The sequence below is a fragment of the Vulpes lagopus genome, chromosome X, assembly GCF_018345385.1.
Source record: "Vulpes lagopus strain Blue_001 chromosome X, ASM1834538v1, whole genome shotgun sequence".
Classification (NCBI taxonomy): domain Eukaryota; kingdom Metazoa; phylum Chordata; class Mammalia; order Carnivora; family Canidae; genus Vulpes; species Vulpes lagopus.
The window spans coordinates 95251097-95507572 of record NC_054848.1 but is presented as its reverse complement, the minus strand read 5'-3'; the positions used below and the strand labels follow the sequence as shown (position 1 = coordinate 95507572).

The 256476-nt window shown below is 38.0% G+C and overlaps 1 protein-coding gene and 1 non-coding gene across 11 annotated transcripts; both read right to left on the bottom strand.

Annotated features, from left to right (window-relative positions):
* Positions 1-101930: 101930 nt before the first annotated feature.
* Positions 101931-238405, bottom strand: STAG2 (stromal antigen 2). Of its 10 annotated transcripts, XM_041740539.1 has the most exons (35): positions 236292-236406; positions 235867-235997; positions 182489-182632; positions 179169-179247; positions 173726-173890; positions 164182-164278; positions 159935-160011; positions 155840-156044; positions 153350-153501; positions 151255-151328; positions 150024-150147; positions 149114-149212; positions 148940-149019; positions 144176-144283; positions 142892-143003; positions 141056-141173; positions 140085-140188; positions 139038-139130; positions 138803-138892; positions 138030-138233; positions 136234-136304; positions 135852-135939; positions 135678-135758; positions 133731-133823; positions 130923-131097; positions 126037-126176; positions 124454-124555; positions 122150-122298; positions 120570-120698; positions 116429-116652; positions 113286-113475; positions 113085-113195; positions 109973-110099; positions 108851-108928; positions 101931-103854 (listed from the first exon to the last, which is right to left on the bottom strand). In XM_041740539.1, exons 3-35 carry the CDS (start codon positions 182530-182532, stop codon positions 103831-103833), a joined length of 3807 nt encoding a protein of 1268 aa, XP_041596473.1. In that variant the 5' UTR covers positions 182533-182632; positions 235867-235997; positions 236292-236406; the 3' UTR covers positions 101931-103830. The 10 variants fall into 10 exon arrangements, with proteins under 10 accessions (XP_041596473.1, XP_041596478.1, XP_041596475.1 ...); XM_041740544.1 differs by lacking the exons at positions 235867-235997; positions 236292-236406 and adding an exon at positions 238144-238405; XM_041740541.1 differs by lacking the exons at positions 235867-235997; positions 236292-236406 and adding an exon at positions 238169-238405.
* On the bottom strand, positions 198422-198557 carry LOC121483741. Its single transcript, XR_005985840.1, has one exon. It is a non-coding gene; the product is annotated as a U4 spliceosomal RNA (small nuclear RNA).
* Positions 238406-256476: the final 18071 nt, after the last annotated feature.

Here is a 256476-nt window from a genome sequence, read left to right as displayed (position 1 = left end):
GCAGCAGCGTATCCTAATACCCTGCATCACAGACCTGCAGTGCCCAGGCCAGCCACCAGGTCCTGTCTCCTTCTATCCTCATAGTATTTTTTATCTCAGGAACTTTGTTGCCCTTTCCCAATCCCTAGAATGGGCCAGGATCACCCTATCCACCCCAACATGTTACAATAACTTTGAATGTTGAATAGAAAGGGTCAGGATCTCAGTCAGAAATTCATGAACTCAGGGTGCCTGGGTGGCTTAGTTGGTTAAACAGCTGCCTTCACCTTAGGTCATGATCGCTGGGTCCTAGGCTGAGTCCTGCATTGAGTCCCGCATTGGACTCCCTACTCAGCAGGGAGTCTGCTTCTCCCTCTACCCCTGCTCCTGTTTATATTCATTCTTTCTGTCAAATAAATTAAAATCTTGAAAGAAAGAAAGAAAGAAAGAAAGAAAGAAAGAAAGAACAAATCTAAGACCTGGATCTCAAAGACAAGTCCTGGTACACCTTATGCAAATTCCCCTCATTCCCTCCTGACAGCTGTCAGTGTCCTATGGGAATATAATGCTTTATATTTTTGTAACTAAAGGGCCATTTCCATAACTTGCCCAGAGGAAAGGGAGAAAGCCTCAAAGGAAATCTATGCCTTCACTAAAAACCGCCAGTAACCTCCAAATGGTAGCTTCCCTGCTTAAGAAATAAATAAATGGAGTCCTTCTTCACTGGGACCCACAACACAGATTTACCATCCCTGGCTAGAGAATGGAAAGACATTGGCACCTAGAAGGGAGGAAGGCAGAGTAGTCAAAGTTGATGGAATCACAAACAAGGCTAGAAGCAGCAAAACCACACAATTTTGCTTATCACCAACCTAAGGCAGTCAAGAGGGATTATTTCTAGGGATTTCACCCTAGCAAGCTGAAAGCAGAACAAGTGAATACACATTCCTTGAAGGAGCACCTGGAGGGAGCCCACAGAACCAGCTGCAAGAGGTCAGTGAAGCTCTCAGCCTGCTTATTATCAATTTGGCAACAAGAACTTCATTCCCATTGGATCTATTTATTGAAGTTGTGCTAGAGCAGTTGTTCCCAATGCGCGGTCCCCAGACCAGCAGCAGCATCACCTGGGAACTGGTTAGAAATGCAAATTTTCAGGCACCTCCCCAGACGTGCTGAATCAGAAACTCTGGGGGTGGCAACCAGCCATCTGTGTCTTAATCACCTCCAGGTGATCCTGATACAGGCTCAAATGTGATTACCACTTCAAATAGTCTAGATCTATTTGAATCAACAAGCTCTGTGCTTTGTGCTGGGGTTGCCAGATAAAACACAGAATGCCAAGTTAAACTTGAATTTCAGATAAACAACGCTAATTGTAATGTAACTATGTCCAAAATATTGCATATGATATATTACTCATTTTTTAGGTATTTATAAAAGCATTTGTTGTGTATGTGGAATTCAAATTAACCAGGCAGGGACGCCTGGATGACTCAGTGTTTGAGCATGGGCCTTTGGCTCAGAGCGTGATCCCGGGGTCTGGAATCGAGTCCCACATTGGGCTCCTTGCAGGGAGCTTGCGTCTCCCTCTGCCTACGTCTCTGCCGCTCTGTGTGTGTGTCTCTCATGAATAAATAAATAAAATCTTTTAAAAAAAACTAGGAAAAAATTAACTGGTAATTCCGTATTTCTGTTTGCTAAATCTAGCAACCCTAGGTGGGGGAGGAGACCCCAGAGAGGATGATGATGATGCCACAATCTTAGGACTTGAGGGCCACAGAATTTGTCATCCCCAAACCATGCCCTTCAGCATAAGGATTCTTTCAGGCTAATTATTTTCAAGAACTACAGATGCATGGAAAGCTCTGAAAAATAAGAAGTTTCCCTTTTGTAAGAGATATTTACGTCTATAAGAGAAATCTCCATTTGTAAAGGGTGTCTCCCTCTCAGTATGGGAAGAGAAGGAGGACTCTAAATCTCTAGAAACTTATCAATGGAGGAGGCAAGGACATAGGCCTGCATAACAAATCATACTCTGGTTTACTGTGCTTTTCCTGAGAGCTTCCCATTAACTGGCTCCCCCTACCCCCAACATCTTTTGTCATGTGCTGGAGATGATATTTAAGGTCTTGGTTTGAGCCATTGCTGGGAGTTACTGTTTTCCTGGGTCTCCCACGTATACAGGAAGCATATATGTTATTAAATCTGTTTGTTTTCTCCTGTTAATTTGTCTTTGTATTACAGGGGGCCTCAGCCAAGAACCTAGAAGGATAGAGGGAAAATAATTTTTCCCAGATCATTTGGGTGAGCAAAGCTTTGACATAGAGAACAATTACAAAGAGCGTGTACTTGAGAGTTAAAACTTAGATCTCAGAGGAATTCTAAGTAAGTGCAGAGCAAAGGGGTGGGCTGCAGGATAAACCAGAAAAGAATCTAGGAATTGGATTTGAGTTCACAGTTTAGACTCCAGGGGTCCTAGCTGCTGTAATTTCTGGCAATGAGACTTGGTTTCTGTTTTCTTCTCTCTGACCAAACTCCTGCCTTGTAGCCATAAGTCACATTTGTGTGAATTAGAAAAGAAGTGCTCTTTCCTTGGGTCACCTGGGAGCAGAACTTGGAGCATGGATCCCGGGCTGGAGTTCAGCCCTCTCAGCTAGGCACAAGCTATGCAATGCTTTGTGGCAGCCCTGAGCCTACTGCCCTCGTGACAAGTCTGCCTATTTGCTGGCTAACTTGGGCCCCTTCCAATTGCTTACACTTGTCTGCTTTGTTTTAGGGTCCTGGCCATCAATGAGGGCGGCCCCTACCCCCACCACCACCCGAAGCTCGGTTTTCTAAAGCCATGTTTGTCAAAAGCATCCGTGTGCAAATTCCTTTGTTCATAATGGTGGCATTCAAGTTGAATTGTGCATGAAATTGTCTTGCTAAAGAAGCAGCTTTCTCCATATAAAAGGGGGCAAGAGAAATTGAAGGATCTGATTAGTTAATAAGAATTCTGAGTAGTCAAATTCCAAATTAGCATAAAACAATTTCTTGTTCAGAGCACGTGCAGCTCCAGAGTAAAAGAATTCTTTTCTTCCTTTTTTGTTAAAGCGTTTTGTTCTAAAATAGTATAATCACAATAAGACATTCCAGTGTGTGAATTATAGTATATTAAGTCATGACTAATTGCATTGATTTGCATTCTGGGTTTTTTAACATCTGTGTGGTAATTATCCTAATCCAATTTGTTATGCAGAATACAATCAATGTTATGTATGTTAGTGTTTAGAGCCCCTGACACAATTTCCTGTAATAAAACAGAATGAAATACAAAGGTAGCTCAGGTGGAAAGACAGACACATCTTTTATAGATATCAAGCTCCCTTTCTTGATCTCCCAAATTAGCTGGGGCTGGGGGGCCAGTGGATCAAGCAAATTTAATTAGCATTTTAAAAGGAGGCCCAAGAAAAGAGAGAAAGAAAGAGCACGCGCAAGCGTGCTGAGCTCCTGAGAAAGAGCGAGAGCAGGCTGTATTAAACCTTCAGGAAGACTTTTTTTCTAAGAGGCTGTGGCTTTCAGAAGCTGCCAGAAATAATGTCCTGACCTCACCTGATAATGAGGCAATAGGACCGTGTTCTGCTGACACAGTGCTATTTCAGTAAGGGTTGCATCTTACCTGAGGGTCTGGGTTTAGCTTTAAGCCTTTCATTTTTCTATCCTTTTAGGAAAAAGATAGGACTCTGCCTAATATCTCCCAGAAAGTCCTAGGAATCTGGGGCATAGACAAATATCTGAGCCGCTTTTAGGCACAGGCAAAGAAAGCAGCTATGTCTGTGTAATTTGTAGGGATACTAGAAAACCTTACCTCCTAACACCTTCAGACACACACATATACGCACGTACCCTTGCTGCCCTCCTCCCTACCCCCGCCTGACCCCCAATATCTGAATCTCCTACTTTGGGGACATCCAGTCCTTTAACTTCTGGATTTGTCCCCTTTTTAAAAAGGTCAGACTGCCTCATCAAAAATAAAAACCTTAGAAAGCAGTACCTAACCAGCCTCTTTCAGAAGGAAGAAAAGCACCAGATGTCTGGAGGGGCAACAAAGGCCCTGGCTCAGTTGGTGGAGCATGCTACTTTTGATCTTGGGGTTGTTAAATTCAAGCCCCACATTGCGGGTAGAGTTTACTTAAATTTTAGGGGAGCTTGGCTGGCTCAGTAGGTAAAGCATGTGATTCCTCATCTCAGGGTTGTGAGTTCAAGTCCTACATTGGTCAGGCAGCCTGATGTGGGAAACAAAGGCAAAAGAAAAATCTCCTTGCTACCTACAGCCCATTGACAAGTCCTCGAAACAGAGTGACCTTTCTCCGGGAGCTCAGCTGCCTCGATGTTAATTCTTCGCTAAGGGCAAAAGGCAATCTTAGCCTGACCCCCAGGATCCTCTAAATCTACTTTAACATCTAAAAATCTCTTTGGAAATTTTTTAATCTCTAAGCCCCACCCCAAGCATAGCACCCACTGATACCCATCTGAAGGGTCTCATGACTAAGGGTTTTACTAGACAGTAACAAATGACCTTTTCCTAACAATAGCTAGCCCCCTCAAGGTCCTAGAAACCTTGCTTCCAAAATTCCTTAGAGACTTATGCTCTCAACCCCACCCCTCCCAACTCACAAGTCTGTAATGGGCCACTCCTCATGACCCTGGTGCAGCTCTTTCTGCCCTGGAGTCTTGTCCCTGTGCTTTAATGAAACCACCTTTTCACACCAAAGATGTCTCAAGATTCTTTCTTGATTTCGAACCCTAACATCTTTCCTACATCAGAGCCTACTTAAAAATATATATATAAACTTTAAAAATATCTTTTAAAAAACCTGAAAGGCCAAGGTGGCAGATATTATGAACAATATTCACTTACTTTGCCATTTTGCTGAGTATACAAGTCCTGGCACTCTCCAGGGGTGCAAGGTACCCATGCCTATGGGAAAAAATGAGCAAAGTAGATATGGGAGACCCTCCCCAGCAACCAGTTCTCATGTTCTTTCTCCCTCTTGGTCAATCCATAGGGTAAAGCTGCGGGTCCCTGACCTGGCTGATAATGAGAATCACCAAGAGAGCTTGTTAAATATATACTCATCAGTTTGGATTTAGTAGGTATGGGATAGGGTCCAGGCATAGGTCTTTTTCATGCTGCTCCCCAGGAAATTGTAGTGGACTGCTGCATGGGGCAACCACAGGCATCAGCACAGGTTTCCCAGCAAGTATGTCCACCTAGGCAACTGGAGGTTAGTGGCACAGCAAATGGCAGACTTAATGGGCAAAACTGGGCCCCGGCCGATTAAGCCTGAGAAAGATTCTCTCTTCCATTGAAATTTAGTCAGGCTCTTCCAAGCCCTCATTTCAACTAGGCCCTACCCTTGGTCTATCTTTAGCAAAGAATCCTGCGAAGTCAGTTTAGCAAAAATCCCCCCCACCAGAGATACCTTATCACACTTGATATCTGATCAAGTTCCCCATCCTTGATTTTTTTTTTTTGAGATTTTATTTATTTGAGAAAGGATGAGTAGGGGGTGGCAGAGTGGGAGGAGACTCCCCTCTGAGCAGGGCTCCACAGGACTCAGACTGGGGCTTGATCCCAGGACCCTGAGATCATGACCTGAGCTGAAGGCAGCTCCTTAATGGACTCAGCCACCCTGGCTTCCTCCAGCCCTGTTTCCTAAATCCTTGGCTTGCCTTTAGCAAAAATCCTGTTATGCCAGCTTAGCAAAAATTCCCTCACCCTTGATGCCTGTCTTAGTTAGCTTGGGCTGTTATAACAAACTACGATAGATTGGATGGCTTAAACAAATTTCCCACACCTCTGGAGGCTGGCACATCCAAGATCAAAAAGTTGGCAGGTTCAATCCCCGGTAAGAATTCTCATCCTGGCTGGCTGCTAGCCACCTTCCCACTGCATCATCATATAGAAGAGAAGGGAAGGAAGAGAACGCTGGTCTCTCTTCTTCTCATAGGAACACTAATCCCATCATGGGAGCTCACCCTCATGACCTCATCTAAATAATCACCTCCCAAAATCCCCATCTCCAAATGCCAACATATGAATGGGGGAGCAGACACAAACATTCACTCCCAAACAACATCTAATCAAATTCGCCTAATTTTGCATCCACTGACCTCATCACTCTGCTCATTGGCTAATAATCCCCACTTGTCCTTGTTAGGAGTTGAGTCCAGCCTCTATCTCTCTCCCCTATTGCAATAGTCTTAAAGAAAGTCTTCTTTGCCATTTTAACAGGTGTCAGGATAATTTTTCTTTAACAGGCCCTTAAGGGAAAAAACTGCCTCCACCAGACACTAGGGCTCCCTTTAGCCAACTACTCTCTAGTTAGTCAAGACCTGCTTCAGTCCATTAGGCAGGACCCCAGTGGCTCCAAGCAGGTGCCTAATATATAAGCAGGAAAGACTCTGCTAAGGATTGGCAGTTCTTGATGGGAATTTGTTGGCAGTACCTGAGAACAAAGGTGTGAGATTCTCATCATTCAAACAAATATTTACTGAGCATTTACTCTAGGTCTTGCCCTGCGCTAGGAACTGGGGAATAAGACTAGGCCCCTTTGCTCTCAAAGCTCATACAAAAGCAGGGAAGGCAGACAGGTAAACAGACAATTACAACACACTTGAAGGCTGTGACCAGCTTATTGTAACCATTTGCTGGAAGGTGAGAAGCCAGCAATTGCAATTAATTGGCACGAAGTCTTCCTTGGATCACACTTCTGAAGTGATCCCTTCACCTTGTTTACCCCTGCAGAGTTGCTCCTGCCTCCTGCTTGTCTAACAACATCCCAGAGCAAATCTTTTTCCAAGAGTTGCCTTCTAACCCCCAGCACACTGACCCTTTCATGGCTAACCTCTACCTACAAGATAAGCCCAAACTTATTAATGTGCCATTTCAAGCACTCCATGGTCCTCAAAGAATGGTTCTGTCCCCATGAGCATGGTCAGTCATCAAGACATGCTGGACATCTTGAATGTCATAAGACAGGGTAGTGCAGAACATTCCCTTGATTCCTGTGTCTACACTGTCATCGATGGACGTTGACCAGTGGCAAAAAATAATAATGCTGAATGGGTTTTCTGACTCCAGAAAAATGAGAGGGATCAAGCTTAGAAGGGGAGAGCTAAAGAACAAATGTGAGGCAAAAGAAAGCCCATGAAGCACATCAAGGCAGCTGTGATGCCTGCCCTTCCTAGAAACCAAACTTCTCCACCATCTCCCAAAGACCCAATAAAAGACACAGCAGGATAAGCAACTAGAAGCTTTGAGAAATAGAAGGGTGGCCAGATATGTGGGATTTCAGTCAGGTGCCACTGAAACACTACCTTGCAAAGAAAGCTTGAGGCTTCTGCCTCCATCTCCTCACCATTAAAATGGAGATGATAAGCCAGTCCTCCCTCCTCAGAGACAACAGGAGAGACAAAAGACTTGAGAATGTTCTGTAAACTGTAGGTGGCCATTCTGGTATGAGGGCTTGTTATTACTATTCTGATGGGCCCTGTAGGGCATATTGAAAAGGTTTATAGCAATACACATGAGGGCAGCAGGTTGCTTCCAGGAATAGGAACAAAAAGAGAAGATAACACTGACTCAGACATGGGCTCTCCAAGTCACCTCTCACCCAGACACTTGGTGGGGTAAAGAGCCTCTGCCACCACCCTCCTCTACCCCCTATCAATATGGCAACAATGCACCTGCTGTATTGATCACAGATGCCAAGACCTAACCACACATAACCACTCAGTGGCCTCCCCTTTCTTTTTAAAAGCTTATCAGTATTCTCAAAATCCTGGTCCTGGCATGCCCTGAGAAACCTCCATTTCCGAGAGGCAACATGCCTACAAGGAGTCTTTGCAAACCTCCCTTCCTTCCTGAATCTGAACCTATGAGAAACGGCCACAGGCTACAGAGAGGACTAAGTGTGTCTGGCAGGTCTGCAACTTTTCAACAAACTACTCCACCCATCAAAATGTCCCCGCCCACACTTATCTCAGTACCCTGGGGGGAGAATGGGCAACACTGCCCTGCTGATGTGACATATGGGCCAACAAATAAACAGCACACTCCCTCTGAAGGGGAGGAGGCATCACAGACTCCCTGCGAGTTCCAGAGGGAAATTTATTTTAGGGGTGGCAGGGCATAGAGCCTTGTCAACTTCCCTATAGATAGCCATCTGCTAGCAAGGAGGACCCTACTTTGTTAGGCCTCTGAAAACCCACAAAAATCTCCTAGGGTAATCACTGTCAATCAGTTGGCAGCTGGCCCCAGCCCTGGGGAATTTTGTGGGAATGCCTATAAATCAGTGTAGCAGAGAACTGCTGCAGAGTTCTATTCTATGGCTCTTATTTGGAAGCTCCTTTATTTTTTTCTCCTCTGGTAAACAACTCAGACTGATATGGTAAGGGCCAAGGTCTAGAGACAGAAGTAGCAAGGGGCTAAAAGCTAAATACCCCCTTGGTATCTTTTCTTTCCCTGCCATGGCTTGGGGCTCCCGGTGGTCTGCAGGCCTAACACAAAGTCCTGAGCAGAATCTGGGGCTCTTCGAAAATCCAAGCATCAATAGGAGCCCGAGGTCAGGTGGGACTGGGGGAGGCTGGTGGCAAGGGGTGGGGGTGGAGTGGGCGGAGATGGTGGTTAGCAGAATGGCTTAGGTCAGAGTTTAAAGCCAGACTTAGAAAGGGCTGAACATGCTATCCTGTTCACAGATCAAGCTAAAAAGGGGAATGGACAGAAAATTGGAAACAAAGATAAATGGAGACCAACCCAAGAACACAGGGAGATGTACTCAGATTGTCCTCTGAGACAGCCATACCATCTCAATGCCTTTTAACCTCTTAAATGCACAGAATCTCACCCAATGCTATGCAATATAACTCTCTGTGAGGATGGGAACATCCTATAAATGCACCATTCCATATGGTAGCCACTAGTCACACATGGCTATTAAGCCCTTGAAATATGGCTGGTATGACTGAGAAACTTAATTTTTACTTTTATTTAATTTTAATTCATTTAACTGAAAATAGCCACATGTGGCTAGTGGCTACCATAAGGACCGCACAGGCCTTAGAATTACTACACACTCTGGGATCAAATCCTAGCTCTGCCTCTTGTTGGCTGGGAGACTTTGGAAAACTACTTAACCTCTCTGTGGCTCAGTTTATTCATCTGTGAAATGGGAATAATAAAGGTTCTCACAGAACTGTTGTGAGGATTATATGAGTTAATGTGTGGAAAGTGATTAGAGAGTGTCTAGTGTATAATAAGGGCTATAATTGCTATAATTTTTTTCCAGTTGGAGACACTCCATAGAATGCCTCTGCCTTCTAAGAGAAGAAGAGAATAAAGGAGAGAGACCCTTTATTGCTACAGAGACAGCAAGTGGAATCTTGCACTCTTCCTAAGCCAGACATTACAAGAGATGCAATTCAAATCATTGCCCTCCTCGTGAAATGCTGAGAACAGTGTGTATGATGTAAGGTGCAAGAGGCCATGCTCAACCCTAGTCACTGTCTGGATCTAGTTCCTCATCACAGACACACAGAATACTCCTTGTTCCAAGCACATCCAGTTACAGATATGTGAGAATTCTGGCTGATGTTACCATCCCCAGCAGTGGGAAAGACAGGGAGGGGTAGCCATGGTGATCTGAATTTGAGTCTCAGCCCAGTCATTAATTTACAGGGTGAGATTAGGTCAAGAACTTACTCTCTGTGAGCATCAGTTTCTCCATCTATAAAATGGAGGTATATTAATTACTATCTTCCAAGATTAGTGTGATGATTGAAGAAAATAATATAAACAAAAGCACCAGATTAGCCAACACAGATCTGCTAGATTTGACCAGCACAGTGCCTGGTAGCTGCTATTTCTATCGATTCCATACCTGTATGTTGAATGAGAACCAACCCAAAGCAAATAGGTAAGTGAAGTTATTTCACAATCCATCATCAACAACTCTCTGAGCACAGCTGGAGATAAGGAAGTCTACTTCCTATTGCCCAGAGAGGTGGACATCAATTGTAAAGCCCAGGCTAAAACCCAGTCCCACTGCCTCCTAGCCCCAAGCCAGGCAGCACCACAGAGTCCCTTCAAATGGCCTGCTGACTGCTAATTTCTGATGGGGTTATAAAGCGTTTTTTTTTTCATCAATCACTCTCAATGTAGGGAACAGAAGTAAAAGTTACTTCATTAGAAGCACTCACACATAACTGGATACATTTACATATTAAGCAGGCAACTGAGACTCTAATCTTTCTATTTTATGTACAGCTGTAATCATTACTCAGCATCACAATGCTTGTTAAATACCCAGGGTACTACAGAGAACTCTCAAACCTTTGCTAAGTACAGGTGACGATTTGAAAGTACTCCCATTCTCAAGCTGGATGCAATCTCCCCTCAGCATCCCTTGCACCCTGGTGACCGTGTGCGCAGGTGCCTCTTGAGCTCATTCAAATCACCTTAAGCATAGACAGAGATATGACTACAGGTCTCTTAGATCCCTGACGTTTAGTGTGTCTGATTAAGTAACTAATATATACAGGGAGCAGATCCCTGTTGTTTTGTACATTGTGCCATTGGTTTGGAAGTGAAGCAGAGAAGGGATACAGAAAATTTCAGAGCTCTGAGCAGCAGACTATTTGAGAGTCCAGCGCCATCTGCAGTTGTCAGTAGTGTGGTTTAGCAGAGCAGAGGAAGGCGCAGTGAATACCTCAGAGAAATCTGCCCTTCTTATAACGCTGTTGCCTCAGACCGACTCTAAACTCAGCCTCTCTACTTGAAAAATAACTCCAATTCAAAACTGAATAAATACTAAATGTGACAAAGACATTATAAGAGAACTACAGCCCAGTATCCTCATGAACATAGACAAAAAAAAATCCTCAACAAAATATCAGAAAATCGAATTCAGCAACACATAAAAAGGATAATACCTCATGACTAAGTAAGGATTATCCCAGGAATGCAAGAGTAGTTAAACATTTGAAAATCAATCAGCGTAATTTATCAAGAGGATGAAAAATAAAAACCATACATCAATTCATGCAGAAAAGGCATTTGACAAAAATGCAAATCCATTCATGATGAAAACTACAGGAAACCAGAAATAGAAGGCAACATCCTCAATCTGATAAATGGAATCTATAAAAATCCTACACCTAACATCACACTTAATGGTAAAAGACTGACCTCTTTTCCCCTAATAGCAGAAACAAGACAAAGATGTCTGCTCTTGCCATTTCTATTCAACGCTGCATTGGAGGTTCTAGCCAGGGCAGTTAAGCAAGGATAAAGAAATGAAAGACACAAAAATTGAAAAAGAAAAAAACCAAATTTATTTACAGACATCATGATCATCTACCCAGAGAATCTCAGAGTGTACCAAAAAGTTATAGAATGCATGAGAGTATAGCAAAATTATAGGACACGGGGTCAACATACAAAAATTAACTGTATATCAATTGAAAAGATTTATTTATTTGAGAGAGAGAGAGCATGTGTGAGTGGGGGGAGGGGCAGAGGGAGAGGGAGAGAGAATCTCCAGCAGACTTCCTGCTGAGTGCAGAGCCCAACACAGGGCTTGATCTCAGGACCCTGAGATCACGACCTGAGCTGAAATCAAGAGTCAGATACTTAACCAACTGAACCACCCAGGCGCCCTGAAAATCGAAATTTAACAAAAAGGACAATTTACAACAGCATAATAAAAATGAAATACTTAGGGATACATCTAACAAAATATATGCAAGATTTGTATGTTGAAAACTATAAAACACTGATGAAATAATTAAAAGAGATCTAAATAAGTGGAGAAGCATACCGCATTCATGGATCAGAAGACTTAATAGAGTTAAGAAGTCAGTTCTCCTCAGATTAGTCTATAGAGTCAACACAATCTCAATCACAATCCCAGCAGGCTTCTTTGTAGGAATTGACAAGCTGATTCTAAAATTTTTATAGAAAAGCAAAGGATATAAAAAGGCCAAACCATAATTTAAAGGAAGAAATCTGGAGCACCTACCCTCTCTGATTTCAAGACTATAAATCTATAGTAAACAAAGCAGTGTGGTATTGGCATAAGGCTGCATATATAGATCAATAGAACAGAACGGAAAATCTATAAGTAATCCCACACATATATGGTCAGTTGATTTTTGACAGAAAGGCAAAGACAACAAAATGTAATAGGATAGTCTTTTCAACAAATGGTAGGGGGACAATTTGATACCTGTATGCAAAAAAAAAAAAGAAAAAAGAAAAAAACCTCGACCCTTACCTTATATCGTATATAAAAATTAACTCAAAATGGATCATAGACATAAGTGTAAAAGCTGAAATAGAAAACTCCTAGAATAAAATATAAGAGAAAACTCTTTGTGACCTCTGGTTAGGTGAAGATTTTTTTTAATATATGACCAAAGGTATATATGCAATGGAATATTACTCAGCCATCAAAAAGAGTGAAATCTTGCCATTCGTGTCACCATGGATGGAGCAACAGTGTATTATGCTAAGCAAAATAAGTCAGAGAAAGACAAATACCATATGCTTCCAGCCATATGTGGAATTTAAAAAACAATACAGATGAACATATGGGAGGGGGAAAAAGCAGAGGAAAAAAAACATAAAAGACTCTTAAAGATAGAGAACAAACTGAGGCTTGATAGAGGGAGGTGGGTGGGTGATGAGTATTAAGGAGGGCACTAATCATATTAAGCACTGGATATTGTATGTAAATTCCAGATCACTGAATTCTCCTGAAATTAATATTGCACTGTATGTCAACTAACTAGAATTCAAATAAAATTTGAAGACAAAAATATGATCAAAGAAAGAATGAATATTGGAAGAAAAAATCAACAGATTGACTTTAATCAAAATTACAAACTTCTGTTCTTTGAAAGACAGTGTTAGAGGCACCTGGGTGGCTCAGCTGGTTGAGTGTCTGACTCTTGGTTTCAGCTCATGGGATCAAGCCCTGCATCAGGCTCTGGGCTCTGTGGGGAGTCAGCTTGGAATTATCTTTCTTCTTCTGCTCCTTCCCCTGCCTGCTCTCTTTCTCTTACATAAATCTTTAAAAAACAGAAAGAAAGGGTTAGAAAATGAAAAGGTAAGCCACACACCGGGAGAAAATATTTGCAAAACACATATATAATAGAGGACATGTCTCCAGACTACATAACTATATAAGTGAAAACTCAATCATAAGAAAACAAACCCACCTAAAAATTGGGCAAAATATTTGCATAGACACTTAACCAAAGAAGAGATAGATATAGGTGGCAAATGAGCACACTGAATGGGCGCAAATTACATGACCCCAAAATATGTCACTTGGATTATTTTGATCTGAAGGCAATCAAGACCTAGCAGAGTCAAGAAAAACTTTTCCTGGGCAGCCCCGGTGGCGCAGCAGTTTAGCGCCGCCTGAAGCCCAGGGTGTGATCCTGGAGACCCGGGATCGAGTTCCGCGTCGGGCTCCCTGCCAGTAGCCTGCTTCTCCCTCTGCCTGTGTCTCTGCCTCTCTCTCTGTGTGTGTCTCTCATGAATAAATAAATAAAATTCTTTAAGAAAAAAAGAAAAAGAAAAACTTTCCCTTTTCCCTTAACTATCTAAAGGAATTTAGATATGGGGCCTGGCTCAGAGAGAGAGCTATTTATTACCAGAGATAATTTTTATCCAAATGACCTATCTGTATGGCAGGACAAACATTTAATAACCAAACATCTGCTCCTCTTATTGTCCTGTGAATTACCCTCCCTCCCTTTGAAGCCTAAGGCACCTATCCCATCTCTTAGCTCAAGATGGCACACAAGCCTCAAATGCCTGTCTTTGAGCCTCTTGTGTCTGTTGGGCTCCTGTACATATGAAATTAAATTTTTTTCTCCTGTTAATCTGTCTTTTGTCAATATAATTATTAGACCAGCTGAAAAACTTAGAAAGGTAGAAGAAAATTTTTTCCTCCCCAATAACATGAAAGGACATTCAACATTAGTAGTTATTAGGAAAATGCAAAGTCAAACCACAATGAGATAAAATACACATCTATTAGTATCATAAAATATTTAAATTGACCTTATGCAAGTATTAGCAAGCATGCAGAACAACTAGAACTTTTATGCATTGCTGTTGGGAATTCAAAATGGTACAGCCATTTTGGAAACAGTTTGGCAGATTCTTTTTTTATAAAGTTAGATATACACTTATCCTATGAGCCAACAATCCAATACCTAGGTATTTACCCAAGAGAAATTAAGATTTATGTCCATGCAAAAACTGTACATAAATATTCATAGGTTTATTATCACTCAAAGCTGGAAACAACCCAAGTGTCTATGAACCAGTGAATGTACAAACAAATTTATATAGTACATCCGTACAATGGACTATTATGTGGCAATTAAAAAGGAATGAACTAAAATATAGATGAATCTCAAAGGCATTATGCTAAATAAAAGAAGTCAAACCCAAAAGTCTATATATTGTATGATTTCATTTACATAGCCTCCTAGAAAAGTCAAAACTGTGGGAATAGAAAATAGATCAATGGTTGCCAGAGGTTGGATATAGGGGGAAAGGACTGACTGCAAAGGGGCATAAAAGAACTTTCTGAAGTAATGAAAATCTTCCATATTGGGTTTGTGGTGACACAACAATGTACATTTGTTGAAATTCGTTAACCTGTTTTCTTGAAAAAGGAGAATTTTACAGCATGAAAATTATACCTCAATAAACCTGACTTTAAAAAATAGGAATCAAAAAAATAAAAATAATAAAAAATAAATTAAAAAAATAAAAAATAGGAATCAGGGATACCTGGGTGGCTCAGCAGTTGAGCGCCTGCCTTCGGCCCAGGGTGTTATCCTGGAGTCCGGGGATGGAGTCCCACCTCAGGCTCCCTGCATGGAGCCTGCTTCTCCCTCTGCCTGTGTCTCTGCCTCTCTCTTTCTCTCTCTCATGAATAAATAAATAAAATCTTTAAAAAAAAAAGAATAATAAATAAAGCTTTAAAAAACATATTCAAAAAAACCAGGACTCATACTAATGACCCTGTGGTAGAGAAGGGATCTACCAGGCTTGCTTCCTTAGCTTTCTAAGTGAACCAAAGGAAAGTTCATCCACTCGATGCATAGCAAACCAATAAAAACCAACACAGATCTTTTGTGAAGAAAGATAGGTGATTTATTGGTGTGGTATAACCCAAGAGAGCGGGGAGCTAATGCTTAAAAGTCCCAAACTCCCCAGTGGCTTGCAAATGAGGGTCTTTAAGGTCAAATTTGAGAAGGTGGACAGTTGATTGGAAGCCCATGAGGTCATGCTAGTGGGTGTTCTGGAGCCACTTTGTGAGAATTGGAATCTGAAAAATATCTTTAATTTTTATGTTAGAGATTTCATTAGGTACATCTGGTGATTATATCTCTAGGGTAGTGCTGATTAACTACTTGTCCTACAGGTTCCTTTGAATGATAAACAAGCATTACTATCTCTTGAGCCTAGGCCTCTGTGTTCCTTGGGCAGTCCATCTGGGCCTTGGGTGATGTGTTCATTTTTCCGTCTGAGCTGGTGAGATGGATGCTGACTTAAGCTTGTCTTCCACACAGAAGGGTATGTGTGCTTGGGTGGGGGGGGAGTGTCTCTCATTCAGGAAGGAGCTCCCCTCATTGCCTTGCTTGCCAGAAAGCCAACTTCTGCAATTTGGTAGCAGTTGGGCAAATACAGTTTAGGGAAGAATGGGGGGGGGGGGGGGGGTAGTGAGCATTGCACAGTAGTTTAGGGCACAGGTTTGGGTTTTGTTTTTGTAATTAAATTTTTAATTTTAATCCCAGTATAGTTAACATACAGTGTTAGATTAGTTTTAGGGCACAGGTTTTGACATCAGACCAACGTGAGCTCAAGTCCGAGCTCTGCTGTATCCAAGTTATGTGACCTCGGCTAACCCAATTAATGTCTCTGAGCCTCAGTTCCCTCCTTTCTAAGACAGGAGCAACAACAATACTCAGTTATTTCGCAGGCTACCTGCAAAGTTCCCATACACAAACACAGCTGAAGGTGCCTGGCACACATGTACAACCCAGCGATGAGAGATAACCTAGGAGGTACTGCGCCTGGAAGTGCTTGCTACATGATAACCAGTCTTATTCCTAATCAAAAGATCGTGTGGGGTGGTAGAAGGGGAGCAGCCTGGCTGGTAGGAAAGATGCGTGGGAGGCGTTGGTGCCTCCCACCCGCAACCACATTCACCTCTCCACTTGTGGCATTACCCATTCCGTGGGCGACCTACATTCTGGAATTTCCAGGACAGCCGCAGTCCCAGCCCGTCCCTTCGGGGGGCCACGCGTCTCCGTCTCTCTCCTTTCGCCTCCCCATCCCCGCGGATTTGCTCCCACTTCTTTCATATGAAATCAAACGGAACTAGATGGCAAACCTCCTGGGTGGGGGAAGGGAGGCAACAAAACCCGCCACCTCTGCGCGACACATCTGGACGCCAAACAGAAATGGTTGAGAGATCACCGTTATCTGCGTTCCGGCGATCCGCCTCCGTTCCCCGCCTCGCTGCCTCATCCCTCCCCCTCGCCCTCCCCTTCTCCTCTCGGCAGGGGGCTGGGGTTGAAAAAACATTGGTCTCCCAGCTGATCAACTGGCACTGAGAGGAAGGCAAATGAATTATTTCGGTTCCGCAGCAAGCGCCAGCGTGGGTTTTTCCGGCGCCCCCCCCCCTTTTTAATTAATGAACAATCTGGCCCATTGCTGCTCCCGTAGGTATGCAAAATAGCTTCTTCATTTGAAATCCCTGTTGTTGAATGTACTCCGTAAGGCACAATCACATTGCCGCCCCCTGTTTTGCATAAGAAACCGCTGTTTCCAAGATAAGAATCTTTTCATTTAGCAGTCATGAGCTCATCCTCTTTCCTGTGCATTGTGGCTCCTGCTCCTTTGAGTCAATACGCAGACAATGGCCGCCTGCGCCGCTTCGGGGGCCCCCCCCGCCCCCCGCCCCCCGCCCCCGGCGCGGAAGGCACAGGAGGCCGTGGCCTCCGGAAACCTGCCTAGGCAGAGGCAACCCAAGCTCTTTTCAGGCCTCAGATGTCAAGAGGGCAAGAAGGAAGAAGATCGGACACCTCTGAAAATCCTCCGCTGCCTTTAAAGCCGACCCTGGGAAAGAGACCCCGAATGGCTTGGGGTGTGTGACGGGGGGCGGACGGGCGGCGCCCTGGGCTCCTGGACTGCAACGGCCTGGGAAACCTAGGGACCGGGCGGGAGGCACCCACCGAGCGAGAGCGAGCGCAGAGCCGCCCCGCCACTCCTCTGTCCCCGAGCAGCAGACTGCATCCTGTCCCGGCCCTTTGGTTTGGAACGGCCACGCCCACCGCACAAACCGCACAAAGGTCTGCGCGCCAACCGGAGCCCGCGGAGCCTCGGGTTCTGGGGATCCAAACGTGTCCCCTCTGCACGGAGGGAGATCGAGGCCCAGGGTGGGCAAGCAACTTGCTTGATACCAGCTCCCCGAAGAGGTGGGTGCGGAAACTCCAGCCTCATGCCCTGCATCCCACCACACAAGGTGCCTCTGGAGGGAATGAATAACATTTGTGTACAAAGCACTGAGGAAAGACACAAGAGAGGAGATTAAATGAGATCACGGTAAACTACAAAGCCTATGCAAACAGTAGGGGCTTTATTGTTAGCCTCCTCGTTTGTAGGAGATCTTTTCAAAAGATCCAGGAGAATAGCAAAATTTAACCTTTAGCACTGTGAAAGGATTCTGCAGAGAGCAGTGACTTTCCAGACAAAATGTATGTAGTCCCTTTACCTCCGGGAATGGGGCTACATGGTTGCGTCAACTCGGCGCTCATTATTTCCCCTTTGGGGAGAGGAAATAATGCAACAAAGAAGCTTTACTCAAACGGTAGATAAGTCCCGCGTATCCAGAAGGAAGCCAGGTGCAGGGAGGTCCACAAGAAATGGGAAAGACAAAGGCCATGCCTTTAGAGACGTTACAAGCTGGTCGATAGGAAGTTTTGTCTCTGCAATTTGATCATAAACCCCTTCAGGGCAAAGCCCGGGTATCCTTGGTAACTTCTGGCTGAGAAAAGCTCACAGTAGGGTCTACTCTCTCCTTGCCGATTGGTTGGTCGGCTAGGATAAGACCTCCTGCACGGACTCTGAAGTTTGCCCAGCATCGCTTTTTCTCCATGTTTCATACAGAGGAACCTTTATTACATTTCAAATACTTCCTCTGGGGCCCTGAGAAAGCACCAGTGATTCCCAGTATGGTTAGCCCTCTGTGGCCCTCAAGATGAGAGGGAGGCATTTTCCTCCTAGGCATCAAAAAAAGTCCTATTTCAATGCCACTGATGATATTACTGAGTAAAAGCACAGCATGAAAATCGGGACCGATTTCCCTCACCTGCCCATCAGTTTTAGGGATCTGACATCTCACATCCTAGATCTAAAAGGAGCACTAGAGCAGAAGGCGGGAGACAGGTCTATATGCTCACTTGGCCCCTCATTAGTTGTGAGATCCTGGCAAGTCCCCTCTCTTCCCTGAGCCTCAATCTCCTCATCTGTAAAATGAGGCACTGACTAGACCAGTTTCCTAAACTGAGGGTTGGAAGTCGAAATCTTTTCAAATATGGGGATATGAGGGAGTGAGGACTGAGTACCTGGTGGTGAAAAGACAAGGACCAGTAATACATTCAGACAATGGAATGCTATTCAGTGCCCCTCAAAATGAGCTAGGAAACCATGAAACGACATGGAGGAATTTTAAATGCATATTACTAAAAAAATTAAATTAAAAAAATTTTAAAAATAAATGCTTATTACTAAGTGAAAGAAGCCAATCTGAAAAGGCTGCGTGCTGTAGGATTCCAACTACATGGCATTCTGGAAAAGGCAAAACTATGGAGACAGTAAAAAGATCAGTGGTTCACGGGTGTGCGTGTTGGGGAGACAGATGAATAGGAAGAGAACAAAGGATTCTTAGGGCAGCAAAAATACTCTGTATGAGTATTTGCCCAACATAAACTATGGACTCTGGGTGATGATACGTCAATGTAAAGTCATCAGTTGTAACAAATGAACCACTCTGGTGTGGGGCGGGTGTTGATACTGGAGGAAGTTATACATGTGTCAGAGCAGGGAGTATGGCAGAAACCTCTGTATCTTCCTCTCAGTTGTGTTGTAAACCTAAAACTACTCTATCAAATAAAGTCTTTAAAAGAAAAAGACAAGAACCACTGGACTGGATGACTGTTTCTAATTATATTTCACGATCCTATAAAGTCCAATTTTTGTTCATGGGATCTGCTTTAAAAGGAACCAGGGTGGGGGCAGTCCCGGTGGCTCAGCGGTTTAGCGCCCCTTCAGCCCTGGGCTTGATCCTGGAGACTTGGGATCGAGTCCCATGTCAGGCCCCCTGCATGGAGCCTGCTTCTCCCTCTGCCTGTGTCTCTGCCTCTCTCTCTCTCTCTCTCTCTCTCTCTCTCTCTGTCTCTCATGAATAAAGAATAAATAAAATCTTAATAAAATAAAAGGAACCAGGCTGTTTGCTGTTTGAAAAAAAAACCCCCACTTCCAGTTAATTCTGGCAAATGGCACACATGCACTTAGCTCCTTTCTGAGACACCACGAAAAAGACAGTAAAGGAATTAAAAGACCAAACAACATGAAGACAAAGGAAACAGGAGGAGAGGCTACAATAGGCAAGACAGCGCACCCCCACCCACCTCCCACAAAATGTGGAAACTATAAACTGGATAAGGGTAAGTGACTTAGCAGAGTAGAGAAAGCTGAAACCTAAGGAAGATGTTTATACTACAAACCCCAAAAGGCTCAGGAATTGAAGGTACCAGGCATCTCTGAAAGTAGTTTTGGTATGCAGTTGTATTCAGGATGATTGATTGAACATTTTTAGAAGGAACAATTAGTCCCCAGATCCCTTCCTCCGTCCTGGCCAAAGATAGGACACTTAAACCATGCACAGCTGAGGGCCCACTGAGATGCCATGCAGAAAACTGGGATTAAGTTGAAATCTGCATTCTGGACATTGAGACCTCCAGTCCCTTCCCTTGGCTCGGTTCCCAAAATACTGACAGCCAGGTTTACACTCTCCGAGCAAGAGGTTGGAAGATTCTGCTCTAGGAAACTGACTGAACCCAGAGAAATAAAACAGGGATGATACTGGAGAAGTAGGCAGGGTGTCAATTGTGGGGTCCTGTAGGGTTTGGGGATTTTAGGAAGTCATCCAAGGGTTTTCAGTTGGAGAAAATCAAGATCAAGTTTGCATTTTTTAAAAGATGTGGATGTTCACAGACGGAGGTTTGATCGTGTTAAGACACAACTGCTTACCTTCCTTCTTCATCTTCCCGCCAAAACTTGGAGGAGTCAGTGGCAGTGAAGAGGGCTGCAACATGGAGACACATCAGTGATATTCCTGCTGGTGCTGGAGGGTGTGGAGTGCTATGGAGGGGGACAAGAGGTGCTATATAGAAAGATGTCAGTAGCCTGCCCACTAGCACCCAAGGACGTGGATGGAGAGGAGAAGAGGAAAGCTGCATAGAGACAAATTGGAGGTATGTCTATTGGTGCCCAGAGACACGGGGTACTGAAGCACTGTGAGATGCCACAGGGCAGAGCATTGGCAAGGTGCCTGCTGATACCTGACGATACAGTGTGCTAGTGGCAAGGTCTCGGGGTGGCAGGTGGAAGAGAAAGCTAATGTGGTTTGAAGATTGGTTAATGAACTGAACAGATAAGTGAGGATTATAATAAGTGCCAGGTTTCTCAGTGTTGGAAAAGATACCAAAAACATGGAAAGGAGCAAGTCCAGGCTGAATCCCAAGATTCTGAGTTGAAACTGGAGGTTTTTGATATGAACACATGCTTTTAAAATATATATATTCAGAGAAATAGAGAAATAGTTATAGGTGTGTGTGTGTGTGTGTGTGTGTGTGTGTGTGTGTGTGTGTGTGTTTTAGGCCCTCTCACAGACCAGCTCTGGCTACAAGAGGGGCTAGAAGTAATGACAACCCATTGGCAATGAAAACACCAAGTGCTCAAATCATGGTTTTCTTATACCACCCTCCACTAAAGGAAATGCTCAAAGAGTAATAGGAACATGCCAAAAGAACGCAGATATCACCTTGAAAGGGATTCCCAATGGTCAAATCAGAGACAATGTGAACATCAAAATAAATAACGATGGATTAGGCGATCCTTGGGTGGCACAGCGGTTTAGCGCCTGCCTTTGGTCCAGGGCACGATCCTGGAGACCTGGGATCGAATCCCACATCAGGCTCCCAGTGCATGGAGCCTGCTTCTCCCTCTGCATATGTCTCTGCCTCTCTCTCTCTCTCTCTCTCTCTCTCTGTGTGTGTGTGTGACTATCATAAATAAATAAAATTTTTTTTAAAAAATGATGGATTAAAAAAAAAAAATAAAAAAAAAAAAAAATGATGGATTATAACCACTTATATAAAACAGGAATCCATGAGTCCACATCGATATAAACAAATCAATGAATAAATAAATGAGGGATGGCCAGACTGTATTTTACAAAGATACCCACCACAATATATTCTATGCTACATGGTGTTCTTACAATACGATGTTAACAATGTAATTTTCCCACTAGGGGTGAGGGCTATGTCCCTTCCCCCTGAAGCTGGGTGGATACTTGCCACCCCTTCAACCACAGAGTACAATGAAAGTGAAGCCACATGACCTCTGAGATGGTATCAGGAAAGGGCCATGCATTTCCCACCTCAGTCTCTCAGGATGCCTGCTATTGAATCTCAGCCACAATTCTAGAACGGAATCAAGCAGCCACATGGAGAGGCCTCCTGTAGGGTGTGTGGCTGACAGCCCTAGCTGAGGTCCCAGCCAAAAGCCAGCACCAACTTGTCAGCCATGTGAGTGAACCACCTTGGAAGCTGATATATCACCTTGCCCAGCTGCAGATTCATAAGCCAGATAAATGTTGTTGTTTTAATCCACTAAGTTTAAGAATAGTTTGATACACAGCCATAGATAGCTGGAGCAGGGGAGAATCCCTTCTCTTCATTATAGGACAATGCCAACTGTAAATATAGGCAGACTGATGGAAACAGAAAATCACCCTGGGCACCATGACAGTAGTGGTTGATTGAGGAAGCCAAGGGTGGTGGCTGGAGGATTGATGAGGAACAGGACGTTGGCATAATCTGAGAATATCTCCCCACAAAATACTAATTAATTACAAAGAAAAAACATGGTGTCTTTAGGGGGGGGGAAACCTGCAGACACCAACATGACCAGGTGATCAAGGTTGACCTCACCAGTGAGAGGACGGGTTGGCACTGTGTGCCCTCTGATGTGAGGTACCAAGGGGAGCATAGCACCATCTCTGGGATATTCCTGCTAGGAGAATGTGACCTGAGTCTAGTGCTGAGGAAACACATGTGGGTCATCCTACAAAATGTAAAGTCTGGGGTTTGTAAAACTGCCGAGGATCCGAAAGATCGAGAAAGACCACAGAACTATTTCAGATTGGAGGAGCCAGAAGAGATTAAACAACTGTATGCAACCCAGATGGAATCCTGGACCGGGAAGGGAAAAGAAGCATCGCTGGGACAGTTGGCACAATTTTAATGAGGTCTGGGGACTGGAGGAAAAATTGGTCAGCGAGCACAAATGCAGTGAACTGTTAACAGTGAGGAAATTAGGTGAAAGGGATATGGACATTCTCTGTGCCACACTTGGCTTTTCTGTAAGTTTGAAACGATTTCAAAATACATTATTTTTCAAAACCACACGGTTGCTTATATTATTACCAAACTATTTCAGATCAAAATCTCATTGCTTAATTTCAACCACTCAACCAAGTCTATTCTTCAAGGCAAAGAGGTAAAGCCATTCATGCCTAACCCCAAACCACAGGTATGCAAATCACATTGCCAGCCAGGCCCTGATTCATACTGATTCACCAATATTTCCATGCCCAGTACTGCATCAGCTCGTCAAGTCCAACCAAGAAGGCAGGGTTGAGGCCTGTGCTTCCAATGCTGCAGGTGCTCATTGCACGAAGCAGCCCCACCCCTGATGTGATGCAACAGAGGTATTCCTTTGTGGTAATAGTCTTTATCTGTCATCTGTGAGTCTCTGGCAATACTGTAACCTCTCTCTTCGATATCCTTCTAATTCATTGTCTGCCTCATTCCTCCTTTTGTCACCTTGTTCTCTGCTCTTGATGCCCTGATGGCTATGGGGGGTATTTTGAGTCTTACCCTCCTTGGTTAGCATCCTACATGGAAAGCCTTCCCTGTCTTTCCCCAAAGTGTCCTGCCCCTCAACATGTGAGTTTTAGCATTACGATATCCAAATAGTAAGTAACCATATGAAAGAAATTAACCACAAATAATTAGAGAATACAAATAATTAGATAGAAACTAATAATTAGAGGATACAAATTAGATTACAATGTGGTAGGCTTAAATTAGTGCCAGTCTTTATGCAGCATAATGGTAATATATATAAAATATATACACATATATGTATATATTTCTGAAAGATTTTATTTATGTATTTTACCGAGAGAGAGAGAGAGAGAAAGAAAGAACAAGCAGGGAGAGTGGCAGGCAGAGGGAGAGGGAGAAGCAGGCTCCCCATCAAGCAGAAAGCCCGATGTAGGACTTGATCCCAAGAACCTGGGATTAAGACCTGAGCCAAAGGCAGATGTCCAGCTGACTGAGCCACCCAGAGCACCTGCCTGATGGAAATATATATTAATGATCATGAAAATACTCGTGCCTTGAGTCATGCATTTTGATACAATTATCCTACTTTTAGAATGTTTCCCAGAAAGATTATTCAAGGGGCACCTGGGTGGCTCAGTGGTTGAGTGTCTGCCTTTGGCTCAGGTTGTGATCCCGGGGTCCAGGATAGAGTCTCCACGTGGGGCTCCCCACAGGGAGCCTGCTTCTCCCTCTGCCTATGTCTCTGCTTCTCTTTCTGTGTCTCTCATGAATAAATAAATATTTTTCTTAAAAAGATCATTTGAAAGATAAAGTGTGTTATTTGCAATATCAAAGAGATGTACCTATATAAATGTGAGATATTCATACATTCTTTCAACAAATATTTACTGAGAACCTACTATGAACCAAGTATATAATAGAACAGAGTAATGTTTAGGTTTTACAATACATTGACAAAATGAAATGTTACATAACTGCTAAACCACTAAGTAGAAATACAGGAAAACGTTTATGAAATTATGTAAACTAGAGCACCCAATTTTATATACACTATGTAAAACTATGTATGAACTGTAAATTATAATAAATCCAGAAATGTCATTAGATGCCTAAGTATCTCATTTAAATACTCACAGAAACTCTAATATTATTGCCCCCATGGTACAGATAGGGAAACTGAGGCTCATGGGGATTATGAAAATACAATATTAGAATGTTGGTTCCACAAGTTAATGTTCTGTCTGTCTTGTTTACTGCTGTATACCCGGCATCTAGAACAGCACCTCACATAGAGCAGACACTCAATAAATAGGTCTTGACTGCCTGAAGTGACCTAACCATGATTTGGACCCAGTGCACCTGTCTGAGAAAATATCTTCATTCAAATAAGGTAGACCCACCAGCACCATTGGGGAAATGGGTTGTAAGATGGGTTTGGGTAGCTTCTGAGTTCTTTATTGTGTTGTGAGGGCCTCCCAGCCTTTCCACTCCTTTCCTTTCTCTTTTACTGCCTGCCCTCTGGTGGAGGTTCTGATGAGTAGCAGGAGGTAGGAAGAAGGCCAGGATCATTGCTGCCTGGACAGATTACCTATGGCTTATCTGTATGAGACTAACAACCAATTTTGTCAGTTTCTCCATGATATGGAAACAGCTGCTCAGGTTTTCACCAAATCTGGAGGCTACATTTGAGGTGGTATGACTTAGAATACATTATATCGACAAAATTAACTTTGGGCACTCTATAGGGCACCTCGGTTATTTATTTTTTCCCTTCGTATTGAATTGTGTGGCCCATCACTTTCAAGACATGTAGGAGTTAAGAAATTTACACTTTATGGGGCACCTGGGTGGCTCAGTTGGCTAAGCGTCTGCCTTTGGGTCGGGACATGATCCCAGTGTTGGGGATGGAGCCCGGCTTTGGGCTCCCTGCTCAGCGGGGAGTTCTGCTTCTCCTTCCTCTGCTCTCGCTCTCTCACACGTGCTAACTCTCTCTCAAATAAATAAAATATTTTTCATTTTTTATTTTTTTAAAGATTTTATTTATTTATTCATGAGAGACACAGAGAGAGAGAGAGAGAGAGGCAGAGACACAGGCAGAGGGAGAAGCAGGCTCCATGCCAGGAGCCCGACACGGGACTCGATCCCGGGACTCCAGGACCACTCCCCGGGGCAAAGGCAGGCGCCAAACCGCTAAGCCACCCAGGGATACCCAAATCGTTTTTTTTTTTAAAGAAATTTACATTTTATTATTGTGCTTAACTGTCGTGGATGAAGTAGACATTCAAAATTTTTGAATGAATAAATTCATTCTTTTTCAAAATTATTAATTTTTATTTTTCCTTGTCTTTGAACACAAAGAAATTAAATACCACAAAATTTATCTCAAAGGCTTTAAATAAATATTAGTTTCACATCACCAAGAACATTATTAAATAAGAATTTTTGCAAGACACACCCATGTGAGGGCCAGTTGGAAAGACTGGCTCTTTTAAGGGCAAATGAACATGAACGTGCGACGAGAAGAATGTTTGGTGGAAGATCAAGAGACTGATGTTCTTTCACAGGCAGTTGAAACCAAAGTCCAGTTCAAAGAGACATTTGGCTGCGGGTTAGGAGATATGTGAGCTATGAATTCAGATGCTTCTGCAAGAGAAAATAGTGCTTTTAAATTTGAGCTCCAAATCAATGACGCCAAAGAATCTACACCAGTTCTCTGTCTGGAATCTGAAAGGAGAGCCTGAATGTTCCAACGAAAAGGTCATGTTGGAGCCAATTACTAAGCTCCTGAAGTTGCTAAAATCATTATTAATGGAACAGCACCCAGAATTCCAAGATCTTTAAGATAATATCAGAGCTTAAACTGTGTATTTCAACAGTGTGCAGTAGTGAGGAATCAGTATTTAACTCTGCCAAACCACTTGTCCCCTCAAACTACCCCTTCATCTTTTAAATGCCTGAAATGCCACTTATCTTACCCACCCCCACAGCTATTAATAAATCATAAGCACAGATGCCTCAAATAATCTGCGTTGTTCTGTGATGGGGCTGTTTCTCATATGGGCAACACCATGTAATGTGTTCCTGAGTGATTAGTGACAGGGATCTACTCAAACGTGCTCCAGAATATAACACTACATATGATCTCTAAAGAAACTTACTACAAAGTTGAAAATTTTTACAGCTCTGAATTAATTATTTCCATTAGAGAAAATTATTACAATTCCAACATTCATGTTTTTATTAAACTTTATTTAATGATAGTTAATTTTTTTTGTTGCTTCCTAGAGTCTCATTTTTTTTCCAGGCACTGAGCCTGTAGATTTAGCTCCCAGTTTTTTCTTTTTATAAATTTTATTTATTTATTCATAAGAGACACAGAGAGAGAGGCAGAGACACAGGCAGAGGGAGAAGCAGGCTCCATGCAGGGAGCCCGATGTGGGACTCAATCCCAGGACTCCAGGATCATGCCCTGGGCCGAAAGCAGGCGCTAAACCACTGAACCACCCAGGCATCCCCCAGTTTTCTTTCTTACTGACAAAGAGACTAGCCTATAAAGCAGTTAGAAACTTCCTCAGTGACTAGTACAGTGCACATTGCTCAACAAATAGTAAAGACTTAATATTTGCTAAATGAATGAAAAACCTTTATGAACTGGGGTTTTTGGTTGTGAATAGCAAAATTCAATTCTTGCTAACTGGAAAAAAAGAAGAATTATTTGAAGGATACAGGGGAGCGAAAAGGTTTAAGAAAAGCCTGGAGACTTTGAAAAAAAAAAAAAAAGCCTGGAGAACCCAGATCTTCAGAAACCAGGCATCCAGAAAGTATTGAGCAATAACCATTTGAAGCTTCATCCAGCCTTTTTACCATTCCACTCATGAATCAAATTTAAAAGGAAGCTTCTAATTGACCTAGATTGGGTCCACAACACTGCTCCTGAGCTAAGAGAGGAAAGGGTGTCTTAATTAATATTCCTGCCTCTTTATCCAGTGTGTGTGTGTGTGTGTGTGTGTGTGTGTGTGTGTGTGTGTGTGTATAGAGAGAGAGAGAGAGAGAATTTCCCAAAATGAAATTGGGGTGCTGTTGCCGACAGAAGGTAGAATGGAAGTAGGGAAGGAAGGAAGGAAGGAGAAAGGAAGAAAGTATTTTTCTAAAAGCTACATAAGGAAATACTTAGGAAGAAAGGACTTAGTATAAAAAAATCACTAAGTAATATTTGATTTTATTTTTAAGATTTATTTATTTTTAGAGAGAGCAGGGAGAGGAGCAGAGGGAGAGAGAGAATCTCAAGCAGACTCCCTGCTAAGCACAGAGCCCATTGTGAGGCTCAACCTCATGACCCTGAGATCATGACCTGAGCTGAAATCAAGAGTCGAACACCCAACTGAATGAGCCACCCAAGTACCCCCCAAAAATCCACTAAATAATATTTCCTTAGAGGTTGGGCTCCTGGGACTCCCCACAGGGCACAAGTCATAGACTCCAGAACACAGAAATTACTTTCAAGGGGGTATTAAAGTGAGAAGGCCTTTGCTATTCACTATTAATCTAATGTAAAGAACTGAGAGGAGGCCTAGTTTTTTCAGAAGAGTTGATAAAGTATAAAAAGTGGGCAGGTAACAGTGATCCTCACCATGTGCATTTTCAGTAGAGATGCAGAGTAGACAAGAGGCTGCAATCTGAAAGACCCAGTCATGGTCTGAAATTTACTTAATGATCTATATATTTAACAACACTAACCACTCTTGGGCTTAAACTAACTCATCAACAAAATGGAGTTAATAACACTTGCTTCACCCAATGTTTTAGGGTGCTCCAGAGAAACAGAAAAGAACTAACAGGGTGTGTGTGTGTGTGTGTGTGTGTGTGTGTGTAGAAGAGAGAGAAAGGGAGGGGGAGGGAGAGAGAGTTTTATTATAAGAAATTGGTTCACACACTTATGGAAGCTAAAAAGTGCCAACATGTACAGTTGGCCAGCTAGATCCCCAGGAGAGTCAAAGGTATAGTTTTAGTCTGAATGTCAGTAGGCTCAAAACCCAGAAAGAACCAACACTTCAGTTTGACTTCAAAGGCAGGAAGAAACAGATGTCCCAGCTTAAAGGCAGTCAGGCAGGAGAAGCTCCATCTTACAGGAAGAGCAACTTTTTTGTGCTATTCAAGCCTTCAACTGATTGGGCAAGGCCCACCCACATCGGGGAGGGCAATTTGTTTCTGTCTGGAGAACCCTGGCTAACACCAATTTTGGTACTGAGAAAAGGAGTGCTACTATAGCAACTAACTAAAAATGTGGAAATGGTATTGAAACTGCATAATGGGCAAAGACTGGAGCAGTTTTGAGTTACAGGCTAGAAAAAGCCTAGCTTGCCATAGTGAGACTGATGGTAGAAGTATGAATGTTAGAGGTGATTCTGGTGAGAGCTCAGTAAGAAAAGAGGAGAGCTGTAGACAAAGTCTCTATATTTTTATAGAATATATACATAACAGTGAACAGAATGTTGGTAGAAATATCAATATTAAAGTCCATTTTGTTGAGGTCTGAGACAGAAACGAGGAGCAGGCAATTAGAAACAGGAAGAAACGTGACCTCTGTTATAAAGCAGCAAAGAATTTGGCTGAATTGTGATAGAATGTATGGACAATGAAACTGGGTATTTAACCGATGAGATTTCTAAGCACGGTGTTGAAGGTGTGGCCTGTGGCCTGTGGCCTGGGTCTTCCTGGCTGCTTATAGAAAAATGCAAGAGGAGAGAGATAAATTTAAGAAGTCATTAAGCAAAAATGAAGCAGAATTGATTTGAAGAATTCTCACCCTGTCCATAAGGCAAAAAATGGGAAAGCACATTTTGAAGAGAACATGAAGGGTGTCGCTTGTTCTGGAATTAATAAGCAGAAACACGGCCAGTTCCCACTAAAGTGTGGATGGAAACCACAAAATGAAAGGCTGTTGAACTTCTAGGATTCTACAGGAAGGTGCCCTAGCGCTATCCAGCTGCACATTGGGTTATCCCTTCAAGAAAAGGAAAGGACTCAGGGACGCCTGGATGGCTCAGTGGTTGAGCGTCTGCCTTTGGCTCAGGGCATGATCCTGGGGTTCTGGGATCGAGTCCCATGTTGGGCTTTCTGCAGGGAGCCTGCTTCTCCCTCTGCCTGTGTCTCTGCCTCTCTCTCTCTGTGTGTCTCTCATGAATAAATAAATAAAACCTTTTTTTTAAAAAAAAAAAAAAAACTCTGAAGGTGACTGAAAGATCATGGGGGGCCACAATTCCCACCACAAGCCCAGGGAACAAAATTGATTCCTCTTTGGTTTTAGAAGGTAGGCCCACCTCTAAAGCTGCAACAGATCAGGCTGCTACAACCTAAAGCCCTTGGGGCCAGGACCACACAGCGGGGTCTTGAGGATGAGCCCCCAACCTGCAGAGCCACAGGGACTGGAACACCACCTGACAGGACAGAACGTCAGGGGCAAGAGCACAGCCTAGGGACGTGGGGACAGCACTGCAAGCCCCCCCTTGGTCTGGAAGGCAGAGCACCAAGCCAGAAAGGATTGTTCTTTTTTTTTTTTTTTTCCAGAAAGGATTGTTCTTAAGACTTAAGGTCTAATGGAGTTTGCCTGGCTAGGGTTTTTTTTTTTTTTTTCATAGTTTCAAGTCTTTGTTTAAATTCCAGTTAGTTAACACACGGTGTCATATTAGTTTCAAGGGTAGAATTGAGTGATTCAGCACTTAGATACAACACCCAGTGTTTATCACAAGTGCCCTCCTATTCCCTATCACCCAGTTAGCCCATCCTCCCACCCAACACCCCTCCAGCACCCTCAGTCTGTTTCTATAGTTAAGAGTCTGTTTTCTGGTTTGTTTCTCTCTTTCTTCCCCCATCTTCATTTGTTTTGTTTCTTAAATTCCACATATGAGTGATATCATATGGTATTTGCCTTTCTCTGACTGACATATTTCCCTCAATATAATAGACATGTCATTCTTTTAAAATTTAAATTCAATTAATTAGCATACAGTGTATTATTAGCTTTAGAGGTAGAGTTCAGGGACTCATCAGTCTTGTATAACACCCAGTGCTTATTATGCCCTCCTTAAAATCCATCACCTGGTTACCCCATCTCCCCAACCCTCCCCTCCAGCAAACCTCAGTTAGTTTCCTATAGTTAAGAATCTCTTATGGTTTGTCTTCCTCTCTGATTTCATCTTGTTTTATTTTTCCCTCCCTTCCTCTATGCTCCTCTGTTTTTTTCTTAAATTCCATATATGAATGAAATCATATGATAATTTTATTTCTCTGATTGACTTACTTCACTTAGTCTAAAACCCACTAGTTCCATCCACATGGTTGCAAATGGAAAGATTTCTTTTTTTAATCACTGAGTAATATTCCACTGTATATACATACCACATGTTCTTTATGCATTCATCTGTCAGTAGACATCTAGACTCTTTCTGTATTTTGGCTATTGTGGACATTCCTGCTATAAACATTGGGATGCAGGTGCCCCTTTGGATCACTACATTTGTAACTTTGGGGTAAGCACCTAGTAGTGCAATTGCTGGATCATAAAGTAGCTCTATTTTCAATTTTTCGAGGACCCTCCATACTGTTTTCTAGAGTGGCTGTACCAGCTTGCATTCCCACCAATAGCATACAAGGGTTTCCTTTTCTCCACATCCTCGCCAACATCTGTCATTTCCTGATTTGTTAATTGTAGCCATTCTGACTGGTGTGAGGTGGTATCTCATTATAGTTTTGATTTGCATTTCCCTGATGCCAAGTGATGTGGGGCATTTCTTTATGTCTGTTGGCCATTTATATGTTTTCTTTGGAGAAATGTCTGTTCATGTCTTCTGCCCATTTCTTGATTGGATTATTTGTTCTTTGGGTGTTGAGTTTGATGAGTTCTTTATAGATTTTGGATACTAGCCCTTTATCTGATAAGACATTTGCAAGTACCTTCTCCCATCCTGTAGGTTGTCTTTTGTTTTTTGTCAACTGTTTCCTTTGCTGTGCAAAAGCTTTTTATCTTGATGACGTCTCAATTTTTTGAGTTCATTTTTGCCTTTGTTTCCCTTGCCTTTGGAGACATGTCTAGCAAGAACTTGCTGTGGCCACGGTCAAATAAGTTACTGCCTGTGTTCTCCTCTAGGATTTTGATGGATTCCTTTCTCACATTTAGGTATTTCATCCATTTTGAATTTATTTTTGTGTATGCTGTAAGGAAGTGGTCTAGTTTCATTCTTCTGAATGTTGCTGTCCAGTATTCCCAGCACCATTTGTTGAAGAAACTGTCTTTTTTTCCATTGGATACTCTTTCCTGCTCTGTCAAAGATTAGTTGACCATAGAGTTGAGGGTCCACTTATGGGTTCTCTCTTCTGTTCCATTGATCTATGTGTCTGTTTTTGTGCTAGTACCATACAGTCTTGATGATTACAGCTTTGTAATACAGCTTAAAATCCAGAATTGTGATACCTCCACCTTTGGTTTTCTTTTTCAACATTTCTTTGGCTATTTGGGGTCTTTTCTAGTTACATACAGATGTTAGGGTTATTTGTTCCAGCTCTGTGAAAAATGCTGGTGGTATTTTGATAGGGATTGCATTGAATGTATAGATTGCTCCAGGTAGCATAGACATTTTAACAATATTTGTTCTTCCAATCCATGAGCATGGAATGTTTTTCCATTTCTTTGTGTCTTCCTCAATTTCTTTCATGAGTATTCTATAGTTCTCTGAGTACAAATCCTTTGCCTCTTGGTTAGGCTTTTTCCTAGGTATCTTATGGTTTTTGGTACACTTGTAAATGGAATCGATTCTTTAATTTCTCTTTCTTCTTAGACATGTCTCTGTTTACTTCTGATTTCTTCCTTTTGGAATGGGAATGTCTATCCTATGCCTGTCCCACCATTGTATTTTGGAAGCAGGATAACTTGTCTGGTTTCACAAGTTGATGCTGGAATAAATTAAGACTTTGAGGCTGTTGGGATGAAATGTATGTGTTTTTCATGTGAGAAGGACATGCATTTGTGGAGATCAGGAGTGGAATATTACAGACTGAATGTTTGTGTCTCCAAATTCCTATGTTGAGGCCACCCCAGTGTGGTTGTATGTCCAGATAGAGTCTCTAAGGAAATAACTAAAGTTAAGTCATAAAGATGGGGCCTTGATCTGACAGGATTAGTATCCTTATAAGAAGAGGCACCAGGGTCTTTCCTTCCCCACTCCTCTTTCTCTCTCTTCATGCATACACATCAAAGAAAGGCCATGTGAGCACACAGTGAGAAGGTAGCTATCTACAACCCAAAAGAAGAGTCTACATCAGCCACCAACCCCACTGGCACCTTGATCTGGGAGTTCCAGTCTCCATTACTGTGATTAAACAAACTTCTGTTGTTTAAACCACCAAGTCTATGGTATTTTTGTTTTGGCAGCCCAAGCAGACAAATATATCCACTATGAAAAAACTGTTGAGATAGTCAAATAATTTAAGAGATACAAAAGTACCTTTTAGGGAGAAATAATTAAAATAACTGCATAGGTATAAATATTATTTTTCTAGATATAATTCAAATAAACTAAACTATCAATTGTTACATAGGAATGTCTGAAAGACCTAAGTGTGAAAGACTACTACATTTTCAATGTTATTATCAAAATATGTATAGGGAACATTTCAAATTAGTGGGGAAAGCATGAATTATTCAATGAGTTGTATAGGAGCCATTTGGAAAAAAATAAGTTAAACTCCCACTTGATGCCAAATGTATAAAAATTCCAGACTCTTTTAAACCCTACATTTAAAAAATAGCTTAACAGTATTAGAGGGATATGTTGAAAATGTTTTTATAATTTGGGGATAGAAAATATCTTAAGTTTCAAATTCAGTAACCATAATGGAAAAGATTAACGATCATACTAATGGAGGATAGTCAGAAGAAAGATAAGCAGGGGCAAGAGCCTCCCCCATCCCGTCCTAAGGAGAAACTACCCTTTAAAGGAAAAAGCCTCCATCCTGTTATTCTACACCACCCTGGAAGGAGCCCTCTACCCTTTCCCACGGGAGCAACTACCTGATAGGTAGATAAGCATGTGGACAAAACCTGATTGGGTGACAGGTGCAGGGAGGATTAATCAGATTAAAACAGCCCACCAACTATCTCATAAAAACCCTCAGACTTAGAAATTCCAATGGCAACCCTCTTGGGTCCCCTCCCTCTTCAGGAGCTTTGTACTATTGCCCAATAAACTTTGCTTTGCTGCTCACCACTCTTCATCTGGTCTACCTCTTTCTTCATTCTTCAAAGTGGCATGACCAAGAATGATGGGCACTAAAAGAAAAGAAATCCTGAAACAACACTATGTAAAAATTTTCAAATTCTGTATAGCAAAAGACAACACAAACAAATTTAATGGATAAGCAACAGACTGGGAGAAAAAATTTGCAGCATATAAAACGAAGGATTAATAGCCACCAGATAGAAAGAGTTACCAAATTAATGCAACACCAATTATACGATAGAAATATAACCAAATATAAACAGGCAATTCTTTTTGTTAAATGGTTAATACATTCACAATGTTGTGCAACCATCACCACTACATAAATTATAGAACATTTCATTATCCCCAAAATGAACCCATACATATTAAGCAATCATTCCCTCCTTCCTGAAGTCCCTAGTAATCATTAATCTACATTCTACATAAATCTATGATCTATATAAATCAATGAATTTACCTATTCTGGACATTACATTTCATGTAAATGGAATCATATAATATGTGACTTGTATCTAGCTACTTTCACTTAGTATAATATTTTTAAGGTTCATTCACATTGTGTCATGTATCAGTACATCATTCATTTTTATAGCTGAATAATATTTCATGGCATGGATATACCACATTTTTTACCCATTCATAACTTGGACATTCAGGTTGTTTCTACTTTACAGGTACCATGAATAATGCTGCTATTGTGTACAGGTTTTTATGTGAACATATATTTCCAATGCTGCTATTGGTGTACAGGTTTTTATGTGAACATATATTTCTAATTTTTTTAAGTATAAATTTACCTAGGAATTTACCTAGGAATGGAATTGCTGGGTCATATGGCAATTCTATGTTTAATTTATTGAGGAGCTGGAAAACTGTTTTCAAGAGCAGCTGCACCATTTTACATTCCCACCAGCAATGTTTGAGGCTTCCTATTTCTCCACATCCTTGCTACATCTTGTTATTTTCTGTTGTTTATTGTAGCCATCCTAGTAGATATGAAGTAGTACTTCTTTGTGGTTTTGATTTCCATTCTCCCAGTAACTAATGATGTTTAGCATCTGTTCATGTGCTTATTGGCTATTTGTATATATTCTTTGGAAAATGTCTATTCCTTAGCCCATTTGAACTGGATTGTTTCTCTTTTCGTTGTTGAGTTGTAAGAGGTTTTACATATTCTGGATAGTAGACCCTTTTCAGACATATGTTTTCCAAGTATTTTCTCCATTCTATTGGTTTTCTTTTCACTTTCTTGATTGTATTCATTGAAGCACAAAGTTTTTAACTTTTTAAAAGATTTTTTATCTATTTATTTGAAAGAGAGAGCATGAGAGAGAGAGTCCAAAAGCCCGGGAAGAGGAAGAGAAAGAAGCAGACTCCCCGCTGAGCAGAGAGCCCAACACAGGGCTTGATCCCAGGACCCTGGGATCACAACCTGAGCCAAAGTCAGATGTTTAACTGACTGAGCCACTGCGGTGCCCCCAAAAGTCTTTAATTTTAATGAAGTCTAACTTTTCTATTTTTTCTCTTTTTTGCAGATGCTTTTGGTATCATATTTAAATAATTGTTGCTTAATTCAAAGTTACAAAGATTTATACCTATATTTCTCCCTAAGAGTTTTATAGCTCTTACATTCAGTTCTTTGATCCATTTTAAGTTAATTTTTGTACATGATATATGGTAGGGTGAATGCAACTTCATTCTTTTGTGTGTGGATGTCCAGTTGTCCCAGCACCATTTATTGAAGATTATTTATTTCCCATTGAATGCTCTTGGTGCCCTTGTCAAAAATCAATTGACCATAATGTATGGGTTTATTTCTGGATTCTCAAATCTATTCTTTGGGTCTCTATGTGTATACTTATGCCAGTACCACATTGCTATGGTTACTGTAGCTTTGTATTAAGTTTTGAAATTGGAAAATGTATCCTCCAAAATTATTCTTCCTTTTCAAAACTGTTTCTGCTATTTGGGGTCCCTTGTAATTCCATATGAATTTTAAAATTGATTTCTCTATTTCTGCAAAAAAATGTCATTGGGATTCTGATAGAGATTGCATTGAAACTATAGATCACTGTGGGTAGCATTGCTATCCTAACAGTATTAAATCTTTCAATCCATGAATACAGGATGTCTTTCCATTAGGTCTTCTTTAATTTCCTTCAGCAACCTTTTTTAGTTTCCAGTATGTTTTGAACATCCTTGGTTAAATTTATTCATAAGTTTTTTTCTTGTTGGTAGTGTAAAGGAATTGTTTTCTTAATTTCATTCTCAGATTGTTCTTTACTAGTATATAGAAGCAAAGTTGATTTTCTTTTTCTTCTTAAACAGGCTCTATGCTGGGTGCAGGGGTGAATTCATGACCCTAAGATCAAGACCTGAGCAGAGATCAAGAGTTGAATACTTGGGATGCCTGGGTGGCTCAGCGGTTGAGTCTTTTCTACTCCCTTCAGCCCAGGGCGTGATCCTGGAGTCCCAGGATCGAGTCCCACATTGGGATCCCTGCATGGAGCCTGCTTCTCCCTCTGCCTGTGTCTCTATCTGTCTCTCTCTCTGTCTCTGTCTCTCATGAATAAATAAATAAAATTCAAAAATAAAGAGTTGGGCGCTTGACTGAGCCACCCAGGTGCCCCCGTAAAGTTGATTTTTGTATGTTGATCTTATACTCTGCAAATTTGTTGAAATGTATTAGTTCTAATAATTATTTTGTGCATTCTTCAAAGTTATCACATATAAGATCATGTCATCTACAAATAAAACTAGTTTTACTTATTCAATTTGGATGGCTTTTTTCTCACTTCATTGCTCTGGCTAGAGCTTCCAGCACAACGTTGAGTAGCAGTGGAGAAAGCAAACATCCTTGTCTTCTGTCTGATCTTAGGGGACAAGTTTTAAGCCTTTCACTCTTGAGTATTATGTTAGCTGTAGGTTTTTCATTGATACTTTTTATCATATTGAGAAAGTTTCTTTTTATTCCTTGTTTTTTGAGCGTTTTTCTCATGAAAGGATATTGGATTTGGTCAAATGCTTTTTACTGCATCAGTTGAGATAAGTTTGTGGGGTTTTATCCTTCATTCTATTAATATGAGAGTATTAATCAATGAATATTCTCTAATATAGTGTATGGCATTGTATAACATTTATATGTTAAAACCATCCTTGTATCTCTTGGATAAATCCCACGTGGTCATGGTGTATAATCCTTTTAATATGCTGCGGGATTCAGTTTGCTAGTACTTTGTTGATGATTTTTGCATCTATATTCCTACAAGATATTGTTCTATTCTTTTCTAAAGTGTCTTTGTCTGTGTCTGGCTTTGGTGTCAGAATAATACTTGCCTCCTTGAAGTAGTTAGGAAGTATTCCTTACTGTTTCATATCTTGACTAGTTTGAGAAGGATTGTCTCTTTTCTTTCGTGACCTTTCTGAACTAATTTTTAAGGTCTATATTCCTGATGGTCACTGAATTCCTCATTCCATACACATAGTGGTCTGTTTGTCCTTTTTTTTAAAGATTTTATTTATCCATGAGAGACAGAGAGAGACAGAGACATAGGCAGAGAGAGAAGCAGGCTCCATGCAGGGAGCCCGATGCGGAACTCGATCCCCGGACCCCGGGATCATGACCTGGGCTGGGGCAGACGCTCAACCACTGAGCCACCCAGGCATCCCAGCTTGTCCTTTCACAGAGAATTCCTTAAATGCCTGGAATAACCACAACAAAACCCCCAATCTCTGAGTCCTTGTGGAGGGCTCTGTGTGTGTTGTAGTATGCCATCAACACTTAGGTAGTTGACAAGTCAGCCTGAGCTTACTTGCACAGAGCCTGGAGATGAGCCATATGTGAGAGCTTATGGCCTTCTCAGGACTTTCTTGAGCATGTGCACTGTCTTGGGCATACATGTGGCCTTCTAGATTTCCAGGAATATATAGCCGTTTTTTCCCCCAAATTAACTCATTTTCCAGCCTCTCCTCCAAAGCCTTTCAGTTTTCCATTGTTTGCCCTACTGTTATCTCTTGCTCCAGGCAGCAGCAGCTAAAGCTAAAACATTTGTCTTTCAATATTTTCAGCAAATAGCCCCACCTCAGCTCTGAGGGAGTTCCAAGTTAGGTAAAATAAACTTAAGCCTTTTGAGCTAATCCTTTAGGGGTGATATCAGGTCAAAATTAGCCACAATTCTTTGAGAATAAAGTCTTTTCTACTCCCTTCAGCACTGGGTACTTATACCAGGAATGTGGTCTGTTGCCTTTGTCAAGCTTGGAAATGTGGATGGCTACCAGGGTAAGTTTAAATGGTACGAAGCTCTCTTACTGAGGTTTAGATAGTTTCTTTTTTTTTTTCTTTTTCAAATTTTTATTTAAATTCTAGTTAGAAAAAAATAAATTCTAATTAGTTGATATATAGTGTGATATTGATTTCAGAGATATAGGTTTTTTTTTAAAGATGTTATTTATTTATGCATGAGAGAGAGAGAGGCAGAGAGGCGGAGAGGCAGAGGGAGAAGCAGGCTCCATGCAGGGAGCCCGATGTGGGACTCGATCCTGGGACTCAGGATCACACCCTGGGCTGAAAGCAGACCCTAAACTGCTGAGCCACCCAGGGATCCCCATAGATATAGTTTCTTGATTGAGCATTTCCCTGGTTGTTGTAAACATTTGGATTATTTCTAGAGTTCTGAAAAACTTTGTACTGACAGTTTATCCTTTGCTTTTGTGGAGAGATGGACTTTTGGAGTTCTCTATTCTGTCATTTCACTGATGTTTCAGGCAATTGGGGTTTTTTAAAGATTTTATTTTATTTTTTAAGTAATCTCTATATCCAACGTGGAACTCAAACTTACAACTTTGAGATCAAGAGTTACAAGCTCCACTGACTGAACCAGCCAGTGGCCCCCGGCAATTCTTAAGTTGAAAAATAGATGTGGGGCATCTGAGCGTCTGACTCTTGATTTCAGCTTAGGTCATGATCTCAGTGTCCTGGGATCGAACCCTGCATCAGGCTCTGCACTCAGTGTGGAATCTGCTTGTCCTTCTTCCTCCCACACTTGTGTGCTCATGTGCTTTCTCTCTCTCTCTCTAAAATAAATTAATAAAACCTTTTTAAAAAATGAAAAATAGGTGACTGTCACCTCTCTAGTTACTAGTGAATCACTGCTTAAAATTAGGTTTCTTTTCATGGTCTATCAGTTATTAAAAATCAAAAAGACTGAGAATATCTAGTATTGACAACAATATATAAGAAAAGAAGCACTCACATGCTATTGGTGGTATAACTTTTAAATGCAATTGGTAATGTCTCTTAAATTTTTCAATATGCATGCCTTTAGATACAATAATTCCACTCCAAGGAATTTAACTTATGGACACACACACATGTATGAAGATATATTTACAGGGATAGTTTTTGCACAATATAAGTAAAAATCTGAAGACCAACAGGGGTGCCTAAAAGGGAGAGGTTAAGTAAATTATGGCACTAAACAACCCTGCAATATATACCCTATGGTAACAGAAATGCCATCTTAACATCATTGTCAATTGGCTTCTTCCCCTTCCCAAGTCTTGGATGGGGAGGACTAATGTTCTTAGCTTGTATGGGTAGTAGGGGAAGGAGTTTGGGACTTGGAGGGAAGCACAGAATCAGACAGCAAAACTGCAGGCAGCCATAGAGAGGGAAGCAAGGAGCTGGAGGTAAATTTCTTGTCTCCAGTATTCGATCAGTCCTCTCAGATTCAGTCCATGAAAGCAAATGATAAACCAAGATATGTAGTATGACCCCATTTACCTAAGTGAATGTGTGTGTGAATTGCATACACACACACACACACACACACACACACACAGACACACACATACACATTTATGTATGGATGTATGTAAGTGCACTTTAAAAGAACTAGATGGGGGCACCCCGAGTGGCTCAGTGGTTTAGTGCCGCCTTCGGCCCAGGACGTGATCCTGCAGACCAGGAATCAAATCCCACATCGGGCTCCCTGCATGGAGCCTGCTTCTCCCTCTGCCTGTGTCTCTGTCTCTGTCTCTGTCTCTCTCTCTCTCTCTCTCTCATGAATGAATAAATTTAAAAATCTTTAAAAAATAAAAAGGTAAAAAATGAATAAAAGAACTAGACGGAAACCCACAAACTAATAACCATAACTACCTCTAGGAAGTGAAAGGGGGAATGGGGAAGGAATAAAGAAGTCTCACATTTTACTATATGTAACTCTGTTATTTGACCCTTTAGAACAGGAGTGAATTTCCAAAAAAAACCATCTAAGTTGAAACCTTGTTTAAGATAAGTTTATAAACAACATGAAAGCAGACTGGGAAGGGGCATTGGTAGCAGTCCCATTTCTCTAGCAACAACAAGCACAGTTAGCAAATGCCACAGCTCCGAGTAAACATATAGATTACAATCTCAAGAGATGAGAGTTGCCCAAGTCGACAGAGTGAGTTAGTGACAGTTAACACGTACAACCCAGGTCTCCTTAATGCAATAGGAAAACTGGATTCCCAAACCAGAGAGAAAACCTGAAATGACAGTGGGAATCAATGAACTACTGAATGTGAGAAATGTGCCAGAGGTCAGTTGCAGCTTATGGTGTTCTCCATCTCAGTGAATGTGGAAAAAAGACCAGAGGCTTGTTGTAGACCATGGAATGTATTGAGTTGGAGGTGTTCAGAAAGAGGTTGTGGCAACTTTGCCTTCAGTGAGGCCTCTAGTGCTTGTACCTGTCACTTAGAATTCCCCAGGAAGCTGTTTGACAATCATAAGAGGAAATTAAGTACTTTATCAGTATCTGTGGAGTCCTTGACTTTAAGAGAGTCCCGTGCCATGTTTAGCACTTAGAAGCAGCAGTAATAAGCTTTTCTCACTCTTCAAGGTATACTTTTTTTTTTTTTTTACTAATTTCTTTACATGGAGAAGCTAGGGAGAGGTAGCAGAATCCAACTTTGGCTAATCTGAGTAAAAAAATAGTAATAATTTACTAGAACAGTATGGTCAGTGGTATACTGCTAAAATGTTTAACAACTAACTGATCCTTCAGAACAGCAACAACAATAAAAAATCTGATTTTCCCATCAAATACTCCCAACTATAGCCTATTGCAAGCTACCAGTGTGACATCATCTGGCTCACAAAATCTCTAAAAAATTAGTGTGGCCCTCAGAGCTGATAGGGAGAAGTTCATAGGATAGAAGGGAAGCAGAAGGTCAGCAACCAGGTGGTACCATCTCCATGGCAAAAACTACTCAAAGATATAGTCAGATCACCACCACATTAGCCTCTCTATACAGTTCTCTGTATTGCTTTAGCCACTTGTCATAGGTTTTATGACCTTTAGGGGAAAAGTCACTCATTCACCTCAAGATCCACAAACTATGTAATCCAAAATTAATGCCCCTGACCATACTGCTACATCTCAAAATACCCTTAGCTATGGGCCCTAGTTCATACCAATAAGCCCCAACTTGCAAGCTTTCTTCCTACTGGCTCCTAATCTATACAAAATGTGTTTGTACTAGTTTGAGGCAATGGCTGAATTCACAGCTTCTTACTTTTTTTTGTCTTTAAAAACCCTTCATTATGGGAAATTCACACATACGTACAGAGGTATAGAGAATAGGGTGATGAGCTCACATTCTCAATAATCATCAACTTGTGGCCAATTTTGTTCCATCTATATATTCCCTTTTTTATTTTGGAAGAAAAGCATCACAAGGAAGATTAGAAGAGTGGTTAAGACAGCTATTTGGAATTGGACTAACCTAGTAAAATAATTAATAGTTAAGATTTTAAGAGTAACTATGGGTAGGGTTCTTTACATAAATTGTCTCATCAGATCTTCACAACAGCTCTGCTAAATTGGCATTATTATCTACTTTTCAGATGAGGAAATTGAGGCCAGGAAATGTTGAAAACTTGGCCAAAGTCCAAAAGCCTTGGCAGAGTCATAATGTAAACTTGGAAGGATATAAACTGTGTTGTACTCAAAATGCTAACAGTGGTTGCCTCTGAATAGTAGAATCATGAGTCTTTATTCTCTTCTTTTTCTGTTCATTTTCCTTATTTCTCTATAACTAAAATTCCTAGGTAGCATATCAATGCAGATATGCCAATGGGGGCTTGGAATTTTTTTCTCCACAGGCTCAACTGGTTTGCTGCCAACACACCCCCCCGCCCCCCGAAGTAGCTTCGAGAAGACCCAATTAAACAAGCTTCCAGACTTTGTGGTGCCTTTGAGGCGTGGAGTAGAAGTGAGCCCAACAGTTATCATAGAGCAATTGCTACCATGTTCCCAAATGTGGCCTGAGCTCATTAAACTTCATTCAAATAAACAGTACATCCCAGGCAAAGAAGTAATCACCCACCCCCCACTCTTCTGCACCAGTCTGTGTACACAACTGAACCCAATTTGACTGCATCCAGAATACTGACCAGTAGAATCATTAGTATAAAACCATATTAATCAGTCAATTACTATATACCTACTTTGTGCTGGACCTGAAGACACAGTTCCTGCTCTCAAAAAGATGACTCCAGCGAACCATAGAACAGCTGAAGGAACTGGGAAGTATGTTTAGCCTGAAAAAGAGATAGCTACAAGGTAGAGGGGAGAGAAGAGGTCAAGTAGAGACTAAGGCTTGTTTTAAACTCTTGAAAGGAATGTTGTATAGGAGAGAAATTGACTTGTTCTACACTCTTCCAAGAGGCAGAGTAAATTCATACCTTGAGAATGTAGCAAACAAGGTCCACAAAAAGGCAATGTGAAGGGCTATCATGGGGAATTTTCTAGGCCTCCTGTGATGGGATAGAAATAATTGAGGAAAAGTGAACTGGATTGAGATGATGGTACTGGGGACCAACTAGGCTGGAAGGCATGTGGTGAACATCTCACCTTTGTCCATGCGGCATCTGCTTCCCCTGCACTTCATATGATCCTCTTGTACTGCCAATCACTAGCCCCCATTTCCTTAAACACAAGGGTGGGTAGGTGACCCAGGAACCAGAGCTCAGGGCTGGCCCAGCAACAAGAGTGACCTCAGGAAGAGTCTCAGAGTACCGGCTACAACCACTGATTTGCCTCTGGCCTGTGGTTAGGATAGATCCTTAGAGCCTGGTGTAGAGTTAAGTTTGTAAATAAGGGACTGGGTGATCCCCTAATAAATGGTCCCAACTTAGGGAGTGCATGGGTCAGGGTTTAATTCAAGAAGCAGAGCCACTAGGAGTGGCATTAGAAACTATATATATGTTACATGAGTTTGTTACAGAGATTTGACATTACAGCCATACCTCGTTTTATTGTGCTTCTCTTTATGGTGCTCTGCCGATATTGCTTTTCTTTTACAAAATAAAAGTTTGTGGTAACCCTGCACGGAGCAATCTACTGGTGACAGTTTTCCAACAGCATTTGCTCATTTTGTGTCCCTGTGTCACATTTTGGTAATTCTTGCAATATTTCAAAGTTTTTCATTATTATTATATTTATTGCAGTGACTTACAAAATCTCAGATGATGGCTAGCATTTTTTAGCAATCAAGTATTTTTAATTAGGGTATAGACATTGTGGGGCAGCCCAGGTGGCTCAGCAGTTTAGCGCTGCCCTCAGCCCAGGGGGTGATCCTGGAGACCTGGGATTGAGGCCCGCATCAGGCTCCCTGCATGCAGCCTGCTTCTCCCTCTGCCTGTGTCTCTGCCTCTCTGTCTCTGTGTCTCTCATGAATAAATAAATAAAATCTTTTAAAAAAGGTATACACATTGTTTTCTTAGACATTATGCTATTGCACACTTAACAGATTACAGTATAGTATAAACACAACTTTTATATACACTGGGAAACCAAAAGATTTGACTCTCTTTTTTGTGATAATTCACTTTTTGCGGTGGTCTGGAGCTGAACCTGCAATATTTCCAAGCTGTGCCTATATAAAATTGTGGGAGCTGGGGGTTGCCCGAGGGGCTCAGCTGGTTAGGCATCTGACTCTTAGTCTCAGCTCAGGCTTTGATCTCAGAGTCATGAGTTCAGGCCCCACTTTGGGCTCCATGCTGGCCATGGAGCCTACAAAAAAAAGAAAGAAGAAAGAAAGAAAGAAAGAAAGAAAGAAAGAAAGAAAGAAAGAAAGAAAGAAAGAAAGAAAGAAAGAAAGAGAAAGAATTAAGAATTGTGGGAGCTGGTAAAGTAGTCTCTGGGTCTCCATGATGCCTCCACACATACCTGTCCTGGGACTTGGGGAAGCTGAAGAGAGATCCAGGGGCAGGTGGAGCCATTGCAGCCCCAGCCATTGCTTCATAGGAATGAGGTGAGTCAATGGATCAGCAATATGTATGAGCTACAAAATGACAGCTGCTTCATTTCCACCTTTCAAGGCTCAAGAGCCTTTCCTGTGGCTCACCCCAATGGGAAATAGACAGGAAAGGAGATTCTCGGGAATGTAGTTCAGTCTAGCCAAGTTAACTGCTCAGAGAGGACAGAGGTAGAGGCTGGGAACTAGGAACAGTGTGATGGGTAGAAAAAAGCCTAGAAGTTATGGGAATAATTTTCAAACAACCTGAGTTATCTAATCATTGTAATCCTCAGTCATACATCATAAACCAGGAAGCGCCTCAGCTCTGGATGTGTTCAGGCAGAGACTAATGGCCAGACTGTGGAAGATCTTAAATACCAGTGAGGATCCACACTGTGTTTTTAGAACAGTCACTCCAGTAGATGAATTGGAAGAGGCAAGACTGAAATGAAGACTAGCTAGAAAGCTTTTTCAGGAACATGGGGTAAATATAATGAGAACAGGAATAAGGACAATGGTGGTAGAGGTAGCACAGGAAGAATGAATTTGAGAGACAGGTGGAGGAAAACTGGAGAGAACTTAGCAGCTGATTTGAGCTGGGGCAGTGTATTCGATGCCAATGGTGGCCTTAACAAACTGCCACCAACTTAGTGGCTGGAAACCACAGAAATTTAGTCTCTTACAGTTCTGGAAGCCAGAAGTCCAAAATGAATCTTATGGGACAAAAATCAAGACATTAGCAGGGCTGGTTCTTTCTGGAGATTCCAGAGGAGAATCTGTTCCTTGTCTGTTTCAGCTTCTTGGTGGCTGCTGGCATTCCTTGCCTTGTGGCTGTATTACCCCAATCTCTGCCTCCATGGTTCCAATGCCTTCTCCTCTTCCATGTTAAATATCCTTCAGCTTTTTAAGGACACTTAGAGTTATATCAGACTCACCCACATAATTGAGGATAATCTTCCTATTTCAAGATTCCTTTTTTTTTTTGATCAAGAAACAAGTTTATAAACATTTGATTGTTAATTCTCACAACTTTCTTGTGAAGACAGTTAAACAACTTACTCGTGTTATAGACACAGTCATCCAAGGCTCCATACCTTCATGGAATAGAAAAGAATATCAACATTTTTAAAAAATATATATCAGGCTTGATTAATATTTTTAAATAATAAGGTTCTTTTGGGGCACCTGGCTGGCTCAGAGACCATGTTACTCTTGATCTTGGGGTCGTGAATTTGAGTCCCACTTTGAATGTAGAAATTACTTAAACTTTTTTTAATAATTAAAAAAATAGGGTTATTTCAAAAATCACTTATGAAACACATTCACTACCTATATTTGAATATATTCATATATATATTTGATCAAAAGTTGATCAAAGCTCAAAAAATAGGCTGCACATTGGGGAAGGAAGTCTTTTTTTTCCTTAAGTTATTTTTTATTAAACTAAAATTAACATATAGTGTTATATTAGTTTCAGATGTACAATATAATGAGTCAATAATTCTGTACATTACTCAGTGGTCATACTTTTTAATTTATTTTTTATTTGTTTATTTTTATTATTTTTTTGGTCATACTTTTTAAAAAAATATTTTATGTATGTATTTGTCAGAGAGCCAGAGAGAGTACAAGCAGGGGGGAGGCAGAGGGAGAAGCAGGCCCCCTGCTGAGCAAGGAACCCAGCACAGGACTTGATCCCAGGACCCTGGGATCCTCACCTGAGCCGAAGGCAGATGCTTAACTGACTGAGCCACCCAGGTGTCCCCATTACTCAGTGCTCATAACAATAAATGTACTCAATCCCCTTTACCTGTTTCACCCATTCTGCCACTCTCCTCCCCCTTGGCAACCACCAGTTTGTTCTCTGTATTGAAGAGTCTGTTTCTTATTTCCTTTTTTTCTTTGTTTCTTAAATTCCACATATGAGTGAAATCATACAGTATTTGTCTTTCCCTGACTGACTTACTTCACTTGGCATTATATCCTCTAGATTTATCCATGTTGTTGCAAATAAGATTTCATTCTTTTTTATGGCTAATAATCCATTGTATATCTATATCACATCTTTTTTTTTTTTTTTTACATCTTCTTTATCCACTCATTTACGGATGAACATTTGGGTTGCCTCCATATCTTGGCTCATTGTAAATCATGCTGCAACAAACCTAGGAGTCCATATATCTTTTCAAATTAGTGTTTTCATGTTCTTTGGGTAAATACCCAGTAGTGGAATTGCTGGATCATATGGTAATTCTATTTTTAATTTTTTGAGGAGCATCCATATTGTTTTCCACAGTGGCTGTACCAGTTTGCATTCTCACCAACAGTACATAAGTTTTCTCCACATTCTCACCAACACTTGTTTGGATTTTAGTCATTCTGACAGATATGAGGTGATATCTCATTGTGGTTTTGATTTGCATTTCCCTGATGATTAGTGATATTGAGTGTCTTTTCATGTGTTGGTTGGCCATCCATATGTCTTCTTTGGAAAAATGTCTTTATGTCTTCCCATTTTTTTTCTTCTTCCCATTTTTTAATTGGATTGTGTGTGTATGTATTGAGTTATCCTATTTCAATATTCTTAATCACATCTGCAAAGTCCCTTTACCATATAATGTACCACCCACAGGCTGCAGGGATTAGGCTATAAGATCCCAGAGGAGAACAGCAGGGTGGGGTAGAGAGTACGGAGGAGTAGAGTTTGGATGGGAGGAGAAAGTCTCCCTCTTTAAAAACAAGAGGTAATAAACAGGAGAAAGGCGTTTATGCAAAATAATTTTGAAATGAACATGATATGTTGTAAGATCTCACTTTGGACCACCCCATATTATCAAAATGGAAGGTGAAATCATCAGTGAGGAATGTTATTGAGAGTGAGATTGAGATTTGAGGAAAGTAAATCATAAAATGTCAGAACTGAAAAGGATGTTGTAGAGTAGCCCATTGCCCTCATTTTACAGATAAGAAAACGGGGGATTCAAGAAAGGAATACATTTGCTCAGATTACCAAAGTAAATAGAGTTTGGTTCAATTCATGCAAGATATATTCATTGAATGTTGACTTTATGCCAAGCAGACCTTATTCTAGGTGATAGAAATACAGTGAAAAACAAGGAAGACATAGGACTTCAGTGAGGTTTTAGTACAGTGGCAAAGACACAGAAGTAAGCAGAGTGGTAAGTATTGTGGTGGGAAGAGCTTAAATTGCTTAGGGAAAGCATAGAGGAAGAAGCATGTGAGGTAACAAGAAATGAATAGCAAGATTGGTGAGCTGATATTCCAGCCCAGCTGAGGGCAGACAGTGACTTGGCCATTGACCCAAGTACCATTTTCATGACCTAAGTGGTATTTATAATTCCAGGGAGAAGAAAAGAAGGCAACTCCCAGGACTTGACTCTGGTTCCAACATTCCTTTGTACTTGGCTCTTTCCCTCATGTTCCCCAGACAGGCCAGACCATGGGAGGAGCACTTCAATGAGTCAAGTGATCAACTGGGGGGATTAAATCCTATAAATCTGAACACACTAACAAATAAGAGAAAAACTCAGAAATTTAGCTCTACTTTTCCAAGGATGCCCAGGATTGAAGAAGCTGACAGAGCAGGGATTAATTGTGTGAAGGTGAGGTTTACAATGAGACTTCAAGTTCACAATCGACGCAATCAAGAGATTGGTCAGCCCACTTTGTTTCACTATTTGAATGTGCCATCACATCTCTGTTAGGGTCAGTTGTGCTAGAAGCCAATAATAGCTTAAGGCAATTATGTTTTGGCAAAGAACACATTTCAAGTGTACAAAAATATATATACCACTTTTTACCTTGAAGTCAAATAATTACATTTCCATTAATTTTCTAATTAAACGATCCCTAGCCCTTCAGCTTACCTATCATTAGAATATGCTTCTTCACTTTTTAGGTTGCCTCCACTCACAAGGATCCTATGAATCTCAGGGGGTGCATACTCATTTCAAAAGGTCAGTACTGGCTTCTCTTGCCTTGAGGAAAGAAAGTTGGAAGCCTGCTCAGTCCACCGAGGAAATGTTTTCCTCAGCTGTTGTCCCTGTTGCTAAAACACAGCATTGCTAGGAGTCCAGCAGTCTAACCCCATCCTGGGTGCCATGGTGGTTGAGGCATGCATTGGCACAGAAGCTTCTCTAAGTATTGGGGGTAGTAACAGAAGGAATGTTGAACTCAGCTGTGGGCGGGTCACACCACCTACGGTAGGCCTCACTCTCAAAGCCTGGCAGACCTGGATAGCACCAAGCCTCCATTTGCACTCAGATGAAGAAACCAAAACACTCTGGAACTCTTTCTCTTGAGGACATGAGTACAGTTTCCCAAAGAAAAGAGTGGGAATGCTAGAGAGGCTGCAGAACAAATACTGGGGGGACTGGAGAGAGGGAGGTGGAGAGAGAGAGCAAGAGTGCTAGTGAGACATCCCTCTTCTGAAGGCCTAAAATGACAAGATTTCCTACCATCTCCTTGTGCAATTCTAGTGAAAGATTTAATAGATAAAGCAGAACTTCCCAACTGATGGCCCTGACACGCTGGGGTGCTGTCAGTACATTAGAAGTGGGCACGAGTTATTGATCTTCTTGGTGTTTGGGGCAATCAGGCAGGACTTAGGGGAGCCAGAGACCTCAGACCAGTCACCACCAGCTGCTAGCAGCTGAAGTGGGTTTTCTTCTTTTCAAAAGACAGACCCTATAGATCAGAATCTGGAATCTGCCCTACAGTTCTTCACAGCCAGCCAGCACGAAGGGCACTTCCGCACTCACTGCTCCACTGCTTCATGCTGAACATACCGAGGAGGTGCTCCACCACCAGAACGTCAATTTGGAGGAGACAAGGGGAGAGAGTGAGGAGGAGGACTGCTGGGATAGGGGGTGCAGCTCCAAGTAACAGACTCAAATTCACATATCACATACTTAGCATCTGTTTGCTGTGCCCTTTCAGTTGCACACAATTTACCACAAGGTGACTACATGTGTATTCTGCAAATTGTAGCATCATCATTATTTTGAAATACTGTGCTTGACATAAAAAAATTTGACTGGATTTGAAATCTGTTTGTGTCATCACAAGATACTTCATCATAATCAATAAGAGAAAATGACTCTTTGAATACACTTCAACTCTTGCAAATTTTGAAATGATTGTAAAACAAGGCTTAAATTGTCTTTTTAAAACAAATTTTATTTATTTATTTATTTTTTAAATTTTATTTATCTATTCATGAGAGACACAGAGCGAGAGAGAGGCAGAGACATAGGCAGAGGGAGAAGCAGGCTCCATGCAGGGAGCCCGATGCAGGATTTGATCCCCAGACCCGGGATCACACCCTGAGCCAAAGGCAGATGCTTAACTGCCGGGCCACCCAGGTGTCCCTAAACAATTATTTATTTATTTATTTATTTATTTTTTAAAATTTTTTTAAAGATTTTATTCATTCATTCATGAGAGACAAGGAGAGAGAGAGGCAGAGACACTGGCAGAGGGAGAAGCAGGCTCTATGCAGGGAGCCCCACGTGAGACTCGATCCCGGGTCTCTAGGATCACACCCTGGGGCTGAAGGCAGTGCCAAACCTCCGAGCCACCAGGGCTGCCCAACAATTTTTTAAAGTAAACTCTATGCCCAACGTGAAGTTCAACCATTGAGATTTAGAATCACATGCTCTATTGACTGAGTCAGCTGGGTGCCCCCAGGTTTAAATCGTCTTTATTCTCTTTATCGTCTACTTGTGGGAACAAAGTTTCTTGTCAATGTTGACCATGAAGAATGCAAAGAGTCATCACCAAAATCCTGATAAGGAATGGTGTATAATCACTTCAAGCACAACATCTGATATAAAAAGTTATATGGAAGGGGAATGCCTGGATGGCTCAATCAGTTAAGCACCAACTCTTGATTTTTGCTCAGGTCATGATTTGAGGATTGTAAAATGGAGCCCCACAATCTGGGTCACACATTGGGCATGTAGCCTGCTTAAGATTCTTGCCCTGAAACACAAATCAAAACCTCAATGAGATACCACCTCACAACGGGGAGAATGGGGAAAATTAACAAGACAGGAAACAACAAATGTTGGAGAGGATGTGGAGAAAGGGGAACCCTCTTGCACTGTTGGTGGGAATGTGAACTGGTGCAGCCACTCTGGAAAACTGTGTGGAGGTTCCTCAAAGAGTTAAAAATAGACCTGCCCTATGACCCAGCAATTGCACTGTTGGGGATTTACCCCAAAGATACAGATGCAGTGAAACGCCGGGACACCTGCACCCCCATGTTCATAAGCAGCAATGTCCACCATAGCCAAACTGTGGAAGGAGCCTCGGTGTCCATCGAAAGATGAATGGATAGAGAAGATGTGGTCTATGTATACAATGGAATATTACTCAGCCATTAGAAACGACAAATACCCACCATTTGCTTCACGTGGATGGAACTGGAGGGTATTATGCTGAGTGAAGTAAGTCAATCGGAGAAGGACAAACCTTCTCATTCATTGTTATATGGTCTCATTCATTTGGGGAATGTAAAAAATAATGAAAGGGAATAAAGGGGAAAGGAGAAAAAAATGAGTGGGAAATATCAGAAAGGGAGACAGAATATGAGAGACTCCTAATTCTGGGAAACAAACAAAGGAAAGGGAGGTGGGCAGGGGGTTGGGGAGACTGGGTGACGGGCACTGAGGGGGACACTTGTCGGGATGAGCACTGGGTGATATATGTTGGCAAATTGAACTCCAATTAAAAAATAATAATAGAAAAAAGATTCTTGTCCTGCCTCCCTTTGCCTGCCCCCACTCTTTCTGTCTCTCTAAAAAAAAAAAGGAAGCTAATGTTTTTCATGAAACATTTTTGAAAATATTTTATGTATATGTTTGACACACGTTTAATATTTTCTTTAACCTTTTGTATTTATTTTTCTTATAATTATATGACATGAAAAAGTAATGGATGTTGTCAGTGAGTCTCATATGCACATCTTTTATTTTCCCCCAGGTGTCATACAGATGTTATCACTTTCCATTTGTGTTGTGATATAAAGGAGTCAGGAATCATATTAAGATAAGAAGAGAAAGAGAGTTGCTTAAAGCAATTTACTAATCAAGACTTATTTAGTTGTAAGTGGCTCAACTATAATTAGTTTAAGCTGAATAAGTAGCAGGGGTAGAAGAGTACATTTATTGACCCAAGAACCAAAAATGTATCAATGGCAGAGAGGGAGCTGGCCTCAGTGATGACTGCTTGAAGGAATGCAAATACTGTTAGCTTGCTCTCACTATCTCTAGATTTCCATTTCTCTATTTCTCATTGTTGCTTTTCTTGGAATGTTTCCTTTTCTACCTCTTCCTGTCAGATTTTCTACATGAGGCAGGGAAGAAGGTTTTAAAGAAATCTGCCTGAGTTTATATCTTTATAACTTGTGTACTGTATTAGTAGAAAAATTTTGGGGAACAATTCTGACTAGCCCACTTTGGGTCAGGTGGCCACCCCTTGACCAACGGTACAGGATCTGTTAGCAGAATAGTCGCTGAGGAATTAATGACTCTTGATAGCATCACATTTTTGTTTCCCAAAATCTGCATTGTAGTTCTGTGTATCTGCAACCTAGAAGGAACAAGCTTGGAGGATTTCTGGAAAGGAATCCTATCAGCTTCCAGATTACCTTCCAGGATTGCAGTTGTTACAGGGCTGAGGGGACACAGTCTTTCCCGGGTAGATTATGAAGTAAAGCCACCAAATAGCTTTAGAGGGATACTACAGATGGTAAGATGGCTCCTCTAGCATGACAGATTGCAAGATTAACAACCCTGATTTCTCCTCTGTGTGGAAGCAAGCCCCATGCCACACCAGGGTATATCAATCAGGATGGGCTAGGATCTGCTGAAGTAACTATCCTCAAATCTCAGTGGCTTAAAATAACCAATATTTATATCTCATTCATTCTTCATGTCTGGCATAAGCTGGCAGAGGCCTCTGCTCTTTGTGATCACTCATGAACCTAGTCTGAAAGAAAGAGAATGCTCCAGAGAGTCTATCATTGGTAACTAAGTGCTCTGGTTTAAAAGTAACATATCACTACTACTGTCCTATCAGCTTGGGCTGCTATAACAAAATACCATAGACTGTGTGTCTTAACAGAAATTTATTTCTCATTGGGAAGTGCAAGATCAAGGTGCTAGACAAATTGGTTCCTGGTGAGAGCCCTCTTCCTGGTTAGATGGGTATCTTCTTGTTGTAAACTTACACGGCAGAGAGAGTGTCTCTCATGTCTCTTATTTTCTCCTTCTTCCTTCTCCTTCTTCTCCTTCATCTTCTTTTTCTTCTTATTTCTCCTCCTCCTTCTTCTTTTTCTTCCTCCTTTTTCTTCTTTCTTCTTCTCCTTTGGTTGTTCTTTACTCTTTATTATTTTTTGTGTCTCTTCCTGTAAGGGCACTCCCATTCCTGAGGGCTCTACCCTTCATGATCTAATTACCTCCGGATACTATCACATGGACTTCAGTATATGAACTCTGAGGGCACATGAACATTCAGTACATAGTAAATCCTCACAAGTCACAGGCCCCACCCAACCTCGAAGAGATCAGGAAGTGAAATTCTACTATGTACCTAAGAAGAACCAGAACAATAGGGTTAGTGGCACTAATGTTTACAGCATATTGGAGAATGGGTGGTTGAGGCTGACAAAGAAATGACACAGGTAGCTGATCTCTCAGTATTATTGTACCTGATATCAAAAGAATACAATATGAAAAATGCAAATTATTAAACTAGACCAAGTGTGGGTTACATATTCACAGTGCCTAAATTATAGGACACAAAAGGGTCCAGCTTAGAATCTAACACATCTAAATTTTATTTACAGATCATTTACTAAAGAATTCTATAACTCTTTTGTTGAACCTTAGGTTAATTGTTTTCACACATGTTTGAATTTTGACGGTATGTTGAGTTGCCTATCTCAGTGATTCTGACACAACATATAAATTAATCCACAGGTTCTCCAGGGTGAGTTGTTATTAGTCAAACCCAAAGAGAAGACTAAAGGGCACAATGAAATAAAAATTATGACATTAATTATGCAGAATAAGAAATTCACATGGGTAGGATGAGAGTAATCTCTTTGCCCCCATGTAAAACTTTTTCTTTTCAGAAGTGGCTGGTGGGATTTTCCAAGGAGACTCAGTAGTTGACATGTTTACACATTAAAATGAATAACTAAGACCTGGGAAGACACCTTATTCCCACAGCAAAGTTGTTATAACAATAACCCAATATTAACATATGGCAATGCCTTCACTCAAGAGGACACCCCACACTTCTGTAAAACAAGGACAAAAACACACTTCTAGTCTTCTTATCCTTGCCAGTGAGCCTCAAAATCATCAGCAACAATGCACAGCCAAACTTTGCCACCACTGGCAAGGTGAACTAAACAAAAACATTCAATCTCCCTGCATACAAACTTTCAATCAGGCCTTGCGGATGCTGCTTATCAAGTGTTAGGCACTGGGCCAGCTAAGCTGGAGGCCTTCAAAAGTGGTAGAAAACTTAACACCAGGAGCACCTGGGTGGCTCAGTGTTTGAGCATCTGCCTTTGGCTCAGGTCATGATCTCAGGGTCCTGGGATCGAGTCCCGTGTGCGGCTCCCCACATGGAGCCTGCTTCTCCCTCTGCCTATGTCTCCTCCTCTCTCTCTGTGTCTCTCATGAATAAATAAATAAAATATTAAAAAAAAAAGAAAAGAAAACTTGGCACCAGTCCTCATAGACTTGACATTTCATTGAAAGAGACAGACCTGATACTAAGAGAAGTTGTAAAAAAAAGAAAGAAAGAAAGAAAAAAGAAAGAAAGAAAGAAAGAAAGAAAGAAAGAAAGAAAGAAAGAAAGAAAAGAAAAGAAAAAAGTTATAACTGCAGGCATGAAAAAATAGTCATCAGCTATACAAGCAATACTACTAACTCACCAGAAGCATGAGCACCACCACTACCTTATTGCCCCATCCTCCAACTCCATGAGCTTGGGTGCTTTGACCTGAATGTATCTGGAAGATTACACTGCGGGCAGCCCGGGTGGCTCAGCGGTTTAGCACTGCCTTTGGCCCAGGGCATGATCCGGGAGCCCCGGGATTGAGTACCATATCGGGCTCCCTGCATGGAGCCTGCTTCTCCCTCTGCCTGTGTCTCTGCCTCTCTATGTGTCTCTCATGAATAAATAAATAAAATCTTTAAAAAAAAGATTGCATTGCATACCTGCAGCAAATCAAATAAGAAAATTGGTAGGAGCTCCTTCCCTGGGAAAAAATAGCAAATTTATTGAAACCTGAGCTGCCAATAGAATCTTGACACCAGGAGATACAGAATGTCTGACATTCATTCATTCCCTTAGTCATTCATCTGCAAATGTTTATGAACATCCATTAATTGCTAAGCTGCATGCTAGGCATTGGACAAGATGGACATGGTCCCTGCCTTATAGAGCTCACATCCTGGTGAGGGAGACTAGTACAGTTGACCTTGAACAACCTTAGGGGCACCAACCCCCTGTGTAGTCAAAACTCTACAAATAACTTTTCACTTCCCAGAAACATAGCTACTAGTAGCCTACTGTTGACCAAAAGCCTTACCAATAACAAACAGTAAATACATATTTTGCACGTTATATGTATTATATACTGTATTCTTACAGTCAAGTAAGCTAGAGAAGAGAAATGTCACCGAGAAAATCAAAAGGAAGAAAAAACACATTTACAGTACTCTACTGTAGTTATTAAAAAAAAAATCCACATGTAAGTAGATCCACACAGTTCAGACCTATATTATTCAGAGGTCAACTGCAAATTGTTAATTATGCAGGATGACAGGGGAATACAGAGACTTGTGCCCTCAGCACAACTTAGGTGACTCAAGGAGAGATTCTGGTGACATCTAAGCTAAAGCCTGGTGAAGAGGTGGAGAAAGTGAGGTCTGGGCAGAGTAAAAGGAGCATGCAAAAGCACGGAGGTAAAAGACTCAAATGGAGATCTAGAAAAAGACTGTAGAGCAGCGTCTTAGAGTGCAGGAGAGGAATGGGAGACTGGCAGGAAGGGAAGCTAGAGAAATATTCAAAGTACGGGTATTGCAGAGCCACATAAACCATGGGATCAGAATTTGGACTTTATCCCAATGGCAGTAGGGGTTTTAAGCAGGAGAGTAGCATGAACAGGTTTGCATTAGGGAGAATGCGAAGAGGAGAGGGATTGCAAAGAAGAGGGCAAGAGGACAAAAAGGGAAGCCAGTTAGAGGGCACCGTTTGGTGCCCCAAGCAAGAAATGATGGTGGCCCAGGAGAGGATAATAGATGTCATAGTGGAGAATAAGAGAAGTTGAATTTGAGAGATGTTTTGAACGTAGACTTGGCAGGATTTGGTCATGGGTTAGATAAGGAGAGGGGAAGAAAGGTCACGGAGGATTTTCAGGTCTCTGCCTTCAGCTATGAGTGCTGCCATCTGCTGTGCTAGGGGAGGCAAGGTGTTAAAGATGAGAGACACCTCAGTGAAAGAGATCGGGGCTTATCAGCATTAAGTAGTGACTGGAACCCTAGTCATAGATGAAACCACCTGGCCTCACTACTCACAGTGCAGTGGTGACCAGCAGCACGGACATCACTTGGGAGCTTTTTAGAAATGCAGAATCTCCAGTCCCACCCCAGACCTACTGAAAGCAAATCTGCACTTTAGCAAGCTCCCCAGCGCTCTGTATGCACATTAAAGTCTGAGAAGCTCCGATCTAGGAGGCATATAAATTTCTCAACCTGGACTCTTATATGAAGACTGCCTGTGAGACACTTTTTCCCCTTCCCTCAAATGAAGCTGTTTATTTGCAGCAAACAAAAGCTTTTAAGACAAAATCACTTTCACATATGAACTTATGTGTAAAGAGACTCAGGCCATGGGATCTCACAAAATATGTGTGCCTTACTAAGAAGAAGACAGATGCGTTGTTTTAGAAGATTTATTTATTTAAGTAATCTCTACATGCAACACGGGGCTCGAAGTTATGACCTCGAGATCAAGAATTGCATGCTTTTCTTTTTTTAAAGATTTTTTTATTTATTCATGAGAGACACAGAGAGAGAGAGAGAGAGAGAGAGGCAGAGGGAGAAGCAGGCTCCTTACAGGGAGCCCAGTGTGGGACTTGATCCTGGGTCTCCAGGATCACACCCTGGGCCGAAGGCAGGCACCAAACCACTGGGCCACCCAGGTGCCCCAAGAATTGCATGCTCTTCCAACTGAGCCAGTCAGGCACCTTCAGAGATGCATTTTGATGTAGAAATCAGCTCCTATGATAGAATCACATGTCACATAATCTGTTAGAGAAAGAAAGTCAGTCTCAGCAAAGTAGCAGACCCTTAATCTTTCACTAGACAAATTTTGTGACTCCACTTAAATTCACGCGATCAACACCCATTACAAATAGCTTTTTGAAGTGTCTTAACTATATTTCATACACTCCATCTCCCTACCAAGGAATCTCTACTAAGATTTTTTTTTTCTACTAAGATTTTAATAATTTCTTCCTGTGACTGCTTGAGCTATTCCAGAGAACCTCAGCTAAGAATGAATTTTACCAATTTGTTTAATTCCATCAAAGCATGGTTATCAGTTACAGGATTTTCTTGGTCCCTTGTGTAAATGAAAACTTAATAGATACCATTTGTATTGGGGCCTTCCCAAGAGACAGTGGAGGGGGGGGAGGGAGTGTATGTGTGTGTGTACAGGGAGAGAGAGAGAAAGATTTATTTTAAGGAATTGGCTTACATGATTGTGGGGGCCAACAAATTTGAAACCTGTAGGGCTGGCTGACAGTTTGGAAATTGAGGTTAAGACTTATTGCAGTCTTGAGTCTGAACTGTATAGGGCAGGCCAGCAGGCTGGAAACTCAGGCAGAATTTCTATGTTATAGTCTTGAGGCAGAATTTACTTCTTCAGGAAACTTCAGTCTTTGCTCTTAAGGCCTTCAACTGATTGGATGAGGCCCACCACTATTATAGAAAGTAATCTGCTTTACTTAAAGTCAACTGATTGCAAATGCTGATCACATCTAAAAAATATCTTCATAACAACATCTAGATTAGTGTTTGACCAAACAACTAGGTACTTTAGTCTGGCAAGTTAACACATAAAATTAACTGTCAAAACTGTTTTTCACTTTACTACATTGTTGTGGTGGTCTGTGAGAAAAAGAATGGAGTGTTATTCTACATGTACTTCTTTCAGGCATGGGAGTGACTTTTTCTAAAGACAAATGGCTCCTTTCTCTCCACAGTATACCACAGCTATATGTTTGGGGCTTGTATACTGTGGCTAAGAACCATACGTTTTTCACTTATTTTTTATGACACAACTTGCTAAATGGAAAGAACCTCAGGCATGTACCTCTGTGGTAGCAACTTCTAGTGTTCATTAATGTCTTGTTTTCTTCTCCTTCCCTTTTTAAAAAATATTTTATTTATTTATTCATAGACACAGAGAGAGAGAGAGGCAGAGATACAGGCAGAGGGAGAAGCAGGCTCCATGCAGGGAGCCCGACATGGGACTTGATCCCGGGTCTCCAGGATCACACCCCAGGCTGCAGGCGGCACCAAACTGCTGTGCCACCAGGGCTGCCCTTTTTTTTTTTTAAGATTTTATTTATTTACCTTCCTTTTTTTTTTTTTTTTTTTTTTGCTTATTTATTTTTTAGTGATCTCTACACCCAACATGGGGCTTGAACTCATGACCCCAAGATCAAGAGTCACAAGGTCTTCCAACTAAACCAGCCAGGCATCCCAGTTCTCCTCTCCTTCCAAGCACACAAGGAATTAAACTTCTCCATCCATCATGAAGTTGGTTAGGGCCATGTGGCAAGTTTGGCCAGTGGGTTGTGGGCCAAAGTGGCATGTACCATTTCTAGAATGGAGTATTTAATTGCTTGTGCAAGATCCGCAGATTCTCTTTCTTCCCGTTTTATGTCAGTCAAGTTTAAAACAATCATATATTTAAGATGATGCAATTATTAGATGGGGAAGCCCCCATCAGCCTGGATGGTATAATTGCCAAATAGGGGTACAGTTGTGCTAGAAAGTCCCTCAGACACACGGTGAATAAGAGAGACAAATAAATCTTTGCTGCCTTAAGGCAGTACTTTGTTACTATTTGTTACTATATCATAACTGGTATATCTTCAACTAACTGTCCCTACAAACTTGGAAGGACAGGAGGAGGCAGATAGCCAGCTTTAACCAAATCATCCATTCTCCTCCTCTGCCTAAGATCTCCCTCCTCTCATCCTTTTTTCAATATTTCTATTCATTTATTTGAGAGAGAGAGAGAGAGGAGGGAGGGACAGAGGAGGAAAGAGAGAATCTCAGGCAGACTCTCCTGAGCATGGAGCCTGACTTGGGGATCAATCCCACCACTCTGAGATCATGACCTGAGCCAAAACCAAAAGTCACGTGCTCACCCGACTGAGCCAGCCAGCCACCCCCATCCTTTTTTCTGATGTACTTTCCATTATACACAGTCTCACTCCATTTCCCATCTACACCCAATATACAAATTTCCTTGCGTTAAAACAAATTGTTTTATTTTTTTAAAGAATTTATTGATTCATTCATGAGAGACACAGAAAGAGGCAGAGACATAGGCAGAGGGAGAAGCAAGCTCCATGCAGGGAGCCTGATGTTGGACTCGATCCCAGGACTCCAGGATCATGCTCTGGGCCAAAGGCAGGCACCAAACCGCTGAGCCACCCAAAACAAATTGTTTTAAAATGCAGTATTTCAAGATGCCTCTTTGAAACAGCCTGTACTTCAATCAAATAATAAATGAAAACTGGCTAAGCAATAAGCACTAATTTTCAAATTTAAAAACCAATAAAGAGTCCCCGCATGTACTACCCTCTTCTTTATTCATAAAATTCAATGTCTCTTTGATGTGTTAAAATACCTCCGCTTGGGGTTCTTAGCCAGTCAAAACACAGGACCAAAAAAATGTAAGCAGCACAGTTGGCTCCATTGTATTAAGGGCCATCAACCAAATTGATTGCATTTCTGGCATATACTGGTAGATGGAAAAAGCATCATTGGAATAAAATATTGCCACAGAGGTGCCTGTTTTTATAAGCAAATACATTGGCAAAACCAATTTAGCAGCAGGCAGCTTTTATGAAAAACAGCGTTGTAGGTTATCACCCTCGTTCCACTTAAACCATCCAAGGTTGAGAAGGGGAAAGGTGGAGGAAGGAATCATTTGGAATCTGCTTGTTATGATGTTAAGTTAACAAGGTACCTAGAATGAATTGTGAGGCCTAGGAATTTTCTTAAAATATTGGATAAAACTGGAGACAGCTGTTACTTAAAAAATACGAGGACAGAACTTGTAAAGTGGAAATGTGAATTTGTCTTTAGTTCAAGCTGCTTGTTTTGGGGAACAGGAGCTGGGGAGAACCCTTGAATGGGCCCTTCAGTTCCAAACATGCAAAGTAAGTAATGATGCTTTGTTCTTGAAGGGATCTCTGAAGCAACCCGAATGAAGACATTTTTAGACTGATAAACTGAGTTCCATCTGGTGATCTAAATGGTTGTGAGAATTGTTGGGTGTTGAGCTGGGATCAAGTTATGTTTCTGTAGATTTTTTTCTTTTTGCCCTAGAGACCTGTCCTTGGCCATATGATTACCGCTTATTCCTATGGAAATGCATCTCCTCCTATTTGAGCGATCACACACAGATGAGGCATTAGGGCTGAAAGGACATATAGGAAGAGCCTTCACGTTAAGCAGAAGAGAGAGAAAACATGGGTCTGAATTAAATGCTAGCATCCTAATCCTGGTAATTGAGGGCTAGATTATTTGGACAACATTCCTACCGGAAACAAGTGCAAAAGCCGGAGAAAATATAAAAGTCTTAAAAGCATAAAAGACCCAATGTAACAGTACGGAATTATGAGACCAAAATTAAGAGGAAAATAATTCATCATGGAGATGAATAAGAACAAAGGCAACTTTCTCTTTTTGGGGTTTTTTGACAATCCCCCAAATTTCTGAATTTCCATTTTGACAACTCACACGAGTGGCAGCAGGAAAGAAGTCAGAGCCCAGAGCCCTCACAGACAGAACTTCCCCATGATAAGTCAAGACTTCAGAGTGCGACACCCTCAAGGAAAGGGTGAGCCAGAATTGAGACAATCCTTACACGGGATTACAGCCAACGTCTGATTCTCTGGGTTATTCAGAGAACCTCAAGCCTTCAACTAAACTTAAAGCAGTGCCATATTGCTGATGTCCCAAGTGCCTGACAGAAACACATAGCCTCTTTGGAGGAAGATACTTCATCTTTGATTTCAAATTATTCTTTTTTAAAGATTTTATTTATTTATTTGAGAGAGAGCACACTAGCAAGGGAGGGGCAGAGAGAGAAACAGGCTCCCTGCTGAGCAGGGAGCCCAACGTGGGGCTCCATCCTAGGACCCTGGATGACCTGAGCTGAAGGCAGACTTAACCGACTGAGCCCTCCAGGGGCCTAATCTCAAATCATTCTTACAAAAAAATGTAAGTACAATGAGGAACATGCAAAGGTGATCAAGGACAAAGGAAATTACACTCCAAGAGCAAGAACCAGTAGAAATAACCAACAAAATCAATACTGCATTTTAAACAGAGAAATCATTGGTGAAACATATCATTTATAAGATTTTATTGCTCTTGTTTGTATAAGTTTTTTGATATTATTTACCTGGATTAACTAATTGTTAGCATTTAAACAGAATGATAACAAAAAATTCTAATTATCAAATCTTGTGGGATCTCCCTGCTAACAAAATTAAACAGTTATTGATATTGTGCCTTATTTGCTTTACATCCTTATTTATATTTTTCATGTTTTCTTTGTAAGAAATAAAGTATTACACATATATCCCTTCACCTCCTTTCCTTCCCTAAGGTAACTACTACTCTGACATTGGTGTATGTCTTTCCCACATATGATTCACACTTTTACTACAAATAAATGCACTCATAAATGGTAAATGACTCTGTAATATTTTTTCTAACTAGTAAAAAATATTGCTTACAGAAAATTTCTTTAGCTTTAAATATTAAAATAAATTGCATTAAATGCTGTTATTGATCATTATTTTCCTATAAAAAGATTATTTTATATACCCCAGACTAATATTTCATGTATACATATGAAAGGCTGAAAAAGAATGAATTAAGACAAAAATCAAAGCGCAGATGAAAACAAAAACAGGGGCACCTGGGTGGCTCAGGTGGTTAGCGTCTGACTTTGACTCAGGTCACGATCTTGGAATTCTGGGATCAAGTTCCACATTGGGCTCCCTGCTCTGCAGCCCTGCTTCTCCCTCTCCCTCTCCCTCTCCCCCTTGCTCATGCTTGCTCTCTCTCTGTCGCTCACTTTCTCAAATAAATACGTTTTAAAAATCCTTAAACAACAAAAAAGAAAAAACAAATAGAGACTAATGATGTGGAAACCATATGTAAAGTAGAAAAAAATCAACAAGTCCAAATTTTTTGAAAAGACTTATTTAATAAAATTGTCAAACTGTTGGTGAAATTATTTAAGAAAAAAGAGAGAAAACATAAATAATCAAGATAGGATCAGGGACAAAAAGCCGATTGCATGCATATGTTGGAAACATTTTTTTTTAAAACAAATGGCAAAAAATTACTGAAGCTGACTCAAGAAGAAATAAAAAATGTGACCAGATCTATAACAAGGGACTGAATCAGTAATCAAACAGAAAAGCACAGGACCAGATGTCTATACTGGCAATTTCTACCAAACATTTAAAAAATAATTAACACTGGGGTGCCTGGGTAGCTCAGTCAGTGGAGCATTCAACTCTTGGTTTCAGCTCAGGTCATGATCTCAGGGTTGTGAGATCAAGCCCCACATTGGGCTCCCTGCTCAATGGAGAGTCTGCTTATCCCTCTCTCTCCCTTTGTGCGCGCTCTCTCTCTCTCTCTCTCAAATAAATAAATACTTTAAAAAATAATAATAATTAATACTAGGGGTGCTTGGCTGGCTGAGTTGGTAGAGCATACAACTCTTGATCTGAGGGTTATGGGTTTGAGCCCTACACTGTGTAGAGATTACTTGAAAATAAAATCTTTTAAAAAATAATAATAATTAACACTAACCCTTCTCAAACTCTTCCAAACAAAAGAAATGGAAAAAGCACTTCCTAACTCATTCTTGAGGCTGCATTACCCTGACACCAAAGCCAGACAAAATATAACAAGAAAAACTACAGACCAATATCATTAATGAATATAGATGCAAAACTCCTCCAGAAAATACTAGCAAACCAAACTCTGCAGCATGTTAAGAGGATTATAAACCATGATCAAGTGGGCTTTATCCCACAAGTGCAAGGGTAGTTCACCACAAGAAAATCAGTCAGTGTAGCAATACTCCACATTAATAGAATGACAGAAAAAAATTCACATGATCATCTCCATTGATGCAGAAAAAGCACTAGACAAAATCTAACATCTTTTCAGGATAAAATATTCAGAAAACCAGGAATAGAAGAGAACTTTCTCAACCTGATAAAAGGCATTTTTGAAAAATCTATAGCTGACATCATATTCAATGGTGAAAGAATGAAAGCTTTCCTCCCAAGTTCAGGAACAACACAAGGATGTCTTTTTCTTCACCGCTATTAAACATCGTACTGGATGTTCTAGCCAGGTCAATTAGGCAAGAAAAAGAAATATAAGACATCCAAATTGGAAAGGAAGAACTGAAATTTATTCACAGATGACATGATCCTATAAAGAAAATTATAAAGACTCCAGAAAAATCTACTTAAGCTAATAAATGAATGCAGCAAAGTTGCAGAATACAAGATCAACATACGAAAATCAATTGTATTTTTATACGCTAGCAGTGAACAATCCAAAAAGGAAATTAAGAAAACATTTGCATTTACCATAACATCCAAAAGAATAAAATACCTAAGAACAAATTAAACAAAGGAGGTCAAAGAATTGTATACTAAAAACTACAAAACATCAGTATGCAGGAAGAAATGAGACGGACTGAGTCCCAGCCAGAATCCAGAGACTATTATACCCTCAGCTCTTAGCACACCAGTCATACATTTCTTTTCAAATGGCTACAAAGATCAACCCCCATATCTTTTCAGGTATTGTTTTAGGATTCACCAGACAGGGAGGATCACAAATAAACCTATTTCAAAGGGTTATATACATTTGAAAAGCTGTTTCAAGTCTACATTTTGTTTGTGTTTGGGTGTTTTTAAAGATTTTATTTATTTGAGAGTGAGTGAGTGAGTGAGAGAAGAGAGAGAAAATGAGCAGAGGTGGGGGTGAAAGACAGAGGGAGAGAGAGAAGCAGGCTCTCTGCTGAGCAGGGAGACAGAGGTGGGGCTCCATCCCAGGACTCCAGGATCATGACCTGAGCCAAAGGCAGATGCCCAACTGACTGAGCCACCCAGGTGCCCCTCAAGTATACATTTGGAAAACAGGGGCAGTCAAAATAAAGAAGGTAAAATATTCATGAGATATACCTATTTGAGAAGAAAGAGAGTCTGTCTGTGTCCAGAGAAACAAAGATGAAAGAAATAAGACATTAAAGAATTTTTAGTTGTGCTTGCTTCAGCAGCACGTATAGTAAAAAAAGAACTTTTAGTTGAATTTTTAAATATTTATAATACATATTTTAGTGACTTTGATTATGAAGAGACTGATAGATTATCAGCATCCATTGGCCATTTTCCTAATTCTGATGTTCAGCTTTTTTTACTGATTCAAAAGTTTCTATATTAATTTAGTTTATTTCTATATATATTAATATAGTTTATATATTAATTTGCCATTTATGATAAATGTAAATATTTTTCCACAGCTCATTGTTTTTATTTTCAATTTTCTTTTGTTTTTTTTTTAAAGATTTTATTTATTTGTGAGAGACACAGAGAGAGAGGTAGAGATATAGGCAGAGGGAGAAGCAGACTTCCTGCAGGGAGCCCAATGCAGGACTCGATCCCAGGACCCCAGGATCACGCCCTGAACCTAAGGCAGATGCTCAACTGCTGAGCCACCCAGGCATCCCTTTATTTTCAATTTTCATGTGCTATTAGGAAACTATACATTTTTTGTAGCCAAATATCTCAATCTTTCTGTGATTTCTGAATTTAGGATCATACTTTAAAATATCTTCCCCACCTTAGGATAATTGAAATGTTTACCTGGGGAGGTGCTTGGATGGCTCAGTGGGTAGAGTATATGATTCTTGATCTCAGGGTTGTGAGTTCCAGCCACACGTTGGGTGTAGAGATTACTTAAAAAGAAATCATTTCCCAAAAATAAAAAGATGCAATTCTATTTTTTAAAAAAATGCTTACCTTTATTCTTTCCTAATATTTTTGCCTTAACATTTAAATCTTTGCTTCATTTGGAATTTATCTGGTATAAGGAATGAGGTAAGGATGAAGTTGTCTTTTGGGGGGGGAGAGAGAATCAAGCTTTATTTTTTTCCCAAAAGGCTAACCAATGGTTCCATCATCTTTTCCTGAAAAGTCCTTCCTTTCTGAATTGGTTTGAAATGCTGCTTTTATCATATAATTAATTTCCAAAGAGATTTGGGTCTGTTTCTGAACTTTCTGTTCTATCTTCTTTGTACATTTGAAATGCAGTTCTATTTTTCGCCTTCCCATTTTATTTCTGCTTACTGCTCTGAGTGTCCCTTCCCTGATACCAAGGTATCTCTACAATCAAGCCAGAACACAACTTAGTAAGCATGAAATGAGAATCCAAAGAAATACGTGGTTTGGGGATATTTCACTGAGGCTGTATATACTACCTCTACCCTACAGGAGAGAATGCCTCTCTAATAATCCATGGTATACAAAGCCCTTTGTGATCTAGCTCTTGCCCCTTTCCAACATCATCTCTAGCCATTTTCCATCCTCTCCTCCTCCACTATATGCTTAGGTGTTCCCAAAACATCTAGTCATTTCACATCTTCTTGCCTTGCACATACTATTCCTTTTGCCTAGAACCCCTTCTCTTCCTGATCCAGCCCCACATCGAGCCCCACATCAGGGTCGGGGCTCAGTAGGGAGTCTGCTTGACATTCTTTCTCTCTGCTCCTCCCCAGCTCACAAACGCATCCACCCACGAGCTCTCTCTAAAATAAATAAATATATCTTTAAAAAAAAAACAGCAGAACCATATTACACACAGTGGAGGGTAATAGGATTCTATTTCCATATGTATTTGTCTGAATTCATTGCTTGTGTAAAACAAGGCATACCATAAAAGCAGCAGGATATCGATACTGTGATAGAATATTCAAATTATAGTAATGGAATTAGTCAGATATAGCAATGCTTTGATTGGACAAATATTAAAAAAATAATTGAACTGTTTTCTTACTCTGATCGGCACTCTATGGTGTACTTTTAAAACTGGAGACAGTTTCTCTCATAAAGTAATTCTCCTTTGGGTCCAAAGAAACCTTTATTTGCATGAACTACATTTCTAGAAATGGAAAAGTTTTAGTACCAAATGTGAGCTTTTAAACTGTGCTCAACATTTTACTAAAAACGTGGCTGACATAGAAAAGTACTTATGCATTCAAATCCCTTTTCTCCAGAGACTAGTCATTTTAAAATGTTTTATACACACAGTCCTTGAAGTCAATTGTATTATAAATGACACAAGTTGGCTTGAATTCCGTCAAATTGTTCTCTGAGTTCTTGGTGCAATTTTTAAATCTTAGTTCTTCACTTTAAAATTTTTCCTCTTGATTTACCAGCATGCTTTCCACCATTTCCAATCACTATTGAATTTTATGGAAACAGAAAGGGTGAGGTTGTCACCGGATGATGAAGATGCATTTGATTTGTGTTAAAACCAGCAACAAAACTCCATAATTTCTTTTGTTTCCCTTAAACATATTTCTTAGAAGTGGAATATATACATTCTCCTTAAAACCTAGTGTGTTTACTTTGCATGATCTTTTCTGATGGTATTTCCCCAGAATAATGGAGAAAAAAAGGAAGGCTTATCTGGATAAATTGCCCTGAACAAAGTCAACCCAGGAAATCTAGCCACTGAGTTATTTTCACCCTCCTACGATTTGTTTGGAGCAGTGGCGGAGGGATGAGCCGGAGCTTTGTATATTTCACTTTGGCAGAGCACTTGGGCCCACAGCACAGGCCTTATCAGCAGACACCAATCGGCAGATGGCTAGGATGTCATGGAAGAGGGGAGGCAGTGTGATGTGGTGGAGGTAAACCTATGACATGGTGCTCACAGTCTGTTTTTGTTTTGTATCTCGGTCTTTTAAAATATGCTCTGTTTGTACTGTCACAGAATAAATAGAACCATGATTTATGTTTTATCAGCCTTCCTCCACCCAACAGCTTTAATATGTATAATCTGATCTCATTAGACTGAAAGACATTCATGCTAATCCCTGATGTCATCGCCATATCTTACAACAAATACTACCGAACAGCATCTACATATCAGGCTTGGTTAATAATATCCAAAGGACCTATAAGCAAGGACTCTATTAGGAGGTTTCCTGGCTTCAGTTCAACCAGAGAGCTATTTGGAGTGGGAAGAGGCTACACAGATGGCTGGCTCTTCTGGTGGAGAAAGAGTCTTGAGGCTCCTGTTATCCTCACTATATTCCCTAATCCTGATCCTTCAGTCAGCTGAGGATTTATTTACAGGATTCTACAAGAATAAGGCAACTCAGTATGAGTAAAACCTTTATAGAAGTTTATTTTATTTTTTTAAAGATATTTTTTTATTTTTATTTATTCATGAGAGAGAGAAAGGCAGAGACACAGGCAGAGGGAGAAGCAGGCTCCACGCAGGAAGCCTGATGTGGGACTCGATCACACCCTGGGCTGAAGGTGGCGCTAAACCGCTGAGCCACCCTTTCTGCCCATCTATAGAAGTTTATAAACTTCTATATAGATTTTCTTTATATTTATAAAGAGAAAACAGAACATCGAATCTTTGCCATGAAGATTTTTATGGTGGCTTTATAGGAACTGAAGTTTCTAAGGCCGCCTTCATCACGCTTGGCAACCACGAGGACTAAGTGAGGAAATCTGCAGTGGCCTCTGCCCTCTCGGTCTACGCCTCATCATTCACTTCCACAGTCCCCACAGGGCCTAGGGCCCACACTCTGTACTCGAGGGCTTTTCTGATTTCTCATCTAAGTTTACCGGTCTCTAAGCCAATCCTGCGGTTATTAATGCTTGCTCTCACAGTATTCCAAAGTGCAGTTGCACTCAAATAGTGTACTCTAAAAGACCTATGGCTTTACAAACAGGAAATCCGTGGGGCCATGTCCAGAAATGCCTGGGAGAGATGAGAGTGTGTATGTTGGCTCCCCGTGGGTGGGGCAAGCTTCAGAAGTGTTGGGCTTAATTAGATCACTGGTGCACAAATTTCTCCAACAACTTCCTTGTTGAGACACAGCAACTGGACTTTTAACTATACGCCCTTATGTAGCACCTCTGGTCTTCATGTTCTACAGAGTAAAATGAACATCGGCATGCACTTACACCTTTAGTAAACTGGACCTTAAATAAAAAGGTAAACGGTAAATTTTAATTATAGACATACACTCGGGTAGAACTTAACATCTGTACTCCTTGATATCTAATACTGTCTTGTACTGTGGGTTTATTTTCTCCTAGATACTTCTCCCTAACTCAAATGAGGACATGAGACCCCATCTGATAATTTGCACCCATGGTACTTAGCCAAACTCATCCACACAGTAAATGTTCAATATTTTTGGGGGAATTGAAGCAGTACCTGAGTACCCTGAGAGAATGTTCAATGTCACATGGTTTGTGTATTTGTCCATGTTTCATACAACGATCAGAACTTTTTCTTCTCTCGGTCATGGTCACCACCATTTCTTTTTTTTCTTTTTTTTTTTATTTATGATAGTCAGAGAGAGAGAGAGAGAGAGAGGCAGAGACGAGACATAGGCAGAGGGAGAAGCAGGCTCCATGCACCGGGAGCCCTACGTGGGATTCGATCCCGGGTCTCCAGGATCGCGCCCTGGGCCAAAGGCAGGCGCTAAACTGCTGCGCCACCCAGGGATCCCTCACCACCATTTCTTAAAGTAAATAACCTTTCAGGTGTCTTCACAGCTCACGGTACTTCTTCTCTCAGTACTACTCTTCTACCTTTGTGGTGAGGAAGTCATGTTTACACCATGTGACCCTGCCCCCAAGATTGCAGTTGATTAGATTAGGGGCAGCACCTGCCAAAAAGTTAATCAATCAGGTTCTTTCTCCTGAGAACTTTTTATGGGGCCTAGAGTCAGCCAGTCAGTCTCTATTTCTTTTTATTTTATTTATTTATTCATGAGAGATACAGAGAGAGAGGCAGAGGGAGAAGCAGGCTCCATGCAGGGAGCCTGATGTGGGACTCGATCCCTGGACTCCAGGATCATGCCCTGGGCTGAAGGCAGGTGCTCAACCGCTGAGCCACCCAGGGATCCCGTCAGTCTCTATTTCTTTTTTTAATTAATTAATTAATTAATTAATTTATTTATTTATTTATTTATGATAGTCACAGAGAGACAGAGAGAGAGGCAGAGACACAGGCAGAGGGAGAAACAGGCTCCATGCACCGGGAGCCCGATGTGGGACTCGATCCCGGGTCTCCAGGATCGCGCCCTGGGCCAAAGGCAAGCGCCAAACCACTGCGCCACCCAGGGATCCCCCCATCAGTCTCTATTTCAACAGAGAAGCCAAGAATGTTCTTTTGCCAAGAGAGTAAAGCAATGATGAGACACCCAAAGAGACTGTGTGTTCTGGGCTCCTGTGCTGACTTTCGGTTCCTGGTTCTGGTTTCCTCTTGAGGTCCAGCTACATTCCTGCCTGCAGATATCATGAGATGTCCACCATTTCCCTTTTTGTAAGTGACCATTTATGTATTTTTGCTTAAGCTGGCCTGAGATAGTTTGCTACCATATTTTTTATATCATTACGTTTTTATCAGAATCAGACATTAAGTGGCCTAAAACACTCCATCTCTTTTCTGTTCTCAAAGTCATGAATTTATTTTATTTTATTTTTATTTTTAATTTTGTATATTTTTTATTGGAGTTTGATTTGCCAACATATGGTATAACACTCAGTGCTCATCCCAGCGAGTGCCCCCCCCCCAGTGCCTGTCACCCAGTCACCGCATCCACTTGCCCACCTCCCTTTCCACTACCCCTTGTTCGTTTCCCAGAGTTAGGAGTTTATCATGCTCTGTCACCCTCTCTGATTTTTCCCACTCATTTTCTCTCCTTCCCCCTCTAATCCCTTTCACTATTTTTTATATTTCCCAAATGAATGAGACCATATAATGTTTGTCCTTGTCCGATTGACTCACTTCACTCAGCATAATACCCTCCAGGTCCATCCACGTCATTTCTAATTGCTAATATTCCATTGTATACATAGACCACAGCTTCTCTATCCATTCATCTTTCGATGGACACCGAGGCTCCTTCCACAGTTTGGCTATGGTGGACATTGCTGCTTATGAACATGGGGGTGCAGGTGTCCCGGCGTTTCACTGCATCTGTATCTTTGGCGTAAATCCCCAACAGTGCAATTGCTGGGTCGTAGGGCAGGTCTATTTTTAACTCTTTGAGGAACCTCCACACAGTTTTCCAGAGTGGCTGCACCAGTTCACATTCCCACCAACAGTGCAAGAGGGTTCCCCTTTCTCCACATCCTCCCCAACATTTGTTGTTTCCTGTCTTGTTAATTCTCCCCATTCTCACTGGTGTGAGGTGGTATCTCATTGTGCTTTTGATTTGTATTTCCCTGATGGCCAGTGATGCGGAGCATTTTCTCATGTGCGTGTTGGCCATGTCCATATCTTCCTCTGTGAGATTTCTCTTCATGTCTTTTGCCCATTTCATGCCAATCTCATAAATTTAAAACTCAAATATGACACAAGCAGTTTTCAGAATTATTTTGACCTGCCTCCCAGTCCCAAAAGAGATTAAAAAGTAATGTACAAAAGTTAAGGTCCAGGGGTCTTAATATCACAGCTAATGATTAACCATTTGCTTACTGGTGGCTTCTGTTCCATCCTGAGAGCTGCTGAGCAGAGCTCGAGGTCAAGCAAGTGGTTAGTTGTTAGTTCCCTGGGGTGACTGTCCCTGAAGGTCATGCTCTGGGGGCACACTAGGCACTTTCAGTGGAGGTGGTTACCTTTTCCAGGTTGGGTACAACGTCTGGCTCTCAAAAGCAAGACAAAAAAAAAAAAGGCAAGACAAAGAATTTACGCACAGAATGTTCTGTTCTGCACCCTTGGAATTAAGCCCTGGGATTTCAGAGCATTCTCAAGAACATCTGTCTCGGATGTTCTGGAGGGAGATTTGTGGGTTGATGAGCGGGCTGTTTGCCCCCTGCATATGCCACGGGTGCGGACACTTGGCCCACTCTGATTTCTGTTCTGGCGCCCTGGGTGCTAGCTCCTCTGCGTGGGGTGCTTTCAGTCCTTAAGCACAAGCGGAAAGGGAGGTGGGCGGGGGGTGGGGGTGAGTGGGTGGCGGGCACTGAGGGGGCACTTGATGGGATGAGCACTGGGTGTTATGCTAGATGTTGGCAAATTGAACTCCAATAAAAAAAAATTAAAAAATTTAAAAAAGCCCGAGCGGCCTGGCAGAGGCGCTAGCCATCATCAGAAGGGTCCTAGGGATCCCTGGGTGGCGCAGCGGTTTGGCGCCTGCCTTTGGCCCAGGGCGCGATCCTGGAGAACTGGGATCGAATCCCACGTCAGGCTCCCTGCATGGAGCCTGCTTCTCCCTCTGCCTGTGTCTCTGCCTCTCTCTCATGAATAAATAAATAAAATCTTAAAAAAAAAAAAAAAGGGTCCTGATGCCAACGCCCGGGGCGCGGGGGGCGGGGCTCTGGCGGGAGCCGGGGACCGAGCTGCCCAGCTGGGGCCCGTCTCCTCCGCAGCAGCTGCTTCGCAGGCCGCAGGCGCTTGGGCCCCTCCTCCGGGCGCAGCCCTGGGCACCCTCCTGGCGGGGCTCGGGATCCCCCCGGGCGCAGCCTGCATCCTCCTCCTCTTCTGAAGCAGACAGTTAGGACTTCGGTTGCCACGGCCTCGTGGAAGGAACCCCAGCTTCTCCTCAAGGAGAAGGGCACACTCAGACTGTGCCCGCCCCCGGGGCGACTGCTCCTCAGGCTGGCTCGAGCAAGACCTCCTTCTCCTCCGGTCAGCGTTGTCGGCAGCTGAGCCCCGGGAGGAGCCCCCCAGGAGGAGCGCGCCCCAGGGCCACGGGAGCAGGCCGTGTCCTGTACTTGCAAGGCAGGACCTCCCGCCCTGAAGCAGCTGTGAAATCCCCATTTCAGAGGCGCTGGGTCTCCTGCGAGGCCGGCAGCAGCTGTCCTGCTTTCTGGGGTCCCCTCCCTCCCAGAAGGGTTGAGTGGAGGGGCGGGGCGCAGTTCGGGTCCTGACACAGGAGCCTCTGTCACCCTGGTGGGGCCCATGATCCCCGGTGGGCTGCGGGGCGGCCGCGGATGGCACTGCCAGCCTGGCCCCCCGCTGGGTCCCCCTGAGGGGGTGGTCCTGGAGGAGGCCAGGGGGGCTCTGCCTCTGCTGGCCGTCCTCCTCAGGCCCTCGCTCTGCGGCTCAGTTTATGCACCGTGTTTGCCTTTCAATTTACCAGGGTCACCTTCATCCACCGTGCAGCTATTCACCTCGTTGACATACCCAGGGGAGGGCACTTGAACTCCACCAGAGATCCCTTTGTATCACTTTACAGCACCTGCACCCCCTCTGGATTATTTTTTGTCACCATCTGTTGCAAAGATTGTCCATTAGATTTCTCTCCGAGTTTAACTTCTTTTTCTGGGGCGGGCAGAGGCAGCCATGGTGGTGGGGTGGCTGTGCCCTTGGCTTTGTAGGCCTCAGGCATCCACACCAGGCAACACCAGCAGCTCCTACGGTTGACTACTCTAAACCAGAATCTTGCCTAATGCACTTTCCATTATCCAGAAGTCTACCAGAGAAGAGTGAAGCTATGAGATTGGTTGGCTGACACCACAAGCACACCGGGCACTGTTGAGTGAGCTGGGTGATGGGATGGCCTGTGGCTTATTACACACATAGTAACCATTCGGAAATCCAAAAAGTTCTGATCTAGGGCCCAACCATCATGTACAGACTCAAGGGACACGAAGAATACTAGTATCATTACCAAAGCATGCTTCTTAGCGCCTGCCTTTGGTCCAGGGCACGATCCTGGAGTCCCGGGATCGAATCCCACGTCCAGCTACCACATGGAGTCTGCTTCTCCCTCCTCCTGTGTCTCTGCCTCTCTCTCTCTCTCTATGTCTATCATAAATAAATAAATCTTTAAAAAATAGATAAATAAAAATAAAGTAGATGTGGTATATAATAACTTTTAAAGCTCTTTAGTTTTTATTTTATTTTATTTTATTTTTTTATGGTGAAAAAATTTTATTTAGATTTATAGCCGGCTGGACTCAGTTTAGATGATCCCAATTTTGTTGGCAACATCCAAAGCATCATAGTCAGGAGCCAGTCGAACATAGGCTTTCTTCTCTCCATCAGACCTGATCAAGGTGTTGATCTTGGCCACATCAATGTCATAGAGCTTCTTCACAGCCTGTTTGATCTGGTGCTTATTGGCCTTGACATCCACAATGAACACAAGTGTGTTGTTGTCTTCTATTTTCTTCATGGCTGACTCAGTAGTTAAGGGGAACTTGATGATGCCATAGTGATCAAGCTTGTTTCTCCTGGGGGCGCTCTTTCGAGGATATTTGGGCTGCCTTCGGAGATGTAGGGGCTTGGGTCGTCGGAATGTAGGTGATGTGCAGATCTTTTTTTTTGTGACTGTGTACGCCTTTCAGCACCACTTTCTTAGCTTTCAAAGCCTTTGCTTTGCCATCTTCGTGAAAGGGATTTCCCAGGCTCGTTTCCTGTTTAGTTTTTTAAATGCAGAATTTGACACAATAAAACAACATGCTAACAAGAAAAAAATGGGGCCATCTCACTCAAAAACTAGGGTTTAACTGCAGCTCATGTCTATAGGAAAGAAATATATCTGGCTTCCCATAACTTTAGTTATTTTAAAATATTTGAGAGTAGTGCATCTGGGTGGCTCAGTCAGTGCCTTTGGCTCTGGTCGTGATCCCAGGGTCCTGGGATCAAGCCCTGCATCAGGCTCCCTGTTCAATGGGCAGCCTGCTTCTCCCTCTTCACCTCTTATCTCTCTCATGCTCTCTTTCTCTCTCTCAAATAAATAAAGTCTTTTATTTATTTTTTTAAATAAAGTATTTTAAAACAATAAAATATTTTGGGAGTAATTTTAGATTTACATAAATTTACAAAGAATAGTAAAGGAAGTTCCCATATATTTCCTCCCTATGTTCACCAATGCCAACACCTTATATAACCATGATATATTTGTCAAAATCAAGAGGGGCACCTGGGTGGTTCAGTTGGTTAAGCGTGGGACCCTTGATTTCAGCTGGGGTCATGATCTCAAGATCTTGAGATCAAACCCTGCATGGGCTCCATGGTGGTGTGGAGCCTGCTTGGGATTCTCTCTCTCCCTCTCCATCTACACCTCCCCTCACTTGCACTCACTCCCAATCACTCACTCGCATGTGTGTGCGCTCTCTCTCTCTCTCTCTCTCTCCCTCTCCCTCTCTCAAAAAAAAAAAAAAAAAAAAACTGGGACGCCTGGGTGGCTCAGTGATTGAGCACCTGCTTTTCATGCCTGGATTCCCAGGATCAAGTCCTGCATTGGGCTCCCCGCATGGAGCCTGCTTCTCCCTCTGCCTGTGTCTCTGCCTCTCTCTGTGTCTCTCATGAATAAATAAATAAAATCTTTTAAAAATAAATAAATAAATACAAATAAAATTTAAAAACCAAGAAACCAACATTGATACATTACTATTGACTAAACTCCAGGCTGAGATTTCAGCAGTTTTTCCACTAGGGAAAACTGTTTTTTTGTTTGTTTGTTTTGTTGTTGTTGTTGTTGTTGTTTTAACTATTCCAGGATCCAATCCAGGATACTGCGCTGCATTTAGCAGGCTTTCCTTTTAATCTTCAATAGACAACCAGGAGCTTGAGGGAAATCCATCTCTCGGTCAGGATACACTTTGAGTCTCACATTTTACAAAACCATAAAGACATCAACCTGGAAAGTCTACCTTGTAAGTATGTTTGCTGGTTTCAGAGAATATCATCACTCCACTCATTGTTCTTCCTCTCTGCTCCTGAGATCCTGCCTCGCAACTTTCTCCAACATTTAACGCGGCTCCTTTCATCAAAGAGTGTTTTCCTTAAAACTTACAATTATCACACCCATACCTAGGAGGAGTTAAAAACAAGTAGCTTCCAGCAAGCATTGAAACTACGTTCTACCTCTACAGCCTTTCCTAAAGAAAGCCACAGTCCTCTTTAGTTCTAATAACTCATCTCCTGGTCAAGTTCTTCTGTCTTTTTCACTGGTATGTCTTCCCCACTGCAAATGCACTTTCCACTTATCCACCCTATTTGTCTTAAAAGGACAAATAGAAGAATTTTATGTCTCTTGGGGCAGGTGTGTGGTGTCAGTGAAAACACATGACACTCTGTGGAAACGAAGCAGAATGAAGCAGAAGTTTATGATGTTCCTCCTTGCACTGCTATGGATTATAACCATCCCTGCGCTTTACCAAGTCACATTATCCAGGCAAGTTCTGGAGCAGGGAAATAAGTAAGCGTCAGCTGTAGGGATACACTGAAGTATTTGGCCAAAGTCTTCTCTCAGGTATGGCCTCACCCTTTTAAAGGCCAAATGTCTGCCTCAACAACATTTCTGCTATCACAGAATGTGTGCAGGATGTAGTCATGTATGTTACCATGATATATAATCAGTATCAAAGTGTGAGTAATATAAACAAGGAATATCATTTAGATTTATTTTTAATATCTGAACATTTGTTTTCAGATACAGGTAAGCATTGTAGATGTCAATAGGACTGAAAATCTTACTGTGTTCTTTATATGTTGAAATCTTTCAGTCATTTGACATATAAATACATATTTATTATGGCAGAAGTAAAATGATATGATTCTTGATTATGAAAGTTTTTTATTTTATGTACAAACATAATTATCATGAACTTACAGTTAAATAGGAAAATAGATAAATTCAATACAAATATTAAGAAAATATGCAGTGGGGTGCCTGGCTGTAGAGAATGGGACTCATTTTTCTTAAGATTTATTTATTTGAGAGAGAGAGAGAGAGAGAGAGAGAGACAGTGAGCAGGGGGAAGGGCAGAGGGAGAGAGAATCCTGAAGTAGTCTCCCCATTGAGCATGCAGCCTGATGCTTCAGGGCTCTATTCCAGGACCCTGAGATCATGACTTGAGCCAAAATTAAAAATTGGCTGCTTAACCAACTGAGCCACCCAGCAGCCCCAAGCATGCAACTCGTGATCTCAGGGTTATTAGTTTGGGACCCACATTGGGTATGGAGTCTACTTAAAAGAAAATATGCAATGACCAACTACATTTAAAAGCATTCTTTTGAGGGATGCCTGGGTGGCTCAGTCTGCCTTTGGCTCAGATCATGATCTCACAGTCCTGGGATCCAGCCTTGTTTTGGTCCCCTACTCAGTAGGGAGCCTGCTTCTCTCTCTCTCCTCCCCACTCATCCTCTTTCTTGCTATCTCTCTCTCAAATAAATAAGTGAAATACTTTTTAAAAGAGCATTCTTTTGAACCAATAATTTTTTATTTAAATGTAAGATAAGAATAAAAAGTACGTAGAATTCTAACCTTTGTATAGTTTTTTGTATTAGGAGCCAAAACAAACAAAATAGCCTTAAAGAACTATATTTAATTTTTAATTATTGATTACAATGAGGCTATGCGTGTTTTAAGAAAAAGTCTTATTTGAAAATCTTTCCAGGGTGCCGGAGTGGCTCAGTCAGTTAAGCGTCTGACTCTTCATTTCTACTCAAGTCAAATGAAAGTAAACTGGGTCCTGAGAGTAAACCCTGCAGTGGCTCAGGGCTAGGCATGGAGTCTGCTTCAGATTGTCTCTCCCCTTCTCCCTCTGCCCCACCCCACCCCTTCTGGTGCTCCCTGAATGAATAAGCAAATGAAAAGAAAATGAAAATCTTTCCATAGCTTATAAGGATGAAATAAAACCTAAATGTCAACTTTTCCATCTTAAAATTTCATAAGAAAGAAAAATTCCAAAATCATGTATATCTATGATAAATTATGCTCCATCCAAATATAATAATAAAGGTTATAATGAGTATAAGGGGAAGAAAGTGTTAGACACAAGTGAGGTAGCCAAAGTTCGTTTGAGTCTCACTAAACAAACTTTAAAACAGACTTTACAGAAATGTTTTAAGGAACTTCCTTATTGTTTTAGGTCTATGGAGTTAAAAACTAAACAAAATTTATTTATTTAAGTGATGCTTATAGACTGCCAACCAGTGTCAGTAGCTGAAATTGAAGGAATTTTGAGATTTGCTCAAGCTATGACTCCCAGCTACAAAGTTCCATCTAGAAAATAAATTATGGGAAAATGTTTTTTGTGAATTATAATCTACTGTGCAAAAATGATTAGTGATACCATGAGATGTGCTACTTTTTTATTTTGTGCATTGTACACTTGGACATGCAGAAAAACCCAGAAATCTTTTTTTAAATTAGACATCACAGTAGATTAATGCTTTTACTTGCTTACAGATTCACTTAGCTATTGCTATGAAAAAACAAGTATCAAAAAATTCATGGATTAATGTAGCAACCATTTATCTGGCTTAAAATTCTTCAGGTTGGCAGTTTGGTATGGGGTCAGCTGGGCTTCTTAATGTGTCTATGGGCAGCCATGTCTGTCAGCTAGGTAAATTTGCTTCTAAGGGTTGACTGAATACGTACACATGCAATAGATACTAAGATACAGGTGAAAATTCAAAGATAATTTAAAATTTTTGAGTCAGGGACACCTGGGTAGCTCAGCAGTTGAGCATCTGCCTTCAGCTCAGGGTATGAACCCTGAGATCCAGATCTAGTCCTGCATCGGGCTCCCTGCAGAGAGCCTGCCTCTCCCTCTGCCTATGTCTCTGCCCCTCTCTGTGTGTCTCATGAATAAATAAATACAATTTTTTTTAAAAATTTGAGTCAATTACATTGTTCCATTGTCACATTTCTAGATCCATAATTTAAAGGCAGATTTTTCACAAATTATTTTATAAAACAGCAAGGGCTCATTTCTTTTCCTGCTAAGATGTAGAAACACATTCCATTTTGTCTTCCTCAGTGAACACAACTGTAAAACCTGGATAGAATGCAGGGAGTTTGAGGATTTTATAAACTAAGTGGTAGCAGACATCTTGGAAAAGAAGACAAGATTTCAAAGTAGCAACAAATTGGCACCCCTAAGCAACCCATGTGGCAGGGGCAGCAGCACTGACAGCATCAGCAGCAGGGACCCCCAGGGCCTAAAACTCTGAGCAAGGGGAACCCTCTTTTTCAGGAAAACATAATACCAAGAGGATAGAGCATACCACCATTGCTTTTTTTTCTCTCTCTTTTTGTTCAGACATGAGCACAGTCACAAAAGCACATGGCAGGACAGAGTACTGAGGTCCCAGCTTTCTGGGTAAAGGAGGGAAGCCCCAGAAATCAGAAAGTATCAGAGAAATGCTGGAGAAGAGCTCAGGAAAATGGCTCAATAAAGTAGTTCATGAATTCCTTATAGAACTGTACACCCCCCAAAAAGTCAATTTTACTGTATATTAAATTAAGAAATAGAATAAAAATAAGATAAATACAATTCAAAATTAACCAAAAGAAAAAAACCACCAAGGGCATGCAAGATATCTGAAATACAGACATAAATGAGGGCAACAATCTTAAAACTGAAAATATTCAGTAAGGAAGATTTCCAGTTTCCAGCCCAGCATGAAAGAAGCTTGTAAGTCACTACTATGAGAGAAAATAGCTATTTCCACATATTTGTATTTGTATCAAATACAAATTTGATATTTGTATTTGAGCAAAGAACCTAGGGCATTCAGGAGGAAGCTCTAAAGCTGTTGGTCTTGCTGAAAACATCTGTAAATTGTGGGGCACCTGGGTGCCTCCATCTGTTAAGCATCTACCTTTGGCTTAGGTCATGATCTCTCAGTCCTGCGGTCAAGCCACCTCCCCACTCCACAACTGAGCCCCACCCCACCCCCATCTAGCTCCCAGCTCGGTGGGTAGTCTGCTTCTCCCTCTCCCTCTGCCCCTCCCCACCTGCTCATGCCCCCCTCTCAAATAAATAAATAAAATCTTTTTTTTCAAATCTGTAAGTTGTTTTGCCAACACTCATTCTTCATTTGCTTATTCTCTCACTTACTAAATATTAGTCAAGCACCTGTTATGTGCTAGGCATTATGTAAGTTGCTGGGTTTATGACAAAGTTCAAGACACAGTTTCTGACTTCAAAGATTTCAAAGATTACTAAACAATACAGGTCTGGTTTCTAGTCTAACATGTAAAGAGCTTGGAAGTTGCTTCTCCAGGCTAACATGTAAAAGGCTCAACAAATTGAGAAATCAGCAACTCTTCTTAGATCTATAAAAGATGTGAGGTTAAAAAAAAAAGTGAGGTCAAAGGGCAAATCAGTGCTCACAGAATAGAAGAAACTAACAGGTGAATACAGAGAATCATAACTTAGCCAAGCAGAAACCTCTGGGGAAACCAGTGCTGGCATAGGGAAACCTGAACTGTAATTGGTGACTTGCTGAAGGCTCAGGGTGGACAAGTCTGAGAGTCCCCAGCCATCAAGGGTTCCCCACACTTTTGTGAGTTTTACCTCCTAGATTTCTACCAGGTTCTCACAGTGAGTATCACAGAAAATCCCCTCCTGCTTCTGGCAAGGGGAGGGGAAAAGGAACTATTTTAAAATATGCCAGAACATTCTGTTCTTAACAAGGTCTGCCCTCGGGAGAAACTATTTAACCAGAACCTAGCCTGCTGGGGATTCATCAGAGTGTGACTGACCTGAGGAAGGGAAATACTCAAATCCAACCAGTTGTAGCCTTCCCCCGGCATAAGGAAAATAACCAAAACAAACTCACTCAAGCCTTCGTATTCCACCTGAGGAGGGAGAAAAAACCTAAAAAGCACATGTGAAGTTCACAGTCCAGAGGGACAAGCTCACTAAAATCTAAGACCTAATTTAGGACTATAGAATGCTTCCCCTTCCCTGACATCTTATTACCATGTCACTAAGGCCTATTTACAGCAGTTCTTTTTTTTTTTTTAAGATTTTATTTATTCATTAGAGACACAGAGAGAGAGCGAGAGAGAAGCAGAGACACAGCAGAGGGAGAAGCAGGCTCCATGCGGGGAGCCCGACGTGGGACTCGATCCGGGATCTCCAGGATCACACCCCGGGCTGAAGGCGGCGCTAAACCGCTAAGCCACCCGGGCTGCCCCTCAGCAGTTCCTTTTTACCCAGAACATCATACCTGCCTATGAAGAAAAAATTACAAGATATACTAAACGGCAAAAACATAGTTTGAAGAGATAGAGCAAGAATCTGAATCAAACTTCAATATTTTAGGAATATAGGAATTATCAGACCAGTAATTTAAAACAACTGATTAATATGCTAAGTGTTCTAATGGATAAGTAGACAGCATGCAAGAAAAGATAGGCAATGTAAACAATAACATAGAAATTCTTTAAAAGAATCAAAAAGAAATGCTACAGATCAAAAACATTATAACAAGAATGAAGAATGCCTTTGATGTGCTTATTAGTAGACTGGACCTGGCTGAGGAAAGAACCTCTGAGCTTGAGGATATCTCAATAGGAATCTCCAAAACTGAGAAGTAAGCAGAAAAAAAGACCGGAAAAAAACCCCACAATATCCAAGAGTTGTAGGACAACTATAAAAGGTGTAACATGCATAATGGGAATGCCAAAAGAAGAAAGAAAGTAACAGAAGAAATATTCAAAACAATACTTACTGAAAATGTCCCCAAACTAATCACAAACACCGAACTAGACTCAAGAAACTTAGACGATATCAAACAAAAGAAATACCCCAAAAAGCTACACCTAAGCACACCATTTTCAAATTAAAGAAGAATTCCTGAAAGAAATCAAAGGAAAAGGCAACCTTACCTACAGAGGAACAAAGATAAGATTTATATCCAACTTCTCATAAACCATGCAAGCAAAAAGAGAGTGGGGTTAAATATTTAGTATTGGGAGAAAAAACACTACCAACCTAAAATTCTGACCAGAAAATAATCCTTCAAAAGCAAAATAAAAATAGAGCGTTTCCCAGACCAAAAAAAAAAAAAAAAAAAAAAAAAAAAAAAAAAAAAAAAAAAAACCTGAAGGAATTTGTTGCCAAAACACTTGACTTGCAAGAAATGTTTTTAAAAATTATTTAAAGAGAAGGAAAAGTATATAGGTCAGAAATTCAGTCTACATAGAGAAAAGAAGAGCACTGGAAAAAGAATAATTGGAGGTAAATTAAAGTTTTAAATCTTCTTATTTTTAATTGACCTAACAGATAACTGTTTGTTCTGGAAACGAACCCTCAATATCTCCAAGGTATGCTTATATGTGAAATAAATGAAGAGACATCACTTCAGGTCCCATAGACATTGAAAGGATAATAAAGGCATACTATCAATAACTCTATGCCCTCAGATTTGATAATCTAGATGAGATGGATCAATTCCTTGAAATATAAAGTCTGCCAAAACTCACACAAGAAAAAATAGACAATCTGTGAATAGGTCTATATCTATCAGTAAAATAGAAACAATAATTAATAACCTTTCAAAAGGATGCCTGGGTGGCTCAGTGGTTGAGCTTCTGCCTTTGGCTCAGGGCATGACCCAGGGTCCTGAGATCGAGTTCCACATCAGGCTCCCTACAGGGAGCCTACTTCTCCTTCTGCCTGTGTCTCTGCCTCTCTCTGTTTGTCTCTCATGAATAAATAAATAAAATCTTTCAAAAAAAATAAAATAACCTTTCAAAAGAAAACAACAGGCCCAGATAAATTTTACCAAACATTTAAGGAAGAAATTATACCAATTCTCCACAATCTCTTTTGTTTTTTGTTTTTGTTTTTTTTCCCCACAATCTCCTTTGAAAGATAGAAGCAGAAGTAATACTTCCTAACTCATTCATTGAGGCCAGCGTACCCTAATACTAAAATCAGACAAAAGGCATTACAAGAAGATTACAGACTAGTATCTCTCATGAGCATAGATGCAAAAATCCTCAACAAAATATTAGCAAATTTAATCTAATAATGCAGAAAAAGAATTATACACCACAACCAAGTGGGGTTTACCCCAGGTATGTAAAGCTAGTTCAACATTTGAAAATTGATTATTTAATTCATCACATCAATAGGCTAAAGAAGAAAAATGACAAGATCATACCAACAGATGCAGAAAAAGCATTTCACAAAATTCAACACCCATTTATGATTTTTTTAAAAACCTCTCAGTAAACTGAGAATAGAGAGGAACCTTCTCAACTTAAGAAATAATTTCTACAGATAAACAATAGCTAATATCATACTTAAAAGGGAGAAACTCGGGCAGCCTGGGTGGCTCAGCGGTTTAGTGCTGCCTTTAGCCCAGGGCCTGATCTTGGAGACCCAGGATTGAGTCCCACATCAGGCTCCCTGCACGGAGCCTGCTTCTACCTCTGCCTGTGTCTCTGCCTCTCTCTCTCTCTCTCTCTCTCTCTCTCTCTCTCTCTCCCTGTCTCTGTCTCTCATGAATAAATAAATAAAAACTTAAAAAAAAAAAAAGAACTCAGGTCATTTCAATGTTTCTAGTATTTTAAAAAAATTGGGAGAAAAAGCTTTCCCACTAAGAACATTAAGGCACATGTCCTTTCTCATCTTTGCTTTTTAATATCATACTGGAAGTTCTAGAAAATGCAATAAGACAAGAAAAGGAAAAAATAGGTATATAGATTATGAAAGAAGAAATAAAATGTCTTTGTTTGCAGATGATATACTCATCTATGTAGAAAATCCAAATGAATAGACAAAAAAAGAATTGGATCTAATAAGCAATGATACAACTCAATTACTTGGCTATATACCAGCAGTGAATAAATGGAATTTGACGTAAAAAATAACATTTACAGTAACACATCCAAAAATGAAAAACTAAGGTACAAGTCTAACAATATGTGTATGAAGGAGTGCTAACAACACTGATTCCATCTTTGGGCCTTCAATCTTGTTTATGCCCATGCAATTACCTCTCTAAAGGCAACGTGTTCCAGGACCCTTGGAAGTTAATGTATGCCCTGACTGGAATGCGAGAAGGCTTGTTCTGATCTACCCTAAAGTGGGACACAGATGGCACCACTGTAGATAATTATCCTTTGACTCATTACAATGTCCTTTGCTCTGTAAAAACCATGGATTAAGCTTCAGACTGTGTGGAGAATAGCTGTATGGTACCTGGATTGTTGGTCTGCCCAATCCCCTCTGCTAGTTAAGTTACCCTGAATAGAACTCTGTTTAAACAATATGGAGTGGCTTGCATCATTTTTCAGTTTCAAAGTGCCTTCTCAGTCGGGAGAATACTTTTACTGTTCCTCATTCACCTACTAACATATGAACAAGATATTTGTGAGGTAAACTACAAAAGTCTGATTAAAGCTACAAAATAGGGATCCCTGGGTGGCATAGCGGTTTGGCGCCTGCCTTTGGCCCAGGGCACGATCCTGGAGACCCAGGATCGAATCCCACATCAGGCTCCCAGTGCATGGAGCCTGCTTCTCCCTCTGCCTGTGTCTCTGCCTCTCTCTCTCTCTCTCTCTGTGACTATCATAAATAAATAAAATTTAAAAATTTTTTAAAAAGCTACAAAATAATTAAATAAATATATATGCCATGTTCACAGATAGGAAGACTGTATTATCAAGATGTCAGTTCTTCCCAACTTGATCTATAGATTCAATGTAATCCAAATTAAAATCCTAGCATGTTATTTTATGTCAACAAAATTGATTCTAAAGTTTACATGGAGGAGTGAAAGACCCAGAATTGCCAACACGGTATTGAAAGAGAAGAACAAAGTTGGAGGACTGACCTTACTCGGCTTCCAGACTTATTATAAAGTTACAGCAATCAAGACAGTGTGGTATTGGTGAAAGAATAGACAAATAGATCAATGGAATAGAATAGAGAGCCCAAAAATAGATACACATAAATATAGTCAGCTGGTCTGTGACAAGGGAGCAAAAGCAATACAATGGAGCAAAAATAGTCTTTTCAACAAATGGTGCTGAAACAAATGGACATCCATGTGCAAAATAAATCTAGATATAGACCTTCAGAAGATTAGCTCAAAATGGATCACAGATCTAAATGTAGAATGTAAAAGTATGGAACTCCTATAATGTAACATAGGAGAAAATCTAGATGACCTTGGATCTGAAGATGACTTTTTAGATACAACACCAAAGGTAAGATCCATGAAAGGAAGAATTAATAAGCTGGACTTCAGGGATGCCTGGGTGGCTCAGCAGTTAAGTGTCTGCCTTTGGCCCAGGGTGTGATCCTGGAGTCCTGGGATCAAGTCCCATGTCGGGCTCCCTGCCTCTGTCTCTGCCTCTCTCTGTGTGTCTTTCATGAATAAATAAATAAAATCTTTTTAAAAACTAAGCTGGACTTCATTAAAATTAAATTTTTCGGGATCCCTGGGTGGCGCAGCGGTTTGGCGCCTGCCTTTGGCCCGGGGCGCGATCCTGGAGACCCGGGATCGAATCCCATGTCGGGCTCCCGGTGCATGGAGCCTGCTTCTCCCTCTGCCTATGTCTCTGCTTCTCTCTCTCTCACTGTGTGCCTATCATAAATAAATAAAATTTAAAAAAAAAAATAAATAAATAAATTTTTCTTCTCGGGGATCCCTGGGTGGCGCAGCGGTTTGGCGCCTGCCTTTGGCCCAGGGCGCGATCCTGGAGACCCGGGATCGAATCCCACATCAGGCTCCCGGTGCATGGAGCCTGCTTCTCCCTCCGCCTGTGTCTCTGCCTCTCTCTCTCTCTCTGTGACTATCATAAATAAATAAAAAATTTAAAAAAATAAAAAATAAAAAAAATAAATAAATTTTTCTTCTCTGAAAAAGACACTTTCAAGGGAAGAAAAGACAAGCCACAGACTGGGAAAAATATTTACAAAAGACATATTTGATGAACCATTATCCAAAATACACAAAGACCTCTTAAAACTCAATAATAAGAGACCAAACAAATGAATAAAAACTGGGCCAAAGGGGTGCCTGCGTGGCTCAGTCAGTTAAGTGTCTGACTTCAGCTCAGGTTGTGATCTCAGGATCCTGAGACTGAGCCCCACGAGCCTCACGAGCTCTATGTTGAGCCCCACATCAGGCTCCGTGGTCAGCAGAGTCTGCTTGTCTCTTTCCCTCTGTCCCTCTGATCCCGATTCATGCTTTCTCTCTTTCTCTCTATCTCTCAAATAATAAAATCTTTTTTAAAAAATGGGCCAAAGACCTTAACAGACATCTCACCAAAGAAGATATATAGATGGTAAATAAACATATGAAAAAATGCTCCACACCATGTGTCACAGGGTAATGCAAGCTAAAATAACAATGAGATACCACTACAAATCTATTAGTAGGCCAAATCTAGAGCACCAATAATACCAAATGCTGGTGAACATGTGGAAACAGGAAACAGGAAATCGTATTCCTTGCTGGATGGGAATGCAAAATGGTACAGCCACTTTGAACACAGTTTGGTGGTTTCTTTTTTTTTTTTTAAGATTTTATTTATTTATTCATGAGAGACACACACAGAGAGAGAGGCAGAGACACAGGCAGAGGGAGAAGCAGGCTCCATGCAGGGAGCCTGATGTGGGACTCGATCCTGGGACTCCAGGATCACACCCTGGGCTGAAGGCAGGTGCTAAACCACTGAGCCACCCAGGGATCCCCAGTTTGGTGGTTTCTTAGAAAATTAAATACACTCTTACCATACAATTCAGCAATCATGCTCCTTGGTACTTACCCAAAGGAGAGGAACACTTTTGCCCACACAAAACCCTTCACATACATGTTTATAGCAGCTTTACTCATAATTGCCAAAATTTGGAAGCAACCAAGATATTCTTTAGTAGATGAATGAATAAATAAACTGGTACATCTAGACAATGGAATAATGGAATATTATTCAGCACTAAAAACCAAGCAGTCAAAATTAACAAGTCAGGAAACCTTTATTGGTGAGGATGCACAGAAAGGGAAATTCTTTTATACTGCTGGTGGGAATGCAAGCTGGTGCAGCCACTCTGGAAAACAGTATGGAGGTTCCTCAAAAAGTTGAAAATAGAGCTACTCTATGACCCAGCATTTGCACTACTAGGTATTTATCCCAAAGATACAAATGTAGTGATCTAAGGGGGCCCCTGCACCCCAATATTTATAGCAGCAATGTCCACCATAGTCAAACTATGGAAAGAGCCCAGATGCCCATCAATAGATAAATGGAGGGGCCCCAGGATGGCTTAGTGGGTGAGCATCTGCCTTTGGCTCAGGTCATGATCCCAGGGTCCTGGGATCAAGTCTCAAATCAGGCTCCTTACAGAGAGCCTGTTTCTCTCTCTGCCTATGTCTCTGCCTCTCTCTGTGTGTCTCTCATGAATAAATAAAATCTTTTTAAAAAACAGATGAATGATAAAGAAGATGTGAGATATAGATAGATAGATAGATAGATAGATAGATATTTGGTGGAATATTACTCAGTCATCAAAAAAACTATGAAATCTTGACATTTGCAATGACATGGATGTAACTAGAGGGTATTATGCTTAGTGAAATAAGTCAATGAGAAAAAGGCAAATATATGATTTCACTTGTGTGGAATTTAAGAAACAAAACAGAAGAGCAAAGAGGAGGGAGGGAAAAATAAAACAAGATGTAATCATATAGGAAAACAAACCATGAGAGACTCTTAACCTTAGGAAACAAAGAGTTGCTGAGGGAGGGGCTGGGGGCTGGGGTAACTGGGTGCTGGGCATTAAGGAGGGAAGCTGATGTAATGAGCACTGGGTGTTGTACACAACTGATAAATCACTGAACTCTTCCTATGAAATGAATAATAGTTTATGTTAATTGATTGAATTTAAATTAAATAAATGAGCTGTCAAGCCAAGAAAAGACATGGAGGAATCTTCAATGCATATTACTAGTGAAAGCAGCCAATCTGAAAAAGCTACACAGTGTATGTTTCCAACCACATGACATTCAGGAAAAAACAAAACTATGGGGACAGTAAAAAGTTCAGTGATTGCAGGGCTCCTGGGTGGCTCAGTCAGTTGGGCGTCTGACCCTTGATTTGGGCTCAGGTCATGATCTCGGGGTCCTGTGATCGAGCCCCATGCTTGGTGAGGACTCTGCTTGGGGATTCGCTCTCTCCCTCTGCCCCTCCCCCTGCTTGCACTCTCTCTATTTCTCAAATAAATAAATAAATCTTAAAAAAAATGTTCAGTGATGCCATGGCTTGGAGGTAAGGGGAAGGGATGAATAGGAAGAGCACAGAGGATTTTTGGGGCAATGATGCTACTCTTTATGATAATATATTGATGAATACATGTCATTAAATATTTGTCCAAACCCACAGAATGTACAACACCAAGAGTGACCTCTAATGTAAACTACAGACTTTGGATGATAATGATGTACCAATATAGATTCTTTGTAGCAAATGTATCACTGTGATGCAGGGTGTGGCTAAAGGGGGACACTATGCATGTGCTGGGACTGGAGGTATATATGCAATCTCTGTACCTTCCAGTCAGTTTTGTTATGAATCGGAAGCTGCTCTAAAAACGAAAGTCTACTTAAAAAATATTCAGAAAGCATTTTCTTTAAGTAGCACACCAAACAGTGCTGAGAAATGAGTGTTTCTGCAACATAACATCAAAATTTTAAATGTGAAAAAAATTTTTGATGTGAAAACCTCATTTCTTTTTTTTAAGATTTCCATTTTTAAAAAAGATTTTATTTATTCATGAAAGAAAGAGAGAGAGAGAGAGCATGCGGCAGAGACACAGGCAGAGGGAGAAGCAGGCTCCATGCAGGGAGCCCAACGTGGGACTCGATCCTGGGACTCCAGGATCACGCCCTGAGCCAAAGGCAGGAGCTCAACCGCTGAGCCATCCAGGCGTCCCGAAAACCTCATTTCTTAACAAAAATATTAATATTTATTGAATAGGATTTTGGATTTATTCTTATATTCCAGAACTTTTTTCTATGATAGTGTTACTTAGTTTTGGCCTTGGCTTCAGGTAAATATTGATTTTAACACTTGGTCATTTAGCATTTTGCTCTTAAGTGTATATCCAGTGCAACTCTAGTCACCAATTAAACAAGAACATCAGAATCACTAGGAGTATCTCATTTAGCCTTCTGTAAATTTTCCTTTTTTTAAAAGATTCTATTTATTTATTTATGAGAGACACAGAGAGGGGCAGAGACACAGGCAGAGGGAGAGGCAGGCTCCCTGCAGGGAGCCCGATGTGGGACTCGATCCCAGGACACCAGGATCATAACCTGAGGCAAAGGCAATCACTCAACCGCTGAGCCATCCAGGTGTCCCAACCCTTCTGTAAGTTTTCTGATTCATCCAACAGGCATATGACTGGTTCTTCCTCAATTTTAGGTGTATTGTCATAACTTAATATCAGTTTGAAATAAGAAGATGAATGCTTTATCTACTCCCACATGCAGGTTTTATTATCACAGACTAGGAGTGGAAATAAAAGGTTTCAAACCAACCCTTTGAAAATCAAAGTTGCCATTTTTGGTAGACATTCCTCAACATTTATCAATTTCAGCACTATAATCCTATTCAGCAAGTCACTTCATTTGGTTACCTAGGCATACATTGTACAACTAGTTTCTCTTTGGTGGCTGGTTCACCAGGAATTATTGTTCAAAGCTAAATCCTTCCTGAAATTCATTTTTAGGACTGAGATTTGGTTACTGCTTTAAGTTTTTTCCAACCTAAAATTACTATAGTGATGCTCTCTAGTTTGGAATTTGGGGGTCTGGTTCATCTATGTCCTAAAGCAGATCACAACTTCCTTCTCAAGAGTTTTACTGGCCATGACAGTTAGTATTCCTTTGACCTGTCTCCACACAGAAGGGCAGTGGCTTTCTATTCCAGGATGGGTTCTTCATTGGCTCATCTTTCACTTGGGTTGACTTTTAAAACACATAGCTTTGCACTTTGGCAAACAGAATAGTTGTGCGCCAAGGACTTGTCAGATAGCATACCCTCAAACCCAGCTGGTCAACTTATCAAAAGCTCAGCTAAGAGAAATCAATCAAATTTATGGAGGATTGCCTGAAGACTATGAAGTCTATCCATTTCTCTAGTCTAAAATTTATCCCAGGGGGCACCTGGCTGTCTCAGTCAATACAGCATGAGACTCTTGATCTCAGGGTCATGAGTTCAAGCCCCACATTGGGCATGGAGCCTACTTTTAAACAATTAAAAATATAAATAAATGAGTAAAACTTATCCCTGGATAAAAGCGTATCCCTGAATACAAGAAAAGTGAATCCTTGGACTCAATTTATTTGGCTCAACATAGCTGCTTTTTAAAATTTGAGATATAATTTACATACCATAAAATTCACCTATTTAAAGTGTATAGTTCAGGGGCATCTGGATGCCTCAGATGGTTTGGTGTCTGCCTTTGGCTCAGGTCATGATCCTGGGGTCCTGAGATTGAGCCCCACGTCAGGCTCCCTGCTCAGCAGGGGAGTCTGCTTCTCCCTCTGCCTGTGCCCCTCCCCCACTCATGTTCTCTCTCTTTTTCTCTCTTTCTATCTCTCTAAGTATCTCTCTGTCTCAAATGAAAAATCTTTAAAAATAAAATAATGTACAATGTTTTTGAGTATATTGAGTTGTGCAACAGTCACCATAATTATGCTTTGAGATGTTTTTATCAACCCCCCCCCCAAAAAATCCCATGCCCACTAGCTATCATACCGCCTTTCCCCTTTCCACCACCCTCATCCACTGGAAACCATTAATCTCTTGTCTCTCATAGATTTCCCCATTTTGAACAGTTAATAAATGGAATTATCACATATGTGGTCTTTTTTGTAGAGTTAACTAGGCACAATATTTATAAGGCTCATCCATGTTGTAGCATGTATCAGTATTTCATTCTTTTTTCATAGACAAATAATATTCCATCCATGGATATACAGTTTATTCATTCATCTGATTCATTTGTTCAACTGATGGACTTCCACATTTGGGCTATTGTGAATAATGCTGCTGTTCAATTGTTTTTAATGAGTCGCATTTTGGTATTAAACTAATAGCCTGCTCTTAGGAATGGCCTAAGAAATATACTAGAAATGGGAGGTTTTCCCTACTGTTCTTTCCATTGCTCAGGATCCTATGCATGAGAATTCATAAGAGTTAGGCTTAGCCTGAAAAACTGATTTTGTTTTATGTGTTTGGATATACTCTGAATCCTGTAATCATTTTTTTTTTACTTTTGGTGTTCACCTTTAGAAAGCTCAGAAACAAATTTATGGCCCACTTCTAGCAGGTATACAGGACCTCACACCTGACTGATTTTTTTACTTTTATCTTTTGTCCTGATTACTGGCTTATTTTTATATTGTTGTATGGTCCTATTTTGAACAAAATAGGGTATAAATATTAGTGGCCATTTAGCCTGCTCAAAAGTCTTGGCTGAATAGAAACAAAGCCTTGAATATTGAGAGAAAGCATATCAGAGTCAGATGGGCAAAAGAGGACCATACGTGCTTCCTCTAAATTTCAATAACTCAAGGCCAAGGTATAAAATTATGTTACCAAGACACAAAAAATCTTTTTACCTTTATCCATATTTTCCAAAATTAGCTCCTAGAAATATTAGAGGTCTTAAATATTTTCTACCAAACAGTGGAGATTTACACTACCTATGGAACTCATTTGGGGTTTTTTTGTTTTTGTTTGTTTGTTTGTTTGTTTGTTTGTTTGTTTTGCTTATAGGAGTTTTGTGTACTATCTCATGAGATAGTTCTGCTACAATGTTGAAAAACCCCTGGGAGCGAGGAAAATTAGAGACAGGCAGTCAAAACACGTGGGTTCGCCTTTAACCTGCTTTGTTAGTCCTTGGGTATGCTTCTGTCTGTGCAGAATGAAGTAAATTGGACTAGAAATTTCTGAGGTTCCTTCAGTTCACAAAAATTAAACAGCTTTCTGAAAGCAGCCACACGACCAATTATTTAACAAGGCAAAATCTTATTTAAACAGATTGTGCTGATTTAAGTGAGGAGTTCTGCCATAGGGGAAGTGAATAAGCCAGGAGTGGTGCTCTTCTTGCTCTTGTTAGCTAAGCTCTTTAATTACAACTGTATATACTTTTTTTAAAAAAAGGTTTTACTTATTTTTTCAGAGAGAGAAAGCATGCACAAGCAGGGGGCAGGGACAGGAAGGAGCAGAGGGAGAGAATCTCAAGCAGACATCGTACTGAGCATGGAGCTTGATTCCACGACCCTGGGATTATGACCTGAGCCGAAACCAAGAGTCAGCCACTTAACCAACTGAGCCACCCAGGTGCCCCATAACTGTGCATACTTTTTAAAGAATGGTAAATTGTTTTCCAAAAGCATATACTGTCTGTGTATGATCAGTTAACTACCTTGGTCAATTTGGTACTAGCAACAGGTTGTTAAACATCCTTCCTTCTTAGAAGCTAGGGATAAGTGATTCTTTCCTTTCTCTCTCTTCCTCTCTCCTCATTCCTTCACTTTTCAACATTTTGTCCTGGAGATTTTCAAACATAGAAGAAAGTTTTGCAGAGTGAACACTCATATACCCACCACCTGGCATCTACAACTAGTATTTTAACTACACATATACATTCATCTATACATCTCATCTATGAATTGATTCTATTTTTTATACATTTTGAAATCAGTTAAAGATAGCAATGCATTTTACACCAAAAGACTTCAGTATAAATATTAACTAGAAGTGAATATTTGTTTATGGTTTTTATTATTAGGTAAAATATAAATAATATGAAGTGCACAAATCTTAAGTCTAAGGGTTTGAGTTACACAGGAAAAAGCTTGTGTCACTTTCCAGTCAATTCTAGCTTCTACAAGCTTCTACACACCAGAGGCAACAGTTAGGATTTTTTTCACTATTCCTTTTTATTGCTGAGTCATATTCCATTTTATAAATATACCTCAGTTTATGTACCCATTCTCCTGTTGATGGAACTTGGGCGATTTCCAATTTGGGGCTAATATCAATAAAGCTGCTGTGAACATGCTTGTAACAAGTGTTTTTATAAACATGTGCTTTTACTTCTCTTGGGTGAGTAGCTAAGGGTTCAATTGCTGGATCAAAGGGTATATGTATGTTAGTTTACTAAGAAACTGCTGGACCTTTATCCAAAACAAAATATTAGAGTCTCACTTGCTCCACATCCTTGCCAGGATTTTGTGTCATCAGCCTTTTTGATTTTAGCCATTCTGGTAGGTATGTAGCAGTATCTCATTGTTATTTCAATTTACATTTCCCTCATGATGAAGTAGTATAGAACATGTTTCTCATGTTTATTTTCTGCATATCTTCCATTGCAAAGTGTGTTCAAATATTTTGCCCATTTTTATTAGGTACTTATTTCATTGAGTTATCAGGGTTTTTTTTTTAAGTATCTCTACACCCAACAGGGGGCTCGAACTCACAACCCCAAGATTAAGAGTTGTATTCTCTATGGACTGAACCAGCCAGGCACTCCTGGAGATTTTTACTTATCCTGGGTAGCAGTCTTTTCTCAGATATATGTTTTGTGAATACTTTCCCCCAATCTATGGTTTGCCTATATATTTTCTTAATGGTGTCATTTCATTAGCAGAAGTTTTAAATTTCAAGGGCCTATTTTATCAATTTTGTCTTTTATAGATATTGTTATCTATGCTTTAAGAAACCTTTGCTTACTGCCAAATCATGAAGATATTCCTCATATGTTTTGTTTTGTTTTGTTTTATTTGAGAATGAATGTGAGAGAGAGAGTGAGGAGGAGGGGAGAGGGAGAAGCAAACTCCCTGCTCAGCAGGGAGCCTGACATGAGGCACGATCCTGGGAGTCTGGGATCTTGACCTGAGCCAAAGGTAGATGCTTAACTAACCAAGCCAACCAGGTGCCTCACCCCCCTATGTTTTCTTATATAAACTTTAGATCTATAATCCATCTCAGATTTTTTGCATAGCATGAGGTAGGGGCTGAGGTTCTTTTTTTTTTCATATGGTCATCCAGTTGTTCCAACATCATCTTACCCAAGAAGGAATCAGCATATAAAATTAAGATACAGAAATCAATAGCCTACATATGTACAAAAAATAATCAGAGAAGATAATGGTAGAGAAAAAGTCCATCCAAACCACAATAATAAAGATAAAGTACTTAGAAACAGACCTAACAAGAAATGTGCCAATCATCTGTGAGGGAAATTTTAAATACTCCAGAAATACACAAAGTAGAGTTGAACAAATGGAAAGATTGCCCCTATTCTTGAATAGAACAACTTAGCATCATAAAGATATCAGTTATCCTCAAGCTAGTTTTTAAACTTAACACAAGTCCAATAAAAAAAACTTAAAAATTTTTAAATGGAGCTAGACATGTTGATACTATCTAGGGAAAAATAAATATGCAACAATAGCTAGGAAAACACTGAAAAGGAAATCACATATGGGATGTTAAAGCGTACTATAAAGCCTTTATAAATAAAACAGTGTGGTACTGCTCACATAAATACAGACCGGTGAAACAGAATAGGAAGCCCAGAAGTATAAACAAAGGACACGGGCAGCCTGGGTGGCTCAATGGCTTAGCACCACCTTCAGCCCAGGGCCTGATCCTGGAGACCAGGGATTGAGTCCCATGTTGGGCTCCATGCATGGAGTCTGCTTCTCCCTCTGCCTGTGTCTCTGCCTCTCTCTCTCTGTGTGTGTCTCTCATGAATAAATAAATAAAATCTTAAAAGAAAAAAACCCTTCATACTCTTAGAATTTAAATAAATAAATAAGTAAAGGACACAGAGAAATTTAGTGTATGACAAAAGTGGCATCTAAAATCACTAGGAAAAAGTAAAATGAAATAAAATCACTAGGGCAAAGATGAACTTTTAACAGTGCAGGGTAGCCATTTGGGAAAAGATAAAATTAGAGTCATACCTCACACCATACATAAGAATAAATTTCAAATGGATCAGAGAGCTGAATAAATACACTGAACCATATCAGTCCGAGAAGAAAATTTTGCTGAATTCCTATCAATGCTGGGTGTAAGGAAAGGTTTTTTTTTTTTTTTTTGAACTATAACTCAATATCCAGATGCAACAAAAATTGATACATTTGAACACGTATAAATTGTAAAAGCTTGCATGGCAAAAAAATCTATCAATCTCATAAGCAAAGTCAAAGACTAATGACAAGGGTACCTGGCTGGCTCAGTTGGTAGAGCATACCAATCTTGATCTCCGGGTTGTATATTCAAGCCCCACATTGGGCAAAGAGGTTACTTTAAAAAAGACGAGAGGCACCTAGGTGGTTCAGTGGTTCAGCATCTGCCTTTGGCTCAGGTTGTGATCCTGGGGTTCAGGGATGGAGTCCTGCATCACGCTCCCTGCAGGGAGCCTGCTTCTCCCTCTGCCTATGTCTCTGCCTCTCTCTGTGTGTCTCTCATGAATAGTGTCTTTTTTTAAAAAAGATTTTATTTATTTATTCATGAGAGACACGTAGAGAGATCATGACCTGAGCCGCTAAACCACTGAGCCACCCAGGTGCCCCTAAATAAATAAAATCTTAAAAAAAAAACAAAAGACAAACTGGGAGAAAATATTTGCAACATGTGTCACAGATAAAGGACAAATAACTCTAAAATCTAAAGAACTCTTTAAAATTAAGTGGGAAACACAAACCTGATAAAACATAAGCAAAAGATATAAATAGATCATTCACAAAAAAGATGTAAAAATGGCCCTTAATAAAAATGTTCAACTTTACTTAAATAATAGAAATGCAAATTGATGGAGCACCTGGATGACTCGGTTAGGCATCCAACACTTGATTTTGGCTTGGGTCATAATCTTGGGGTCATGGAATCCAGTCCCCACTGGGGCTCTGCACTCAGCAGGAAGTCTGTTTGGGATTCTCTCCCTCTCCCTCTGTCCCTCCCACCACTTGTGTGCATATGCTCTCTCTCTAAAATAAATAAAAAAATTTAAAAATAGAAATGCAAGTTGAAACTACACTGAGATACCATTTCTCAGCTATCAGATTGGCAAAATTTAAAAAGTAAGACAAGATGATTGGTGAGGCTGTGGAGAAACAAGTACTTGTACATTCGGTACCATATGCTGGTGGGAATGCAAATTGATACAAACCTTACGGAGGGGGAATTTGGCAATATTTAACATAAATACACAGGCATTTACCATTTTACCCAGTATTTCCACTGCTAGAAATTTACTCTGAAGATATACCTTCAACAATACAAAAATACATATACACACAGTTATTCATTGTACCATTTTTTGTGAGTGCAAAATGATGGAAACAACCTGAATGCCCATACATAGGAAGGTGGTTAAACTGTAGTATACACACACAATGGAATATTATGTAACCACAAGAAAGAATATCTATAAATGGAGTGACTTCTAGGAAATATTGTGGTTTTTTGTCTATTTTTTAAAATTCCAGCATAGTTCACATACAGTGAAATATTAAGAAAAAAAAGAAGAATGCAAAAGAGTAATAAAGAAGGGAAAATAAGAAAATATCCATATATCTGCTTATTCTGTAAAAGGAAACACAAGAACTATAAACCAGAAACTAAAAAGGCTGGATATCTACAGGGGGTGAGTGGAAACAAAATGGAAATAATGGTGGATGAGAATGGGATGGGAGAAATCAGGGGTGGGAGTGAGACTTCTCTAAATATCTATTTTTGTATAGCTTTGGCTTTTGGAATCATGTTGTGTTTCACATATATTCAAAAATGAATAAAATCAATAAGGATTGAGGAGGACCCTGAAATTTGATATAAACAGAAGCAAATGAACCTAACTGTATGTCAAATGAATAACATAACCCCATTGTGGTGGCAGTGGTAGAGGAGGACAGTGACACAGAACATACAGATAGATATAGAAGTGTGCATATATAAGTATATACCTACAGGTATTTCCCAACTCTATCATCTAAGATGGCCTCTAGAAGCAATCACAACCAATACCAATGAACCCATATCCTGATATCTAAATACCACTCTCCAATAAAAGGAGCTGGGGCTTCTTGGAGAAATGGCTGATTCCAAGGCTGAGCAGGGAAAATACAAAAGGAACCCAGAATATCTTGTGGCGCCAAAAAGTAATGAAAGAATTATGAGAACATATCGAAGGATAAATAAAAAAAGAATAGGGGAGCCTGGGTGGTGCAGTCAGTTGAGCCTCTGACTCTTGGTTTCAGTTGGGTCGTGATCTAGGATTCCTGGCATTGAGCCCTGCAATAGGCTCCATGCTTAGCGCAAAGTCTGTGTGAGATTCTCTCTCCCTCTCCCTCTGCCCCTCCCGCTTGTGCTCTAATAAATGAATAAATCTTTAAAATAAAAAGAAAAAACATCAAATGACACAGGACCCAGCTTGAAAGGACTCCATTGGTCAAATCTGGGGCAATTTGATCAATGAAATAAATAATGCTATTAATTATAACCACAGATTAAAGCAAATATTCCTGAGTCCATACTGATAGTAATAGTTAAGGCAAGAAAGTTGATGAGTTACAGAATATTTACATAGGCTCAAAGTATCTCCCCATAAAATACTTAACTACAAAGCAAAAATAATAACTTCACAGTGTAAAAACCCAGCATCATCTCAACCAACTAACCAAAGCAAAAAATCACCAGTAGTGGGACAAATCAACATCTTATGTTTCCTGATATCATGCACTGAGGACACATTATTTCTGAAGTATTCCTGCTAAAAGTGTATAAGCCTGAATCTATCTAATCATGAGGAAATATTAGACAAGCCCAAACTGAAGGACATTTCATAAAATGGCCTGTACTCTTCAAAAATGTCCATGTTATAAAAGACAAAGACTAGCAATGTTTCTGGATTAAAAGAGATCAAGAAACATGACAATTAAGTGCAATATGTCATCATGAGTTGCTTTCTGGACCAGATATTTTTCTTCTATCAATATGAAGAACATTAGTTGGACAGTATGAAAAATTTAAATAAATCTGCAGATGAAATAATAGTGATGTGTCAATGCTGGTTTCTTGATTTTGTTAATTGTAGTGTGGTTATGTAAGTGAATATCCTTGTATTTTAGGAAATGTATATTACTTAGAGCTAAAGAGGCATCATGTCTGCAACATTATTAAACTTTTCAGAAAAAAATGTGCGTACATTGAAAGAGAATGATAAAATATGGTAAAATGTTAACTCTTAAGAAATGGATACAGGGTAGACTTCTTTGTACTGATTCTTGCAACATTTCTGTAAGTCTGACATTACTTCAAAATAAAACATTTAATATATAAAACCTATACAAAAGGAGAAAACTATAAATATTGAACTCGAGTGATATGCTTCCTGAAAAAAATAGTTGTAAAAAATGACAGAAGTTCCCACCGGCAGCCCAGATAACCACACAGAAGAGGAGCAACACTCTAGAACCTAGAACAGTTACCCTGGACTGCAGAAGGGCAGAAAAAAGCCTCTCTCACATAAGCCACTATATATAAACCATTGTCAGGTCTTGTAACAGCAGCAAATTCTACATCAACTAATACAGATCAAGTACCTGAAAGAGGGATGCTTCCGAACAAAATAAACTATTTGTCATTGCCCAATTCAGAAGTGGCCATGGAGGATAATGGACAAGAAAAAACTGCCAGAAGGAGGATAAGAAAAAAGGTAAGGAAATCCCATCCAGAGAGCAGAACCAGGATCTGACCAAAGGACTTCCACTGCTTGAGCAAGAAGTCTTCACAGTTTCTGTCTAGCTGGTTTTCTATAGACCAAGTGACTGCTACATTTCCCATCCTTCTCTTTTGTGAATGTGAGTCATTGTGGTCATTCTGTATGTGCTTCACATTTCTATACTGGGTGTCAGAAGATATCTGTATTTGGACCTGATGGAGAAGACTGACCATAACCCAGAGAACCTGGACTTTGAGCAACATGTAGTAACTGGGATAGGACTTCAGCTTGTTTCCCTTGGGGGAGGGGGCAAGTATGTCCCAAGAATGGCAAGATGGATATACATGGATACCAAAGGAGAGAGACTGAGGCAGAGACTACCAGTGGTCTGCTGCCAAAATCCATTCTTCCCTTCGTCCTGGGCATATGACTAAGCTATGTTTTCCAGAACCCCTGCAAGTTAGGCGTGGTCACATACCTAAATTCACTCCAAAGGAATGTGAACAAGAGTGATGGGTGCCACTTTCAGGCTTGGCCCATGAAAACCCCCCACATGCACTCCTCCATGATCTTTCCCCACCTGCTGTGAGCTAGAATGGTGATGACCAAATAAACTTCGAAGACATGTGTTAAGACATGGCAGAGCTGCTTTCCATTAGCTAGTGTCTCTCAACAACTATAGAGAGAAAAGACACCTGCCAATTTGGAAAAGCTGTCCTGAATTTCTACCAGAGGGAGAAATAAACGTAGTAAGTCACTGAATTAAGTCTCCTTAACAACAGTTTAGCCTTTTGCATACAGAGGCCCTGAGGCTCTCAAAGCAGCCAATTCTTAATGAAAGGACTTTGAAGGTGCTAGAATCCTAAGAACATGTCGGACAAATCTTTAAACACCATGGAAGGGCAGGTAAAAATGTGTCTATGCTAAATACTGAGACTTGGTACAAAAGACCAAGAGATTTAGAGTTGGAAAACGTGAATCTGACCCAAATAGGTTTTGGCAGGCATGAAATTGAGTGCTATGCTCTGCTCCAAGCTTAATTTTAACACCCCATCCAATCTTCTCTCAACTTCCTACCAAGACCATTTGCAAAGGAGGGGAAGATGATGAAATTGGTTGGTCCACTAACACAGAAAGCCAGGAAATCACAGGGAAATTTCATTGTGGCGTAAGCCAGACTCTGAAAGATATGGAGGTTAGGGACTAAAAAGAGCAGCTACAAGTTCAATTACTCTTGCGCAGGCTTTGGGAAAGCCCCATAGAAACACCCCTCTGTCAGTTTTCTGTGATGGCAGCCAAAAACAAGGTATCCCCAGAACACCACCAAAATGGCACAACATTCAACCTGCCAACAATGGGTTAGCCTGGGGAAGAGGGGGAAAGACTGATTAGGAGGAGGAAACTAGTACTATAGATAGGTTAGAGAGAATAATACTGGTAAGAAAATTTGACAAAATGCAGGTCACTGGGACACTGAAGAGTTTCAGTGGAGTGGTAGGAATGAAGGCCAGAACTGGAGTGTATACAGAGAGAACAGAAGGAAGAATCCAGACAGCAAAGGGAAAGAAAAGGAGCAGTGGCTAGAGGGAGAGGTTTAGTCAAGGGAATGGTTCCCTCCCCCCTAGTTTTGAAGATGGAAGATGTTTTTACGTTGTTAGGAATGATCCAGTTGTGGGGAAAATTAATAACGCAGGGGAGGCAAGAGGGAAATCTGGTATCTCAAAGACAGGGACAGTGTATCCAGCGACCAAAATGAAATGTAGTATATAATAATACAGAGGCAAGTAAGTGGGTATATTTAATAGCACAAAGATGAAGGGAGGTGGTTAAGAGTATGGACTGTGAAGTCCGATGACCTGGGTTCAAATCTAGACTCCATCACTATGAGTTATGTATATATTATCAACTATAAATTCAGAGCAACAATTAACTATCAGAGAAGTACCTTGTAGTGTTCAGCACATAGTAAACACCCAACAAATACTGGCTATTTCTTCAAAATTACTTACAATTTTGCTGTAAGTACTATAAAACTATTTAAAAGCTAGCTTGCTCAAGGTTCACTAGAATAAACTCCTCATGTCTAAGATGACAGAGGGTAAATTCAAAAATAAGTAATCTTACTATAGCTGACTTTTTTTCCTTTGAGAGCAAGTGAGCACACAGGGAGGAGCAGGAGGGGCAGAGAGGAAGAAAGAGAATCTTAAGCAGGCTCCACACCCAGTGCTGAGCCCAAGTTGGGGCTCGACCTCACCAGCTGAGGTCATAACCTGAGCCGAAATGAAGGGTTGGACGCTTTACCAACCGAACCACCCAGACACCCTGTAGCTATTTAAGTTTGCACTCTCAGCCCCAAAACGGACTTCAGTTGAGCAACCTACTTTTCAAGAATTTACAACTCGTTTTTTAATACAACTACACAATTGATAAACTGTAGGAAAAGTACTATATTTCTCAATGGTAGAATAAGACAAATGTAACCTATCAATTTATCATAACTCATAAAGGCACCCTACTACAACTACCTTGGATATTTGTCAATTCTGAGAACATTGCATGTAACACGTCAGTTACCAAAGGTGTAGGTTGCAAACATGCTTTTTCATTTTTAAGGCTGATGTGAGGTAGTGGGTGGCCAACTATCTTCCAGTCTTGCCCTACCCACTCTGAACAGTTACTAAATACTTCTTACATCCATGACAGTTGTTTATGCTGTAGCCTTTGCCTAGAATTCTCAGCCTTGGTCTCGCCATCCCCTTTCACCTAGCCCACCTCCCAGCCTTTAAAATTCAACTCAAGTAGTAGCTTTATTCATAATAAACAAAAGGTGGAAACAATCCAGATGTCCATCAGCTAATGGACATAAACTGTTAGCACATACAATAAATCTCAAAAACATACTGAGACTTTGCACAAAAATACATATTGTATCATTCGATTCATGTCAAGTTCTAGAATGACCAAACTTCATCTCTGGTGGAAAGAAAACCGTTGTTGTCTCTAGAAGGGATGGAAGCAGGGATTGACTGGTAAGACTTACAGAGGAACTTTCTGGATTAATGGTAATTTTCATTATCTTAGGGATTTGCGTTTAACAGCTGTTAAGCACTTGTTAAAACTTGGCAAATATATACTCAGAGTATTTCATCAAATACGAATTTTACACCAAAAGAAAAAAATGGTAAACAAGTATTAAACTCCTATGATTGGCATGCTAAATATTTAAATAATGGACCCATGTTTGCAATTAGGTTTGAAATAAAGTTTAGGTAGCCTCCAGGCCTAGTGTGAAGCTTAATGCAGGTCTTGAACTCACAACCTGAGCTGAAATCAGAGTTGGACACTTACTGGACTGAGCCACCTAGGTGCCCCTACTTTGAAATAAATGTTTAAAATGAGATGTATTGATAGATGGATATATGGTAAAGCAAGTATAGTAAAATACATTCATTGTAAAATTCAGCATTGCTGTGTGAAAACATACATAATATAAAACGTTGGGGGGAAAAAAACCTTAACTGACGTTATATGAAGATTCCTTCCAGAGCACACCCAGTGCCCCTCCTCTGGGGTCCCAGAACCCCCCACTCCAGAACTGTAACAACTTGAAAACAAAGTCTTATTGGTCTTTGCTTAGCAACTAACACAAAACCAGACACATACTAGACAGTGCTGAAATATTTAGTGAACTTGTACTTTATTGGCTCATTTTCTTTGGCTGAATCATTATAGCTACTAGAATAATCTATCTGACGTGGAACTCACCCATGGGAATCCTTACAAGTCCCCTCTAAGGCAGAGTATTGAAGACCTCCCCTCTGGGTTATCGTCTTCTTTCCCAGTCTCTCAATTTTAAAAGCTATCAACTAGTAACTATTTATGGGTTCAGGGCTCAGATTTAATTTATACTCTTTACAGAAGCCAGGTGGGTAGCATATAAAGGACAATGTTGCTTCATACCATTCAGTTCTACAGCCAGCTGGACTCCTTAAAGATGTTCCACTTCCTCACCATGGCACAATGAATAATATGCCAGTCTATCTTTATGCAACTGTTATCCTTATGTATCAAATAGTTTCAATGCTCTTGGGATTTACCTTAGCCAGACCACCTGTACTTAAATGCCAACTCCCATCACTTACTAGCCATATAACCTTGCCTAAGGGATTTTAAATTCTCTGTATTCACTTTCCCGACTACCTCCTGATTTAGAAGGTGAGGGGTGCGGCAGGGCGGGGCAGGGCGTGGGGTGGGTGGGTAATGGGATGGGGGATCATAGGTTACTGCATGTAAACCACTTTAAACAGTGCCCCAGCTATTAGCTATCATTTAATATGCTTACTTCTGAATCACCAATGACAGAACACTGGTCTTATAATATCTACAAATTAGCATAACCAATGTTCTAGTGCTACAATGATAAGGATTTTAAAAGAGTACAATGCAAATCTTGACACATTGAAGGCAGTGGTTGTTTTAAGTGAATTAGTAAGTTCTTTTTCAAAAGTTGGCTTTCACTCACCTCCAAGCATGAGCCCCTTGTCTAAGGGAGGTTTTATAAACACACATGCTTATTCTCTAGCTCAGCACATACTGCTAATTTCCTTAACACTCCTTACAAGTTTCACTATTTTATTTGTTTACCCCACTAGATCTATGAGGGAGAAACCTTATCTGGTTCACTGTTAAATCTCTAACACATGCCTAGCATATACTAGGCACTCAAATGTATCCTGGATGAACAATGCAAACATTTTAAAGTGTTTAACCCATGCCAGATACAAATTGAAGTAATAATGGTTGCAGGTTTCTATTTTAAACTAATAACCCAATTAGGGATTTAGTCTCATTTAAAAACACATGATTTATTAAAAATATGAAATGGCAATGTTTTCTATAAATTATCCCCACCCAAACATGTTAAAAGCTGTGATAATACATGTTTTTCTAAGCCATTCATAGCCATCTTCCTCCTTTAATTATAAAAGATAAAACATACAACATACTGTAGGTTTATTTTTATTCAAAAAGTTACTGTCTCAAGACATAAATACAAATCAGAAAACAGTACAATTAGGACAATAGAATGTGGAGGACAACAGGTTAGAGTAATATATAAAACATTTTTAGCTGGTTGAAAACAAAGCTGTAAGAACTGCTTTCACAAAGAAGTACTCCTTTCAAGAGTGAGAAAAAAAATCAACTTAGGTTTAAAATCATATATACAGTCCTCTCAGCAGTTCTAGTAAATGCAGTGGTGTGAAAAACAACATAGGCAGTACTTTTTGCACATAACAATATTTGTAGATGGAAAATCTGTTAGACAAGTCTGGTTTCATTTGTTATTAACCATGATTTAATAAAACAATTGTATTGTATCATGATCTTTTAGCTAACCTATGGTTTTTGGCTACCACAGCCCAATGCTTGTTGATTTCTGATTCCAAGAACTGAAAGCCTTTTGGTATTCACCCATCTGAAGATATTCTTGTATTGCAAGCATATTAAGGCATGGAATGATTAAAATAATATACCTCAAGAACTGAGAGACGACTGACAAAAGATAGATATACATGTAATATAAGTTAATATTTTGTTTTAAACGATGTCTAGCTGCCTAAGCCTCGCAAAATGAGTTGATGTCAAAATGGCAAGTAGCCACTTTCTGTTTTTAAACTAATTTATTTGTGAAAGGACATAAAATGAAGTTTAAAGCTTAGCTTTCAAAGAATATTATGGGTTATGAATTCTATTATCCCATCTAATTTACATACAGAGGAAATGTACTGTAACCTGTTAGAAGTATCTTTAACCTGAAGACTGCTTGCAAAGACAGATAGATAAAACAATATAAAATACAAATTTAAAAATCATTTTAAAGCATGAACACTCATGCTTTTTCTATTTTTAAACATTGTTAAACTTTCAATATATTTCTGAAACCTCATAATTTTAAGTTGGAATTTAAAAGTAAGAAAAAACTAAACAAACTGCGCAATTATAAAATCAGCACCAATTTATATATATATATAATTTTATTTAAAATTTAGATCCCTATTCCCACACTCTAATAAGCTGTATAATTTTTGTTTAGAATTTTTCTGCAAACATACTACAATAAGCTTCTTTTATTTGGAGACAAAATACAGTGGCACTACTGGAAGGAATATCACAACATTACATTTTTATCTTAAAGGACAAGCAAACTTTCAGGGTTGATAATGGGATAAGCATGTTTGAGACTGGTTACCTTCTGGCAGTTCACTGCATCTGGATTATTTCTGAAAAGTATAGAGAAGCTCTTGGATTTTAAAAATATCTTAAAATACATTTTAGATGAAAAAATTGTAAAAGTTCTGCTTATAAGTTTACTTTTCTCCACAATTACAATATTTAAAAGAAAGCTTTGTTGATTGATGTTTTAAGCATTTAAATTTAGAATGCTAAAAACAATTCTATCCTATAATTTCAGGGCACGGGAATAAATTCATCCTTAACTTTGTTTCTTGGATGTAAACAGAAATCCAGCAGAGGTCATCATTACTTAGTACACCCAGTAAATAAATGTGAGAGGATTCATGTCTGTACCAAATGCCTCTTTAGATTGTTATATTTTCTTTAAAAAAAGCATGAAATAATTGATTCAAAAGCCAACTAACAGCGCATAAATAAAATATTTACTTTCTAAGAAAAACTGTAGCTTATCATCAAATTGTTTACTTGTCCTTTACTTTTTTCAGGCAAACAAAACTGCCCCTCAATGCACTTGATCTTGGTAAGCATAAGCATGTCATATTCTCCTTAGAGAAAAATCTGTACAGAATTTCACTGTATCTACCACAACTTTATTTTAAAACTTCCTCTTCCACTTAGAAAATGACTTCACCACAGATTTGTGTACTGGTATTAAAACATTGACACCCCAAGAACCTAATGAGAGAGAAGAAAAAATCTTGTTAAAATTGTCATTCATTTCTTTGTAAAATGTATCTGTAAATGTTACATTAATTTGTTAACACGAAGTTTAATAATATGCTAATAAAACCACTCTGAAAAATCACCCTCCCCTTCAGATATAGAATTCTAAAATTAAACGACCATGACTACTATGTAATGAAGTAACATCAGGCCTAATCAAGATGCTACTTACCTCACAAATATAAGTGCAGGGACCACATAACATTTATATATGTTTATTCACAACCCTGATGCCTAAATAATCCCTAAACATAGCCACTCATTTGTTGAATCAACAAATGTATGTGCTTCTTGACATATACTCCTGGCACAGGCTCAATGGAAAAAGCTTAGGAATGTCTTGCACACTTGGTCATTTGCACTGTGGAGTGGGTATAGCTTTTAAAAAGGCATTTGAACATGCTAACCAAAAATACCCAAGAAGTCAATACAAATATGTAGAAAATTTAGGAAATCTAGCCAGAATGAGTAAAGAAACTACAAATCTTAAGAAATTAAATAAGTAAGGTGAAATTTAGGCAAAGTAACTTATATTGATGCTTTTTTATACCATTCAAGTTGGTAAAAGAAGGGTAAAATCTTAATAATTACCTGTCGCTAATAACTAAAAAGTAAAAGCAGATAATGAATGGAGAAACTCTCCTTCGTTCATCAGACAAAAACAAGATATAACTTTTAGCTATATATACTAAAAGTTAGGCTATTCAATTAAAAATTCCAGCACTCATTATAACAATTAAGTAATATTTTAAAACCATGAGTTAGTGAGAACTGATTTTAAAGCCAGAGGTAATGAGCTAAGATTGGGATTTGCAAAGGGTTTTTATTTGTAAATGAGGTCTCATTTTAACAGAAGTCACAGAACTCAGGAATCATTCTGATCTGAAGGAAGTATTTTCAGACCAGGAAACAACTATCTATCTGATTACTTAATAATTCATTACAAGGAGGCTGCAAAGTTTTTGGAATCTCCAAAAATAAGAGGATTGATGAACCCCACTTCTTATCTGTCATTCATCAAAACTACCACCACTACTCACCCCTTGTTCTCTTCAACTCTCCAATAAAGTTCAGGGTTCTCCCTTTCTGGTTAGAGTCAGAGATTGGGTGGTTAGAAAATATTTCCACCAAAGAAGCCTAGATGATGTTTTAAAGGTCCTGCCTAGCCATAATATCCTGTGACTCTGGGTAAGGAAAGTCTGATGATGAATGAAAGAATAAAATCTTAGTTAGCAATTCCTAGTGTAGAGTATCTAACTAGAAATCATGTGAATGGGTTTTTTTCCTCTGTACAGACTAGGTTATAAGTAGATTCTTCTACTAGAATATAAAGTTAGCTCCATTAGACTAAACCTTTCTTTAACCAAGTTTATAATACAGATAGTTCTAACATGAGAATCTCAACATAGAAGAATGACATCAATGACACTCTCTCTGTACTAACAAACTACCCGTTTCTGGTGTTAACATTAATAAACACATAAGCATATATTTAAAAAGTATAAATAGGAAGCTTTAGTATGTTGTAGCAATACTGGCCTACTAATAGCAGAAATAAATCAATATTGTTTTAATGAACTTAATAAACCGTAAATCTTCAATCTGGGTATATGCAACCCAAAACTGAGCTGCTCAGAGTTTTTATACTACCACTTCTGAATCATGTGGATATTGTGTTACAAAGGATATATTTAAATTTAGTAATAACTTAAAACATCTATACTAGGATGTTTTGGGTTATTCCACTTAGAACTGGGTATAAAAGGGTTTAAGTCCCAATTTTACTATTGTTTTGATGACTCACTTATCACAAGCTTGAGTAAAAACAGATGTAGGCTACTGTATAAAGGCAAACACAGATTTTTACATTTAAAAATTTCTGTTATTCTATTTCTTTAAGTCATTGTTCAGACGGAAGGTAAAGTTTGATGTATAATTTTTAAATTAGTATTAATTTAAATATATATTATCCTAAACATCTATATAAATACATATAAATATACATACATATATATGGTCAAAAGGGTTTTTTTTAAAGATTTTTATTTATTTATTCATATGAGAGAGAGAGAGAGAGGCAGAGGGAGAAACAGGCTCCACACAGGGAGCCTGATGTGGGACCCGATCCTGGGACTCCAGGATCACACCCTGGGCCAAACGCAGGCGCTAAACCTGCTGAGCCACGCAGGCGTTCCTTTTTATTATTATTATTATTTTTTTTAATTTTTTTGGTCAAAATGTTCTTTAGCCATCTGAACCTTTCAAGATTATTGGGCACTCAGTTATGTGACTGCTGCCATCATGTGGTAATACTACAAAACTACAAGAATAGATATGTGTGCTCAATTTCCTAATTTTAGTAGAAGCAGCTAAACTACTATCCTTTTAGTTATAACATAACATATTCAAAAAGCAAGAAAATGCCAAAAATTCTATAAATAATTATTAGGTCCCTATCTGTGGCCTCACTCAGATTGTAGTTTTCTCTAAATGTTGTCAAAAATATACACACATAATTTACATTGCTATTTCATTATTTTAGTAAAGAACACGTTTCTGCAAATCTATTAAATGACTAAGGAAACAAATGCCTCAAGTTCTTCTAATTTTAGGTGAACACATGAAAACAAAGATCTCTAACTGCCCTTATAATTCTGACTACAGTTAATCATGTCAATTCCTAAATTACTTTTCTTGGTTTTTCTTTTAAATGAGGTCTGATTTTAGTTCTGGAAAGTACACAGCAGAGACAGCATGAAATTTTTAAATCAAAGGAACTCGGATCAAATTACTACTCTGACACTTAGAGTTGTAAAACTCTGAACCAGTCAATGAACCACTTCTTTAGTCCCAAGTGTGCTTGAGTGTAATAGTGAGATCCCACCACCTTTCTCACAGGGTTGCTAAGAGGATCCAACTAAATCATGCCTAGCACAGCTTCAGGCACATTAAGTTCTCAAATACTAGCTAACATCTCTTTCATTTCAAGGCGATAGTCAAGGTGAACTAGAATACAAACTCCTGGAGGGCAGGGAGAGCATCAAACTCATTTTAGCACCAAATTCCAGCTCAATAAAAATTGTTGAATTATTACATTTCATTCTATCTACTTGAAAAGATTCTTTTACTCCCTATCAGTCACCGTCTTCACATTTTCTGTAACTGGAAGATACATAATCTTAGATGATCAGGGAACTATATACTTCAATATGCACATCAACTATAGACTTATGAGTAGGCCTAACTCACTTATGCTACTGCAAAAGTATGATCTACAGATCTGAAACTTCAAGAGCACTAGTTAGATGGAGAATCAGAGGCCATACTCCAGACCTACTGAAGCAGAATCTACATTTTAATAAGATCTCCAGATGATTCATGGCTACATGAGAGACTGAGACACATCAACTTAAAGGATCTCAGGAACTTAGCTTAGTAACTTAGCTTATCTAAAGATTTCTATACTTGCTGTTCTATGAAACGGTAACTTCTGACTAAGTAACTGGCCTTATTAATAGAATATGTTGATGTGTGTTAGTGGGTCAACATTTTTCCAAGAACTATCTGAAAGCAGATTATAAGGTGAGGAAGGGCAAGGAGAGAATAGTAGAAATTAGGGCATGGAAGGCAAGCCTCAGCCAATGGTCACCCGAGGTAGCAGGTGTTGGGAGGAAGGAGCACAAATGGGTAGACACTAAAAACTGAAAGCTGAGATGGAAGGGAACTTAACTAGTTCATTTATTCATTTAACAAATAAAATTAAACACCGATTACGCTAGACAGAACTCAAATGAATAAAATCATCACTGCTTGGCGTTCAGCCTATTGAGCGAAATGTAATATCCTATTTCACTACACAAATCTGATAATTATCAAAATAAAAGTGTACACAAAGTGTTGAGAGCCAAGAATCTATCTGGAGGGGTCATCAAAAACTTCATAGGAAATGTCAGAACTATTAAAGGATGAATTCCCTGAGAAGAAAAGAAAAAGGACAATTCTGGCAGAGAGAAAAGCCTATACATAGTGATGGTGTCAAGACAGAGTATAGTATGTCCAAGAGGAACAATAAGACTTGGTATGGCTGGAGAGCAGGATGCAAGTAAGGAAAAAGCTAAGGTTAAGACGGCAAAGGAGCAAGAACACAAAGTCTGTTTGCCACACCGAGAATTCAAACTTTTTTCTTAATGGTAATGAGGGGGGAAAAAATCCATAAAAGACCTAAACTATGAGGAAGAGAAGCAGATTTGCATTTTAGAAAGATGACCCCAAAAGAGCTATAAAGGAGTGCTGTGGCAGTGAGATTAGTCTAACAAATAAAACTAAGCACCTATTATGCTAGGCAAAACTCAAAATGAATAAAATCATCACTGCCTGGCTACTGCAATTGGCCAAGTAAAAACTGAAGATGACTTGAACCAAGACACTGTCAGGGATAATATGGCAGTGGAGACAGATAGGAGATGTACTTAAGAAACAGAACTGACAGTACCTAATAATAACCAGCAACCTCAACTCCCTTCTCTTTATTATCAAACTTTTATTCAATTTCTATTTTTTACCATGTCTTCATATTATGATTATGATTTATCACTCATTCTATCCATCCATAAATGCCAAGGAAATCTTTCTGAAACACAATTCTGATCATGCCACTCTCTCATTCAAAATCTTTCAATGGGTAAATCAAGCCTACAGGAAAAGTCTAAATTCATTAACATAACACTCAAGTCCCAGTTGGCCAGGGATTCAAAGGTACTTATAATCTGTCACCACCACTGAATCACCCCTCCTCTCTTCCTGAAATCCCTCCTGCCTGCCTCTTTTTCTCCTGTCCAGTTGTTTTTATCCATTCTCAATGGGCTGTCCCAGCTCTTTAATCTCCAACTTAGGGATTTGCTTGTACTTTTGATTTTGCAATCCTGGGGTACATTTAAACTGAACGTACTGATTCATCCATAATTGAAGCTGGATCAAAGAAATCAGGTTTCAGTTCTGTTCTTTCTCGTCTGTTCTTTGATGGTGGCTAAAGAAAAAGAAAAGGAAGAGTTGACAATTGCTCTATCTATAAACCAGGTAGCAGCTAAAGATATTAAAATTATTGTTAAAAAAAAAATAAATAAAAATAAAATAAAATTATTGTTAAGTGTTCACATGGCATATGTAATTGCAAGTGTACCTTACAGTATCTTAAATACTATGTATTTAAACAACAGAATGCATAAAAATACAAAAGCAAACCATTGAAAAAATAAAAATAAAAAAGCAAGTAATTCACAGAAAATTATTCTCAAAGATGAAAACTAGAAAACTCATTTCTGTTTTACTTTAAAAATGCCATTCTCATATCATTTTCTTTTAAAGGTACCAAATTACAGTATTCTGAAGAGAAGCCATATTTAATTATTTCTTCCTTTTAAGGAGAATACAGTATGGTATTCCAAGAAGTAGAATCAGAAGACTAGCTTATAGTAAAAGTCTCAGCTTTACTGCTTCTTAGTTTTGTCTCCTTGGATGGGCTAATTGTCTTAAGTTTCAGTATCTTCCATCCTCCAAACCTACCTCATAAAGTTGAATGATATATGTAGCAAGATGAAATGCACAGAAGCATTTTATATATGATAAAGTCCTACTCCTATTATGTGATATGATAATAAAGAATCTACCCTCATATATAGTTGTTAAATTTCCAAGTTTAAGTAATTTTATTATTTAACATGGAAATTTGTGTCAATAATAGGTAGTATCAAGGAACTAATGCATTGTTTTGATAATGGCAAATAAATGGAAAATACGGTAGCTATCATACCTGATATAATAGTAAGGAAAAGGTTTTCTTTAAATTGATATATTCCTAAATTAATCTGAAAATTTACCATCTTAAACTAAGAGTTAACACCTTCTTCAACTTTACCCTCTCCTCAATCCTTCTCATATATCAAAATACGTGGCGACTATTTTACTTACTCTTTTTGCAAAACTTACTTCTCATGGAAGGTATTTCCTCTAATCCCAACTTATTTCCAAAAGATCTTAAATGAAAATCTGACAGAAATCATTAAGTTCTTACCAAGTCTATATCCATGGTGTCAAAATCCATTCCTTCGTTAAGATCTTCAATCCTCCCTTCTGAGGACATCATAACATCTTCAACAATCGGCTCTTCATCATCTTCCATTAGGCTTGTACCACGTCGACTAAAGAAATATAAAACAAGGTCAAGATCTGAACCAATGTTGTGACTATTAATATACTGGCAGCAACTATGTAGCTCTCTATATTGAAGTGTAATGGAAAATGATGGAATTAAAGGTCAGGGAAAATGATTAGGCATTGATCATGTCATCAATGATGTCAAAACCCCAATGTTCACTTGTCTAAAAATGCGAAGGAGTTGTTTATTCTACATTACTTTGATACATTTAGCTTGATAGTTCTGATATCCCATATAAAAGTTCAATGAGAATTTCCCACATGGGAACAGACAAGATACCTCAAATCCTTTTTGAAAGTAGGCAGGGTACAAATTAATAAACAAATATAAAACAGAGACCAAAGAAATGACATTTTCAGAATACATATATTTTCACTAATATATATTAATTTTACCTATCACTCACTCCTTCACTCAGTCCCTAATTTGTGCCAGGCACTCACTCACTCATTCATTCACACAGTGCCTACTATGTGCCAGGCTTCTTTTATGTCCTATGGATGCAAAAAAAAAAAAAAAAAGATAAATAAGACATAGTTCCTGCCCTCAAGGAGCTCACAGTCTACTATGGGGAGAAAGAGATAATTAATTGTAATGGAATATGAGAAATATCACAAGAGAAGTATGTATCAAGTGCTAAAAAAAAAATTTGTAAGAGATTAATTCTGCTTCAGGAAGAAATGAGTAACATTTATACTGATTTTGTCCTATGAAACTCAAAACTAAGACATATATAGAATGTAAAAAAGATTCTGTATGTTATCACATAATTAAAAGGAATAAACTCAAATTTCAAGTTCATAAATTAGCCCAGATCAGCATGAAGGAGTCAACATAACAGTGAAATTGAAGGTAACTAACTAGCTGCCCATTTTGGCTAATATAGCTTTCTTTTCTCACTCATTTATCAATTCCCACCACTATCAAAATCAATTATTTACTTACAACTTACACAACACTATGTTGAGTTTTAAAAAATAATATGAAAATAAAACATGATGGCTAATCCAGGCTACCTGGACAAATATGTTGACAATGGTCCCTATTTTCTAAGAGTTTTAGACAGTAAATGACAATTTTACTATATTCGGTAGAGGCAAGTATGAAGGAAGTTATGTGTGCTTTGTGGACCATGTTACAGAAAACCAGAAATCCATTCTGCATCTCATTTGGAGTAGAAGATATGTATGATATAAACTATAAAAAAATGAAGAGATAACTTGGAAGTATTTTCAGATATAGAGCAGATACCATTACAGAAAAATCACTGTAAAACAAAAATATTTTAAAGTCTCAGGCAACAGACCACTTATGGCACAACCACCAAAAGAATCTAATGGTAATAATTATTTAAACGGAATAATCTCTTATAGTCACCTGGGGAAGTTTATCTCTTAAACTTGTAGAATTAAAGCAAACTACAAACAAAAGAATAATGATAAATGGTACTGAGTAATGAGATGCTATGGAAGATCTTAGGGACTAGAGGAAAATTTTCAGGGGAGAGATACAGACCAAATGACTGTATGGTAGAATTCCAGATTGTTTGAACTGGTAACTGGTTGGAAGCTAAGAAATCAGCTTGTTGAATTATGCATGAAATAATGTATTATGGGGCATGTGGCCACAGAAACAGAAAACAGGAGGTAGAACCAGGTCATATAGATGATGACCGTATTAGACAAGTTAGGATCAGAATCTATATATGCAATAGAGTGTATTCTATCTGTAGAGGTTGATAAGATCACTATAGAAATAACTAAAGCAAATTTTAATAGGTTACCACTCACGTGGTAAATGATCATTTGTTAAGAAAAACAGGTGCAATCCTCATCATTTAAAAACCAACAAAATGAAACTTAAATTTAAAAAGGTAACAATTACTATCTCCTAATATTAAAACATATACCACATTATGTTACAACGTTTTCAAACTCAAAACTTAATCAGAATCATTATCATCCCCTTTTTGTACCAATCATCTAAAGAGTGCTTTTCTGCCATGTCTTCTAGAGCTCAAAGCTAGTAAAGATTCATAAAAGTTTCATACAGATTCCAAGAAAGAACAAAGTATTTAAAAGTTAAACTACAATTTCTTTGCATTGGACATTTATTTATTCAATGAACATTTACTTAGCATTTTTACATGCCAAGTACTAACAGGCAATGAAAGTGGTCCCTGCCCTTGAGGAGCTCACAGTCTAGAGAAAGGGATAAGTTCATAAAAAAAATAATTACAGTACAATGTGGTGCTATAAGAAATATGAATATACATAGTGTTATGGGAGCATAGATGACCACAGCTTCACTTAAGGTGACACCTGAGCTTATTCTTTTACAATAATTTTACCGGTTGCCAAGCAATGGGGGATAGGATACTAAAATGTAGGCAGGAGCCATATTTTGAAAGATCTTGCATGCCATGAGCTAAGGAGTTTGCACTTTATCCTGTAGAGAATGGGGAGCCATGGGAAGGTTTAAGTCAAAGAGTTACATGACCAGATTTTATTCAACAATAGTAATTTCTGATGGCAGTGTGAATGATGGAGCGGTGATGGGGAGTGAGGGGAGGAGTTTGGTGAGAGGATAAATGTGAGATTTGAGGGAAGAAAACAAGTTAGCAAGCTAATACAATGGTTCAGATGAGGGATGAGGGCCTGGACTAAGCTGGGGAATCAATTAAGGTGTAACAAAACTGGATTTTTAGCTATAATTCTGTGTACCAAAATAAACAAGGATTCAAATTTAAACTTTTCCAACAGATCAACCTAAGATTGGTCCTTTAGCTAACTAGTGAATATTTAACTTTGAATGTTTTCTTCTGTTGGAAAGACCAAATTTTAATTCCTTGATTATTTCAGCTTACTCTAAAGAGTTTGCTGAAATTTTTAGGTAAGGCACACATTAAAATATGTTAAAATGAATTAGTGAACTTCCTAGACTCAGACAATAAGGCACTCTCACTTACATGGCATGCTGAAGATTAGTTCGCAGTTTAACATAGCTCAATGCTGCTCTCTCCTGCTGTTGCCTTGCTTCCTCGTGTTGTCTTTGAGCTAACATCCATGTTACCTGCGTGCTTCAAGGAGAATTTTATTCTTCTTTTAACTTAACTTTTTTCTATGTAATTAATAAAGTTATAGTACAGAAAATGATCAAATGTACTTACTTATAATCAAGAGGAGTTTGATGATGTTCAGTCTGCATTGGATAGACACTCATGAAGCTATCCTCAGGTCGTAATCTTTTGGGCTCTCTCATAATCGTTGAGGTGAGTTGTGGCGTCTGCATCATAACTGGGGTGTGCAGTGTTTGTTCTCTGCTTAACCACATACTGTCACTACTACTGCTTTCTTCAGCTAAAAGAGAAAATTAATAGCAATTAAGTTCAGTCACTAATTTTGACTATCCAAAATATCTAATATAACCTGTTCAGGTCAACAAACACCTGGTTGCTTTCCACATGCTAGTGCTTGAAATGGGGATACCAAGATATGTAAGGTGCAATCCCTGTCCTTGGAGACAAAGAAAACACACACAATGACAACAGTGTAGTAGTGCTATAAGAGAGGGCAGCACAGGTGGAATGGGAGCAATGAAAAGGATCAGAGTCAGCTACCCAAAAGTGCCTTCTAGTTAGAGTAGATGCTGTGTACACTGTGACAATTTCCAGGCAGGGGGAAGAACATAAACAAAAACACTGAGACACAAAACCATGACAACTGAACCATACCAATTTGCTGATATTCAGCAATTCTTGACCTGCAAAAAATGGCAATTTCATATGGTTCAAACTAAGAGTTTGATGCTCCTAGGGTAAACGGCAAAAGGTAAGGCTGAATAAAGAGGCATGAATCAATTTATGGAAAGTCTAAGCTGTGCTAAGGTGGCGGGAACTACTGCCAAAGGTTTTATGGAAGGGAAGCAATGTGGAAGCTACATATTTTAGTCAAAGTATGTGGTGGCAGTGTAGAAGGTGGACTTAAGAACAAAGATTAGTGAGCAAACAGGACAGTTAGGAGGCTAACTGTATAGCCCAGGTGAGTGAGAGGTGGAAACAGGAATGGATATGATGGAAGAACGACTCCTAGTTTAGAGGATGCTCACCAACTCCAAGGGGAGCACAAATCCATATACGTATTAAGCACTGGACCAAAAACAGATTTCACACCTGCCAAAGCTATTTGTTTTCAAATCTGTAGATGCTGCCATGATTAATAAAAGACAAATTCACATGCAAGTGTTACTGAATTCATAGTAAATTTTTTAAAACCACTGATTTGGGAGGTGAAACTGATAGCACCTGATGACTTTCAGGAAAACTACTTTATTAGAAGATTACACATGTGCATACAGATGTGTTTTTAAGAAAAGAGGAAAAAGGAATATGTACTAGTAGCTAATGCCTTAGACAGACATAAATTTCATAATCTGAAATATAATTACATCAGCCATTAAGTTCTACAGTGTTTAGGCTCTAATTTTGCCTTCAAAATTACACTGATCTGGCCAATCTATCAGTAGCCATCCTTTCTTCTTTTAACTTACTAATGCCCCAATTTCTATGTCTTTTTTCAAAAACCTAAACAAAGAGTATTGACTCTTTCTATAAAAGTTAGATTTATCTTCAAGATGTCATATAAACTGGGTGGCTCAAGTTAATAAGCATCTGCCTTTAGCTCAGGTCATGACCCCAGGGTCCTGAGACTGAGCCCTATATAGGGCTCCCTGATCAGTGGGGAGTTTGCTTCTCTCGCTCCCTCTGCCCCTACCCCTACTTGTGCTCGCTCTTTCTCTCATCCAAATAAATAAAATCTTAAAAAAAAAGGATGTTATATAAATACCAATTCATTTGTTCTCCATGTAGTCTAATTAAAAGGAGAGATTTGATGGCCCAGCATAAATCCATTAACAATCAACTATTTGTTCAGATGAGAAAAACTTAAAAGTGATGTGCAGGAAACATCATCTTTTAATCAGGTAGCTTTTCAACTTAAAAACAAAACAAAACAAAACAACAACTTATCTTAACTTCCTATAGATCATTAGCCCTAACTATTTTAACTGGTCAGGGATACTATAAAAGAGATTTCCCCACAGACTGGAGATGTTGGGATTACATAATCAAGTCTAAATCTAAAGTTGTACCAGTTATAAGTTTATGCATTTATATTACTGGACAAAAGACAACCACGGGACAATGAAGTATTGAACTCTATATACCTGATGTTGGCTGAAGAATTATATGGCAATTAGAATATATGGCCCCTAAATCTTTGACGTTCCTCACAATAAGAGGTGGGGGATTATGTCCTATCCCCTTAAAGCTGGGCCCTGATTGCTTGGTCAAGAGAATATGGTAGAAATTATGCTGTGCCAGTTTCTGGCCTTAAAAAACTGGTAGCTTCTACTTCTTCTCTTCAGGTATTTGCTCTTGGAGCCCAGTCACATGCTGTGAGAAAGCCAAACAGCCACATGGAGAGACCACATGTAGGTGTTCTAACAGATAATCCAGCTTAAATCCAGGGAGGAGCTAGCAGCAGATATATATTTAACTGAAGGTGCCTCCACAGAATTCATCACCAGCCTTTGAGTCTTCTCTCCTGGCTGAAACATCAGACATCATGTCCCTGATATGTCCTAAGTTTTGGGGTAGTTTGTTATTCAGCAATAAATGAAACAAATGTTGGCAACTATGCTAATCTGTTTAAAGGTTCCAAAGGAGAGGAAAAAAATCCCCAGGCCCATTACAAATCAACCCTATAATAGTGCTAGGAATCCAAGAGATTCAAGTGTCATACTGCATTCCTACTTCTAAGATTACAGACAGAATTTATATCTCTATCAAGTTCTTCATGATAAATGACCTCTTCACAGAAATTCGTAAGTGAGAACCTCTCTGAATCTGCTGTTCCACACTTAAACTAGATAATCTGATCTCTTAGGTAACAACTAGCTCTATAATGCTGAGCCCATATTCCTATACATATAAAATATAGCATCGTGATTAAAAAGCAGAAGTTCCAGCCTGAGACTGTCTGGCCAGTGAATAGCCGTGTGACCTTAGGTAAGTTACTTAACCTCTCTGTACTAGTTTTCTCATCTGAAAAATGAGGATATACCTAAAGAGCTTTAAGAACTGAGTTTATGTATATAAAATGCTTAAAACATTCAACACATAACTGGACACACTGTACAGGATACTATTTAACAACACGTATCTCAAATTTAAAACTAAGGTGAACTTAATGACAATTCAGTTGTTAAACAAACATAAGGGGTAAGTATAAAGAGAATGAACTATGTTCTTACTGAGTGCAAGTTGCATGCCCTCAACTACTTTCCGTTTTCCTGTAGATGGTTTTGATTTTTTACTCCGCACAGTTGACCCCCGACTGCTGATTCCACTAATGACTGACATGGTGTCATCATCACCACCAGCTAGCAAAGAATTTCGGTAAGACATCAGTGGAAGCCACACATCTTCTCTTCGGAGTGACATCTGAAAGGTCATGAACTTTTCCAAATAAACATACCTTAAAAACAAGTAGAAACCATTAGGCTTTAACGCATAAAACTGCCATAGTTATTTTCCCCCTTTTTATTTAATTCCTCTCTAAAATAATCTTAATGTTCACATACCATAAGGAACATTCAATGATTTTATTATAATTAAATGAAAAGTAAATTAGAGTGAAACAAAACAAACATTTCCTCAAAGCATACAGTAACAACTGAAGGATGTTAGTGTTTTCTAATATGTTTCTGTTCTATTCTAACTTTACAGGTCTTTTGCAAGAAGAACAAACCCAAGGCATATTTCTGGAAAGAGGATTAGATTTAAAACCATGCAATTTGGGTTCTAATCCCAGTTCTACCACACACAGCTGTATAAGCATGGGCACTTTACTTCACAATTCAATCTTGGCCTCATCAGTACACTGATGAGCAATTTTGTATCCGTCAAGATTCTTCATTAAATGAAATAATCCAGAGCATTACAGCTTAGTATTTGTCAAGCAACCACTATGTCACTAGGCCCCAGCACTGGGGATTGGTACAAAAATGAGTAAGATATGGCTCCTATCTGAAAAAAAGTTTCAGCCTGATGGAAGTCATACATTTACCCTTGGATTCAAGTATCACAAGGATTCTATGGCTGATATGTAATATAGCAATCAAAATTCAACTAACATTTGTGTCACTACTTTTGTGTTAGGCATTTTTCTCTTGGGTTCTTCAATTTTATTCTTATAATCCTGGGAGGGAGATATTCTCATTTGACAGATGAGGAAGCAAAGGATAAGAATGAGAAAGCAATATAACCATGATTCAAATCTCAGATTTTTGACACTAAGAGTTCAGTGCTTTATTATCGATTCTTCAAATACATGAACACAAATTTCATCAACTAACTTTAAAGTGCAACGCAAATAATCTGCTGTCTTCATAATAACTAATTCCAATCAATTCAAAATCACAAGTATTGAACACCATTAAAGAGAAAGGATAGGAAGAATCAGTTACAAAGATACTGCATGGTGTTCGCTTGGTATTTCTTAATTATATTTCAGCTATACACAGTAGTACAGTACTCCTCAAAGTATGGATTATAATACTGGCTGTCAGTCTAAAAACCGGTACCGATCTGTGACAATATATGGAGCTTGAGCCAAAATATACTCACGGGTAGAAAGATTTACAAATATGTATCTACCACATAGCTTAACTGAACATTCCAGATAAGGAGCCCCCGCTGGTGCTATTTTTCTTTGTTCTCTTCCCAGTTCACAAAGGCTACTGACCTGATCTTACATCCTGACACATACTTTTATATTTTTAATATATATTTTTTTCCTCAAGTTTTGATTACAATTTCAGTTAGTTTACATACAGTGTTTAGTTTCAGGTTTAGAATTTAGCGATTCAACACTTCCATACAACACCCAGTGCTCATCACAAGTGCTCTCCTTAGTATTCATCACCTATTCCACCCATCCCCTCACCCACCTTCCCTCTGGAAACCATCAGTTTGCTCTCTATAGTTAAGAGTCTGTTTCTTGGTTTATTTCTCCTTTCCCCATCCCAATCACCATGTTGGTTTCTTTCTTAAATTCCACATGAGTGAAGTCATAATATACTTTTAATATATATTTGTAAACATTATAGAACAGTTTTATACTTTGCCTTTTGTACTCGACATTATGTTTTAAATAACCATTTTTGGAAAAGTGGCATCACCTAATGCTATGGTGTTAATCATTTTCCAATATCTAAGTATATCAAATCAACATATTGTACACCTTAAAATTACACAATGTTAGGGGCACCTAGGTGGCTCAGTCGGTTAAGCATCTGCCTTTCGCTCAGGTCATGGTCCCAGGATCCTGGGATCGACCTCCATAGCAGGCTCCTCATTCAGTGGGGAGCCTGCTTCTCCCCTCTCTCTCTGCCTCTATCGCCCACTTGTGCTCGCTCTCAATCTCTCACATAAATAAATAAAATCTTTTAAAAAATTACACAAGGTTATATGTCAACTATATCTCAGTAAGTTAGGATAAAAAATTTTAAAGATGAGTGAGATCTGAGGATCTAACTTATTATTAATGTGATGATAACTGATGATGCTATATTATTGTAACACTGTAAAACTGAAATTTGCTAACAGAGGAACACTTAAGTGTTCTAAAATTTTTTTAAAAAACAACAGGGTAAATATATGAGATTTAGTATGTGTTAATTAACTTGACCAGAGGGAACCTATATATATATATAAAGTCATCATGTTGTACACTTTAAATATATTACAGTTTTGTCTATTATACCACAATAAACAGACAAAAATTTAAAAAAATTAATTCGGATGTGTGAATCTTATTTTAATCCCAATTCAATCGAACTGTAAAAAAGCCTTTTATGACATGAGACTATCAGAAATTTGAAGAATGGATGGTTTAATAAAATTAAGGAATTAATATTTACTTTGAAAAAATCTAACCATTTTGACTGCTTATGATATTCCCTTGTATAAAAATCTACTGATCTCATTTTCTAACTGATGGATGTTAAGTTCCTTTGAGCTTTCCTCTATTCAGACAATGTGATGGTCAAATTCTTTTATGGTACTCCATGTACACACATGCGACAGATTCTGTAGGTTATCTACCTATGAATAGAATTAATGGATCATGAGGTAGAGAGATCTTAAACTTTACTAGACATTGCCATATGGCTCCACAAAGTGGTCTTATACCAATTTATAGTCGTCAACGATGTATAAAAGTTTCTTGCTCCGTATCTTTGGCAATGCTATGGACTATAAAGACTTCTTAATTTTTGCTAATCTGCTAAGCAAAAAATGGTTTTTCATTGCTTTAATTTGTATTTCTTGGGACACCTGGGTGGCTCAGAGTTTGAGCGTCTGCCTTTGGCTCAGGGCATGATCCTGGGGTCCTGGGATCGAGTCCCACATCGGGCTCCCTGCATGAAGCCTGCTTCTCCATCTGTCTATGTCTTTGCCTCTCTCTCTCTATCTCCCATGAATAACTAAAATCTTTTTTAAAAGTTGTATTTCTCTGATTAATAGTGTTAATTATTAACTGGGATAAATTTATATATAATAAAATGCACAGAACTTAAAGAGTACTGTCAGACCATTTTGCAAATAAATGCAGTCATGTAACATACATCAAGATAAAGAACATTCCTATAAAGTACCTTTTGTCCCGTTTCCCATTCAAAAACCCCAACACTAAAAGTGTCCACTACTGTGACTTGTATCACCAGGGATTAGTTTGGTCTGCTTTAGAATTACATGTAAAATGTATACATCTTTAAATGCAAAATACTGGTAGACTTTCAGAAGACTTACATATACTGACTTATTCATATTCCTCTGCCCTTTTATACCTCAAAGAGGGGATGAATTTTGAGAATTTAACTGCATTCATTGGGCTCTTTTAGAACATAAGTCGCCATTTTAGGAGACTACACTAGAAAAAATATTGTCTAACTGGCCTACTAAGGATATGACTAGTAGTTAAAACAAAAAAAGATAAAAAGGAAACCTACTTTCCAGTATAGTCACAGCTTAGTACACAGGCTAAGATGCTCTTGGATGAATTACCAATATTATTGTCTGTTAAATGTTCCCTTCTTGGTTACACTAAGTGAAGAATGCAGATGAAGATACATAAAGCATTTAAGTTACACCTCTAAAGCCACAACTACACTGTGAGGAGAACATACAGAATTAAAATGGAGTATAATGCATAAAATATAGTTATAATCCTTAAATTATAAATTTTCTAAAGTATAAAGTTTTTTGTGCATTAATGTAATCCTACGGTTCTAATCTGTGTGTGTGTGCAAAAAGGATAAAAATCAAGTATAACAATTCATCCTTAAGAATTTCAAAACAAAATTAAATAGAATATTTTTAACAAATACATACACCGTTCTTTTGTCTTGTCGGAGTAGTTTAGAAGAAAATTCACTCAGGATATCAAGAAATGCCAAATTTAAAGGTGGATGGCTCTCTCCTTGTGGGTTAGGCTCTTTAAAAGCAAATTCTATGCCATCTCTGCAACAATAAAGAAACATTTAAAGGAGTACAATACAAAATTTGGTAACTTAGGCAATTTCTCTCTCTAGTTTCATTCCACTACTAAGATGTTTTCTCTGCCATGCATTTAATCTGAGGAATAAAGAGAATAAGGAGGCTATAGTGTAAGAATGAGCAAATTTACATTTTATGTCACTGTTACTTTAAAACAAACAAAACAACAAAACCCCACAAATATAGCTATCATTTACTTTGATTGTGGTTTGGTTTATCTACATTCTTTCCTCAGGTCTCTTCTCCATAGAAAATAGCCCAAATTCTCTCATGTAATGATCAGTACATTTTCTGTATTTTTCAGGACATAAAGGAGACCTATCATAACATATAGAACAAACTTAAAAATAATTATTGAAAACTCTTCATAATGACCCATTTAAGAGTATGTTTTAAGAATTAAACTTTACTCACGGCCTATTTTAACTATATTTACTTAATAATAAATACTTCAAATCAAGATAACACCTCAACATTATAATCATATACTCTTATCAAAAATGTAACTGTGTAAAAAACAATCCAAATTAAATTGGGGAGAAAAGAAGGCAGGCTACTACATGAAGAAGTAATATATTACCTTCTCAGGATAATCACTAATCACATGTGTGGTCCTTAAATACTACCTACAATTATCATCCAATGTATTATTAAAAGGCATAAAAAGGAATTTGAGCCTCTACAGCAAAGTGAAAGGAGAGAGTGAATTAAAGCTGGGGAAAGCATGGGACTAACTTAAAGAGCAGAAAAATATCTGTAGGGAGACATTTAACATTTTTATAACTAAGTAAGCAAGGACTAAAAGAGACACAAATCAAACAGAGAAATTTCATAAAAGAGTTTTAGTTTTCCCAAAGGCCAGGCTCTTCATCTAGAATTAAGAAATAAAGAGATTACTGACCATGTATTGGATATGTTAAAACTCTAAAATATACTCATATTTGAAAGTATGATTGATCAACTAAATTACATGCCCCAAATTAAATCAGATCATTTCCAATTTTGATAAGGCAAAGAATATATGCAGAGAGAAAGAAGGTTGCAGCTCAAAACAAAGGAAAAGGTCATGACAAAATAGAAAACAGAACAAGAGAAAAACTGAATCAAATCTCAAAAATTTCTCTACCTAGCAGTGAGATTATAATAAAAGCTGTTAAGAGAGTTTATAATACCTGATGAATATATGTTGCTTTTCTTCACATAATGTATAAAGATTCTGTATTGTTTTAATTAAAGCAAAGATTTTCTATAAAAGGAGTTTGAACCCTAACACATGTGTTAATGGAGATATCATTATTACTGTTCTCAAAAAGACAATAAAGCATCTATTGAGTTTGGTTATTCTAAATAAGGGATAAATAAAAAAATTTCATGACTAAAAAACAGGAGAGCTGAATAAAATATTTGGAGATTACTTGTGTAGCATAGCAATGGCCTCTCTTGTTTTCAATTGATCAAGTCCAAAAGTTAAAGCAAAACGTCGAGCAAGCTCTTTTATGCCGCTAAATGTTGAGGATGATCTATCAAAATTATAGCCGTTTTCCTGTATCATTTCATTAAAAAGCTGTTTGGAAAGAAAGAAAGGATATTAAACTTTTGTTATAATTATGGATTACTAATATCTTTTAAGATCACATATTCTCTATTTAAAATATACTAGATGTTCCATAAATGAAGCTTTGCATTTTATTCTAAAGCACGGATTTTTTTAAAAACATGATACAAATGACCAAAAATATAGTACTTCATATATTCAGACCAGAGGTAGTTACTGACATCAGAAACTCTTAAGGTTAGTTATGGCACAATCTATTCTGCTGGTGTTAACTGAATATTAAAACAGCATATAAAAATATAAAGAAAAAAAAGAAATCCACTCAATTATTAGGCAACTATGCTATTATTTTACATTTACATGATAAATCTTCACATCAAGATCTTTCATCCTAAGTAAGCACAACAAAACAATTTTTCAACTACCAAATGGCCAAGGTTTTTAACAGATAATGGCTACTACTGATAAGAGTATCGTGCAATGAGTACTCTGACCTGCTAGAAACAAACTGAGATAACCTTTCTATAGAAGAATCTGTATTGAAAGCTGTAAAATTCTGATGTCCTTTGACTAAGCAATTCTAATTACTGCCCTTTATCCAAAGGTATAATAATATTTGTACATGATACACAGGTACAAAAATGTTTTAGTGCTATCTGTAATGGCAAGGATTACAAAAGTCCTCGGCATTAAACAAGAAGAGATCTTGGTTAATTATGGTCCCTGTATGCAAAATGCAACACTAGTATTTAATGGTATGAAAGTGTTATGCTTTTATTAACATAAAAAATTCAGGCTTGCAAAATAGAATGCACAATATGCTTCGGTTTTTATAAAACTTAAGATTTCATACAGGCATAAAAAGACTAAGAAGGCTATTAAAAACTAAAAATGTGGGCAGCCCCAGTGGCGCAGCGGTTTAGCGCCGCCTGCAGCCCAGGGTGTGATCTTGGAGACCCGGGATCGAGTCCCACGTCGGGCTTCCTGCATGGGGCCTGCTTCTCCCTCTGCCTCTGCCTCTCTCTCGCTCTGTGTCTCTCATGAATAAATAAAAAAATAAAATCTTTTAAAAAAAAAACCTAAAAATGTATTTAAGTGAATAACAAGGATAAGCTGTATTTTTTCTAGTTTCTATATCTTCTTTTTTTTTTTGTTGTTTTTTTGTCTAGTTTCTATATCTTCTAAAATTTCTACAGTGAACATTATTTTATAGGAAAAGAAAAGTTAATGTTAACCTTTCAATACCTTTTATATTCTATTAACTTTAATAAATATCCAAATATGCAAATGGAATTAAGAAATTTAACACCTAGATTTCTTAAAAGCAAGAAACCTTATGAAATTGAGATAGGCTGGGTTATGTTCTGCATGCACTTGGTCTCCAGAAACAAAAGTATACTAAGTAAATTATTTCTATCCAATTATACCTGCCTCACCACTGTCAAAATGTAAATGAATACTGTAGTTTGGTTAAAAGATTGGTAAATGCTCACTAAAATAAGAAAATGAAAAAGTAAATTCACTCTAAACCTACCAAAGCTAAAATTTTCGTAACTATTTTTCCAGATAGATATATAGGTGAGTACAATTTTACAGGGATGCTATACTATAATCTTTTAAATTTTATTCTCAAACTATATATTATCTTCACATATTAGTGAATACAAATCTACACTAATTTTATTTATTTTTTTTATATATTTTATATGCACTATAAAATATATTCACCTAATGTCCTATTGAAGGGCATTTGGATTATTTCTAATTTCTTGCTATTATAAACAATGTTGCCATGTGTAATTTGCAAACTTGTCCTATTATCACCTTGGATAAAATTTTAAAGTAGAATTGCTGCCACAAATGGCATATACCATTGTAAATATTGACATATATTGCCAAATTGCCTACCAGGAAGGCTTTGCCAATATATACTGCTGACAGTACCTATTTCCCCCATAGCTTAGATAGCTGTAAGTTCTGCCATCTTGCCAGTCCGAAAGCAAAAAATGATCCCACTTGCAGAGTGTCTATTTGTGAGATTGAAAATCTTGTATTTCTACTTTTATGAACTGTCTATTGCATCCTTTGCCCAGTTTTCTACTTGTTACATTGAAAACTATTAGGTATTATTATGTTTGCCTGAAGTTGGTACTCTGTATCTTACCTGTTGCAAACTGAGAATAAGGGTCTTTGCACATTGAATTTTGTCTATCTGCCTTGTTTTACTCATGGTTTCCTTGATGATATCTCCATAGTCATTATAATACTAGAAAAGAAATTTGTATAAATTAGAGCGTTATCTCTTAAAACTCCTGGACAATAAGACTAATTTTATGTTAGTCATGTGAGTATGTCACAAATATGTAATTGGCTGAAATTATGCATTCAAAGACAGAATGTTACTGAAACTTTAGATAATTTTCAAGCATATTAATCCCTAACACTAGTAAATTCCAAAACAGCAGTTGAGATCCAATCACCTTATGCTCCAGACTGGTTTTAAGGAGGTGTGGGGTAAAACAATGCCTATGCACACTTTCTGAAATAGCACAAAGGATATAAACAAAGTTCTTGTGTTCTGTGAACTATCAGAACGTTGGATATAATCAGTTACTTTTATAACTTATTCGTTGTTACTGGCATGTAGGTCTCATGCAGTTTCCAACTTTATTAATTTGGGTCATAGAAACTACAGCATATTAACACTTAAAAGAAAACTCATTGTGTGTGACATTTATCTTATGCATTTAATGAACATGAAATATTTTTCTAATGTAAAACCTTGTTTCAAAATGAATATATAACTACCAGATGGTTATAACAGGATAACCATACCCTTATAACTAATAAAATTGACTTTAATCTATAATACCTGTCGAAAAAGTTTAAATTTGCAAAACGACTTCACAAACCTTAGTTTCTTAAAAAAATGTAAAAATGAAAAAAAAAAAGGTAAAAATGATAATGCCAAACAACTTTAAGTTCCAAAGTAATTTACAATGGTGCTAGAATTCTATCACATAGCAAAATATTTCAAAGAGAGAATTAATTAATTTGGTTTTGACAAATTTATTACATATTTTATTTGGTGACAGCAAAGGCTTTTAAAGTTTATATTTATAATTAGATTTTACATGAGAAAGATTAAAGAAAAACTATCTTACCATATTTTGTTATATTTCATTAGTACAATTAATATCCTTTCTACTACCACTTAAAAATTAGAGAATCTCACAGGTACTTATGAAAATTGTGAATAACCCACTGTGAATCAAATCAGATTATCAAACTAAAGGAACCTTAGTTATCATAGTGGAACAGATGAAGAAAGGCAGGACACAAAAAGTGTTGAATTACTCAAGGTCATGAATGCATTATAACCAAGCCAAAACTATAGCAGCTAGGTCTCCTGACTCCTAGAACAATACCCTTTCTATGCTATTATAAAGCAGAGGAGGAACACCATCCTGTTATCTTAAACTAAACCCAAATTAATTTCTAATAGTGATAGTTAACCCAAGACAAGATGGTCCCAATATTCTAAATGAAATAAACTCAATAAACCCAAGACTAGAAGTATGAGGTAATACTACCCAAAACATTAAATTTTAAAAGAAATTTATTTTATGCTAGAAAAGTAATTTACTATTTAAAAAATTTAATGGCAATCAAGCATAAAAGCAAGTGTTACATTCATTTTCCTTTAAGCATTATAAAAATAAGTTGCTATCCATTTTTCAACTTTACCTTCATATACTGCTTGAAGATATCTGCAGCTGTATTCATCTCCACCACAGTATATACAATTAGCTTACAAAACGCTGCAAGTAAATTTCTCCTCTTGTGCAAAGCTTCAATTTTACTGGCTTCATCCTCCTGCTGACCATCTGGGGGAAAAAAGTTACAAACATTAAGCCATCTGTATTTTACTTCAGCCATATGTATTTTTTAATTCTCACTATAAAATACCTTTATTTGGGAGAATTTGAAAAATACGGTACACGCACTTAAATAAAATCCAAATTATAATCATAATCATATAATCATAACTCAATATCTCAGTGAATGATCAGTCCATTAATCCCAATAGACAAAATTTTTGAGAACTCAAATAGTAATCATAAGGCTGTTTACTAAACATGTAACAAGAACAAGTGGAGTGAGTCAGAGATGAATTGATGTTTAGTGAAGTCAGGCTGAGCTTGCCTAATGCATGCACCCACTTCCCTAATAGGATAGCATGCCGATGAGATCTGCATATTCAATGTCTGTTGTTTAAGGCTCTTCACAGGAAAGGCAGCCAACCTCAGAAATTATCCTATCCCTTCCAAGGATAACCCCATCCCACCTTAACTCCAACTCTTATTAACATGTACTTATTTTATACATATGACATATATTCACTAAGTCTGATCTAGGGACTATTCTTTTTAAGAAAACTTCACATATTTCTGCTCTCATACACTATGTGAGATGTTCAGATTTAGAGTTATCAAGGAAATAGACTTATTTCCAACTTTGTAGTCAAGGAAGCCAGACTATAGCCTCCAAGTCCTGCCAAAAGATTGTTTCTAACTATTTGATGTTGCAAATAAAATTGTGATGAAGCCTTTACATAAGAACCTATGTAAAGAATTCTCCTCTGAGCAAAATTTCAAACAAAATTACTTATTAAAAACTATCTTATTTTGATTTACATTTCTTTGGTTAGCAGTAAAGTCCAAGTTTTTCCATGCATTTTTAGCTAATTATATTATCTCCTTTGAGAACTGCTAGGTGTTCTTTCCTGTCAGGTCGTCAATATAAGATTCCCAATATCAAAAAAATAATTTGTGTAAAGTAAGAATGTTCTTTAAAACAAATGTTTATCATTTGGTCTCAAAGCTGATATATAACTGATGTCTGTAAACATACCAGTAAATTAGGAGTTGAAATTCTCTCTAAAAGACTGAAAATAGGCACATTTCACCTAGGCACAGATACAATGGGTTCCCTACATAAGGGTAATCTGCCTCATTCTAATAAAACCTCTAAAAAGGAGAAAATAAAAATATAAAACAAACGTTTAAGTTACCCTATCTCTAATGATCCTCAATAACTGCTAGTAAGTTAAAGCGAAATTTTGAGAATGGTAGTTTAAGACAGACCATCAGAAAAAGTTTTGTTATCTCAAGTGCATATTTCAGAATTCCAAAGCCATTTGCTTAGAAATCTAAAATGTTTTGTTTACTCTTTTGAAAGATTACAGTGAATGTGTATGCTTTTTCTAAATGTCTCCATGATTATAATGGATTTCTATACAATACTGCTTCCAATCACTGTTCAATACTACTCTTAGGAAGTACTCTTATATAGATGTTTTCCCGCTACAGACTAAATCACCCAGAGAGTTTTTGACCTCTGATTTTGGGGAGTTTTCACCTTGTTTTTCTAAGGTGTGTGTGTGTGGGGGGGGGTAATCTTTACAACCCAACATAGGGCTTGAATTCATGACCCTGAAATCAAGTCACATGTTCTTCTGACTGAACCAGTAAGAAGCCTTGAGTTTTTTTTTACCTCTTTGTCCAAAACTAGCCACCTTTTCTTTGTGTGGGGATTGAAGAATGTTAGAAAAGTATCTAACACACTAGGCCTTTCATAGATATCAAGTGCCATTATTATTCTGTGTTGCCAGTGCCTCTATTTTTTTTTAAAGATTTTATTTATTCATGAGAGACAGAGAGAGAGAGAGTCAGAGACACAGGCAGAGGGAGAAGCAGGCTCCATGCAGGGAGCCCAATGTGGGACTCGATCCTGGGTCTCCAGGATCAGGCCCTGGGCTGAAGGCAGCGCTAAACCACTGAGCCACCCAGGCTGCCTGTGCCAGGGCCTCTAGAAGCATTCTCTTTTACTATCTCCTTCTCACCTAATGTGGGCCAACAAACCAAATAACCATGGTTCTACAACACCAGGGGTTAGAGGAGAAAGAAAAGCAATTGAATCTCATGCTGCTGGTGGGAGAATAAAACAATACAACTGTTTTTGGAGGACATTACTACAACATGTGGTCAATTTTAAGATGCACATAGACTATATAATCTGACAATTCCACTCTTAAGTAGGCACTAGAAAAGCATTTGCACACGTGCTCAAGGAGGTAAATATAAGAACATTCCTTGTAAAAAATAAAAAAAAGAACATTCCTTTTAACACTATAATAGGGAAAACACTAAAAACAAATGTTCATCAATATAAAAAATGATAAAGTAGGGGTGCTTGGATGGTTCAGTCGGTTAAATGTCTAACTCTTGGTTTTGGGTCAGGTCATGGTCTCACAGTCATGGGATTAAGCCCTGCATTGGGCTCAGTGCTCAGTGCACAGTCAGCTTCAGATTCTTTCACTCTCCCCCTCTACCTCTTCCCGCTTGCACACTCTCTAAAATGAATAAATAAAATTTTTTAAAGAAAGGATAAAGTAGGGTTAATTCATATTATATAATATTCAGCAGTCAAGATGAATAAGCTATAACCATATGTCAACACTGAAAAATTTCAAAAATGTTAATGCAAAAAAGCAAGATGCAAAATAAAATGTTCAACATAATACCATTTATATGGAAGCTAGCACAGAAAATAAATGATACATTGTTAACAGATAAACTCCTGGTATAACAAAATTTTTTTTCTTTTTTTTGGTATAACAAAATTAAAATGCAAAGGCATAATAGCAACAAATTCAGGATAGCAGTTATCTCCAGGGAAAAAGAATAATTAGGATTGGGCAGGGATATAAATGAGGGCTTCTTTTGTATCTATACTTTATTCCCTTAAAAAAAAATCAGTAATGAACAGCAAAATTTGACAAATACCGGTGGTAGGTATGGACAAGTATGTCATATTTTACATTTTCCCCCAATACTGGAATACATTTCATTTTTAAAGTATAAATGGGGGAGGGGGGAATCTAAGGAGGTAAGACTGAGCATAATTTCAAAAAGCTCCTAGAAAATTTAGAAGTATTGGCAAGCTTATTCTCATTCTAGTGCCATGGTATAAATGAAGCAGAGAGGCAGTCCCTCAAACTACAACAGGGTTATGAACCAAAACTGATTTTGTATCAATGTTTAGAATACAACTATGCTTTCCCATAGAAGTTTTAAAAACTCCTACTCATGTTTTAGAATCCAACTCAGATGTTAGCTTATTTCAATGGTGTTTTGACTCCCAGACTGCTTAAAACTTCCTCTACATGCCCACAACAATGTACACATGCTTCTATTATCAAATCGCATTGTTTTTAGATGTCTTTTCCACTTGAATTCTTTTTTAAAAAAAATTTATTTATTTGACAGAGCGCAAAGCAGGAGGAACAGCAGAAGGAGAAAGAAAGAGGCTCCCCACTGAGAAGGGAGCCCAATGTGGAGCTCAATACCAGGATAATCCCAGAATCCCAGGACATTGTGATCATAACCTGAGCCCAAGGCAGATGCTTAACTGAGTGAGCCACCCAGGCGCCCATTGAATTGAATTTTTAAAGGAAAAGCCCTTGTCTCATTTTTGGATACCCATAGCACCCCATATACTACCTGCTGACCAATAAATGTCCAATAAACGTTAAAAATAAAAGTGTAGGGCAGCCCAGGTGGTTCAGTGGTTTAGCACCACCTTCAGCCCATGGCATGATCCTGGAGACCCGGGATCAAGTCCCACATCAGGCTCCTTGCTTGGAGCCGGCTTCTCCCTCTGCCTGTGTCTCTGCCTCTCTCCCTCTCTGTGTCTCTCATGAATAAATAAATAAAATCTTTAAAAATAAATAAGTAAATAAATACATAGTGTAAGTAAACTATCAATTCAAAGATAAAAAATCTTAAGTACATAAACTTTATTACATGGATTTTTGACAACTGTTTTTTGCTACTCTAGGTTTCTCAATTCTCTTCTAAGTTTTAAATACTTGATAACAAAGTTCTTTACTGAAAATAAGCTACAAGCCAGGTCTAGAATTACATGTATTTAGAATCTAATTTACAGTGATGTATCAGTATATGTATGGAGATTCACATATATTGATATTATATTGTCCTTCAAGTATAACTCCAAATTAAAACAAAACTCAGAAAGAAGGTACCCAATACTGTTTTTTCATGACCTCTTGCTCAAGTAAGTCATCTTGTATGTAATTAGGGTAGAAAGAGTAACTTAACACTAGGCAAGGTTGGTACAATTATTTTCCTGTGAACATTCTGTACTGCCCCAGACATTTACAGAACAATTTCAAACATCTTTTAACATTGAGAAATTTCAGAGTTTAATACCACCTCAAAATATGAAAACATGTTATAAATGTATACAACATTAATGTCACTTAAATAAATACTTTATTCTGCTCAAACTACCTGAAAACTGGTATTAGCAATGACCCAGGGGAAAAGGGAGTAAATTTTATTGAGTACGTACCAGGCACTACGCAAGTCACATTCCTCAATGTGTTTTTACAGTATTACAAAAAATTAATACAAATGTGCTGGAAAATGGATCTTTGTTTTTTATGTTTTCAGAATAAAATATCAAATAGTATTGTAACACTTTACATCACTGTTACTTAAATTTATGGTGGATGCAAAGACTTAACAAAAAGATGCCAATAAAATTACCTGCACTGTTATTATCATCATCCTGTTCAATGAAGACATGATCCAGAATAAAGCTGAGCAACTCAGACTGCAATGAAGAATCGGGGGTGTAAACTAATGGTTCTAACATGTCACGCCCTCCTGACATAATTTGATGGCTGAAGATCATCAGAATATCACAGAGAATAGTGAAAGCCTTTAAAAAAATAAAAACAGTACAGCATGTTATAATCCAAAGTTTCTCACCAACTGTTACAAGTAACATATATTTACACAGAAAGAGAATCCAACTCTTAAGAAAAATCAGTGTGTAGTATTTTCCTAAGTTTTTAAGGCTGAGGAAGGTAATTTTAGTAATAATGATTACTAGTAGATATAATCATGCTTCACTAACTACAAGATAATTCCACAAATATTATTTTCAGCAACTTTAAGTGACTTGTACAGTATGTTAATACTATCAGAACATGTTGTCAGGACTCAGCCCTAAGTTTTCTGAATCCAAATCCCACTCTACACTGTTTGACAATGTCTCGTGGTATACATTCCTAAATATAAAATAACATATAAACCTGGTCCCATTTGTTTTCTCTATGGAAGACAAAAACTTCTACAAAGGAGATCAATTATCTCCTAGAAGAGGGATCACAAAGTCCTTGATACATTTTAAGCACTCTCATTCAATATGTGTGGTGATTAAGTACAAACACAACGAATTATGTGCCTGCTTATTATTCATCAGACAAATCTGATAATATCATAATAAAGTCAAAGTTAGATCTTAGGGAGCTTTATAAAAACTGTCAGGAGTTTTATTTATTTATTTATTCTGTCAGGAGTTTGTAAATGGAGTCAAACACTGGTAAAAAATATTCAGAAGAAAACTGGAAATTTATCTGTTGGGAAAAGGTAACAGAAATAGAATTTGGGGGTCGCAAAGTCAATAGCAAATTACACTTAAAGGAAGATTACTGCTAGACAGATTCATAATACAGAGCACAAAGCATATCTCAATGAGGTCTTTACCTTTTTGGAACTAACCACATTTAACTTTTTTCTCTTTACTTTATGCCTTTAATTCTTCTTTCAGGCTTTCCTCATTTTACTACTACGATAGTCATTTATACCCATCAGGATAGCTGAGTTTACAAAAAATTGTGCAACATACACAGTAAGAAAACAAAAGGGATAAGCACGCTGATATTTACTAACAAGGTGAACTGGCAGGTCAAGTGAACTGACCAGGACATATTTCTGGAAGCTGTTAGGAAGACTGACATACAAGATATTTCATGACCAAATAATTGCCAAGGCCTGAACAACAGATTATATAGGAGGTTACGTTAAGATAACCCATAAGGAATTGTGTTAACACTGTAAGAATTTGGGAATATTAAGCTGAGTATCTTGGTGGCATATGAAAACATAAAGGAATATTTCATGCTACTAACTTTGGATTTATGTAAACCTCATTAAAATCATATCCTGAGTGTAACTCCAAATTCAATTTACCACCTACAGAAACTTTTGTTCCTTTCATGTGAATTGTACAGACAAAAATTAAATTTCCAAACCCTTTATTGCTATAATTCAAAACTACATACTTAAAACTGCAGAATTCAGCAATGTAATAATTATAAACTTCATACTTTCGCAAGAAAAATGTCTAAGTCAATAACTGTATCTTGCCCATTTATTAACTTCTAATTTATTTATGCCCAACCATATATGTATAGGAGGGATAAAAGGGAGTTGGAAGTAAGAAGAAAAATAAATTAATGGCTGGATATTGAATGTGAATTTTTAAACTATAAAACTCCAAATGTATTTATACAGTAAAATTAGTTTCGATATTTTAAAATAAAATGAAGACAAGTGACAATCATAAAGGTTGAATGACTTTACTGATCTCTTTATACTTGGATGACTATACCTGAACTACTTTCACAGCCTTTAAGAAGTAAATACACCCTTATTAAATAGTATCTCCCCAAAATAAAAAATAAACAGTACCCAACATAACACAAATTGCTGAAAATAGCACATGTGATGACGGATGGGGCTCTATCCCAATATGCAAAGGTTAAGGAGAATAAAATGGCCAAAAAACCTTGAAATCACCAAAACCATTTTGTATCATTATTAATTTCTTATGATTATAAAACTGCCTTCTCCACAGAAGCATTTAAAAAAGCATATGTCCAAAAAAGCTTAATTCTCTATTAGAGAATTAAAACTAAATAGACTCTCAGTCCCAGGATCAAAATTGATTTTACAGATGCGAAAACCACTGATGGTAGCAGTTAACAATGTTATTTCCAGAATCAGGAGGTTAACAGTAATGGCATGAGGGCATATGAACTGGGAAGGTAACACTTTGAAAGCAGGGAAATGATTAAAATTTTTATCTCAAAGTCCACAAAAGAAAAAATAACATACACAATCAGAATGGGCAGGAATGTCAGAATCTATCTGATAATATTCTCAGAGATGACAAAACCATATATATAGACCAGTTTCCCTCCCTGAAGGCATACTTGTACTTGTTAATTTCCAAGAATAATTTACATAATTTCATACATCTAATTTGTATATATGGTCTGTTTGTCAAGTGAGTCATAAAGAAATAACAACAGAGAATAACCACAATGAGGGCAATCTATTTTATAAACTCCATATGAAATTAATCTATTTTTTGAGCTTTGTCTAATACACATGGACAGATGTTTCTACTTTGCTCAATCTCAGTATTACTTAAATTTTCTGTATTAGTTTAGATATTTATTAAAGATTGCTTACAAAAGATGGCTATCTAGGGTCATTACTAACCTGTTCCTTAACAGTAGTATTCACATTGGTCAGGTAATGCTGACATATCTGACAGAATACCCTCATCTGTTTCTTTAAACGCAGCAAGTCCTCCTTGAAAAATATAACAAGAACAATTGTATAAAAACAAGAACAATTGTAAAAACCTCATTTAGTACTTAAGATACTTAAAATTACATAAAATATCATATATTTAACTTTACTCTGCTTCTACATTAGACTTAAATTCTTCTTTATTACTTATCAGAAAGGAAAAAGAACAAATTAGCATTTGTCTTAAAAATTGCAACAGACTGTAGCCTTAAAAATACCAGGTATATTAATGGATAATATCCTAAGTGGTCTGGGTCCTTTAGAATAAGAAACCCTATATGATTGCATATGGCTATCTTTAATAGATCTACTAGCTCAGAATGCTTAAAGAGTAAAGATTAATGCTCCATCCTCATTTTGTAATGTGAAGGGTAGCCAATTGATGAACGGAAGAAATTAATTAATAAAAGAGATAGCATCTTTCATTTCTTAAAGAATACCAGTTGTACTTTTTGAAAATAGAGATGGACAAAAGTCAGTTTGGTGGTATTACTCGCAGTTAAAAATTTTAATGTCTTGTAAACTTATATTAAAAAGATAAATCTTTTCCTAAAAATAAGTTTAACTTGATTTATTTGGTAAAGAAAACAAACAAGCTTGAGAATAATTTTGTATTTAGTGACATTTTTACCCCTTTCCCTCTACTCAAAATTTAATCTTTTTTCCTATTTTAATTAATTCAATGCTTCTGACTTAGATGAGCAATCATATATGCTAATATGGTTGTTGTTCCTACTATAAGCTTGATATTGAGTCAAATAAATTTCTTGGGTGTTTGACAAGGAAAAAAAACACTAACAACTATACTGAATTACTTTTTCAAGGGAAAATACCCATTTGTGGATATAATGGTATCTTCCACTTTAAAAGCTCAGGGAAATTCTAAGCATTTAAAATTATTCTGTGATTTTTACACAAAAGAAAATTTATCAAAACAATTGTTTTTGAGGAAAAAAGGTATGAACTAATTCTCTATCTCCTATATATTGCATAATATTTACAAAAATGTACCCAAATAATACTTAAGGCTACATCTACTACAAATACAATGTTTAAGTTTCCAGTTTCCAAATGAAAAAGGCAAGGGACACGTGGGTGGCTCAGTTACAAATGAAAAGGGCAGTACTGTTTAGTTCAATTACTAAAAACATTAAAGACTACCATTATGGACAAAATTCTGAAAATTCTATTACCTAAGAGCTGGCATATTATATTCAACTAGAAAATGATTTACAGTTAATCTGGAACATCAATAGAAAGATCCTGGGTATGAAAACTGATTCTAAAACAAACTGGGCATATGCAGATCTAGAGGTAGCTGTCTTGTTATCATCCATTTATATAATCCAATAGCTATATCCTTATTTTTTTAATATTTTATTTATTTATTCATGAGAGACAGGAAAAGAGGCAGAGACACAGGCTCCCTGAAGGGAGCCCAATGCGGACTCGATCCTAATACCCTGGGATCATGTCCTGAGACAACAGCAGACGCTCAACCATTGAGCCACCCAGGCATCCCTTGTATGCTCGTTTCAAAAGCCCTTCATCATAATTTACAAAATCTATATTTCTATTATGTTCTCAATACTTTTCAGTATATGGAAATACATTAATTATGCCACCTTAAAATGCGAAATTTTTTAAATTTAAAATCATACCTTGAAATATACATTAATGTTCTTTCATTGAATATACATCAAACTACAAACAAAACTTTCTAATGGTACACATGTCTAAATGGTAATTTAGAAATAAGCAAGACTTTACTGAAATAATCGATCTTATTAAGAGTTTGCAGAAAAATGTTAATGATATTTAATGTAAAAAGAACTCCACAGGACCACCACAAACCTTCGTAGAGCTGCTTTCAGTGATCTTTGCAAGCTGCCAAAGGATTACATAGTGAGTACACTGCAGTGCATGAATAACAATCTGTAAAAAGAAGCAAGAGAATGCAGTTAAAATTAAAAAGTCACAAGTCTTCATTCTCAAAGTTAAATATGTAACTTGAAAATAAATAAAAACCTGCTCAGGCATGTCTCCATTTTCAATTCCGGTTTTCAGAAGTTTGTAATTACAAGCAAACAAATCCCACTTTGAAAGATCATGGGCACTGTAAAAAAAAGAATAAGTTATATTTAAAAGTTAAGCTTAATCACTTTTATTCTGGACTTGAATGTCAACAAAATGCTATCAAAGTAAATACAGCAAACTCTAACATGCACCCATAACAACAAAATTGTATTTTTAAAAAAGTATGCTGGTTGATAATTTGTCAATTATTCCCCAATTCAAAAATGACTCCATCAACTACTTTTTACATAAAAGCACAAGAAATCTACCAGAATCTGATAATATTATAACCCTAAAACATGCAATGAATCAGAAACATTAAAATTGAACTTACTTATGAAAAGCAGTGATTCTCTTCAATGTTGACAATACCTGATATGCATCATCTTCATCAGGTTCTTCGCCCTATGAAAATTAATTATATACAATATTAAATCTCAATAACCACCAAAGTGAAAAATCTTAGGCTATCACATTGATGATACCACCTTGAGAAGAATCACTTAACACCACAAATTAACTTTGCCATTCAATACCTAGATCTGTCCAAATTTAAAGCAATATGGCCCAAGTAATGAGTCAACAGAGTTGTTATCAAGGGTACATTATTCCCAAGAGAGAAACACTGAATGACAATCTCCTCTCTCCCTTAAGGTAAGTAATCCTGACACTAACCTATGAAGACATTTACTCTTTCATAGTAAAAAATGCATTAGGACAATACAGAAAAACATAGTAAAGGACAAGTGAGAGATCATAAAGACCTAAAAGATAAAACCTAAATGAACAAAATAGTGCTCAACAAAGATATACCAGACCAATAACAATCTGGAAAAAACCTTTTGAATAAAGACTAGATATGTGGTAGTCCTTTCTGGGTATCAATTTTCTTTTTTTAAGATTTTATTTATTTATTCATGACACACACACGCGCACACACACGCACGCACGCACGCAGAGGTGCAGGCAGAGACACAGGCAGAGTTCCATGCACGTAGCCTGATGTGGGACTCAATCCTGGGACTCCAGCATCATGCCCTAGGCCGAAGGCAGGAGCTGAACCGCTGAGCCACCGATCCCCAGGTATCGATTTTCCAATTGAGAGTAACTTAGATTTTTGAAAATTCTATGAGTCTTACTGCATGAAACATAAATTTTTTAAACACTATCAAACATACTGTACTAAACCCCAAGTCTCCCAAAAAATGCTTATTTCTAAACTTTGATTTTTCAACATAATTAAACTTAAGCCATCGCTTGATTTTAAATTAACTTATACTAATCAAAATCATATATAGCCAAGAGTAGGGCCATTAAATTTTTTAAGAAAGTGATCGCTGTCCATTAACTTATTTGCACAAACCTCCAGTTAAGCAAAACTTATTAAGCATGGAATGTTACACACACAAAAGAAAGAAAAAAAAAGAAAAAAGAAGAAAGCTACAGAAATAGGTGTTAAACAAGAAAACTGAAAAATTACAAAGCCCATATGACTTCTGCAACATTAATGACAAAATTGATGTGGAAAAGGGTAAATGCAGTGATATGAGAATTATGATTTGACTTTATACACGTCAATTAAATTGTTTTTAGTACATATTTCCAGAAAAGATAAAAGTTTAAAAGAATCCTAGAAGCGTTTTTGAATGCTATACTTTCTTTGGAAATAGAACATCGGAAACCCCAAAATCAACAGGGACTATAACAGCAATTTATCAAGGCTTTACAGTATGAAAGATCATTAATTACCTTTCCTTACTAACACTGCCAAAACACTAGGAAACAGCCTACTTTTTGAAGCTATATGGTTATAGTCGAGCTCTCCTTTTCTGTTCCATTTATACCATGTTGCCTAACAGTCTCTAGTCCAGCTAAACCCTGGTAACTTCTGAAATTTCTTTAAAATTGAAAAAGACAGAGGGAAACGGGTATCAGTTTCCCTTTCAACTTCTCCAAGTCACAGATTCTTACCACCTTACCATTTTGGTGGAGGATTAACAGTAGCATGATGAATCAAAGACAAAGTCTGAAATTTTTCAACATACTGCTGGGACTATCACCAGGACTGGTGTGACTAATTCAGTTACTGAAGGAGAGGGACCCAACTGACAAAATACTTGTAATATATACCTCTTGCAGAAAATCTTCAAGAAGCCGGTTAAATTTATCTGCCAACTCATCTATCAGTTGACTTCTTGAAATATCTACCCTGTTGAAGATTGTGAACTCTTCATTACAGAGTGCATGGTAAGTTTTAGAACATGCTTCCAAAACATCTGTATCTGTGTGCTTCTCTACGATATTCCGGATCTGTCGTAATAAGGCATCCAAATGCTGCAAAATCAAAGTTATTTTTCATTAAAAAAACTAAGCTACATGATAGGGACAGAAAGACTACACTATTGCAGCGAAAAGCTTAAAAAATAGTAACTCTACAACAAGTAGGGCATATATTTTGATGTGTTTTCCTACTTGTCATAAATAAACTGACCCACCCATACTTATATTCTCAGCTTTAATGGGAATAATATTACCTACCTCATAGGGCTTTGTTGAGAATGTTAATACAAAGAACTTATAATAGTTGCTGGAACATAGTAAAAGTACTCAATAAACATTACCTGTTTTTGTTTTTTAACTGTTATTAGCCAGTTATCTAACTTCAATCTCCATAAATCTCTCAGATATAGTCACATACTGGCTAGGAATGAGAGCATGGCTATACCATGAATCAGAGGGAAGCCTCACTACAAATCCAACTTATAAAAAATGAAGAAGATATATAAAATGTAGTAGTTTCCTTTAACATTAGAAGTTCCAAAAATATACACAAACAGGGTTATAAGATGAACTAAACTGTTAGTTTTTCTTCAAGGTGTTTTTATACAGAGAAAACACTGTACCTTTTCTAATCGTCCAGTGGTATATATTTCCAAATCAAAATACTGAGGCAACTGCAACAAGTTAGTCACCTTTTCTGCATCTACGGAGTACTTTGAAATAAAAAAAAAAAATCATGTCAAAATATCACAATACTGAAAAAAAATCACAATAATGTTAAGTAAACATGATAAAAACGTTTGACATTTCCAAACAAAACCTGCAATTTCTTGCAAATACTCTATTATACAAACTTACCTTAGCTAATAACTGAGGAAGGGCCACAGCAAAAAGTTCAGTGATTTTTGTCCTGTCATCCAACTGGGTCTTCTTCTCCTTTGCTGTCAGCACCTGAAGTAACACAAGAATGCTTTCAAGTATTTATTAAACCTATTAACATTGGTAGGTGCTCCAAGTTTAAGCTAAGACATACAAAGTAAGTAATGAAACTACATTTTAAATGGTAGATACTAAAATTTTTACTATAAAACTTGAAACCCAAGAATGACAGAGAGTAACTTGCACAATATTTTTTTAAAAACCACCTAAAATAATAACAAAAAACTATGAATATTTCTAGAGGCAAGATCAATACTCAATTAGACTAATCAAATCTACCATTAGACAAAGAGCAGTTAGGAAGTGTAGTTTAGAAGCTTATATAATAATGGGATTAAGTAGCATTTCAGCCTACTCTTAAGTGTGGGCCATGATCCATGGGTTATGAATTCAACACGAATTCACTCATGATAGCATGAATTCTACCATCAATTAGAAAAAGAAGAAAAAAAAACAGAAAACAGAATTGTCACATACTGTATTGTTTGAACAAGTTTTGTCTCAGTTATACATGTTATATATGTAACAAAACATGTATTTTTGGGCCTCGTGATCAAAAAAGTTTAAAAGGCTGTGGATTTTTAGTCTATAATGCAATTATATGTGAACTTTGCAGTGATGCACTACAATATAATCCAAAGAAATATGGATTTCTTCATTTTAATGAAAGATTGTTTTAATGTCTAATTTTTATTAAAAGAAAAAAATCAAATCTATAAAGCAAAATACAAGACAGTCACTTTATCTCCTGTAGTAACAAAGTATCTCATAGAAGGAACTCATATTTCCCAAATTGCTAATGCTTTAAAATTTACTTCTAACACATATGTATTAGTAAAGATTTTGTTTTGAAAATCAAAACATAAGATTCAAATACTTGGCTCTATAGTTAACAACCAAGAATATTTTAAATGGTATCAAAAAAGGAGAAACATATTTTAGAATACTGAAACTATACCAACATACCCTTTTTCCTGTCCCTCTTCCCACAGGAGGATGACATTCAGCTGCTTGTCTAATGGTACAAAGCATTATTTCAATCAGAGCACTCTCTTGTCTGTCTGTTAGTGCTGAAAAAAAATCATAAAGAATTAACCTATCTTTTCCCTATACGCCACTTGTAAGTATTACATAACAATCCTTTTGTCTTTGATAGAAACTGACCAAATGTAATAAAGAAAATCCCATTACTGTATCACAGAAAGGATGAGAACTAGTTAAACTTTACTCAACAGTACAAATCTGTGTACCATTGGTCCTCCATTTACCCAAAGAAAGTATGAACACATATATCGAAAAAAAAATTTAATTCGATGTTGATAGCAACTACATCTTTCTTTATAATATTCATGTACAAAATTTGAAAACACAATTATTCACAAAGATTTTCAATTACTTTTTTAAAAGATTTATTTATTTAGAGAGAGAACACCCAAGCAGGGGAGGGGCAGAGAGAAAGGGAGCGGGTGAGAATCTCAAGCAGATTCTGTGCCCAGCGCAGTGCCCAATCTCATGACCCTGAGATCATGACCCAAGCTAAAATCAAGAGTCAGACGCCCGAGTGAGCCACCCGGGTGCCTCTCAATTACTTTTTAGTATATGTGCTGCTGAAGCAAGCACTCAATTACATTTTACTATTAAAGTTAAACAAATGGGGATCCCTGGGTGGCGCAGCGGTTTAGCGCCTGTCTTTGGCCCAGGGCGCGATCCTGGAGACCCGGGATCGAATCCCACATTGGGCTCCCGGTGCATGGAGCCTGCTTCTCCCTCTGCCTGTGTCTCTGCCTCTCTCTCTCTCTGTGTGTGACTATCATAAATAAATAAAATTTAAAAAAAAATTTATAAAAAAATAATAAAGTTAAACAAATGGAATAAGTAAAATCTATTTTCAAAACCGACTAGACAACAAAAAATACCGTAATTAAACACCCACTTACCTTCTTCTCCACTAAGTGGCTCCTCCAGCAACAAGCTATTCATACATTCCCAGTCTTTCAGTAGCTCGGTAGCACAGTCCCACATGCTATCCACAAGGTATGCTGCATGCTCATGCAACTAAAGTTTAAAAAGAGCAATGTACTCTTAGACAAATAGCTTACTAGTCTAAACTCAAAAGAATGGAAGCTTTGTTGGCACCATGTACAAACTCAAACAGCTATCTGGTTTATGAAGTCAAATAAACAAAAGGACAAAGAATCTGCCTGAGCTTGCTAAGTAAACCTAGTTAGGTAGTATCATTAAACAGTTGTCATAACAGTTACAAAAGCTAATAAAATTAATTCTGAAAAGAGTATATGCATGTATATTTAGTACCTATTTGGATGTAATATTATATAAGTTAACCACATTCAGTTAACCAATTCATATACTATGAATTTAATATAATGGGAATGATAATGGGTACTTTAACATAAAAAATGTTTACTTATCAGTTCAACATAAAGCATATTATTTCTCTTCGCTTTGTGAAGCTTAACAGACCCTACAGCTTCCCAACTTGAGGGGACTATCATTACAATGATACCAAAACCTATCAAAGACATTACAAATAAAAAAAATACATAGGCCAACATCTAACATGAACATAGAGGGAATAGGGAATATCCTCAAAAAACTAGCAAAGTGATACCAGCAATATATAAAAAGGAAAATAAATAGATCATGACTAATTAGGTTTTATGCTAGGAATTCAAGGTTGGTTCAACATTCAAAAAACCAATCAACATAATTCAAACAGTAACATAATGAAAGATACAATAAAATAATCATTTCAGAAAAAGCACTGGAGAGAATTCAACATCCATTCTTGTTGGATGGATGATAAAACTCAGCAAAAGGGGTAGAAGGAAGCATCCTAAACATAAACAACTACATGTAACCTATAACTAATAACAGAATATATAAATACTGGATATTTTTTCCCCTTAAGATCAGGAACAATCCCAAGATGTCTACTCTCACCACTTCTATTCAACATCTTACTGGATATCCTAACTAGTTCAATAAGGCCAGGGGAAAAATGGCATAAATGTAGTAAAGGAAGAAGTAAACCTATTGTTATCTGCAAATAACAGAGAATCCCAAGGAATCTATTTAAAATTTACTAAAATAAGGGAGTTTAGTAAAGTTAAAGATGAAGTCAATATGCAAAAACCAAATGTATTTCTTAATACAGAAAAAATTAGAAAATCTAAAGACCCTAAAATGTAATTGAATAATACATAATATGAACGCCAAAAATGTATGTTATATCCTCTGAAATTCTGGTAACAGGCAGATTATCAATCTGAGGGAGACCTAAAAGAGCAGATGCTAAATCTAAATCCCTTTCTATAACAAAAATAATAAAGCTGGTACCAAATACTAAGAAAAAAAGTGCGAGGTCAGTATTAAGAGTTTTACATGAATAAATAAAAAGAATTTTTACATGGATTAGCTCAGTATTACCTAAAAAATTAATACCCACAAGGAAAATGAGGCTTAGAAAAATTAAGTAACTAAACCAGTTACACAAATAATAAATTAGAGAAGCCCAGTTGGTAACCAGGTCTTTCTGACTCCAAAATTCATACTCTTGGTACTATACATAAATCCTTTATTTGAACATCTTACTAAAAGTAGGAAGTTTTTTTTTTATTTTGTGCAATGGGCACAACTCTATTCTATATCCAAGATTTACTGTGATACATGGAAGATTTTCAGATATACATCATTTCAACTCCTTCTCCAATTTGTTTTTAACATTAAGTATAAAATGTACAACATCAACTAACCTCACTTTCCAGAAAGAAAAAAACCAATGTCTTAACAAGGTTGGCATTTGGACCTTGTCGTCCCCTTCTTTTCATCATTCCATCCTCCTCTGGATCTCTACGACTGAAGAGCCTATGATCAATGAAAATAATTACTTTTAAAACAAAAAAAATCATATTTCCTAATTTTAAAAACTGTTTGGATTCATTATTTAAGCTTCTAACAAAGGAGAGTAAATGGGACCTGAGTAGGTAGAGTATGCTCTAACATGATACCCAAGTAAATAATTGCTATAAACATTTTTTATTTTATACTTAATGGTACTTCTAAGACCTCTTAAATTAACTTCTCAGGTTAATTTTATGAAGTTATGGATTCTTCTTTTAAAAATTACCACATCTTAGGTGGCCATTTCCTTTTATAAAGGTATCACACTAGCCCATACCATTTATGCACATAAATCTACATAAATATTCAGCTCTTTAAAACTGAACATGTATTTTTCTTCTATCCTCCTTGCACAATTATCTCAAAGTCTGAATTTAGTAGCCTCTTTCTATGGGTATCATGGTGGTTTTTCCTAATAAATAACAAAAAACTATCATTGGATAGCAGTGAATAGAAAACTGGAGTATGAACATTGTACAGCATGTACTTTTTCTAATAAATGCTTTCCCCTCTCAAACAGGCATTTTAATAAAATCTTACAAAGATATAGTTTAGTCCACATGGCTCAAGCTAGTCTTCTTAAAAGCCATTACATAACATTTGTTGAATGTTTTCTATGGTCAGATATTCACACCGCTATCCACACTACTTAATCTGAGGTGTTATAGCAACGTAAAAATGACTGTAGGACTTTGGGGATTCTTAGGTCAAACTGTATCAAACACTTGAAGCAAAACATCTTAGTATTTTCTAAAGCAAAGCAATAACAGGCGTAAGACTAAATAATATAATGGGGCAATAACTGGAAGCTGACATTAGAGAAAAGAATGAAAAATTAGGAAAAAGTCAACATCATATACAGATAGTTTTATATATTTTGTTTTTATATATTTTAACTATTAAAAGACATTTCCCATTAAATATTTAACTTCTACAGATCAAGAAAATTAGAGAATTTGAACCTTTAAAGGAAATAAGTATAATATGAAAGTTTGTATTTGACCAGAACTGAATAATTTTTTTAAATGAACTATATATATTTTAGTATTGAATTTGGTATAATAAATTACTGTCATAAAAGTATACTTTAGAAAATAACCAAAAAAAAAGAGAAAATAACAAAAATATAGGTTTACTTTTTGTAGAGAAATTCCCCAGCTGCTACTGCTACCGGCCGGTGAGCTGAATAAACCAAATGGTAGACATTTTCACAATCTTCTGCAGTAAGAACTTCTTCACTACTCCTAAAAAAAAAACAAAAAAAAACAAAAAAAAAAAAAAACAAACAGTAACAGTTTCAATGACAACTCAATTTTAAGGATATTGAATACAATGATCCATGCTCATACATTAAAAAAAATAGTACACTTTATACTAATTTGTGTTTTAAAAAAAGAAAAAAAATCGACCTTATTTGATTATCATCTGTCATTAAAACCATGCCCTGACAAAAGAGCTGAATATTTTATTAACACCTAAGATCAATGGGAGGTAAAATTAGAGTGAATACAAATGTACAGAAATACATGGTGAAGAAAAGTGATAATGTGACAAGGATGGTAAAGAAAAAAAGGAAGACAAAACAACATAAACTAATGTAAAAAAAATTAAGTGGTAGCATTCTGAGAGCTTAGAGTTAATAATCACAGAAAACACTCTATATACTTCATAGTAATATTAAGAAGATGGTACATTTTAATGTTGTGGTAATAGCCCAATTATTTCACAATGATGAATATTTCATTCACCATGTACTCAACACCATATGAGGAAATGCAAATAGATTTTTGAAATAATTAAGATTTAAGTGCCAAAGACCTTTAATTACGATCTACCACTGGAAAAATCTTCCTAAAATGTAGTGCTCATTTTCCCGATCTTATTTTTTAAAAAGAAAATAAATAAAAGGTTCTTGGTAAGTAAGTCATTTTTAAGGCTCATCAGCCGCAGTACCCCAGGGTAAACCTTGTCGAGTTCTTCCCTTATAGACTCTGCTTTCAGGGTCCTGCCCTCTGGCACCTCTTTACCTGCTGATTTGCTTTTAGTCTGCTATGAAATAAACAATCTAGATTTTTAGCAATATATATAAGTTGAGAACCACAGGACTACCATCAGAAAAAAGAGTCTGAAGTATATTAGATGGTTCGTTGAGGAGCTCAGATCCTTTCTGGTTTTCTGCTGTGCTCACGGTCTCTAAAGTCTGATGCCTAAGGAAATATTACTTCTTTTTGAGAGAAACAAAACCAAAATGTTAAACTTCAAGTTCCTAAAGCATTTTGACTTAAATTACACTATGTACAATACTGAATTGTTACTGGAAAAACCACTTGTGTCATTTTATAATGAAAATACATATACTAAATCAAATCAGTTAAAGTATAGCTAGTTATTTGTGTAGTAGTTCACTCATTTTAATTATCTGAGAAGGAATATTCTTGACAAGTTTCATTTATTAGGTATTTATAATGGCTGAATCAACATAAATGAGTCTATTATCCTTCAAAAATATTAGGAACAAGGAATGATGTCCACAGGGTATTATGGAGGAAAAAGAAGCTACAGAAATACATGTAGAACATTATAACGTTCTTATTTATTTCAGAATTCTTTAAATACTTTCATAACATATATATATAATTTTTAGGCCTAACTAAAAAAGAAAATCCAATAATTCAGACTGCTCAAAATACCTATTATCTTACATATTATTTTGCTTCTTCCTCTACAGATAATCATTTAGATTATTTTAAAAATTCTATTTCAAAAATAATGCTGTGTTAGAGAATGTTGAGCATTTAAAATTTTGAATGTAGACACTGCCAAACTTTTCTCCAAAGAAGTTATAACCAATTTATAATTCCCCATCACAGTGCTTAATGACTTGCTTTTGTACAGCTTCAACAGCACAGTGTATTGCCACTTTTGTATCTTTATCAAGCAACAGATTAAAAAAAGATCTCATTTTAATCTACCTGTCTCAAAGTGCAGCTAAACATCTTTTCATGTTTCAGGGGTTTTTTTAATTTTATTTATTCATGAGAGACAGAGAGAGAGAGAGAGAGAGAGAGAGAGAGAGAGAGAGAGAAAGAGAGATCGGCAGAGACACAAGCAGAGGGAGAAGCAGGTTTCATGCAGGGAGCCTAACATAGGACTCCAAGATCACGCCCTGTAACCTGGGCAGAAGGCAGCGCTAAACCGCTGAGCCATCCGGACTGCCCTCAGTTTTTATTTTCTTCCTGTCCATGTTCTGGTTTCCTAAATTATTTTTAAGATTTTATTCATTTACTCATGAGAGACACAGAAAGAGAGGCAGAGACATTGGTAGCGGGAGAAGCAGGCTCCCGATGCAGGATTTGAGTCCAGGACCCTAGGATCAACACCTGAGCCAAAGGCAGACGCTCAACCACTGAGCCACCCAGGCATCCCTGGTTCCCTAACTTTTGACTAGTATTGGGTTTCCATTCTTCAAATTGATTTACTGAAACTGTCTCCTATGATAAAAATATTTTGACCAATCTGTCATTGGTTTTTTGAGTTTATGGTATTTCATGTTATAAATTTTTCATTTTTATGTAGTTAAAAAAATTTTTAATGTCTAGGGTTTATGTCATGTTCAGAGAGATCTTGCTCATTTTACATATAAAATGAAAATGTTTAATCTTCCCCAAGTTTTCACCAGTACTTTAATGGTTTCATTTACTTGCATTTAAATATGTCACCCATCTGGAAATTATTTTTGTATAAGGGATGAAATGGGAATTCAATTTAATTTTTCCCCAAATATGGGACGCCTGGGTGGCTCAGCGTTTGAGAGTCTACCTTCGGCTCAGGGCGTGATCCTGGAGTCCCAGCTTCAAGTCCCACATCGGGCTCCCTGCATGGAGCCTGCTTCTCCCTCTGCCTATGTCTCTGCCTCTCTCTGTCTCTCATAAATAAATATCTTAAAAAATAATAAAAAATAATTTTTCTCCAAATAGAACCTAGCTGTCAAAAAACCATTTATTTTCTTATAGGAAATGCTACCCTCACCCTATACTAGGTTCCTGGATTGGTTTGCATTTGTCTCTATTCTTTATTCTCTGCTAGTAATCACAGTCTATTCACACACCAGTACCAAAATTTAAAAATTACTATGGTTTTACAATACAACTTAAAATGATACTGGACAGCCATCACTCATTAGTTTTTATCACAACTTCACTGGCTATTATTACATGATGCATTTTTCCACGAGTGTCAGAAAGTAGCATGCTATGTTTTAAAAAATATCCTTTGGCAAAATTGTCATTTGGATCATGCTAACAATCTCAATGTCCACTGACAGATCAATGGGTAAATAAAATGTGGTATAAACATACAATGGAATATTAGTGAGCCTCAAAAGTAAATGAAAACGTGATACATATACTACAACATAAATGAACTCTGAACATACTAAGTAAAATAAGCCTGATACAAAAGGATGAATACTATAAAATTACACTTATATAAATTACCTAAAATTGTCAGATTCATAGAGATAAAAAGTACAACAGTGGTCATCAGAGGCTGATCAGGAAGGAAGGAATGGAGAGTTAGTGTTTAATGGGTACAAAAGTTTAGTATGGGATGATAAAAAGTTCTGGATATGGATAATGGTGATGGCTTCACAAGAAGGTGAACACACTAAATTGCCACTAAACTTTACACTTAAAATATATTTAAAACTAAATTTTTCTAATATTCCATTAATATACATATGGCACATCTTTATCCATCTGTTGATGGGGCACTCATGTTGCTTCTATGTCTTGGCTATAGTAAATAATGCTCCAATAAATACGGGGGTGCATGTATCTGTTCGAATTAGTGTCTCCATTGTCTTCAGGTAAATACTCAGAAGTGGAATTACTGAATCCTAAGATATTTCTATATTTAGTTTTTTGAGGAACCTCTGTACTATTTTCATTTATAAAGAACTCATACAACTCAACATCAAAAAGAAAAATCTGGTTAAAAACTGAGCAGAGGACTTGAACAGACATTTTCCCAAAGACATACAGATGACCAACAGAAAAATGAAAAGATGATCATCACTAATCATTAAGAAAATGCAAATCAAAACCACAATGAGATATCACTTCACACCAGTCAGAATGGCTAGTATCAAAACTACAAGAAATAACAGTGTTGGCGAGAATGTGGAGAAAAGGGAAGTCTCATGCACTATTACCAAAGGGGAGGGGAGTAGGGGAATGAGTAAAGCAATTAAGAGGTAAAGAGGTACAAACTTCCAGTTATAAAATAATTAAATAGCAAGAATGAAAAGTACATCATATGGAATATAGTCAGTAATACTGTTATATACATATTGTGGTGTGCATTTCATAATGTAGATAATTACTGATTCACTGTTGTACACCTGAAATGAATTTACTATTATTTGCCAACTATATTTCAATTTAAAAATTTTTTAAAGTTTAAAAAATTAAAATGGTAAGTTTTTTAAAAAGGAAAAAGAAAATTGCGTCATTACATTTTAATTTAACAAAATGTTTTGAATTCAGTTTACAGAAAATTTTCAGCAAATACTAATTTCTAAAAGTGTGATAAAATATAATAAGTGCATTTAATATACTCAAGTGCTTAATTTCATTTCAAAGGCAGCTAAGTTAGTGAGATGGAAAGGAAACTGACCATTAGAATGGGAACACATGAATTCCTAGCTCACTTAAAATTCTTGACTCTAATGGTTCCCTCTTTCCATTTTCTCAACCTTACATGAGAAAATTAAACTTCTAGCTGTACAAATTCCATGACTTAAGTTATTAAAATTTAGAACCAGATAAATTTAAACCATGTAGTCTAATGTATTATTTAAATATTTGGACATTAGCAATATGCAATAAGTATATACTTACTGTAAAACAAGAGTAAGTAATTTTATTGCTTGTACTGCAACATCATATTCTTTGTCAAGGGTCATAGACACAATTCTATCCTAAGGACAAAAAAAAGGATTTTTAAAGTAAAAGTAAGAGAAAAATATTTACAAACAACAGATAAATTTTAAACTTAAAGTAATTAATACTAACCTTGAACCGACTGGTAAAAAGCTCCAGTTTGGAATTAAGTTCTTTGTTATAATAAAGCCCTTGTAGAGCAGTGAGACATTTGAGTCTTACCTCACCTTGCTAAATGAAGCAAAAGAAGAAAAATTCATTAAAACTCTACATATTTTCAACCTGAATATTCAAGACATATATAATATCTTCTACTTTAAATTTTTAAATGTTCTATATACAACTCTTCAAAACTCTCATTTTCAAAACCTCTCATCTTGGATAACACAAAAATAGGAATCAATACATACATTTAATACTAAATACCTTTGGGGTTACTAATTCTGTAGGTCAAATGAAAATTTTTTGAAAATTTGTTCAGAGCAATACTATTGTGAATGACAGTAGCATAGTTCACATTACGTTTTCCTTTACAGAAAGTAATATTTGTAAAAGATATATGCAAAGAACTTCAATGCTAGTGAAGAGACAGCCTAAGAAAAAGGTAGAATAACAAAAAAATTTTTTTAAATGTCAGAGGCCAAGTTGTAATTTATAATCTGGCTAAGATACATGTTTATAAATAGAGAAGAAAAGATAGAAACATTTAAAAAAGTGTATAGCACTCACACTTTAAGAACACTCCTCTTACTGCTCTAATAAAATGCCTAACCACTAACACCAGCATGATTCTAATGTTTGTTTCACTACAAAAAATAATTCAAGACTCAAGTCTAAATCAGTTACCAAGATTTTTAAAAATCTAGGGACTTTATGTGATGGAGATCATGTTTTCACGGAACAGATAAAAAATAATAAAGGAGTAAGGCCTATAGGAATGTGGTCCCAGGTATACCTATACACAGATAATTCATTAGGAATGAGAGTTGTAGATAGCCATGACTATGTACCTATAGTAACATTCTTTAATGGCATATCTTACCTTATCATGCATAGTCCAGCCAACATATTTTAAATAACTGTCATTTAGAAAAGCATCACTATACATTTTCATCCAAATGCCAATTTCTTCAATGCAAATAGCTCGAATTTCAGCTATTGCATCACTGTATGGAGGAAGGAAAAATTATGTATATTAGTCCCACTATAACAACAGGATTAATGATTTATCCAAGAGACGCCAAATACTTCATACCTAGTATGAACATAGCTATCTTCAAGATTACTGGGGATTGAAAGGTAGAACTGAGGCATGACCTCTGAATGCTTACAGATAACTTGGTAAAGCATAATTATCATCACATAAATATTTAAAATTACATAAAATTACGAAGAGAATGAGATCCCCATCTTTTAGACTATGCCATATTTCAGCCTCTGCTCACACCTGCTGGGCAGCCGTGTTCAGAAGACAGCAGGCACATTATTTGGTTAGAATATAATTTTCCAGAAGAGAATTCGTCACACATAACATTGAGGCCAAGCTTCATTTGGGTTTAAAGTATCAGACTAAATTATTTTTAATTCATCTTGTAGGTAATGATAAATCATTTAAGACTTTTAAGCAGAGGGTAACACAACAAAAGAATGTTTTAGGAAAACTTCAATAATCTCTAGGTATGATAATGAGAGAGGATAGACTAAGGTAAATGGTGATAATAGAAAACAAAAAGGTAAGAATGGAACAAAGAACATTACAAAGGAAGTGATTCAGTTCAGTAACTGCCAAGTTGAGAAGTGAGGGAGAAGTTGAAATAAAAATGCCACCACTGACATTCAAAGAATCGGTTACAGCAGAAATGATAAGATTATCTAATTCTTTCCTCTGCTTATTCAAAACAGTAAAATACTTAAATGTATCCAAACTTTCCCACTAACATGCAAACGACAGAGAAGAATCCAGAACCATCATGTATAGTTTTTCTAACATAGTACATCCAAAAGCAATTAAGTACTCTGTGCCCTAGCTCCTAATTACAGTAGATTCCATCTGCTGGGCAGCAAGTCAAGCATATTACCCTATTTTTCAGAGAGGAAACATCAAGTTCAGAGCAGTTAAATAACCTGACAAAAGTATCTCAATCAGTGGAAGACCTTATCTTGTAACACTGATCTTATTCCAGTGCTCTTTCCACTATTTTATCCTGCCTAAACCATTAAGTATCCAAAACGGATTAGAATTAAGAATGACATAGGAAAATGTCCTGACTTACCGGTATCTATGTACAAACACTCCCTTAAATATTGCATTCATCATATTTTCTATTTCATCTTGATTTTCCTGAAGCTGAAAAGAATACATTATTTCTTTTCAATTATAACGTAATACAAAAGGTTATTACAAGTACAAATACAGGTTTCTCCAGTATTTTGGTGATTACGTCTAATTCTTAATTCTACTAGACAACAGTAACCACACAGAAATATTAACAGCTGTTGTAGGTCAGGTAGCTAAAGTTCCTTGATACCTGGAATATTTGACTTGGCTTTTAACGTTTAGCTGGTAGATTAGCCTTTTCTAAGGCTCACAAATTTCCATGTAAAAAGGGACATAAAAATCTGTTATTTATTACAACACATTTCATCTATTATATAACATATATGTTCATCATAAAAGCATAACAATACTTCATTATCTTGGTCATTATCATCTGAAAAAGAAAAGTAATGTTAACTTTTGTGCCTGCTCAAGAACAAAAGAGGTTTTAGTAAAGTAACTTGGTTAAAAGTTACCCTTGCTAAATTCTTTTGAAGGAAACAAGGCTCACCTTAAATAATCAAGTAAACATTCCAAAATCTTGGCTTACTTATCTACTCCCATTATTTTCAACTCAGAGTTTGATAATTAAGACAAAATTGTTTCAGAGTTTGAGAGTTAGGAGAAAAATCTTTCACAAAGTATCAAACAGCTCTTAGATTATATTCTGCAATTTTGTAAAAATGTTTTCTTTTCATGAGTATATTATTGCTAACAAGGGCATGCACTTCTTATATTCATTAGCACAAATAGTCAAAGTACAAGGTGATCAAAAAGTTAACTCTAACCCAGAAAGAAGTATCAATATCTTGTATTTACACAGGAATTTTAATCTCAAAATCCTTTTACCTTTATCCACTCATTCTATGCTCACAATCTTAAATTTATATGTAAGAATTGCGCCATAACTTCAAGGTGTAAGACATGCATTATGTTTACCTAATAAATCATCCGATTAAATTTATTAACTAAGTTAAAAGGCAAAAAAGGTCAATTCTTCAGTTCAAACTGTATCAAAAAGATGAGGAATTTAGGTAGGGGGGAAATATGGAACAGATTTTTTAGGCTTTTGCTGAGTCAGAGCATTTAAAAAACTATCTCAGAAATAACCAACTAAAAATTATGGCTATTATCAACCCCAAATATGTCAAAAATCAAGTAGTAATTTCTGGATTACCATGGCAAATACTACCTTAAATGCATTATTAACATTTTTGAAACATCAGATTCTACCTTTTAGAAGTAAACATGAATATCACCAATATCAGCAAAATACTGTGTCACTAATGAAGGAATTTGTCACAAACACAACATTGGAAGATTTTTTTTTTTAGGGGTTGCCCGAGTGGCTCAGTTGGTTAAGCTTCCAACTCCTAATTACAGCTCAGGTCATGATCTCAGGGTTGTTAGATGGGAGTTCGGCATCAGGCTCCATGCTGAGTGTGGAACCGGCTTAAGATTCGCTCTCTTCCCTCCAATAATAATAATAATAATAATTAAAAAACTAGAAAAGATTCTCTCTGCCCCTCCCCCCTCTAAAAAAGATGTTTTTATTTAGTATTATTTAGCATAAGGATGAAAACTGTCTTCCTCATTCAAAGTTAAATCTGGCGGTCAGTCATGTTAATCAACTGCCACCATACTACCAAAAAAAGGGCAGTAATTGAGACACCATAAATAGCCTATAAGTTATTTTTCAAAGTGGTGTCACATAAGTGAAACCTGAATTCATTGTGACACCAAGCTCAAGGAAGAAGTTAGGAGAGACATTTTCATGGCAGAGATGAATAATACTAAGGCTTAAAACAACTTCTCTGACTGGCCCAGGACATTATCAAAAACCCTGAACTCTTAATCCTAGTCTACACAGAAAGAAAATATTCACAAAAGGTATTGTGGGCATGGATACTCAACAAAACTAGATATTTAAACAACTTGAAATAGTAAATTTAAATCTTTCCAAAAAATTTATCTGGTGAACTAGCAAACATGTAACTAAGGTCAAAATTGGTCATGGATTAACAGCTCAAATATTCAATACAAAAGTTTACCTCTTTCCGCTTCTGTAGCAGGAGTTCTAGCCTCTCATTGGCTCGTTTTCCAATCATTTTATTCCGTTCTGCCTCATACTGTCTTTGTGTATTATCCATATTAATGCTAAGATTTAGTGCCACATTCACCAAAGCAGTCATCAACTTCATAGCTATTTTTAAATGGAAAATTTTGAAATTAGTCTCACAGATGCAAAAATTTACAATTTAATCTCAAATTAAGAGAAATAAGATGAGCTGTTCTGCTTCTAACAGAAAAAAATACAGCTGCTACAAATGACAATAAATGACAGCAAATGTGTACCGAATACTCACTTTGTCAGTTACCTATGTTAAGTATTTTTCGTGGATTATCTCCTCCTAATCCTTACAAAGAGCCCTCAAAGTTATGTATCATCTCCACTCCATTCATGAGGAAACAAACTCATGGAGATTAAGAAATTTCCCTCAGGGGAAGCCTGGATGGCTCAGTGGGTTAACCACCTGCCTTCAGCTAGGGTCAAGATCTCAGGGTCTGGGATTGAGCCCTGCATCAGGCTCCCTGCTCAGTGGGGAATCTTCCTTCTCCCTCTGCCCCTCCTCCTCATTCATGCTAATATAAATAAAATCTTTTTTTAAAAAAAGGGAGGTAAGCCTGGGTGGCTTAGCAGTTGAGTGTTTGCTCAGGGGTGATCCTGGGACTGAGTCCCACATTAGGCTCCTTGCACGGAGTCAGCTTCTCCCTCTGCCTAGGCCTCTGCCCACCCCACCCCCCATCTCTGTCTCTAATGAATGAATAAATAAAATCTTAAAGAAAAAAAAGAAAAAAGTAAATAATTTCCTTGAGATTACACAGTTCATATAAGTAGTTAAAGCAGTATTCAAAACTGATGTGACTTCTGACTATGCTCAAATCCCACTATTCTAAAATGTGTCCCCTACAATGATCTTTGTCAGAAATCATAATTCACCTTCTCAGTAAATTTTGGTTCCTACGGCAGTCACATAGCTATCTTGGTTACCAAAAGGACAGGGAACTTGAGTGTTTCATATCAAACTACAATATGTAAAAATGAATTTCATCAGTTACTGATTTCCTTTAATTTTATTCTATTATATTGCCAGCATAAAGACAATGGTGAAATTATGTAGTATAGATCTAAATGAAAAGTCAACGTACAAAGAAAAGTATCACTCAATAAAGTACGTTTTATTACACTTCCTCCAGATCCCGACCTTCTGTTACCGAACCCCTGATCCTGAGACAAAACTGTCTGTGATTTAAAACTTAACTAATTGAAACATCTCACCATTTTACGCCTTTTTAGTTTACTCCAGACTATATGTCAGATCTGGTTCATTGCATAAGAGAACAACACAAAACCAAATCTTAATTTGTGGCTATTGGGTCCCTTTAAAAGGGCTTCTCAACTTTCTCTTCAGAGCTATTTCATTCCCTCAGCAAACCAGTTTGTAATTCTGATCTAAAATTATTCACCTTATGCCATCATACTTATTTTAATTTACTTTAAGCCACCAAGTTAACATTAAATGGTAAGTTCATAGAACAAGATCACATTTATATTTTGTGACTTCCAATCTAAAAACAAAAATCCTATAGTAAGACTGCCTGCACTTTTTCCTCCAATCACTTCCCCCAGATTACCTATAATCTATTTTATGAAAATGGAGGACTTAGCAAAAGTACAGCTTTAATTCTTAAGGAAAATATTCTCAAGGAAAAAACATCCCCACACTTAGAGAATGAAAATTTTTTTTATAAACCAATATATTCTACCATTAAGGCTTATAATACTACTGTAATACTGAGTGCCTAGTTGATTTTATCAAGCTGAAACCAAACAGTACATATTCAGTAATCACGTATCAACAATTTTACCTTTAGCACAGAAGAGAAACCAAAAGATTTTATAAACACCAACACCAAAAATCACTGTCCTAGAACTATATGAGGCTTAAAAACATAATTCATTTCAAAAAGTAAAGAATTTAGCTCAGTCTAAGGTTACTCAGAAACATTCAGAAAAATCCATTTTTATGGTGTGGTTAAAGAGTAAACATCATCCTGCAGGGACCATCAAACCAGGAGGGACAGCTCATATTAGAGATAAAATAAGGTCATGAGGACTACATATCCAAAATGACTGAAGATTTCCCCTAAATTGCTATCAATATCCTCCTTGGTAAAACATCTTTCAAGATGCAATGCATTACTATCCACCTCTTTCCCTTTCTGTGGCATAGTAATCAAATGGAGATAACATAAGAAAATCACCATATACTAACTATAGTATACCTTCACAGAATCAAAACTGATAGTATCATTCCAATCCCAGTAATTCACAGGGGGACAGGGGATAGTGTCCTGTTAGTCATTACTCCATAAGCAAAATTAATTAGTGAGTAATGATTATTTCATTTCTTTTAGTGAAAATCATTTTCGTCTCTAATCTAAGGAAATATGCAAATAAAAAATTTCTAAATACTGACCTGCCAGGGTGCTCGTATGTCGAAATGCTCTGACTTGTGAGTCAGACAATCCTGTAAGAAGTGAAATAACTGTATCCATCATGTACTCATCATATATGATACTATATTGACATTGCCGTACTAATACGCCAATGAATTCACAAAAGCTGGATTTGAACTTCTTCCACTGAGGACCAGCCATGGTAAGTGGGTAGTCTCCACTATCCTAAAACAAAAATTTTAAACAGCAATTTCATTTAAAACAATGATTTAATAAAATTTCACTTGTTTATGAAATACCCTACCTAGGCAGAAGCTAAAAAAAGCCTTTTACCCCACTTTTCTTCTCCAATAAATCCTTAAAGTAGGTGGGAGGTACCCTTGAACACTTCTGCTCTTTAAGACCAAAATGGATATTCTGAATTCAATCTAACAAATAAAAATATATACCAATTACTCCAAGTTAAAAAGCAGCTTTCATCAAAGCAAAACATTATAAACAAAGATACACTTACTAAATTTCCTTAATACAAAAGCATACCAATGTTATATTTTTAAACAGACTCAAAACAATAAAATCATACTTTCAACCAGTCTAAGTGATGTATGATTTATAATCAAAAGATTACAATGTATATTTTCATTAGTTTCAAGAACATCAAATGGTCAACAATGACATTTTTTTTTTTACACAATGACATAATTTTAAAAAGAAATGGAAATGTAGCTAGTACAGCCTGGAAACACTAGTACTCAAGTTTTATATATAAAGATGGGGCATTCTCCAATGAAGTTATACTGAGAATCTCCATAAATCATTAAAAACAAATCCTTAAACGGGGAACCTGGGTGGCTTAGTCAATTGAGCATCTGACGTTTGGTTTTGGCTTCGGCTCACATCATGATCTCATTGGTTGTAGGATGGAGCCCCAAGTCAGGCTACGTGCTCAGCAGGGAGTCCACTTGAGATTTTCTCCCTCTCCCCCGCCCGGCCCCGTAGCTTGCTCTCTATCTAAATAAATGAATTCTCTTAAAAAAAATCCTTAAAAACACAGGCCAATACTACACAGAACTTCTAAAAGAGTTACTTTTAAGAGTATTCTAGAGACTTAAGACCATTTTATTAGTACAGTTTAACCATTTTTAAACCATTATATATACATATATTTTTTTACCATTTTAACCATTTTACATATATATTATATATAAGCTTTATATAGATAAAAAACTGTATATATAAACTTTATATAAAAACTCTATATATATATATATATATAAAACTGTGTGTGTGTGTGTGTGTGTGTGTGTATTCTTTAAGTAAACTCTAGGGGCACCTGGGCGGCTCAGTCAGTTAAGCGTCTGACTGTTGGTTTTGTCTCAGGTCATGATCTCAGGGTCCTGGGATTGAGCCCCATGTCAGGTTCCCTCCTCAGAGGGGAGGCTGCTTCCCCTTCTCTCTGTGCCCCTCCCCCACACTTATGCGTGTGTGTGTTCTCTCTCTCTCTCTCTCTCTCTCCTCTCCCTCTCTCCCTCCCTCTCTAATAAATAAAATCTTTTTAAAAGATAAATAAAATGAAGTCTATGCCCAATGTGGGGCTTGAATTCATGACCCCAAGATAAAGAGTTGCATGCTCTACCAACTGAGCCAGCGAGGCACCCCTCTTATTATTTTGTCATTAGAACAATATATGTTTTAATTTTAAGTCATGCCATATATAAGCTGAACTATTATTTCTCATCTGAGAATAATATCCTAATATTGGGGACACCTGGGTGGCTCAGCGGTTGAGCATCTGCCTTTGGCTCAGGGCATAATCCCAGGGTCCGGGATGGAGTCCTGCATCGGGCCCCTTGCAGGGGGCCTGCTTCTCCCTCTGCCTCTGTCTCTGCCTCTCTTCCTCTCTGTGTCTCTCATGAATAAATAAATAAATAAAATCGTTAAAAAATATAAGATCCTAATATTACACAAAAAGGTTTTCTTCCATAATCTCTGAATTAATCATTTAGTGACTACATTGAAATGTATCATCTTAATTGCTGTCAGCAACTTGATTTGTGACACAAATCAGATTTTAGGATTCTTAAATAGCTGTTTCCTTTTAGTAAGAAGGATTTCACTAAAACATCTAATATTACTAAGTTAAAATAAAGTAGTCATGCCCCCCCCTCCATTGTCCTTTGTTCATAGTTTCACTTTCCACATTTTAGTTACCCAATCTGTCCCAGAGCAGATGATCCTCCTTCTAAGGTATTGTCAGAAGGAGCCTAACACTATGTCTATGTCACAAGGCCTATGTCATTTACCTTACTGTATCTCATCATGTAGGTATTTTATCATCTTACATCATCACAATGGTGAGTACAAAAGATATTTTGACAGAAACTACAGTCACATAATTTTTATTATATAATTGTTACATTTTATTATTAGTGTTAATCTCTTACTGGATCTAATTTATATAATAAGCTTTATCACAGGTTATGTACCTATTGGAAAAAACGATATATATAGGGTTTGGTACTATGTGTGGTTTCAGTCATCCACTGGAGGTCTTAAAATGTATCCCTCGGGGATAAGAGGGAAGACTACTATAATACCATTACTCATAATTACCTCGTAAATACTTGGAGATTGATTAATAGCACTTAGTGATCATCAAACCTTTTTAAACAACTATTGTCTGTCTTTTAGAATGATAGTTGAAAGCTCCTTCATCAGAGTAAGCAAGGAAAAAATGGTCAAGTAAAACTCAAATGGGACAAGACTTTCTACCTGAAAATTCAGTGACAAGTTTTGAAGAGTAAAGCTGCTGGTGCTGGAATGCAGCTGTAAACAAAACAAAAATCCCTGCCATGCAGGAGCTTACATTATAGTAAATCTAAATATGTCTTTGTTGGTAACAATACTTCAAAAGCATCACTGTGATACAGGATTCACTCAAGTCTAAGGTAGTATCTTTTTATTTGTATTATTATTACTCATATTTGAAACATAAAGATTTTGTTTTTAAATTATCTCAATACAAAAAAAATTATCTCAATACCCAACATGGGGCTCGGACTCATAACCCCAAGATCAAAAGTTGTGTGCTCCACTTACTGAGGGAGCCAGACATCCCCATAAAGGATATTTTAAATAATAACCATATAAAGAGTGGACCCTTAAATAACATGGATTTGAACTATACAGGTTGATTTCTACACAGATTTTCTTCAATAAATACACCTACAGTACTGTAAATTTATTTTCCCTTCTTTATGGTTTTCTTTTTTTAAGATTTTATTTATTTATTCATGAGAGATACACAGAGAGGCAGAGACACAGGCAGAGGGAGAAGCAGGCTCCATGCAGGGAGCCTGATGTGGGACTCCATCCTGGGACTCCAGGATCACGCCCTGGGCCAAAGGCAGATGCTCAACCACTGAGCCACCCAGGCATCCCATTCTTTATGGTTTTCTTAATAACATTTTCTTTGTTCTAGTTTACTTTATTATAAGAACATAGTATATAATACATATACCATACAAAATGTTTGTTACTCGACTATCAGTAAAGCTTCTAGTGAAAATTAGGCTATTATACAAGTTTCAGGGGAGCCAAAGTTATATATTTTTTTTACCATGTTTGGCAGGGGGGTGTCACCATCCCTAACCCTCATTCCATTCAAGGGTCAACTATACAATCCTTTGCCTAAGCTACCTGGTTCCCCAAATATTGACCAAATGTATCTTTAACAATATTTCAAGACATGTTCTTAGGCACTAAATTATATTCTTTCTTGAAGTTTTCATTTTTTGACAATAATGATAGCTACCATTTATTAAGTTCTTATTATACACCAGGCACTATAAAATGCTAAGAAATTTTTCAACCATTACTGAATTAAATCCATAACAGGCTTATAAGAGAAGTATTATTACCAAAGAGTATTATTCACAGATGATGAAACCAATGTTAAGAAAACAACTTGCCCAAGGTCACTTCTATCATTTGATTAAATGTGATAGACAAAGCTATTATCCATAACAATAATACTCAGAATTTCACAATCCTTTCAAGGGTAAATCAAGATTAACATGCATAAAATTATCAAAGCATTTAGGGTAGTAAGTTACCTCGTCAAACTCTTCAGTCATTTTTCGAATTATTTCAGAGTTCTGCATATGTCTAAACATTTCTGCTGTGACAACTCCTGAAATTTCCAAGTGTAAGAAGTTAATATACATTGTAGAATGAATAAAATAGAGAACTTCTAAGTCAGTCGCTTACACTGTCAGTCTCTATCACATTTCTACTCTCCTTAATCTACTCTTGCCTACAATATATATACTGGCTTAATCCCTTTTAATATATGTCATCAAAGGTGAGGCAGCACCCAGGGTAACAACTAAAACTTTAAGGATAAACCTGAATAAGAAAATGAGTGATAGGTAGAGTCCACGTTAGCCAGGTTTCTTTATTAAGCACTATATAGCAACTACATCTCATCATCCTCTAAAAGGGCTTCCAATAAACACAAAAAGTTAAGTTGTAGTTTCTGCCCATCTGTCATCTAGTTGGAAGTTTAAATAAAGAATAACAAAAACAGGAAGGTAGGAAGAAAAAGAGGGAGAGAAGGAGGGAGGAAAAATAAAAACTATTGAAGGGGGGCACTTGACGGGATGAGCACTGGGTGTTATTCTGTATGTTGGTAAATTGAACACCAATAAAAAATAAATTTATAAAAAAAAAAACTATTGAAGGTAGTACATAAGAAATGCCCTAATGAGTGACAATGACAATAAAAGCTATCAGTCAGACCAAAAAAAAAAAAAATAGCATAAATCAGGTGTTTCAGAGAGAAAGAATCTGATAAGGACATTTATAATTTCAAAGGAAGATAGGAGAGGGGAGGAAAAAGGATGCATATTACAAGAAGTAGTAAAAGCCAAGTAGAGATCAAATACCAGAAAAGGGATTTCTAGGAAAAAATGTGTAGGAAGAAGACATACATGAATTTCCACTGATGGGGTATCAGATTATTTAAAAAGGAACAAATATAAAAACTAGATTATCAAAAACCATACTTCTATTGCTAGATTACTTATTCCTTGCCAGTCATATCACTATGAATACCGTAAATATGAGGCAGGCACTATATACTGGCCTTACAGAGGAGGAAGTAAAGAACAAAACAAAGAAGTTAAATACCTTGAGATTATTCATCTACATCATGCTGACACCCCCAAGAAAGATCAGCTTCTAGTGGTCCTGTGAAGAGCCCTTACTTACCACAACACTAAAGAACTACATGATTGCTTTAAAATATTAACAAATCTGGAAGAAGGCACCATTTCTCTTGCTTAAGGAAGCACATTCTCAAAAACCTTTTGAAGAGTTTTTAAATTTTAATTAAGCCATGGATATATCTATCTTCAGAACCTTCCTGTATTTTATACCCAGGTGCTATAAACTTGGCAAAGCTATAGGAGAATAAGTTACTCAATCCCTGAAACTATTTCTACAAAATAAACATGTATATATAAATAAATCTCAAAGCAAACATACAGCATACATTTTGACAACTGCCCCATTTCTGAAGTTCCTCTCTCCATATAACAAACAGCCCGAAACCCAAAAATAAGCAGAAAAAAATAGCTGTCACAGAATCCATGCACATCACTCCTGGGGCAGGTGTGAAGGTGCCACTAGGACACAATGTCTGAGCCTACTGGGTGGACTGTAAGAGATATGCAGAGACACTGCTAAAAACTAGTAAAATGAAAAGGACAGCTGACCAGGAAAGAAAGAAGGAAACATTGGCCACAATTTTGGCAACCCCAACAGTCTGGAGCCATTCAGCATAGAGTCAAATATCCCTCCACACCTCAACAGATACTGAAGGCAAAACTATGGTAAAATAACTGATGCTCATAATCACAATCCTCAGTCCAAAGGAAAAAGGCTAAAGTACAGTACATATAAACATGTTTCTGGGACACCTAGGTGGCTCAGTGGTTGGGCATCTGTCTTAAGCTAAGGGCGTGATCCCAGGGTTCTGGGATCAAGTCCCACATTGGGCTCCCTCTGCCTGTGTCTCTGCCTCTTTCTGTGTGTCTCTCATGAATAAATAAATAAAATCTTTTAAAAAATGTTTCTAACTCACTTAGAATTGAGTCAAAATAATCCTAAGTGTGTTTTGAAAGTACTTAATGATCTTATCTTTGATTACAAAACAAATTGTCCTTTATGGAGCTTTCTTGATTCTAAAATAAACACTATAGCAGTGTTTAAATCTACCTGATAAGTTTTTTAACACCTTCAGTTTTTAAAAATCTGGACAATCTAGCATACAGCAAAGTATATCCAAAGGTTCCGTTGGCAAGCTCCTGATTCATAAAACACAATGGTGCCAGAAAAGGAATGAAGCTGATTAAGGGAAAATGCTGACTATAGCCGTGTTTTAAAATTACAATTCAGAAGCCTAACTAGGAAACTGAAACTGACCAAACTACAGTGTAACAGGGAAGACTAAAGATAAAATTCAGAATTTCAACTCATCAAGTTATTTCTGGCACCTGTTCAGTCGTTCTGCAATCAACGTTCCACTTTGAAAGAATCTGAAGAGAAAGGACACGGTCCTTGATTACACAATACAACAAACAGGTACCCGATTCCTTCTACTCCAGAAAGATGGACTGGACACAGACAAAATATAAATAATACTAATTTGTCCTATTTTTTTAAGTATAATCTGATTCATCATATTGTCATTATTACATTTCCTTTGAGCAGAGTCAGTAGAATTTTCTATATTGATTTGCAACTTCCTCTAGCTAAGAAGTAAACTTGATAACTCTCTGTGCTCTAAGATTTTAAATTCTCTAAAAAGACAGTTTTTAAATTTCTCAAAACTGATAACAGTATTATGCAGATTAGACTCAAGAAGTTAATATTTGTCTATCTGGCCTCACATACATAATATCTAGTATGCATGCTGCACTGAATGTTGTGATCAACCTCCAATAAAATGCATCAGTTTATAAAATGTTACTTGTTTATATGGAATTATTAAATCACTATATTGTACACCTGAAACTACTAAAACACTGTATATTAACTATACTGGAATTAAAATAAAATTTTTAAAAACCTAACTGGAAATAAAATCCTTATATACAGTCAGGTATCTAAATTTTCCACCAAACAGTATAATTTTGAGAATTAGGATTTAATCCTATGCTAATTAAAGGAAAAGTAATGTGAAAAGAATGTAACTATTTAACTTTATTTTTACTAAAATGTCACCTTCAAAGTTAAAATCAAAATAATAAAAATTCAATTAAAAATGTTACTTGTAAAAAAAAAACAAAAAACAAAAAAAAAAAAAAATGTTACTTGTTTTACAATTCCAATAACAGTATTTTTAGAGTATTAGTGTAGAATTATAAGAGTAGATATAAATAAATTGCTTCTTGGAATTTATTTAACAGATTTGCTTACATCATTCTTTAGGATCTTAACTTCTTGGATCTATTTTTAAGCAAATTTCCCTCCTCCTAACTTCACATGTGTTTGGTGACACTTCCATAAAAAAATGTAATACTCATGGAAAACTTTGTAACATTTATTTTCCTGGACAACTTCTAAAATTTCAAGAACAGGCCAAGTATTAGGGAGAAACAGAATAGATCATAACCTGTCCAGGATTTTGTCTGAATCATTTACTGATCCAGATCAAGATGTATGACACACCACAACTTACATAATTTTGTCCCCCTGCCAAATGTCTGCAGTAAATATTTTTGCCCCAGGGACCACACTACTATATTTTATATTTTCCCTACTCCTATTTCAAAAGCTTTTTAAATAAAGTGAAAACATTTGCAACAAGACCCCACTCCAAAACTTCTCTACTTTAAAAAAAACACCTAGAAATTTCACCAATACCTTACTTAACTTAGTTACTTACTTACCTACTTACTTATTTACTTACTGTTATTCATGGCACTTTTAAACTCCCTACACTTTACAATTCCCTGCCACTTGAACCTGTATCTCTTCATTATCTTCCTCCTCCCTTCTTAATCCATTTCTTTGTTCCTAAAACCAGATGCTGAAAGTGGGAAATATATCTAATAAAAGTAATATAACAATTATAAATTGCCAAGTTTTTAGTTAACTTTCGCACATGAATACAACTGCCTCAACAGAGTTCCTAACTTTGTTCTTTGCTCTTTTTTCCATAAACATTTTATATGATTATAATGCTAACAATTCCGTATCTTGGCATTATTTTCCACATAAAGTGCTAATATATATTTAGGTGGAAAAAAAAGAGACCATTTAAGAACATTCTGCTTCCAAAATAAATGTATCTTACCTTTACAGCCTGAACACTGAATAAAAAAGTTGATGAGGTCAAGAAGTGCTATATCTCGGTCATGCTTGTATGATTCTATCCAATCATCTACCACCGACTACAAGCAGAGGAGGGGGAAAAAAAAAACCATTAGCTTTTGCTAATGTTCTAAGAATTAAGTTTGATTAGTCATTAAATTCCAACATTAAGTAGTATCTCATTACTTCAAATTAATATATACATATTTGTATACTAAAACTTAATGTTAAATTTTAACAACAAAAGAGAACCAAATTCAGGAAAATAATCACCTGACAGCACATAATGATCAGTCTTCAGTTTACTTTGCATTAAAAAGAATGTGAAAAATAATTAGGGGACCCAATTCTATAAAGTGAAATTACTTATTTTTTCTAGTGACATTAAGGATATCCTAGAAATTATTTTAAAAAATCACCCCCATGGGGATCCCTGGGTGGCGCAGCGGTTTGGCGCCTGCCTTTGGCCCGGGGCGCGATCCTGGAGACCCGGGATCGAGTCCCACGTCGGGCTCCCGGTGCATGGAGCCTGCTTCTCCCTCTGCCTGTGTCTCTGCCTCTCTCTCTCTCTCTGTGACTATCATAGGTGAATAAAAAATTTAAAAAAAAAAAAAAAATCACCCCCATATTTCTTTTTGACTAAGATACTATACTAAATACAAATAACACTTAAAATATTAACACTGCAATGGAATGAAAACAAAAATCTTTTTAAAAGATGTAAAGGGAACAGCCCGGGTTGCTCAGTGGTTTGGCACCTCCTTCGGCCCAGGGCGTGATCCTGAAGACCCGGGATCGAGTCCCGCATCGGTCTCCCTGCGTGGAGCCTGCTTCTCCCTCTGCCTGTGTCTCTGCCTCTCCTCTCTCTCTCTCTCTCTCTCTCTCTCTCTCTCATATGAATGAATGAATGAATGAATAAATAAATAAATCTTTAAAAAGATGTAAAGGGCTGGGTCAGTGAGAAAATGCAGAACCAAATAATTTTTTTCAAAAGTGAGCACTCATAGTCCCATATTAATAACAAAAACAAATTGATGACTAAATATAAGTAGGACAGTTTACCAATCTAGAGACTTTTAAAGATTTTATTTATTTATCCATGAGAGACACACAGAGAGAGGCAGAGACACAGGCAGAGGGAGAAGCAGGCTCCATGCAGGGAGCCTGACGTGGGACTTGATCCCAGGTCTCCAGGATCACACCCCGGGCTAAAGGCACCGCTAAACAGCTGAGCCACCTGGGCTTCCCCCAATCTAAAGACTTAATATTGTTAGATGACAATACTCTCTAAAGAGATCTACAGATTCAATGCAATCCCTATTAAAAATCCAGCTGGCTTCTTAGCAGAAACTAGAAAGCTGATCCTAAAATCCTTATGGTAATGCAAGAGATCTACAATAGTCAAAACAATCTTGAAAAAGAAGCATAAAGTTGGAGAACTCATACTTCACTATTTCCAAAACTTACTACAAAGCCACAGCAATCAACACAGTACTGGGGGATCCCTGGGTGGCGCAGCGGTTTGGCGCCTGCCTTTGGCCCAGGGCGCGATCCTGGAGACCCGGGATCGAATCCCACATCGGGCTCCCGGTGCATGGAGCCTGCTTCTCCCTCCGCCTGTGTCTCTGCCTCTCTCTCTCTCTCTGTGACTATCATAAATAAATAAAAAATTTAAAAAAAAATTAAAAAAAAAACACAGTACTGGATTAAGGACAAAAACTGTAGATCAATGGAATAAAAATGCGAATCAAAAAGAAAACCTCTTATTGATGATTACTTGATTTTTGACGAGGATGCCAAGACAATTCAATGAAGAAAGCCTAGTCTTTTCAACAAATGGTACTGGGACAACTGGATATCTACATGCAAAAGAATGAAGTTGGGAGTGCCTGGGCACTTGATTTCAGCTTGATGATTCACGTTGTGAGTTAAAGCCCCACATCAGGCTCTGCACTGGGTGTGGAGCCTGCTTAAGATTCTCTCTCCCTCTCTCAAATAAATATTTTTAAAAATTAAAAAAAAACACTGAAGCTGGACCCAACTCAGATCATACACAATACTTAAAATGGATCAAAGACTGAAATGTAAGAACACCATAGGGATGTCTGGGTGGCTCAGTGGTGTGGCGTATGCCTTTGGCTCGGGGCATGATCCTGCTATCCCAGGATCAATAGAGTCTCCCTGCATGGAGCCTGCTTCTCCCTCTCCCTCTGCCTCTCATGAATAAATAAATAAAATCTTTTTTTAAAAAAAACAGCTAACAGTATAAAACACATAAGTAAATCTTCATAGACACATTAAGCAAAGTATTCTTAGATATTAGACTAAAAGCATGAGACTAAAGAAAAAAAATGAATTTCACTTAACCATAATTAAGTTTTGTGTTTCAATAGACTCCATCCATCAAGTATGAGAAAAGCACCCACAGTGCTTTTATAGTATATAAAAGAATATATACTTGTATATACTATATAGTATTTAAAAATTATAGTATCATATCTCATTTTACTGCACTTCTGATACTGCTGTATTTGTGTTTGTATGTGTGTGCACGTTTTATGAACCAAAGGTTTGTGGCAACCCTGTGTCAGCGAAGTCTATCAAAGCCATTTTTTCCAGCAGCAGGTGCTCACTTTGCATCTGTCACATTTTGCTAATTCTATTCAGCATTTTAAACTCTTTCATTATTATTATATTTGTTAATGATAATCTGAGACCAGAGTTCTTTGATGTCACTATCATAGTTGTTTTGGGGCACCATGAGTCATGCCCATGTAAGACAGCAAACTTAATAAATGCTGCATATGTTCTGATTCCCCTATCTCTCTCCTTTCCTCAGATTCTGTATTCCCTGAGACACAATATTAAAATTAGGTCAATTAATAACCCTATAATGACCCCCAGTGCTTAAGTAAAAGGAAGAGCTGCACATCTCTCGCTTTAAATCAAAAGCTAGAAGTGATTAAGCTTACTGAGGAAGGCACGTCGAAAGCCAAGATAGGCCAAAAGATAAGCCTCGAGCCAAACAGCCAAGTTATAAATGCAAAGGAAAAATTCTTGCAGAAAATAAAGTGTTGTTCAGTGAACACATGATGATAACAAAGTAAAACAGCCTTATTGCTGATATGGGGAAAATTTTAGAAGTATAGATAAAAGAATCAAACCAGCCACAACACTGCCTTAAGCCAAAGCCTAATCTATAGCAAGGCTCCAACTCTCAACTCTCTGAAGGGAGAGGTAAAGAAAATGCAGAAGGAAAGACTGAAGAGAGCAGAGGTAGGTTCATGAAGTTTAAGGAAAGAAGGGGTCTCCTTCACATCAAAGTGCAAGGTGAAAAAGTAAATGCTGATGTAAAAACTGCAGTAAGCTATCCAGAAAACTAGCTAAGATAATTAACCAGGGTAGCTACACAACAATAAATTTTCAATGCAGACAGAATAGGTTTATATTGGAAGTACATGCCATCTAGGACTTTGATAGCTAGAAAGCAGTCAATTCCTATTTACAAAGCTTCAAAGGAGAGATGGACTCTCTTGTCAGGAACTAATGCAACTGACTACTTTAAATTGAAGCCAGGACTCATTCACCATTCCAAAAATCCTAGGGCCCTTAAGAATTATGCTTAAGCTACTCTGCCTATGCTCTGCAAATGAAACAAGAAAGACTGGATAAGAGCATATCTGTTTACAACATGGTTTACCGAATATCTGAAGCCTACTTTTGACCCAACTACTCAGAAAAAAGATTCCTTTCAAAATATCACTGTTTATTCACACTGCACCTGGGTCACCCAAGAGTTCTGATGGAGATGTACAATGACATTCATGTTGTTTTCATGCCTACTAACAAAAAATCCATTCTGCAGCCCATGGATCAGGGAGTAAGTTCAACTTTCAAATCTTATTTAAGAAATACATTTCCACAAGGTTATAGCTGCCATACATGGTGAGTCCTCTGTTGGATATGTGCAAAGTCAACTGAAAACCTTCTGTAAATAATTCATCATCCTAGATGCCATTTAGAACACTCATGATCTATGAGAAAAAGTCAAATTATGAACATTAACAGGACTTTAGAAGCTGATTGTAACCCTCAAAGATGGCTCTGAGGGCTTTCATGACTTAGAGTGGATGTGGTAGAAATTTCACTGAGGATGTGGTAGAAAATAGCAAAAGAACTACAATTAGAAATGGAATCTAAATATGTGACTGAATTGCTGAAATCTCAAGATAAAACTTTTAACGGATGAGGAACTGCTTTTTAATGATCAAAGAAAGTGATTTCCTGAGGTGGGATCTACTCCAGGTGAAGATGCCATGAAGATTGTTGAAATGACAACAAAGGATTTAGAATATTACATCAGCTTAGATGTTTAATAAAGTAGCAGCAGGGTTTGAGAAGACTAACCTCAATTCTGAAAAAAGTTCTACTGTGGGTAAAATGCAATCAAACAGTATCACATACTACTACAAAGAAATTATTTGTGAAAGGAAGTCTATCAATGTGGCAAACTTCATTGTTGTCTTATTCCAAGAAACTGCCATGGCCACCCAAACCTTCAGCAAACACTCGATCAGTCACAGTAGCCATCAACACTGAGGCAAGATCTTCTACCAGCAAAAAGATTACAACTCAATGAAAGCTCAGATAATGGTTAGAATTTTTTAGCAATGAAGTACTTGTTAATTAAGATAGATACATTTTGGACATAATGCTGTTGCATATTTAACAGATTACAGTATAGTATAGACATAACTTTTATAGGCACTGGGATACAAAAAAAAATTCATCTGACTTGCTTTATTGTGGTATTTGCTTTACTGCAGTGATCTGGAACCCAAGCGACAATACCCCTGAGGTATGCCTATATAAAGAACTCTCACAATTCAATAGTTTTTAAAAGCCAAGTAATCTAATTAAAAATATAGATGAAGATTATGAAAATAGCTCTCTCTATATAAGATATACAAATGGCCATTAGCTCATCAAAAGATGCTCAATGTAACTGACTACCAAGGAAATGGCATTCAAAATTAAAATAAGGTACCACTTCACACCAACTAGGGTGGCTTTAATCAAAATTACAGACAGTAACAAATGTTGGCAAAGATATGAGAAATCAAATGCTAAAACACTGATGGTAAGAATACAAAATGGTGCTGCCACTTTGGAAAAAGTTTGGCAGCTTGTCAAAAAGTAAACAGTTACCATATGATCCAGCAACTCAACTCCGAGGTATATATTACTCAAGAGAAATGAGGACTTATGACCAAACTAAAACTTGTACAAGAATACATATAACAGTATTCACAATAGCCAAAAAGTGGAAACCAACCAAATGTGTGCATCAAAAGATGAATGGATAAACAAGATGGAGTATTATTTGGCAATAAAAAAGAATGAAGTTATCATACCACAAAATAGATGAGCCTTGAAAACATTATGCTAAGTCAAAGAAACCATTCAAAAAGGACCACATATTGAACGAATCATATATATGAAATGTCCAGAAAAGGCAAATTTATAAAAAGTACATTAGTGGTTGCCTAGACCCGGGACAGGTGAAAAGAAAGTGACTGTTAAGAATCTTAGCACAATATTTCCTTCTGGGGTATTAAAAAAGTTTTAAAATTAGACTGTGGTGATGGCTACACAACTCTATGTAAACTAAAACACCACTGAATTTACATTTTGAAAGGGTGAATTTAAAAAAAAAAAAGGCTGAATTTTGTGTTATGTGGAGTGTTTCAACATAGTATTTTTTTTTTTAAATAAAACAGCTAAAAAAATAAAAAGCAACAAGTTATTCCTTGGGGGATCGAAGAGGAAACCATAAAGCAGATGAAAACTATTTTTAAATGAGCCAAGTTTTAAAAATTAGGATGATAGGGGTATCAGAGTGGCTCCACTGGTTGAGCATCCGACTCGATTTCACTTCAGGCCACAACCTCAGGGTCTCTCAGGGTTATAAGATGAAGCCCTGAGTTGGGCTCCACACTCAGGGGAGTCTGCTCAAGATTCTTTTCTCTGTCCTTCCCCTAAGTTTCAGTGTGCACACACACATTCTCTAATAAATAAATAAATATTTTTTTAAGTATCATCAGGAGGAAAAAAGTTTTAAGTTATGTACCAATAAATATGAAATGTGGTTATAAAATAAATGAACAAATTATGTAAAATTTGGTGTAAATTAAAGAAAATAAAAAGGAAATATTATCTAAAAATTACCTGGCTCAAAGACATTGACTGGAGATCTTCTAAAATTTTACCTAATTTCTAGATTTCAGTCCTTTTCTATATTTTACAATAGCTTATGTATGTAAACTAAATCAATTTATAAAAGAGACATGTTTAAGATTATTCCCAAATATGATACGGGTAATAAATATTAAGAGAATATATTATGGGACTGTGAGAGTTTTAAAACAAGGCCCAGGGGTACCTGGGTGGCTCAGTCGGTTAAGCATCTGCCTCCAGCTCGGGTTGTGACCCCAGGGTCCTGGGATCGAGCCCCACATCAAGCCCCATGTCAGGATCCCTGCTCAGGAGTCTACTTCTCTCACTCCCAATCTTCCTCCCCCCTGTTCATGTCCTCTCTCTCAAATAAATAAAATCTTTTTAAAAAATAAAATAAAATAAAAGATGGCCCAAAATGTCTGCCAATGTTCTTCAATAAGAAGTGGGGTTAACATTACCTTATCTAGGACTGAAGGCAGTAGAAATGATGCCTCCAAGATTAAGTTATTGAACAACATTCAACTTTTGTACTGGGTTCTTGGAGCACTAGAAAACTAGGCACTCCTGCTCAGGACAAACTCCAAACCTAGAAGCCATACCGTAAGAAACCTAAGCCACATTCAAGAACCATTTGCAGGTACTCCAGGTAACAGTCCCAGTTGTACCCAGCCTTCAAGTCAGTCCAGGCTAGGTACCAAACATGAATAAAGGTGCCTCCAGATATTACAGATCTTAACTGTTTATGCAATTGCTGAGCATTAAAGCTGTCTCAGGTAAGGCTGTAACCATCGTGGATGGCATCATAGACAATTTCATACCTGGTTAGTTCTGTCTGAATTCTATACCAACATAATCATTAAGCCTAGTAAAATGATCATTCCTTTACATCATTAAGCTTCGAGTGATTTGTTATACAGCAATAGATAACTGGAAGAAAGGCTATTTCATCAATAAAGATACAAAAATATTTAATGAAATCTTACCCCCAAAATATCACATCACATTAAAAAGTTATTCAGACAGATCAAATAGAATCTCTACTAGGAATACAAGGCTGATGTAATAAAAATACAAGGTAACTCTTTAAAAATTTTAATTATCAGATAATATGCTAAGAATTCATTCAATAAAATTCAACATGTATTATCTAATAAACTAGGGGCATATGTATGCATGATCCCTCCTTTTTTTTTAAATGTAAGAACTACTTTAAAACCACAACCAGTCTTATACTTACTCTCACCTATAATGACTGAAATAGGTATATCCTGGAATACAAAAAAATGAATAATATACAGTCCCTGATCAAGAAATTAATAAGAAGCAAATTCAGACATATGCATACCTATAATACAATATGCTAATATATTTATATTAAGTGCTACAATATAAAGAGAAGAGTAAGAAACACCCATATTCAAGGGGAGAAAGAGCCTAAGAATGCTACTCAAAAGAGTAACATGTGACTTAAGTTAATTTTATGTGACGTGGAAAGAAGGAAAGAAGACTATTCCAGGCAAAGGGAAAAACAAAAAGAAAGGTATGGGAGTGGAGGTACATACTGTGGCTGGGGAATAACAAGCAAACCATAAAAAGAAATCTGGGCTGGAACTTTTAGATAAGGAACAACTGCTGGAAGCTTGTACACAGGAAACTTCCTTGATCTAATTTTGTATTACCAACACAAGTGGGAGTATACAAAACAAACTGGAAGTGTAGAGTAGATTCAGGGAAATCAATGGAGAGAGACTGTTGACATCCCACTTTAAGGGTGAAAGCACATTTAGAAACAGAAAAAAGCAGAGATACAACCTTAATATATGACAAACCATAATAAACACAAAAATAAGGAAAATGTTCACTCTTTAAACATGGAGATACCAATAACAAAAAAATTAAATATAAAATTTAATCCTCAACATTTTATATTAAAATTTTCTTGATGAGTCAAAAAGTTAAAAACCCCATAGACTAGAAAAAAAAATAGAACAGCCTAATTAGCTGTGGATACAAGTTGAAATTTCTGATGTTAACAAAAATGAAAGACATCCAGAAAAAAGACCAATGCATTTAACAACTTACAATAAAACACTATAGAAAAAAGTATTATATAAAAATAAAAAGGAAAGTAATGAAATGCTATATATAATTGAGATAATGTATTGCTTTGATAAAATTAACCCAAATGCGAACTAGAGAAAAGGGGATAACTTTTTTTAAATTAGGTAATGACTAAACCATAGCACTATAATATAATGAGATATTGTTTTTAAAAATATCAAATGTATATATGAAATAATCATTTAAAACATTAAAGAAATAAAATCCATACCCACATGACAACTATAGAAAAAGCAAACCATACATGAATAAATGAAGGCAAATTCAAATTTTAAAAATCATATTCCTCTATACAACTGGGGATAGCTCAAAACAACTAACAATTTTTATATTACATGTCAGAATGCTATTATCAGTCCCATTTGATACTTAAAATTTATTTACAAAACCATACATATTCAGGTAAGTCCATATTTATAAACAAGATTTGAAGGTGTTACTCTTTAATAACAGAAAGCTTAAATGGCTAGCTCTCCATAAACCATCCATGTGCACCTTTTTTGATTAAAATTAATTCTCTGAAAGCAATTCCCTGTAGCTTTTATAAATTAAAAAATAACTTTATTGAGCATGTATATTCTTTTGAGTATAGGGTTTATCCAATTTTTTAGAAACCATGTGGGTTTAGCTTCCATTGTAAACCCTAAATGCTTCTATTGTCATAAAATTATGCAGAAGAAACAAAATTAGGATGATTTGACATGGACATGACTCTTACTTTTTACTCTTTTCCTAAGAAATAGCACAAGTAATAAACTTTAACAGACAATAGTGATCAACATAACTCAATTCAATAAAGTGGGTAGTGATTGTATTAGGTCACTCAACCAAGAATTCTATATGGGCCAAGGATTTCGTATTTTAATGGCAGACATACAAATTCAGAGGAAATTGAAAACTCATAATTTACATCAGCATATTTTTTGAGCAAATGATTTTTTATTATATGCCATTAAAAGAAAATAATGCAGTAGAAAATCATTCAAGACACAATTTAAAAGGTCATATGGTCTGAACAGACAGATGACTTTGTTATTTCTGATGATTTTGTTGTTTTCTAATAAGCAATGTTAGAATTTTTTAATGCAATTAGAAAATTCCGGGATTTCATATAACTCACTGAAGTTTAAAATGTACAAATAAACTGGGAAGAACACAATAAACATTACCTGCATAGCACTCTTGCCCATTTTAACAACTTCAAACAACATCATGTTTTCAACTCCATTCTGTTGGTGATGACCATTCATTCGGTTTGGACCAGAAGGAGGTTTTCCTCCTCCATTTCCACCCTTGCCCTTTTCTCCTGGGCCCTTTTTGCCTTTTTTACAAGTCTGCATAAAAATACAAGTTAGTTAAGTTATATTATTATCCTTGAAAATTCAAAATGAAGATACAGCTGAAGCAGTTAAAAGGATACATAATTATAACATGCCTAACCCTGACCTAAAGAAGAGTGCCATACACATATGCCATAATAAAATGATATGGTTGAGACAGCCTCTTTATGGTATCAACTTTTTTATTTATACTATCAGCCACCTCATGTGACACTGAAAACTGACAGACTTCATGGTCCAAATTTTTATTCCTATTAACTGAGTGATGTTAGGCAAGTTACTTAACCATACTGTGCTTCAGATTTTCTAATTTGTAAAGTAAAGATAAAACTGTGCCTATCTCATAGGGTTGCTTCTTTAAGGTACAGACCGCAGTGGGCAGCAAGAATAGCAAAACACTTTATCAAATACATAACTCAAACTTAGTTCAAATTTTTAAATCCTATCTAATGTTAGTCTTATAAATTATTGCAGTACACTGACAAGGGAATTTTTACAAGTATGAATAGGTATATCAACCTCATTTTTATTCTGGATAAATGAAGGCAAATTCAAATTTTAAAAATCATGTTCCTCTGTACAACTGGTGATAACACTTATCATGATAATTCAGTTAATGAACACTATGGAAATGAAGCCCCTTTATAAGGAAATTGTCAATATTGGGTAGTGGGGACTTCATAAATCAGTGAAAAGGTTGCCTACATGCCTCAGTTATAAAATACCTCCCATAGCCTTTATACCTTGTTATAGAAAAGCAAGTCTTTCCTAACTCAGAGTCCTCATTTCTAAAAGGTCATAGAGTTGTATTAAATCTTTACAGATTAGATTATTTCCAGGTCTCTTATCAACCTACACATTTCTATGATCTAGAGTAAGGATCGGCAAACTTTCTATAAAATACCAGACAGTAAATATTTCAGGCTTCGCGGGCCACCACATTCCATCTCTGTCACATATTCTTTGTTTATTTTTATAACCCTTTATAAATATAAAAACCATTCTAAGCTCATAGGCAGTATAAAAACAGGCTGTAGTTTGGCAGACCCCTGATCTACCGCCAGGTCTACAAACATATTTCTACTGACAGCCTGTACGTTTCTATACTTTGTTCCATGGAGGGTCCTTCCTCCTTCCTCAAGAGTCCAAAATCACCCTACTCTTTTAACAACTACTTCAAAGTCCCTCCTAAGAACTGAAATCTATTACTTGTTAATTTACATTATTTTGCTAATAAGAGTCAGTCTTTGTGAACCTAAGTCATTAATTCCTAATTGTAGAATGAAAGGTTATTGTCCCCAGCAAAAGGAATTTCAGAGATAAGGGTGAAAGAAAAGATCAACTACAGAGAGTACACTAGGAAAGAATAAAATGTTAATGTTAATTAAATGGAACTATATATTTGCAATTTATCTATCATATGCTTCAATATTCCCTGTTGGTATGGAAAACTAGTATAATTAAAATGGCTCAATGAATATGCTATGCTAGAAAAAAACAACGTGCAAGGAATCATAATACAGGGATGTACAAGAAATCAACATACTAACCTGGGTACAATCTTGTGGATGAAAAACATCTCTAAAGAAAGACTATAGGATAGGGTGCCTGGGTAGCTCAGTAGTTGAGCATCTGCCTTTGGCTCAGATAGTGATCCCAGGGTCCTGGGATTGAGATCCACATCAGGGTCCCCACAGGAGCCTGCCTCTCTCTGTCTCTCTCATGAATAAATAAATAAAATCTTAAAAAAAGAAAAGAAAAAGAAAGACTACAGGGGTGGCTAGGTGGCTGAGTCAGTTCAGCGTCTGCCTTCAGCTCACGTCATCATGATCCCAGGGTCCTGGAATGGAGACCCACATGGGACTCCCTACTCAGCAGGGTGTCTGCTTCTCCCTCTCCCTCTCCCCTTGCCCCTAGTTCACACACATGCACGCTCGCTCTCGCTCTCTCTCTCTCCTCTGCTCTCTCATATAAATAAAATCTTTAAAAAAAAAAAAAGACTATGAGGTAGCATAGTACATACAGTGGATTAAGAGTACCTTTTAACAGATATGGGCTCAAATCCTTTAACCACTGAGCTTCTCTGGACCAGTTTCCTATCTATAAAATAAGGACGTTTTCTAATCCTCTGGGTGGTTCAAATTTTAAATAAGATAACATATATTAGCACAGTGGTTGGAACATACATAGCATACTGTCAAAATGCAATTATTATTATCACTATAATAATATGTTAATGTGAGCCCTAAACACCTTACTCATAGCAGTGACTATCTAAAGTTAAACTGTGGCACAGGGCACCCCGGTGGCTCAGCGGTTTAGCACCGCCTTCAGCCCAGAGCCTGATCCTGGAGGCCGGGGATTGAGTCCCACGTCAGGCTCTCTGCATGGAGCGTGCTTCTCCCTCTGCCTGTGTCTCTGCGTGTGTGTGTGTGTGTGTGTGTGTGTGTGTGTCTCATGAATAAATAAATAAAATCTTTAAAAAATAAAAAAAATTTTAAAAATAATAAACTGTGGCACAAAAACTTTGGAGAGCTCTCTATTCAGATACCACTGTGCATCTTGTCCTAATCTGCAAATTAAATCAAAGTCAAAAGTAGGGGACACCTGGGTGGCTCAGCAGTTGAGCATCTGCCTTTGGCTCAGGGTGTGATCCTGGTCCTGGGATTGAGTCCCACATCGGGCTCCCTGGGAGGAGCCTGCTTCTCCCTCTCCCTGTGTCTCTGCCTTTCTTTCCATGTCTCTCATGAATAAACAAATAAAATCTTTTAAAAAAACAAAGTCAAAAGTAGATTTCAGTTTTGCAAGATGGTTGCAAAACCAAAAAAAAAAATGGTTTTCTAATGAATAACCATATACTACCCACTAGAATTATGGCTATCTTTAATAGTCATGAGTTAACATTTTATTCATTCACACTTTTTCTGCTTCAAAACTTCTTTTTAAGAACTAAAAAAGCATTTGAAATTATGAAACATGGATTATGTGAACTCTAAAAATATATGCCAAGTACTAGTTAAATAAATTATATTCCATACATCAAATGGGATGCTCTAACATCATTAGAAATGACAAGAAAAATTCATTGATAGGAAAGCTGCACACAACATACTACTGACTTTTAAAAGCAAATGAAAACAGTTTGCATAGTATGAATCCATTTAAATAAAATTCTGTGTGCATGTTTATAAGCAGTTATACGAATAAAAGAATGTTCATCAAAATGTTTAAAGAATACATTACCTCTGTGTGAAAGGTTTATAGGGAAATTTACTTTGTTCATTGTGCATTTTTGTATTATTTAGATTTTTTAAATCTGTCAGGGCACCTGGGTGACTCAGTTAAGTGTCTGTCTCTTGATTTCAACTTAGGTCATGATCTCAGGGTCAGGAGATCGAGCCCCAAGTAGGGCTGGCTCCATGCTCAGCATGGAGTCTGCTTGAGATTCTCTCTCTCCCTCTCTCTGCCCTTAGGCCTGTTCATGTTCTCTTTAAATAAATAATTTATTCTTTATCTACTTGTTCATTTAAACAAAATTTTAAAAAATATAAGTGTGTCATAAGAAAATATAAATCCAAACTTCATTTTGGGAAAGAAAATGGTAAACAGAAACAAGTCATCTTTTGCACAATGTATTTACACACATGCACAGAATCAAATATACTTTCCAAAAGAGCAAAATAATTCATCCATTCACCAAGTTATCCAGAGCCCTCAAGCTACACACTCATATTCTAAATTTGCACTCTATTTACTCAGAACCTCACTTTGTTAGTTTTTCTTCTTTTAGTTTTCTTTATATTTAAGTGATCCCTACACCCAATGTAAGACTCGAACTCATGAACCAGAAGTGAAGAGTCAAATGTTCTTCTGACTGAGCCAGCCAGGTGCCCCCTCACTTTGTTAGTTTTTATCCTTGGCATTACTTATAAAAAGTAAAATTCTTGTCAATTGTAACCTGTTAGATTTAAACTGGTTATAGGTTACATTTTTAGGATGCTTTAGAATAAAAAGTTTTATTGATTGCTTTGCTTTATATTTGACTACTCATGTGTGAATAAAGCCAACAGGAAAAAAAAATAAAGCCAACAGAATATCACATTGTGCTTAGCATACTATGCTTTACAAAATAAACTATTAGAAATAGAAACAACAAGTGTTAGTGAGGATGTGTAGAAAAGGAACCCTCATGCACTGTTGGTGGGAATGCAAACTGATGCAGCCACAGTGGAAAACAGTATGGAAGGTCCTTAAAACATTAAAAATAGAACTACCTTATGATTCACAAATTACACTAGTGGGTATTGACCCAAAGAATACCACAACACTAATTCGGAAGAATATATGCACCCCTATGTTTACTGCAGCACTATTTACAATAGCCAAATTATGGCAGCAGTGCAAATGTCCATCAGCAATATATATATATATATGAAAATTATTCAGCCACAAAAAAAGAATGAAATCTTGCCATTTGCAAAAACATGGATGAAGCTACAGAGTATAATGTTAATCAAAATAACTCACCCTCACTGGAAATGAACAGGGGGTAATAGAAGGGGAGATGGGCGGGGAGTTGGGGTGACTGGGTGATAGGCACTGAGGGGGAGCACTTGGTGGGATGAGCACTGTGTGTTACGCTAAATGTTGGCAAATTGAACTCCAGTAAAAAAAAAAATTTTAAACAAAATAAAATTACTTTCATGGAAAAAACAAAAAACAAAATAAGTCAGAGAAAGACAAATACCGTATGATTTCACTCATGTGGAATTTAACAAAGGAAAAAAAGAGAGAAACCAAGAAACAGACTCTTAAGAGAACAGACTACAGAAAATAAACAGATGGTTATGGGGTGGGGGAAATGGGTGAAATAAGTGAAGGGTATTAAACAGTATACTTATCATAATGAGCACTGAGTAATGTATAGAATTACTGAATCACTATATTGTACACCTAAAACTAGTATTATACTCTATATCAACTATACTGGAAATAAAAATTAAAAACGTAATAAAGTTTTTTTAAAAACAAACAATGACGTATTATTAATTTCAACTTTACAGTACTGGAACTAGATAATCAAAAGATATTTGACCTAAAAGCCAAAGAAACCATATGTATTCAGAAGGCTTACTAGTGGGGAAAAGGCACTTTTAAAAGATAATGTCTGAAACATAACTAAAACAACTACATATATCTTCTTATATGTATATGCATATATGTATACAAATGACCTTAAGAACCAAAATAAAGTCATATATTCTGTACATACTTTTCCTTTGCCTTGCTTTTGATTTTTTCCTTCAATGTCTTCAAAATCTGTGTCAGAAGAAAAATGTGTTTCTGACTCCCTGTGACAGAAAGATAAGCAATTATTTAAAACTTTCCTTAGAAATATAGGGAGTTTCTAATTTTTGCCATATTTTCTAAAAGAAAGGCTTGGTTAACTCTTTACAAAACTCCTTATAAGCATTAAATATAATTAAGATGCTTTCCCAAAACATCATACCATAGCATATTACCAAACATAAAATTATATAACCAACTATAAAACAATAAACTAAAACAAAAATATCTAAACATCTTTTAACTCTAGGAACTACAGTATTCTATTGTAATGGCTAGTTTCATTTTCTGATTCAAGACTATGGAGTTCAGATAAGACTGTATTTTAACACTAGGAACTGGATGACCTTTATTAGGGAATTTTTAGTAATATTAAAGGATCCTCTGACCAATCCTCTCTCACTCAAAAAATATTTGTAAATCTAAGAATAACTATACAAAGTATGTATTTCTGAAAGGATATATATAAAACATTTTTACAAACTAAATCATTTGAAATACAATAGGGAAGTGGTAACTGATCAAAATCCTTTACGAAGTAAAGAGGTGGTAAACTACATTCAGGAGAACTGGGTCTAGTACTAAGAAACTGTGTGACCCTAGACAAGTGACAACCCCTCAATCTTTTCACCTATAAACAATGTATATGCAAGAAAGAATGAAATCTCTAAAGTTGCTTCAATATCCTCCAAGATGTAAATCTGTAATTCTAAAAATTCTCCCTTATTTTAGAATAGGTGGAGTGTTTTATATAATCTGGATTTTCTCACATATAAGGAAGAAGACTAGTTTAAATACACATGTGTAATGCTTCCTATATATGCAAACATGGGTTGAACTACCTTAATAGTAGTAACATACCCTCATTTAAATGCTTAAGGCAAGGCACACTTGGAATTTGGGTCATAATAGATTTTAGAATCGAGCCACACCCATAAAAGGTAAAAGTTTTACCACTTCAAATATGTAATCTTACTACCAGTTTTGCTTAAAACAAATGGAATCAAAATGCAAAGCTATTCTTTCTTTTTTTTTTTTTTTTTTTTTTTTTTTTTTTTTTTTTTTTTTTTGCAAAGCTATTCTTTCTAAAGCTAGTCTTCTCTAACTAGATTTCTTCTATTTCCTCTTTTACTGCCACAATAACCAGTTGTCCAGAGGCTCTGAGGTAGGAATACTTTATTTATCTACACTAGTGGTTAAGGTGCTAGCAAGGAAAAAAAAATCACTATTTATAGCACTTACCCTACAAAGTAATTTAAACAATGTATAGAGACAATCCTAACTGTGTCCTAGAAGTTGTGAGGAAAGGGACTATAATAAATATCATTTCCCAGAATAAATGCACCAAAAGCTGAATGACTACCATAATATTAACCCTGAAACTCATGCCTGTTACATCTTTAAGAAGATTGTTGTCATCAATATTCTTCCCACATGCCTATATGGCCTTGCAAAAAAAAAAAAAGCAAGAAAGAAAGAAAAAATTTTTAAGTATCTTGCTGTATATGTAAGTAATACCTCTTTCCTCCCAAGACATTTGTGGGATACCAGCTCTCTTAGCTCAGTATCTGCTATAAGTTTGCAAACAATTACTATTCTCCGCAATATTCCAATGGCCACAGAGTAATCACAGGCTCAATTACGCTCTTAATCCTCATCTCCAGGCTATCCCAACTAAAAGAATGAGCCACTAGAGGTTTGATTACTAACTGGAAAACCTTATGAAGAAAGCTGAAGTGAGTAATCAGGATAGGAATCTAAAATATCCCTAACCAGAGAAATTATTCTTGAAAATCTGTCTTTCTCGAATGTTTTCCTCTGCTTTAAAATCCAAAGAACACCAGCACCACCTTTCCTAAGTAAAATAACCCATGCTGGTATGTTTATGGAGCATACTAAGTTAACTTTTCAGTGGCTTGAAATTTCATGAGTCATCTATCATATGACTCTTCTACTCCTTTCTCTTTACCATGCTCCCCATCTCACATACCCAACCAAATACTGTCTATTCTACCTCTACTACAACATCAATTCCCTCTTATTCGTTATCCTATCTCAGGACTTAATTACTTGAGGTAGTGTAATAGTCAGTAGTCTAGTTTATAATACAAATATTCTTAATTGTCTCCAATCTTAATTAACATATTTAAGAAAGTTCATAAAAGTCCAACCAAAAATTATTTTTTTCTTAGACTATCCCATATCCTGCCTCAAACACAAATTTTCCTCAAGAATCTTAAAATAGATTCATTATATAACGGGGTTAAAATCCCATTAAAAGCATACTTTGAAATACTAGCAATATCCCAGTGGACGTTATTAGTCTGCACTGAAGATAATAAAATTATTTTAAAAATGAAAATCTATAAAGTCAAAAGTAGACACCAGCTACCTTTATGTACAAAGGTATCTATCTGATGTTTTCAAATTTTTAGCAATCAAAACTATTTTCGTATCAAGTGATATCAAGATTCCAACAGCATATAGTATATATGGTGTATATGTGTGTAAAGTTAAAGGGATCCAAAGGCAGTTTAAAGGTTCCCTTTTCACGGAGGCATCTCATGAAAACTGCAGCTTAGAAGGAAAACTACTATTACATACAGCAGCTCAAATTTCTTCCTACATCAAATACTAAAGAGTAATTAGAATAAAAGTTGAATAAAGAGTATAGGTAGCTCTTAAGACCAAAGTAAAGAAAATATCTATGTTGAAGTCACTTTAAATATGCAATATTTAAATACCATGCCATTAAGCATGCAATTTCTTTCTGAAAAAAATATATGGAAAGCATATCCTACCTTCCCAGATTTGGTTAAGCCTATATTACCAGTGGATTTTATAAAAGAAATCTAACATTACATACTAAATACTACGATGTGGTGTGTGTGTGTGTGTGTATATATATTCCTTACCAATAAGAATACTTACTAACTTGAAGAATTTAATGGCACTCCCTCAAAACAGTTGCTATTGTAAAATCAAATATGGATTCAAAGAACTGCAATTTAAAAAAAAAAAGAACTGCACAGCAAAATAACTGTACTATATCTAAATTAAAAAATAAATTTAAAACTTAGTACAAAAATACACGAAATTACTATTACAGAGACCAATAAGCACTGATATAAACTGTTTCAAGTTATATATAATTTATTAGGTCTTCTGTAGAAGTAATTTTAACTGAAGTTAAACTATTTCCCATTTTGTGGAAAAAGTATTTAAAATTTTTCATAATATACTTACTGTAGTAGATTAAAATCAGTTGGTATTTCTGGAGCTGCTATCATTTCTTTATCATCTTCTGGAACACTCCAATGTCAGAAATATATTCATAGATTTACGTGGGTAAAACAATGGTTTGCTTCTTTCTTCTAAGACAAACAATTCCTTTAAGGGAAGGGATGCCATATTTATTACAAACAAATGAAAAATATTGGGAAGGCTATGTATACTCAAAAACTAAATTTCCCAAGGTCTGCTTCTGTCCTTTAATAAATAAGGATTTTTTTCCCTTGCATTTGACTGCTTTTTCTTTTATTTTTATGATTTATTTATTTATTTGAGAAAGAGAGCATGTGTGCCTGAGCAGGGGAAGGGGCAGAGGGAGGAGGAGGCAAACAGACTCCCCATTGAGTAGGGAGCCCAATAAGGGGCTTGATCCCAGGACCCTGAGATCATGACCTAACCGGAAATCAAGAATCAGACGTTTAACTGACTGAGCCACCCAGACACCATGATTGCCTTCTCTAGAAATGGATTCGTTATAAACTGCTGTGGTCCCACAACAGTAACAACAGATACAAAGAAAAAGCTTACATTACAGACAATTATTTTTAAATTTTGTTATGAGTCTCGCTTTGGTCTTAGCCACAGAAACAAGATGATGAAGGGGAACATAATCACTGGAAAGCATTGCAGTAAGACACACACATTGTGTAGTAGCTATGGCTATAAGGCCTACCACATTCAGAAGTCGACATGTGGCAAATGTGGCTAACTTGCCAAGCGGAAGAGACAGTATAACTGAGATGCCAAGGCTAAGAGAAAAAATATCACTGGGACTGGCCAAATGAGGCACCCAAAAATTGTATTAATGCAGATTCGGGCATGGATTCCATGAAGAACACCACCTAAATTTAAGAGGGCAGCTATTGCAACATCCAGCTCATCTTAAGGATTTCAACGATTAGTCACACAATAAATGTTCCAATTTAAAAAAAAATAAAATAAATAAATGTTCCAATTTTAATTAAAAAAAATAAAATGTTATGATTCTCTACTTTGGCTTAAGAAGACCTATGCCCTAACTAGGAATAGGATGTGACTCTTGTACTGGTCCTAAAATCCTTATGACAAGTTTAAACCATAATACAAGATGCCTGAAAATTCTACAGCTTTTTGCTAATGATGTACAGTATAGTTAAAAGGAGTTAGCTAGGGGCACCTGGTTTGCTTAGTCCGTAAAACAATGCAACTCTTGATCTTGGGGTCATAAGTTCAAGCACCACTTTGGGCACAGAACCTACTTTTTTTTTTTTTAAAAAAAAAAAAAGGCTCTTCTACAATAAAAGAAACCTACATCCCAAAGTCTTCCTCATTAATAAATAACCACTTCGTAATAATACCACACTGTGTTGAACAGCGAAGGGGAAAAAATAGTACCTCTGATCTATTCCCTCAAGGAACTTACAATCAATTTAAATACCAATAACGTCATATGGACAACAGATGAATACCATTTGTGACCAAAATAAGTTTAGTTTGGCCTTAGGAGGGATATTATTTCTGGTTTTGAAAGTCAAAGATGTAGTTCGTAACTGAGAGAATTATATAAAACCAAATGACATGTCTGTAACAAAAAAAAGAGAAAATAGGCTGAGTCTGAGGCTCTTAATCCTGTGTATAACTTTCTTATATAATTTTCTTGTTATATTTCCATGCTAATCTGGTACTTGATGGCTGCCTAAAGAAAAAGGAGTAAGACAAAATATATCCAATTAATAATAAATGTTAAAATACTATATACTGATTAACTTCCAATCTCTTCCAATAAAGACATTATACAAGAAACTGACAATTCAACCTTTCCATTAATTTTAAGATTTTTTTTATTTTTTTATTTTTTTATTTTTTTTATTATTTATTTATGATAGTCATACAGAGAGAGAGAGAGAGAAAGGCAGAGACACAGGCAGAGGGAGAAGCAGGCTCCATGCACCGGGAGCCTGATGTGGGATTCGATCCCGGGTCTCCAGGATCGCACCCTGGGCCAAAGGCAGGCGCCAAACTGCTGCGCCACCCAGGGATCCCCTTAAGATTTTTTAAAAGTAACCTCTACACCCAAGGTGGGGCTCAAACTCACAACCCCAAGATCAGGAGTCGCATGCTCTACCAACTGAACCAGCCAGGCGCCTCATTTTTTCCGATTAATTTTAAATCCCTAAAAAACATCATAAATGGCTAGTAATATTCAATTAATAGAAATTCAAAACACTGCATTTCCTATCTCACACTAATTAAGCTACTATGAACAACAAAATAATGAGGTAATAGGAGAAACAAGAATGAATAATCCAGAAATCAAGCCATGAATAATCAAGAATTGTCTGTACCATCACTGAGGTTTTTTTTTTTTTGAAAACCACTCATATCATAAAATTTTTATTTATATATGACTGTTAGAATGATCTTCTTGCACTAAAACATGGTCCCAAGATTGTTCTCCCTTAAACCACTAATTGTTAATCTGTTTATAATCTTATTATAACCTAAGGAATTATCTAAGAAGCACACCAGAGTTCTGAAGCTTGCCATCACATGTAGGAAACACTCTAGCTTCCTTAAAATCCCAACTCATTAAAAAAAATAAATAACTTCTTAAAAAAACAATTCAGTGTTTTACAAAGGAGCTGGAGAAGTATAGAGGAGTATGGGGAGCTAAAAATCTCTAACCAACATGTCAGGAGATCTAGATGGCAAGTTGGAAATAAAGGGCTTGTTTTGCTGCCTATCTGCAATGCCCTCTACACACCCCTCAAGCATTTTATAAAACCAAACTTGCTGCATTCCTTAAATATACAGTTTTAAGTAGTTCATAAATATATTCTCCAATGGGATATAAAGAATGCATCAACTCTGAAAAGCAGAGAACACCAAATAAAATAAGTATTATGTGATACACTTACCACATTCCTCTAAATAGCACAAATTTCTAGTGTACAAGTTTTGCCAGGTCAGATTATTTTGTTCAGCATATAGGGCTATATAACATGCATCTGGTAATCAGAAACCAAAGTAAACACAAAAGAAAAATGGAATTTATAAAAATGTAAGTCTCCCAAACAAGGTGTCTTTATTTTACAAAGAGATATCCCAGCATGGTCTAATAGATTTAGAAGAATTATTAAACTGGCCAACTCCTTATCCCAGTTAAATACGTGTTTAAGAAGTTTTTAAATATTAAGAATCCATCCAACCAATTAAACTATCTACCATGTGCCAAACGCAGTGTTGGGCACTGGGGCATAGAGTGGTGAACAGGAGAGACCCTTGCCCTTACGGAACTACTTGTACCAATAAACATGAAAATGTTGCTACAGGAAGGGACCTACCTCTATTGCCACCTAATATTAATAAACAAATACTAAACTACTTGTATCTGAGTTTTCACTATTTTAATCATTGTCTAAATAATCAATTTGCCACCAAAACATTTTTTCATAGCTCTGAATATAAGTTGCTTTCTACTTCAAAGGAGGGGAAACAATGGGTAAATTAGTATTAGGTTTTTTTAAGAACTTTATCTGCAGGAAGGACTATGAATTTTTTCTTTTTATTTTAAATGTCTACAGTTGTATATAAATATAATTTGATTCCCCCCAAAGATTTACATTAAAAAACTTACAAACAAGGTCTTTAAATATACTTAATACCATTTGTCCTTAGTTGGGAAACCCAAAACTGTAACAATATGTAATGTTCAAATAAAAGTATGAATTGAATGATCAAACTCACCACACCATTTCTGGCCTACTGTAGCTTACTAATTTTTTTAGAAAAATATACTCAAAGATCACAAGGTGGAGCTCTCACCTAGTGTCAAGGAAAAACGGAGATTTTTTTTTTTTATCACTTATACCAATTCTCTGTAACTACTATAAAAAGAATTAACATTCCAAAAAACTTTGAAAGATAAATCATAGAAATGAAATTTGCTTTTAAATTCCTATCACTATGTTCCTTTGAGAAAAAATATATCCAGCAATTAGCTTGTTTCTCCTCACTGAAAACTAAGCAAACACACTTGTAGATACGTTAAATATATTTTAAAAACCACTTCCTTAGGCTTAACTGTACAGTATACTGCCATTAAAGGTTTGTTGACACATTCGTATAAATTACTGAATGAAAAATAGATTATTATAGGGGCACCTGGGTGGCACCTTGGCTCAGCTCAAGTCAGGGTCCTGGGATTGAGCTCCACATCAGGCTCCCTGCTCAGTGGGAGCTTGCTTCTCCCTCCCCTCTGCCTGCTGCTCCCCCTGCTTGTTCTCTAAAACTCTAGAACTCTTTCAGATGGATGAATAAAACAAGTGATTATATATTTTTAATTCTATACATTAAATTCAAGTAAATGCTCTCAGCAACACTGTTTTTGATATAAACAGAGATCTAAAAGCTAAAACTTGATCACCATAACTTTTTCAAGTCATCTATAATAAATATGTTTATGGCCTATTACTCAAAGTTTACATTCCATGTTAAATTAATTCAATAATAAAAATGTTTTCTTCTCTCACTTCTGAAAACATATTGGACACCAATTACTATAGCATAAACACAAATGTATAAAAAATTATATAATTACACATCTTTATATTCAAATGACTTAAATTCATTAAAATTACCCTGCTTGAAAAATTAAAAATACATAAAAACCTGTTTTTCTAGGTTATTGTTTAAAAATCTTAAAGTAATTTTGATTTTTTGGTAAAAGAGTAACTGTTTCAAAGTTCTTTTAATTCAATCCCAAGTGGTATCAAAAAAGTAAAAAGGTGCAAAAGAGAGAGCCACACTAACAAGGTTCCTCAGAATCCACATATTATTGGGGAGTAAGAGGAACACTTAAAGTAGCTAGGTGTGTTATATCCCTAAAAATGCAAGAAATAGCTGCTGGAGCACCTGGGTAGCCAGTAGATTAACTGTGTGCCTTTGGCTCAGGTCATGATCTCCAGATTCCTGGTATTGAGCCTGCTCCCTGCTCAGTGGGGAGTCTGCTTCTCCCTCTCCTTCCCCCTGGTTGTACAGGCACTCGCGCACACTCTTTCTCCCAGATAATAAAATTTTTTAAAAAGAAAAAAAGAGGGCACCCCGGGTGGCTCAGCAGTTTAGCGCTGCCTTCAGCCCAGGGCCTGACCCTGGAGACCCGGGATCGAGTCCCACATCGGGCTCCCTGCATGGAGCCTGCTTCTCCCTCTGCCTGTGTCTCTGCCCACCCAACCCTCAGGAATAAATTAATAAATAAATCTTTTTTTAAAAAAAAGAAAGAAAAGAAATATTCAGCTGCTAACAGCCAGCAAAATTAGCACAAACATGCCAACCTATTATCTTAACACTCCTCCTAAACGGATTACATCCTTCTATCTATGAGAATCACATCTAAGAAATACATATTAACTTTCTGTAATGCCACCATTACTAATACTAAACACTTTAAAGTAGGAACTACCTAAATGTCCAGCTGATAATTTAAAATGCAATTATATAAAACTAATACATGGAAAATATTTACGATGACTGTAGTGGCAACAGGGATCAAGTTTGATACATCAAAGGCCAATATTAAGATGCAATATTACCAACAACAAAAAAGCAGCAGCAAATGTAACAGCATATCAGGGTGGTGACAATGTAGGTGATTCCTACATTTTTAACTTACAATTTAAATGTTTTTAGGATTTTATTTATTTATTCATGAAAGACACAGGGAGAGAGGCAGAGACACAGGCAGAGGGAGAAGCAGGCACCTTTCGCTGGGGCCCAATGCGGGACTTCTGGGATCATGCCCTGAGCCAAAGGCAGAGGCTCAACCGCTGAGCCACCCAGCATCCCCTAACTTACAATTTTATTGTTTGTATGGAAAAAGTCAACTATAAGGGTAGAAACATATTTTTTAATATCCTCTTTTAAAACTTCAACTACCTGAGGAATTACAAAACTATCTCTGCTGGTAAAACTAGATTTATTCATATGTCAGGTCCATAATCTCATAAAGTATCTACAAAAACTTGCGTTCTATCATAATATTATCTTTTTTAAAAAGTAATCTCTACACCTAACATGGAGCTCGAACTCCTGACCCTGAGTTCAAGAGTCACATGCTCTACCAACAGAGCCATCCAGGAACCCCCAATAAAACGATCTTTATCATGTTTATCTACTCAAGCTGAGCAGGGAAGAAAAATTTTTTATGAACTCCTGACGAGACCCATAGGCATGATCCTTTTACTGGCCTATCTACTTAGAAGACAACGCACAGAAGTCTGTCATTTAGGCTGAGATTGTGAAATGCTAAAAGGTAAATTTAGTTCCTGCAATAGTACATTTCAATCAAAACAGGCAAGTTATTATAATTTCTTACATCAAATGATAGGTGGCAACTTTGAATACATAGGTCAAGAAATGAAAAGCTCACCAAAAAATTGTTAGATGTAAATACATACCTTCAAAAGAAGAAAATCTACTGCCCTTTTAATGATGAATATGAATTTTTTAAAAGATTTCTCCTTGCTCAAAGAGGCATTTTTCCTCCCTGTGTTAATCTCCCCGATTTCTGCTATAAGTCTTCTGAGGAGATGACAAGGTGAAAAGAATGACAAATCAAGCAATGATCATGTATACACAGACCAGTAACAAAATTTCAACCAAAATGTTTTTTAGGGATGCCTGGGTGGCTCAGCAGTTGAGCGTCTGCCTTTAGCCCAAGGCATGATCTCAGGGTCCTGGGATTGAGTCCCACATCAGGCTCCCCAAAGGGAGCCTGCTTCTCCCCCTGTGTCTCTGCCTCTCTCTCTCTCTCTCTCATGAATAAATAAATAAAATCTTTTTAAAAAATGTTTTTTAAAGCCCCTGGAGGCTTGAACTCGCGACCCTGAAATCAAGACCTGAGCCAAAAAAGATCAAGAGTCAGACATTCAACGGACTAAGCCACACAGCTGCCCTTAACCAGAACATTTCTTGATTGTATACTCATATCATAGCTACCCATGTATATCATTTGCAAATATATTTTCATTTCCATGAGCCTAGACAGATATTTAAGAATTTCTAATGGTAGCACGTGCTCTAGCACAGGAAAAGGTAATGTAGAAATGGTACTAGAAGAAAACTACATACTTAAGAGAATTAATGACAGTGTCTACATTTTCTGAGTGACAGGTCAAGTATCTGCTCTTATAAACTTAAAACATAATATACAGGGACACCTGGGTGGCTCAGTAGTTGAGCATCTGCCTTTGGCTCAGTTCGTGATCCCGGCGTTCTAGGATCGAGTGCCGCATCAGATTCCTTGCAGGGAGCCTGCTTCTCCCTCTATGTCTCTGCCTTTCTGTCTCTCATGAATAAATAAAAAATAAAATCTTTTAAAAAATAATATACAGAAGGCAGGCAGGAGACCAAAAGCAAAAAGACTTTCTCAAATAACTAAATAGACAAATTGAACACAACTAATGCCACAACACTTCTGAAACAATTTCTACTCTCAGGAAGAAGGGAAGGAGCAAGCTGGGGCACAGATACTAAAGCCAGACAGAACTGGAAACATCCACCTGTTCCCCTCCTATTTTTAAGTATGTGTTAGTAGGTGCTCAGCAATCTTCCTCGTTTCCTTGTCTACCCACATTCCCAATACTTTCCAAATAGGACTCTAATTCTAAACACAGAATCACCTGGCCCAACCTACATACTCAGCTTGGCCCAGATCTCGACCATCAGTTCTGATTTCTGTAGAAAATCCAGCACGCCACTCCTGAACTTGGCAACAAACGAGTACTACTAGTTGTGGTTGGGAAGAGGGGATAAGAAAAAGCTTCTGCCTTATTCAACCTATACTCAGTTGTACCCTGTGTCTGAGTCATCCCAGGATAAATACCCTGCTTTGTTCTTGCTATAAATTATCTACCAATCCCATCCCAGGAACTGGATTCCTGCCCCTAAACCCACTCTAAAAACAGTCTCTCTGTGCCTCTCCAGTTGCCCTAATCTGAATGCCACAACCTCCTCTCATCTGTCTACCATACTGGCACTGGCTTCTGCGAGACACTGGATATCATATCATACCTGATATACTGGACATATATCAAGTATCTAATTCCAAGTTTGCCCTAACAAGCTTCAGTTGATTTTTATAAATATCAAAACAAATTAATATCAAATAAATATCAAGCTAAATAAAGAGATAAAGTACTTGTTTTATCATATATTATCACCTTAAAATCTTATATCAGTCTGCCAAGTTCAATAACTAAATCAAGAATAATTTTGAAAAATACTGTCCAATGATCACTTATACCAGAATACCATATTCAGCTTTTTGCACTAATTTTAAAAATGTATTTGCCCCCACTGACATAACTTTCTGTATGTTAAGATATCATGTATAAACAGTGATAATTACAACTGGGTGTAGTGGCTATCAACATTTCAGTGGTGAGACCCAATTAGCTGGTATTAATGAATATCTAGACCTGAAAATCAAAGATACAGCCATGAGCCAAATTCATGAGTGAACACTTGTAAATGGTATACAGGATGATATAAGCACCACCCATTATTACCATCAAACCCACTTCACATTGGGGACCACTGGCTCACTGGCAGATTTCAAGCAGTAACAGATATCAAGACAGATTTCATAGGAAAGTAGATGAAAACATGCTGATCTTACCTGGATTTCAAGAGAAATCCAAATTTTTATTTCACATATTCTCAGACTGATTGCATCAAAATTTTATTTATTCAAGGTTACAAAAAGTATCTAAATGAAATATCGTTTATTACTAATTCACAGGAGGATAGAGATACCATTATAACTAAGGTACAATTCAGCTAATAAAAGCAAAGAGTAAACAAGCTAAACCACTTTATGAAGGATAATAGGAAATTCTAATCTAAAATTTAGAATTGCAGTTACTACTAGTAAGCACAAATTTTTTGTAATTTTAGTATGAACATGAAACACAACATACATGCTACATATTTAATATTTTTTGTACCCTCGATTTCTGGTTAGATATTTCTTTTTTTTAAGATTGATTTATTTATCTATCTATCTATCTATGAATGAGAGAGAGAGGCAGAGACACAGGCAGAGGGAGAAGCAGGCTCCGTGCTGGGAGCCCGACGTGGGACTCGATCCCGGGATTCCAGGATGGTGCCCTGGGCCAAAGGCCGGCACCAAACCGCTGAGCCACCCAGGGATCCCCTCGATTTCTGGTTAGATAATACCCTATTAAAATAGCATTAGCATCCACTTGATACAAACTGCTAACCTTTTCTACAAACATCCAGAGTATACAATTCATAGACTTAAATTATAATCATATTGAAGTTTGGAAATCCAATATGCTTTCACAATGAAGTTTATAAAGAAGTATGGATACTCTTCATTTCTTATTTTATTTTTGTTAAAGATTGTATTTATTTATTCGTGAGAGACAGAGAGAGAGAGAGAGAGATTGAGACACAGGCAGAGGGAGAAGCAGGCTCCATGCAGGGAGCCTGACTGAGACACAATCCTGGGTCTCGGGTCTCCGGGACCACGTCCTGAGCTGAAGGCAGACCCCCAACCGCTGAGCCACCTAAGCGTCCCTATTTCTTATTTTAGATCTAAGAGGTTGGTTTTTCATTTGGTAATTCTACACAATAACAATGACAGAAGGGTCATATGTATGTTGTACTCTAAATTTATTTAAATTCTAACCTTTAGTTTTCCTAAAAATTAAAACATGTAAATGACTTTTTAAAAGTTAAGTTTAAGCCAGATGGACACTATGAAAAACCTCAAATATCCCTGATGAACACCAACACAGAAATCCTCAAAAATATACTAGCAAACCAAAATCAATAGCACATTTTAAGTATTATACACCATGACCGGGCAGCCCGGGTGGCTCAGCGGTTTAGCGCCGCCTTCAGCCCAGGGAGTGATCCTGAAGACCTGGGATCAAGTCCCAGGTCAGGCTCCCTGCATGGAGCCTGCTTCTCCCTCTGCCTGTGTCTGTGCCTGCCTCTCTCTCTCTCTCCCTCTCTCTCTCTCTCTCATATAAATAAATAAAATTTTAAAAAATAAATAAATAAAAATATACACCATGACCAAGTGGGATTTATTTCCAGAATGCAAGGCTGGTGCAATGCACAAAAATCGATCACTGCAATGCACCATTTAAGAGAATGAAGGACAGAATATTTCATAATCATCAACTGATGCAGAAAAGGCATTTTTTCATGACAGAAAACACTTTTTCATGACAAAAATACTCAACAAAGTAGGAATACAAGGAAAGTTGTACCTCAACATAACAAAGGCAGTTATGAAAAGCCCACAACTAGTACCATATTGAATGGTAAAAGGTTGAAACTTTCCCTTTTAAGATCAGAAATAAGGCAGGGATGCCTGCTCTCACTACTTCTATTCAACGTAGTATTAGGACCCCTACCTAAAACAACTAAAAGCAAGAAAAATATATAAAAGACAACCACTATTGTAAAGAAAGAAGAAAAATTACCTATTTGCAGGTAATAAGATCTTGTACATAGAAAACCCTAAACATTTCACATTCACACACACTAAAAAAACCCTATTAGAATGAATAAATTCAGCCAAGTTGCAGGATACAAAGTCAATACACAAAAATCAGCTGTGCTTCTAAACACTAACAATGAACAATCCAAAAAAGAAAACTAAGAAAATAATTCTATTTACAATAGCACCAAAAGAAAAAAAAAACCTTAGAAATAAACCTAGCCAAAGGAGGTGGAAGACTTATACACCGCAAATTACAAAGTATCACCGGATAAAATTAAAGAGGACACTTGGGGTACCTGGTTGGCTCAGTCAGTGGAGCATGCAACTCTTGGTCTTGGGGTAGGGAGTTTGAGCCCCACACTGGGTGTAGAGATTACTTAAAATCTTAGGGCCGGGGACACCTGGGTGGCTCAGTGGTTGAGCCTCTGCATTTGGCTCAGGGTGTTATCCCCAAGTTCAGAACAAGTCCCACGTCAGGCTCCCTGCATGGAACCTGCTTCTCCCTCTGCCTGTGTCTCTGCCTCTCTCTCTCTCTCTCTCTCTCTCTCTCTCTTTCTCTCTCTGTGTGTGTGTGTGTGTGTGTGTGTGTGTGTGTCAAGAATAAATAAATAAAAATCTTAAAAAAGAAAATCTTAGGGACACCTCAGTGGCTCAGTTAAGCATCTGCCTTCCACACAGGTCATGATCCCAGAGTCCTGGAATAGAGCCCCATGGTGGGCTCCCTGCTCAGCAGGGAGGGAGCCTGCTTCTTCTCTCTCCCCACCCTCCACCCCACTCGTGCAAATAAATAACATCTTAGAGAAGAAAAATTAAAATGACACAAATAAGTCAAAATACACCCTATGGAAATTGATTGGATGACTGTTATTAAGATGTCCATACTACCCAAAACAATCTACAGATTCAGTGCAACCCCTATCAAAAACCCCAAGAGCGGGCCAACTGGGTGTGCTCAGTGGTTGAGCATCTGCCTTTGGCTCAGGTCATGAACCCAGGGTCCTGGAATCCAGTCCCCTATCAGGCTCCCCACAGAGAGCCTACTTCTCCCTTTGCCTATATCTCTGCCTCTCTCTATGTGTCTCTCATGAATAAATAAAATCTAAAAACAAAAAACAAGAGCATTCTTTTTTTGCAGAAACAGAAAAATTCATCATAAAATCCAAGGTACTACAAACAACCCAAACAATTTGGAAAAAAAGAAACAAAGTTGGAAGAATCACACTTCCTGATTTCAAAACGTACCACAAAACTACATAAAGACAGACATACAGACCAATAGAATAGAATGGAGAGGGCAGAAATAAACCCTTGCATACACATTCAAATTATTTTTGACAAGAGTGCCAAGACCACTCAATAGGGAAAGGACAGTCTCTTCAAAAATTGGTGCTAGGAAATCTTCACAAAAGGTAAAGATGAACCATTCATTATCTCACACCATATACAAAAATTAATTAAAAATGGGTTAAAGAGAATGGGGAAAAAAATAAATAAAAATGGGTTGAAGGCCTAAATGTAAGACCAAAAACTATAAAAGTCCTCCAGGAAAACGTAGAGGAAAAGCTTCAGAACATTGGAGTTGGCAATGATTTCCTGGATATGACATCAAAAGGTAATAAAAGCAAAACTAGGGATCCCTGGGTGGCGCAGCGGTTTAGCGCCTGCCTTTGGCCCAGGGCGCGATCCTGGAGACCCGGGATCGAATCCCACGTCGGGCTCCCAGTGCATGGAGCCTGCTTCTCCCTCTGCCTATGTCTCTGCCTCTCTCTCTCTCTCTGTGTGACTATCATAAATAAATGAAAATTTTTTTAAAAAAATTTAAAAAAAAAAGCAAAACTAGACAACTGAAACTACATAAAAAATTTTACACATCAAAGGACACAGAGTGAAAAGGCAAACTACAGAATAGGAGAAAATATTTGCAAATAATTTATCTGATAAGAGGTTAATATCCAGAATATATAAAGAATTTCTACAACTCAACAACAAAAAAACCAATTAATACAAATAAAATATGGGCAAAGGATTTGAATCAGAATCAAATCAAAACCACAATGAGATACCACTTCATATCTTCTGAGATGGCTAGAAATCAAAATACACACAACAAGTGTCTGCAAAGATGTGTAAAAAACTGAACACCTGTGCACTATTGTTAGGATTGCAAAACTGTGTGTCTGCTATGCAAAACAGTATGGAGGTTCCTCAAAAATCTTTAAATGGAACTGCCATATGATCCAGCAATCCCCACTTCTGGGTATATTTCCAAAACAACTGAAAGCTGGTTCTCAAGAGATATTTGTACTTCCCACGTTCATAGCAGCAGTGTTCACAATAGCCAAGAGGTGGAAGCAGCCCACATGTCCATCAACAGCTGAGTGGATAAACAAAATATTTTATATATATATATATATATAATGGATTATTCATCTTTAATAAGGAAGGAAATCCTGTCACATGCTACAACATGCATGAACCTCCAAGATATTATACTACATGAAATAAGCCAGTCAGTCACAAAAAGGACAAAAACTATATGACTCCACTGACATGAGGTACCTACAGTAGTCAAATTCATAGAAACAGAAAATAGAATGGTGGTTACCCGGGGGTAAAAGGAGTGGAAAAAGGGGAATTTTTTAATGGGTATAGAGTTTCAGTTCTTCAAGATGAAAAGTTCTGAAGATATTACACAACAATGTCAATTTAATTGGTGAACTGTCCACTTAAAATGGTTAAGATGGGGGACACCTGGTAGGCTCAGATGGTTAAGGGCAGGACTCTTGATTTTGGCTCAGGTCATGATTTCACATTGATCCCTGCATCAGGCTTCACACTGGGCATGTAATCTGCTCTCTCTCTCTCTCTCTCTCTCTCTCTCTCGAATGAATGAATGAATGAATGAATGAATGAATAAATAAATAAATAAATAAAATCTCAAAAAAGAAATCAAAATTCAGACACTTAATCAACTGAACCACCTGGTGCCCCAGAAATATAATTTTATAAAAACACTAACAATTGATATCTACACTCAAAGTACTTTGTTTTGACAAACAGATTTTTAATCTATTTGATATGGTAAAAAGGAACCAAAGCTAGTGTAACCTTATTACAAAGGATCCAAAGAAATATCTAGTTTTAAAAAAAATGGAAGCACTTGGTTGAACCATGCAAGGTAGTCCCACCTACATTTTCAGTTACTCACTACAGAGTATGAAAACGATCATTGAAACCCATTTTTAAAATATTCAAAAAAATTAAATAAAAATGTTCAACATTTTTCTCTGTTGTTCAAAATTTGATGGTACAAGTTTCATAGTTTAACAAGAGATCAGCACATTACTTAAAGCTGGAAAAAAGGGACAAGAACCTTCAAGCAGAAATCAAGCAAACTGCAATCAAGGGTTAGCATGCTAGAATTTCATAATGTGATGGTACTAGGAATTAAGTTACTGATCCGTAAAATATAGCAGGTGGTTCCATTACATTTGAGGGAGGGAGCATATAATACATAAAGATGTCCCAGCAAGAAGAGATATCCAAATATTAAAATATATTGTTAGATTACTGGCGCTAGGTATTACAGGGGGCCCCCTATTTTGCCCATTAACCTATTCCATTTTTAGTGCCTAACACTCACAAGTGCATTTCATCCACCTTGGTATACCATCCAATGATGAAAAAAAGGAAGACGAAAACCAACTCTCAACTTGAGCTCTAAGATGATGGGAATTTAAGTCCTAGAGCAATTGAGACCAAAAGACTACCTTATTACTAAACCACTATAAATATATTAAAGCATCCTGCAAAACATCCCTTCAAAGGATTATCTAAATGCTAAAAAAGGAAGCAAAATAATGATTCTGCACACATTTAATATTAAGAATGATATGCTATTAAAGGAAAATATATACTAGAACTAATGTTTTAAGTAATGGGTACACCTGAAAGTGTACTATACTTCAGAAAACTCAAAACTATCTTAAATTGGAGAGGTTTACAATTATTGCAACCTTACTTTTAAGACATAACTTGTTGTAGGGATCCCTGGGTAGCTCAGCTGTTTAGCACCTGCCTTCGGCCCAGGGCATGATCCTGGAGTCCTTAGGATCCAAGTTCCACATCAGGCTCCCTGAATGAAGCCTGAATTCTCCCTCTGCCTGTGCCTCTGCGTGTGTGTGTGTGTGTGTGTGTGTGTGTGTGTGTCTCATGAATAAATAAAATTTTTAAACAAAAGACTTAACTTGTACTAATGATTTATGTGCTAAGTCAATAGAAAAGAAACTTCTCAATTAGAAAACTTTCTATAGAAAAACATGTGTTCTAATGATCGACTTCACAAAAAAGTTTGTCAAATAATTTAGCAAAATCTAAGAACAACATGCATAAGGAGATTCTTCATATGCAAGTATCTGCATTTTATTCTATGATTATTACTTTGGCATTGGCAAAGTGCTCAAAATGCTCTTTTCATTATGAAAAGCAATCTCTACCATCAGAAATTATGCTCAGACTTCCTGATTAATAAATTCCAAACAAGAAAAAAATTCAACTGCTTCTTGCTTATTAATTCTGTTCATGTTTGCCAAATATCCCACTCATGTCATTTTACCTGAAAGTTTTACTTTATTATGTCCCCCCCACCCACACACAGGTTGGTCCTGTTATTACCTGCTTTGGTTAGCAATAACAACTAAGTATTCAACTATATTTCACCTCTTTTTCTAAAATTAGAGTAACAAGCAGTTTCTCAACTGTTTCACCTGTCTCTTTTTCTGACTAAAATTACAGAGTAACAAGCAGATTTCTCCAATGATGTAATAATCATCAGCATAATTACTAGTGAACCCATCTAATTCATATTGATTCTAACTTGCAGATAGATCAAAAAATGGTTCAGGGGCAGCCCGGGTAGCTCAGCGGTTTAGCACTCCCTTCAGCCCAGGGCCTGGTCCTGGAGACCCGGGAACAGGTCCCACATCAGGTCTCCTGCATGGAGCCTGCTTCTCCCAATGCCTGTGTCTCTGCATCTCTCTCTCTCTGTCTCTCATGAATAAATAAAATCTTAAAAAAAAATGGTTCAGGTTAGTACGGCAGATTCAACTCTCACTCCATGGAAGACATCAACACACCTCCTAACATCTTCTATTAGGTCTGGCACTTAATATCAATGTCTATAACAAACTGTTTTGGCCAGTATACTACTTCCAAGAAAGGACAGTAAAATAAGAATGTATAGGGGATTTCCGGGAGGCTCAGCAGTTTAGCACCTGCCTTCAGCCCAGGGCGTGGATACTGGAGTCCTGGGATCGAGTCCCACATCGGGCTCCCTGCATGGAGCTTGCTTATCCCTCTGCCCCCTCTCTCTCTCACTCTCATGAATAAATAAAATCTTAAAAAAAAAAGAACGTATATATGGATATATTTGTGCAAAAAATTTTCAATTAGCAATAATCGCGCCTTGGATAAACCTCATTGGCTACAATACTGCCACTGTGTAAAGCTTATTTGTGCAAAAAGAAATACTGGAAGGATTGACAAAAAACATTTTTTTAAGCTGCCTATGAGAGGGAAGGGATGAAACAAAATAGAGAAGGCAGAAGTCTCTGGAGACTTCTATGCATACCTTCCTATATCAAATTTTAACGTTTTTTTAAAGCATTTACTTATTTATTTATGACACAGAGACATAGGCAGAAACAGGCTCCCTGTGGGGAGTCCAATGCAGACTCGATCCCAGGACCCCAGGATCACGACGTGAACCGAAGGCAGATACTCAGCTGCTGAGCCACCCAGGTATCCCAAATTTTAACTTTTGATTGAGGAAAACGAATTACCTATGGAAGACATGAAATGAAACTTCTGAAATCCCTAAAGTTGAAAAAAATTTAGAAAAATAAACCTAATCATGTACATCAAATAAATTGTGAGTATACAGAGAAATCTTACCTATAGTAAGATTGTAAACACAACATCTGTTGTGAGATGAATTCCAAAGACAAAAATATAAAGAAAATTTAGACTCTACTTAATAAGTTTATTTGTTGTTAATACCAATTCTGTTCTTCTGAAGCTATTTTCTTTTCACTATAGGACAGCAAATAAGTAATCATGTTAATGGTACTAAAAATCAACAGTTTGAGTGTAAGAGAAAAAAGATAATTAAAAAAATCTTTTAATAACACATGCTAAAATTGAATTGGAGGAAGTACAAATAAAAACCACAATGAGATATCAAATAAACAAATAATAAACAAATAAACAAATAAAAACCACAATGAGGTATCACTATTCCTATCAGAATGGCCAAGATAAAAAGTAGTGACAAAACCAAACAACAGTAAAGAAACTGATTCTCATATATTGCTGGTAGAAATGTAAAATGACACAAGCCACTCTGGTAAAATGTTTAGAAGTCACTTATAAAAGCCATACATGCTTGCCATAAAAAAGAAAAGATCTTTTTTATTCAAGATTTTTATTTGAAAAAGAAAAAGAGTGCACACTGCACAAGTAGGGGGAGAGGCAGAAAGAGAGGGAGAAGTAGACTCCCAGCTAAGCAGGGATCCCAGAACCCTGAGATTATGACCTGAGCAGAAGTCAGATGCTTAACTGACTGAGTCACCCAGGTGCCCCAAGAAATGATCTTTGTGACCAGACAGAAGTGTTAGCTAAAAGCTATGGTGGTAATAACACTGCAACATATAAATATAACATCAACATACTGTACACCTTAAACTTACACCGTGTTATAAATTGTATTGTTATACATAAAAAATTCTAGAACTTAAAAACCATATAAACATTTACTATAAGAACCAGCACTTATTCCCAAGCATTATCCCAGAGAAACGGAAACCTATGTCCACAAAAATATGTATGTAAATGTTCACAACAGTTTTATGTAATAGCCTAAAATGGGAAACTATTTGGTTCTAGGTTGAATTGTGTCCCCCCAAAATTTATATTTTGAAATCCTAAACCCCCCCCCCATACCTTGGAATGTGACTTTATTTGGAGTTAAGGTGTTTACAGAAGTTATCAAGTTAAATTGGGGACTTCAGTGTGGGCCCTAATCCTGTTTGGTATCTTTATATAAAGGGGAAATTCAGTTAGTGGAGCATTAAACTCTTAATCTTGGGGTTGTAGGTTTGGAGTCCATGTTGGGTTAAAAGTTAAAAATCCTTTTAAAAATGGGTGGGGGCATTTGGAGAGACATGCACACAGTGAGAACATCATGTGAAGACAGAGGCAGAGACCAAGGTGATGCTTTTATAAACTAAAGAACACCAAAGATTAGATTGTCAGCAAAGCACAGGAAGCCCGGCAAGAGACAGAACAGGCTCTCTCCCACAGCTCTCAGAAGGAACCAACCTTGCTAACACCATGATCTAGGATATCTAGCCTCCAAACTGCAAAACAATAGATTATTATCATTCAAGCCATCCATTTTCTGGTACTTTTTAATGGGAACTCTAGCGAAGTAATGCAAACTAATATAAACACTAATTTCAAATATCCTTCAATGGGTCGATGTGGTACATTCATACTGTGGAATATGACTCAGCAATATAAAGGAATTAACTGATGGAATCCAACAACTTGGGTAGATTTCAAGACAATTATGTTGAGTGAAAAAAAGCTAATCTCAACATGTTATATACTGTATGATATCCATTTATTTAAGAGCCTCCAAAATGACACAATTATGGAGAACAAATTAGTGGTTGCCAGGGAATAGGGACAGAACTGAGGAAGGTGAGGGACGGAGATGAATATAACTATAAACAAGTAGTACAAGGGATCTTTGTGATGATGGAGCAGTTCTAGATCTTGGTGGTAGTCGTTACAATCATCTACACCCGTGATAAAATTGGACAGAATAAGGGGTGCCTGGGCAGCTCAGATAGTTAAGCATCTGCCTTCAGCTCAGGTCATGATTTCCAGTTTCTGGGATCTCCCTCTTCCTCTGCCTCTCTCCTCAGCTCTGTGTTCTTTCTCTCTCTAAAATGAATAAAATCTTTTTAAAAAAATTAAACAATCATAAACACAGTCACACAAATGAGTACACATACAACTGTAAAAATCTAAACAGACTGTGTATTACACCAATGCCAATTTCTTGCTCTTGCTATTGGACTATAGTTATGCAAAATGTTTTCACTGGTTGAAATTGAATGCAGGGGACCCCAGGGTGGCTCTGCGGTTGGGCGGCTGCCTTCAGCTCAGGTCGTGATCTCGTGATCTCGGAGCCTGGGATCCAGCCCCACATCGGGGTCCTGCGAAGAGCCTGCAAAGAGCCTGCTTCTCCCTCTGCCTATGTCTCTGCCTCTCTCTCTCTCTCTCTCTCTCTGTGTGTGTGTCTCATGAATAAATAAATAAATCTTTAAAAAAAGAAATTGAATGAAGAATACATGGAAAATTCTCTCCTGTTTTGGCAACTTCTTATAAAATGTAGTATTATACGAAAATAAAACTTTAAATGTCTAATCAAATTCCTAAGCAAAGTTTTAGGCACCTGGGTGGCTGTATCGGTTGAACCTCCAACTCTTGGCTTCAGCTCGTGATCTCAGGGTCATGGGAATGGAGCCTGGAGTCTTCTTAGGATTTTCTCCCTCCCCTCCATCTCTCTCTCTCTCTCTCTCTCTCTCTCTCTCTCTCTCTCTCTCTCATAAATACATACAGGGGGATCCCTGGGTGGCTCAGCAGTTTAGCACCTGCCTTTGGCCCAGGGTGTTATCCTGGAGACCCGGGATCAAGTCCCACATCAGACTCCCTGCATGGAGCCTGCTTCTCCCTCTGCCTATGTCTCTGCCTCTTTCTGTGTGTCTCTCTGAATAAATAAATAAATCTTTAAAAATAATAAATACGTACATACATATTTTTTAAAGAATGCTAGCAAGCTCCGCCCCCCCAAATGAAAAGGCAAAGGAATTACAACTGCCAAAACAATTGTGAAAGAGAACAAATTTAGAGGACCCACACTATACACTGTATCACAAATTACTATAAAGCTAGTTATCAAGACAGTACAAATAGTGATCAAGACAAACCAACAGAACTAGAGACCTGAAATAGACCCACATACACATGGTCACTTGGACTTTGACGAAAGTACCAAGGCATTTCAATGAATAAAGATAGTCTTTTTCAAAAGGATACCCATGTGCCAAAAAAATGTTACTTAATCCACATCTCATACCAAACGCAAAAATGAACTCAGAATGAATGCTAAACTCAATGTAAAAACCTAAAAGTAGATGGCTTTACTTGTGATCACTAAAAGATAAAAAAAAAACCCAATTATCATTTAAGCAGATATTATATGCATACAGTGGAATACTACCAAATAATAAAAAGGAACAAACTTCTAATATATGACTCAGCTGAATCTCAAATGCATTATCCTAAGTAAAAGGAGCCAGGCTCAATAAGCTACTTATTGTAGGATTCCAATTATATCAAAGTCTAGAAAAGGCAAAAGAAAAAAAAACCCACCTATGGACAGAGAACAGATCAGTGGTTGCCAGGGGCTCAGGCTGGGGAGGAAGACTGACTACACCAAGGATTACTGGGGGATCTGGGGGTGAAGGTACTGGAACTGTAATAATATCTTTATTATGAAGATACTTATGCAACTATATATATATATGCCAAAACTCACAGAACTGTACACTAAAAAGAGTGAATAGGATTTTATGTAAATGATATCCTAATAAAAAATTTTTAAATCTGTGTCCATCAAGTGCTGTCTCCCACTACCACTCAAATGCTTTCTTCTAATTAATTTCTTCAACATCTATACTGGAACCCCAAAATATGTTTTAGCCACTTGAACAATATTTAATTCATCGTTGCTTTGGTCATTTTAATCAATTAACACATAAACTGTCCCTCATACCAACTGACACAATTAAAGATTTTATCCAAAGGCCATAAAAGCATTTGTAATTTTCACAGATAATACCAAAATTGGCCTCCACAGACAAAGGTTATACCAATCTGTACTTCCACCAGCAACCTATGTGTGGGTCTGTTTCTGCACATTTACTAACAGCACTGTCAAGACTTTTGAATTTTGGGACACCTGAGTGGTACAGTCAGTTAAAAATGTCCCACTCTTGGTTTCGGCTCATGTTGTGATCTCAGCATCATGGTCATGAGCTAGAGCCCTGTGTGGGCTCCTCACTTAGCACAGAGTCTGCTTGTCCCTCTTCCGCCCCCTCTGCCCCTCCCTTTGCTCCCTCACGTACACGCTTCTTTCTCAAATAAATAAATATTTTTTAAAACTTTACAAAAAAAGGACTTTAAAATTTTGCCCAGGGATCCCTGGGTGGCGCAGCGGTTTGGCGCCTGCCTTTGGCCCAGGGCGCGATCCTGGAGACCCGGGATCGAACCCCACGTCAGGCTCCCAGTGCATGGAACCTGCTTCTCCCTCTGCCTGTGTCTCTGCCTCTCTCTCTCTCTCTCTCTCTGACTATAATAAATAAATAAATAAATAAATAAATAAATAAATAAATAAATAAATAAATAAATAAATAAATTTAAAAAGAATTTTGCCCATCTGCTATGGTTAAAAACTCAGGGTACAGGAGAATCTCCCTTAAATGAGATTCCACTTCACAAACTTAGGAACCAAACATACTTTAATAAATCCCCTGTTGCTCAAAATTGATAAACTAAAAGATTTAGATAATGTAGTATTATTCATCATTATCTGAATTCCTGCTAATGAACAACAGGAACCAAATAGGTCTGGCTAAAGAGGGGTACTTGTAGTTTTAATCTGCACTTCTCTAATTTCTTTATGTTTATTTAAGAGCCATTCTTATGGTCTTTTCCAGAAACTCTCTGCTCATGTCATTTGCCCATTTTCCAAGCAAGCTGATGATCTCTTTTTGCCAACTTCAAAAAGTTCTTCAAGTGTTAGGATAGGCTTTTTTATAAGATTTTATTTATTTATTCATGAGAGACACAGAGAGAGAGGTAGAGACACAGGCAGAGGGAGAAGCAGGCTCCATGCAGGGGGCCTGACATGGGACTAGATCCTGGGTCTCCAGGCTCACACCCTGGACTGAAGGTGGCGCTAAACCGCTGAGCCACCAGGGCTGCCCAGGATAGTCTTTCAAGCTTGGTAAGACAGATTCTCTCCATTGTTTCCACAGACAGATCACTTCCTGCTAAAATGGTGTCCTTGTGCAATACAATAGTTGTTGCATACAGCCCCATCATCTCTCCTAGTCTGACTAAACTTTGTCCACCAAGGCTTTATCTTCCAGCCTGCTCACCCCTCTTTATCTGCTGCCATTGCCACATACAAAGGATATTATATTTGCACTTGAGATGTGAGATCAGCCATCTCCTCTTAAACTAGCTCACTACTCTCCAAACTTCTCTGATGCACTACCTACAACCCCTACGTATTTTTTTGTAATCGGCACGTTACCTCTCTCCAAGTATGCTTTAAAGTTTGCAAAGGATATTTCTTCTATTCATCTCATTACGTATGTATCATACCCAAAAAGAAAAATGCTCTTACATCATGGTAAAACCAGAAGTCTTATCAAAATGCTTAAGTAATGTCATAAAATGGTTTCTATAACACATCAACAACTTCTACTGAACACTAATCAACAATAAATATTTTTTAAAAGGTTAAGAGTTTTGCCCAAGGTCACACCGCTGGTAAGAGGAAAGAATCTGGGCTTGAACCTGCCTTCTGCATATTTAGTTCACAAATAGGTATCTTGTTAGGCTAATCCACATACCATCTCTTCAGAACATAAATGAGATTATACTCTTAAAGTCTTCTGAATCAGTCCATTTCAAATATAAGAAAGGTGCTGGATTTCCTTCATCTGTATTTAAATATCTAAAACAATTACACAGAAAAACCCCCTGAAATGTCTTATACACCTTGTTCAATACATGCAATAACAATTGTTTCCTTACAGTTGTGTACACAAAACGATCTCTAACAAAATCCTGAGTAGCAGAAAATCCCCAACAGCTGCATTTTACCATCAATCTTACTCTAAAGCAAATAGGCATCTGCCACCTTTAATTGTACTTTTCTGAAAGGGAGCAGTAGCTCCACCATGAAACCTACAATTGATCACTTAATAATGGAAATGACTATGTACAAAAGAGTGGTTCTCTTAAATTCCAACTGCATAAAAATCAAAAAATGCTTATTAAAATGCAATGAATGTCACAGGACCCACACCTAGGACTTCTTCAGTAATCTACAGAAGTCTCAGATATCTGTATTATTCATAAATCCCCCACATAGGTAGGTCCATACTACACTTTAAGAAAAGCTGAGGTAAACCATAGAAATATGCAACTTCTGATGCACACACTGACTCAGTTTTAGAGACAGAATGCATAAGTAGTTGAGAAGAGAAGCAAAACACTTCCCCTTTCCTGTTTTGGGCCACTTTAATTGTCTGAACCTTATTCACTCAAATGCCAGAAACCCAGAGCTCAATGCATTTCCCCCAAAACGTCCTTAAGAAGCTTCCCAGAGTCTAAGCCATCAGTGGTCACCATACCACTCTTCTTCCCACAAGAAGGAAATGGGTCTTTTCTAGAAGATATTGCCCATGTTTAGGTTAACCAAGACTGAAAATACCCAGGAACTTTATTCCACATGGACTTCAATTTGCCACTGGAATCTTCCTCTTTCCAATTTCTATATTCTACAGAAACACCAGGAGCTACTGTTTTTTAGGAAGTCTGAGTAACCCAAAACAAAAGTTTACTTATTTGAAAACAAATATCAGATAAAAAGTTTATTTTTTAAATTGCTGAGTTTAAGAAAACCACAAGATAACCTCTTTTCAGCACTGATCATATTTTAACACCATCAAGCCACTTCCCAATCCTGAGGAGATCCTGCAAAGACCAAAAACTAATGTTTTGATTAATGAAACTGAACCTATGGCTCCAATTACAATGCTTGTCATTATTCCACAAAATGTACTGACTTCAATCTCTTTTTCCAGCCTGTAACCCTAACCACTCCCTTCTACTCAACCTAGAACCATTCTTTAAAGCCAAATAAAAACCCTAGCTTCTAACACTGGTTCCTGGTATCCTCTCAACCTAGCTATTCCTCCCCCACCCTATCCCCAAATCAATTGCCTGACTACCTGTTTCTGTTTACCTAGCATTTATTTCAGCCTTTAAACAATAAATTCTAATAACCAAAATAATTATCCTGTTCTATAAAATTCTCTCTACTCCAGCCCTTAATGAATCGCTTCTTTGAAGCGCAATACACTTCTAGTTAAATGCATAAAATAAAGGATTTCAACTGAAATACTAAAGACCTCTAAACTAGCACTGTGATAGCCCTGATGATAAAAATAAGAGGCATAATTTTCAAAATGTAAAAAAAGGATAAAAATGAATAAAACATGAACTCCACTTAACGATCATAATGCTGACATTTTTAGGGGTAGAAAGGTACTAATGTCTGCAACTTACTTTGAAATACATCAAAAAAAAAGGTCAATGATGGTGAGAAGGGAGCAATGGCTAAATGGATAGATATTTGACAAAGCAAGTATAGCAAAATGTTAAAGATAGAATCTAGGTGATGGATATATGGGTGATCACTGTACAATTATGTATGTTGTAAACTTTTCATAATAAAATATTGGGGGAAATGCATAAAACACAGTCATGCACACCCCCCAAATGAGCTTACAATACAGTGAAGGTGTCACACAAGCAATTACACAATTGAGTACAGTGAAAGTACACTGGCATAAATATGCATTAAGAAGCCCCAGGGCACAGAGAAGTGGCTCTTAAATGGGAAAGAGGAGCTTAGATATGGTTTCCATGTGACCCCAATCTAAATCTGGAAGGACACATTCAGTTATGCTGGAACGTTGGTGCAGGAATATTCCAGGCATTAGAAAGCTCAAGCAAAGAAACATGTAGGCATCAAACAGCATGGTATGTTAAGAGAACTAAGAACAGTTGGATACTACTACAATGTATGAGAAGAGGGAGACAGGGAGGGAGTAGGCTGGTTGATTTGGAATGCCCTGATAAACTTTTACTGAATCTCAATCACTACTCGCTGCCCTCCCCACCCCCCGTAAGGCATATTCCTTGTAGTCTTCCAGATAATCACTACTTCTTTCCAGTCCTATACTTTACACAAGTTTCCATCATTACAATAATGAACCTGTATTTTAATTTTTTGTTTCCTTAGCTACCTTCTATATTAAGACTGTGGACTCTTTTGAGGACAAAAACTGCATTTTATATACAATTCACTCTGAAAAGACATTATAATAGATACACAAAGTTTTTTTGACATAAAGTATGCCCTAAATCACATGCCCATGAACTTCCCACACAACAAAAATTGTCTAGGCTAACTTAGTATAAAGAATAATACAGGGCAGCTCAGGTGGCTCAGTGGTTTAGCGCTGCCTTCAGCCCAGGGCCTGATGCTGGAGACCAGGGATCAAGTCCCACATCATCAGGCTCATCAGGCTCTCTGCATGGAGCCTGCTTCTCTCTCTCTCTCTCTCTCTCTCTCTGTCTCTCATGAATAAATAAATAAAATCTTTAAAAAAATAATACAGTGGTGCCCAGGTGGCTCAGTCAGTTAAGCAGCTGCCTTTGGCCCATATCATGATCCCAGAGTCCTGGAATCAAGCCCCACGTTGGCGCTCCCTGTTGGAGCTCCCTGCTCAGTTGGGAGTGTGCTTCTCCCTCTCCTGCTTGCCACTCCCCCTGCTTGTGCTGTGTCAATTAAAATCTTTTTTAAAAAAAGAATAAAACTACTTTTTCTAGAAGAAAAAACACTAAATTACATGTATTCCCAGAAAAAAAAAATCTGCATTCTTAAAAGCTATGGGGGAGAATTAGATTCATAAATATTAAGTATACACTACTAAAAAAATGTGATTTTACAAAATACAAGGCAGTGTCATCAGGTGGAAAGAACAAATTACAGACCAATACATATAAGCTTTTTAAAAAAATTTTTTATAAAGATTTATTTATTTGTGACAGTGCCAAAATGCTTGCACACACACACATGCGACTGGAGGGAAGGGACAAAGGAAGAGGAGAGAGAATCTCAAGCAATCTCAACCAATACATATAAATATGATTCAATTTGTTTATGCTTACAAAATTTCTAGGATAGAAAGAAACTATTAGCAGTGGTTACTTCTGAAACTGAGAATGGAGGGATTGGAATTTCTCACCTTACACCTTTCTGTATTAAATTTTTATCATGGGTAGAGATCATTATTTTTATACAAGTAATAATACAGTTACTCCTTCTTTCAAAGTAGCTTGCTCTAAGAGCACCTGGGTGGCTCAGTATGTTAAACATCTGCCTTCAGCTCAGATTATGATCCCAGGATTCTGGGATGGAGTCCCATGTCAGGCTCCCTGCTTAGCGTAGAGTCTGTTTCTCCCTCTCCTTCTGCCCCTCCCCCTGTTTGTGCTCTTTAGTCTCTCTCTCTCTCTCTCTCTCCCTCTCTCTCCGCCCCAAAATAAACAAAAAATTTTAAAAAACAAAAAACAAAGTAATTTTTGCTAAACATTTTAAAAATTATTTGAAGGGATGCCTGGATGGCTCAGCAGTTGAACGTCTGCTTTCAGCTCAGGGTGTGATCCCAGGTCTGGGGATGGAGTCCCACATCAGGCTCCCCGTGGGGAGCCTGCTTCTCCCTCTACCTAGGTCTCTCATGAATAAATAAATAAAACATTTAAAAATAAATAAAAATTATTTGAAGACATGAAAACTATGCTATACAACCCATAAGTTTCCAGACAATGTTTGTGTAAAATACACAAGGTGAACATTCCAAAGAATTACAGTACGGAGAACTCTCAAAAGTTTCACTTTCAGACATATTCCCTGAATATTAATTTAAAACAAATCAGGGCACCTAGGTGGCTCAGTGGTTAAGAATCTGCCTTTGGCTCAGGTCATGACCCCAGAGCCAGGGACCGAGTCCTGTACGTCAGGCTTCCAGCAGGGAGCGTCAGGCTTCCAGCAGGGAGCGTGCTTCTCCCTCTCCCTATGTCTCTGCCTCTCTGTGTGTCTCTCATGAATAAATAAAATAAATAAATATACAAAATAAATAAAATCAGACTGCCTGGATGGCTCAGTCAGTTGAGCACTCAACTCTTGGTTTCCACTCAGGTTGTGACCTCCCAGGTTGGGAGACTAGCCCCACTTTAGGCTCAAAGCTCAGTGAGGAGCCTCCTTGGAGATTCTCTCCCTCTGCCCCTTCTCCCTCACTACCCCTCACATTAATGCAGCACATTAGCACTCTCTCAAAGGGATAAATCTTTTTAAATTTATTTTTTATTTTTTTTAAGATTTTATTTATATATTCATAAGAGACACAAAGACAAAAGCAGAGACACAGGCAGAGGGAGAAGGAGGCTCCATGCAGGGAGCCCAATGTGGGACTGATGGGGGACTCGATCCCAGGATTCCAGGATCACACCCTGAGCCAAAGGCAGACGCTTAGCCGCTGAGCCACCCAGGCATCCCTAAATTGTTTTTTTAAATAAAGCAAATCAGGGATCCCTGGGTGGCGCAGCGGTTTGGCGCCTGCCTTTGGCCCAGGGCGCGATTCTGGAGACCCGGGATCGAATCCCACGTCGGGCTCCCGGTGCATGGAGCCTGCTTCTCCCTCTGCCTGTGTCTCTGCCTCTCTCTCTCTCTGTGTGTGACTATCATAAATAAATTTTTAAAAAAATAAATAAATAAAGCAAATCAGAGGGGTATATACATGAGCACACACACACAGCAGTGGGGGATATCATTTTAACAATACCCTTAATTGGAACACAACTAGGAACTGAAAAAGTATTCTGGTAAGTTTTCAAACCACCAAGACCATCATATTATTTACACAGGCAAAGTCTAACAATCTTATTTTATTTTATTTTATTTTATTTTATTTTATTTTATTTTATTTTAACAATCTTATTTTAAAATCAGTATAAATGAGAAATATAAGAATCAATGGTGGAGTGTGTCTTATAGTACAGATGAATGGAAAAGAAGAAATCAAAACTAACACTTCAACGAGTCTTTTTTATGAAGCAATGAAACAGAAAAGAACACAAATACCATAAAATATATCAACCATAAAATATATGAAGTAATTTGAAAGGCAGAGGGCAGTAAAGTATTTGCTTTGCTGATTGACAAGACAAGCTACACAAAAAGCAATGGGCATAGAAGATTATAGTGGATGGTTTCCCTCATAATGCTGCATTGGGCTATGTATCTGGGGCGTAAAGCATGCTTCCTTCATGTCACCAAGAAGTTGAAGATTCTCAGATCCATTAAGGAAAAAAAATAGTTATATAATATAGGTCTACTTATTGTGGCTGTAATTTTCAAGAACAAGACTAACGGTAAAATGCAACAGGCTGACTGATAATGTGTGCTGAGAGTCCACTCGAAGAATAAAGTAAAACGCCAGTAGTTGAGAGTATTAAAGTCCCCTCAAAGTATAAGATACAATATATTGGACCATGTCATCTAAGTCAAAATTCCTGAATATCTTAAGGGCAAAGTTCTTCAACGCACACTACATAGGAAGCATTATGACCTTGGTTTCCACAAAATTATATGCAAAATTAGCTTTAAGAAACTCAGAACAATCACATAGCATTCATTACTCTGATAAATCACTTTTCATTTTTCTTCCCAGGCTTTGTAAGTGTGCCTAAATGCCTAGATGTAAATTTTTTCAATAATATAAACACAAAATAGGGGGCGCCTGAGTGACTCAGCTGATGGAGCATCTGTGTCTGACTTTATTTCAGGTCAGGTCTTAGGTTTGTGGGAGGGAGCCCCAGGTCAGAGGAATCTGCTTCTCTCTCTCCCTTTCCTTCTGCCCCTCCCCCCTGCTCTCTCTCTCTCTCTCTCTCTCTCTAAACTCTAAATAAGTAAAAATCTTTATAACTATAAACACAGAATGGATAATAGTACATAATTTTTCACTGGTATATGCATATCTACCATTTCTATAATATTCATAATAAAAAATACTAAGGGTTTCATGAAATTCTACCAGACATAATGTAAAATATACCTTATTTATTGTTAGACATTAAGACTGACCCCAATATTTCACTATAACTAACACTGCTTTCTGTATATAGATTTTATGTTGAATTATTCTGGATTTCTTCATCATTTGGTCCAAGTAGATCAGTATTTATTTTAGGGCTCTTGATTAGAGACAAGGTACATTTCTACAATTTTTGGCTATTTGTGAAATGGGAAATATGCACCTATTCTGTGCATGGTTACTGCCTAAAGGATTTATTTTTTTTAATAAAGATTTTTTATTTATTTATTCATGAGCAAGCAAGAGAGGGAGAGAGAGAGAAAGAGAGGCAGAGACACAGAAAGACGGAGAAGCAGGCTCCATGCAGGGAGCCCGACATGGGACTCGACATGGGACTGGATTTCGGGATTCCAAGATCAGGCCCTGGGCTGAAGGCGGCGCTAAACCGCTAAACCGCTGAGCCACTCAGGCTACCCTGCCTAAAGGATTTAAAATAACAGCAGTCAAGCACTTTGCTTAGTGCCTGGCACTAAGTAAAACTCAGTTAAGTGGTAGTAATATTAAAACCTTCTAGTCTACTAACATTTAAGATCAGAATAGTTGTTTATATCAATTTGTATGACTGTTAAATAATATAAAACCTTTGGTCCTATTTGTTACAAATGCTTTCCCAAATTTTTATTTCCTTAATTAATCTCTATACCCAATGTGGGGCTTGACCCCACAACCCCAAGATCAAGCATCACATGCTCTGCCAACTGAACCAGCTAGGTGCCCCAAAATTTGTTTTCAACTTAGTTGTTCCTTTCTGTATTGCAAAAAGTGAGTTTCGTATGTGACATTTTGTAAAATAATATTAATATTACTGAGCATGTTCCATGTGTCAGAAACTTAACATAATACACTATCTTTAATTATTTTAAGGTAGGTGATATCCTATTTTACAGATAAGAAAACAAAGAAGTTAGGTAATTTCCAAAGGTCACACAGTTGAGGAAAGGAATCGTAAGATTCCAACTTAAATTTGCTTGGCTCTAAGGCTTATGTTTTTTCCACTATGCCAAGATACCTCAAAATACACACAAATATTTTGGGAAGCCATTCTCCATTACAAGTATACACAAGAACCAGAAAACTATTAAGAAAACCAAATACCTTTGTTAATCAGCCAGCCAATTCATTCAGTAGCATATATATCTCCAAGATCAAAGACATAGATGATTACAAACAATATAGAAAAAATCAGGAGAACTGGATTGCAATTCTGGCACATTAGCTTTATAATGTTAAATTATTTCATAATTTATATATATGAGATTAAGAGTCCTTAAAGCTTCTTCCTGACCTAAAATTCTACAGTTCTAAAGAACACAGAACCAGGAAACAAGACACACGTTCTAGAGTTTATTTTACCAAATTTAGTTGTGTGACCTTGAGCCACGTTTGGCACCTCTGAAAGGCTAACTCCTCCTTCATAAAGCAGCCTAAATACCACAAGACTTCCATCTCCCTAAAGGATTATTATGACAGAGTGCAAGTGCTATGTAAACTCTACAATGCACTAAAACTATGGTGGACTCATCACTACTGTTACACTTGATTAACACACATAATGAGCAGCGCTTTGGAATTTGTTATTAGGTAATATGTTCAACATTGGAGAATACAAAACAAGCAAACACCTCCCCTCCCCTCAATCCTCCTACAAGATGGTGGCAAAAAAGCAATATAGTTTCTAACTACTCTTTTGTTAACTGCTTCAGATTTCTTTTCCACAACTTGCAAAAGAAACAAAGTTTGGAAATACACCAAATCAAATACTTAAGAGCAAAAGCTTGTCATAACTTGTGAAGATAAAACTGATCAGAAAAAAATATGCTAATAGCCATAACTCAGATAATGGACTCAGACATAGTTACATACAGCACAACATTTATTGATGAACTTTGGAGACTTTCCTAGCCTTACTTCTAATTTCTTGTATTCTATAGTAATACTAAGAAGCCCCTCAGATCTCAAAACTTCTTCCACTTCTCAAACTGATTTAAACAAAAAGCAAAAAACCCTGAGTGATTTCTAAGAGTTCAGAAGTTGTTGGCAAATTGAACACCAATAAAAAATTTATTATAAAAAATAAATAAATAAATAAATAAATAAATAAATAAATAAAAGTAAAAGTTCAGAAGTTACATTCACAACTAGACCTGAATTTATTTCTAAATAACTTACCAGTATCCGGATAAATTACCATTATTTTTTTAAGTAGGTTCCAGGCCCAATGTGGGGCTCAAACTCACAATCCTGAGATCAAGTGTCACATATCCTACCAATTGAGCCCCAAGTATCTAGATAAATTACTAAATAAGTTATTCATTCAACAACTAGTTTTTTAAGATTTTATTTATTTGAAAGAGAGAGGAAGAGGGGGAGGGAGGGGGAAGGGGGGAGAGAGAGAGAGAGAGAGAGAGAGAAAGAGAGAGAGAGAGACCAAGCAGGGACCAGGGAAAGGCAGAAGCAGGACCCCCGCTGAGCAGGGAGCCCAATGTAGGACTTGATCCCAGGAATCTGGGATCAGGACCTGACCCAAAGGCACCCACTTAACTGACTGAGCCACCCAGGCACCCCTCAATAAATATTCCTTGAGTATCTACTATGCACCAGGCACTGTCAGAGCCACCAAGGTTACAGCATTAAACTACAAAGTCCCTGTTCCATGGTGTTTAAATTCTAATAGGAGGAAGAGACCACAAAGAAAGAAAATACCAAGCAGTGGTAAAAGATACCATGAAAACAAAGTGATTGTGTTGAGAGGGGAGCATGGCTCCATTCACTACATTTAAGCATAAGGTAACATGTACATGTATGATCATTTTAACTAAAACTATAAATACAATTTATGTTCCTAACTAAAATAAATCTATAGAATGTTTGAAAATTAACTATTCGGGCAACCCGGGTGGCTCAGCGGTTTAGTGCCACCTTCAGTCCAGGGTGTGATCCTGGAGACCCGGGATCCCACGTCAGGCTTCCTGCACGGAGCCTGCTTCTCCCTCTGCCTGTGTCTCTGCCTCTCTCTCTCTCTGTGTGTCTTTTATAAATAAATAAAATCTTTAAAAAAATTAACTATTCGAGGGACACCTGGATAGCTCAGTGGTTGAGTGTCTGCCTTCGGCTCAGGGTGTGGTCCCGGTCCAGGGATCGAGTCCCGAATCAGGCTTCCTGTGAGGAACCTGCTTTTTCTCCCTCTATGTCTCTGCCCCTCTCTGTGTGTCTCTCATGAATAAATAAAATCTTTAAAAAGAAAAAAAAGAAAATTAACCCTTCTATATTTCCATTTGCCCCAGACCTTAAAATTTTCACTACAAAGTTGCTAGCACAGGGGCACCTGGCTGGCTCAGTCCATACATAGAGCATGCAACCCTTGACTCAGGGTCCTGAGTTTAAGCCCTACATTGGGTATAGAGCTTACTCAAAAAAAAAAAAAAAATTGCGGGCACCTGGGTGGTTCAGTTGGTTGAGCACACAACTCTTGATTTTGGCTCAGGTCATGGTCTCAGGGTCCTGAGATGGAGCCCACAACAGGCTCTGCACTCAGCGTGGCATCTGCTTCAGTTTCTCTCTCCCTCTCCCCATACTCACATTCTCTCTAAAGATTTTTTTTAAGTTGCCAGTGCATCTTTAATTACTTCAAAGTTAGATGGTCCAGAACATTCTCAGGTATCCTAAAGAAAGAAGGGTATGTTTTTACATTGGTTTCACAATGCCTCAGCACTGACAAATTCTCAATAGGGAAGTCTATGGACTTTCCTCCAGGAAGTAGTCTATGGACTACCACCTGACATAACCATAAATGCAATCATGTAATTATTTTTTCAATCATGTCACTTTTTATAAGAATGTCTAAAAGCCAATTTTAGTTTATTTACCCTGCTCATGACTAAAAATAAGCATTACTATCAAAAAGCAGGCAGAACTAATAAAAACTTAATTTCACTGTATGTTTCACTGTTAAAAAGATTACACGGCAGTAAGAAAAAAATCTGGGCTTTTCCCCTTGGTTCTCATACTCTATTTACATACAGCTCCTCTACAACACAGCTACTTTAATACAGTTCATCTACAAACTGTCCACTGAATACAACTTAGTACTATTGAACAAGAGGATGGATAGATTATTGCAGATTTCCTAAGTAATTGCTGCTTGTATACTGAAATGAACTAAAAACACAAAGCAAACATTACAAAAGAATACACCGATAGAATTTAAAATAATTAGATACATCTACTTAATACTAAGAACCATCACTACCAGTAATTAACCAGAAACTATATACTTGTAATTAAAAAGCCCTCAGATAAAACTAAGTGTTATCTGTCACATTCAAAATACCTTGCTCAAAAATAAGAGGAAATGTTCCTTCTAGCTAATAAAGAAACACAAATTAAAGGCATCTGAGACATCAATGGCAAAACTGCTTAAAACGGTATCTCCAAACCAGGGATAACATAGTTATTACCATACATCACAGCAACAGAAGCACTGTTAGGTGGATACAACCCTACTGGTAAACAATCTTCAGTTACTTAGAGATTTTAAAAGTTCACACTGATTAACAGCATGATCCCACTGCTGGACATAATTAGGAAAAAAACCCACAAAACTACTCATAGAAGCAGTGCCTTCATTCTAAAATAGAGGGGGAAAAGACACACAAATGTCAGCAAGAAAATTATTAGGTAGTTCATGGTATGGCACAAAAAAGGCAAAAGTTCATCATGTTGTATACCTAAAACAAATATAGTATTGTATGTCAAATATAACTCTAATTCTTTTAAAAAGTAGGGCAGCCTGGGTGGCTCAGCGGTTTAGCGCCACCTTTAGCCCCCCAGGGCATGATCCTGGAGACCCAGGATCGAGTCCCACGTCGGGCTCCCTGCATGGAGCCTGCTTCTCCCTCTGCCTGTGTCTCTGCCTCTCTCTCTCTCTCTCTCTCTCTCATGAATAAATAAAATATTTTTAAAAGAATTTATTAAAAAAGATAAAAAGATGAAAGTATATATAGATAAATTGGTTCTGAGCCCCAATTCTAATGTGTTTCTTCCCACAGAGCACTAAGAAATTCTCCAGACACCAGCTGGGTGTCCTACAATTCAACTCAATTCTGACACTTATCTACCTCGAGATAGCATCAGATTCCACAGGTTAAGGGTTCAGTTCTACAAGACTGCCGTCGTCACCACCACCACCTTCTGCCACCAATTGCAAGCCCAGGTCACTTGTGCTTCTGACAATGGGCTACATACTGGAGATTTCCATGACTGCCTCCTTAGACTTCAGAGGACAGTTGCAAGTTCAGGTTGTCACCTTCTAACTGGCTATAAATCAAGAGGTTCCTAAGACCCTCCCCTCAGGCTCAATTAATTTGCTGGAGCAGTTCACAGAACTCAGAGAAATCTTTTACTTCCTAGATCACCCATTTATTATAAAATGATACAAATTCCCAGGAACAGCTAGATGGAAGAGACACATAAAGCAATATACAGAGAAAGTTTACCTGCCCACCCAGAGCTCACCACTCCCCAAACCTCCAGGTGTTCACAACCTGAAAGCTCTCAGAACCCCGGCTTTTGTGTCTTTATGAGGGCTTCATTACAGAGGCATTATTGATTAAATCACCAGCCACGGGTGACTGAATTCCATATCCAGCCCCTCTCTCCACTCCCCACAGGGTTGGCACCACTGGCAACCAACCATCCCCATCCTCAAATGCTTTCCAACAGTAACCTTGTTAACATAATTAAAGTCACCTTAATCTCTCAACAGGAAATTCCAAGGGTTTTAAGAAGCTTTGTGCCAGGAATGGGGTCAAAAACCAAATTTACATATTTCTTATAAATCACAGTATCACAATACCCCTACCTCATATTGTAGTTAAAAATAAATTCCAGGCATTAACTTTCTTAATTTGAAAAAAGGCAGAAAATATTTCCATGTGGTGGCGTGGGGAGTGGGGTGCTGAAGGGGATTATATCGGAATATGGAAAAGCATTTGATGTTCTGTATTCTTCTAACAATATATACATTACAACCATATAAAAAATACACATGGTACTCTGTACTTGCCCTTTTTACCACTTAACATACCCATTAGAGCTGCTTATTTAGTACCTTTCATCCCCAGTACACCAAATTCTTTGAGGGCAAGGGCCCAGCTCATTGCTTTATCACCAGTGCTTATTAGTACAGTGCCTGCCACATACTAGACACTCAAATATTTGTGGAGCAATTGTACTTCTGGGTATATACAAAAAAGAACTGAAAGTAGGGGCTCAAAAAATATTTGTATACCCATATTCATAGCAGTATTCACAATAGCCAAAAGGTGGAAGCAACCCAAATGTCCATCATGGATGAATGAACTTTGTGTTATATACATACAATGGAATATCATTCAGCCTTCAAAGGGAAGGAAATTCTGACACATACTAAAACAGATGAACCTTGAAAACATTATGTCAAGTGAAATAAGTCAGTCACAAAGGGACATATATTCTATGCTTCCTCTTTTATAAGGTCCCTAGAAATAGCCCTAGAAATAGTCAAATACATAGACACAAAGGAGAACACTGGTTTATCGGGGACTGTTTGAGGACAGAGGTGAGATAGGAAGTTGTTTAATGGGTACAGAGTTTCATTATGAGATGATGAAACAATGCTGGAGATAGATGGTGGTAATGTTTGCACAACAATGAATAATACCACTGAACTGTACACTTGAAATGGTAAAAGTTTACCAAAATTTTAAAAATTAAATATTTTTAGAAGAAAGCACTAGAATTACTGGTAGTTTTCAAGATCGATAACAATTAATCTTTGTAATATTATCCCAAGAAGCAGAAAAGTGAGATTTTATAAAATACTCATGTTTGGCATTATTTCTACCCAAGATAACTTTTCCACAAAACCTAAAGAAAACTGAAGTGGTTACCTACACACTTTATTTCACATAGAAGTACAGAGGGAAGATAGAAAAAACAGACTCCAACAAATCCAATCATAATTATCATAAGTGCTTTGCAGAGGACATCAAATTGCAGTGTACTAATACCATTCACATATTTAAGGACAATTAATTCTTTCGATTATCCACACTAACATAAATGTTTCATAAAAAATAATTCCAAGGAATTTTTTGGTTGACCTTTTAGAAAGCAGTAAGCAAGATATGCCCTCCCTTCTTGTCCTAGACCACTTCCCAGCTTAGTCTTATTCTTGGTAACCTAGAAGAAGAACCCAACTCCCAAGAGATGCCACAAAGAAAACAATCTACATAAGGATAATCATTGATTATATCAGCTTTAAAGATAATTTCAACTTGACATAAATTCGAACATATTTTTATATTGTATACAATAAAGCATCTCCCAGAGAAGAGAACATGCCATCTGGCTTCTTTTCAAATTCAGACACTTAGGGGTTTTATTCTACATTTTTGGAGATTTTCTCCTATCTGCCTGACCACTCTCTATAAATGGTCCTACTTCTTCCTCCTGTCCAACAATGAAGTTTTCACCCTTGACCCTCTGATCCACTTTATAAGTTCTCCCCTTTAAAAGCCAATTTACTCTATGCATAGGAATCTCTAACATGTATCTCCTGCTTTTCTATCTGTTGAACTCTGGTTGCATAATATCAGCTTAAGGTTGAAGTATCTAAAATCTAATTTTTGGGACACCTGGGTGGCTCAGTGGTTAAGTGTCTGCCTTTGGCTCAAGGCGTGATCCTGGAGTCCTAGGATAGAATCCCACATTGGGCTCCCTGCATGGAGCCTGTTTCTCCCTCTGCCTATGTCTCTGCCTCTCTCTGTGTGTCCCTCATGAATAAATAAATATTTTTTAAATAAAATATTTTTTAAAAATAAAATAAAATCTAATTTGTTTCTCTCTCCAAAATCAGCTACCATTTAAATGCAAGAGCATAGTACAATATTATGGCTACTGTGTTCCAACTACATAAATTATTGCAAGAAATTTTTCAAGTAGAAAGAAAGAGGTATGCATTCCAGATCATAAAATAATGACTTATGTATGTACTATCAAAATATTAAACGAAAACATCTTTATTAAAAGTTTCAATACATAGCAGTTTTTAAAACACACATGTATATCTGTAATATACATATGTTGTATGTATGTTATTTCCTACTAAATCATAAGTGACAAAGCTAGGAATCCTCCTGTCTGAAGCCAACTCCCTACTTCACATCTAGCTCCATACTATACTCATTACAAATACACTATAAAAGCTCAATGAACAAATCTTTAGGCAAAATGAGGGGATTGAAAGTTAAGACAGTACGAAGAAGCTGGAAAGCCGACCCCTATGGATAGACAAAAGGCTTCACAGAACCTAGAAACTTAGCTGAGTGCACATACTCCTCCTGGAATTGAAAGCAATTCATGAGAAAAAAGGCTAAAAATTGTAACACAAGGCTTTGCTACCTCCCTCTCACCCCAAAACAGGCCCAAGCACATGCCACAGCATTTCTCTATTCCACGGAATTTCCATCTTGTTCCATCAAGAGTAAATCAGTTTAGGGAGCCTGGGTGGCTGAGTCGCTTAAGCATCTGCCTTCAGCTCAGGTCATGATCCCAGGGTCCTGGGATGGAGTCCCACTTCAGGCACCCTACTCTTGGGGAGTCTGCTTCTCCTTCTTCTGCCCTCCCCCTTGCTCATGATCTCGATCTCTCTCTCTCTCTCCAATAAATAAAATCTTTTTTAAAAAAATCCATGTAATTCAAGATCAGCTTCCAAATAGTCTAGTGAGTCTCATAATACCAGAGTAAGGAGGAAAGTGAATGCTGGAGGCAAAGGATATTATTTTATATAACCTGACCAAGGAATGCTTCGCTGAAAGGCTAATTACTTGAAAAAATATCCTGAAGACACGAGGAACCAAGCCAGGCAGAGGGACTAGCAAATACAAAGGCCCTGAGGTAGGAAGCAAATTATTCAGGCAAACTACTTAATTTCTTTAGGACTCGGTTTTCCAATCTCTAAACTGAATATATAACATCCCCTACACCACAAAAGAAGTAAAGGTAGTAACATATATTACATCAAGGATCTGACATGTGGAATGTACTCAATAAATGAGAATATTACAGTTATCTGGGCGCCTATCCTGCCAGCAGAAACCTCAACATATTGTTCAGCACACAGAAAACACTCAGAAAAAAATAGTTTATATAATCCCCCTAACAACATAAAGCAGATGGGATTATACCTATTTTACAGTTGGGAAACCTGAGAATCAGAAATTTGCCCAATCCTCTGTTGACCCCTAAAATTCCTATAGGGATAAACAAACACACTCTACAATTGAAGAGAGGACTTAAAATAATACACTTCTAAGATGAGGAAACTATTCATATTACTGTCAACTAATTAGCAGTATGGTGCTACATGTAGTGTCAAGAACATGAACTCTATAGTCAGACTGCCTGGGTTCACATCAAATGGTCCTAAAATAGTCCTTGGGCAAATTTACATTTTTGCTCTGCACCTCTGTTTCCTCAACTGTTAACAGGAAATAATAATAGTACCTACTTCACAGGGCTTTTGAACCCCACAAAAACCTCTGCTCAGCGAGGGAGCCTGCTTCTCACTGCCTGCCACTCCGCCTACTTGTGTGCTCTCTCCCCCTCTCTGTCAAATAAATAAAATCTTTAAAAAAAAAAGATTTAAAAAGGAAATCATGAAAACGTTTCTAATTCCTACGGAAAATTCTAAAAATCATAAAGATACTGGAAGTGGAAAAGCAGCAAAAAAAATGGGAGACAGGAGAAAATGAAAAACAAACACACCACCACAAAATGGCATCATAATGTTGCCTGGACTTACACCAATTTACCTGAACAGATTGTTCCTATTAGTATTATTGTCCCTTTTTTGTAAGATTTTATTTACTCCATGAGGGACACGGAGAGGCAGACACAGGCAGAGGGAGAAGCAGGCTCCCCACAGGGACCCCAATGCAGGACTCAATCCCACGACCCCAGGATCATGACCTGAGCCAAAGGCAGCCGCTTAACCACCAAGACACCCAGGTGCCCCAGTATTATTGTCCTTGAATAAGAACACTAGTAGGGAGACATATGCCAACAATGCTTTGGATAAAATGTTATAAAATGTTATTTCACAGGTTATAACAAGTTTAATCGCTAAAAATGAATTCAGATGTCATATTACTGAGGCTTAAAACAAGTAGAATATAACAAACTTTATCATCTTTCTCCCATCCAACCCTCTTGTAGGTGTTACTTGATGCTTACTACAAAATATGAAACATCACACGTAACTTCAACTGAGAATGATTTATCCTCTATCAGCTACTGGTAGAAAATAAACCTCTTTGGGCACCTGGGTAAATCAGTGGGTTAACTGTCTGACTCTTGATTTTGGCTCAGGTCATGATCTCAGGGTTGTGGGATAGAGTGGCTGTGAGTTGGTCTCCATGCTCACCGAGGAGTCGGCTTCAGATATTTTCTCTCTCCCTATCCCTCTGCCCCTCCTCCCACTCCGTCTCTCAAAAAAATCTTAAAAAAATAAAAATAAAAAAAGAGGGGCACCTGGGTGGCTCAGTTGATTAAGTATCTGCCTTCAGCTTAGGACATGATCTCAAGGTCTGGGGATTGAGCGCCCCTCTCCCCTGTCCCCCATCAGGCTCCCTGCTCAATGGAGGATCTGCTTCTCCCTCTGCCACTCCCCCTGCTTGTGGGGGCCCACACTTTCTCTCTAATAAATAAAATCTTTCTTTAAAAAAACTTTCTCCTAAAATCAAAAGCACAAGAAACAGAGTATTTGGCTGGCTCAGTTGGTAGAGCAAGCAACTCTTGATCTTAGGGGTCATGAGTTCAAGCCCCACATCAGTAGAATTTACTTAAAAAAACACACACACATAGGGGTGCCTGGGTGGCTCAGTGGGTTAAGCGTCTGCCTTTGGCTCAGGTCATGATCTTGGGGGTCCTGGGATTGAGACCTACAAGGAGCCCCACATTAGGCTCCCTGCTCAGCAGTGAGTCTGCGTCTCCCTCTCCCTCTGCCCCTCCCTCCCACTCATGCTCCCGTGCTTGCTCCCTCTTTCTCAAATAAATATTAAAAAAAGAAAAAGAAAAACAAGAAACAACGTGTTAGCAAGGATGTGAAGAAAAAGAAGTCCTTAATTGTTGGTAGGAATGGAAACCGGTGCAGCCACTGTAGAAAATAGTATAGAGGTTCCTCAAAACACTAAAAATAGAATTGCCATATGATCCAGTAATTCCACTACTGGGTATTTACCCAAAGAATACAAAAACACTAATTGGAAAAGATATATGCACCTCTATGTTTACTGCAGCATTATTTCCAATAGCCAAGATAAGGAAGCAACCAAGTGTCCATCAATAGATGAATGGATAAAGTATGTGGTGGAGGGGCACATGGCTGGTTCAGTGAGTGGAGCTGTGTGACTCTTGATCTTGGGGTTGAGTTTGAGCTCCATGATGCGTGTAGAGATTACTTAAAAATTAAATTAAATTTAGGGCAGCCTGGGTGGCCCAGTGGTTTAGCGCCACCTTCATCCCAGGGCATGACCCTGGAGACCCAGGATAGAGTCCCATGTCAGGCTCCCTGCATGGAGCCTGCTTCTCCCTCTGCCTGTGTCTCTGCCTTTCTGTGTGTGTCTCTCATGAATAAATAAATAAAATCTTTTTTTAAAAAAATTAATTTAAAAAAATATATAGTGTATATATATAATGAAACATTAGTCATAAAGAATGAAATCTTGCTGGGGCACCTGGGTGGCTCAGCTGGTTAAGTGTCTGCCTTTGGTTCAGGTCATGATCCCTGGGTCCTGGGATCAAACTCCAGGTCCTGGGATCAAGCCCCACATCCAGCTCTCTGCTCAGCAGGGAGCCTGCTTCTCCCTCTCCCTCTGCCTGTGGCTTTGCCTGTGGCTTTGCCTACTCACTGCGCGCTGCTCTCTCTCTATCAAATCAATCAATCAATCAATCTTTGGAGGAGAAAAAAAAGGAATGAAATCTTACCATTTGCAACATGGATGGATCTAGAGCGTATAATGCTAAGTGAAGTCATTCAGAAAAGACAAATACCGTAAGTTCACTCATATGTAAAACTTAAGAAACAAAACAAATGAAGAAAAAAAGAGAAACAAAAAAAAAGACTTTTTAAATATAGAGAACAAACATATGGTTACCAGAGGGGAGGTGGGTGAGGGGTTGGGTTAAATAGATGAAGGGACTTAAGAGTACATTTATTGTGATGCGCACTGAGTAATGTATAAAATTGTTGACTCATTATATTATACACCTGAAACTAACATAACACTGCATGTTAATTATGTTGAAATTAAAAAATAAACTTATGGCCACCTGGGTGGCTGTCAGTTAAGCTTCTCACTCTTGATTTTGGCTCAGGTCATGATGTCAGAGTCATGAAATCAAGCCCCTCATCAGGCTTTGCACTCACAGTGGAGTCTGCTTGTCTCTCTGTTCCTACCTCTGCTCACGCTCTGTCTCTGTCTCTAAAAGAAATAAGACCTTTAAAAAAATAAAAAAGAATTTCAGTGTCCTTTTAATTCTCAAAGTAGAAAAAGCCTTTCTCCTACTGAAGTTCCAAAAGTCCTGTGACTACTTTGAGAAGTTTAACTTTCTCTCAGTCTCAATAATTTAGGATTATTGTCTCCTTTTAAAAAAAAAGTTTAAAAAAATTTTTTTATTTATATTTGAAGTGGGCTCCATGCCCAACCTGGAGCTTGAATACACGACCTCAAGATCAAAAGTCACATGCTCCACAGACTGAACCAGCGTGACATCCCACTCCTTTATTTTAAAAACTCTATGCCTAATGTGGGGCTTGAACTCATGACCCTGAAATGGAGTCACAATCCCTCATCTAATCCAGCCAGACATCCCAATTATTGTCTCCTTTTATTCTCTTTCCCAAAAAAAGTTATCACTACAAAATCTATAAATCACCCCACTGGGAGGCAGTGTATCTCTATGTAAAGAAGTAGCTAGAATTGGATGGAATTGGAATCAAAAGTAGGCTCTGCCACTTACTAGCTGAGTGAACTTGGGCAAGTCACTTAACTATTCTGCAATCACAGTAAATGAAAATACTATCAACTCCATACAGGATTATTTAAGAAATAAAAAAGTCAGTGTTAGGGAACATACTACAACTTGCCCTGTAGTAGATGCTGTAAATGATATAGATACAAACTTAAAGTTTATCATTATTGCAAAGCCAACTAGAGGAAATTAATTACTTCTTTTCTAACACACTCTTTAATATGAATATTAACAATGTAATTATAATGCAGGATTAAATTTCTAGAAAACCTAAGGTTTTAATTCAATTATCATTTGAGAATCTGTTTAACATACTACATGGCACAAGGATTCAAAATCATAAACACTGGTCTGAAAAAATTAATAATCTACTTATAAGAGACAAATGGGATATTCACCAATATTGTACATTAAACACTATATTTACAAACACACAAATAATTACCTTTCATGTTAGATTTGCTATTTTTATACAGCAACCTGGATACCTGTGTTTCGGTGTAACTTCAAAAGTTTAGGAAATAATTTCCCACTAAAGAATCTTTTTTTAATACAACCCATATTGTCCAAATAATCCCTCTGCATTTTTCAAGTACACTTAGAACATTCAAATATGAATGCAAGTACTGAATATTCCTCAGTGAATAGTAGCACTTTATGCATTGATATTTAATCAAAACTCAAAAAGTACATATACACAGAGCTGGAAAAATCCATTTGTCATTGACAAATGACAAATTTGCTTTTCAAAAACATACCTTCATGCTTCAGCTTCCCTGCCAACCATGGCTACCACCACTTCCTCAATTCTCCTGCCAGGAATAAAGTCTGAGGAATGTCTTTTGGCCTGAAAGAGTAGTGGAAACAGGGAGGGATATATCCCAAAGGAAAAATATTATGGCTTTGCTAATATTTCCTACATTTTCTCTTATTTCTTTAGTGTAAAAGGGAAATTCTCAAAGGTTCACGTTCCTAACTATCTTTAATACTATTTCTTTAAACCACAAAAAAGGCCTTTTCTAGTAAGAGGATATTAACCATGTTCTTCTTTGTAGTAACATTCTAGTTGCCACAAAGTTTGCAAATTAGATACAAGACAGTAGACACATAGGTGAGTGTGGAAAAATTCTTGCTTTTGAATAAGGGGGAAAAGATTAGAGATCCAAGAAAAGAGGATATTGTACAACACCCTCCTGAAATGAGAATACTTCAAATATATCAAACATGATCATTATATATATAACATATAGAGAATGAATTTGATGAGTATCATATGCTGCTACAAAGACATTTCAAGGTAATACTCTAACAAAGAATTCAAAGTCAAAAAGTTAAATACAAACATGTATTACTTTAAATACCTATTTTTAAAGTTTACTTATCTTTAAGCAATCTCTACACCCAACATGGGGCTCAAACTCACAACCCTGAGATCAAAAGTTGCATGCTCTTCCAACTGAGCCAGTCAGGCACCCCAAAATTCCTATTTAAAAGCAAGCATTTGGGCAGCCCGGGTGGCTCAGCGGTTTAACACTGCCTTCGGCCCAGGGCCTGATCCTGGAGACCCAGGGTCGAGTCTCATGTGGGGCTCCCTGCATGGAGCCTGCTTCTCCCTCTGCCTCTCTCTCTCTCTCTCTCTCTCTCTCTCTCTCTCTCTTTTTCTCTGTCTCTCATGAATAAGTAATATCTTTTAAGAAAATAAATGCAGAGAAAAGAGAGAGAGAGAGACAGACAGACAGAAGGAGAAGCAGGCTCCATGCAGGGAGCCCAACATGGGACTCAATCCCGGGTCCCCAGGATTTCGCTCTGAGCTGAAGGCAGACGCGCTAAACCACTGAGCCACCCAGGCATCCCTAAAAGCAAGCATTTAGAATGTGAAATAAAGACATACAGGATTGCCATTTAACAGTAATTGTCAATTGCCTCTTTTGCTTTTACACAAAATCATAACAGCATTTAAAAGATCTTAACTTTTAGATAATAGTAACTGGTTTTAGGGGACGATCATGGGCTCTTTTAATTTCATTAATAACCACCAAACATTCCAAGACTACACTTATAGTCTTCAATTGTTACTTCCCCCAAAAGATTTTCAATGCAGTCCTTAAAAATACCGGTTACCAGGGGCACCTGGCTGGCTCAGTCAGTAGAGCATGTGACTCTTGATCTCCGTGTTATTGCGTTCAAGCCCCACGTTGGGTGTGGAAATTACTTAAAAATAAAATCTTAGGGACGCCTGGATGGCTCACCAGTTGAGCATCTGCCTTTGGCTCAGGGCATGATCCTAGAGTCCTAGGATCGAGTCCCACATTGGGCTCCCTGCATGGAGCCTGCTTCTCTCTCTGCCTGTGTCTCTGCCTCTCTCTTTCTCTCTCTCTCTCATGAATAAATAAAATCTTTAAAAAAATAAAATCTTAAAATACTTGTCACTATTCTCAAATTAAGGACACCGTATCAAAAACAACTGCACTAATGGCTACTGATTCTACCCTAACAGTCTTTATATATAGTAATCCCAGTATGTAGTGTGTTTTAAGTGGTTTTTTTTTAACCCCTTTGGGGTGATAAAGCCCAACTGTCAATGTTACCTGAGGACAGGGACTATGTAATCTAGTTGACCATTATATACCCTATCTCTGTAGGCACTTTAAGTACCAGCCAGTAACAATGAATCCTTTTGAGAACCTGAAGAAACACACATTTTGTGCATAATTTGATAGGATTCTCACATCCTTACCCTATGAGCCCTAGATTAAAAATTAGCTATAGCTTTTTAAAATGCCAACTGTTATTAATCTCATATAATAAACCAAATCCACAAAAAATAATCTTTTGTCTACCAGGGACTATGTGGCCCACAAATCTGGTCAGAAATGCAAACCCCCCACTTCCAATTTCATGATGGCTTTAATGAACTAACGAAAAGGCTTTAAAAATTAAGCAGACCTACTTAATAACCTCACAGTTGTTTATAAAATACTGACACCAACAAAACCTCCAAAAGTGAACTAGCTAGGGGATGAAAAAAGAACACACACAAATTCCTCAAGGGAGTATTAAAATAGCCAAAAAACAACCAAGTATGAAAAAACTTAAAGTCCTCTTAAGATCAGCTCTCTAATGGGGCACCTGGGTGGCTTCATTTGTTAAACATCTGCCTTAGGCTCAGATCAGGATCCCAGGGTCCTGCTTCTCCCTCGCCCTCTGCCACTCCCCGTTTGTGCGCTCATATAAATAATCTTAAAAATTATTATATTTTTAAAAAGGTCAGCTCTCTAACACCCCCAATAAAAAAAAGCAAGGGGGGACGCATGGATGGCTCAGCGGTTTAGCACCGCCTTCAGCCCAGGACATGATCCTGGGGACCCGGGATCTAGTCCCATGTCGGGCTCCCTGCATGAAGCCTGCTTCTCCCTCTACCTGTGTGTGTGTGTGTGTCTCTCTCTCTCTCTCTTTCTCTCTCATGAATAAATAAAATCTTTAATTTTTTAATAAAATAAATTTTAAAAAGGAAGGGATCTTTAGTTTACAGTATCTGAGATTATGACAAAATCATTTCTCCAAATGTTTGAATTCATCTACAGTAATCATTTTTGGGGAGTGGGATGTACCACAAATAAATGGGTGGGAATATAAGGCAGCTACATAAGTCACCAAAAATAAAAGAGAACTATTAATTTTATGAAAAGACATTTCAATCTCTTCAAGACTTAATTCTTCAGTTTAACTTCAAGTAAATATCTAAACCATACCTTTTTCTTCCTAACACCACAAAATTATTTTCAGTTTTCTTATCAGAAGAGATTTTCCACAAAAGAGCCCCCCAAAAAAGAGCATACAGTTAACATTTCTTCCCAAGAAAACAGTAAGGAGAGTCTGAATAATACTAAGGAAAACACAGATGTGGATGTAAATAGTAAAAGTAAGTTATCTTGGTTTTTTTCTTTTATTTCAGTGGACCTCAGTAGTTTTTCAACAGTATCTCAAAAGTCCAGTCACTTGAAAAAGCCAACTGGAATTTCTACTAGGTGGAATTTAAAACACACTGTCGGGATCCCTGGGTGGCTCAGCGGTTTAGTTTAGCACCTGTCTTTGGCCCAGGGCGCAATCCCCAGGATCGCGTCCCACGTCGGACTCCCGGCACGGAGCCTGTCTCTCCCTCTGCCTGTGTCTTTGCCTCTCTCTCTATCATAAATAAATAAAATATTTTAATAAACTAATTAATTAATTTTAGTAAAATACACTGTCTCTTTTATCTTACTATCAACCCCACACCAAGAGAAATTCCTCCAAGAGTAAAAATAACCTCTCGGAATATGGCCATTTAAAGTCATTTAAATCATTTTCACATCCAAATAAACTGTAGGGGTTGCAAATCCCTTCCTACCACTTACTAATTCGGCAAGGTGCTCGGCTTCCCTATGCCTTGGTTTCCTCCTGAAAAATAGGATATTAATTAGGGACATCATAAATCCTTATCTCTCTGGACAGTCCGAGTTTATACTGCTATCCGAGAATGCCATCCAGTTAGTTAGTATCCCCTTTCATTCTCAAAAGTATCCTGGTCTGGGGCAGCCCAAACCAGCGGTTTAGCGCCGCCTGCAGCCTAGGGCCTGATCCTGGAGTCCAGGGATCAAGTCCCAAGTCGGGCTCCCTGTGGGGAGCCTGCTTGCTTCTCCCTCTGCCTGTGTCTCTGCCTCTCTCTGTGTGTCTCTCATGAATAAATAAATAAAATCTTTTAAAAAAAAAGTATCCTGGTTTGAGCAACAAATCAAATGGTAACGGGTAATAGGGTTATGAAGATTGAGGTAATATGTGTAAAGCATTTGTAACAGTGTCTGAGAGTAAGAGTTCAGTTAGTGTTAACTATTGCTAATGTTAGTCACTGTCAAGTACTTTTAATAAAAACTTTTTAATCATATAATGAGTTCCTACAATATTCCTTTTTACAATTAAAAGTATACATTTAAATTCATACATTCAAGTTTTTGAAACTAAGTATCACTAACTGCTTGAAATCAACACTAACCAATTTATCCCAAGATGGCAACATTACCAATTGCATTCACATTTTATCATGAGTAAGTTTTAGGAGAGGCGATATTAAGGTTACTGACAGGAAAGTAACTGAAAAGTAAAACTGCTTAACACCAAACCAAGTCCCTTAATAGTCTAGCAGCCTTTCTAATCCAGGGTTCCACAATGTTAACCAGAGAACTCAAAATTATTTGAGTGACAATTTCCTGAATTCTCCCCTCTTCAAGAATGGTACAAAATTAGTATCTTTCTAGATACACAGGAGAGAAACTAACTCACTACATACAATGGATGCCTTGGGGCATAATTCTGTTGTAGAACACCAGGGTCTTGTTATTCTTGGGAGTACAAATGGGGAAATATGGATGAAAAGACTCAATATTGAACAAAGAATCTGGGTAGAAGACTGCATCACTGGAAAAATTATTTCCCACAGACTGAAGCTTAAGGGAATAATTAACATAAAATACATAAATTTGACTCGTGGCTATGAAAAGCATTATACATCCTCATCTCCACTAATTTATCATAGGCCAGCTATCCAACATCTAGCAGTCGTTCAGATAAGAGAAGTTCTAGTTATTGTTTATGAAAAGTAGGAAGGAAAAAGAGGAAAACCAAAGAAAGCGGAGACCAAGATTCTAACCAATGATCAATAATGAACCTACTAATAATCCAGGACACCATATTAACTATTACACAATTAGAACAAGAAAATTTAATGAAGTCAAAAGATGAACTAGAATAGAAATTAGAAGCAAACAGATATTAACACTTACAAGGAAACAGAATATTTTTAAGGTACCACTAAATAACAACAAAGGGACGCCTGGGTGGCTCAGCGGTTTAGTGCCGCCTTCAGCCCAGAGCATGACCCTGGAGACCCAGGATCGGGATCGGGATCAGAATCGAGTCCCACATCAGGCTCACTGCATGGAGCCTGCTTCTCCCTCTCTCTCTCTCATGAATAAATGAATAAATAATCCTAAAAGAAATAACTAAATCCCCTTACAGAATCAGCCAGAGCAGTGAATTAGAAAATTCTCCGAAATTTTTATTTCAAATCTAACCACTCAATAAACAAGCTGAATGACTGGGGAACTATTCTTAGACACTTAGCCTACATAGAACGCAAGGGAAAAAATTCAGTGAAACCACTCTACCATAGTATGACCCACCCGCCCCAAAAAAAAAAAAAAATCAAGAATACAATTCAACATATTATTGCACAAACTTTTGGATAATGAGCACACAGAAAACTAAAGCTCCAATTTATTTCAACTACATTTTAGTGTAAAACACAATTTAGACCTTTCATCAGGCAGCAACTCCTCTAACCCTGTGTAAAAATCTGCATTTACCTTGTACTACATATGAAAAAAACTTTACTTTGTAATATTAAAACGATGTATGCTTTCTGGTGACAGATAACCCAAGACCTAAACTGTTTAGTTGAGGGAAACTAGTGAGCTTTAACAAAAAGAAAAGTGCCAAAGTTTTGAGTCCAAATTAGAGTGTGATTCAGACTGTCAATTATTATCATGTGACAAGTCATTTATTCTCTGAGAGCCACAATTTCCCCATCTGTAAAATGATGATAACCACCTATCCTGCAAGGTAGCAGAGAAGATTAAACAATAAATGTTAAAACACAGTTACTGCCATTCAAAAGTAACTCAAACTAAATTAACAGTTTGTTTCTTAGAATACCTCAGGATTCAACAAGTTATAGGTCAAACCAATGTTACGCACACAAAAAAAGTGTAAACAGGACTTACTTTACCCCTTCTAACAGTCTGACAACATTAAAAAGGAAATTTACCTTTGAGTTTATTAGATTATCCAGAGATTATAGAAATCTCTCTAGTTGGTGTCATCAATCCTAATAATGTATTTTTCAATTAAATAAAAAAGAACAGCATTAACATTATTCACTATTCTTCCCTTTGGAGGAATGGGGAGTGTAAAATAATTTCAATAATCTCTTGACTAACCATATGCGAAGACTTCTTGTTTTCTTCTGGCTAGTATCAAAGACCTAACTATAGCAAGCATACATTAGGAACACAGTTCAGGTAGCAGATTACCACAGCTGCTAAAGAGATTTTTTTTTAATGCACATATTCAAAAATGAAGACTCCACAAGCAACACCGCTTACACTCAAGAAATATAAAATTTGGTTCGATTAAATGCAAAGCAGGCACCTCAGGAGATGTAAAAAAAATCTGACAATTTTTTTTCTCACATTATCTTTGCCAAACAGAAAGAACATGCAATAACCACCGCTCATGACAGCCGAAGATACAGAGGAAATATTATACAGGGACAGTACTGAACCACAAATTAAAAGTCCTATGCATGTATCAAATGTAGAAAACTACAAAAGGAAAATGTAAAGAATTTTAAAAATAGCCTAGACCCTTAAAGTTTCTTTATTCTCCAAAGATTAATCATATTTCAGTATATACTGATACCCATAGCTAGATGGGACTCTTTCCTTTGCTAAACTCCCCAACTTCCAAAATAGGTATATAATAGTGCTCCACTGTACAATGAACTGTCACCTCAATTATTTGAATAATCTAATAGCAATTTCAAAGTGCTAATACAAGACCAGATTGCTGTTTTTCAACATGTGAGGCACAAAAGTCACAACATTAAAGAGATGTGAACCTTATCCTAAGATATACTGAATAGATTACTGTGCCCTAAATTTAATGTAAATTTTAAACTCAGAAGTTAACTTGCAGCATCAAAAACTGGAGTCTTCCATGTATTATAAAGAACCCAAAGCAAAAAGAAAACGCTATTCACTGTTTACTCCCTTCCCACACATGACTGTGGGTGGCATCAGTTAAACATGCAGAATATTAAGCACTACTAAACCGTCCAAGGCATATTTTCACATCTAACACTATATTCCCAAAAGATAATTTATTTGAGCCTGAGCCTGCTCCCCACCCCTCCCCACCCATTTTATTACATAGGTCCTCAGATAATTACCAGCTAATAAGGTAAAATAGAAAAAAGAAAATCATGAAAAAGAAATGTAGTATTTAATTTCATTAAAATTGTGAATGTTTGAGCTTTTAAAAAAAATCCTAACTAAATAGACTACAAGTTACCAAACTCATAATTTGTTGGCTTAGCAGTTTAGCTGTTGCCTTGCAGAATAAATTTGAAGCCACAATCCTCATCATCTATTTCAGATTATTTGCATACAAATAAAAAAATCAAAATTTGTAATCTGTCTTCTCATAACATTCTTCTAAAGCCAAAATGTTGAGTATGAATATACAGACTAATATTAACAATTACAAAATATCTGTTCCTAGACTACTGTGGAATTTTGTTTTAATAATGATGAGGGAACACACTTCACCAAATATTTAAAATATCCATTATTTTGGATTCCCTTTAGGACTCTGACATATATTCAAAAAATACATTCACAGGGGTAAAAAAGCCTGACACTGAGCAACACAAAACTGCAGAAAATAAGGCACTTACCTTCAAAGAATGTAGGAGCAATTCACAAATATACTAATTAAGGAAACTGAGGATTTTAATTGCAATGCACTTTTACTGTTGATGGGTAACAGAATGTCCTTTATAGAAAACATCAGAATATTTTACGTATTGGTCTTTAACTACAGCACCAAATCCTTAAAAGTAAGGAATGGGACTTAACTCATTTTAAAAAAACATTCATTTTCATATCAGTCAAAAAAAAAAAAGAACCCACCCCACCCCCACTGCCAGTCTCTGATACCTTAGAATGCTAGTTATTTCACAGTTGGAAAGAATGGCTAATAAGTACATTTCTTTTTCCAACCCTAGTCTCTACCCATTCATTAAACACCAAATACTGAAACTGAATTCAACTCCTACCTCTATCTTCCTACCAGGAATGCGCCCTAGGGCACCCGAATCCCTTCCACTGTCACTTACTGCAACTGCCAAAGCCCCTCCTATTAATAGTAAATCCCTTTCATACTGACTCACTGTAACTCCAACTTAATGAAATAGACAACAAGCAGAATTAACAAAATTTGAGAATGGAATTTTCCTGTTTTCAAAGGCTTAAAAAAGAAACTAAAAGTTGACCACATTCAGACTAAGTTACAAACATTTAAAGTTCAACCAATTTGTAAGAACTTACATTGCTTATTCTATATTGGTTCAATTCAAATATTTTTTTTGAAGTTTGTGTATCCGGCATTGTGTAAGTACTTATACACAAGGCCAAGTTTTCCACACTGATAACTGACATGTAAATACAAACTTATGTCATCAGCCAGAATTCCAAGACAATTTGAAATCTTTAAATTTTTTTAATTATGGAAATTTTCAAGTACACACAAAAAAGTAGAATAATGGTACAATGAGCTCTCCTCTAGTCATCATCCATCTACAATCAACTCAAGGCCACTTTTGTTTCATCTCTACCACCCACCTCTCCCTCCTCTAATTATCTTAAGAAAATAATTAGTAATTACTAAGTACACTGAGAAAAATCTGAAGATATGAAAGTATCAAAGACTAACAAGAAGTCAAGAATTTAGCAATGTAACTGGCACCCTATACAACTACTTGTTAGGTGGGAAATTTAAGAATTCAGTTAAAAAAACAATGAGATAGCCATCTTTAAGAATTTGAAGAGCGTCCATAAGATCCAAAGGGCACATTTAAAATATCTACAAGGATAAAAAGGAATATGTGATAAAAATGAACTTAAATATCTGCGATTAGCTTGGATATAGCACCTAGGCTCAAAACGAAAAAAAAAACAGACTATTTAACATAATGTATCATAAAATTACAATTCAACCACTTGAAAAACCGCTGAACACTTAATGCCTTAACTGGTCCTTCTGATCCCTAATTATAGATTGATATCAATGTAACAAGAAAACCAGGCATTTTAACGTAAGTGGTTTAAAATGTTCAAAATTAACCCCACCGCTCATTGGAAAATATATGAAAGCAAGTCCAAACTACCTGAATTGTATGTCATTAAACAGAAATGTATCCACTTTCCGGGGCCGGTTTTTTTTTTTTTTTAATAAGTTCACATATACCCTGAAACGCAACGCGCTAGGCTACAGATAGAATTAGAAGACCGCCTCCTGCTCTTGCTCCTAACCAATACGCAGAGAGAGAAGGTTGGCAGGAAAGTGCTGCGAGGACAGTAACAAACACCAGCAGCTCCCGAGCAGGCCCTGCTAGAGCCAGGAATGACGCACTTCGGTAACCCGACTCTTTCTCCCCTCCACCCCCGCCCCCAGCAGCGGTGCTGACACCGCCAACAGCCCGGAGTAGGAAAAAAGACAACAGAAAAAAGGCAGAGGTTGGACCGCACCAGGTTTCATCAAGAAACCTCGATTATTCCTCTTTCGACACTAACCACTAGGACTAAACAGGAAAAGAAGCTTCGTGCTTAAGCAAGTCCCATCATGGTGGTTTAAGAGTCACTAAATTAAGCTGATAATGAGTCCAATCCACAGAGACAAATACAGGGTGTGGCTGCCGTGAAATACGGCGATCCGTGGGAGAAAAGGGGTATGGAATTTACACTCCAGTACGAGGGGAAGATGGGGCTTTACCGGGGGAGGGGGGACGGCCCGCGCATTTTAAGGAACCATTTCAAAGCAACACAAGCTTTTCGTTTACTTAAACCTAATCCCACAGATCAAAAGTTTCTAATAGATATATCGTGTAAACTGTAAATAACCATTTAATCAAACGCCGTGACCCTCAATTAAGAAACTACATCCAAGAGAAAGGAGGAGGGAGAGGGAAGGGAGGGGTGGTAGGCAACAACATATAAAACATTTCTAGGCCACGGAGGAGAAAGTCTCACAAACCGGATGAAACTACTAATGCAATATTAAAAATTAAAGGTGAACACTGCAGCACGAAAAATCTCACGATAAAAACCATTACAGTTCAGGATTAAAAATAAAATGACATATACACCAAGGGAGAGCGGAAACTAAATGTCGAAAGTACAGTGGCTTATAAAAAACTAAAGGCAAAACAAGACCTTCTGGCGACGAAAAAAAAAAAAAGAGGCAGAAATCAACAATACGTTTACGAATGTAGGCCAGAAGAAAATGGGAACGGGGCTCAAAGTTTTGCGGAACTACTTGATGCTGTTTCCCACACCTTCTCTCTCCCATGGCCCATCAGACCCTTTTCGTGCTAAAATTGCCGTCCACAGATCACCGGGTACGCGAGAGAAGAAAAAAGAAAGTCAACCCCAAGCAAGAATAAAAGTGTGGAGGGAAAAAGCAGAAGCTGCCTACCTGGGGCAAGGATCAGCTCAGTTCGTGCCTTGAGAAAGACAGTGCGGGTGGGGGTGGGAACGAAAAGCAGCACTAAAACTAAAACAAAAGTGGCGCCAAAACCCCCCAACAAACAGCCTTCCACTCCCGCCCTTCCCCCCCTCCTCCCATGCCAGGCAGGCAGGGCCCCCTTCGGGGCAAGGTCTGCACGCGGGGGCCAATACCGCCAGACCCCAGCCTATTTATAAAATTGTTGCCCGAAGAAAACTGACCGAAGTCGGGCCTCGGAAGGGATGGAGAGATCGATGCCAATCGCTTTCCCAAGCAGTTCCCCCACCACGCGCTGGAGATGATGGGGCGGGGGAGAAGCAGAGGGGCCCGTCACATGAATGTTGTTCCCTCTCTAGGAAGGGAGGAAGAGAGGGAGGGAGCGAAGGGAGGGAGGAAAGGAAAGAGGGGAAGGGAGAAGGGAGGGGGCACGAGGGAGGGGTGTGATCAGAGTAGATTTTCCCTCGCCTCCCTCGGTCCGAGGCCCAAATATACACAACTGAGCCTCCGCTTCTCCCCTCCCCCCTAGGTTCCCAGCACCACCATTTTGCTCTCTTCCTTCCCCTCACCACGATACCGCGCTCTCCCCCACCCCAGCCACGGCCTCCCCGGCTTTCCTCCCCCGACTACGGCTCGCACCCCACCCCACCTCCAGCTTGGGCTCTCCCAGGCTTAAGAGCCTGCCGGAGAAAAGGCACCTAAATCTAATGCTACACAGAGAAGCGGAGCCTCCATCTTGCGCTGCTCCGCGTTCTCCATTTTGGGCCACCCATGGGGGGGGGGTCTCCGTGGAGGCCCCGAGGGAGAGTTGGGCGAGGGAAGGAAGAGAAAATCTTCAGCGAGGGTAGTCGAAAAGAAGAGTCGTGCAGTAGAAAGCCACTCTAGGAGTAGGAGGTAGGGAGGAAGGGGGGCTGGAAGTTCCTTGGTAGTGTTGAGGTAGCCACTTGGGGGGAGAAGGCAGAAACAAGGGGTGGGGGTTACGCGGGGACGGGGAGGCTTCTCCCGGTCTTGACTTAGCCACCCGCTCCACGGCTGGCCCCGGTGGGGGCAAAGGGAGTAGGGGGGAAATTAAATGGCAACAGAGTGCCCATTCTCTTTCCCTCCCAACTCCTCTCTCGCGCCCTATTTCAACCATACACACCTCACAGTGGGCCCCGCGCCCTCCGGGTGCCCCTCCAAACTTCTAGAAGCTTCGCCTCCGCCATTTTATAACTTACCTCCCCCCTCAGCGTACACAGAGGCAGCAACGAGACTGTTCGCCTCCCCCACTCCTCCTTCCTTCTTTCTCAGGCCGGGGGCTTCTTCACCCCTGGGCTGGTACAAGATATTTTCCCCTTCCTCTTCTTTACACCCTCGAATTCTACTCAGGGACGGAAGCTCCCGCGGTTCTAGAGCGGTGGGGGGTTTTGAAAGTGGCGGTCGGATCCGGCGGGTTTTTTTTTTTCTTTTTTTTTTTTCTTTTTTTTTTTTTTTTTTTTTTTTTTTTGGTGGCGCTTCGGGATTGTTTGGGGTGTTCGCTCTTCGGCGACTTGGAGGCGAATGGAACGCGCAGGCGCCATCTGTCGGCCACGAACCCGCGCCCGGCTCCTGTTGGGAGGGAGCGGCATCTAGCGGCACAGCGCTGGCACTGCAGCGCTCGTCTCCCAGCGTCCTCCTCCCGATCGCCGACCAATCGCGGCCGACTGCCTCCCGGGTTCAGCGTCTCCGACGCCGCCTGCGAACGAGGCGCCCGCAGGGGCGCGCCGCCGAGTGGGGTAAACAAGGTGCCGTGCCCGCGCCTGACTTACTCATTCGTTTGGCAGCGCTTCCGCCGAGGACCGGAGCGGGCCGCGCTTCCTCTTTCTTTATGGGGGGTGGGGGGCCGAAAGGAGGTCGTTAGCAGTGTCCGGCGGAGCCCGGGGCCGTGGGAAATCGGAAGCCGGGCTCGCTCGGGACTCGTCCCCGGGCCCCTGCACCCCGCGCGAAGCCCGAGGTTGGCAGCCCCGTCGGGCATCACCCTTCCCCGTCCCCTCCTCCGACACGCCCCGGCGAGGGGCCTTCTGCCCTAGTGCCCGGACCCTCGCTCCCCCGCCGTCCCTACTCCTTGCCCCCAACGGAACTCAACTCGTGGAACTGGCACCTGATCCTAAGTGATTGACGGGGGTTGCTTCTGGAGTTTCTGTTTTGTTTTGTTTCCTTTTGGCTTCGGCTGTGAAGAGGAAGCAAGCCAATTCTCTACCAGAAGACCTGACACTGGAGGGGAAAAAATTTTTTTTTTCTTTACAGCCCACTATCCCCGTCTCCCAGAAAACGTGGTCTCTCTCTCTCTCTCTCTCTCTCTCTCTCAATCTCTCTCTCTCTCTCTCTCTCGGGTCTAGGACTTAAGGAACTGGGCTACTAGGCTAGGCCGGGCGCTCGACCAATTTATTCTCGACTCCCGGGGCGGGGGTGGGGGAGGAAGCGGGACAGAGCGAAGTGGAGGGAAATCGAAATTTGGGCTGAAGGAGTCGAGGGGGACTTACCCCGTTTTCCCCCGTCTTTGCTCACCTTCCCCGATTTTCCACCGTCTTCCTGGAAACGTGGGATCCGGCGGCCTTGCGACTTTCTTAAGAATTTTGGTTCCTTCTTATCCTCCCTCTTCACCCCTCCCCCAAGGTGTTTGAAGTGCGAAAGGACCCTTTACGCTCCTTTGACCCCCAGTTAACTCCAGTCTTTATCACCCTTTTTATTTTATTTTTGTGTTTGTTTGTTTGTCTGTTTCGAATCCAGCCTCGAGGACCTTTGACCAAGAGCTCTCTACGCGGGGAAGAAAAACTCGGGGAGGGCCTGTCCCCTCCGAAGCGCCGCTTTTCCTAGGACAGGAAGGAGTGACCTTTTACAGTGTCTCCATTGCTGTTATAGAAGTTCCTAGACTCATACGAAATTGTTTAGTTAAGAGCTCTCTGTTCCTCTTTTTAAAAAATTTTGGTTCGAATATTCCTTTAATATTAAATTAACTTTTAATTACAGGAACAGGAATAAATGTATTTAGTAACAAGACAAATTTTCCAAATGAGGAGAAACGAAAGCCCCGTGTAAATCGTGGAGATTTCACCCGATATCACCTCTAAAGTATTCCCAACGCAATACAATGATTAATCTCGGTCCTCAAATTATATTCCTTCCACGCCTGCTTTAGTTTCTCTCATTCTCTGTGCTTACTAGGTTTTTTCCCTGCAACTTTAAAAAAGAGTTACGGCATATTTAATCAGCGGAACAATAAAAGTTAAACAGAAACATCTAAATATCAATAATAAGAAATAAAATCCAAGACATTTTTACTTACCTCTAAAGCTTTGGGGAGTGGAATACTATTCAAAATAAATTTCCATTTCTTTCATAGACCATCTTTGGTAGAATGTTATACGGTTTTTAATAGATTCAAGTTACAGAATGATGCAGCTAGAACATTAAATAGGGAGTAGTGGAAAATTTACAGTTACATAAGTTAATGCAAAATTCCACTTAAAGTAATAGAAAAATTGGGCTCTGTACCAAATCATTTTACATTAATTTAGTTCAATTGTGCCAATTTAATATCAATTGATATTAAATGATTTCCTGTCTTAGTATTAGCTGAAAACTACTGGTTTTCTGCTCCAAACATCACATTTATAGTACATGGTGCAAACAGTTTTTTATCTATTTTATAAATTCATATTCTTATCTGTGTAGCAACGGAGACTTTAAATAATCTTATACTCTGAAAAAAAACATCAAAAAGTTCCTCTGTTTAGTAAACTTATTTCCATCTTGAGAAAAATACCATTGAACAAAATTAATAACTGTAACTGGTATAACATCAGAAAAAAGATTTATAGCAAATTTATATTGATATTTAAGTATGTTCACAGCAGCCTCTCTAGAGCCTTCTGTGTGTGGAGATCACAGTGTGATGTGCCCAGTCCTAAGAAGTGAAATTTATTTCATAGGGTACTGAAAGACCAAAGAGTAAATAAACCCTTGGAATATGAGAACAAAGTGAGAAAATGCCATCAAATGAAACACGTAACTGATATAAAATAAGCTTTAATCTAATTATTTGTAACATCCTTCATGGAAAAAAATTCCTTCATGAGATAATACTGTAATGGCAGAAGCTTTTGGTGCCTGATGAGAAATAAGAAAAAAAGACAGTTGAATACTTAGAACATGTGATGCTATTTAAGGGACAAGACACTATTTGATGCAAAAATATTCTGGTCACTAGAAATGCACACCCCACAGTGTAGCAGAGATAATCTTACCATAATCTGAATAAAGCGTCCCACAGTTCTCTTTAACTCCATCTATACAAATGGAACAGGCTTCTGATTATAAATTAAGTTACCTAAATAGCCTCCTTCTCTAAGCAGCATGTATATATATTCTGTATTTTCTAACACCATTCTAAACGTGACCTAAAATCCAGAAGCCTGAAGATGGATAAATTTGAGTCCACAGAAATTTAAAATTATGTATATCTAAATACCATAAACAAAGTCAGAAGATAAAGTATAAGCAGAATATATTTGCTACAGGAATGAAAAAGGCATATACATATGAAGAACTCTCACAAATCAATAAGATAAAAATACTCCAATAGAAAAATAGAGAAAGGATATAAAGAGTCAACTTCTTGGATAAAAAATGCAGATTGCTAGGGGCATCAGGGTGGCTCAGTCAGTTGAGCTTCTGACTCTTGGTTTCAGCTCAGGTCAGGATCTCAGGATTGTGGGATGGAGCCCCACATGGGTCTCCCATGCTCAGTGCAGAGGCTGCTTCAGATTCTTTCTCCCTCTTACCTCTCCCTAGCCCCTCCCCTCTCACATACGCACTCTATCTCTCTAAAATGAACTTCTTTTTTTAAAATCCAGATGGCTAATAAATACATAAAACAGTGCTCAACTTCATTCACCACTAAAGCCTGCAAGTTAAATACACTTTGCCTACCTACCACATTGGCAGAGATGAAAAATTTTGATAACACTCAGTGTCAGTGAAGAACTAAGAATTCTCATATACCACTTGTGGGAATTTTTTAAAAACAAAGTATGTCTTAACATACAAAATGTAAAATTAACACTTCTATTTCTAGGAATCTATCATACAAATATGCTTGTACAAATTAAGCAAAGATCTATGTAGTAAAACTTTCGTTGTAGCTTTGTAATAAAGAGAAACTGAAAATAGAAATAGCATCATTTAGGTAATTGGTTAAAGAAATTATAATATTCAGGTAGCCCGGGTGGCTCAGTGGTTTAGCGCCGCCTTCCACCCAGGATACAGGGTGTGATCCTGGAGACCTGGGATCCAGTCCCACATCGTGGGACCTGCTTCTCCCTCTGCCTGTGTCTCTGCCTCTCTCTGTCTCTCTCTGTCATGAATAAATAAAATCCTAAAAAATTAAAAAAGAAATACATACAATGGGGTCCTGTTTCCATTAAAGCATCAAGTACAGGGGCACAAGGCTGGTATAGCATGCAATTCTTGATCTTGAAGTCATGAGTTAGAATCCCACATCAGGTATGGTGCCAACTTAAAATTTTAAAAACAAAGGGCACCTGTGTGGCTCAGTGGTTAAGTATCTGCCTTTGGCTCAGGTCGTGATCCTGGGGTCTTGGGATCCAGTCCCACATCAGGGTCCCCCTAGGGAGCCCGCTTCTCCCTCTGCCCATGTCTCTGCCTCTCTGTGTGTCTCCAATAAATAAATAAATAAAATCTTTTTAAGAAATGTTAGTTAGCAAGTACATTTTTATCTACTGACACCCATATATGGCTAAGATATGTTGTTAAATGAAAAAAACAATTTACAAATAGCTTGTATAGTGCGATCCCATTTGTGAATATATATATACTTATATATGCATATAACATTGTTGAAGAATATAGAGAAAACCTAACAACAGTTACCTCTCAGGAAAGAAGTTGTGCAGGCTTCCAGGATTTGTCATTTTACTTTCACATTATACACAAAATTCATTTATGTGAATTTTGTTACAGTAAGTGGATATTACTTAGGTAATTTTTAAGATCTTATACTGGTTACTTTGGAAAACAATTTGGCACTTTCTTATAAAATTAAATATATACTTACCATATGACCCAGCAATGTTAGTCTCTTAGTCCTGAGCATTTATCTTAGAGATATGAAAATGTATGTTTACCCAAAAACCTGCATACAAATGCTCATAGCAGATTTACTTGTGATAGCCAAAGGCAAGAAACAACGCAAATGTCCATCAACCGGAAGATGGTTAAACAAACTGTGGTATGGTCATACAATAGAATACTACTTAGCTATCAAAAGGATTGACATGTGACAACTTGGATGGACCTCGAGGGCATTATGCTTATTGGAAAAAGCCAATCTCAATTACACATCGTATGATTCCATTATGTAATATTCTCAAAATGACAAAATAACAGTGATAGAGAACAGATCAGTGTTTGCCAAAGGCTAGGGTTGAGGAAAGGGTGTGACTATTAAGGGGTAACAGGAAAGAGTTTCTTTGAAATGGTGAAACAGTTGTGTATTCTGATTGTGATGTTTACTTAAATCAGTATGTTATTAAATTTCATTGAACTACAAACACGCACACACAAGTGCATGAAAAAATGTGAAATCGGAAAAGGTCTGTACTTGACTACTGTACTATGTCAATTTCCTGGAATTGACAACGTACTATGGTTATATAAACTATTATCATTGGGAAAACCTATGTGAAGAAGGGTACATGGAAATTCTCTGTATTATTTTTGCAACTTTTTTGTGAGTCCTAAACTATTTCAAAATAAAAAAGTTGTCATAAAAAATTTAATGCTGGAAGCTTCTGGCTGGCTCAGTCAAAGGAACATGTGACTCTTGATCTCAGAATCATGAGTTCGAGCCCCACTTTGGGTAGAGAGATCACTTAAATGAATAAATAAAACTTGAAAAAATTTAATGCTGGTAATAAAAGAAAAAATCTCTGGTTAGTGGAAAGGTAATTACTCCATTGTAAATTAATAAACTGAATTTCTAGTTTATAACTCAGCTTTTTGTGAACTTTGATATAATTATTTAATTTCTGAAATCCTTATCATAACCCGTGTATGAACTTGTATGATTAAGGGCCTGATACTTTGACACTCCAGAGTACACTTTGGTCCTGTGGAGTCAACAGGAAGTAGACATACCAATAAGCCTTATCCAAAATGAATAGCTGGCACCTCCTCTAAGACATCTCAAATACCAAATTATTGAATTTGCTAATATTTTTTCACTTTGAACAACATACAGTATTTCCAATAAGAGTTAATGGAACTGAAGCTGTATCTGTATACAAAAGATTGTTTGTCTCTCCCATTCAACCCCTCCCATTTCTCGAGCTACAGTAATAGACCCAAGTCCAGTTTCTTTTGCATCCAACCCAGTAATGATTAGAATACCACCTTACTTCCTACTGCTCTGCTTACTACATTCTTACCCCCTTACTTTAACTCATTCACTTGCATACTCTCTTATTGGTTCAGTTGGCCTACAACAATGCTCCTCGAACATTAATGTGCTTAAGGATAATCTGGAGATCTCACTAAAGTGCAAATTGTGATTCAGTGGGTTTGAGGTTTGGGCGGGACCTGAGAATCTACATTTCTAACAAACTCCCAGGTCACCTCGGTGTCCATCCATCGAAAGATGAATGGATAAAGAAGATGTGGTCTATGTATACAATGGAATATTACTCAGCCATTAGAAACGACAAATACCCACCATTTGCTTCGTTGTGGAGGGACCTGGAGGGTATTATGCTGAGTGCAGTAAGTCAATCGGAGAAAGACAAACATTATATGGTCTCATTCATTTGGGGAGTATAAATAATAGGGAGACAGAACATGAAAGACTCCTAACTCTGTGAAACGAACTAGGGGTAGTGGAAGGGGAGGAGGGTGGGGGGTGGGGGTGACTGGGTGGCAGGCACTGAGGTGGGCACTTGACCGGATGAGCACCGGGTGTTATTCTGTATGTTGGCAAATTGAACACCAATAAAAAATAAAATTTATTATTTAAAAAAAAAAAACTCCCAGGTTATGCCCAGCCCACGCTGCTGGTCTAAAGTCCACACTTTGAATATGAGGGCCAAGGGAACAAAGTACAAACTCTTTAGGGTAGCTTCCAGTGCCTTCCACAGTCCTCTCGAAATCTCATCACTTATAACTCTGATCTCCACTGGGGTAATGTCTGTATAGGTCACTGTTTTTCCCCAGCACTCAGTATAGAGCCTGATACAGGATAGGTGCTCAAAAAATATTTGTTGAATGATTAAAGGAATGAATGAATAGACAACTACTACCAGCTCACATATCATAATTTCTGCACAAACTAAATTACTTCCCAGTTTCCTAGTACTTTTCCACCCTCTGTACATGTATTCACACTATTTTCTCTCCTTTCCCAAGATTTGCCCTATTCAAATTCTCCCCATTGTTAAATGTCCAGTTTATTTATTTTTTTTAAGATTTTATTTATTTATTCATAGACACAGAGAGAGAGGCAGAGACACAGGCAGAGGGAGAGGGAGAAGCAGGCTCCATGCAGGGAGCCCGAGGTGGGTCTCGATCCCAGGTCTCCAGGATCACACCCCAGGCTGCGCCAAACCGCTGCGCCACTGGGGCTGCCCTAAATGCCCAGTTTGTTTTTTTATTTTTTTTTAAATTTATTTATGATAGTCACAGATTGAGAGAGAGAGAGAGGCAGAGACACAGGCAGAGGGAGAAGCAGGCTCCATGCACCGGGAGCCCGACGTGGGATTCGATCTCCGGTCTCCAGGATCGCGCCCTGGGCCAAAGGCAGGCGCCAAACCGCTGCACCACCCAGGGATCCCTAAATGCCCAGTTTAAATGAGAAAATCTCCATGAAGCCTTTCCTGATGTCCCAATATGGAAATAATTTAATCTTATGAGGCTTCTCCCTATCAGATTTCAAATGCCTTGCAAGTAATAATCATAATAGTATTCATACTTTGTTCACATTGGCTATAACCACCATGCCTAGCACAAATGTTAGCATATAGCAGAAAGTCAATATTTATTGAATTGAAACGGGAAAATAAAGAATTTTCCAGATCAGCACTATGTATTAGAACTTTTTGTGATGATGGAAATTTCTGTAACCTGTGCTGTCCAGTATGATATACATGAGTAGCTATTGAGCACTTGAAATGTGGCTAGTGTGACTGAGGAACTGCATTTTTAATTTTAATTGATTAAAATTTATTTTTTTAAGATTTTATTTATTTATTTATTTTTTTTTTTTTTAAGATTTTATTTATTTATGAGAGACACAGAGAGAGGTGGAGACATAGGCAGAGGGAGAAGCAGGCTCCCCACAAGGATCCCGATGTGGGACTCGATCCTGGATCCCAGGACCATGCCCTGAGCCGAATGCACTCAACTGCTGAGCCACCCGGGCATCCCTAATCAATTAAAATTTAAATGTAAATAGCTACATGTGGCTAGTGGCCATGTAACTGTACAGTAGCTACCAAGACAATTTTAGTTACAATTGTTCATCTTTCTATAGTATTTACTGAGTATACTTCCTAGGTGCCAGATACAGAATAGGCTAGAGGCTGGTGATACAAAGATGAATAATTCATGGTGCTTGACCTCAAAGAGCTTGCAACCTATTAAGAAGAGATAGCCAGGATCAAATAAATCCAATCAAATGTTATAGGTGCTATTATAGAAGATTGACAAAATAGAATGTGTGTACAAAGGTGAACGTGGGCCTGAGTCAGAAAAGGCTTTATAAGGGAGGGGGCGGTAAGAGTTGAAATTACATAGTGTTCATTAGGCAAACAAAAGATAAAGAGCTTTGCTCTGGGAGGAGTGTGAACAAAGGCATGGAAAGTCAAAACGGAGAGCCCCTCTCCTCCTGGAACCACAAATAGTTTGGCTAACAGCTAGGAAGTAGCTCTATGAAAAGGAGAGCTGGAGAAGTTTTTGCTGAAGACATATGCAGGATCCCAATTGCAGGGGGCCCTCTGAATGCCCATGCTAGGGAAAGAGCTTAGTACCTATAGGCAATGGGATGCCATGGAAACAACGTGCTCAGTTTGACATTTTAGAAAGACGTCTCTGGATGACGAATTGGAAAGGGATGGACAATCTGAGAAATTGTAGCCAGGGCACAAGGGTGCAAGAGCACCTGGCTCCAAGGATCCCAAAAAGATCAGGTTCAGCCACTTGCCACTAACAAAATCCAAAGGCAGAGAAAGAGGCGATGATGAAACAAGAAAGGGATTTATTGGGCAGCCCAGGTGGCTCAGCAGTTTAGCCCGGTCTTCAGCCCAGGGCCTGATCCTGGATTCCAGGGATCGAGTCCCACGTCGGGCTCCCTGCATGGAGCCTGCCCCTCCCTCTGCCTGTGTCTCTGCCTCTCTCTCTCTCTCTCATGAATAAATAAAATCTTTTAAAAAAAAAGAAAGGGATTTATTTCAGAGAGGCCAACACTGGGAAGACAGGGAGCTAACATCTCAAAGACTGTCTCTAAGCGCTGAAGACCGGTCCAGGTTCATATAAGGAAAATGTGGGACAAAGGTCGGTGGGTACAGGCAGGGGGGCAGGAAAGGTCAGGTCGATCATTGTGTTGGGGTCAGTCACTGGGCTCTTGCTGGCTCAGGGCAGCCCTCATTGCTTAAGGGGGTACTTTCAGTGCCCATCCGGGGATGCTTTGCCCACCGGGTCTTTTGCCCAAATTAAGAGATAAGCTGGAAAGGAGCTTAATCAATTAGAAAGTTTAAGGTCAAAATGGAGGCAGCTGAAATCCTCTTTCAAGGTAATGGGGCTTTAACTAAACGGTGAAAGTAAAAATGTAGTTAGGGTCTGGATAGGGTACCTGTGCTTTTTGGCCTGAAATAAGATACTTACAGTGAGTATCTTTGTTTTGTCTTTGATAATCCATTCAATTCTCTTTTTTTCTTTTTCTTTTTTTTTTTTTATATAGAGACATAGCTTTTTACTGGCCAGATCTCCATGGAAGCAAAGTAGAAACTTAGTATGAATATCTGGAAATTTCAAGGAAAAAACTATCTTCTGCCTTCTGCTTAAATCATTTGAGAAACACTAGCCAAAATAATCCATTCCTATCAGTAGCTAATTCTTTTCATCACTTAATGCTGGCACTGGTCCTAGTTATTTGTATTAAGTAGTTAAACATGACATAGGATTTGTTGTGGAGACAGATGACATTTGCATTATTTTTTGAGTGCCAATATTTAATAAACAATAAAAAAGACTTAACAATGCATAAGCAGACCTATCAACTCAGATTTATGGATTATTTTTTTAAAGATTTTATTTATTTGGCAGAGAGAGAAAGCATAAGCAGGGGGAGCAGCAAGCAGAGGGAGAGGGAGAAGCAGGCTCCCCTGCTGAGCAGGGAGCCTCACGTGGGGCTCAATCCCAGGACCCCAGGATCAAAACCTGAGCCAAAGGCAGACCTTTAACCCACTGAGCCACACAGGAGCCCCTTATGGATTTTTTAAAGGTCCTATTTTGATGCAGGATTTTTCAATGTGTTCAGAAGACATCAGTTTAAACCTATGAACATTTAATTATTACATTATTCTTTTTGTTGCTGTTGTAGAACTCCTTTGGTGGGTGTTATTTACTATAGAAATAACATTAATTTTGGGGGTGCCTGGGTGGCTCTTTCGGTTAAGCGTCTGACTTTGGCTCAGGTCAGGATCTCAGAGTCCTGAGATCCAGCCATTCATCAGACTCTCAGCCCAGTGAGGAGTTTACTTCTCCCTCTGCCTCTCTTCCTGTTCATTCTCTCTCTGTCTCAAATGAGAAAATAAAATCTTTAAAAAAAAACACACAAAGAAATAACACTAATTTTTGCAAGCAGAAACATTGTTAACAAAATAATAGACATGCACACACTCCAAAATAGACCTTTTTAATCTATTTCCCTATATGACTGAAAGTGATTTGCTTTAAATTAACATTGCCCAGGATCTCCAGTAAGACTGTCTCTCTCTTTTTAAGACCCTCTCTTATTTTATTTTTAAAGATTTATTTATTTATTCATAAGAGAGAGAGGCAGAGACATAGGCAGAGGGAGAAGCAGGCTTCTCTCAGGGAGCCCGATGAGGTACTCGATCCCAGATCCCAGGATCACGCCCTGAGCCAAAGGCAGATGCTCAACTGCTGAGCCACCCAGGCATCCCAAGGTCCTCTTTTATTGGCACTCATGCAAGTTCATAAATCCAAGATCAGAGGTGCCTGGATGGTGCAGTTGGTTGGGCGTCCTACTGTGGTTTCAGCTCAGGTCATGGTCTCAGTGTCATGAGATCAAGCCCCACGTCAGACTTCAAGCTGAGTGTGGAGTCTGCTGAAGACTGTCAGCCTCTCTCTCTGCCCTTCCCCTCCTCTCTCTCAAATAAATCTTTGTTTTTTTAGAAGATTTTATTTATTTATTCATGATAGAGAGAGAGAGAAAGGCAGGGACACAGGCAGAGGGAGAAGCAGGCTCCATGCCGGGAGCCTGACACGGGACTCGATCCTGGGACTCCAGAATCACACCCTGGGCCAAAGGCAGGCGCTGAACCACTGAGCCACCCAGGGATCCCTCTCAAATAAATCTTTAAAAAAAAGCCAAGATCATATTAATTAATGACTAGGAAGGACACTAACATTAATAACAAAGGCTATTCCTTAAATTTAAGTGCATTTGTTATTAGTAACTACCAACATTAGGTAAAACTCAAACACTTGAACCAATGTAAGCATTTGATGTCTATCATTAGAGCAAGTTTACTGTTATATGCTGATAGCACTTCTAATGTTAGACACTAGAAATTTTTTTAAAAGATTTTGTTTATTTATTCATGAGAGACACAGAGAGAGAGAGGCAGAGACATAGGCAGAGGGAGAAGCAGGCTCCATGCGGGAAGCCCGATGTGGGACTCAATCCTGGGACTCAGGATCACGCCCTGAGTCAAAGGCAGGTGCTAAACTGAGCCACCCAGGCGTCCCTAGACACTAGAAATTAATGCTAGAACTGCTTGTGGAATGATTATGAGGTGTGAAGAAAATATAAAGAGAGAATTGCAAAGTGGAAGGAGAAACTTCTGAGAAAATACATTTTATCCCCAAAATATAGACAACACCGGATTAGATTCTGGACCAAAACCTTTTTTTAAGCTACAAAGTGTAGGGGTGCCTGGGTGGCTCAGTTGGTTCAGCATCTGCCTTGAACTCAGGTCATGATCTCAGATCCTGGGATGGAGCCCTGTATCAGGTTCCCTACTTATCAGGGAGTCTGCTTTTCCCTCCCCTCTGCCTCTGTCCCTCACTCATGCTCTTTCATTCTCTCTCTCTCAAATAAATAAATAAAATCTAAAAAAACAAAAAAAGAAAAAAGCTATAAGGGGTATTATTGGGACAATTGGCAAAATTTGAATAAAGTCTAATAAATAATATAATAATATTATAGCAATGTTAATTTCCTGATTTTGATAGTCCTATTGTAGTTATAGGAGGTTGTCTTCATTTTTCTTTCTTTTTAAGTAATCCCTACACCCAATGTGGTGCTCAAACTCATGACCCGGAGATCAAGAGTTCCATGATCTCTGAGCCAGCCAGGTACCCCAGATGTCTCTACTCTTAAGAGATACACCCTGAAGTATTTAAGGATAAAAGGGGCATTATGTCAGCAACTTATACTCAGATGGGTCAGAAAGAAAGGTAAATATATTCCTTATATACATGTTATATACTATGGTGGTATGCTAGAGCCTGCTAACACTGACTCGCTAGAGCTGAGTGTGCATATACCTTCCCAACTTCAGTTAGTGACCTCACACTGGGAACTTGAAATCAGACATGGTCAGAGCATTTACACCATGAAAATCCGCAAATGCAAGAGATCAGGGCTATTTTTTCCCCCATGGAGAGCCGGTTGTTAAAACATATTTGCCATAGGAGAACCTGGGTGGTGCAGTTAAGCATCTGTCTTCAGCTCGGGTCCTGGGATTGAGCCCCACATCGAGCTCCTTGTTCAGCCAGCTTCTCCCTTTGCCTCTCCCCCTGGCTTGTGCACTCTTTTTCTCTCTCTTTCCCTCTATCTCTCAAATAAATAAATAAAATCTTAAAACATTTGCCATGGATCAAAATCAAAGATAATGTCCAGAGTCATGAAATTTTTTGTGTTGTAATTGATAGACCTAATACAATTCTATTTTGCTTTTAATCTGAGTTGAGGGGCGCCTGGGTGGCTCAGCGGTTGAGTGTCTGCCTTCGGCTCAGGGCGTAATCCTGGAGTTCTGGGATTGAGTCCCACATCGGGCTCTCTGCATGGAGCCTGCTTCTTCCTCTGCCTATGTCTCTGCCTCTCTCTGTGTGTCTCTCATGAATAAATAAAATCTTTAAAAAAAACTAATAATCTGAGTTGATACATTCAAAATAACCTAGTGATGTTAAATACTCAACAATTATAGTAATAATATTTTAATATGCCATCCTCTAATCAGCTGAAAATACGTTTCAAATTTACCCACCCAAGAAAGCAGGTAAATATATACATTGTTCTAGTTTTGCAGTTATTCATTGTACACTATAAACTAAAAGCAATCATATCTAGCAGTAGGAACCAATTTAGTTATGCCCAAACATTGCTCGCCTCCCAAGCATTTGAATCCTTCACCAGACTTTGTGAAGCTTTATGTTCTCTTTAACATCTCTCTTGAATACTGCAATCTACTTGCTAGGAACAACACCCTAGTCCTTTCATCTCCAAGCCCTGGGCTATTTCTCTATACCACTAGGGAACACACTTTCCAGACCACATTTAGATACTGGATCACAGTCTTCTGCTTCATGGCCAAACTTAGTATGCTTACTCATTTTGAGAATAGGAATATCTATCCAGCACAGTAGATAAGTAAAATTTGGTGCTCCATAGACATTTGATATATCCATTAGTTTGGAATGCCTTTCATAGAGACTTCTTTTTTTTTTTTCAAAGATGCTTTTAGATTTATTTACGAAGCCATAAAACTTGACATATATTTTCTTAGAGCTGTAAATGAAGAGCTGGCTAGCAACAATGAAAGTAGATGACTTGTTTCACAGAGGGTGGGACATCCAAATGTCTAGATGCCAAATCATAAAATGAGATCAGCTTTGGAATCTCTACTGAGGTTTTATTTTTTTCAGATTTAAATATGGTTTATAGAACACTTTGAGAATCAATTTAAAGTCACTTCACAAGGCAAAACATTATAGCCACTTAGATATCCTTAAAAGAGAAGTATATCAATTACTGGCCCAAGAAAATGCAAAAACTAATGGCAATCAAAAGTTATATGGAAAAAAAAGTTTTGGGCAGCCCGGGTGGCTCAGCGGTTTAGCGCTGTCTTCGAACCAGGGCGTGATCCTGGAGACCCGGGATCAAGTCCCACGTCAGGCTCCTGGCATGGAGCCTGCTTCTCCCTCTGCCTGTGTCTCTGCCTCTCTCTGTGTGTCTCTCATGAATAAATAAATTTATTTTTAAAAAAAGAAAAAAAAGTTCTGTCCCTACTTAAAAAAAAAATAACACTTGCCTACAATCTCAGGATGAGAAAATGATAAAAGTTTGAATAAAATTTCAAAAGGACTACCAGATGAAACTTAATGAGGTTAGTAGCTGAGATCTCAATCATCAGAGACATTTCAGCTGGGATCTTTATTCCTTTATGAGTTGTTAAAAAGTTCTTAAGGTTTACAGCCTACCATTCAGCAAGTTAAGACCAATACGACACCCACTTGGCCAATTCAGTCTCTTCCCAAGAAGAAATAACAAAATAGTTTGAAAAGACATTCATTAGTTACAGCTGTTGTGACACAGACCTCAGAAACCTTTGAAGTATAATGACCTTTCAAGTACAATGATCAGTCACTATATATAACAAAAATATGATTTTATACAAAGCATAAGAAGTGGCATGGTGTTTGGAGATTAGGTTCTATACCTCAGTTTAAAGATAGTAGTATGTAAAAATTAAAAGACAATCAAAAACTAATAAGACCAGGGACGCCTGGGTGGCTCAGCTGTTGACTGCCTCCAGCTCCAGGCGTGATCCCAGAATTTTGGGATCGAGTCCCACATTGGACTCCCTACAGCAAACCTATTTCTCCCTCTGCCTGTATCTCTGCCTCTCTGTGTCTCTCATGAATAAATAAATAAAATCTTTTAAAAATAAGTAAATAAAATAATAAGACCAGCATTTGCTGTCATGACATCATAACTTCAGCCAAATTGTGATTTTGATGCTTAAGAGGGTAGCTGCAAATGTTTAGAAAGTCACAAACGCTACTGATTTTTATTTTTTTTTAAGATTTTATTTATTTATTCATGAGAAACACACACAGAGAGAGAGAGAGAGAGAGAGAGAGAGAGAGAGAGGCAGAGACATAGGCAGAGGGAGAATCAGGCTCCCTGCAAGGAGCCTGATGTGGGACTCAATCCCAGATCCCAGGATCTCACCTGAGCCAAAGGCAGACACTCAGCTGCTGAGCCGCGCAGGCATCCCCTTCAAGTATAATTAAAATACAGTATTATATTAGTTTCAGGTGTACAATATGACTATTGATTATGAGGTCTTTGAAATGGATGAAACACATAGTTCCTTTGCCCTTGAAAAAGAAACCAAAGGCATATTTTCTAAAAATATACCTTTCTAGAAAGTTAAAGATGATGGGTACCTGGCTGGCTTAGTCAAAAGAGCATGTAACTCTTTTATTTAAGATTTATTTATTTATTTATTCATGTATTTATTTATTTTAGGGGGCAGGTGCACAAGCAGGGGGAGGGGCCAAAGGAGAGGGAGAGAATCTCAAGCAGACTCCCCTCTTAAAGAGAGGAGAGAGCCCCTCTTAAAGCTTAATCTCAGGATTCTGAGGTCATGACCTGAGCCAAAATCAAGAGTTGGACACTCAACTGACTGAGCCACGCAGGCACCCCTAGAGCATGCAACTCTTGATCTTGGGGTTGTGAATTCAACCCCCACATTGGGTGTAGGGATTACTAAAAAAAAAAAATTTAAACTTAAGAAAAAGCTAAGGATGAAGAACTCTAGAAAAATTCTCATATAGATGTGCACAAAAAAATGTACAAGGATGTTCATTGCAGTACTTTTTATAACAGAAACAATCTTAATGTCCATCACAGAAGAGGAGATAATATCGCTGTATGACAGAATGCTATGTAGTAGTGAAAATGAACTAATGCTACATGTATCAACATGAGTAAATCTCAAAATTGTTATATAAAGAAGAGCAAGGTACAGAATAATACTTAACACATTGTGCTTAGTTCATGTTCTAAGTGCTTTACATGTATCAACTCATTTAGTCCTGAAAACATTACAAGGTATTTTCATGAATTTCCATTTTCGATCTTTATTTATTTTTAACATTTTGTTTATTCATGAGAGACAAAGAGAAAGAGGGACGTAGGCAGAGAAAGAAGTAGGCTCCCCTTGGGGAGCCTGATGTGGGACTTGCTCCCACAACCCCAGGATCATGACCTGAGCCAAAGACAGACGTTCAACTGCTGAGCCACCCAGATGTCCCTGAATTTCCATTTTATAGATGAGAAAAAAGAGGCACAGAGAGATTAAGTAATTTATCCAAGGTCACACAGCTAGTAACATGTATAGCAGATATTCCAGACCACCTGTGGCTCCAATGTTGGTGCCCTTATGCACTGCCTCTACTATTGATTATATGATGCCATTTAATAAAACTTAAAATATGCAAAACAACATCCTATACAGTTTATAGATAAATATCTATGTGGTAAAAATGAGATAATATGCATAGAAATGAAAGTTATCAAATCCATAACTGTGGTTACTTCTGAGAAAGGGAGACAGGAATTGAATGGAAGCAGGAAATTTCAACTGTATCTATAAAGTCGTATTTCTTTACTTTCTTTTTTTTTTTTTAAGAATCTCCAGTAAATATGGGAAACTTTTAAGATTAATAACACTGGGGATGCCCGGGTGGCTCAGCAGTTGAGCATCTGCCTTCAGCTCAGGGCGTGATCCCGGAGTCCCAGGATCGAATCCTACATCGGGCTCCCTGCATGGAGCCTGCTTCTCCCTCTGCCTGTGTCTCTGCCTCTCTCTTTGTGTCTCTCATGAATAAATAAATGAAATCTTTAGAAAAAAATAAATAAAATAAAAATTTTAAAGTTATATTTAATCAAGGGAAAGAAGAATTCTGAAATCAGCTTTCAGAAGTATCCTGATAAATGACTAGATTTGAAAAACTGTATGATTCAAAAAAGGAAAGAGGGACGCCTGGGTGGCTCAGCGGTTGAGCGTCTGCCTTCAGTTCAGGGTGTGATCCTGGAGTCCTGGGATTGAGTCCCACATCGGGCTCCCTGCATGGAGCTTCCTTCTCCCTCTGCCTGTGTCACTGCCTCTCTCTCTCTCTCTCTCTCTCTCTCTCTCTGTCCCTCATGAATAAATAAATTAAAATCTTTAAAAAAAGAAAAAAAATGTATGATTCTATTTGGATAATAGGGTATTTTATTTGTGTAACAACTAACACAATGTTTTTAATTTAAAGATCAATCCATTGACTTGAAATGTGGCAGAGAAGAAAGCCTCTTCTATTTTCTTGATTACAGACATTCAAGTAGTCACACAAGACCTCCCAAAATCTAAGATGTAGTAGACTTTACTTCATTTGGCAGAAAGGGGGGTTTCTGCTTCTGTTGACAAGATAAACACTTTTATTACTATTTTCCCCTTTTAAGTAAAACAGAAAATCCCCTAACTAGATTTCATGTCAATATATCTTTCCCTAGAAATAATCAAGAGAGCTCAGGATTCTGTAAATATTCATGTAGTTTCCCCCCACCTTTTAATTTTTTTCTCCCTCCCTCTTATTTCCATACTTCCAAGCACATTTTTTTCCTGTCCTGAAGAATTCTCCCCATCCTTTAACCTGGGAGGGAGAGGAATTTTCCACTGCAAATGTTGCTGGCCAGCTTCTGTGTCCGTAAATTATGTTTCTGAAGCACTTATTCTCCATGATTTCCAAAGTAGTATTCACGGCCACAGTGGAGGGGTCAGCTTTTGGCACATTCTCAATTCTTGAAAGTAACATGGAGTCAATTACCATGTTTATGAGACATTTGTTGCCTCCTCTCTCTTTCTCCATGTGTGTGAGTTCACCCCTTTGGTGTGAAAGATCTGAGAAAAGAAGGTGAGAAGGAAAAAAATTTTGAAAATGATACCTTTAATTTCTATGTCCTAACAAGGAGCTCCAAGTACTTTTCTAATGCTACATTACCTTTGCAACTTCCCTTGCAACTGTGTATGTGAGAGCTAAGAGGACTGAGTCAATCACTTACCCTTCCAGTTTAATTTTCTGTTAACTGGGAATAATAAGACAGGCTTGACACACTTTGCTTCTTTGAAAATAAAGTTAACAAATAATACATGAATCCAGGCAGCCCGGGGGGCTCAGTGGTTTAGCGCTGCCTCCAGCCCAGGGCCTGATCCTGGAGACCCGGGATCGAGTCCCACGTTGAGCTCCCTGCATGGAGCTTGCTTCTCCCTCTGCCTGTGTCTCTGCCTCTGTGTGTGTGTGTGTCTCTCATGAATAAATAAATAGTCTTTACTAAAACACATGAATCCATTCTCCTTTGAAAAAAAAAACATTAAAAAGGACAAAGCTGGGGCACCTGGATGGCTCAGTGGTTGAGCGTCTGCCTTTGGCTCAGGTCTTGATCCCGGGGTCCTGGGATCGAGTCCCACATTGGGCTCCCTGCAGGGAGCCTGCTTCTCCCTCTGCCTATGTCTGTACTTCTCTCTGTGTGTCTCTCACAAATAAATAAATAAGATCTTTAAAAAAAGACAAAGCTAAAATCTCTATTGGTTAGGGTTCTTCAGAGAAACAGGGCCTGCATCATATCTATATATCTATACCTGTATCTATACTGATACCTATGTATGTGCCTGTGTACATGTGGAGAGATAGACAAAAAGAGAGGAAGAAAAATTGGGCTTATTATTAAGAATGGACTCAACAAAGGACGCCTGGCTGGCTCAGTTGGTGGAATGTGTGACTCTTGATCTTAGGGTTATGAGTTTGAACCCCAGGTTGTGTGTAGAAATTACTTTAAAATGAATCAGTGAATGAATGAATGAGTGAATGAATGGCTCAACACAAGTATGGAAGCTGAGAAGTCCCAAGATCTGCAGTTGGCAAGCTGGAGATTCAGGATAACTGACAGACTGGAGACCCAAGAAGAGCTGATGTTTCAGTTTGAGCAGCATAAGCAAAGAAGCAGGAGGAATGGTTAGTGATTTTTTTGTTCTATTCAGGCCTTCAACTGATTGGATGAGGGCTACCCAAATTAGGGAAGGCAATCTGCTTGACCCAGTCTACTGATTCAAACATTAATCTCAGGGACGCCTGGGTGACTCAGCGGTTGAGCATCTGCCTTTGGCTCAGGTCCTAATCTCGGGGTTCTGAGATCGAGTCCCACATCAGGCTCCCTGCGGAGAGCCTGCTTCTCCCTCTGCCTGTGTGTCTGCCTCTCTCTCTATGTCTCTCATGATAAATGAATAAAATCTTAAAAAAACAAAAAGCTCAATCCCAGGACCCTAAGATCATGACCTGAGCTGAAGGCAGATGCTTAACCAATTGAACCACCCAGGTGCCCCAAACATATCTTTTTTAGAAAGCCTTTGTGTCCCACTCTGGCTTACCTTAATAGTGGGCTTCATTTCATTTGTTACCTTAAAGGGGAGGAGTTGAAGGAAGAGTGAAACTCTTCCTGTTCTAGTACC

Excerpts from the sequence above, each read along its gene's own strand:
- STAG2 (XM_041740544.1), bottom strand. The coding sequence starts at position 182,532 with ATGATAGCAGCTCCAGAAATACCAACTGATTTTAATCTACTACA. Across the intron at positions 153,502-155,839 it reads ACATACGAGCACCCTGGCAG|CTATGAAGTTGATGACTGCT; the intron begins GTCAGTATTTAG and ends ATTTAAAAATAG. Across the intron at positions 149,213-150,023 it reads GCTGGACTATGCATGATAAG|CAAGGTGAGGTAAGACTCAA; the intron begins GTAAGATATGCC and ends TGCTTCATTTAG.